This window comes from Ictidomys tridecemlineatus, chromosome X (assembly GCF_052094955.1).
Source record: "Ictidomys tridecemlineatus isolate mIctTri1 chromosome X, mIctTri1.hap1, whole genome shotgun sequence".
NCBI lineage: Eukaryota > Metazoa > Chordata > Mammalia > Rodentia > Sciuridae > Ictidomys > Ictidomys tridecemlineatus.
This window is the reverse complement of record NC_135493.1, coordinates 84537940-84810077: the sequence shown is the minus strand read 5'-3', so window position 1 is coordinate 84810077 and position 272138 is coordinate 84537940. Positions and strand designations below refer to the sequence as shown.

Sequence of the window (272138 nt, the reverse complement as noted above, 5' to 3'; positions counted from 1 at the left end):
GTCATAGAAACCGACCTTTTTGTTGAAATCGTCCCTTCCCTCTCCGGGAAGATGGACACTGAAAAGTAAATGGAAACCAGTCATGAAACATTTAGTTTCCAGGCATCTGCTTGATTCCCTGTGTACCCAGAATTGCTAATGAAGATGATGGTCTTTTCCCAAGGACCACAAAAGCCTAAACTATCTAGGGCATGAAGTGACAAAAAGGACTGGGTCATACATGAAGAACCTGATCAAATGAAAACAGTGACTTCAGTAAAAATACTGTTTCTACTGATGATTGTTCAAGATGGATGGATGATCCAAAAGTTTTTCGGGGAAACCAAACCTGATCATTGAAAACAAGCTGGAAAATAAAACCCCTCCGTGCTACCCTAACTCACAACTACACACATGATGTTAAACACCTAGAAAAATTCCATTACAATCATAAATATGCCTATTATTGTCCACATTACTAAATGTTTTTGTAAGTTCTTTCTGGTATGATGAGATTATATACAATAAAGCCCATACTGGTGAAATCAATGTTATCATGATTTCTTGACAAAAAGAATATTTTCTTAGAACACACCTCAGGGGAAAAAATTACAAAGAAATTGTTTAATAGAAGAATGAAACACTGATCTTTTGAAGATGTGAAGCTTTCATGCATGCCATCAGGAAAAATGATGACTATCAAACTGGCAGTGTCAACCACCACAAAATGTGTAAAATCCCAAGAGATCCTAAAAAGTATGGTGAGGAGTTCCTAGTGCATGATAGCACTTCTGCTCAGGGCTCTGAAAGATGATTTGAGAAAAGCAACTGGCTCTTCAGCAAAGCTGGCAGATTGGGCTGGTTTCTGAGCAGGTGTGGTCCACCCAGGCCCCAGCCATGTCCCAAGTCTTGCTTCACATTGCAGGTCCCATCTCCCTTTCTCACCAGAGGTGCCATTTTCTAGTTTGTTCCATCCCTTCCACAGAAGACTCTGCTTATGCAACATGCCTCTGCTGGGGACAAATCCATGGCACGTGAGAGGAACAGGAACATTTGAATGTGGAAAGAGATGCAGGCTGGACTCCTGGTGGCAAAGTCATAGCATGTTTCTGGATAGGGAGTTCCACAACTTACTCGTTTGATACAACAACAAGGAAATTTCCAGGTTAGTTTTTTTTTTTTCAGAATTTCACAAAATAATTTTGTCATTCACCTGAGAGGAATGTGGTGAGAATGACCATGATTTTAAAAACTAAATAAGAGTAAAAATCATTTTTACAAGTTCAGCATTGCAGAGTCTGGTTTATTCATATTTAATTGTTTTTCTAAACGGTGTAATTCTGCATCACTGTGGCACTAGACATTTAGGGCAATGAGTGCAGTGCATTCATGCTGGGCAATGTCTCCTCTCTTCTTGTTGGTGGGCTTGACCTTGGAACTGTCTTTGTCCACCAGCATAACAACAAATGTGAAGTAAACAGAGAGTTGAAAAGTGCTTGTACGCTAGGGTTTCTCTCTCTTTTGGCTCTTGAAACCTCATGACAGCAACCTAGGGTAGCTGCATGATGACAGCCCTATGGCTCATTCATCCCATTTGCCCCAGGTGACACATGAACCAATTGCCCAACATATGTCTGAGACCATCCTGGGCCATTCAGCCCCAGCAGAGCCCCTTAGCTGACAGGTCCCAGATGCATGTGTAAGCTTTATTGAGAAAGCAAAAGAATCACTCACATGAGCCCAGCTGAAATTGTCAATCTGTAGAATCCTTGGCAATTGTTGTTTTAAATTACTATATTTTGGGGTGCTTTGTCATGCATTAAAATTAGCTGATACCAATATTAACCATTAAATTAGATGAAAGTTCAACCAAAAGCAGAGAAATTAATTTTCTTAGAAATCTAACCTCTGCTTACAAAGGATGTCATTTAACCTAGCTGGAGTCAGAAGGAAAGGAATGAGGTTAAGCCATTTAATCTTTGCTGATTGCATCTGTGTGGCAAGCTCCCTGGTAAGCCAGTGATGTTATTTAACTGTCATCCCATTAACTCTTAGGGAGGGAGGCAGTTACTATGTCCATTTTATAAAAGGGAACACTGAGGCTTGGAGTGGAGCTTGCATGTTAAAGCAAGGTATCATGTTTCCATAGACTGCACTGTCACAATATTACCATGTCTTATCAAATGGATTATTCTGTCAGAGCTGTGGTTTGCTGTGGCCTTCTTTGATGATGTTCAGTGTTGCCCCTTAGGTAAGGTGTTTGCTCAGGATCACTGAGTTTGGTGAAATAAAATGTCCTTCATGGTGTTCTTGTGTACAATAAGTGAAAAGTATCCTTCCATTTCCAGCAATGAATACCTTTGAAGCTTCAGTTTCCCCTGTAAGGTACTATGCAATGCAGTGATACAGAAAAGAAGACACTATTTTGTCGTCACTCTAGGCCAGTGTTTAATTATGGATGGTCAGCTGTATTTTATGTCCCTAATCTTCATTTGCCAATAAGTCTGAACATTTAGTATCAACCCCCACCCACAGATTCAGAAATGGGCTGATAAAGGTGAAAGCAATAAGCCAGTAAGTTTTGGAGTTAGGATTCAGACATAGGGACTCTCTGGATACCAAGGTAACCCTCTGGCATTCACTATGCAAATGTCCCTCCTGGTAAGACTTGCTGAGATACACAGTGGCCTGGCACTCCCTTTGGTTAAGTCCTCCTCCTCTCAACATTTTGTTTCCACATGGAAAATCCAAGCTCCCAAGGGAATGTCGCATCCCTGTAAATTCTAGGACAGCCAGGACCCAAGCTGAGAGGATGTGCTCTGAAACCAACAAGCCTGGGCCTCATATTCTGCATTTGGCTTAGGAGGGAGGAGCAGATGGGCAACTGACAGCAGCAGTAGAAGCATGCTCATGGGAATTTGGGGGCTTTACCCAGTGAGAAAGCCAAAGAAGCTGGAGGCGCCTCTTCTGTGGCTGCTTTTCAGGAGTACAGCCCTGAGAGAGGGGAGCCCTGTGGAAACAACTGTTCCCTGGTATAGACAATGGGAGTGACGGCCCCTGCACTGGACAGTACCCCTAGCTGTGCCCAGCTGTCAGGAGAGGGATCACCAGGACATACCTGACAGACTTTCTGGATATTCAAAAGGGAAACAAAGACAATGGAAGTGATGGAGTACTGATCAATGAGGAAAATCATGGCACACAGCACTGCAAGTGACCTAGAATGTAAATCTACCCCTCCCTGTAGCTGTGCATCCTTATGCAAGTTAATGTTTTGTTGCCTTGGTTTTTCTCATGTGTAAAATGTGGAAGGTACTCAGGAAGTCAGGAGCACCTACCTCATGACCCTCATCTCTCCAAATGGGGCTTTTCTGACCATGTGCTCAGTCACCCTTTCACTGGGTTTAAACCACTCACATCTGGTTTTTCAGGCATCCTTCACCTTCAATTTTACCATATCTCTAATCAAGAGTTCTGAAACATTCCATTGGCATTCTGGTGAGAAGGGAGGATTGGGAGGCAGTATGAAATGTACCTGTTTCCATCTGAGTCAGCACAGTGCCTGGGACCTGATGTCCTGCTGAGGCTCAGAAATGTGGATGGAAAGAAACATTGTGACAGAAGATACAAAGGACCACAAATTATATTCATTCTTGTTCCTGTTCTTTCCCTATTAGTGATTGGAAATAAAATATTTGTTACCTTAGGGCAATTCCCTATATGCCTTTTCATCATGGGAAGTGATGCATGCTGTGTCCTTCCTATCAACCTCTGCAAGTCTCCAGTTCTTGGTTTCTGTATATACAGTGGACACCCTTTTTACCTTGAACACAAAAGAGCCTTCATTATTCACTAAAAATTTTCAAATACAAAATGACTGTCATCCAAATTCCCCCATGTTTTGTTTGTTCATTTCGTAGTTGAATCACGGGTGCAGACAGGATTGCATTTGTGCAGTCATGGCAGAGATGTACACAGGTCCAAGTGGTCGCCAGGGTGTTCAGTGGAATTGTCCACATGAGCTCTTCCACTCTCATTCCTAGAACTCTCTGTCTTTGCTCACCACTTCTTCCCCACCCCCCATTGCCATGTTCCTGCTTTCATGGGTGCTCCAGGGTGTGCTGACTGTTGTGCCAGCACCTAACCCTTGTAATTGCCCATCTTCTTTCCTCCGAGGGACATGCTAAATCCTTACAGAAGCCTACAAGGCTCTTTAAAGAGCTGGCACATTTCCTCTTTGATTTTGCCAGGAGTGTCTCCCCTTTGCTCACTTACCTCAGGCTGGCCTGGACTTTGCAGAATTTAAATCTACCCCTCTCTATAGCTGTGCATCCTTATGCATACTCTGTGTTTTGTCCAGCTGGTGCCCACCTCAGTGCCTCTCTTCTGGCCATTCCTTCTGCCTGGAAGGCTCCTCTCTCTTGTCCACCAAGCTATAACTTGCTTCTGTCTAGGCCTTGAAGTTCTCAACTCCCCAGACCACCATTTTGCATATTGTATACAGCACCTGTCTGTGAAACCCTTTCACTGGTGATCCTGATCCCTTTATGATGGCCCAAATTTTCTTTTGATCACAGCACTATCACCTAATAGACTGAATTTACCTACTTATTTTGTTTGTTGTTTTCCCTTTACTTCACCATGGACCCTGCTAGAGTACAAGCTCTTGAGGTAGGATTTCTGTCTCTTGCCTACTGCTGTATTTCAAGTACCCAGAATTTGCTGGAGCACATGTGATTTAGTCATCCAGAAACTACATGTGGGAGGGATGTGGAGGGATGTGTCTCAGTGGCGGATTGCTTGCCTTGCATATGCGATATGCATTATCCCAAGTACCATAAAGAAAAAGATAAAAAGTGAAGGGGATGTAGCTCAGTGCTAGAGTACCCCTACTTCCCATCCCCAGTACCTCTCCCCACCAAAATGAAAGGAAATTCCTTCAGATATATATTGAATATTTTTGCCTCCCCTACTAGATTGGTCTTGAGTGACTGGTCCACATTTCAATGGTCTTTGTAAGCCTACCATTCAGGACAGCCTCTGAGAAGATCAAAATGATAACACTGATGATTTGCTTATTTAATTAATCTTGTAGAGTGACACTCATTGGGAAAACATTCTCTTTCCAATCTGTAGTCATCCTATCAGCTGCCATCCACATCAGCACCAGATAGCAACCAGTTGCTCCACAAACTGTAGTCAGCCATGAAGATCTGAGAGCTGGAGGTTGGCCTCATTTTCTGTGGCACCTTGGTAGGCAGAGCCAGCAGTTCTTACCATATACCCCACTGTACGCGATGGATTTTCCTTTATCTGTGCAGAGCACTACTATAATTTACCTATTATATTTTACTTAATTAATATTATATCTTGTAGAATAACACATCATTGTATGATTGAGCATGGTGGAAGCAATGCAATGTTATAAGATAGTTGAACATAACATTGAGACTGATATTTAATGACAAGACACATGTTGTATGCTATGCTTGGCACCTCATTTATCTTTTTTTTCTTTAATCCTGAGGAAAACTCTTCAGAGGATATATTATCATTCCTATTTTATGTTGGAAATGTTGAGATCTGAGGCATTATATAACTTTCCCAATATCTAAGAACTCTAAGTAGTCAGATTAGGTGGGAAATTCAGGGCTCTTGGAGTTAACACCCTCAGAAACCTGCAGCACTGGAGATCCCACCTAGGCTGGCCCCTGCCTCTCTCTCCCATGCCCTCCCCTCCTCTCACTGCTGGCTCTGCAGCACTTCCATCTCTCTCCACATACACTTTCAGAAGCTCCTCATTCTGGAATGCTCCCTCCAGCTTCTTTGGCCAAATCTTGGTAAATTCCACACTGGTTCCTGCTGTGATCGGGGAGGTGACTGTTTTGGGTCCTGGAAAGAGACAGATTACATGTTACTGATAACTCCTTAGTGTTTTTGATAAGGGTGGATCCTGATGCGGGTCCTTGGTTGCAGAGATGGTTTTTGTATGGGAGAAAACCATACTTGGCAGGGCGCCTTCCCTTCCAGAAAGACCAGTCTAGTCCAGGAAGGAAAACAGGTGTCCTGTCCATGGCACTAGTGTATACCCACTGGCTCATGTATCATGAGGCCATTCCCTCAGATCAGAATGCACTCCTCAGGTTCACCAATGACTTGTCAAATGTCTTCTCAAGGTTTATTCAATGAAGTCAAGGCGCATACAAGTAATGCATTGGTATCTAAATTCTGGTTGTGAAAATGATTCCACAGATAACAACTAAGTGCCACCAAGAAAATGGTCGGTTTTGGAGAGCTGCTCCATTGGCATCATGGCAGCATAGGTGTGACCATGGGCTTCAAGCTGCCATCATTCTCTAGTAATATAGAGACTGGAAGGAAAATGGCTTTTCCTATTCTCCTTTCCATCTTCCATTTCATTTCTAGGCAAGCTTGAAAATCTCTACTTGTGTTTGCAGTTTTCCCAAAATACAATGTTGGTAGGAGAGGATAGCAATCAAACTCCTAGTTTCTTAACTTAGCTTTACTTCAGTCAAATAGCTTTTACTTGCAGCCTGCATCTTAGAAGCGTGAATCATGAAAGCATACTATGTATTTTGTATAAGCACAAGGATAAATGCATCAGACTTCTAGTCCTCCAACACATACTAGCTTCTAAAAAAGTTTTCATGGCATCTGTTACCCAAAAGGCATACCAATGTTTGGCTGTATAGGAGGTATCTTCTGTCCTGCCTCCAATTTGGAAATGTGGTGAGAAATTCAGGGCTCTTGGTGGTGATACCTTCTGGAAGCCTGCAGCCCATGGAGATCCCACTTTGGCTGGCTTCCAGTAGTTTTTGCTATCCATTTTTCAGCATGAAATATATTAATTCAGCAAAACTTCTGCAATGTTTACCATGTCTCCAGAATGCTAGGTGATATGGAATGTGCAAAAACCAAATGAAATATGGCCCAAGTCTATAACTGTCTCATTGGAAATCAGAAAAGAACTGCAAATTCTGAATTATAAAAATAGTCAAGGTACATTTGCCATTGCCAAGATGATGAAAGAAGAAGATGCAGAGAAATAAACTGAGGGGAAAAAGTGAAATAGGAGCAGGAATGAAATCAAAAGAACTTAATCCTTATAACCATGAACTTCCATGTCTGTGCCTGAAATTTCCATTGCTTTGGGATTCACAGACTTTATTTCATATTTCTAGATATTTATACTTTCTATCCAAACATTTTAATAATAAAATAAACATTCATATACTCATTCATTAATTTATCCAGTTAAAATTTTATCATTTTTTGTGCATCAATCACTTTTTATTTGCAAAGCCTAGGTGAAATTCAAAAGTAATCCCATGTGAGAACATCTGAGAAAACAGGAGATTATCAGAAAAGCCAACATCAATTATTATTCTGGGAAGTTGGAAATGCACTTGTACTAGAAGCTATGGAAAAATGGGAGTTGGGATAAAAGTCAGCAATTCCCCATGTTCCGTGCACTGTGATAGGTATTAGGATTAGAGCCGTCATTGAGGTGTTACGCAGCTGTCTTAGTGTAGAAAATCATGCAGGCAGATCTTAACTTCAGTGGTTTGTAAAAGCTTGTTAAAACGTTTTTTAATATGATTAACACACATGTGGATTCACATATGGGATTTATGATGTAGAATCTTGGAACTCTGATTGGAGCACAGAGGTGGATGGTGTTGGAGCCCATCTGTCTGACTCTATAGCCTCAAGCAATGCCTATTGACAACAGACCCTTTTTCATATTAAGTTATTTCAATTTAATTCAGAGTCACTACCTGACATTCCTCTGGCTTTGCTTCTGGGTCATGACCCACAGGAGAATCCTGGAACTGAAACTTGCATCGCTTTTAAAAGGCAGCAACTGAAAGGGCAGTTCCAGCATGGGAGCCCTTCCCAGGCAGCATGGCCCCATCTTACCTGGCAGTGTCCTTTGTTGTTGCTAACACACTTCAAGCTCTGTTCTTGCCTCTATATTCTAATTAATCTTCAATACACAACATTTAGAGTTCTCTGCACTATGCCTTTGGCTCTGCTTATTTTAATTTACACCTTAGAGCTGCGTGCGGTTATGGCTGAGCCAGAAATTATTTCTCATCCTCTCCAGTAGGTTGGATAACACAGAAAATTGCTTTAACCACAACAGATTTAATACAATAATAATTTCAATGCCTGTGTCTTAGTTTTCTACTGCTGCATAAAAAAGTCACCACAAACAGCACACATTTATTTTTCCAATTTCCGTAGCTCAGATATCTGTCAGGGTCAACTTAATCCTTTGCTGAGGGTCTTATAAATTTAAAACCAAGTTGCCAGCTGGGTTAAGATAATATCTGGAGGTTCTGCCAAATAATATACTTCCAAACCCGTTCGGGAACTGAATTCAGTTATTTCTTTGTGTAGCTATATTAATTTCTCTATTCAAATGTTGATGTTTTTCTGATCTGGGACTAATCCTGTTTTGTTTTTCCTAATTTCAATTCAAATAAATAAGTGCATAAAACATGTATAGAAAGATAAATATGAATAATTGTAAAGTGAAAACATATGCATCCTCAACCAAAAACAATGAAATTAAATATTATTAAAACCCTAGTGCCTATGATGTTTCCCTCCCTGACCATAACTGTGTATCTCCTCCAGAGAGGTATCTACCATCTTCATCATTGCTTACAGTCTCTTCCTTTCGCTCATTACAGCTTTGCCACATAGGAAAAGAACTGTAATCAATTTTGTTAGGTTCAATTTGGGTTTTTTGTTTTGTTTTGTTTTTACTTTGTGGAAACATAGCTCTGAGTTTTTGTTGCATACTTAGAGAATAACCATATTTAATTTGTTTCTAGATAATCATAGAAATGTTTAAAAGCAAACACTCTTTCCAGTTTAAAGAAGCCCCCTACTGTGTGCTTCTTAGTGAACTAAGTTCCAAGGTATATAATGAGAGCTAAACTGTATTCACTACATTTATTGAGACTGTATTTGTGAATATGGTGCATAATGTTAGTGTACTATTTCTAAAACCAAATATAGTTAGGGTAGCAGCAAGATCATGAGTATTGCATTAGAGATTCCACATACCACCTCTTACTGACTTTTGACTGGCAAGTCTTTCTACTACTTTGAGCCTGTGCATTCACCTTTGAAACAGATATAGATTTAAAATTTACTCACCAGTGTTGTACACATGGACCACCGTATGCTCTCAACAAGTTGCAGGTGCTATTAGCACCGTGATACATTGAGAAAGTCAAAAGGAAGGGTCAAAAATAATTAAAATCTGTCTATATAACATAGACAACATATATACAAGACTAGAAGCCTCAGTGCATACTAGATAATTTTGTGAAAGTGTATATAAATGTACTCTGATAGCTAATTGGAGTGGTAGAAGATTAAATCTTATGGGCAGAAATAAATTTTAATCACGATGAAAATTTGCCTCTTGTTGTGCAATTTTTTACCCCACAAAACACATAAAGTCTGACTCCTGGTAGGCACCTGAGGAACATGGTTACATCTGAGTCCTTCAAACCAGAAATATATAAATTAAGTATGTATTTTTAAAACAAAAATAATAAAAGACAGTAATGAAAGTTAACTTGTTTTGAGTATGCCCTCTATCCAAAATTTTCCTCAAAATCTATTATATAAATCATTGCATTTAATCCTTACCATGACCCCAGGACAAAAACCTTGAATTCAGAAATTAACTTTTTTGGTAGGCTACAGGTTAATAAATTAAGTACCAAATAAATTAGCCCTATACTTATCTGAAGCTCCCTTTCCTTTGAAGGGCAGAATTTTTTTAGAAAATTTCAAACTTACAAAAAATTTGCAAGAATAGTACAAGAAACTCCCACTTACATTATACGACAACCTAATGCCTCAATTGCTGTTTTCTCTCTCTCTCTCTCTCTCTCTCTCTCTCTCTCTCTCTCTCTCTCTCTCTCTCTCTCCCTCTTTCTCTCTCCATATATATGTATATATGTGTATATATACATATATATTTGTCTTTTTTGTCTCTCCAAATACATGGAGATGCATAAATGCACACTCATATACATATGTATATATTTTCTAAACTGCTTGAGAACAAGCTTCAGACATATCTTTTCATCTTAAATACTTCAGACAGAGACAGAGTTACTGAAGGTGAGCAAGTAAACAAATACAGAAAATGTTAATAATTGACATATTAGGGGGGAAATACAGCATGAACAGGAATTCTTTGTACTATTCTTGCTACATTTTTGTAAGTTCAAAATCATCTTCCTAAGAACAAGGATGTTCTCATACACATACAGTATGATTATCTGCCGCAGTCTGCTTGTCACCGGGAGGTGACAAGCAACTTGAAGGTTGAAGCGGGAACTGCTTTATTACGAAACAACAGAGGTATATATACCTAACTGATTACACACAGCTTGACTCAATTAGCATCATCTAGATACAGCAATCAGCCAATAAGGAATCCCCACCATCTTAATGGCTCGATGGTGTTGCTTCACAAACCACTTCTCCTGGCAAACTGCGAGGCACCATCTTGACTTGATTGTGGCCCCCAACAATTATCAAAACCCATACAGTCACAGTGATAAAATAGTATTGTCTATCTCACTTATGGACCTTTTTCAATTATGGCCAATTTTTCCAACAATATCATTTACAAAATGTTTTCTAATCTTCTGGTCTATGATCCTGCTTAGTATCATGCATTTTGTTATTTCTTATTTTCACTTATATATTTTTTTGTACTGGGGATTGAATTCTGAGGTGCTTAACTACTGAGCCACATCCCCACCACGTCCCAAGTTTTTTTTTCTTTTTTTTTTTTTGACAGGGTCTTGCTAAGTTGCATAGGGCCTTTGTAAGTTGCTGAGACTGGCTTTGAACTTGAGATCTTCCTGCCTCAGCCTCCCAAGCTATTAGGCTTACAGGTGTATGCCACCACACCGAATTGGTTGTTACTTCACTTTAGTCTCCTTTAGTCTGGAAGCAAGTCCTCAAATTTTCTTTGTCTATCATGACTTTTAAAGTCTTTTAAAGTTTTAGCAACTCAATAGAGTTCCTTCAATTTGAGTTTACCTGATATTCTATCCTCTTTATTAAATTGAGCACATACATTTTTGTCAGAAGTATCACAAAATAATACCATTTCCTCCCAATGCATTATAACAGTTGTCATATGAAATCTACTCATTACATAACTGATGATAACAAATATGGTCATTTGTTTAAAGTTGTATTCACCAGACTACTCCAATGTAAAGTTACCGTTTTCCTTTGTAAATTTAAATATCCTATGGGGAGACACTATTTTATCCATTGATGATTCTTGTCTAAATCCACTAATATATAATGGCTGAAAATGATGCCTTTCTAAAAATTGTATGTATTTTTTAACTGAGAAATAAAAATTGCATATATTTATCATTTACAACATGAGGTTTGGAAATAATTATATATTGAAGAATGGCTTAATCAAGGTAATTTATTAACATTTGTATTACCTCACATACTTACCATTTCATGTAGTGAGAATGCAGAGTGAATCTACTCTCAGCAATTTTCAATAATACAATACATTGTTATTACCAATACCCCCAATGTTGTACAATGGATCACTTGAATTTATTCCTCCTATCTAACATACTTTGTGTCCTTTGACTAATATCTCTTTGGTGTCTCCTCACCAGCCCTTGCTTCTATAAGTTCAACTTTTTAAAAATTCCACATATTAGTGAGATTGTGCAGTATTTGACTTCAAGTGCCTGGGTTACTGCACTGAACATATGTCCATATTTTCACAAATGATAGGATTTCCTTATTTTTAAAGAAGGTATAGTGTTCCATTGTGTACACATACCACATTTTCTCTATCCACATTCACATGTCGATTTGTACATATTGATTCCATACCTTGGCTATTGTGAATGATGCTGAAATTGAACTTGGTAGCAATATTTCTTTGACATTTCTAACTTGGTACTACAGAGTAATGAAGAGCTTTTGCAGCTCCCTATTTTATTTATTTATTCACTTATTTATTTATATCAGTATGCCTTCTTGGACATAGATTTTATTCATCTATTATCATTTATTTTGATGCTCAAACTGGCCCACATTTGGCCACTAGAAACTCCTTGAAACTGGTACTGTGCCTTTTGACACGTCTCCATTTTTCTTTCAACCTTTTTTACTATATGGTATAAAAGCTATTCCTGTCTCTTTGTATTTTCTTTGCTCTGGCTCTGGAATCAGACATTTGACGAAGAAACTCTGGCTTCTTTTAGTACAGAATGATGTTTATAATCAAGTCTGAACTCTAAAATACCTGTTTCTACTGACATTATTTCTTTGCAATCCCCTAAAATTCCCTTAATTTTAGTTACCTAATATGTAAGGTGCACATAAAAATTGGATTTTTGTCATAGGTGTGTCACAAAGTAATTAAAGTATTTCATAAAATGTCTGGCATAGAAGTAATTTTTTAAATGGGATCATTTGAGCATGAGAATGAATGATACTATTATTCATTATTGATTGTAACCCAGTGGATAAAATAAGAATCCATAAGTGCATTTGGAAATAATCATTAGCTATATTATAATTTTTGATACTATCAAATACTAGTGACAGTCCATGAGATCTATCTCTGGGAAACAAAATCAAGATTATAATATTAACCTTGTCAAGCCAAGACCAACAGTATCACAGAGCTTATAGAAATAGAAATATGAGAGATCCTTATCTTACACCATAAACAGAAGTATCAAATCAAAATGCATAAAAAACCTAAACATAGAACCTGAAACTTTAAAACTCCTAGAAGAGAAAATAGGAGATAAGTTCCTTGACATTGGCCTTAGTGATGATATTTTGGGTATCACATAAAATTTTGAGATTATGAAAATAAAAAAATAAATGAAACTACCTCAAAATAAAAACTATATGTACAACAAATGTAATACAAATAAAAAGGTAACATAGAACATGGGAAATATTTGCAAACTACATGTCTGAATAAGGGTTTGAGAGCCAAAATATATAAATAACTCTTACAACTCAATAGTGAAAAACTCATTTTATTCAAAGAATGGACAAAGTACCTGAGCAGACATATCTCCAAAGATGACATAAATATGGCCAAGTCATAATATGAAAAGGTGCCCAACATCACTAATCACTAGAGAATTTCAAATAAAAATGACTAAGATATCACTTCATACCCATTAAGTTTGCTATTATTAAAAAGACAAGAGAGAAGCTGGGGTGTAGCTCATTGGTAGAGCACTTCCTAGTGTACATGAGACCCTGGGTTCCATTTCCAGCACCAGAAGAATGATAGAGAGGGGTATGGGGAGGAAAGGAAAGGAAAAGGAAAAGGAAAAGACAAGAGATAATAAATGTTAGTGAAGGTGTGGTAAAAGTGGAATTTTTGTACACTATTAGTGTGAATGTACACTTGAATAGCCATTATGGAAATCAGTATGGAGATTCCTAAGGTAATGAATAAAATGCATAAATACTATATGACCCAGTAAATCCTCTTCTGGTTGTGTAGTCAAAGGAGATGAATCATCACCTTGTAAAGATACATGCACTCCCATGTTCACAATAGCCAAAATATGAAATCAACCTAAGTATCTTTGGACTGAGGTATATATGAATACAATGTGGTATATATGCACAGTGTTGTTCACCAAAAAAAAGGAGAACCTGACATTTACAATATGGATAGACCTGGAAGGCATTAGGCTGAGTGAAATGAGTCACATACAGAAGTTAAAATACTGCACAATTTTAATTTTAGGTGAAATCTAAAAGGGAAAAAGGTCTGACAAAAGAGAATAGAGCAGTGGTTGCCAGGGACAGGGTGGGAGAGAGGAAATGGGGAACATACAAAGAAGCAGACATATCTAATTTTAAAATTTAGAGATCTAGCATATAATAGTATCCTTTCAGTATAATGGCCTTAACCTCACTGTGCTATAAACAGCTATTTATCTGTGTCATTCATTAGACTGAGAGCTGATAGATGTGACACAGAGTGCCTGTCAGATAGGAGACATTCAATAAGTGTTTGCTGAATGCACAAATTAAAGTATTGATCAATTTCAAATGTCTCTTTTGGATAATGGAGAGAAGGAAATGGAGGGGAGGAAACTGAGACCCAGAGAAGTAGTACAAATCATAAGAGCTGGAGGAAAAATTCCATCCTGCTCTGACTCTAGAGAGTTGTATTAGTCTCTGTTATACTAATCTCTTGGGATGCTGGATCTTCCTACAAAGATTAACTTGTCCAATTTTCTTGTTTCCTAGAGTTCAAATGGGAGCCTATATGTACCAGACTACACATCCAAGACTGTACATTCAAAGATCAGACAGTTAATACAAGAAATATTTATTGATCACTTACTATTAGGCTTTTTAGGCTCCGGAATGATAGCAGTAAGCACAACATAGACCAACTACTCTCATCAATATTTCATTCTAGTGTGGAAAGACAGAAAATAGGCAAAAGAATGCCTATATTTTGAGGTGGTAAAGAGAGTAAAGCTTGAATAACAAATAGAGAATTATTTGACATAGGTGTGTATAGAGGAGGGATTTGATATATAGATGAGAGAAGGTTTGCTGGGTTTAGAGAACCTAGAATGGTTTGACTTGTGTGGAAGTAGAATGAGGTATAGGCTGGGGGTTGAAGTGGGAAGTTAGAAAGTTGAGTCCTGAAGAAAATGAGCCAGAAATTTAAAAAGACTGAAGTAATCGAAAGCATCTTTTCTAATCATAATAGAATAAAACTAGAAATCAATAATTGAAAAAAACAGGAAAATTTATAAATATATGGCAAGTAAATAGTATACTCTTGAACAGCTATTGGATTAAGTAAGAAATTAAAAGCAAAATTAGAAAATACCTCAAGACAAGAAAACCAAAACACAACATATTAAAACAGAGGATGTAGAAAAACAGTACTAAGAAGGAAATTTTAAGCAAATATCTTCTAAAAAGAAGAAAGATGTCAAAAACCCCAACTTTCCACCTAAAGGAACTAGAAAAAGAAGAGCAAACCAAACTCAAAATCAGCAGAAGAAAGGACATAATAAAGAATAGAGAAGAAGTCAATGAAAACAAAAATAGAAAACCAATTTAATAAAATCAACAAAACTAAGAGATTTTAATAGAAAATTAACATGCCCTTAGCTAGACTATGAAAAACAGAAAAAAGCCTCTAATAATAATATCAGAAATCAAAGGAGAAACATTATAATACCTCCTTCAGGGTTGGGGGAGATCATAAGGTGCTATTATAAATAATTAAATACCAATAAATTGGATAGATTAGAAGAACTGGAAAAATTTCTAGAAGCATACTTCCTGCCAAGACTGCATCAGAAAGAAATAAAACACTCAAACAGACCAAACCAAATAAAGTATTGAAGGAGTAATGAAAAAAACACTCAAGAAAAGTCAAGGATCAGATCACTTAACAGTGATCTAACATATATATATATATATATATATGTATATATATATATAATATATATATATGAAATTAATTCTAAACCTTCTTAAATTCTTCTGAAAGAAATGGAAAAGGAAAACTTCTAAATTCATTCCAGTGTCATCCTGAAACTAAAACCAGATGAATACAACAGAAGAAAAAAGGTAACTACATGCCTCTATTCCATATGAATATAAATGCAACCCTTCACACAAAATACCAACAAACCAAATACAATAGCGTATTAAAAGAGTCATATACCACAACCAAGTAGGAGTCCCTGTGATGAAAGAATGGTTCAATATAGACAACTCAATCAATGTAATTCTGTCATGTGGAGTGAAAATAAAAACCACATAGCCATCTGAATACATGCAGAAAATACTGACAAAATTTAATGCCCCTTAATAATAAATAATCTCAACAAATTAGGTATGAAGGAATTGACCTTCAAATAATAAAGGCCATCTATGAAAAGCCCATAGCTAACATGATATTCAGTGGTGGAAGGCTGAAAATTTTACCTCTAAGATCAGGAGCAAGACAAAGGTATCCACTTCCACCACTTCCATTCCACATAGTACTAGAAGTCCCAGTCAGAGCAATTATACAAGAAAAAGAAATAAAAGGAATCCTAATTGGGAAAGAAGAAATTAAAATGTCTTTGTTTGCAAATAACAGATGAAATAGTTTTTTAAATCAGAAAAAGATGGAAATAGATAGTTTTTTCATAGACTGGACATATTAATATTTTTTAAATATTCCAATGACCTGCTTGGCCTAGTGACATGCACATGTAGTCCCAATTACTTATAAAGTTAAGATAGGAGGATATGAGTTTAAGGTTATCCTGGGCAAGATAGTGAAACAGCACTGAAAGATTATATAAAAATGAACCCCACTGTTATGTGTAACTATTACACACTAATAAAAACATAAAAAATGTCCATACTACCCAAAGTGGTCTATAGGGTCGATGCAACCAGAGATAGTTTAACTTCTTCCTGTTTTGTCTACTATCAGTTTTTAATGCATATGAACTCAGGAAATGTGATACCTCCTGCTTTGTACTTCTTGCTCAATTTGCTTTGACTTTTGTAGGTCTTTCATGGTTCTATGTAAATCATAAGATTGTCTTTCTTTTTCAGAGGGTTGGCTGCTACAGGAGATTGAACCTAGGGTCTTGTGCATGCTAGGCAAGCACTCTACCACTAAGCTACATTCTCAGACCTATATTCTCTATTTCTTTTTTTCCACATTTTTAAATTCTAATTTGTTGTGTATGACAGCAGAATGCATTACAATTCATTTTACACATATAGAGCACAATTTTTCATATCTCTGGTTGTATACATAGTAGAGTCACACCACTCTAGTCTTCATACAGGTACGTAGGGTAATGATGTCCATCTCATTCCACCATCTTTCCTACCTCCATGCCCCCTCCCTTCCCCTCCATCCTCTTTGCTCTATCTAGAGTTTATCTTATCCTCCCATGCTCCCCACCAACCCCATTATGAATCAGCATCCTTATATCAGAGAAAACATTTGGCATTTGTTTATTTGGGATTGGCTATCTTCACTTAGCATTATATCTCCAGCTCCATCCATTTACCTCAAATGCCATGATTTTATTCTCTTTTAGTGCTGAATAGTTTTGCATTGTGTATAGATACCACGTTTTTGTTATCCATTCATCTATTGAAGGGCATCTAGGTTGGTTCCACAGTTTAGTTATTGTGAATTTTGCTGCTATAAACATTCATGTGGCTGTGTCCCTGTAGTATGCTGTTTTGGGGTATAGTCTGAGGAGAGGGATAGCTGGGTCAAATGGTGGTTCCATTCCCAGTTTTCCAAGGAATTTCCATACTGCTTTCCATATTGGCGTGTGTGTGTGTGTGTGTGTGTGTGTGTGTGTGTGTATCATATATATATATATATTTGCAGTCTCACCAGCAATGTATGAGTGTGCCTTTTTCCCCACAACCTTGCCAACACTTATTCTTAATAGCTGCCATTCTGACTGGAGTGAGATTAAATCTTGGAGTAGTTTTGATTTTCATTTCTCTAATTGCTAGAGATGTTGAAGATTTTTTCATATATTTGTTGATTGATTGTATATCATCTTCTGAGATGTGTCTGTTTAATTTCTTGGCCCATTTATAATTTTATTTTATTTTATTTTTGGTGTTAAGATTTTTGAGTTCTTTGTATATCCTAGAATTTGGTGCTCTATCTGATGTGTGTGTGGTAAAAATTTTCTCCCAATGTGTAGGATCTCTATTTACCTCACTGATTGTTTCTTTTGCTGAGAAGAAGCTTTTTAGTTTGAATCCATTCCATTTATTGATACTTGATTTTAATTCTTATGCTATAGGTGTCTTATTAAGGAACTCAGGGCCTAATTCGACATGATGGAGATTTGGGATTACTTTTTCTTCTATTAGGCACAATGTCTTTGGCTTAATTACTATGTCCTTGATCCACTTTGAGTTAAGTTTTGTGCATGGTGAGAGATAGAGGTTTATTTTCATTTTGTTGCATATATATTTCCAGTTTTCCCAGCACCATTTGTTGAAAAGGCTATCTTTTCTCCAATGTATGGTTTTGGCACCTTTGTCTAATACAAGATAACTGTAGTTATGTGGGTTTGTCTCTGTTTCCTCTGTTCTGTATCATTGGTCTACCAGTCTGTTTTGGTGCCAATACCATGCTGTTTTTGTTGCTATTACTCTCTAGTATAGTTTAAGGTCTGGTATTGCTCTTCTTGCTAAGGATCGCTTTAGCTACTCTGGGTCTCTTATTTTTCTGGATGAATTTCATGACTTCTTTTTCCATTTCTATGAGTAATGTCATTGGGATTTTGATTGGAATTGCATTAAATATGTATAGTGCTTTTGGTAGTTCAAAAAAATACTTGGGAATCAACTTATATTTTCTATTTCTGTAAAGAAAAACATAATGACATAATTTTGGAACAGAATAGAGAGCCCAGAAATACATCTATGCACATATGGTCAATTGATCTTCAAATAGGTTCCAATATTACACAAAGTGAAACATATTTCTTTAATAAATAATGCTAGGAAAATCAGGTAGTCGCATGCAAGTAGACCCTTATCTCACATCAGACAAAATATCAGTTGAAAATGAATGTAAATCTAAGAACCAAAACAATAAAAGTCTTAGAAGAAGCCAGGAGAAAGCCTTCTAAACAATTGACCAGGCAATGGTTTCTTGAATACGACACTAAAAGCAGAAGCAATCAAAGCAACAATAAGTAAGTAGAATTGTATACAAAAATATGATTACAAATGGGCAGAATGCCTGAGTAGACATTTCTCCAAGGAAGATGTACAAATGACCAACGGGTAGCTGAAAAGATGTTGAATATCATTAATAATCAGGGAAATTAAAATCAATTTAATTAGATATCACTTCACACCTGTCATGATGATAATTATCCAAAAACACAAGTTTTACTAAGCATATGGAGAAAGAGAACCCTTTTAAATTGTTGATGGGACACAAAATTGGTGCAATCATCATGAAAATCAATATCAAAGTACATCGAAAAATAAAAATAGAATTACAAATTGATCCAGAAATCACACCTTTAGGTATATCCAATGCACCAAAATCTGGAAGTTAAAAAGATACCAGCACTGCCATGTTAATTGCATAAATATTTATAATAGCCAAAATATGGAAATAAACTATCTATCAATAATGGAATACTATTCAGCCTTATAAAATAATTAAATCATACTTTTTATGATAGCATGGATAGAAATGGAGATTATGTCAAATGAAATTCATTAGACACAGAAAGAAAAATACTGCTTGGTTTCACTTATACATAGAATTTAAAAATTGCCAGACACATAGAAGGAGGAGTAGTAGAATGGTATTTGGCAGGGACTAAAAGAAGGAAGAAATAGAATGGTGTTAGTTAAAGCATACCAAATATCATTTATACAAAATAAGTGAAATCTGGAAGTCTGCTATACAATATAGGTCTTATAGTTTACAGGACTGTACTGGATAGTTAAAAAGTTTGCTAGCCAGGTGTGGTGGCGCACACCTATAATCCCAGTACTGTGAAGACTGAGACAGGAGGATGGAGAGTTCAAAGCCAGCCTCAGCAACAGGTGAGGCACTAAGCAACTCAGTGAGACCTTGTTTCTAAATAAAATACAAAATAGGGCTGGGGTTGTGGTTCAGTGGTTGAGTGCCCCTGAGTTCAATCCCCGGTACCAAAAAATAAGTTTGCTAAAAGGTTAAATCCTATATTAAGTACTCTTACCACAAAGGGCAGGGGCACAGAAGGCAGAGAATACTTCCAGAGATGATAGATAAATATATGGAATTGATAAGGATCATATTTTGATCAAGCACATGCTTATATACAAATATAAGTGTATACAGATTTTTTTGTAGAAGAATAAAAGAAAATCCATACAAATGGTGCCATTACAGTAGCATATTGAGTCCCTATTAGAATTGGGGTACTTTCCTCTCTCCAGAAAAATATTAATTTGTTAAAACAGCAAATATTCCATTATGCCTACCATATTTCCAGAAATGGTCTCTACCCCAAATATGAAAAGATCATTGAAACATGATTTTTCACAATCATGGATTTGATGATCTTGTATTAGAGGCAAACACATAAGTGGAAAAGAATTTTTTTTAAAGATAGAGTGAGAGAGAGAGAGAGAGGGAGAGAGAGAGAGAGAGAGAATTTTTTAATATTTATTTTTTAGTTCTCGGCGGACACAACATCTTTGTTGGTATGTGGAGCTGAGGATCGAACCCGGGCCGCACGCATGCCAGGCAAGCGCGCTACCGCTTGAGCCACATCCCCAGCCCCTGGAAAAGAATTTTAAAAGGAATTGTAGATTCTGAAATATACATTGGTACTCCAAATGAAGGACATCCAGAAAGTGGCACAGAGAAAGGAATGGCCTAAAAATTAAGATAAAAAGAAAAGAGCTCCTTTCTCTGTTAATGTGAGAGTATCTGCCTATACATGATAATTACTTTCATCTTTGAGTTCTTTTCCTTGCTTCTGTCAATGTAAGCCTGAATTAAATATATCTTTACTGTGTGAAATCAAATCATTTAAATTACCAGACACATATATTCAAATGTGTCATCAGTCAAAAATAATTTTTAAAAATGTCATTTGAAGATCAATGTCATTTTAAAAATCAGTTGTTTGGATGGACAGGTATATATCTTACTGGTAGAGTGATTGCCCAGCATGCATGAGGCACCAGCACTGCAAAAAAAAAATCAATTATTTTGTATTTGTTAAATTTTCAGAGAATTAGCAGAGGAAGTCCAACTGTGAGGTCAGATTAGAGGCTCAGAGAGTAACAGATTGCCCTGTGAACATTTTGAAATTGTTCATTAAGTCCAGAATGTACTTGTCCTAGAAGTTTCTAAAAACAGAGCAATTATCCAGTATGAAAACTTTCTCTAAGTGAATATAACCTGAGTACAGATATAGCCTATATTCATTAATTTTCATGATTTTGTTTTCTCCAGTGAACAAACAGCTCATAGAATAGTAGCTAGGTTTTATGGAATAATTCTCAGATCCAGGGCATCATCATTTATACAGTGAATGTTTGTTAACCACATGCTGGACACCAAGTTCTAGGCTATGTGCCAAATTCTGGGAACACACATGACACAAGCTATGTCACATCTTTCAATGAATTATCATATTAATGAACAGACAGAGAGAAATGGATAATTACTGCATTATTTTCAGGGGAACAATGATAAAAGTAAGGACAGTGGTTACAAAGAACAGAAAAATAGGATGGTGACTGAAATGATCTAAATTGCTTTCCATTATTTATGAGATAGTCTCTGTTATTATTCCCATTTCTCAGATGGGAAAAGCCAGAAGAGAGAGAATGGTGCCAGGAATATAGCAGGCACTCATAATTTGTGAAATGTATGAAAGTTACCTGACCAAATCAACATCAATTATCTCAGAGACCAATGTTGTGACGAAGGCAATTATTTATTTATTTTTAATTAGCAGAACTTTTATGCATACAGAAAAATGAGTACAGAGGATTTCCATGTACATGTTCCCCAGTCCCCTCTCTTATTATTAAGTTCTTGCAATATTGTGTCACACCTGTTTCAACTGATGAACCAATATTGATAATTATTATTAACAGAAGACCACATATCATGTTAAGTTTCACTCTTTGTGTTCTGTGGGATTTGACAAATATTTAAGACATATGGGCTGGGGTTGTGCTCAGAAGTAGAGCACTTGTCTTGCATGTGTGAGGCACTACATTTGATTCTCACACTGCATATAAATAAATGGATCAAATAAAGGTTCAACCACAACTAAAAGAAATTTTTTAAAACAAGTGTATCATTATAGTATCAGACAAAATGGTTTCACTGCCTTAAAAATTACCCTGTACTTCACCTGTTCTTCTCTCTCTACAAACACCCGACTCTGATACTTCTGTTGGCAAACAAGATTTTTAGTTACTTAGCTAAAAGACTGTTTTTCCAAAGTAGTTGTACCCTTTAACACTTGCGGCACTCTAACTTTCAATGCCTCCACATTCACACAACAAATACAATAGTCAGTCTTTTTTTATTGAGCATTATCATTATATGTAGTAATTGAGTTCATCCTAAGAAAATCATTCATGTATGAAATTCAATTCCAGTTCACATGCCCCCCACTTCTCCCTCCTCCCATTCTCCTTCCTCTACTCTCTTGGTCTTCTTTTTGCTCATCTATTTATTTACTTTTGATTGGTTCTTTCTGCTTACACATAAAGGTAAAATTCCTTGTAATATATTTGTATATACACACAGCATGATTTTTTAAAAAATCATTTTGTATTTCCTTCCCTTTCCCATCACTTCTCTCTCCATCTTGATCTTCTTGTTCTACTCTACTGATCTTCCCTATGTCTTTATGATAGCTATTCTTCCCCTCTTTCTTTATTTTTCTCTAGCTTCCAGATATGTGAGAAAATATTTGACCCTTGATTTTCTGAATCTGGCTTATTTTACTTAGCATGATATTCTCTGTTTCCCCATCCATTTACCAGATAATGCCATTACTTCCTTCTTCTTTATGGCTGAGTAAAACTCAATTGAGTATATATATAGCATGATTTCTTAATCCATTCATCTATTGATGGGCATCTGGGATGATTCCGTAATTTAGCTATTGTGAATAGCGCTGTATAGTTAGCTATTTTTAATTGTGGACATCATAATAGGTAGTGATGTCTTATTGGAGTGTTAATTTGCATTTACCTAATTATTGATGATGCTGAGCATATTTCCATGAGCTTACTTGACAATTGTTCAAATGCATTCCCTATTTTAATTGGGTTGTTTGTTTTATTTTTTATTTTTTTATTGTTGAGTTTAAAAAGCTCTTTAACTATTGTGGATAAAAGTTCTTATCAAATATATGCTCTGCAAAGATCTTTTCATAGTCTGTGGCCTTTATTTACATTATTTTATTGTTTTATTTTGAAAATTATATAATTTTAATGAAGTCAAATTTAATAACTTTTATGTAGCCGATTATCCTTTTGGAGTGGTATCTAAGAAATATTTGCATAACCCAAGTCATGAATATTTTCTCTAATTCTTTCTTCTAGAAGATTTGTGATTTTAGGTTTTATGATCTACTTTGAGTTGATTTTTATGGAGTAGTGTATGGCTCTAAGTATAATTTTTGCATATGCATATTCAATTGTTTGTTTAAAAAGGCTTTCCATTCTCAACTGTGTTGTCTTTTTCATCTTTACAAAAGATGAGTTATGGATGAAAAAGGCAATATCACAACAGACACTACAGAAATACAGGAGATAATTAGAAACTATTTTGAAACCCTATATTCTAATAAAATAGAAGATAGCGAAGATATCGATAAATTTCTTAAGGCATATGATTTGCCCAGATTGAGACAAGAAGACACACACAATTTGAACAGACCAATAACAAAGGAAGAAATAGAAGAAGCCATCAAAAGACTACCAACCAAGAAAAGCCCTGGACCTGATGGGTATACAGCGGAGTTCTACAAAACCTTCAAAGAAGAACTAATACCAATACTTTTCAAACTATTTCAAGAAATAGAAAAAGAAGGAGCTCTTCCAAATTCATTCTATGAGGCCAACATCACCCTGATCCCAAAACCAGACAAAGACACTTCAAAGAAAGAAAACTACAGACCAATATCTCTAATGAACTTGGATGCAAAAATTCTCAATAAAATTCTGGCGAATCGAATACAAAAACATATCAGGAAACTTGTGCACCATGATCAAGTAGGATTCATCCCTGGGATGCAAGGCTGGTTCAATATACGGAAATCAATACATGCTATTCACCACATCAATAGGCTTAAAGACCAGAACCATATGATCATCTCGATAGATGCAGAAAAAGCATTTGACAAAATACAACATCCCTTTATGTTCAAAACATTAGAAAAACTAGGGATATCAGGAACTTACCTCAACATTGTAAAAGCTATATATGCTAAACCTCAGGCTAGCATCATCCTAAATGGAGAAAAACTGAAGGCATTCCCTCTAAAATCTGGAACAAGACAGGGATGTCCTCTATCACCACTTCTATTCAATTTAGTTCTCGAAGTACTAGCCAGAGCAATTAGACAGACAAAAGAAATTAAAGGCATAAAAATAGGAAAAGAAGAAATTAAATTATCGCTATTTGCAGATGACATGATAATTTACTTAACAGACCCAAAAGGATCTACAAAGAAGCTGCTAGAGTTAATAAATGAATTCAGCAAAGTGGCAGGATATAAAATCAACACGCACAAATCAAAGGCATTCCTGTATATCAGCAACAAAACCTCTGAAATGGAAATAAGGAAAACCACTCCATTCACAATATCCTCAAAGAAAATAAGATACTTGGGAATCAACCTAACAAAAGAGGTGAAAGATTTATACAATGAAAACTACAGAACCTTAAAGAGAGAGATAGAAGAAGATCTCAGAAGATGGAAAAATGTACCCTGTTCATGGATAGGCAGAACTAACATCATCAAAATGGCGATACTACCCAAAGTTCTCTACAGGTTTAATGCGATGCCAATCAGAATCCCAAAGACATTTCTTGTAGAAATAGATAAAGCAATCATGAAATTCATATGGAAAAACAAAAGACCCAGAATAGCAAAAGCAATTCTAAGCAGGAAGTGTGAATCTGGAGGTATAGCGATACCAGAGCTCAAACTGTACTATAAAGCAATAGTAACAAAAACAGCATGGTACTGGTACCAAAACAGGCAGGTGGACCAATGGTACAGAATAGAGGACACAGAGACTAATCCACAAAGTTACAACTATCTTATATTTGATAAAGGGGCTAAAAACATGCAATGGAGGAAGGATAGCATCTTCAATAAATGGTGTTGGGAAAATTGGAAATCCATATGCAACAAAATGAAATTGAATCCCTTTCTCTCGCCAGCCACAAAAGTTAACTCAAAATGGATCAAGGAGCTAGATATAAAAACAGAGACACTGCGTCTGATAGAAGGAAAAGTTGGCTATGATCTACATATTGTGGGGTCGGGCTCCAAATTCCTTAATAGAACGCCCGTAGCCCAAGAGTTAATAACAAGAATAAACAAATGGGACCTACTTAAACTAAAAAGTTTTTTCTCAGCAAGAGAAACAGTAAAAGAGGTAAATAGAGAGCCTACATCCTGGGAACAAATTTTTACCCCTCACACCTCAGATAGAGCCCTAATATCCAGAATGTACAAAGAACTCAAAAAATTAAACAATAAGATAACAAATAATCCAATCAACAAATGGGCCAAGGACCTGAACAGACACTTCTCAGAGGAGGACATACAATCAATCCACAAGCACATGAGAAAATGCTCACCATCTCTAGCAATCAGAGAAATGCAAATCAAAACCACCCTAAGATACCATTTCACTCCTGTAAGATTGGCAGCCATTATGAAGTCAAACAACAATAAGTGTTGGCGAGGATGTGGGGAAAAGGGCACACTTGTTCACTGCTGGTGGGACTGCAAAATGGTGAGGCCAATTTGGAAAGCAGTATGGAGATTCCTGGGAAAGCTGGGAATGGATCCACCATTTGACCCAGCTATTGCCCTTCTTGGACTATTCCCTGAGGACCTTAAAAGAGCACACTATACGGATACGGCCACATCAATGATTATAGCAGCACAATTCACAATAGCTAGACTGTGGAACCAACCTAGATGCCCTTCAATAGACGAGTGGATAAAAAAATTGTGGCAGCTATACACAATGGAGTATTATGCAGCACTAAGAAACGACAAAATCATAGAATTTGCAGGGAAATGGATGGCATTAGAGCAGATTATGCTAAGTGAAGCTAGCCAAGCCCTAAAAAACAAATGTCAAATGTCTTCTTTGATATAAAGAGAGCCACTAAGAATAGAACAGGAAGGAAGAGCATGAGGAAAAGACTACCAGTAAACTAAGACGAATGGGGGGAGAGAAAGGAAGAGAGAAGGGAAAACATATGGAAATGGTAGGAGACCTTCAGTGATACACAAAATTATAAGAGGTTATGAGGGGAAAGGGGGTGGGGGGAAAAAAAGGGGAGAGAACTGAACAACAGCAGAGGAGGTAGAGAGGGAAGATGGGAGGGGAGGGGAGGGGAGGGGGGATAGTAGGGGATAGGAAAGGTAGCAGAATACAACAGTCACTAATATGCCATTATGTAAAAACGTGAGTATGTAACAGAAGTGAGTCTGTATTATGTATTTGGGGAGTTCAAATCTCAATTGAGTCGAATGTATGAAAGATGATATGTCTTGAGCTCTGTAATGTTTTGAACTTTCATGTTCATCTCTACTGATAGTTTTTGCATCAGGAAAGCTTTGTTCTAGGATGGATAGTATTTCCTGCTTCTAAAATCTGTTTTTCAATAGTTGGCCATATTTCTTTTATTTTCATTAAAAAAAAAGTTTGTTAAGGCAAAACTAAAAAAAAAAAAATAAAAAAAAAGATGAGTTATGCATTACACGTGGGTTTATTTTTGGACTTTCTATTATGTTCCACAGATCTATTTGTTACACTAACATTATGGGGCTTTAGTTATTATAGCTTTGCAAAAACACTTAAAACCAAGTATCAATCCTTCAATTTTGTTCTCCTTTTTCAGACTTGTTTTGACCATTTCAAGTACTTTGAAGTTTCATAGGAATTATAGCATTGATTTGTCAATGTCTATTTTAAAAGCCCACTGTGATATTGATTGCTGTTGCATTGAATCAATTTCAGAATAAATAACATCTTAATAACATCAAGTCTTTGGTGTACAAGATATATCTCTTCATTTATTTGAGTCCTCATTACTTTTCTGAAACATATTTCATAGTTCTCAGAATTCATGCCTTTTATATATTTTGTTAGGTTTATACCAAGTACTTTACATTTTTATGTTTTGTTTGTTTGTTTTGCTACTGGCAATTGAACTCAGGGGCACTGGACCACTGATTCACATCCCCGGCCCTATTTTGTATTTTATTTAGAGACAGGATCTCACTGTTGCTTAACACCTCACCTTCTGCTGAGGTTGGCTTTGAACTTGTGATCCTCCTGTATCAGCCTTCCAAGCTGCTGGGATTACAGGCATGTGCCACCATATCCAGCCATTTTTATGTTTTTATAAACTTTTTTTTATTCAAGGTTTGAATTTTGATTGCTAGTATATAGAAATATAAGTGATTTTTGTATCTTGACTTTTTAGCTTCACACCTGGTTAATGCACTTATTAGTTCCAGTAGATTTTTGTAGATTCCATCAAATTTTTAACAATCATATAATCCATGAAAAAGACAGTTTTGCTTCTTCTTTTACATTCTGTGTGCCTTTCATTTCTTTCTTTTTTATTTTTATTTTTTTGCCTGATTTTACTGCCTAGAGCTATAAGTACAATGTGGAATAGAAGTTATGAGAGTAGACATTCCTGTCTTTTCTCTTATCTTGTGCATAAAGGGTGCTCATTCAGGTTTTCATTGTTAAATATGTTAGCTATATCTTTTTTACCCATGCTCTTTATCAGATAGAAGAATATCTCTTCTATTTCTCATTTTCTGAGAGTGTTTACCAGGAATAGATTTTGAAGTTTCTCAAATGCTTTTTCTGCTTTTAGGAATATGATCAATTTTTTTCTTAAAATTTTGTTAATTTGGGCGAATTACATTGATGGCTTTTTATTGTGAAAACATCCATGAATTTATGGGTTAACACCCAGTTGATTATGATCATTATATTTTTTTAACTATTTTAATACAAATTTATTTTAAATCTATTGACATTAGCTGCTTTAAATGCTTTGCCTGGTAAACAAAATATTGGGATCCACTCAAAATCAGTGACTTTCCTATTTGGTTTATTTTTTCCTGTTTTATTATAAGTTCTGGTGGTAAACTGGATATTTTAGATAATATATTAGCAATTCTGGATTCTGTTTTAATTTTATGAGTATTTTGGTTATGAGTTTGGGAGATTTTTGTTTTTGTGGTTTTTTAAAATTTTTTTTTAGAATTATCTGACTTTTGCATAGTCATTTGTCACCCCATGGTAAACAGCCACTGAGATCTCTGTTACATTTTTATTTTTATTTTGTATTCTAGAATCCTGTTGCCCACCCCCCATGTTTTCATAGCTTAATGATCAGGCAGTGATTTGGGCAAGATTGTGTTCAAAATACCTTGAGTCTGTAAGGCTTCCACCCTTAGCTAATCTGTGAGTGGACTGGGGAACACAATAAACCTTTTAGCCAATTCTTAAGCTTACCTTTCACTTTTATTTTTCTCCAGATTCTCGTGGGTCTATCCTGTACATGTGTATATTTTCTCTATCAGCTAGGGTCTATGGAGCCCAACTATGGTGTTCTAATTTTCAAAATCTCTTCATTAAATTCTTGACTGGTCCACTGCTTGCCTCAGTAGAACTTGAACTATCAAATGGTTAGATTTTACCATGGTACCTAATGACAATTTAAACTAATAATGACCCATTTTTCACTGTCTTAAATGGAATTCACTCATTCTTGGTGAAAAACTGCTCATTTGAGGCTTTGGGGAGCCTATAGGGGTAAAATTTTCTCACATTCAGTGCTGAGGAATAAGGATACAGTACAGTGGCTAGGAGCAGTTTCATGCAAGAAGATTCTTCTTATTATTAAACACAGTTTTAGTAGTTTTTCAAGGATAAACATGTCTTAGTAAGTCTTTTCCCTTCAGTAGATTTTCAGAGACCTAAAACAGTTGCTTTTGACAATATTTTCGAGTTTTTTACAACTTTCAGGCAGAGAGGATTAGCCAAGCTCTTCATGTTGGCACAATTAGAATTCATCTCCATCAGATGGAATTTTCTTCATTTCCTTATAAAACTAAGAACTTTGTTGTATTCACTCTCTTATTAATTAGTTATCACTGAAAATAGAAACTCCAATACCTAGTTGCTTGAAATAATATACACTTATTTAACACTTGCTAGTTTTGGTGAGCAATTTAGGCTTAGCTCAGCTAACCAATTCTTCTGGTCTCTGTTGAATTCATTCATATTCCTGATGCCAACTGAGAGATAGATTGACTGGTGGTAGAATTTTTAAGATCATCGCAGATGGGATGGCTCATCTCTGCTCCATGTGGCCTCTCATCCTTCTACCAATTGGCCCAGGATTATTCACATGGCAGCTGAGCAGGATTCCAAGAGTGAAAAAAAAAAGAAAACATATGCAAGGCTTCTTTAGGTTTATTCTTAGATTTAGAAAAAAACATGTCATTTGTGTTAGTAGCTTTCTGTTGCTGTGACAAATACTTGAGAAAAACCACCTAAAAGGAGTAAACATCTAGTTTGGCTTACAGTTTCAGAGATTTCAGGCAATGGTTGTCTGGCTCCATTGCTTTTAGGCCTGTGGCAAGGCAGAATAACATAGTGGGGAGCACTAGGTAGAATAAATCTCATATCATGGTGGTCAGGAAGCAGAGAGACAGAAGAGCAATCCCTGAATGATCAACTTCATCCAAGCAGGCCCCATGTCCTAATGTTTCCACCACCTCCAAATAGCACCACCAGTTCTGGATCAAGTCATTAACGCATGACCCTTTGAGGGAGCATCCAAACTATACTACCATTCATCCCACATCTTATTAATCAAAGCAAGGCACAAGGCCAGTCCCAGTGCAATCTGTAGAGAATTAGTTGACACTTCTTGATGTAAGTACCTTCAAAATCACATTGGAAAAGAGTGTGAATACTGGAAGATGTGAAGAATCTATTTTTGAAAATGATTATAGCACCCATCCTATCCTCCTTCTTTTCTAGTATAGTCGATTAGGTGTCCTTTATTCAATCTAAGATAAATCCCTTCACTTGTGCCTTTCATACCCACTTCTCCACCCTTTTCCTCTCCTGAAGGAAAGGTATCTCCAATCATAGTCATTCCTTCCATTCCCAGTATAAAATGGAGCAGTCAGGCAAAAAGAAGATGGTGATTTTGTTTATATTTATTTCCATGAAAAATTATTATAATGTTGGATTCCTCCCTTGTGTGTTTGAATTTTTAGCCCCCTCCTTTGTTTATTCATAAGTGTGAAGGTCATTTCCTTATCAAATATGGATGTTTTGAATTACTCAATATTTTCCCTTCTACTCAAAACGATTGAGTCCTATGGATAAGCATTATTTCTTGCTAGGTTCTAATTACATCTCTGCTACAAAAATTATTTTTATTTTCATGTTATGAATGAAGAAAATATAGTTCAGCAAGATACTGCTCCAAGTTTAAGAAATGAGTAAACACAGATCTGAATCTATGTATGCTTTTCCAGATCTTATGTTTTCTTCATTACATATTTCAAGGTAACATATTGAGAGTTCTGAGAAAAACTATCACAGCTAAAGCCCACTTTTGGGTCTGGAGGTATCACATAGAAATGAAAATTTTATCATAGTCCTGTCGGTACACAGGTTTCATTTGCTGTCCAGCTTTATCTGGGTGGAAAAAAATAGAAATAAAAGCTTGTAATTTCACAGGATGGAACTTGATGGAGGTTTATTACAGCTATCTGAAATGGACCCTAATGGGTCTAATTCAAGTTCAGATAAAGGTCACTAGAAATAAGGTCTGATGGTATGATTGATATATGTAATCTAAAAGATTATATATTAACTTTTCACCTTTTCAGTCACCATTGGACTGCAAAATATATCTTTTGTTTGAATGATTTTTAGTATTGTTTAGTAGTATTTTTACTTCTAAAACTGGAGAGTCATGAGCATATTAAGAAATACAGTGCTGGGTATGTAGCTTAGTAATAAAGCACTTGCCTAGCATGTGTGAGACCCTGGATTCAATCTCCAGCACGACAAAAGAAATGAAAAATTAAAGAAACAGATAATTAAAATAAAGGAAAGACAAGGCTTCACTCACAATACTCTCACATCTTTCTATTCAGCCATTTTTCTGTCTCTCTCTCTCTCTCTCTCTCTCTCTCTCTATATATATATATATATATATATATATATATATATATATAGTAGGCGAATACTTGTATTACACACACACACACACACACACACACACACACACACACATGTTTTACCACTGAGCTACACCTCCGGCTATCATTTTTATTTTGAGACAGATTCTTACTAAGTTCCTAAGAGCCTCAAACCTGTGACCCTCCTGCCTCAGCCTCCCAAGTTGCTGAGATTACAGACATGCACCACTGAACCTGGCTGAAATGTATTGTTTTTGCCTTAGGTATTTTAGTTCAATTTTTTGATTAAAGACAGAAATGTTGAGGAAAAAGAGGAAAGATATGGTCTGCATAGAGTCTCACAAAATTTAAATAAGCATAAGCCATCATCTTATGTTAAACAAATAATTCATTATTGTCAATAAATTTGATTATATATCTAGAAAAAGGGAGAAATTCAATGATGAAAATAAATTTCTTAGAAAGAGTGCTTAAGTAAATTGTCTGCAGGCACAACAAATACTCCCAAATTTATATTTCTTAACATACCACAAATAATGACTTGCTGACAATGGCAATAAACACATAGTATCTAGGAATAATATAAGATGTATAGGGGTGCTATGTCAAGAAAATTATTAAATGGAATGATAATAAGAGGTAATATGAATAAATTGAAATATTTGCATTAGAACTAGATTTGAAGACTGAATTATACAGATATAATTTACTTGATAGATCCAATGCATGTTTCAAAGTTATTCAATAATAATTCAACACCTGTTCTCATTTTTAAAAATATATTTTTAAAGTATCATTAAATGAGCTATGTTGAGGTGATTTTCCCCTCTAAAAAACACAGAATGATCTTATATCAACAGAAGAATTCTGTTAAAATCAGGACCAAGGGCTGGGGTTGTGGCTCAGCGGTAGAGTGCGCGTCTAGCATGTGCAAGGCTGTGGGTTCGACCTTCAGCACCACATAAAAATAAATAAATAAAATTTAAAAACCATGTTATTTAAAAAAATCAGGACCAAGACATATATATTATCCTCAAAATTACTTAATATTTCTTTAGAAGTTCTCTCTACTGTAAAGAGATTTTAAAAAAATAAAGTGAACTTTTGGAAAAAAAATAGCATTGCTTGCAGAGACAGGGTTATACCCTTATAAAACATTAGTCACAGTGTAAAAAATTGAGTATAAGTGAATTTTACAAAAGGATAGAGTAAATGGTAATTATTTCAAATATCAATAGTTTTGTGTGCATCAGCAAGATGTACACTTAAAGAGAAATAGGAGAGATGATAACTTTCACAATAGGACTCAGTGTAAAAATGATAAAATTTGGGAATTTTGAAAGAATATTTGAATAGTAAATGGAGACAGTATTGCAGATTTGGGGTGGCTAGGGGGATAAGAATATCTTCACGATACCTTGAATTATAAATTCTCCAAGTTCTACCTGCATCACATGGATCCCGCAAATCATTATGCAGGGTCCTCATGTCTCATATATGTGTCAGTTTGTGGAATAATTCAGCACTTCCACAAACATTTGTGTCCTTCCAATTTGTGGTTTTGCAAGGACATATACCAGAGGAGAAGGGAAAGAAAAGAACATGATAACTCAGGGAGGGAGTTGTGGGTTAGATCATCCCCCTAATAATAATGGCAGGGGGGAAACTCATTTATAGAACATAAGGATCATAACTTACAGATTTTAATACAGTCCCTACCGAAGTGTCAATGGAATCTTGTTTGCAGAACTTGACATAAGCATGTTGATGTTCACCTATTAGAATAATTAAGAATAAATTGTCTAATTTTTTTGTATTATAGATTGAACCCAGAGTTGATTAACTACTGAGCCATAGGGTCTTGCTAAATTGTGTAGGGCCTCACTAAGTTGCTGGGGCTGCCTTTGAACTTGCAATCCTCCTGTCTCAGCCTCCTGAGTGACTGGGGAATTGCCTGATTTTTTTAAATAATAAAATAATTTTCAAGGGCATGACATGCCAGTGTCTGGGTTTGCAATTATTAAATATTTCACTAGCATTGCATAAGTATTATTTGCTAACTACTTTAACTCCCATAATTTAGTTCCACCAAAAGAGAGAGAGAGACAAAAACAGTAATAAATTTGGTTTAAAAATAGAAATTTCATCTGTGGTCAAGGAAGTTAATACTTAATTGTGCTAGAGTTGGAAGAGAAAGCAAGAGTTTTAAGCCATTCAACATTGGTTGAGGACAATCTAAGTGCCAGGCCTTATGTTAAATATTATAGCTCTTTTAATTCCCATAATATCTTAGTATTAATGCTAATTATGTAAGAGTAAACCAAATATTAGAGTTGGAATTTGATTTCAAGTTGTTGGGGTCCCCAATACTATACTTTTACACTACTATCCTGTTTGGTACAAAGAATCGATTTGAGTGCTGTTGTTATTATGACATCTTTTCAGTGTCTTACAGAGTTTGCAAGTTAGATAAGGCCTTCACCTGCTTAAAAACACTTTGTTCCCTGGAAAGTGTATTGCTGTGTTATTTTTTTTCTTTTTGTGTGTGATATTATGAGCAATCTTGTGCTTTACCCTAATACATATCTGCATTCCAATCACATTCCCACCAGTTAATAGCTGTGTAATTTTGACTAGCCACTTAAACACCTTGGAGCCTCAGTTCCATCAGCATGCATAAAACTTCATGAAGAAAATAGGATAGTTTATTTTACCAGGACTCCATGCAACCATTTTGATACAAATCTGCACCTTCACCAATTAATTCAGTGAGATTTCTTTTGGGTAATGATGATATTGTTATATTGCCTTTATTATACACTAGATGTTGGATGTGTATATCACCCAGCCTAGTGTGAAATGTAAAGAAAAAAAATCTGGCCCACACTTACCCACATTAAAATGGAAACTTAAATAAAAATAACCAACTCAAAAGCCCCAATACTGGGATTTTTGACTTTCCTGTGTGGAAAGTGAGTACTTTCTATTAAGTTTTTGTATATAAGCTTTGAAATGAACTGCTAAATAGAATCACATAATTTTTCAGAAGGAAAGACCAAGAATGTATCTAATCAACTAAAATGCACTGACACCAAGTGCCATGTGACATGTGGAGAGAACAGAAATAAAAGCAAAGTTCCTACCCTCAAGGTTTTTAGAGTTTTAGTAGGGAAATGAATAGAAACTGACAAATCATACCCTTTTGATGATTTTTCTGTGCCATGCAAATTTGTAATATCTATAAATTTTTAGTTCATTGTTGATAATATAAAATTACATAATTTATAATACATATAATTTCTCTTGATGAGATTAGTTATCTGTAACTCTAAGTGGCCAAATGACTAAGATTATGAGAAGTAGAGCTGGGACTTACATGCCTAGGTATGTTAGACACTAAAGCTGATCCTCTTCCCATTCATTATGGCAATACTTTATGTATGTAATATGTAGTGGCATGTGTAATTCCCAATGAGACAGTCATCCTGTTCCCTAATGATTCACACCTGGAAAATCCAGGCACAGAGCATGGCTAGGCATGCCCAGAAAGGCCAGATCACTCTCAAAGCTCAAATAAGGTGTGCTGAAACTAAACCAGACTTCGGACTGTTTTTTGTATCAAGAAGGAACAGACAGCTTGGAAAGTGAGACCCACAATATTGGACCCTTCTGGGGAAGGCAGATATTTTGCCAGGTCTGAAGAGCTGTGAAACTGCAGTTGCCCCTATCTTTCTGCCATCCCAGTGAGGTCCAATCTTCAGAAACTGCTGTTACCTGGGAAAGGGGAAGCAGAGCATTTGACCCAGAAATTTGGACCACTCACAGCTGGGCACAGGTTTCCCCTCAGAGATCCCCTGTGGAATGACACTAGAAAAAGTTTCTCTAGAGACTCCCGATTTTAAGTATGTGTGTGTGTGTGTGTGTGTGTATATATATATATATATCATGAGAAATGTTTCGTTTGGTATAAATGAAAACGTATTTTCAGGTTGGAGACAACACATCCTGAATGAAAACTGACACTCCCACTAGCCAAGCTGTGTGGTACAGATTTTAGAACAATTCCTGACATATTGTATTCACTTGATAAATATTTGCTGATTCAAGGAATCTGTTTATTCCTCCCACTAGTCTGTGAGACTGTTGAGGCGACAGCCATATTTCACTGGTCTTTGTGAGTCCCTTTTCCAACTCACTAAATTTTGCTAGGCACCACTGAATTTTAAACTAATTATACTTGTATAAAGAACACTAACAAGGAAAAACATTCATCCAATGTGCACACAGTACAGAAATACTACTGTTTTAAGTACCATGTATTTTGTTTTTATGTGCCAGATACCAAGCAGATTTTTCTAATCAGCTGTGAGGTTTTGAGGACAGAGATATCTGACTCATTATTTTTGGCAATGCACATTAGCTAGCATATTATAGTTCATATAATGATTTACTGCATTATTCTCTTGATCACAATCATTCACGTATCAGGGTTTTTGCTTTAACTATGCACAGTCTGCACTTTTATTTATTTAACATGTTCTTTTATTTTGAAAAAAATACAATTTGAGATGAAACATAACTCTGTAATTAACAACTGAGAACACAAAATTATGTTCTGAATTTTTTGTGATTTTTATTGGTACATTATTATTATCCATAATAATAATGTAATTCATTGTGGTATTCATACATGCATAACACATAATTGGTCTGTTTCATTCCCGTGTACCCCCTTCTTTTCTTTCCATCCTCCCTCCTGTGATCCCCTTTCTCTAGTCTAGTGCTTTCTCCTCTATTTTTATGAGCTCCCTTTTCTTTTTTCTCTCTAGATTCTGCATATGAGAGAAAACATGACTCATGTCTGGGTCATGAGTTTGGCTGGTCTTACTTGGCATAATATTCTCCACTTCCATCCATTTTCCTGAAAATGACATAATTTTGTTCTTCTTTATGCCTGAATCAAATTCCATTATGTATAACTACCACATTTTTTCATCCATTCATTTGTTGGTGAGCACCTAGGCTGTTTCCATAACTTGGCTATTATGAATTGCATTGGTATAAACATGGGTATGTATGCATCACTATAGTATGCTGACTTTAATTATTTTAGATATTGAGGAGTGGGAGAGCTGGGTCATATGGTGGTTCCATTCCTAATTTGGTTTCCATGGTGGTTGTACTAATTTACATTCCCACCAACAATGTATTAGTGTTTCTCCCCACCCAAATTCTCACCAGCATTTATGATTATTTGTATTCATGATGATTTTAAATTAAATTAAGGTTCAGTACAAGTAGTAGTAAACTAGTGATGTGTATTACACTGTTGTGTATCTTTTTTCTTTCAGTTCACATAATAGCATTTCCAAAAATATTGTATTCATTCCCACAGATAAGATTAAGATCCAAAGAAGTTAGGTATCACAGAATAGTGTTACAAAACAAGTGTCAAGGACGATCAAGACCCTAAACCAAGTTATTGATTTTTTTGTATGCTTCAGCCCAATGGAGTGCATTATAGGAAGTCCAGGTGACTCCCTCTGATTCCTTCCTCCCTTTTCTCAGTGCTCAAGCTATCTCTCCCTCTCAGTTCATCTCCTCTTCCCATCAGCAGCTCCTCATCCCACAGCCCACTCCCAGATCCTATGGACAACACTGCCTACACATCGAACACCAGTCTGCTAAAACAAATGGAAAACGTATATTTTTAATTATTCTGAGATCATAAAACAATTGTTATCTACACCTTACTGATGACTATTATGGAGTGAGCATCCTGAGGAGGGCTCTTTGTGTTCTGATTTCTGGAGTAAGAATGCAGATAGGGGCCTGAGGGAGAGACAGAAATTGTTCTCCCTTTGCAAAGGTCTGGGGAAGAAGAGGGAACCCAGAGGACATAGAGGCATCTGTGGAGGAAGGGAGGAAGGGAAGAAGCTGAGAATGAGCTGTTGATATGCAGGAAATGTAGAAAACAAGGGAAGGCACAGGGCCAATCTCATGGTGGGATCCAGTAAATGCCCTTGGGATTTAACTTGAGGGAGATGTGGTAAATTGTAGGGATCCATATAATGAGGAAATTGCTTTCCAAATTAAAGCTTTGACCAGAGACTTTGCCTTTGGGTTCACAAAATATTACCTTTTAGAAGTGTTTTTAGAAGTGGAGAAGCTAAACCAAGAAAACTTGACGGAAGTGTGATTTAAGGTAAGATCTGGCCTGGAAACAATAGATCTAACATTGGTAACTGAGGCCAAGAGGTGAAACAAGCAGCAAGAGAAAGAAAGGGAACTGTAATTTTTACTGGCATCCTCTCTCCTCTGTATCAGGTAATTTTTTGTATATTGTTCAATGAAATCTTCAGAGAAAATCTGCAAGACAGATGTTGCCTCTACACGACACATGAGGAAATTGGTTCAGAATGATTGTTAAGGAATTAGCAGCCCACCAAAATGGTATGATGATTATTTTAAACTGAAAACATCTGAACAGACAGCAGCCACAGACAGAAACATTACCTAAACTTAAGCAGAACCTCCTGAAGAAAGTACATCTTTTTAAATATTTTTTTTTGGTTGTTGATAGACCTTTATTTTATTTATATGTGGTGCTGAGAACAAAACCCATGTCTCACACATGCCAGGCAAGTGCACAACCACTGAACCACAGCCATAGTCCAGTACATCTGCCTTAACTTCAGGGGATTTCCTGTTTGAATGAGGACTGAACTTTAAAGCTAGGAAGTGCAAATTCAGCTGCCATACCCCACCCCAAGAGGATATTTCCAGCCAGAGAAGAGATTAACTATACTATTAGCATCAAAAGGCCCAATAGAACCTTCCTTACTTTCCTATTGAAGCCTTAACACCAAACCCCCAAGCACACACATTTTGTTAAACAGTATAGGAAACCTTTCTTTAATTCAGCAAATTTCTCTTTATTTAGGCTCCCAAAGTGCATGTGGAAAAAAAAAAAACATTGTCTTTTCTCCTGTTGATCTATCTGCTGACAGTTAATTTGCAGGTCCCAAACATTTAGACATTTGAACCTAGTTTGATACAGGAAATGTTTTTCCTTCCTAAAACAGAATGTCTTGCTCAGATTCACATTGAAAATTCATTTCACCCCTGGTTGTTTGTCACACACACACACACACACACACACACACACACACACACACACACACACACGTTTATAGGAAACCTGGATTCTGCAATAGAAATGGTGTTTGATAAAGGTCCCTCTATCCCCATGCCAGAGAGTTGTGTCATTTCCTGAAACAGACCCTGCAGCAACCATAGAACTGGGCCAGTACATGTCCAGGGGCCTTAGATCTCACATAATTATGGTTTAGGCCACAGCTTCCCAACCCATTGGAGCTGAAGAAACTATATGAGAGGATGTGCCATGAAAGAACCTATGTCCCTACAATCATTCTTCAATCAAACTCAGGGTAAATTAAGACCAGTAAACAGTCACTTTTTAGAAGTAACTTTTGTCATAGAAACTTCTGGGCAGTCACAGTTTCTGGAAAAATGCTGACTTTGGTCAGGACCAGGGACCAGAGCACTCAAAGCAGCCTTTAGATTCTTTGAGATCACACTAACAAAAGACAAGTCACTTAACATCCCTGAACCTAACTTCTGTAATATGTGCATGGATACCTTTCCTATGGGATATCTTGTGGAGGGCAGGAGATGGTATTAGACAATTGTCTGCTACAGCTTGTTAAACCTGTAATACAAGCTGCTTCCATTTCTGGAAATTTGTTTTGTTCTGTTTTGTTTTATGGTGCTGAGGATGGAACCCAGGATCTCACACACATTGGTTTACACCCCAGCTCTGGAATGGTTTCTAAAATTCTAATACACTTTAGAGATAACTATATGTGGTTTTGTACAGATAAAGTACACATATGCATGCACAAATAATGAGGTTACTTTCTTTTTTCTTTTTGTTAGCTAGGGGTTTCTTTTCGTTTGTTTGCTTTTTTCATTGCCTAACATACTCTATTTCTTGAAATCTAGAAACTGCAAAGTCAAAAAGTTCTTATCAGGGAGAAATGTTCCTTATGTGCCACTGTAGGATATGAGAAAAATAAGATTGTTCACCACCACCACCAACTTAGTCAATACCACAGTGTCTTAAAATAATTTTCACTATTACATTTGAGTAGATTCTCCATTAAGGCTAAACCTTATATATAATCCACAATATATGTAAATATAGGAAATCTCACATTGCTTTATTCCCAAAGTTTTGTTCTTGTTGCTCTTTCTTGTTCTTAATTATTAAAGAGATAAATTTCTGTATAAAAATAGAAAATAACAGAAAAATATTTTTTATAAGGAAGAAAAACCTTCCCTATTTCCATTGCTGGATGTGAACAATATTAACACTTTAACATACTTCCTCCTGGACTTTATTTTTCTTTCGTGGTGAGGGATAACATACACAAAGAGAAGTGTATAAGACACTGAATTAATGCAAAGCAAACGCAAACTTAACCATCCAGGTCACAAAATAGAATAGTCTCCAATTCTTAGGCAGTGATTTTTGTTTTCAATTATTACTCTTATGATGAATGCTGCAGTAAATATTCCATCATACATATTTTAATAAAACTTGTATAAAAACATTTGCCATCAAAATACCTAATGGAATTCAGTTTATTTGTAAACAAGTATGTGTATATTTGTATATGCATCCTAGTTATTCTACTTCAACATGGCCAGAAATATTTAAGATGCTTAACACTTATAAGTTTATTATTTGCTTAGTAAATACTTATGCATGCATTTATTTATTTTAAACAGAATTTATTTATAAATCTTAAAATGGTTTCATAAAACTTACAGAAAAATAAGAAATATTTTTATTTTGTTATTCTCTAATTTTTGTTATTCTAAGCAACTTGTAGTATGCAACATTGAAATTAGAATTGAGACCCCAGAGTTACATTTCTAGATTTTTGGATAACTATTGTACTCAGACCAATTCTTCCTATTTAAAGCAACTTAAAATATTTTGATAAATAACAGTGTAATCTATATTTTTGTATAAACCCTATATTGTTTTGATTGATTTTCTCTGTGTATATTGTTCCAATAGGAAAATAATAATTGATTTTTGTTTTGTTCTAATTCAAAGTCATCAGACAGCCCTGGAATGTTTTATAAAAATGGCACTTACTTGGTTTTTCCTAGACCAACTCAAGAAGGTGATTGGCAGGTAGTATACCATTAATATGAATTTTTTTAATTGCTTATGATAAATAGTTGATAAACCAGTGCTTCTGATATTCCTCCTTGGGTTGGGGTATAGCTTGGTGGTTAGATCACTTGCCTACCATGCATGAACCCCTGGATTCCATTCTCAGCACCACCAAAAAAGGTGTTTCTCTTCTACAAATTCTCTTTCTCATAGTTTTAGCATACTGTACTCAGAAAATGCACAATATCTTTCTCAAACTCTTTTTTATAATAGGTTTTAATGAATAAGATTGAAAAATAGCTATGATTTCTAGAGAAACTGACTTAATCCAAACAACCCAAGGGAGTACAAATCATTAAATCCACAAAACAACATAGGCAATATATATAATTATTTTACATATTAGGAAAGTGAGGTCCACAGAGGATAAACAACTGAACTAAGGCCATAGATCCAGTAGCTAGAAAAACTAGAATTGGAACTTAACTTGGATAGTGCTATTCTGGTAAATGTTTAAAAAACATTAAGGCCTGTCATCCCAGCTACATGAGAGGCTGAGGCAGGAGGATTGCTTGATCCTGAAAATTCTGGGTCAACCTGAGCAGCATAGTGAGACCCTGTCTCTTTTTAAAAACTTGCCCTGCCCATTTGGGCTGAGGGTGTAGCTTATGGGTAGCTGATGTGCTTAGCATGCAGGAGCTCCTGGATTCCATCCTCAGCACCAAACAAAATCAGTAAGTGTGGAAGAGACTGGGAGCATAAGCGTGCTATGTTTTGTACTTTGCTGATGCTGATTTCTGTGGTATAAATGCTCCACCATGACACGTGATAAGTTTTCAAGAGTCAGTGTGAGCCAGTTCTAGCATACCACTGTAATGGGGTGTTTTAGCCTGAATATTTGTGTCTCTTGCCAAATTAATATGCTGAAATTCCAACTCCCAAGCTGATGGCATTCGGAGGTGGGGACATTGGGAGGTGGTTAGGTCAGAAGGCAAAGACTTCACAAATAGAATCAATGTCCTTATAAAAGAGGTGCCAGCATTCAATGCCAATCATGGCAGCTTGTTAGGACCCTGGCAAGTCCTAACCCCTCCTGCATTTTGGAGCCACCTGGAGTGATCTATGCTTGAGTGATGCCATGATGCTCTGTGTGAGCTTAAGACAAGAAAGCATTTTCTTGTTTTCATCATGAAAAACATCAATTTACACAAGTGAATATTCAGTACCAGGGAGAACCAGACACAGGTATTCTTAGCACCTCTAGGTTTGCAGCATAAAATGCTACCCTACTCTTTTAGAAAAGAGACAGATGAAAAGGTATTAACCCTTCAGAGTTGCAGCTGTAGAAAACAATGTTAACACTATCCGTCAGGATTTAAAAAAAAAACAAAAACAAGTTTATGTTTTAGGTTAAAAAAAAAAGATATTCCAGAAAGACTCTCATCCCTTTCACCATGTAAGGGCACAGTATGGAGACACCATCTATGAACTAGAATTGGGCCCTGACTGGATACTGAATCTGCTAGCACCTTGATAATTGGTTTCCCAGTATCCAATGCTGTAAGAAATATTTTTTCTTATTTAAAAGTATTTTAGTGCAAATTATTTCTGGGACCAAAAGAACTGACAAGAACAATTTTAAAGCAGGAAAAGTTTATTTGAGGGGCTGGGGTTGTGGCTCAGCGATAGAATGCTTGCTTAGCACACGGGAGGCCCTGGGTTCAATCCTCAGCACTACATAAAAATAAATAAATAAAGCAAAGGTATTGTGTCCAACTACAACTAAAAATAAATATTAAAAAAATAGTTTATTTGGTCCCTTATGGTTTCAGAGGTCTCAGTCCATGGATGGCTGACTCTATTGCTCTGGGCCCAAGATGAGGCAGAAACATCAAGGCAGAAGGATGGGGCAGAGGAAAGCAGCTAAGTATATGGCAATCAAGAAGCTCTGCTCACCAGGGACAAAGAATGCATGTTTTTTTAATATTTATTTTTTTAAAAAATTACATGACAGTAGAGTATATTTTGAAATATTATACATACATAGAATAATTATAACTCAGATAATAAATATTTAGAGTAATAATAATAACAAAAATAGCTGCTTTCTGTGTAACAATATAACAAGATCATGGCAACTTTCCTTAACTAATACCTGAGTTAAATCTACTTTGTATGAACAATAAGTACATTTTTTTACCAGAATATTCCTTTGTTGGCCTTTCCATAAAGACAAATATAAAATTAACATTAGAGGGCTGGGGTTGTAGCTCAGGGGTAGAGCACTTGTGTAGTACATGTGAAGCATTGGGTTCAATCCTCAGCACTGCATAAAAATAAATAAATAAAAGTATAAAAAGATTTCCATCTTAAAAAATTAATATTTGAGTAATATAACAGGTGGCATAGAAAATCATAGGCCAATAAGGTTCTGAGTGACATGACTTAACTGGTCATTTTCTGACTTATTAAATAGATTTCAAAAATGCTACACTTTGTGTTTGGTGGGATAAGAGCAGATTGGTGGCACAGTTATCACAGAGTCTGTCACATGGGGCAATCATAATATAGGGTACCTACAGGATAAATAGACTTCATATTCTGAAGCTTTTCCCAGTGCACTGGAAGATAGAGATGATGCTCTCCTCCCTACCTCCAGGACACCAAACTAGACCAAGAGAGATAGTTTATTTACCAGTAGTTTCATGTGTACTGACAGGCAGAGTTTCCAGAGATCAGCCCTCCTAATGCTTCCCAGGGTCAACAAGCAGCTCCAGAAACGTCATGGGTTTGTGATGTTTTTAAAAAGCAAATAATATTTAATAAATAAAAGCTCACATAAATGTATTTTGGCCTCAGAATGGATGGACAGTAAAATACCTGCCGTCTCTTTTAATTTGTAAAAGCTTCAAGTCCCTTTCCGTACAGTCTATTCTAGGTAGATGTTTCATTAACAAGCACCACAGTAGAGTGGCTATGACCACAGTCTCCGATTCTAGCCTTATTCTTTTGTACTCTGTTTGGAAGGAAAACAGCTTTTTCCTTTCATTTTATTCAGGTAATGTATTTCAGGTCCATTTTTTCCAATCAATAATAGCTATGTTTTGAGTACTTCCCAATTGCACAAATGTTCTCTAAGAGAGGACACCAAATAGATGTTTAGCTTGAGTCCTTGGTACCTTTTGTCTGATAGCTTTCAATAGCAATCTATATCTCAGAAAGGTTCTTGACATTTTTAGATGTGCTTGCCAGTTTTATGCAATTACTCAAATGCCTGAAAAGAAATTGCACTCATATGTAAGATATTTTATGTATCTGTGGCATAAGACCTAAACTTAAGGTCTAATATTATGTGCTGACTTGGTATCTGATGAAATTGAGAAGGATTCAAATGGCCTAACCATGAATTCTCCTCCCTACTCTGCTTCTATGGATAAGGTCCTTGAGCTAAACAACCCTCCTTATCAGAAAGAACAGGCACAGTTCCTGCTTATCCTTGACTAGAAGGATTTCTGTCCCTGCCTTCCCACAGAATTATTGAACCAACCCCATCAGATCTTTCCATGGGAAACAGGAGCACCCCATCTGAGCACCCCTAGTTGTTCACTCTATTTCCAAGTGCAACTTTATGTGGACCTGAATGGCAAGAGTTGTTCTCCTCCCCCAGGTTATGAATATAGGTGACTAATGAAATGCTGTTAATCTTGTCTGTTCAGTATTGTCACGTGCTTGGTCAACCCCATAACTAAAAGGTGGAAGCACTTTTATCACTGATGCAGTAAATACGAGGTGATCTTACTGCTAATTATGATAAATACCAAATGACACAGATGTGCTTTTTCCAATTTCACAGTTGGGAAAATTAAGGTTCGGTAAAACATACGTAACTTACCCCCATTCATACTGCTAGGAAGTTGGTATTTGAACTCAGTCCTTTCACACTTAAAAACCTCAGGTTAGCCAAAATACATCAAATTAAAGAAAAAAAGAAAGATAGATAGAAAGGTAGAAAGGAAGGAAGAGAAAGCTGTTTTTCTTAAATAATAAGTGCAACAAAATAATTTTAAAGTGTCCATATTAAAACAAGCAAACAAACCAGACATTAGGCTAAGCATAAGCAAAACTTTTGTCACAATGAACTCATGCTTGCAGGTGACAATATTTCCCAAAATGTTGTGAAATAGACATTGTGTTTTCCTTGCAGTGAACATTTATTTGTTTCTAATCACTTCATTTTTCTCTCTGAATCTTAGTGACTGGAAATATTGAGTGTGTGTGTGTGTGTGTGTGTGTGTGTGTGTGTGTGTTATCCCAGACGTCCTTGTCAGCAGGAATTTCAATGTTTTATGTGTTCTGCTAAAAATATGGCCTCCAGTGAGTTTTGGAACTTGTAAGGGAAACAGAAGCTATTTGTCTTTCCAGCCATGTTGGCTTTGGTAAATATAAGGCTTTGCAGCAGCTACTGTCTTTTCTTACCAGTCACCTGCCTTAGTGCTGCAAAGGATTAGTGAAGTTTGCTACAATTTTCTGTCATCTGAGTGAAAGCAGAACCTCCTGATCCACGGATTTTTGGTAAAGAACCTGAAAAATAGAGATAACTTCCTCCATCAACATCACTCATGGGATTCATTTGCAAAAGCACTTAATTCCAAACTTAAGTCCTTTCTCCTGGTGCAGCTCAGTGTAGCTTGCTTGACATGCACATGGTCCTGGGTTCAATCCCTAGCACCACACATGAGAAAAGAAATCTCATCCACTAAGATCTATACAATCATTTTCTTATAACAACTGCATCTTTTGGCCTTTTCTACTCATTCTTGTTTATAGATGAATCTATTTAGATCTCTGTCTAAGCCCACCATTACATGATAACTCCCCAGACTAAGCCTTCAACAGGGATCTTAGAATCTTTACCCCTTTTAGCAGACAACTGGATGCACAATAAATGTTTCTCTCTCACACAAAGGCTGAAAACAGATTTCCCTGTCAAAAGCATAACTAAGGGCTGGGGGTGTGGCTCAAGAGGTAGTGAGCTCGCCTGACATGCATGCGGCCCGGGTTCGATCCTCAGCACCACATACAAACAAAGATGTTGTGTCCGCTGAAAACTGAAAATAAATAAATAAATATTAAAAATTCTCTCTCTCTCTCTCTCTCTCTCTCTCTCTCTCTCTCTCTCTCTCTCTCTCTCTCTCTCTCTTTCTTAAAAAAAAGCCAGGTTCCTGTGTTTAAAAACAAAAAGCATAATTAAAACATTGTTAATAGTTCAGTTTAAAAACTGTTCTAGGGGTCAGGGTTGTGGCTCAGTGGTAGAGCGCTTGCCTAGCATGCATGAGGCACTGGGTTCAATCCCTGGAACCACATACAATAAAATAAAGGTATATATCTAAAAAATATTTTAAAAAACTGTTCTAAATTAGCCAGAGTTGCCTGGAGAATCTGGGAAAATATCTTTGGAGTAAGGAACTGGTGGAAACTCCTAAAATGAAATTAGATTACAGACTTGGCAGAAATTATGAGTGAGACAAGAAAAGAGAATAAAGAATAATTGTTGGGATAATAATCAGGGTGAATGGTAGTTGTATAACCCTTGTACATACTTAGAATAAAAATAAATCTAGGATTGAAGACTTGATCTGGCTGGGATAGCTTTCTTATTATCCTTTTAATATTTGTAAGATCTGTAAGATCTCTAAATACTCCTTGTATTTATATTTTGTGTCTTCTCTGTTGCATTTTTGGTTAATCAGACCAGAGAGATATCTGTCTTGTTTATCAAAGAACTGGATTTTAGTTTGATTTTTTTTCTGTTATTTGGATGCTACTGATTTTGATTTCTGCTCTTTGTTATTTTCCTCCTTCTATATTATTAGGATTAATTTTGTTTCCTTTTTAAAATAGTGCTAAAGTATAATTTACTTAGAATAAAATTCACCAATTGTAAATGCGCAAATAATGATTTTTGGTAAATGTACAAATTTGTGCAATTATCCCAAAACACAATTTTAGAACATTTTCAAAACCCTTTCCTTCCAAATGCAGTCAGTCTCTATTCCTGGGCTGGAGTGTAACACAGTGATAGAGTGCTTGCCTAGCATATGCAATGCCCTGGGTTCCATCCCAGCACTGCAACCAATCAATCAAATGATCATTCTCCATTCCTACCCACAGCCCCTGATAATTATGAATCTACTTTCAGTCTCTACAGAGTCACCTTTTAAGGTCTGTCACATAAATTAAATAATACACTAAATAGTCTTTTGTGTATGACTTTTTTCATTATCATAACGTTTTATGAGGTTCATCCACATTGCAGCATTTATTGGTCTTCAGCTTTTTTATTGCTCAAGCATTCTCTATGGAGGTATTATATTTCATTTATACATTCACAGATTTATGGATATTTGGTCTATTTTCAGTTTTTGAATAATAAAGTAATTCAGCTGTATATATTTATCTATGAATCTTTATGGGGACATATGTTTTCATTTATCTTCAGTAAATTCCTAGGAATACAACCAGCTGGTAAATTTGTTTAGTCCTTTAAGAAACTGTCAAACTGTTTTCCAAAGTGGCTGCATTATTTCATATTCCCACCTACAACGAATAAGGGTTCCAATTTCTTCACATCTTCAGAAACACTTCATATTGTTTGTCATTTTAATTACAGTCATTCTAGTAGATGTGAAGTGCTTTATATTTGCATTTCCACAATGAGGAAAGATGAGCTTCTTTTCATGTACTTATTGAATATTCATAAATCTTCATTGGTTAAATATCTATTAAAAAATCTTTTGATTATTTTTAAATTGATTTGTTTGTCCTTTGCTATTTAGTTGTAAGAGGTTTTCTAATATATTTAGGATACAAGTCCTTATCAGATAAATGATTTGCAAATATTTCTGCTTGTGTTTCTCTCTCTCTCTCTCTCTCTCTCTCTCTCGTTCTTGAAGTGTAGAAGGTTGATGAAGCATACTTTACCACTTTTCTTTTTTTGTGGATTGTTGGTTTTAGTGTTGTATGAAGGAGATCTTTGTCTAAGGTTATGAATATTTGATTCCATGTTTTCTTCTAAAAGTATTATCATTTTAGCTGTTACATTTAGATAAACAATCCATAGGAGTTAATATTTTGAATGATGTGAGGACTTTAATAATACTTTGATTGATTTAAAGAGACACCCATGTATTTCTAGTGGCACACAAGTTTGTGATTTCCTTGTTTTCCATGTGGATATCTTGTATTACATGCAGAGAATTTAGTTGTAAGAAGGAAGAGCTGTAGCAATGAAACTACCCCATTTGAATATCCCACAAATTTTGATATTCATTTTTGTTTGCTTACAAATATTTTTGGGGGAGTACTGGGGATTGAACTCAGGGACACTTAACCACTGAGCCACATACCTAGCCCTATATTGTATTTTATTTAGAGACAGGGTCTTACTGAGTTGCTTAGGGCCTCTCCTTTGCTGAGGCTGGCTTTGAACTTGTGATCCTCCTGTCTCAGCCCCCTTCCTCTTGGACTCATGGATTGTTTATAAATACTAATTTTTTTGAAAATAATTTTATATTTTCCCAAATATCTTTCTGTTATTAATTTATGGTATAACTCTATTACTATTAAATAACATATTTTGTATTATTTAGATTCTTTTACATTTGTTAAGTTTTGTTTATTATGGCCCAGAATAAGGCATATCATTCATTATTCAATATGCACCTACATAACTGCTTATAGTAAGTACTGCTTATTAGGTGAAACTATTATGTGAAGTATTCTATAAATATCAATTAAGTTGGTTGATAATGTTGTTTGGGTCTTTTACACGCTTGCTATTGATTTTGGGACTACTTGCTCTATTGATTATTGAGAGAAAAGTGCTGATTCTGAAAGTATTAGTATCTATTTTTGCTTGATGTTCTATCAGTTTTTGCTTCATGTACTATGAAGTTTTGCTGCTGGCTACACACATATTTAAGATTGCTATTCCTTGTAAGTGATCTGAACTTCCTGTTACTGGGCATCACAAGATCTCACCAGAGGATGAAGAAACTAGGCCATAATAAGAGACTTGCAGCTATAGAAATATTTGGAGTTAATTTGGAAGAAAATAGGTTTTGCTCAAAGCCAGCTTTGAAGAAAAATGGAAGAAACTTAATGGTTTCAAATGTTCCATCTCCAAAACCCCCCAACTTAGTAGAACTTTTAAAGAGGCTTAGAAGTGACAAAAGGCAGGAATTGTACACTGGTAGATTTAGTTAGCCTGCAATTGGAGGCCTGAGGTGGCAATGTCTACTCCCATCTATTTTGGGACCTGTTGTGGGGAACAGGAGTCTCAGCCCCTCCAGTTTCCTTCTCTCAGAAGGACAAATGTATTCTCAATTCACAGGGGAAATGGGTGGTCCCCAAATTCAATCTTTCACTTACATCATTATTTAATCTTCTTCACTATGTCTGATTTTTCTTATTCTGAAATTTGTTTTGTGTAATATTATTATAGCCACTCTAGATTTCTTACTTTAAAAAAAAAAACTGGAGATTAAATCCAGGAGCACTTTACCACTGAGCCACATCCCCAGGTCTTTTTATTCCTTTTTTTTGAGACAGGATCTTTCTAAGTTTCTTAGAGCCTTACTAAGATGGTGAGGCTGCCCTCAATCTCATCATCCTCCTGCCACAGCCTCCCAAGTCACTATGGGATTATAGGAGTGTGCCACCACACCTGGCTGCGGCTTTCTTTTGATTAGACTTTGCATGGTATATATTTTTTCCATTCTTTATTTTTAACCTATTTATGCCATTATATTTAAAGAGTGTTTCTTAGCATATAAGTGAGTTTTGGTTTTTTTACCCTAACATATTTTTAACTGGTGTGATCACTTATATTTATTATAAGTATTGGTATATGTGATTTGGCTCTACTATATTACTGTAGTATTTCTTGGTTTATTTTTTAGTTTAACCTCACCTTTTTATTTCAGATTATTTGAATATTTTTAGTATGGTATTTTGCATATCTTTGGCTTTTTAACATTTCCTTGCATTAAACACTTTGGTAGTTCTAGAGGATATATATATATTTCAAAATATACTTCAGTTAATATCATTTCAAGTAAAATCATTTCTGTATTATGTTGTTATTCATATTACATCTACAGATTTTGATAACCCTACCAATCATTACTATAAGTTTTGCTTTCTAGGATAAATGTATTTTGATCATTCTAAGGGGAAAACCAGTCTATCATATTTATCCAGACATTTTATGATTTCTTTTTATTTTTCTTTATTGTGAAGTTCAAAGTTCTTTCTCATCCTTTTTCCTCAGTCTGAAACCCCTCCTTTAGCATGTATTTCAATTTAGATATTCCAGTCACAAACACTATTACTATTCCCTTCATCTGGGAATGTCACTATTTCATTGTCATTCCTTTGGGGGCATGTTTGGCTGAACATAGAATTTTGAGGTGACAGTTATTTTCTTTTTATTTTATTAGTTCTAAGCAATTATACATGACAGTAGAAAGCTCTTTCACTCATTGTACACAAATGGAGCAGATTTTTTCACTTCTCTGGTTGTTCATGAATTAGAGTCATACTATTCATGCAATCATACATGTATCTAGCTAGGGTAATGATGTCAATCTCATTCTACCATCTTTCCTACCTCCTTTCCCCCTCCCCCACCTCCCCTTTGTCCCATTCAGAGTTCCTCCACTCATCCCATTGCCCCCCCCCATATGGATTATCATCCACTATCCAGATAAAACATTTGGCACCTGGTTTTTTGAGAATGATTTATTTTGCTTAGCATGATATTCTCCAACTCCATGAATTTACTTGTAAATGCCATACTTTTATTCTTTTTTAATGCTGAGTAATATTCCATTGTGTATATGTACCACAGTTTCTTTATCCATTCATCTATTGATTAGATTAGTTCCACAGTTTAGCAATTGTGAATTGTACTGCTATAAATATTGAAGTGACTGTGTTACTGTAGTGTGCTGATTTTAAGTCCTTTATCTATAGACCAAGAAGTAGCTGGATCAAATGGTGGTTCCATTCCAAGGTTTCTAAGGAATCTTCATACTGCTTTACAGATTGATTGCACCAATTTTCAGTCCCACCAGCAATGTATGAGTGTGCCTTTTCCCCCACATCCTCGCCAACACTTATTGTTGCTTGTATTCTTGATAACTGCCATTCTGAATGATATGAGATGAAATCTTAGTGTAATTTTGATTTGCATTTATCTAATTACTAGAGATGTTGAACATTTTTTAATATATTTGTTGATCAGTTGTATATCTTTTTCTAAGAATGTCTGTTCAGCTTCCTAGCCCATTTATTGATTGGGTTGTTTGTGGGTTTTATTTTTTTTTTTTTGGTGTTAAGTTTTTTGAGTACTTTATATATCCTGGAGATTAGTGCTGTATCTGATGTGTGTGTGGCAAGAATTTGCTCCCAAGATGTAGACTCTCTCTTCACCTCATTGATTGTTTCTTTTGCTGAGAAGAAGCTTTTTAGTTTGAATCCATCCCATTTATTCATTCTTGATTTTATTTCTTGCACTTTAGGAATCTTGATAAGGAGGTTGGGGCTTACTTGATGAAGATTTGGGCCTACTTTCTCTTCTATTAGGCATAGGGTCTATGATCTAATTCCTAGGTCCTTGGTCCACTTTGAAGTGAGTTTTGTGCATGGTGAGAGATAGGGGGTTTAGTTTCATTTTGCTATATATGGATTTCTAGTTCTCCCAGCACCATTTGTTGAAGAGGCTATCTTTTCTCTGATGTATGTTTTTGGTGCCTTTATCTATGATGAGATAACTATATTTATGTGGGTTTATCTCTGTGTCTTCTATTCTGTACTATTGGTATGCATGTCTATTTTGGTGCCAATACTGTGCATTTTTGTCACTATAGCTTTGTAGTATAGTTTAAGGTCTGATATTTTTATACCTCCTGCTTCACTATTCTTGCTAAGGATCACTTTGGCTATTCTGGGTCTTTTATTTTTATAAATGAATTTCATGAAGCCTTTTTCTATTTCTATAAGGAATGATGTTGGGGTTTTAATTGGAATCAATCACATTGAATCTGTACAGTGCTTTGGGTAGTATGGCCATTTTGACAATATTAATTCTGCCTATCCAAGAGCATGGGAGATCTTTCCATCCTCTAAGTTCTTCTTCAATTTCTTTCTTTAGTGTTCTGTAGTTTTAATTGTAGAGGGTTTTCACCTCTTTTGTTAAATTGATTCCCCAGTATTTTTTGAGGCTATTGTGGATGGGATAATTTATTAATTTCTCTTTTAGAGGATTCATCACTGATGTATAGAAATACATTTGATTTATGGGTATTGATTTTATATCCTGCTACATTGCTGAATTCATTTATTAATTCTATAAGTTTTCTGGTGGAATTTTTTTGATCCTTTCAGTATAGAATCATGTCATCAGCAAAAAGTGATAGTTTGAGTTCTTCTTTTCCTATTTATATCCCTTTAATTTCCTTTTTCTGTTTGATTGCTCTGGCTAGTGTTTCAAGAGCTATGTTAAATAGAAGTGGTAAAAGAGGGCATCCCTGTCTTATTCCAGTCTTTAGAGGGAATGCTTCCAATTTTCCTCTATTTAGAATGACTCTGGCCTTGAGTTTAGCATAGATAGCTTTTATAACGTTGAGATATGTTCTTACTATCCCTAGTTTTTCTAGAATTTGGAACATGAAAGGGTGCTGTATTTTGTCAAATGCTTTCTCTGCATCAATTGATATAATCATATGGTTCTTATCTGTAAATTTTTAATGTGATGAATTACGTTTATTGATTTCTGTATGTTGAACCAAACTTTCATCCCTGGAATGATCATAGTGCACTATTTTTTAAATTTTGTTTTGTATGTGATTTGCCAAAATTTTATTGAGAATTTTTACATCTAAGTTCATCAGGGACATGGGTCTGAAATTTTCTTTTCTTGATATTTCTCTGTCTGGTTTTGGTATTAGGATGATAGTAGCCTCATAGAATAAGTTTAGAAGTGTTCCCTTCTTTTCTATTTTATGGAATAATTTGAGAAGTATTGGTATTAATTCTTCTTTGTAGGTATTGTAGAACTCCAGAATCTGTCTGGCCCGGGCTTTTCTTTGTTGGTAGGCTTTTAATGGTGTCTTCTATTTCCTTGCTTGAAATTATTCTGTTTAAATTCTGTATGCCCTCCTGATTCAGTCTGGGTAGATCATATGCCTCTAGAAATTTGTCAGTGTCTTCAAGGTTTTCTATTATACTGGCGTATAAAATTTCAAACTGGTTTCTAATTGTCTTCCATATTTCAATACTTTCTGCCATGGAGTTTCCTTTTTCATCACTAATTTTAGCAATTTGAGTTTTCTCTCTCCTCCTTTTCTTTGAGGTGGCAAAGAGTTTGTCAATTTTATTTATCTTTTCAAAGAACCAGCTTTTGGTTTTGTCAATTTTTTGAATTGTTACTTTTGTTTTAATCTCACTTATTTCAGCCCTGATTCTAATTATTTCCTGTTTTCTACTGCTTTTGCTGTTGGTTTGTTCTTTTTTTCTAGGGCTTTGAAATGTAATGTCAGGATATTTATTTGTTGACTTTTTCTTCTTTTAAGGAATGAACTCCATGCAATTAACTTTTCTCTTAGCACTGCCTTCATAGTGCCTCAGAGATTTTGATATGTTTTAACAGTGTTCTCATTTTCCTCTAAGAATTTTTTTTATCTCCTCCCTGATGTCTTCTGCTATCCATGCATCATTGAATAATGTATTATTTAGTCTCCATGTGTTAGAGTAAATTTTATTTTTTATTTTATCATTGATTTCTAATTTCATTGCATTATGATCTGATAGGATGCAGGGTAGTATCTCTATTTTTTTATTTGCTGAGAGTAGCTCTGTGGCATAACATATGGTCTATTTTGGAGAAGGATTCATGTGCTGCTGAGAAGGAAGTGTATTCACTCATTGATGGGTGGAGTATTCTATATATGTCTGTTAAGTCTAAATTATTGATTGTATTATTAGTTCTATAGTTTCTTTGTTTAGTTTTTGTTTGAAATATCTATCTAGTGGTGAGAGAGGTGTGTTAAAATCACCCACTATTATTGTGTTGTGGTTAATTTGATTCTTGAAGTTTAGAAGGGTTTGCTCGATATACATAGATGCCCCATTGTTTGTGGCATAGATCTTTACAATTGTTATGTCTTGTTGATGTATGAGTCCCTTGAGTAGTATGAAATGTCCTTCTTTGTCCTTTTTCACTAACTTTGGTTTGAAGTCCACTTTAACTGATCTAAAGATGGAAACCCCTGCTTGTTTACATGGTTCATGTGAGTGGTATGTTTTTTCCCACTTTTCACCTTCAATTTGTGGATGTCTTTTCCTGTGGGATGAGCCTCTTGAAGGCAACATATTGAGTCTTTTTAATCCAATCTGCCAATCTGTGTCTTTTAATTTACAAGTTTAGGCCATTCACATTCAGGGTTATTATTGATATGTTTTTTATTTCTGGACATTTTGGTTTATTTTTGGTTTTAACTTGACTTGGTTTCTCCTTTGATTGGCCTTTCCCTTAGTGTAGTGTCTCCCTTTGCAGATTTTCATTGTTGTTTTTCATTTCCTCCTCCTGGAATATTTTGCCAAGAATGTTCTGTAGTGCAGGCCTTCTTGCTATAAATTCTTTAAACTTTTGTTTATCATGGAAGGTTTTTGTTTTGTCATAAAATCTCAAGATTAATTTTGCTGGATATAAGATTCTTGGTTGGCATCCATTTTTTTTCCAGAGCTTGGTATATATTGTTGTAGGATCTCCTGGCTTTAAGGGTCTGGGTTGAAAAATCTACTGATATCTGAATTGGTCTTCCCCTATATGTAATCTGATTCCTCTCTCAGCCTTTAAGATTCTCTTCTTATCCTGTATGCTAGGCATTTTCATTATAATGTGCTTTGGTGTAGATCTGTTGTAATTTTGTACATTTGGTGTCCTGTTAGCGTCTTTTATTTGATTTTCCTATTCATTCTTCATGTTGGAGAAATTTTGTGATGTTATTTCATTGAAGAGATTGTGCATTCCTTTTGTTTGAATTTCTGTGCCTTCCTCTATCCTGATAAATATTAGGTTTGGTCTTTTGATGTTATCCCATAATTCTTGGATGTTCTGTTTATGGTTTCTTACCATCTTCACTGTGTGGTGAACTTTATTTTCAAGATTGTATATTTTGTTTTCATTGTCTGAGGTTCTTTCTTCCAAGTGATCCAGTCTGTTGATGATGCTTTCTATTAGTTTTTTTATTATTATTTGGTTCATCATTTCCTTCATTTCAGAGATTTCTGTTTGTTTTGTTTTGTTTTTCAAAATATCTACCTCAAAATAATTTTTTACTACCTGAATATGATTTCTTATCTCTGTTGGCATGGTCAAATTTGCCTGTATTTGCTGGCTTATGCCATTCTTTTTTAAAATATTTTTTAGTTGTAGATGGACACAATACATTTTTTATTTATTTATTTATTTATTTATTTATTTATTTATTTATTCAATGTGGTGCTGAGGATCGAACCCAGTGCCTCATACATGCAAGGCAAGCACTCTACCACTGAGCCACAATCCCAGCCCATGTCATTCTTTAATACGCAGATAATTTTAATTATGTACATTCTGAACTCCTTCTCTGAGGTTTCATCTACAGTTCTGTCAATAGATGATATTATTGTAATATCTTGGTTTGTTTAGGGCACCTTTCTCCCTTGTTTTTTCATGTTGTCTATGTGTCTTCCTTTCTTGCAGTTCAGATCTATGGTATTGCAGTTTTTATCTTATAATCTTGTAGTGTCCCTACAGGTTAAGAATACCTCACCTTTTAGGGGGGAGATCAATGTTTACAGCACCAAATGCACCTAATATGCAACCATAAATCAGTTAGCTTCTATTTAGACACTTCAGTTTTGCCACTATAAATAGAAATGACAAGTACAGTTATCTTCTACCATATAGCTAGTAGGTTTACATAAAGGTTTACAGTTTCTAATGGAGGTCAGAGAGAGAATGACGGTAGGATGTGATGTTTATGAAGTAGGATGTGAGAATATAGAGGTATTAGATTATAGGACAAGTGAAAGGAGAATCAAAAGAAGTTGGCTGTCAGCAGGAGAAAAAAGAGAGTTGACCCCATGCAAGGCTCCCTGTTGCCTCTGCAACAGGGTGGTGTCTGTTACCACAGCTTGTAGGGATACCTCTGGTGCACCTGGGCCCACAGGGACCTTGGAGATGGTCTTTTAGGTCCGGATTGTTATCTCTAGATGGAAGCAGCCATGTCCCTAGTTGATGGCGGCAGTAGAGTCAAGCCTGTGGGGTACCTTGATGTTGGGTTTCCAGGCCCCAGTCTGTGTCCCAAAATGGAAGTTGCCCCAAATAAAGATGGTGGAGACAGCAGTGGAGGTAACCCAAGATGACAGTGGAGATGTCCCATGATGGAGGCAACTGCTTTCAGAAATGGGGCTGGAAGGATGGACAGTGCGATGTCATTGGGGGAGCCTGTTCAGTGATGCCACACTGTGGTGTGTGATGTTGCAATGGGTAGCTTCCTCCTGGCCTTTTCCATTGTCTCATGGTGGAAATTACTGTCTGGGGAGGGCTATAGTGGTGGCTGCAGTGTCCCAAGATGGAGTTGGTTTAGGTGGAGCTGTACATTGGTGGATAGGAAACCACAGCCTCTCTACATGGGCACAGTGTGCCCCCTTCAGTCTCAGGAGGAGGTGCAACAGTTGTTTTCTTCCAGCACTTTAAAGATATTGCTGTGCCATCTTCTGTCCTGTAGTTTTTGAGGCATTAGTGCACAGTTATTTGTATCATTATCCCCTTATATGACTTATGTTACTTTTTACTGATCACTTTCAAGATCTTTGTGTTTGGTTTTTAGATATTTGGTTATGATTTTTCTTTAATTTTGTTTTTTCCCCAAATTCAGGAAGTTTTAACAATTATTTCTCAATTATATTTTCTGCACCAATATCTTTTCTTCCTTTCCTTTTTGAATATGTTTTCTGAGTCTCTACATTTTATATCAATCTTTCCTCTCTCTGTTCATGTGCTTAATTTATAATTATCTAAATTCCAGTAACTGACTGTGTATTATCTTCATTCTTCCACTGAGTTTATCCAGTGAATTTTAAAATTTCATGTTTTACATTTAATTTATAAAATTCCATTTGACTTTTTAAAAATGTCTTTCTCAGCTTAGAACTTCTCTTTCCTTTCATTTCAACAGTATTTATATTTACTATAACTTCACTCCATGGAGTATGACTATAATGCTTTTTTCCTCTTTCTCTTTCTTTATTTCTTTTCTTTTGTGCATGCTTATGTGTGTGTATGTGTTTGTGTGTGTGTGTGCATATGTGGCATGCGGCTCAAGAAATGGAAACTAGGGCTTCGTGCATTCTAGTCTAACACTTACCACTAAGCTACCTCCTCAGCCCCACAATAGCTTCTTCAAAGTCTTTGACAATTCTAACATCTCAGTCACCTTGGCCATTGGCATGTTGCCATTTTCTTCATGTTTTCAAATTTTCCTGGTTCTTGATGTGTACTATACTTTTGGATTGTATTCTTGACATTATGAATATTATATTGTTAGACACTGGGTCCTATTAATATCCCCTGGTAAATGCTGTTTTTTTTGTTGTGGTTTGGTTTGGATTGGTTAAGCTAGATGAACCTGATTAGGTTCAACCTAAAAGTTCTATTTTACACTCTTTGGATGGATCTTCCATGTTCAGTTCAGTTTACAAAGAAATCCCTATGCTACCTTGGCTGTCCCACAATTACCCCTCTTGTGATTTAGTTTGATACTTGTAGTAGCTTTTGTCATCATTAAATTAAGATATTTTATTACACTGCTTTGGGTCAATCCTGTGTATGTGCAATTAAACAATAAATCTAAAATTTATACAGATTCTTTTAAATAACTAGGATATTCCCTTGTCAAGGTCTTTTGTCTCCCAGGATTCCCCCTCTCCATATTCTACAGCTTTGAGGGCCTCTTTTACCAATTCAGTGTCCTAAAAGACAGGATTTCTCTTGGATTTTTAATTACTCATACTGCCACAGGGGAAGTCTGTGAGTGAAGGGCTTTTAGGTAAAACATTCACTTCCTCTTTCTAAGTAATAGCTGTTTCTGGGGTGTGTGTGTGTGTGTGTCTCTCTCTCTCTCTCCCTGTCTCCCTCCCTCTCATTTCATGGGAAGAACAAAAAGAGAAGCTCCATTTCCCAAGTCCTTTGAGTTCTGTGAGGTACCCATCCTCTCTTTTAGGGTCTTTTACTTTTTTGTTTGGTTCCATACTCTGTTCTCATCAATGGACATTTGGAAAGATTGAATCTTGTTGCTTTCAAAGAGATTCTCTTAGCTTTGATAAAGTATACTTTACACAGGTGATTGCCCTGTGAGGTACCTGCATTGTTCAGAAAAGCATGTATCAGAGGTAGATAGATATTTCAAGAATAAATACACATATATCTAATTGAATGGTTATCATCCAAAACTGAGTCCTTAACTCTATGTTGTGAAATGAAAAATGGTTCATGGCACTCTAATTAACTGCATGATGAAAAACAATTGTGATTAATAGCACAATAAAATACTTCCCATTTTCAAATAACTAAAAATACATATTTAGCTTTTTCAGTATTAAAAACTAATTTGAAAAAAAATCCCTTTTTTGAATCTACTGCAGGTGGCTTGTCCCCTTTCTGGGTTTCTTTTGGGATATCCTGAGTTCTTTCCCAATATCTAAGTCCTTGAGATAGAATTTGTAAACAATTCTAAACATTATAACATCTCCTCCACTCCTCACTCACCACAACAGCCTCTTTGGGAATAACACTAATGACCACTACTTTTCAATACATTGTAATTCAACATCTTTATCTTTTTTCTTTTGTTGAAACACTGCTAACTACAGATAAATAATGTTGCTTTCTAAATAAACAATGTCATATCCAAAGGCAAAATGCAAATGGAAATCAGTAATTAAGCATAAAATGTACTTTTAAAGAACAATGGAGTATTGTTTCCCAGTATCTGTTATACTTCACTGAACTTGGAATGCACGGTTACACTGCTTTTGTAAATATCATAATGGAGCATGGCTATTTCCTTGACAAAACATGCAGCTCTGAGATAGATCCAGGCAGAAAACAAAAAATAATATTTTTTAAAAATTTTAAACCGTCATTTCAGGCAGCTTGGATGTACATACACATAAACACACTCACACTACAATTGTGAGTGTTTCATAAAAAGTCAACACCAGGGTGTGAATATACTTTTATACAACCAGAGATATGAAAAATTGTGCTCTATATGTGTAATAAGAATTGTAATGCATTCCACTGTCATATATAAATAAAAATAAAAATTTAAAAAAATGTCAAAACCAGGAATATTTGAGGCATCGTGTCAAGCTTTCAAACAGTGATTTTAGACCAACTGGCTCTGCATTGATTTACATGAAGATATTGATTGTCTTAGGATGTAGCTTGCTGATGGAGTGTTTGTCTAGCATGTCTGGCTTCAGTCTCCAGCTTTGCCAAAAAACAAAACAACAGCAAAAAAAAAAAAAAAAAAGGAGACCATCTTCACCCACACCCACATAAAAATCTGAATAGAGATATTGATAGTAGCACTTATTGGACACTTAGGATATGACGGTACTGTTGTTCATTGGTACATTATAATTATACATAATACTGGGTCAATGCTGTTTTAATACTTCTTGGGCTGGGGATGTAGCTCAGTGGTAGAGTGCTTGCATAGCTTGCACAAGGCCCTGGATTCAGATCCCAGCACTGCAAAAAGAATACACACACATACACACACACACATACACACACACCTTAATTCTCACAACAATCTTTTGATGTAGGTACTGTTATTTCCAAATTCATATATGGGAAAACTAAGGGAGCTCAGTCAATTTGAACACATAGCAAATGACACTGCTGAAACCACGCACCAGTCTGGCCCTAGTACCCAAGATCTGAACCCACTACGTAACCTATTGCCTTCCCAATTTGTGCAAAGAAGAAAGAGAAAGATACTTGTATAAAGATATACAGATCTGGTAGAAAAGCTTATACAATATATTACTTTCTGCTATTAAGCCATACTCTTTCCCTCCCCTTCTCTTTCCTTCCTTTTTCCTTCTCTAGTCCACTAAGTCCATGCTATGGACTATCACACACTTGTACAGCCAAGTGCTCACTTGATGTTTTTGGCTACCCTAGGAGAGACAGGGTTAAAACCACAGAGAGGAAGAATCCCCTTGGCATGCTAGAGTGACTACAGCCCTAGCTCTCCGGAAAGGGTTAGTGATTGGCTATAACTATTTCTTCCTGAATACAAAAGGTCATGGTTTTCCGGTTACTGAGAAAGGGAGAGTTAGGGAAAAATGAACCTTAAATTTGGTCTTAAGGCGGGGTGGGACGAGGGGAGGGTGGAGAGTAGGGAATGAAAAGAAGGTGGGCTTCTCTGTGTGGTGCCCTAATTATTTCTATTACATGGAAAATATATCAGTACTTTTTGGGACCCCTTAAATGCTTCAGTGCTTGGGAATGATGCTATGTGCACAAGAGTGGGCTGCCACCTCTAGAGTGGTGATTGACATTGATGGGTTATTCATGAGGAAAAAGGACAGGAGGTTACAGGGCCCTGGACAGCAAAGGGATAGGTTGGAGAATCTGTTTGTTTTTTAAGTCTTTGATATGCTTGAAGAATGCAAAGGAATTTGAAGAGAAAACATACAAAATCCTAACCTGTTTTTTTTTTTTAATTATTTACGTTTTGGGTAGGAATAGGAGGTCAAGAAGGGTGGAGAGGTTGAAGGAGATTTACCAGGCTGTATGGGTTATGTCTATTATAGAACACTCATGTAGAAATAAATAATTGTTAATTTGATTTTTTTGTGTATTTAAAGTGTTTTATAACATTCACTTGGTAAAAATATCAGTAACTCTCTAAGTAAATCAATATATTGATCAAGAGAATCTCCATCCATTTTTTAAAATTATTTTTCAGTTTTCAATGGACCTTTATTTTACTTATTTATATGTGGTGCTGAGAATTGAACCCAGTGCCTCACACATGCGAGGTAAGTGCTCTGCCACTGAACTACCACTCTAGTCCATCCCCATCCATTTTTACTCAAGCTCTAGCACACTGGGTGCACTGTTCTGTATTAGCACTGTAATCATAGAAATTTATCTAGAAATTTAAATGTTTATCTAGGAAGGAAGTGATTAAATGACTTCTGCTATGTCCATGGAGTCAAATACCACAAAGATATTAGAAATAATGATGCAGTCATATATTACTTAACATACATATCTATTTATCTGGTAAGACCCATTTAAAACAGCTTTTGAAATAGAGAGATGTTTCTTATTTTTATTTTATTGGTTCTTTTAGTTACATATGACAGTAGAATCCATTTTGATGTAATTATACAAGCATGGAATGCATCATGTTCTAATTTAAACTACAGTACTTTTCCTTTCCCTTCCCTTTCCCCACACTCTGCTCCCAATCCTCTATTGATCTTTCTGCCATTTACCCATACTTATTTTTATTTTTTAATTAATTTCCTGAGGATATATGTGTGTGAGTGTGTGTACATGCATATGGATAGTTCGAAGTTTAGAAAGATAAATAAAACACACAAAAGGATTATCAGCAGACATCTCTGAATCATGGTAGAATATATGACATTTCTCCATTTTGGGGTCATTGTGTTATGTTTTAGATTTGCTGCCATGTGAATTAGTTTTGGTTTTGATTATGTAATACTTCCACATAATTTTAAAAATCAGAACATAAATTACAAAGTCTCCATCCCACTCCAAGCCCCTGATTCCCTTGTTCTCATTCTGGTATTAGAACACTAATGATTCAAATGAATGAAATAGGGTTTGCCAGGTGCAGTGGCACAAGCCTGTAATCCCAGGGACTCAGCAGGGTGAGGCAGGAGTATCTCAAATTGGAGGGCAGCCTGCACAACTTAGTAAGACACTGTCTCAAAATGAAAAATAAAGAGGACTGGAGATGTAGCTTAGTGATAAAGTGCTGCAGGATTCAAACCCCAGTATCCAAAACAAAACAAAACACCAGGTTTCTTAAGATATAGGGTATAGATGAAGAGAAGTAGTATGCAAGTAACCAAGCTCACTATGCTAATAAAAAGCTAGGATTGTGCTCACTTTGGCAGCACATATACTAAAATTGGAACAATACAGAGAAGATTAGCTTGGCCCCTGTGCAAGGATGACACGCAAATTCGTGAAGTGTTCCATAAAAAAATAAAAAGAATTAAAATCTGTACTTTGTGAACCAAGTTTTCCATGACTCGTTCAGGACTTCTTTATTTTCTCTCTTTTAGCAGACAGCATGAATTTCATTTACTATTTTACACCCTAGAATCTAACACAGTGCCCAGCATGCAGGTTTGGGAAAACACTATTTTATTTAGGTCCCAAAGACCAGCACAAAAATTTTGTCTCCATCATTTCCTAATCATCCAACATAGATTGGAACTGTCAAGGGGGTTGATTTTTTAGTGGATGTGTAGCACTAAAAATGTATGGAGTTAGGTTGTTTGTCTTAGCTTCCAAATGGGGAGGGGCTCCCAAAGGAGGAATGCCAGAGAATGACTATTGTCTAAGAGTTTATAAGGAAGCTAGCTCCAAATTCATCCTGAGTAAGGCATATAGTGTCCATGAGCTCTTCTCATGCCTTTTGATCTGATCGGGTTACCATACCTTTTTTGGTGGGGATGTGAATACCAGACAGTATATGTCTGTCAGTTCTCCCCACACCCTCCTTACACAGGAGACAGCCTGACTTTGATGGGGCCTGGTTTGTGTCTATAGTTTTTCAGCCTTGCTACACAGAGACCTGACCTCAAAGGAGCCCAAATTTCCTGTTTGACCATTTTAACCCTTTCTTCTGCCTCAGATGGAAGATGATAGACATTTATTACTAATATCCCAAATGGACCATGATCTTATTGAAGATGGAAATAGAATTTTCAGATGGGATTTCTGAGAAGGATTTTGTTGCTCCTGAAAGGAAACACAGGAGAAGTTAACCTTTTTTTTTTTCTGATAGATGCAGTAGTGCCTAAATATGATGCCTGAAACTCTTATTGCAGAGCAAAGTATTCTAATGGAAGTATTTTTTGATGACAGAAGGCTCATTCCTGGACTCCCTGGAGACAGAAACCAGGTATCTTCTGGCTTCCAGACATGCTGAAGAGCAGAAAGCCAAAGTGCTGGCTTCTGAAGAACCTATCCAGAATAGTACTATTTCCCCTAATATCCACTGGAGGTCAGGATTCCACTGCTGATAATGTCTGTTGTTGTCCAGCAAAAGTAGATGTAAAGGATTGTCTGCCTATTGTCAGTCCTTGTAATACAAATGTAAATAGGTCCAGGACTTATTTGTATGGATAAAATGGATAAGACAGAACTGGAAATCCAGCTCCCAGCCCTAATTCACCCCTGATCCTTGACCTGTGATAGAACACCAGGAGTCCCCTCCATATTGCTGTGTAGCTAACACGGACAGTGTGAATGACTCTTCCTAAACCTTAGCAGGTATGCTTGGATCACAGAGATTTCTGTATAAGAATAACAAAAGGAGTAGTGTTAAATCTTAAGACCTCATTGTGTTTGTATGAACTCCAATTATAGCAGCTCTAATTTATGCTTATAGTATATAAACTCCTGTCGTTCAGAGAAAACACAGGACTTCACTGCTCAAGGAGGATGAGTTTGGAAATCTCTGATTTCATTGTTTTTGACAAAACTGTTTTCAGGCAGAACAGAGAAGATTCTGTTTATTCATGATTAATTACTCATGACTTACTATAATTTGATAAAATAAAAAGTAGGATATATTGAAATCTTACTCATTGCCCAGTGAAGACATGGCTGTAATATGATGATGATGATGGTCATCAGTGCCGCCATCTTGTGGGAGTGAAACCAACACCTGGCTTGGAGCAGCCGCTGCTGAGATCTCTGGCCAGTGTCATTTCCAACCATCCACAAGGATGGGGAATATCTTTGCAAATCTCTTCAAGGGCCTTTTTGGGAAAAAAGAAATGCACATCCCCATGGTGGGCCTGGATGCTGCAGGGAAGATGACGATTTTGTACAAACTGAAGCTGGGTCAAATTGTGACCGCCATTCCCACCATAGGTTTTAATGTGGAGTACAAGAACATCAGCTTCCCTGTGTGGGACGTGGGTGGCCAAGACAAGATCCAGCTGCTAAGGCGCCACTACTTCCAGAATACCCTTGGCTTGATCTTTGTGGTGGACAGCAATGACAGAGAGCGTGTGAATGAGGCCTTCGAGGAGCTCATGAGGATGCTGGCTGAGGATGAGCTGTGGGACACCGTCCTCCTGGTGTTTGCCAACAAGCAGGACCTCCCAAATGCCATGAACGTGGCCAAAATCACAGATAAGCTGGGGCTGACAGGAACTGGTACATTCAGGACACCTGTGCCACCAGTGGGGACGGGCTCTATGAAGGACTGGACTGGCTGTCCAATCAGCTCCAGAACCAGAAGTGAACCAGAACCCCCCACCCCCTCACTTCCTCCTCTCCACCCTTGCTTTCCTCTCATATGGCAAACGTGAGACTCTGTGGTCTTGAGTGCCAGAAGCTGTCTCCATGGGTTGATCAGTGTGCATCGCACCGTGCTGTATATGTGCAGATGCAGCCTGCAGCCAGGTTTTTGTTTAATGTAAATAGTTTCTGTTTCCACTGAGGCAGTTTCTGGTACTCCTATGCAATATTACTCAGCTTTTTTATTGTAAAAAGAGAATTAACTCACTGTCAGTACTGAGGAGAGATTTAGGCATGTGGGCACCTGGCCTCCAGGAGCTCCTGGGCTGTAGATTGGTGTTGGGATCCATTTGGTGGTTGATTTTTAACCCAAACTCAGTGCCTTTTTCAAAATAGTTAAAAATACAAGATAAGGAGAACACTTGAACACACAGAAGGGAGACTATGCCCAGTTTACAGCCTGAAAACTAGTCCATCGGATCAACTGTTCCCCTCTGGGAACACAAGACGGTGACACAACCGCCATCCATTGCATGGTCCCGATAGAGACCCCGTGACTCTCCTGTCTTTGGGTCACTTGCATTCCATAGCGTTGTGCTTGTACTTGTGCTCACACAGTCACCTGAGGGCGGGCTGGGAGAGCCATTGCAAGGGACACAGCCCAGACACGCCCTTGGTTGACATGTAGCCAGAACAGCAGCCCATGTTCCCAGCACCCACTCAGTCTTGCACCTGCTCAGCATGCTGGCAGGAGGTCTTGGTCTCCCCAGCATGAGTGCATGCAAGCTGGGAGGGTTGGTCCACTCCAGACCCACAGGTCCCAGAGCACCCCCATCTCCATGTGTGAAGTACCTTCCTCCCTCAGCCTGCAAGGGTCCGATTTGCCATCGAAAAAGACGATCTCTACTTTTTTCTTTTATATTTTGATAAACAGTGAAGAAGCTGGAGCTGTTAAATTTATCTTGGGGAAACCTCAGAACTGGTTTGTTTGGTGTTGTGGAACTCTTAATTCTTTCAATACACGATTAGTAATCAACTGTTTTGTATACTTGTTTTTAGTTTTCATTTTGACAAGCACTGAAATTATAGCTATTAGAATAAAGTCTCTTAACTATTAAAAACTAATGATGATGATGATGATGATAATAATAATAATAATGACAATAATACTGTCAGTAGCCATTTCACCCTTGCCAGACACTGAGCCAAGCACTTTACAGCCTCATTCAATGTTATGAAACATATACTTAGTATTTCCAGCACCATTTTACAGATGAGAAAGCCAAAGCCCAAAGAGGTATATTAGTTTGTACAAAGACCTCCTCTAATATCTCATGTTCCTTTCTGTGTTCTGCAACATAACTTGTAAATAAGTGGTTATTCATCTGTCTCATCTTCTAGATTAATCTGCCCAGTGTCAAGAGATTCTGTTTTCTTACACTGCATCCCTAGTACCTGGTACAGTGCATGTCACAGTAGAAATAGAACTGTGACGTATGCATCAGTACCACATTGAGCAAGTAAAAGAATGGTTAGTCAAGTAGATTTCCAGGTTTCCAGATTTTATAGCCAGGGATAAGTATGGGTTAAGGAGGAGGTGAGGAAATAGGTTACATATTTTTTATAGATTCTAGTCATTTGCAGATGGAAAAAACACTGAAATAGGAGTCTTCAGAGCTGGGGGCAAATTCTTCCTTTTGCACTGATTTGGGTGTATGATATGAGTAACTAGTGGGCACTGCATGTTTTTAAATACATTAATTCATTATTTATAACAGTCAAGGTATATACAGATTTTTCATAGATTTTAAAATGTTGTGCAACCAAGGTGGCACAGTTGATATATAGGCCAAGTTGACCATTTTGAATCACTGGCATTTCCTCCACATTCAGTTCTTCTGACTATTAGCTAAAGATCAGTGATGCTGCCCTGAGTATTTTAGTAATGTATGGACAAACTTTTACAAAAAATAATAATAACAGAAATGTATGTGTTTTAGTTTACAATAGCAAAAAAAAGCATATGGAAAGTGCACTTTGTAGTGGCCATAGCGAATGCTAACATTACACATCCAAAGGATAATCACCATAAAATCCAACTAAACATCTTCAAATTTTCCCTAGAGCTCTTTCTTAATGGAAGCTGTCCCAACTAATCTCTTTCACCAAATCTTCCAATTCCTTTCTGACTTTGGATCTGTTGTCCCTCAATGTCTGCCTCTCCAAACCCTCTGTTATCCATTTTCTCAAACATGGACATTTTGCTGTCTCTGAACCTCTTCTGTTAGCATCTTATTATCAAAAGCCAGCACTACAGTAAAGGGTCTTCCTTGCAAGGCAGCAGGAACAATTCCCTTTCCCAACTCTTAAAAAATTAACAAAAAACACATGTCAGCTTTATAATGTAGTGGTAAGCACCTTTTTCAGCTCCATTATTATTTCATTGCAAGAGTTTTATAATTGTTTATTTTTTCATTGTATTTATTTTTAGACTGTATGACATGTGATTTTGTTCCTTTATTTTTCAGTGCTGAGGATCGAACCCAGGGCCTCACATATGCTAGGCAAGTGCTCTACCTCTGAGTTATACCCCCAGTCCGTTGTTTTCCATTTTTGATCATGATATGGGACTGATTTTTTTAGACTGGGTCTTGCTACATTGCCCAACTGGACTTGAACTCATGATCCTCATCCAAAGTAGCTGCAATTACCCACATATCCATCATGCCTGGTTGGCAAGGAGTTTCTTTTTAAAATGTATTTAAAGGGCTGGAGGTGTGGCTCAGGGAAGAGAGGGTGATTCTCACTTCTATCCAGGTCCCAATTCAGATCATAAATTTTATTTGTTTAATTACTATTTCTTTGAGATTTTTGAAGATCAAAACTCTATCCAATTCTTTCTGAATATGACCTGCCCAGTATAATAGCCAACATATCACTTTTCACAAAATATCTATGTGTGTATAAACTAAGAAGAGAGGGGCATTCTACTCTTCTAAAAAGAGAAGGAATACAGCTTAGAGGTATATTAGTTTGTACGAAGACCTCCTCTGATATCTTATGTTCCTTTCTGTGTTCTGCAACATAACTTGTAAATAAGTGGTTACCCATCTGTCCCATCTTCTATCTAGCATGTGTAGGGCACTATGTTCAATCCCTAGCACCACAGAAATGAATTTAAATTAAAAGTTTAGATAATTTTAGGCTGAAGCTATAGATCAGTGGTAGAATGCTTGCCTAGAGTACATGACCCTGAATTAGGGTATTATAATAGAAATACTAATCAACTCTTTTAGTGGTATTTGGGCATACATAAATTCTAATGATGACTTGTGAATGATCAAGATCTGGGAAAAGCTCCTTTGATGTGTGGTGAATTCTGTAATAATTCCCATGTGCACTGTCTCAGTATAAGGAGTCAGAAATCCCCTTTACCACCTCATTGCTTACCAGAAGAGTTAATCTGACATCTGCTCCACAAAGCTACACATTGGTGATAATAGTGATTGGACACGATTTTAATAACTCCAGAGTAGGTCAGGGGGCTCTTTTCCTATCAGTTTCATTGCTAAGGTTAATTAACTAATTCAACTAGTAGTATGCTTATCAGGTTTCAACCAATAGCCTGCATGTTGGATCTATGAAGATCAAGGAAATATAGTCCTTGTCTTGTCTACAAAAATGGGAGTGCAAAGGAAGTTCTCAGAGGAATAGTACAAATGTGTACTAGACAGAGGAGGCATAGTAGCAGAAGTTGGAGGAAACCCAGAACTCTCTCTTGTGAGCACAAGAGTGCGTACCTGTAATTGACAAGTCCATTAGTCACTGTGTGCACATCCTTAAATATGTAAGCTTGAATGATATCTGTATATTTTACTTAACAAAAGAAAATATTCTAATCGGCATGCTGTATATACCCATTCTGCATTCAGGAAATTGTTAGTAATTACTCAGGTCAATCCCATTTTGAGAAAAATGACACTAACAGACACTCTAAGAATCAAAAAGAATTCAGGAAGCTATGGAAATTATGGGGCTGAAAGACATAGACCCTTCTCTTAAGGAAGGAAATGGGAGTTGATGGATGTCCTCATTTACCATAAATCACCACTAGTTAACAAAAGATCATTACAATAGCATCTAAACTCTATTGACTATATAGAATGTTCCATATTCTTCATGGAATTAATGTTTACTGAGTGCTTCCAGAGCACTAGCTTCCAGGCAAGGTGGGCACACATGATATAACTCAGGTTTTGTCACAGGTTCATAGAATTCATAGTCTAATAAACAGACACAAAGATAATTACAATGCTGCTGAGATGGGAACTAGGAAAGCTGTGAGAACAGAGGATGCTGGGAAAACAGACATGGGGATCCTTTAATACATGTAGTCTCAGTAGGGAGCTTTTTAAGAGGTAGGCAATATCATTATCCCCGTTTGCCTGATGAGGAATTAACAGTGACAATAGTTCCCTGTATATAGCAGGCACTCGGTACACACTTCTTTAAAAAAATGAATGAGTGTTAACGTCTTGCTTGAGAACACACAACAAGGGGGTGTTGGATTTAGTTTTCACCCCCAGCTCTGCCTGCTTCAAAGCCCCATGCTGCTTCTAGTACATTGACATTTTCTTTCTTGTTGACACTTGTTTTAATCATTATAACTCTCACTTTAGTATTTAATTGATTCTAATTTCTTTTTTAATATTTATTTTTTAGGTGTAGTCAGACACAATACCTTTATTTTGTTTATTTATTTTTATGTGGTGTGCTGAGGATTGAACCCAGGGTCTCGAGTGTGCTAGGCGAGCACTCTACCACTGAGCCACAACCCCAGACCAATTGATTCTAATTTCTTAAGATCATCTAAATACTGTGGGGTTTATGTCAGGAAACAGTTGCTGAGACAGAATACTTTAAGTTTCTGTATTTTCCTGGTGCCAACCTACAGGAAAAACCTGGAATGAAAGTTCATCCTAGCTATGAATTGTCCTGGGATATTTTTTTCTTTTGCTTTTTACATTTTAATAAAATGATTTTTAAATTTTTAATTTGTTAAATATGACAACAGGATGCATTCCAATTCATATTACATATATAGAGCACAATTTTTTATATCTCTGGTTGTATACAAAGTAGAGTCTCATCCTTTGTGTCTTTATACATGTACTAAGGTTGATGATGACTATCACATTCCACCATCTTTCCTACCCCTATTCCTCCTCCTTTCCCCTCCCTCCCCTTTTGCCCTTTGCCCTATCTAGAGTTCATTTAATCCTCCCACCCCCACAGCATATTATGGATAAGCAACCTTATTTCAGAGAAATCATTTGGCATTTGGTTTTTGGAGATTGGCTAATTTCATTTAGCATTATATTCTCCAGCACCATCCATTTACCTGCAAATGGCATGATTTTATTCTCTTTTAAGGCTGAATAATATTCCATTGTGTGTGTATGTGTGTGTGTGTGTGTATAATATTTTCTTTACCCATTCATCTATTGAAGGGCATGTAGATTGGTTCCACAGTTTAGCTATTGTGAATTGTGCTGCTATAAACATTGATGTGGCTGTGTCCCTGTAGTATGTTGTTTTTAAGCCTTTGGGTATAGACTGAGGAGTGGGATAGCTGGGTCAAATGGTGATTCCATTACCAGTTCTCCAAGGAATCTCCATACTGCTTTCCATATTGGCTGCACCAATTTGCAGTCCCACCAGGATTGTATGAGTGTGCCTTTTCCCCCACATCCTCACCAACACTTATTGTTGCTTGTATTCTTAATAGCTGCCATTCTGACTAGAATGAGATGGTATCTTAGAGTAGTTTTGAGTTGCATTTCTCTAATTGCTAGAGATGTTGAACATTTTCTCGTGTTTTTGTTGATTAATTGTATATCTTCTTCTGAGAAGATTCTGTTCAGTTCCTTGGCCCATTTATTGATTGGGTTATTTATTTTTGGGTGTTAAGACTTTTGAGTTCTTTATATATTCTAGAGATTAGTGTTCTATCTGATGTGCATGTGGTAAGAATTTGTTCCCAATTAGTAGGCTATTTACCTCACTGATTATTTCTTTTGCTGAGAAGTTTTTTATTTTGAATCCATCACATTTATTGATTCTTGATATTAATTCTTGTGCTATAGGAGTCTTATTAAGGAAATTGGGGCCTAATCTGACATGATGGCAATTTGGACCTACTTTTTCTTCTAATAGACACAGTGTCTCTGGTTTAATTCCTAAGACCTTGATTCACTTTGAATTGAGTTTTGTGCATGGTGAGAGATAGGAGTTTAATTTCATTTTGTTGCATATGGATTTCCAATTTTCCTGGCATCATTTGTTGAAGAGGCTATCTTTTCTTCAATGTATGTTTTTGGTGCCTTTTTCAAATATAACTGTAATTGTGTGGGTTAGTCTCTGTGTACTCTATTTTGTATCATTGGTTTACCAGTTTATTTTTATGCCAATACCATACTGTTTTGTTACTATTGCTCTGTGGTATAATTTAAGGTCTGGTATAGTGATGCCACCTGATTCACTCTTCTTGCAAAGGATTGCTTTAGCTATTCTGGGTCTCTTATTTTTCCAGATGAATTTCTTGACTGCTTTTTCTATATGAGGAATGTCTTTGGGATTTTGTTTGGAATTGCATTAAATCTGTATAGTGCTTTTGGTTGTATGGTCATTTTGACATTATTAATTTTGCTTATCCAAGAACAAGGTAGATCTTTCCATCTTCTAAGGTCTTCTTTGATTCTTTGATTTCTTTCTTTAGGGTTCTGTAGTTTTCATTGTAGCAGTCTTTCACCTCTTTCATTATGTTGATTTCCAAGTATTTTATTTTATTTATGATGCTATTATAAATGGGGTCGTTATCCTGGTTTCTCTTTCAGAGGATTTGTCACTAATATACAGAAATGCCTTTGATTTTGGGTATTTATTTTGTTCCTGCTACTTTGCTGAATTCATTTACTAGTTCTAGAAATTTTCTGGTGGAATTTTTTTGGGTCTTTTAGCTATAAAGTCATAACATTGGCAAATTGTGCTTTTTTTGAGTTCTTCTTTTCCTATCCATATCCCTTTAATTTCTTTCATCTAATTGCTCTAGCCAGTGTTTCAAGAACTATGTTAAATAGAAGTGGTGAAAGAGGGCAGTCTTGTTCTAGTCTTTAGAGGCAATGCTTTCAATTTTTCTCCATTTAGAATGATAGCTTTTATGATGTTGGGTTATGTTCCTGTTATCCCTAGTTTGTCTAGTGTTTTGAACATGAAGGGGTGCTGTATTTTTTCAAAAGCTTTTTCTGCATCTATTGAGATGATCATATGGTTCTTATCTTTAAGTGTATTGATGTGATGAATTACATTTATTGATTTCTGTATGTTGAACCATCCTTGAATCCCTGGAATGAACCCAACTTGATGGTGGTATACTATCTTTTTGATCTGTATTTTTATTCAATTTGCCAGAATTTTGTTGAGTATTTTTGCATCTATATTCATTAGACATATTGGTCTGATATTTTTTTCTTCGATATGTCTTTGCCTGGTTTTGCAATCAGGGTGATATTGGCCTCATAGAATGAGTTTGGAATTTTTTTTCTATTTCCTGAAATAAATTGAAGAGTACTGGTATGATTTCTTCTTTAAAGGTCTTGTAGAACTTGGCTGTGTATCCATCCGGTCCTGGGATTTTCTTGGTTGGTAGGCTTCTGATGGCATCTCCTATTTTGTCACTTGAAATTGATCTGTTTAAATTGTATATATCATCCTGATTCAATTTGGGCAAATTATATGACTCTAGAAATTTGTTGATACCTTTGATATTTTCGATTTTATTAGATTACAAGTTTTCAAAAAATTTCTAATTATCTTCTGTATTTCTGTAGTGTCTGTTGTGATATTTCCTTTTTCATCATGGATGTTAGTGATTTGAGTCTTCTTTCTCCTTCTCTTTGTTAGTATGGCTAAGGATTTGTCAATTTTATTTATTTTTTCAAAGAATCAACTTTTTTGTTTTGTCAATTTTTTAATTATTTCTTTTGTTTCAATTTCATTGATTTCAGCTCTGATTTTAATTATTTCCTGTCTTCTAATGCTTTTGATGTAGATTTATTCTTCTTTTTCTAGGGCTTTGAGATGTAATGTTAAGTCATTTACTTGTTAACTTTTTCTTCTTTTAAGGAATGAACTCCATGCAATGAATTTTCCTCTTACAACTGCCTTCATAGTGTCCCAGAGATTTCAATATGTTGTATCTCACCTCTAAAAAATTTTTAATCTCCTTCTTGATGTCTTCTGCAACCCATTGTTCATTTAGTAGAATATTTATGTAGTCTCCAGGTATTGGAGTAGCTTTTATTTCTTAGTTTAGCATTTATTTCTAATTATATTCCATTATGATCTGATAGAATGCAAGATAGTACCTCTACTTTTTAATATTTTCTAAGAGAGTTGCTTTGTCGCATAGTATATGGTCTATTTTAAAGAAAGATCCATGTGTTGCTGAGAAGAGAGTGTATTCGCTCGTTGACTGATGAAATATTCTATATATTGTCAAGTAAGTCTTCGTTATTGATTGTATTCTTGAGTTCTATAGTTTCTTTGTTCAGCTGTTGTTTGGAAGAGCTATCCAGTGGTAAAAGAGGTGTTTTAAAGTCACCCAAAATTATTGTGTTGTGGTCTATTTGACTCTTGAACTTAAGAAGAGTTTGTTTAATGAACATAGATGCTCCATATATATATTTATAATTGTTATGTCTTGTTGGTGTATGGTTCCCTTGAGCAGTATTGTAATGTACTTATTTATCCCTTTTGATTAACTTTAGTTTGAAGTCTACTTTATTTGCTATGAGGATGGAAACCCCTGTTTGCTTCTACAGTCCATGTGGGTGGTATGATTTTTCCCAACCTTTCACTTTCAGTCTGTGAATGTCTTTTTCTATGAGATGAGTCTCTTGGAGGCAGTTTTTTTAGGTCTTTTTTTGATCCAGTCTGCTAGCCTATGTCTTTTGATTGGTGAGTTTAGGCCATTAACATTCAGGGTTATTATTGAGACATGATTTGTATTCCCAGCCATTTTTGTTTATTTTTGGTATTTAACTTGACTTGGTTTCTTTTTTTTTATTGGTTGTTCAAAACATTACAAAGCTCTTGACATATCATATTTCATACATTAGATTCAAGTTGGTTATGAACTCCCAGTTTTACCCCAAATACAGATTGCAGAATCACATCGGTTACACATCCACATTTTTGCATAATTCCCTATTAGTAACTGTTAACTGTTGTATTCTGCTGATTAGTTTTTCCTTTAGTGTAATACCTCCCTCTGCTGGTTTTCATCAGTTTTTCATTTCCTCTTCGTGAAATATTTTGCCAAGGATGTTCTTTAGTGCAGGCTTTTTAGTTGTAAGTTCTTTTAACTTTTGTTTATCATGGAAGGTTTTTATTTTATCATCAAACCTAAAGCTTAATTTTGTTGGATATAAGATTCTTGGTTGGCATCCATTTTCTCTCAGAGCTTGGTATATTGTTGTTCCATGATCTCCTGGCTTTGAGGTCTGGGTTGAAAAATCTTCTGAGATACAAATTGGTCTCTCCCTATATGTGATCTGATTCATCTCTCTTGCAACTTTTAAGATTCTGTCCTTATTCTGTATGTTAGGCATTTTCATTATAATATGCCGTGGTGTGGAACTGTTGTAATTTTGTACATTTGGTGTCCTGTTAGCCTCTTGTATTTGGTTTTACAATTCATTCTTCATGTTTAGGAAATTTTCTGATATTATCTCATTGAAGAAATTGTGCAATCCTTTGGTTTGAAACTCTGTGCCTTTCCTCTATCCCAATAACTCATATAGTTGGTCTTTTGATGCTTTCCCATAATTCTTGGATGTTCTGTTCATGGTTTCTTACTATCTTCTCTGTGTGGTCAACTTTATTTTCCAGATTGTATACTTTGTCTTCATTATCTGATGTTCTTTCTTCCAAGTGATCTAGTCTGTTGGTGATGCTTTCTATTGAGTTTTTTATTTGGTTTATTTTTTTATTCATTTCAAGGATTTCTGACTATTTTTTCCAGAGTCTCTGTCTCTTTCTTAAAGTAATCTTTTGCTACCTGTATTTGCTCTCTTATCTCTTTGTTGGAGTGATCAATTTTGCCTGTATTTGCTCAATTTTGCCTGTATTTGCACAGAGTTTTACACCAAAGGAATCCACAATTTCTTCATTGAGATAACTCACAGATCATTTTAATTATGAACTTTCTGAACTCCTTCTCTAACATTTCATCAACTGTGCTGTCCATGAACTCTATTATTGTAGTAACCTGGTTTGTTTGGTGCACTTTCCTCCTTTGTTTTTTCATGTTGTCTATGTGTCTTCCTTTCTTGCAGTGTGGGTCTGAGGTATTACAGTTTCTCCCCTAAATTCTTGTAGTACCCATGCAGATTGTCTGTCCCTCACCTTGATGTTGGGCTTCCAGACCCTGATGGTGTCCCTCAATGTATGCTACTGCAACTAAAGGTGGAGGTGGCAACAACCAAGGTAACTTGAGACAATAGTGGAGATGCCCAAGATGGATGCAATGTTTTACAGAGATGGGGCCAAAGGGTCGGCATTATACTTTCTTTAGGATACCTGCTCTGAGATGCAGCTGCTTCTAGGCACTGTCTGTTGTCAAAAAGTTTGGGGCTACTGTGTGGGGAGGGCTAATGCTGTGTCTTCAGTGTCCCAAGATGGAAGTGGGTTAGGCTTGGGCTCCCAGGTTGAGGGGGGCGGTGAACTCGGACTTACCCTGGACCTGGGTCCTGAGTATGTTGGTGTGGGTGGATGTGGGCCAGGCCTGAGCTCCCATGGTAGTCTCTGTACTGGATTTTGAGGCAAGTCTTCTCTCTCACCTTTTCCAGGTCACAGAAGAGTCTGGAAAGTTTCCTCTGTGAGAATTGAGTCTCACATAGGGGATGGTTAAAAGAGGACAGCTGCAGTTTCCAAGCCTTTCGCATTGGGTAAGACATCCAACTTCCCAAAAAGGTGCTTCTAAGGTCATTGTCATTTTCTGAGCTGTCTGCTCTTTGCACCCTCATGAAATGTTAGGAAGATAGACTGCAAATCTTTTGGCTTCAGGGAAACTCCTTTTACTGTGGACTCAGAGGCTCCTGGCACATTGTATGGGTGTTGTGTCTTACAAGATTCTTAGAATGTCCAGGTAGAAAATGTCAAAGGAAGAAGATTCTCTCTTCAGGAATTCCATGTACTGCTCTGAAAGTGTAGGGTAAGGATGCTATATTTCAGGACTGAGGGATTATCTCAGGGTGTGAAACACAAAATGTTTAATTATATTGTTAACTGATTTGCCCACCTCGACATGCAACTTTCTAGTCTAGGCTTGTCTTACTCGCTTCAAAGCCCTTTTACACTTTGCTGAAAGTAAGAACTTCCAAAAGTATGAAAAAACTGGTGACACCCATGGTAATTTTAGTCCTACCTGGATGTTAAAATTTTAATAGTAATATCGGTTGAGTATTCCTTATCTGAAATGCCTAGAATCAGAAGTATTTTTTTTATTTTTTCAGATTCAGGAATATTTGTATATATATAATATGAAATCTTGGGGATGGGACTCAAGTCTAAACATGGTATTCCTTTGTGTTTAATATACTCCTTATACACATACACTGAAGATAATTTTATACAACAATTTTAGTGCACCTAAATTTTGACAACCTGTCACATGAATTTTTCACTTGTAGCATTATGTGGGTCATCTGAAAGTTTTGGATTTGGGATTTCAGATATTCAGATTAGGGATGCTCAACCTGAGCATCTAGCATATTGTGGCCATACCAACATTTTTGTGGAATGATGGAGAAGAGTGTCAACATCACACCTCATAGAAAATAACTACAATGTTTTCTTCTAAATATCTCTGAGTTTTCCTCCTAATTTCCTCTCCTTATTGGCAATTGCCCAATTTTCTTTCTTTGTAAATACTCCATTCATTATCAAACTCTGTTTCCCCAAGAATAGAAGCTGCCCCTCTGTTCCCATAACTGTCATCTGTTTTTGTAGAAGCAGAATCTAAGCTTCTGGTTTGCCTTCTTTTGACTAGAAATTGTTTCTGCAATAAAGGATGTTCCTCAGGACACAATCTTTGGATAGCAGCAGGACATTGTACACAACAAATTTTTCCCTCTCAGTGTCCAAATTTCCTTATCCTTAAAAGACAGAGATTTATATTTAAGAAGAAGAAAGAAAGTTATGTTTCCTTTTCTTGGTTCCCTGAGCATTTTGCCACAGGACCAGCGGAGAATCTCAGGGGTGAGAAATTGGCTGTTGGTGTTGATAATGTTGAAAAGAGGCAAACCACATTAAACTATATCAGAGAGGGGCTGGAGATGTGGCTCAAGTGGTAACTTGCTCACCTGGCATACTCAGGGCGCTGGGTTCGATCCTCAGCACCACATAAAAATAAAATAAAGATGTTTTGTCCACTGAAAACTGAAGAATAAATATTAAAAATTCTCTCTCTCAAAAAAAAACAACTATATCAGAGAAAGTGCTAGTGGATAATTAAGCTGAGGACTGCTTACACTGCCTGCTTACCATTACTAATCTTTGTGGGCCTTGGCATTGAATGACTATGATTTTTCATCCTAAATCTATAGCATAGCAGTTCTATTACTTTGGGCACATTTCTCTAACTTCTTATATCTCAGTTTATTCATCTTGAAAAATGGAAATAGTATTATGCATTCTGAGTTGTTTTATGAGAATTGAATAAGAGAACACATGTGAAGTGTTTAATAGTATGGAAATGAATTTATTTCATTCTTTTATTTCATCTCAAAAAAGAGAATGAAATGAATGAGTTAACTATTTAATTTTTTAAAAATTTGCTGAATGTTTTATTTGATATAAGGAGACTGATTCATACTGGAATAGGGAGAGGGAGCATGAGAGGAATAGACAAAACTCTAGATAGGGCAGAGGGGTCTGAGGGGAAGGGAGGGGACAGGGGGTTATAAATGATGGTGGAACATGATAATCATTATTAGCCAAAGTACATGTATAAAGACACGAATTGGTGAGAATATACTTTGTATACAACCAGAGATACGAAAAATAGTGCTCTGTATGTGTAATAAGAATTGTAGCACGTTCTGCTGTCATATATAATTTTTTTAAAAATGGAGAAATTTCTATAAGAGTTAAAAAACAAATTTTAAATGAAAAATGAAAAAAAACTTTTAAACATTGTTACTGAGTTAGTTGCCATTATCTTTATTACCTTCATTTTTCATTTTCATAATCACATAAACTAAGTGAATTTCAATTAAAAAATAATTTAATTCTACTGAAAATATTAGGAACAGTATAATGGAATCCAGAATTGCCAATTTGGTGAATGAATGAGTTTTGAGAAATGTTAACCCATGTTGTGCCCTGTGGTATGGATTATGCCAACATCATGAAGAATGACACTGAAAAATCAGGTATTGAGGTCTCTCAACACCTTATAATGCAATAGAAAACTGTACTTGGTGTCTAATACACACAGCCAAATTAATTTTTAATTGCTTTTATTTTTTAAATACATGAAAGTGGAATGCATCACAATTCTTATTACACATATAGAACACAATTTTTCATATCTCTGTGTATATATAAAGTATGTTGACACAAATTCATGTCTTCATACATGTACTTTGGATAATGATGTCCACCACATTCCTCCATCATTGCTAACTCCCTGCCCCCTCCCTTCCCCTCCCACCCCTCTGCCCTATCTAGAGTTCGTCAATTCCTCCCATGCTCCGTCTCCCTACCCAACTATGAGTCAGTCACCTTATATCAGAGAAAACATTTGCCATTTGTTTTTTTGGGATTGGCTAACTTCACTTAGAATTATCTTTTTCAATTGCATTCATTTACCTGCAAATGCCATGATTTTATTCTCTTTTACTGATGAGTAATATTCCATTTGTATATAGGCACATTTTTTTAATCCATGAATCTACTGAAGGGCATCTAAGTTGGTTCCACAGTTCAGCTATTGTGAATTGTGCTGCTATAAATATTGATGTGGCTGTGTCCCTGAGTATGCTGTTTTTAAGTCCTTTGATTATAGACCAAGGAGAGGGATAGCTGGGTCAAATGGTGGTCCCATTCCCAGTTTTCCAAGGAATCTCCATACTGCTTTCCATATTGGCTGCACCAATCTGCAGTCCAACCAGCAGTGTATGAGTGTACCTTTTCCCCCACATCCTCAACAACACTTATTGTTGTTTGTCTTCATACTAGCTGCCATTCTGACTGGAATGAGATGGTATCTTAGAGTGGTTTTGATTTGCATTTCTCTAATTGCTAGAGATGATGAACATTTTTTTCATATATTTGTTGATTGATTGAATATCCTCTTCTGAGAAGTGTCTGTTCATGTCCTTGGCTAATTTATTGATTGGGTTATTTGTTGTTGTTGTTGTTGTTCTTATTGTTTGGTGTTTAGCTTTTTGAGTTCTTTATATACCCTAGAGATTAGTGCTCTATATGATGTGTGAGGGGTAAAAATTTATTCCCAAGATGTAGGCTCTCTATTCACCTCACAGATTGTTTCTTTTGCTGGAAAGAAACTTTTTAGTTTGAGCCCATCCCATTTATTGATTCTTGGTTTTAATTCTTGTGCTATAGGAGTCTTATTAAGGAAGTTGGAGTCTAATCCCACATGATGAAAATTAGGGCCTACATTTTCTTTTCTTAGACATAGAGTCTCTGGTTAATTCCAAGGTCCTTGATCCACTTTGAGTTGAGTTTTGTGCAATTTCATTAATTTCATGTTGCATATGGATTTCCAGTTTTCCCACCATCATTTGTTGAAGAGGCTATCTTTTCTGGTGCCTTTGTCTAATATAAGATAATTGTAATTTTGTGGGTTAGTTTCTGTGTCCTCTACTCTGTACCCTTGGGCTACCAGTTTGTTTTGGTGACAATTACATTTTTTTTGTTATTGTTGCTCTGTAGTATAGTTTAAGGTCTGGTATAGTGGTGCCACCTGCTTCACTCTTCCTGCTAAGGATTGCTTTAGCTATTCTGGTTCTCTTATTTTTCCAGATGAATTTCATGATTGCTTTTTCTATTTCTATGAGGAATGCCATTGAGATTTTGGTTGGAATTGCATTAAATCTGTATAGTGCTTTTGGTAGTATGGTCATTTTGATAATATTAATTTTGCCTATCCAAGAGCAAGGTAGACCTTTCCATCTTCTAAAGTCTTCTTTGATTTCTCTCTTTAGGGTTCTGTAGTAGTTTTCATTGTATAGATCTTTCACCTATTTCATTGATTCCCAAGTTTTTTTGTTTTTTTTGGTTTTTTGGAGGCTATTGTGAATGGGGTAGTTTCCCTCATTTACCTCTCAGAGGATTTGTCACTGATAACAGAAATGCCTTTGATTTATGGGTGTTGATTTTATATCTTGCTATTTTGCTGAATTCATTTACTAGTTCTAGAAGTTTTCTGGTGGAGCTTTTTGGGTCTTCTAGGTATAGAATCCTATCATCAGCAAATAGTGCTAATTTAATTTCTTCTTTTCCTATATGTATCCCTTTAATTTCTTTCATCTGTCTAATTGCTCTGGCCAGTGTTTCAAGAACAATGTTAAATAGAAGTGGTGAAAGAGGGCATCCCTGTCTTGTTCCAGTTTTTAGAGGGAATGCCTTCAGTTTTTCTCCATTTAGAATGATGTTGGCCTGGGGCTTAGCTTAGATAACCTTTACAATGTTAAGGTATGTTCTTGTTATCCCTAGTTTTTCTAGTACAACAGCCTAATTATGATACCTATTGTTTGAATTTCAGATTGAAAGAGAGTTTTCTTTGGCTGTGAGTAGAAGAGTAAAATGTAAATTTAATTAATTCAATAAACACTCAATAATGCTTACTGAATTTTAGCCTGGATTTTCTGAAGTCTATTGTATGGGGCTGAATCATATACAGAACATAAAAATTGAATATGTAGGTGATGAATTAGAAGTGTCCCTGGTAGAGTAGGAATACAACTACTAAGATGAAGAGGATTAATTCAGATAAATTGAAAAAGTGGGGTCAAAGAGAAGGAGGAAAATCAGGAGATTCATCTCCTTATGAGGGCTGGGGATCTGGCTCAATGTTAGAGCACTTATCTGGCATGCACATGGGCCCGGATTCCATTCCCAGCACAACACACACACACACACACACACACACACACACACACACAAATACACCTCATGGTGAGTATGAAAATGTTCACTTATGCTGATAAGTGAACATTTTCACCAATCACTGAGTAATTCAGTCAGAATTTAATTCTGTCAAAATGATATCTATGAATTTAAACTCTAAAATAAAATAATGTAATTGGCAGGTTTCTATTGATTCAACATTTTCTTCTTCCAACAATATTCATTATTATTAAAGACTTATTGTGTATCACACAATTTGTTTTGGGGAAATTTTCAGTAAATTATCTAATGTACTTTCACTCTAGGGCCAGAAAAATGGATGGGATAATAGCAACTTGGCCAAGATTCATCAATAAGCAAATAAGTCAAGAGTAGAAGTTCTGGAGGGTTCTAAACCCAGGGTATTGATAAAAGGTTCAGATCAACCTCTAAGTGAATAGAGTTTGAATACTGTAGTGGAATAAAAGTTACTCTTTACTGAGGGATCAGTAACACAAGTAGGGCTTTGAGCATGAAAAAAAAGGACAAAGCTAAGGTTACAAAAATGTTTCTAGTAAAGAGCACAGACAGTTCTGCAAAATGATAATTACAAATATTTTTTGAAGAAGACTGATAAGGATAAGATGACAAGGCACTGGAAACTCAGAGCCTCTAAACACCTCACTGGAGGGGTGAGTTGATATGATCAGGATGTCAAATGGCTTGTCTTGGTCATGAACATAGTCTAAATAGTGGCATGGTCAGTTTTCATCACAAAGTCAGTCTGACTCCAGTGCACCATATATTTTCCTTTACCCTGAGTTCATGCTCCAATAGTGTCATCTGTTTTCTTTCTGAACTGGCTTTGTTATCACTTTCCAAGCTGTCTTTTCTTTACAGACTCACTATAAAGTGAGATGGTTAGGGCTAGGGATGGGGCTCTGTGCTATAGCACTTGCCTAGCATATGTGAGGTCCCAAATTCCATTCCCAGCACTCCCACATCCAAAATGACGTAGTTAACACCTATCTGTTGGTTTCAGACAGCAATTTTGGATCTGACCTAGCACTTCATAGAGATATTCTTTCTTATAGGGTGCTAAGGTTTTTCAGGTGGGATCCCTATTGGAGGCATAATGCCTAATGCATGTCTCATTGAGAAGGGTAGTTGTATCTCAGCAAGTATAATATAAGACAAATGTTGCCACAGTGAGTTTCTAAAGGTCTGACTTTGAATACAGACAATCTGGATGTGAGTCCCAGCTCCATCATTTACCACCCAAGTTACCAAACACCCTTTAGCCTATTTCTTCATCTATAGAAAGCAGAAGGGGTAGGTGTTGATAAATACCTCTCAGGGTAGGTTAGAAAAGAAAATTAAGTACTTGTTAGGATTATCTGTTTCTCCTTTTCCCTATATGAAGAGACTATGAAGTTCCAGAGTACAGGGACCCTGTCTGAGTCATCTCCATGCCCTGAACACTGCCAGAACTATATCTAGCCAGAGTATCCTCAGAACTTTTTTTTTCTTGTGCAGAGCCAAACCAGGCCTCTGGAGCTTCGGTTCCAAAACAATGGTGCTTATTTTCATGATCCGTGTATTGTAGAGGTTTGTGGAAGCTGCTTACATGCCAAAGATGATAAGGATCCCCCAGAGAAAGTTCTATTTTGCTCCATTGTGACTTTTGCCATACTGATTTCCCTTTGCAATTTTTTACTGCACCTGCATAGAGCCAAACCGGAAATAATTTCTCACTCTCCCTGCCATGTTAAATTTGACAGACAATTCAAGAGGCAGCCTACAGGCCTTTCTGACAGAAAGACTGCAAGATGGTGAACAGCAATGGCTTTTCTTGCTACACCTGCCACTGGTGAGGAGCCATTAGCACCATCAGTGCTCTGACACTTTCTGACGTACATAGTGGTAACTTTTCTGCCACTGAACTGTGAACATCCAGAGGTCAGGAAACATATTTATTCTAATTTATTCCTCTTTGTATTCCCAGCATCCATGATGGTGCCTAGCACATAAAAGACATTTGGAAAATACTTTTTTTTTTTTGGTGGTGCTAGGGGTTGAACCCTAGGGCCCTGTGAACATGAGACAAGCACTCTACCAACTGAGCTATAGCCCCAACCCCAAGAAAATTCTCTTAAATGAAAGAACAAATGAGAGGATTTGTGAATTTTATGCAACAACTATACCGAACAGGTAGCAGGCTTCGATTGGTTCTAAAACAATGTCACACAACTTCCAACTGAGAAAGGCAGAATTTCAGTCCAGGACAGTTTGAAACAGGAATCTTGTAGGTGTGTCTCAGTGGTAGAGCACTTATCTAGTATGTTTGAGGCCCTAGGATTGATCCCCAGCACTGGAAAGAGAAAAAAAAAAAGCCTGTATCCTGGGTTGTATTACCTTTTGTATTACCTGGGTTGTATTACCTCTGGGATTCCCAACAGTTTCATTAGGCCATCTTCCATGTTACTCACAATTCAGAAGAGAGCCCTATTTAAGATGGGCTTTATAAACTGAGTGCAGTGGTGCATGCCTGTAATCCCAGTGACTTGGGAGGCTGAGTCAGGAGAAGTGACTGCAAGTTCAAAGCTAGCCTTGGCAACTTAGCAAGGCCCTAAGCAATTTAGTGAGACCCTGTCTCAAAATGAAAAATAAAAATTGCTAGGGATGTAGCTCAGTGGTTAAGTGCCCCTGGGTTCAATCCCTGATAACAAAATAATTTTTTAAATGGTCCCTATATCCAAATCTGGTTCACAAATCAGATTATTCCTGCAATAAAGACTTTTTATTAACTTAATATGACCAGGCACACCCTTAGGTGTTGTTGTTGTTATTATTATTATTATTATTATTATTATTATTTGACTTATCCTCACAGTTACACAATTCCTTATTTAAAATTACAGTTCTCATTCAGAAACAAAAAATGTGATTCAATAATAAGTAAAATTGACATTGTCCTTGCTAAAGTGGAAACTTTTATTCTAATTCAGAGATAGAAAATAAACATTCATGGTAATGCTCACTTAACAATACTACTGGAGGACTAAATATAATAACAAGATAAGTACTTAACATACATAAGTGAATCAAAGTAAGTAACACATTATCCTGTCTTATCTATCTTATGTATACAATTAATGACAAGTGACTTTTTTAATTGAATAGAAATCATACAAGCAAAACAGTAAAAATATCTTTGCATTTTGGTACAAATATCTGACTAAATAGCTATTGCCTCGAGTCTCTTTCGCCAACTCACAGAGCTTCTTTTTGAGGTCACAAAAATACTTTGTACTTTCGACTAACCCATTTTTTCTCTGTGATATCAATCACAAATGTATCAAATTTTACATACAAACTAGGTCCCCACACAATGTTAACAGGTATTTCATACCTATTATGGGCTTAAAATTAAATTGAATACCAGGGGCACAAGTGAATGATAAATAATGTTTTCTGCCTTCAGTGCACCCTATGGGAAGACAGTGCATATTGACCTTGTATACTGGCAGAAACAAAGGCAGTTTGGATTATGGTGAATTGTATGTGATCTAGATTGATAAATACCGTTGATCACAACTTATTAGTTAGAGGGCTTTGGACATGATCCTGAATTCTTCTGAGCTTATTTACACATGTACAAATTAGAGATTATAAAAGTCACCTCCCAGGATTACCAGGAAGATGAGAAATGATGCTATACATAGCAAAACCACACTATTATTAATCTTTTATATTATGAGCATGAGGGATTAGTGTAGGGCTATTAATACAGATCAGGTACTATTCATCATTTACAGTCTTATGGTCAGATAATGAGAGCAGGAGATAATTAAATTCAAGATAATCCTTATAGACAGGACAAACAGAATTCCTTTAAAAAGATTAAATATTGATCTAACAATGTGGTAGTCATGCTATTCCCAGGAAACACAGTTTAGCAACACAGACTGACAAGGTGTTACCCACTGAGGTTATATAATTATATAATTCAATACAAAATTTAATCATATAATTATTATATAATTATCATTAGGAAAGGGTTGTGTTTTAACAACCATTTCAATCACTAGAGTAATATTATGAGGTGGCTTTGTTATTGTACCCCATTTTCATGTAAAGCACCCTAAGACTCAGAGGCTACACACAGCTAATAAAGGAAAGGGTCAAATTGAAACCCAGGTATTCTGACTCCATGTAAGACATACCAAGGCCTGCTTTTCTAGTGTTTGACATTTATTATTTGACTTATCTTCACAGTTACACAATTCCTTGTTTAAAATTACAGTTCTCATCCAGAAACAAAAAATATCTGCCTACAAAAAATTCTCAAATCCAGAAATGTTGACATTGAAGTATGTAGGAATAGTGACAAATATCCAGCCAGCTTCTAGTTTCTTTTTGTCTTCTAAGATGTGTCCCCAGTGACTTCACATTGGTAGCTTGAAATAGGCAATGGAGGAGTTATATATACACCATACTATGGAGATCAGGAAATCAAGGTCTGATTGTTATGTTGTATATCTAAGTGATGTAAAAATGTTAATAATGCAGATTCAACTTACATGTATTTTGTGTATTCCCAATGTAAATGTACGTGTAAAGGTACATTGGAAATAGAAGAGCATACAAAATTGAAGAACTATGTCTTTTTTTATTTGAAAATTATTCCTCACCTTATCAAAAAAGTCACTGGAGTCATTGATTAATTAGTGAAGTGCTAATATACTCCACTGTTTGAATTTCAACTTACTTGATAAGATAATTAAGCTAAACACCAGAATTGATGTCAAAACTGCATTTGAAGAGATGTGTGTTAAGTATTTACCAGTACCCTCCAACCCCTATCCCCTTGCAACACACACTAACAAAAAGATCTAGTCTCCCAGCACTGACCAGAGGTTCCAAAGCAGTGGAAAATGCAGCTGACATCAGAAGTAATAGAGAAAACGAGTCATAAGGTCCTGAAACAGGGAGGGGGATCAAATGTAGAAGGAAAGTGGAAGAGATGAAGGGAAAAAGAGCTAGGCCTTCTATATGAGTATACAAGTTTAAGAATACCTAATTTGTATTTATTCATAAATTTTAATGTATATTCAAAAATATGTCTTTGTATATGTATAAACAAATAGATATTCAGGGACAGAAATATAGTAGATTTATAAATTTTATTTATCCATTTCTAAATAAGTTTATACATGGATATACTAATGATAGTAATGTATGTACAATGAATGTTCATGTTTTCAAAAACTCTAGTTTGTTGTTTCCCCACTCCCTTTTACCAAATTGTTAATGCACTTCCCTGTATTTCTTTTTTATTTTATTTTATTTTTTTAGTTGTAGTTGAACACAATACTTTTATTTATTTATTTTTATGTGGTGCTGAGGATCAAACCCAGGGCCACGCACATGCTAGTTGAGCACTCTACCACTGAGCCACAACCCCAGCCCTCCTGTATTTCTTAATATTGTAGGAAATAGCTATATTTTAATCTATGTATTTTCTGAATAAATCTGTATATCATAGAAAGCCAACAACAGTTCTACTTCAGTGCCTGGCACATAATGGATGCTCTTTCTTTGTGTTTTTTTTTTTCTTTCTTTTTTCCTTTGTAACACTGGAGACTAAACTCAGGCTCTTGCACATACTATACAAGTACTCTACCACTGAGCTAACCCCATGCCCTCTTAGATTATACACACATAGATTTTTTTTTAAAAAAAAATGATATGTCAGATGCTATGCTGGGTATGTAGGATTCAGGAAGAATTGGATACAGTTCTTGTCTTCAAAAATACTGGCCTTATTATCAGATCACAAACTGTATTTGATTAATCAAGTAAGCAAATACAGTTTGTGATCTGATACTAAGGCCAGGATAGAAGTCTGTTCTTCATGTACATTACACTCTCTCCAGCTTCTAAGATTCCATGAATGTTATTTCTGCTCTCTGGAAAATTCTAGTTATGTTTTTCACTTGAGAGATATAAAAAATAAATTAAAAGTTAGACAGTGATCCAATTACCTTTACCAGGACCCATGTCTTCAAGGTCATACTATCTCTTAATTTCACCACTTTGGTTGAATGGCACTATGGTTTGAATTTTGTCGGTCCCCCAAGGATTCATGTATTGAAGCCTTGTACACCAAAGTGGTGAAATTAAGAGGTAGTATGACCTTGAAGACATGGGTCCTGGTAAAGGTAATTGGATCACTAAGGGATCTACCCTCAGAAGGCATTAATGTAGTTATCATGGGATTCCATTTGGTTCTTTAATAGTGGATTATAAAAAGAGCAACAAAGGCCTCTCCCCTGTCTCTAGCCCTGTGTCCCACCATGTGATCTCTCCCTCTGCCACTTACTCCTGCCATTGTGGTGCTATCCAGCATGTGACCCTCACCAGAGGCCAATAGAGCTATTTTATTTTGAACTTTCAGCCTCCAAAACTGTGAGTTAAATGAATCTTTTTTCTTTATAAGCTCCCATCTTCCAGTATTTTATTATGGCAATAGAAAACACTAATACAAAAGTCCATGGGTTGTCCCCATCTTGATATGAATTGTCAAGACATCTTGAATTCCTCCACTGTTATGAGCATCTACCACATTTTGTCATAGTTCCTTTTTCTGCTGTCCATCTCCATCAACATATTGTGAGTTCCACAAGGATTGAAACTAGGCATTCCTTATTCATTTCCATATGCCAGAGCCTACTCCATACCTGGAATACTAGTGTGAGGAAAGACAGCTAGGGGTTCAGTTCATAGGATGAGAAAAATAAGCAGTTAGGAATAATGCAGCCACATCAATTTCCTCTGCATATGTCATGGTCAAAACTGGGTGAAGAGACATGGCTAAAGACTTGAAATTTAATCATAGAAGCTCCTTTATGGATATGCAAAACAGACCCAGATCTGGAAGCAGTGATTTCATGATTTTTTTTTTTTTTTGGTGGTGCTGGGGATTGAACCCAAGGCTTGTGCATGCTAGGCAACCAACTGAGCTATATCCCCAGCCCCATGAAAGACTTTTTTTATTTTTTAAAAAAAGAGGTAAGTCCTCTATTTTTCTGTTTGACACTGTTCTTCCTGGTTGCGATTCCCAGATTGCTTATTTGTAGAGAAAGCACCTAAATACTGGGGATCTTCCCCAGAGATTCTGAATAAATAGTCACCATTCATTTCCCTTGAATTTCTCAAGCCCTACAGTAAAATCAGCCAATAATATGAAATTACTTGTAATGTCCACTGGAGGGTGATATGCTACTGCTGATAATCACCTTCTACAATGTGACCTGTGAAGACTAACTTTAATTACATTTAACAATCCATAGTTACAAGTTCTCATAGCACTGAACACATAACAAAATAAGCCCATTCAATGCATATAAGGCTATAGCAGAAAAGATGCAAATGACACCAATCCAGTCTCCATTTCCCATTTTTTTGTCCATGCCCCTATGTAGACAAACCCCAAGCATCCTAGAATATTTCTCTTCCATTCTGACCTGTGATGAACACAAGGCACAGAGTTAATGGTTTCTTTTAGAGCATTACTTGTCTCTTTAGGTGCGTGTGTATTTCATCCTGGATAGATGACAAGATTAGGAGATGAATACTATTATAATAACAATTTTAGAAATGGGGACATTAACACTAAATCCCAGAGAAGTTTAAGAACTGGTCTAAAAAGACAGGACTTGTATGACATGGTATGCCTGTAGCTACTTGGAAGGTTGAGTCAGGAGGATCACTTGAGTCCAGAACTTAGAAGTCAGCCCGGGAAGCATAGTGAGACCTTGTCTCAAAAAAAAAAAAAAAAAATCAGGGCCTCTTTTCCATGTTCCCACAACACCCTATTCTTTCTCTAGTCATACTGTACTGTGACATACATACGAGGTGTCAATTGTCTTTCTCAGCCACTGGATGAAAATGACAAGGGCCCGTGGACTGCATTTTGTTCTCTGCTCTATCTATCCAACATGAAAAAGAGTGTGAGGCACTGGGAGGCCTAAAATGGAATAAGGCTACAGAGAGAAGAGGGTATGAAGATGGAGTAGGATGAAGTTCTATCTAGGGTAATTACTCTGTTACCAGCTTGGATAAATGAGGACATGTCTGGGAATACAGAAGAAACAGTGAATATTGTCTAAGGAATGCATTAAGAGAAAGCATGGGGCATCCTGTGACCTGTGGCCTGATACTCCTTCACCCCTTTCATTGCATTGCTCTGGTTCTTGTTTTAAGTGTCCAAGATGGTACCTGGTAGGATGTACATGAAAGTGCCTAAATTTGGGCTGGGGTTGTGGCTCAGTGATGGAGTGTTTGCCTAGCACATGTAAGGCACTGGGTTCAATGATCAGTGCCATATAAAAATAAATAAGTAAAATAAAGGTACAAAAATACAATAATATTTTTTAAATAAAGTGTCTAAATGCTACAAGTGAGCAAAATCATGATCATTGGCTCCATTTATCAATGCTTTAATCTAATAAGAGCAATGATAATAGAAAATTCTTATTGAATGCTTATTGGGTGTCAACCACTGTCCCAGATGATTATATACATGAGTTCATTTCATCCTCACAATGAAGATGAAGGTGAGTTCTCTTAGATTTTTTTTTTTTTTTTTACAAATCTGGATAGCAGTAAGTGGCCTAAAGAGCAAGCCCTTGCTCTTTCTTTGAATTAAGATATGCTTAAACAATGGCACATATATTAACCACTGTTAGAAGCCATAAAAACTAATGGTACACAAACATTTCATACACAAATTTAAAGTGCAATATATATTTTGTGCAAAAGAAAAAAGACAACCAATATACAAGGACTAATTTAGAGAGAGGAAAAACACTAGCATCGTGCAACCTAGGGCAAAGCCCCCAAAGAATCCCTTCAATACCTCTTCCTTTCCCTAGAGTTCCTCACAGGGTCTCAAGTGCTCACTGCTTTTCTCTCTCCAATGCTTTATCTTCAAGACACTGGGAGGTCTCCCAACGGCTTGTCCAGCCATGGGTTCTGGACCCTTCTCCCCAGGACAACAGTCCCCTACGTGTATCCACATACATGGAAACCACACTAGGAGCCATAAATTGTATGCCAAGTTAGAAATGCTGTCTGAAACTCTTGAACAGAGTTGTTGGATTTTGTTTGTATCTTTGGTACTAGAGATTGAACTCAGGGGTATTCAACCACTGAGCCATATCCTCAGCCCTATTTTGTATTTTATTTAGAGATAGGTCTCACGGAATTGTTTAGTGCCTCACTTTTGCTGAGGCTGGCTTTGACCTCACAATCCTCCCACTTCAGCCTCCCAAGCCACTGGGATTACAGGTGTGCACCACTGCACCTGGCTTGAATATTTATTTAAATATTTTTATTATTTGTTGATGGACCTTTATTTTGTTTATTTATATGTGGTGTTGAGGATTGAACCCAGTGCCTCACACACGCTAAGCAAGTGCTCTACCACTGAGCCACATCCCCAGTCCAAATGGAATGTTATAGAGGTGCTACCTCTAAGAGCAACCAGCTATTTTTTTTACCACCAACATGATTGAATCCCCTGGGGCATATATTCACATTTATGTTCTCCCTCTCTTTCTTTTACACCTCAACTCAACCTCTAATAAAAGTCTAGGACAAGCTATTCTGAAGAACAAAGGCAGAATCTTGGGGAATGAAGGGAGATATTAAGAGAAACCAAAGTCTATTGCCTCCCTAGAGTAAGTGAAGGGAGCAAGAGAATGAGAGGTAGGGATTTCTGTTATATCTCATATACACAGAAACAGATAACTACTTCATTGATCTGCTTTTACCTTGTTGAACTGGTAAACCAAGTTAAACAATTCAATGAATATTACATGTACCTCCAGTGAAATATATGTACAGAGGAGACACAGGTAAGAAAAAGACACAGGAGAGTATTCAAGTCCTTTTACTCAAGAAGTAGAACATTGAATACATTTATTTTAATATGCTCCTTTGAAATATTATAATGAAAACCTGGAAAAAGGCAAAACATTCATTAGAGGAAGTAAGTTTTGGAAGATACATTTGTTTTACTTCTAGGAAACCATTAATTAAATGACAATAATGTTTATATATCCTTGGACATGAGAAAATACCAACCACCTATTGTTTGGCTAAAATTTCAGGTATCAAGAAGTTACATATAAATTAATGACTATTTTTAATATAGAACATAGAAATACATATTTTCTATTTATTAAGTATTTACTAATTTCTGAACACTTAACACATGTACAAGATAGGATTTCAAAAGAATAAAGAGGGCATCTAGTGCACAAACATTCTTCTCCTTTCTGTCTCCCTAACCCCCTCTCTAGAGTCGGTCACTAACACAAAACCAAGCAACATAGAAGCATCATTGGATGAATAAGAGCAATGAGGTATGCAATATTGATTTTTAGAACATGTTCTTTTAAAACATACTGAATAAACAACGTGGTGTCAACCTAAATCACACAAAGAGAGAGAGAGAGAAATCAATGGAAAATATCCATAACTGTTCATAAAAGTGTTGAGGTGTAGCCCCCCAGCACACTAAAATGTACGTGTTGCACACAAGCCTGTTCACAATAGCACCAGAAACGTACAGTACACGGGATTCCCACCAGCCATGTGGGGATCGTTCAGGACGAATGGCACAACCAAGCGATGGAAGAGATGGCTTGAAAACGTGGAGACACTACTTGCTTGTTGGATGTCACGGTGATCACTGTACACAGACGAAGGTGTGTGTGCTCAAGTTCTGGATTCGGAGCAAGTCCCTTGAACAGAAATGGAGAGGAAGGGGAAACGGGAACAGGTAGCTTACACTGACACCACAGGCTGACCGGTCCGGAAACAGACCTGGCTGACAGGAGAGAAGTGCTGCAGGGGCTGGCTGTAGGGGCCCCCCACACACTGGGTTCAACATGTCGGCGACCTCATTCACAGCTCTTCTTGGCCAGGACAGCCAGGGGTCGCCTCGATGGACATGGACGCGTTCTGCATGGCGTAGTCATCGTCGTCCTCCTCGGTGGCCTCCTGTTCCCAAGCTTCACCATCGACCTCCTCGATGACCATGCTGCGCACAGTGCCCGCATCTAGGCAGTGCGGGGCGACGCCGTACACACGCGGGTCGGTCTCCGCGGAGTGGAAGCTCTGCACCCCGCACCTGCTGCAGAAGCTGTGCAGCGCCGGGTGCGTGTTGGACGGGTAGGTGACCATGCTCTCAGCACCCTGCAGCAGCGTGAAGCGCTCTGCCGGAACGAGGAAGTGGCGGTGCTGCTTCTTCTTGCACAGCCTGCAGCTGCACTCCACCACGTGCAGATCCTCAGGGGCCCAGGCCGCAAAGCGGACAGCGCCACAGTGGCAGCCCCCGGTGTGGTACACCAGGCCCGGGAACTCGAAGGTGTCCAGCAGGAACTTGGCGGCACCCTCGCAGCTCAGACCCCGCAGCTTGCGGAACGTCTCCCAGCGCTCGCGCTGCGCGCCCAGGTCCAGCTCACCCGGGGACGTGGCCGGTGCTGCTGAGGTGGGCATGAGCGCCCGCTGGTTCCGCAGCTGCGGCGGGAGCAGCAGATTCTTGGCCCAGGTCTCCTGGACCCGCCGCCACCAACGCTTGCGCCGCGCCTTTCCGCGCCGCCGCTTGGCCGCCGCCCGCTCCTTGCCTGCCGCCTGGCTCCCGACCCCGACTTGGACAGGTGGGCACCGCGGGCGGCTCGCGCCCATGACCGCGACCGCTGCGCAGGTGGCTGGAGGATCCCCGAGAAGCTTTTGCTTCCGCCGCTGAGCGTTGGCTCTTTGCCTTGCTCTGCCCATGGCGCCTGCAGTCTTCTGAGTGGGCGCCCACCGCCCCTCATTTCCTAGGCAGTCTCTGAGCAGCCTCCTTATCTGCACCTGCAGGATTGGCCACTTGTTGAGTGTGATGTCAAGGAGACCCTTCCCTTGACCCTATCAAAACCTCCTTTGCTGGCCTGAAATTCTGGCTGAGCCTATCAGCTACTCATTCTCCTAAATGTTATTTTCTATTGTTTATTTAACTCAGCAACCTAATCTTAAAATATTCAAACACTAGGGATGCTGCAGATCTTATAGTTAGTATTCAGCAGCAGATTTGGTAGCTCAAAATAAGCAGTAGTCACAGAAGAAAAACAAAAGCTTTCATGAGCAAGAGTGTGTAGTGTGTGAGTAGTTGTATCAAAGTTGGGGGATAGTAAAGATGACTATGCTCAATGACTATAGTAAGTCATCTTTACTAGTACATCAATGGACCCAACCCAAAACTCCATCCATGATAACCTCAATGTAGCCCCAACAGTCACTTTGGTAGAGTGGTTGAGTGCTTGCTCAGTGGTAGGGAGCCAGTTTAGCATGTATGAAACCATAAGTTGGACCTCAAGCACCTGAAAAAGAAAAAAGGAACAATGTGTTTGTCTATTTGTACCCAGAATACATTAAGTTTTCTGGAATGCCTGAATACGAAGCTGAAGCTGGTTTTTGGTTGTTGTTTGTAGCTCAACCACTGAGCTACAACCCCAGCTCCTCTTAATGTGTTTTATAAAGTTTTCTGTCCCTAACACAGAATCTAATTAAAATTTACACATCAAATTTCATGTTGTCTTTTTAGTTTCTTTAATCTAGAATAACCTCATCAAAAACTGATTTTTGTTGTTTATTTAGTGTGTTTTAAAATAACATGTTTTAAAAATCGATATTGCATACCTCATTGCTCTTATTTGCCCAATGATGTTACTATGTTGCTTGGTTTTGTGTTAGTGACTGACTCTAGAGATGGGGGTAGGGAGACATCATCTCTCATGTGGTTGTTTTGTTTGTTTGTTTGTTTGTTTCATTGTTTTGGAAACTGACCGTCATTGATCACCATGGCCACTGGAAAGACTCCAAAAAATGAGCATGAATCTTACTCCTTGAGATATAATCAGAACTGGGAAAACAGTGAGGAGGACCCTTCCAAAAACTTGTTTCCTGAGTTAAGTAGTGATGTCCACACATACAAGTAGAGATTCACAAAACTATCTCCAACCTAGATTCAATAGTTTTTAACATTTCTGTCCTATTTGCACATATGCATGTATTTTTCCAAAAACATTTTTTAAATATTCTTTTAGTTGTAGATAGGCTTTAGTTGTAGATGGACACAATACCCTTATTCTATTTATTTATTTTTATCTGGTGCTGAAGATTGAACCCAGTGCCTCACATGTGCGAAGCAAGCGCTCTGCCATTAAGCCACAACCTCAGTCCTCCAATATCTTATTTTATTTAAGATATAGGCGTTAGTGACATTTCATCTCTCAATATTTTAGTACTCATATCTTAGGAATAAAGATATAAATTCTTGAAAAGCCAGGGGATTATTATCATACCTATGAATCGATAATAATGTCCTAATGTCATATAATTTCTGGCATATATTTACATTTTCCAAATAGTTTCCTTTTTAAAATATTTTTTAATTGTAGATGGACATAATACCTTCATTTTATTTGTTTTTATTTTTATGTGGTGCCCAGGATAGAACCCAGTACCTCATGCATGCTAGGCAAGCATTCTACCACTGAGCCACAATCCTGGCCCCACAAATTCTTTTCTTAATGTGTTTTTTAAAAAATTTTTTTAGTTGTAGATGAACCCGATATATTTATTTTATTTATTTATTTTTTAATATGGTGCTGAGGATCGAACCCAGTGCCTCACACATGTGAGACAAGTGCTCAACCACTGAGCTACAAATCCAGCCCCTCTTAATGTGTTTTATAAAAAGTTTTCTGTCCCTAACACAGAATCTAATTAAAATTCACACATCAAATTTCATGTTGTCTTTTTAGTCTCTTTAATCTAGAATAATCTCATCAAAATTTTTCCCATGACATTTGATTTTTTAACAGACCAAATTAAAAATATTTTAATTGGTTTTTCTGATTGCTTCTTTGTGTTTCCATTAGATTGTTCTTCTATCTCATACATTTCCTGTACAACAAAAAAGTTAAGTGCAAAGGCTTGATTAGATTCAACTAATACAAATATGATTCACAGATGATGTTCCATACTTCCCATATATTGCATCACATTAGAAGTTCATGATGTCAGGCTATCCCAGGAGTAATGATCCTAAATTTGCCTCTTCATTAAGGTGCTAATTGCCAGATTTCTTCATTGTGAAAATATGGCTTTTCCCTTTGAAATAAAAAACAATCTGAGGGGTCTTATTTTGACACTGTTTGGGTATCTTTTTTTCCTATTGGTTTAAAATCTGTTGATAATAGTCAACTGAACCAATTATTTCATTGTTAGGTTACAAAATGATTTCCTACTGCTTAATTTCTTTCTACATTTATTAGCTGGCATTCATTCAAACAGATGAACTTTATGTCAACTTGGATGGACAACTGTTTTTTTTTTCCTTAAAAGGCAGTGTATATGCTAAATCCCTTGCCTTTATTTATTGGTTTGCAATGTTAAGAGTTGGAGTAATAGACATCTTCAGTTATGAAAAATTATTCTCTTTTTCTGGATATACTTTTGAACTAATATATTTTTATTTATTCAATATTTATAGTTAATTAAGTAATTTTTAATTTAAAATTGTTTCAGCTTTGGCCCACGGGAGCTGGTTCCTGTGTCCCTTTGTATATCTCCCATTAATCTTTGAGGACTTGCTTGTTTTCTGGAAGAGTTAGATGCTCCAGGCTCTCCTTGTAGTTTTCCTAACCCAGCCTTGGAAACACATTTCTTCAAACAGCTCTAGTTCCTACAACACAGTATTTGGAACCATGCCTGGCCGTATCATGACACATTTTTTTTTTTAATTTTTAGGGGCTGAGGTTGTGGCTGAGTGGTAGAGCACTTGCCTAGCATGCGTGATGCACTGGGTTTGATTCTCAGCACCACATACAAATAAATAAAATAAAGATCCATCAACAACTAAAAATTTTTTAAAAATATATAAAATTTTTAGTTGTAGATGGACACAATACATTTATTTTATTTGTTTTTATTTTTATGTGGTGCCCAGGATAGAACCCAGTACCTCATGCATGCTAGGCAAGCGCTCTACCACTGAGCCACAACCCAGACCCTCATGACACATTTTTCTTAATTACTTATATTTTTCTTGAAATAACTATAGGTATACATTAGTTGTAATATACACAGAAATCCCTGTTCTTTTACCCTCTTTCCCCCAATGGTAACATTTTGCAAAATTATAGTAGACAACTAGGATATTTTATTGAAAATATCCACTAACCTTAATCAAATTTCCTCAATTTTACATGAACTCATATGTGTGTGTGTGTGTGTGCGTGTGTGTGTGTATACATGCACACACGCACACCCAGGTGCATTTGTGTATTTAGTTCTGTTCTTGTTTCTCATATTTTATCATTTTGAAATTTTTTATAAATGAAACAAAAGGTAACTGGGATTGGCATTTTTCATCCAGCATAATATTCTGGTTATCATCCAAGTTGTTGAGTGTATTGCTAGTTCATTCTTTATTATTATTATTTCATGGTGTTAATGTACTACAGTTTGTTTAAACATTTACCTGTTAAAGTACGTCTAGTATGCTTCCAGTTTTTAGTTGTGACAGACAAATCTACTATGAACCTTTGTGTACAGGTTCCTTTGTTTCATTTTGCTAAGATAAAGAGTTCAATTGCTAGAGCATATAGTAGTTGCATATTTAGTTTTATAAGAAACTGCCAAACCATTTTCCAGATTGGCTATATAATTTTACATTCCCACCAGCACTGTATGAGTGATTCAATGTCTCCATAATCTCCCTAGCATTTGGTATTATCACTAATTTTTAAATATTTTCTCCCATTCCTAAGTTGCCTTTTCACACTGTTAAAACTTTCCTTCACTGTACAGCAGTTTTTTAGCTTTACTCTATCTTGAGTTGACTTTTGTGTATGATGTGAGGTAAGTATCCAATTTCATCCCACATGTGAATATCCAATTTCCCCAGCACCACTTATTGAAGGGACTCTTTCACCATTGTGTATTCTTAGTACCACTGTTGAAAATCTGTTGAGACTATGTGCATAGATTTTTTTCTGGGCTCTCTATTCTGTTCAATTGGTCTACATGTTTGTGGTTATGCCAGTGTATACTGTTTTGATTGGTAATATATTATGAGATCAGGAAGTCTGATATCTCCAGTTTTGGTATTTCTCAAGATTGATTTGGCTATTCCTGGTCTTCTGTGGTTCCATATGAATTTTAGGATTTTTTTTTCTATTTCTGAAAAAAATATCATTGGAATTTTGACAGGGATTATGCTGAGTCTATAGATTGCTTTGTGTGGTATGGATATTTAAAAAACATGAAGTCTTCCAATCCAGGAACACTTCCATTTACCTTTTCTTGTTTAGGTTCTCTCTTCAACATTTTGTAGTTTTTAGTATGTAAGTCTTACATTTTCTCAGGTAAATTTCTTCCTAGATATTTTATTCTTTTTGATGTTCTTGTGAATGGCATTGTTTTCCTAATTTTATTTTTAGACAGTTTACTATTAGTGTATTTTAAAACACTGTTTTTTGTATGTTGATGTTATATCCTTCAACTTCCCTCAACTTGTTTGTTAGTTCTAACAGTTTTTAAGGAGTTTTTTTATATATATATACATAAGATCATGTCATCTGCAAACAGGGATAGTCTTCTTAATTTTTTATTGAGTTCCCTTTAATTTTTTTTCCTGCTAATTGCTCTGACTAGGACTTCCAGTACTATATTGATTAGAAGTGGAAATGGCAGGCATCTTTGTCTTGCTCCTGATCTAAGAAGAAAAGCTTTTATTTTTTTACCATTGAGTATGTCGTTAACAGTGGGCTTTCCATGTATGGCTTTTATTATGTTAATTTTACCATTTTATTATGGCAGCTTCCTTCTGAAACTCCCACAAGGCATATATTGGTCTGTTTGATGTGTTCCTTAAGTTTTCTTCATTCTTTTTTGTTATTTTTTGTCTCTGCTTGATGTCCCGATGGTACCACCTGCAAAAGGAAGGTGCTTCCTACTAAATCTCTACTAGTGCTGACAGTGTTGGGCTGCCTTCTGTCAATGTGTGGAGGATCAGGAGTCACAAGTCTGGTGGAGGGTCAAGTGACAGTGGCTCAGTTCACCTTCTGCCACTGGGTGTAGTAGCCAAGAGGTACCAGATCTAGGTTGCTATTTAGTAGGTCACCCAATGGTGAATCTACTGAATCTAGGTGTCTGTCTGATTGAGACACAGGTCTGCCGGGAATAATGGTGCAAGTCTGTAACCCCAGAGGTTCAGAGGGCTGAGGCAAGGAGGATCACAAGTTCCAAGCCAAACTTAGCAACTTAGCAGTAAGGGCCTAAAGAACTTTGTAAGATCCTATCTCAAAAAATAAAAGGGCTATGGATGTTGCTCAGTGGTTAAACACCTCTGGGTTCAATCCCTGGTATGAGAGACAGAGAGAGAGACTGGACACAGGCCTGGGGGGGTAGCACTTGGGCAGAGGGCTGGGAGAAACTGGGCTGGCTGACATTAACATTGGAGGTGGAAGGGCTTATCTGCGTGCGACTTCCTGGTATGTGGCAGGGAGTATGTTAACCTACATATTTTATTGTTACTGCTGTGGGTAGGTCAGATCCTACCATTTCTGCTGACTGATGTGATTATAGAGAATGAATTGGCTTCCTTCTCCCTCAGCTTTGCTGTTACAGTTAGTGCAGGCAGATCAGCCAATGGATGCAATTGTATATAGGTCTTCTTGCTAAGACACTGCTAATTTTTCTCTTTTGTAGACCTTTACTCAGAAAGAGCAGGCACACTCTTAATTACTTGTTTGTTTTTTTATCTTTGGTCTATCCTATAGATGCTTTCCTGGTTTCAGACTTCTCCTAGAAGAATGGGTGATATAAAGAAAATCTAGGGAACTCAGTGTGATGTCATATTTGAAGTCCTAAGATCCCTATTCAATTTACCTTCTTCTTTCTATATTTTAGTATCTGTTAAAGCATTTTCAGAATATTTACCTGTATTTGGTGGGAAGGAGCAGGGGAAAGTGAGCCTTTGCCTTTGTCCCAGAACCATACTAAAACAACTGATTTTTTTACATACTACAATCTCAATATCTTTGTTCTTTTCTGTCTTGGATACATTTCTGTCTCTGGCCAAGGAAAGTTATGAAAATTTGCTTTTTAGGCAAAAAAAAAAAAACCACCCTCACTCCCAAAAAGAAAATGCTCCTTAAATACAAGTAATTGGTGGAAAGTCATACAGAAAGTTTTTTAAATTTTTTTTGTTCAGTTTATTATGTATTTTATTTTATTTTGATCATGTGGGAATCAAACTCAAGGCCTCATACATACTGGGCATATGCTCTTACCATGGAGATACATCCTCAGCCCTGAAAATGTTTTTAATTCAATTGTGTAGGGTCTGTTCTACTCTCTCAACCTAAATTGGAAACCAAGTTTCTAATAGTTATTTAAGTATTATATTGGAGCTAGTATATTTTTATGAAAACACTTGTAGCTCCTGGGCACTGTAAGGAAAGAAATATAGAATATAATAAAAATATGTCTATCTTGGCTACAATGAGAACATCTGGTATCCAGATAATTGTTTCTAAATACCATTACCTAATAAAAGGAACAAAGGAGTTGTTGATTCCAGGGATGGAGTTTGGAAGTATAAGATTGTGTGGAACATAAGGAAAGTGGAAAGTAAGGAAGATCTCAAAAAATCAGGTGGATTTGTCAAAAAGACACAAGGACCAGATTGAATGGGGGCTCACATGGCTTAAACTTGGACAACTTGAGCATCAGTATAAATAATGTTAATAATGTGTTATAATGAATTTAATAAAATAAGAATTCATGAATCTGTACTGTAAATAATAAGGAAAAGGAAAGACTCTTCCTTGTAGTAGAATGCTATTTAATGAATGAAGAATAAATGATGCAGTTAGAAAAGCATCATTTTGCAACTATTATGCAGCATTATCTAAGAAATGAATCATTAATAAACACTAAAATGAGTGTATGGAAGTTTATGCCATTGGGATATTTGTACATTCTCAAAATATTTCCTCACACAGAATATTTAATAATCATAAATGAAAAAGAGTAAACTTGTGTTGAAGAACCCTGGTGGAAACCATTTCAACAAAATGATTCAGGTTGCAAAACAATACAGGGACAAAACATATCATGTGCCTGTTTTATATTATAATGATAAAGATGTGATATTTTTATGGTGCTTCTGCTGAGTATGTCTAACATCAACTGAATCATGAAAAAAATAATCAAATGAACCCAAAATGTGAGACAATCTATAATTATCCCAGAACTTTTGAAAAATGACATGGAAAACAAAGAATCCTTAAGAAACTGTTCCCAGAGCTAAACAATCTAAAGTGGCATGACAGTTAAATACAATGCATGATGCTGTAATAGATTTCATTGCTAAAAACGTTATAAAAGGTAGTATTGGAGGCTAGGGGTGTAGCTCAGTAGGAGAGCACTTGCATAGCACATGTGAGGCCCTGAGTTCAATCCTCAGCACCACGTAAAAAATAAATAAATAAATAAATAAATAAATAAATAAATAAAGGTATCTACAGCTAACAAAAATTTATAGAAGTTATTATTGAGAAAACTGGAGAAGTTGTTTTAAAAGTCTGTAAAATAGATGATCTTTTCATCAAGGCAAATTTCCTTATTTTGATTATTTTACTTTTTAAAATAAATGACAGCAGAATGCATTACAATTCTTATTACACATATACAACACAATTTTTCATATCTCTGTATATAAAGTATGTTTACACCAATTCGTGTCTTTATACATGTACTTTGGATAATGATGTCTATCACATTCCACCATTCTTGCTAATCCCCTACACCTTCCCTTTCCCTCCCACCCCCTGCCCTATCTAGAATTCATCAATTCCTCCCATGCTCCCCCTCCCACCCCACTATGAGTCAGCCTCCTTATATCAGAGAAAATATTCGCCATTTGTTTTGTTTTGTTTTGTTTTTGGTATTGGGTAACTTCACTCAGCATTATCTTCTCTAACGTCATCCATTTACCTTCAAATGCCATGATTCTGATCTCTTTTATTGCTGAGTAAAATTCCATTGCATATATATGCCACTTTTTTATCCATTCATCCACTGAAGGGCATCTAGGTTGGCTCCACAGTTTAGCTATTGTGAATTGTGCTGCTATAAACATTGATGCGGCTGTGTCCCTGTAGTATGCTGTTCTTAAGTCCTTTGATTATAGACCAAGGAGAGGGATAGCTGGGTCAAATGGTGGTTCCATTCCCAGATTTCCAAGGAATCTCCATACTGCTTTCCATATTGGCTGCACCAATTTGCAGTCCAACCAGCAATGTATGAGTGTCTTTTCCCCCACAACCTCGGCAACACTTATTGTATTCATAATAGCTGCCATTCTGACTAGAGTGAGATAATATCTTAGAGTAGTTTTGATTTGCATTTCTCTAATTGCTAGAGATGATGAACATTTTTTCACATATTTGTTGATTGATTGTATATCCTCTTCTGAGAAGTGTCTGTTCAGGTATTTTACTTTTAAAAAAATTTAGTTGTAGATGGACATAAGACCTTTATTTTATTTATTTATTTTATGTGGTGCTGAGGATCAAACCCAGTGCCTCACATGTGCTATGCAAACACTCTACCACTGAGCCATAACCATAGACCCTAATTTTACTTAGTTTTAGGAATGATAATGAAGGATTTAGGAGTAAAAAGACATGAATTCTGCAACTTATACAGAACTGGTTCAGAAAAAAATAATTACAGGTGTGCTTATGTTTATACGAGTGTGTGTGTATGTGTGTGTGTATGTGTATATGTAGATAAAGAGAGAGCAAGACAAAGGGAATATGATAAACCAAATGTACTGAAATGTTAACAACTGAAGGATTTACATGAAGGGTATAAGGTCTGTGGGAATTCCTTGGACTGTTCTTGTAATATTTCTATAACTTTAAAATTGCCTCAACACAAAAACTTAGGAAAATTGTGTTATATAATACATCACAGACTGGAACATATGTGTGCACACACATGTCCATGTACACACATCAGCATGCACACTTAGTTTCACATACTTTCTAAATTTAAATTAAATTCATTTTTAAATTGATACATAATATATATATATATATGTTAATGAGGCAACGTGATCTTTCAATGCAAATAAAATTGTATAATGTTTAAATCAAGTTGAACACATCTGTCTTCTCAAATATAATTTATTTATGGTGAAAATTTTCAAAATCCTTTCTTCTAGCTTTTTGAAAGACACAGTACATTATTCTTAACTGTAGTTACCCTACTGTACAATAGCAAACCAGAACTTCTTATTCCTGTCTAACTGTACCTTAGTACCACTTACCCAGTGGTTAACCTCTCTCCCATCCAGTTCCAAATAGTTTTCATGCTGAACTGTTACTTCCAATTTGAGGTGTGGTGTCATGGAAAAAAAGGTATCTGAAACTTTAACAAAGACTTCAAGTCAATTCATTCCAAACCAATTACACATAATGTTTATAGTAACATCATCATTTTTGAGGGCTTATAATGTACTGGGCACAAAGTGTCTAAAATGAATTAACTAACTCAATCTTCACAGCAACATTCTGAGCTATCCTGTGGCATACAATAGCTGGCATGATTTTCCTAATTCCACAGTAGATGAAACAGAAGCACTTGCAGAGGTATCTCAGGTCACAGGCTAAAGGTCCCACTGCAGCAAGAGGTAGGGCTAGAATTTGAACTCAAGTAGCCTGACCTTATGTATTTGTTATTTAACTTACACTAAGTAGATGGGGCCCTCATAGTTTTGAAGTGGGGATGAACCAGATAAATAAGTATCTTCTGGAGTCTGCTACTGGACCAGTGAGGAAGTCTGTCCCTTGAATGCCCCAGGCTCTCTCTGCCTCCTGCTGTTTCTCTTTGTGCACAAAAGTTTCAAAACAACACAATGACGTGTTGTATTCTTTTTTGCGTGATAGTGGGGATATAGCCCAGGGACATGCTACCACTGTGCTACACCCCAGTCCTTTTTTTATTTTTGAGACAAGGTCTCCTAAGGCTGGCCTTAAACTTGCAATTCTCCTGCCTCAGCCTTTCAAGTTACTGGAATTACAGGTGTGTGCCATCTTGCCCTGTGATGATTTTCCTTGAACAATGCCAAGAAAGTGGATGTTGTTTTCTTACCACCACAAAAATGACAACAATACGTGTTTATAATATATGAGTTATTAGCTATATTTAAGCATTTCACAATGCGTATATACTTCAAAACATGTTGTACAGAATAAATATATATATATATATATAATAATTTTATGTGTAAATTAAAACAAAACTAACAGCTGGATATAGGTCGGTGGTAGAGCCCTTGCTTAGCCTGCACAAGGTTCTGGATTCTATACCCAGCATGGCAAAAACAAAACTACTCAGGGCTATGTCTGTTCTTAAAAAGCCCACTGGAGGGCGAAATTTCATTGCTGTTAACCAGCTTCTACAAAACAAACTGTTAAGGCTAACAGGAATAATTTACAGCTCATTTTTTATAAACACTTAATATCAACCACCTAAGAAAGAAAATGGATTCATGCTTAAGATGAATCGACAAAGCAGAAAATGATAAAAGTAGCAGTAATCTTTCTCATCCTTCCTACCTAGCCCTCCACCCCCAGGGTCCCTGGTTGTTTCTCTCCATATCAATAATGGTTTATGCAAAGGACAGTATTAAAGATTCTACTGAGCTGTGGCAGGTCTGTTTGGTTCCCCATGTGTTCCTTCCTAAGGAAAATATGAGAATTAAAATTGGAATACAGGGATCTTCACCTCTAGAGAATCCAGAGGTGAAACTTCTCAGGCAGGCCTCCCCTCTTTCTGGGAAACGCTGTTAGTGTATTCCACTTAGCATGCAGGCCTAGAAGGGACAACTATAATGTTGAACAAGACATCCCCAAGTATGAGCTTCTAATATAGCTGTTCCTTTCCAATATGCCTGGTGTGATTACAAGTATGCATTATCCTCTTTACAATAAGCAATGTAGTGCAGTATTCTTTGTTTCTCTTCATTCTTACCATGGGCAACTCACTCAACCTCTTTGAATCAATTTTCTCGTTTGTATAATGGGTGGAAATGTCACCTATCTCAGAGATTACATGCATTTGACAAAAATATATACACATTTATAATAGACATTTGTGCTTTTCTTTCAACAATATCTCTCAAGTGTCAGTTATGTATTAGGTATTGTTCTGTGCACTTGAGATACAGCAAAAAACAAGAAAGACATTCTCTGTGCTCATAGTTTATATTCTGAGGGTAAGAAAGAGAAACACTGTGTGTGTGTGTGTGTGTGTGTGTGTGTGTGTGTGTGTGTGTGTGTGTTTCGACACATGTTATGCAGAAAGCAAAGTCAGGTAATGGGATAGAATATGAGAAGTCATGGAAGTGGCTGCTTGAGATAGGATGTTCTGAAAAGACTTGTCCAATAATGACACTGAATAAGAGGGATTTGGCAATATGAAAATTTTAAATATCTGTGTTTCAGCATATACAATAGCCCTGAAGTGATTTGATTGGTGTATTTTAGGGACTAAAATAATTTCAGGATGCCTGACAGATAAAATGTTGGATGAGGGGAAGAGCTTAGGAGAAAGTTGAGAAGTTATTGAGTGACCAGTTTATGTAGTAGTGTGAAGGCATCTGAATTTTATTTTCAGTGCATTGGGGAATCATTAGAGGGACTATTTTTTTTGTATCAGGGATTAAACCCAGGGGCACTCAGCCACTGAGCCACATCTCCAACTCTATTTTGTATTTTATTTAGAGATAGGGTCTCACTGAGTTGCTTAGCACTTCACCATTGCAGAGGCTAGCTTTGAACTCTCGATCCTCCTGTCTCAGCCTCCTGAGCTGCTGGGATTACAGGCATGTGCCACCACACCTGGCTCATTGGAGGGATTTTAATGATGGAGGGACATGATTTGGTTTTCATTCTAAGAATCTCATATGTGGATAAAAATGAAGGGATCTATCTGGTCAAAATAATTTTATGAAAACATTAAAACATTAATGGCCATTTATTTTTTGTTCATCCATTCATGGACCTTAGGATTATTGCCACCTATGGCTATTGTGAAAAATGCTGATGTGAACACTGTTGTACAAAAATTTGTTCAAGTCTGTGCTTTCAGTACTTTTGGGTATATACACAGAGACAGAATTTCTAGATATTATGGTAATGACATGTTTAAATTGTTGAGAAACTGCCATAGTATTTTCTACAGTGGTTGCACCATTTTAACTTCCCAACAACGAGACACTATTCCCATATATCCACATCCTCACCAACAATTCATATTCCTCCACCCTGATATTTTTCATGTAAATAATGACCATTCTAATGGTATGAGGTGATATCTCATTGTGCTTTTGAGTTGCACTTCCCTAATGACTAGTGATGTTTATTATCTTTTCATTTGCTGTTTTGTCATTGGTATATCTTTTTTGGAAAAATGTCCATTTAAGTCCTTTGTTCTTTTTTTAAGTTGGATTGTTTTATTTTTTATATTAAGTTAAAGGAATTCTTAATATCTTTTGGAGAGCAATCATTTATAAGATACATGATTTACAAAAATTCTCTCCCATTCTGTGGGATTTGTTTTCATTTTCTGGAAGGTATCTTTGATGCACAAAAGTTAATCATTCAGATGAAGTCCAGTACATCTATTTTTTTCTTTTGTTTTCTGTGTTTAGGTGTTATATCCAAGAAATCATTACCAAATCTAATGCCATGGAGCTTTTCCCCTGTGTATTCTTCTAAGAGTTTTATAGTTTGAGCACTAAAATTTAGATCTTTGATCCATTTTGAGTTAACTTTTGCATATGGTATACGGTAAGCATCCAATATCATTCTTTTCCATCAGGATATCCAGTTTACTTAGCACCAGTTTTTGAAAAGACTCTCCTTTCTTCCACTGAAAAGGTGCGGGGCACCCTTGTTAAAAAATCATTGATGACATTTTATTTCTGGATTCTGCTCGATTCCATTTGTCTTTATGTCTGCTTTTATGTCACTACCACAATATTTTTATTGTAACTTTAAAATAAGTTTTGAAATTAGGAAATATGAGACCTCCAACTTTGTTCTCTTTCATCAAGGTAATTGAGGGTTTCTTGCCATTCCATATAAATTTTAGCATGGATTTTTCTATTTCAGTAAAAATATCTTTGAGGTTTCTATAGGGATTGCATTGAATCTGTAGGTTGCTTTAGATAGTATTGGCATTCTAATAACATTTATCTTCCAATCCACGAATCTAGAATGCCTTTCCATTTGTTTGCCTTCTTTAATTTCTTTCAGCAATACTTTCTGGTTTCAGTGTACAAGTATTTCACTGTCTTGGTTAAGAAGTATTTCTAAGTGTTTTATTTCTTTTGATGTTTTAAACATGGAATTCTATTCTTAATTTCCTTTCCAGATAATTCTTTGTGTAAAAGAAATAGAACTGATTTTTGAGTGCTGATTTTGTATTTTGAAATTTTATTGAATTTGTTGAATAGTTCTAATGGTATTTTTGGAATGTTTAGGATTTTCCACATATAAAATGATTTTAAATGTGTTATTAGATTATAGTTATGCATAATAATGGGGTTCATTCTGACATATTCCTAAATGAATATAAGATAGTTTGCTCCATTTTAATCCCCATTCCTTCCCCCTTTCCCTTTCTTCCTTTCTCCCAACAGTCCCCTACCTCTACTGATGTCCCTTCTATTTTTAAAATATCACCCTTTTTATTCCTTTTCACTCTAAATTCTATATATTCTGTATGTAAAATCATCTGTGAGCAGACATAATTTTACTTCTTTTCCAATTTTAATATATTTTATTCCCTGTTCTTGTTTAATTGCTCCAGCTACAAGTTTCAATACTATGTTTAACAGAATTGATAGATGTGGCATCTTTGTCTTCTGATCTAGATGGAAAGTTTTTGGTCTTTCACCATTGGGTATGTGATCTATGGAATTATCATATATGTTGAAATTATCGCATATGTTGATGTGGTTTCTTTCTATTCTTTGTTTGGTGTTATTATAAAAGAATTTTGAATTTTGTGAAATGCTTTTTGAGATGATCATGTGTATTTTTCTTTTGTAATGGATGCTCTTTTATTGTATTATTAAATGTTTCAAAGTTTGGAGTATTTACATAACTCAAGGAGCCAATATTCTCCAAATGACCAATATACAGGTTAATATATGCATAGGGAAAAGTTCTATTAAAAGTGCAGGGTTAATTGGTACAACAAATCTGGAAAGCGATATGGAGATTCCTTAGAAAACTTGGAATGAAACCACGATTTGACCTAGCTATCCCACTCCTCAGTCTATACCCAGAGAATTTAAAAACAGCATACTACAGTGACACAGCCACTTCAATGTTTATAGCAGCACAATTCACAATTGCTAAACTGTAGAAGCAACCTCAATGCCCTTCAACAGATGAATAGATAAAGGGACCATGGTACATATACACAATGAAGTATTATTTAGCATTAAAAGAGAATAAAATGCCATTTGCAGGTAAATGGATGGAGTTGGAGAATATCATGCTAAGCAAAATAAGCCAATCTCAAAAAAGAGGCCAAATCTTTTCTCTGATAAGTGGATATTAATCCATATGGGGGGGGATGTGCATGGGATAACTGGAAGAACTTTGGATGGGACAAAGAGGGGAGAGGGGCAAAGGGGTGGGAAAGACCGTGGAATGAGATGGACATCATTACCATAAGTACATGTACAGTTGCACGAATGGTGTGATTTTACTTTATGCACAACCAGAGAAGTGAAAAATTCTGCTCCATTTGTGTACAATGAATCAAAGAGCTTTCGGGCTGGGGATGTGGCTCAAGCGGTAGCGCGTTCGCCTGGCATGTGTGCGGCCCGGGTTCGATCCTCAGCACCACATACCAACAAAGATGTTGTGTCCGCCGAGAACTAAAAAAATAAATATTAAAAATTCTCTCTCTCTCTCTCCCCTCTCTCACTCTCTCTTAAAAAAAAAAAACAAAGAGCTTTCAACTGTCATGTATAACTGATTAGAACTAATTAATTAATTTTTTAAAAGTGCAGGGTTAGCTGGGCATAGTGGTGCGTCCCTGTAATCCCAGTGGCTTGGGAGGATGAGGCAAGAAAATCGCAGGTTGGAGACCAGCCTCAGCAAATCAGAGGGGCCCTAAGCAACTCAGTGAGACCCTGTCTCAAAATTTTAAAAATATACTTAAAAAGGGTTGTGATATGGGTTAGAGGTTAAGTGCCCCTGGGTTCAATCATGGGTTATCCCCCCACCAAAAAGAAATTCAGGGTTACCATTAATTTTATTTTTTATACATGATAATAGGATTCTTTTTAATTTTTTTTTAAATTATAGTTGTACATGGACAGAATGACTTTATTTTATTTGTTTATTTTATGTGATGCTGAGGATTGAACTCAGTGCCTCATGCATGCTAGCCAAGTGCTCTGCCACTGAGCTACATTCCCAGCCCCCAATAGGATTTATTTTGACATAATTATAAAAGCATGGAATATAATTTGTTCTAATTCAGTCCTCAGTACTTCCTCTTTTCCTTCCCCCCTCCCTGGTCTCTACTGTAATGATCTTTATGCTATTTACTTACAGGTTTTTAAAAAAATTATTTTCTTCTGGATGTACATGATGATGAGATTCGTTGTGTTATATTCATGTATGTATATAGAAAATTTAGGTCAGATTCATTCCACTGTCTTTCTCTACTCCATCCCTCCTTTCCTTTGAATTTCCTTTGTATACTCCACTGATCTTTTTTCTATTTTTTTCTTGTATCCTCTCCCTTATTTTGTATTAGCTTCCACATATCAGAGAAAACATTCAACCTTTGATTTAAGGAGACTGGCTTATTTCACTTAGACTGATAATTTCCTGTTCCATCCATTTACCAGCAAATGCCATAAATTCATTCTTCTTTATGATATATATCACATTTTGTTGAACCATTCATCTCTTGAAGGGCACCTAGGTTGGCTCCATAGCTTGGTTATTATGAGTTGTGCTGCAACAAATATTGATGTGGCTGTGTCATTGTAGTATGCTGATTTTAAATCATTTGGATATATACCAAGGAATGGGATAGCTGGGTCATATGGTGTTTCCATTCCTAGTTTTTGAGGAATCTCCATACTGCTTTCCAGAGTAGTTGCATTGATTTGCAGTCCCACCAACAATGTATGACTGTACTTCCCCCGCCACACACACAAACATCCTTTCCAATATTTATTGTTACTTGTATTCTTGATAATTGCCATTCTGACTTGAGTAAAATTAAATATCAATGTAATTTTAACTTGAGTTTCTCTAATTGCTAAAGATGTTGAAGATTTTTCATATATTTGTTGACCATTTGTATTTCTTCTTCTGAGAAATGTCTATTTAGTTCCTTTCCCCAATTATTGATTGGGTTATTTGGTTTTTTGATGTTGAAGTTTTTTTTTTTTTTTTTTTTAGTTCTTCATATATCCTGAGTATTAATGTCCTATCTGAGGAGCAGGTGGCAAAGATTTTCTCCTGTTCTGTTCTCTTTCTCTTCACACTCTTAATTGCTTTATTTGCTGTGAAGAAGCTTTTTAATTTGATACCATCCCACTTATTGATTTTTTATTTTACTTCTTGTGCTTTATGAGTCTTGTTAAGAAAGTCAGTTCCTGAGCCAATATGTGGAAGTTTGGGGAGTTCTTTTTTATGATATATATTACATTTTCTTCTAGCAATTGCAGAGTTTCTTGACCAATGAATTTTAATATAAGAGAAAAGGAAAAGTTCATTGATATGGTCTAAGATTGCACCTTACAATAACCTTTAAGTTTCACTTCAACAAGTGATTCTTAATGTAGTATCAAAGAACATATAAAATATCTGAAAAGGTTATTAAAAACACTGCTACCCTTTTCAACTAGGTGAGACACTATTTTCTTCATATAGTTCAACAAAAATGGCATATAATAAAAGAATGAACACAGAAGCAGATATTATAATTGTTTTCTATTATGGAAGAAATTAAAGAGATTTGCAAAAATGAAAACCCATGTTACTCTTCTTAATTTTTTATTTTTGAAAATATTTTTATGAAAAAATGTTTATATTACTCTATACAATAATTGCTATTTTAAGTTATTCTTGAAAAATTATTAATTTTTTCAGTTTTGATTTCTCACAAGGTAAATTTGATATAACAAATAACTTGTGTTCCTCAATTTTTTTATTTGTCACTTTTAAAAATATGGTAAAATACACATAATATGAAATTTTCAATCTTTTTTTTTTAGGGGGTGTACCGGGGATTGAACTCAGAGGCACTCGACCACTGAGCCATATCCCCAGTCCTATTTTGTATTGTATTTACAGACAGGGTCTCACTGAGTTGCTTAGCACCTCACATTTTGCTGAGGCTGACTGAACTCACGATCCTCCTGCCTCAGCCTCCAAGCCACTAGGATTACAGGCGTGTGCCACCACACCCAGCGAAATTTACAATCTTAAAACATTTCTAAATATACATTTCAGTAGTAGGTCCCTTTACGTTATCGTGCAACTGATCTTCAGAACTAATATTGCCTTGCAATACTGTGCCCACTAAACAATTCTCTATTCTTCCCTCCCCCAGTTCTCAGGAACTAGCCTTCTACTGTCTCTATGAATTTGACTCCTATAGTTTTCTCATATAGCTGAAATCATACAGTATTTATCTTTGTGATACTGGCTTATTTCACTTAGTATAATGCCCTCAAAATTCATCCATGTTGTAACAAGAACCAGAATCATCTTCTTTTTCAAGGCTGAATAGTATTACATTGTATGTGTAAACAATATTTAGTTTAACCATCCATCAATATAACCTTGATTTTCTTTCACCATTTGGATGTTGTGAATAATATTGCTATGAACATGGATGTACAAATCTCTCCAACACTTTGCTTTTTATTCTTTTGAGTATATACCCAGAAGTGGAATTGTTGTATCATATGCTATTCTATTTTCTATTCGTTTTTTCACAGGGGTGCCAACATTTTAAATTCACACCAACAGAATAAAAAGGTTCCAATTTATCCATTCCCATGCCAATAATTGTTATTTTCTGGCTTATTCAATTATTTTTTGATAGTAGATATCCTAAAGGATATGAAGTTACAGTAGCTTGTTGTGGGATTGAGTCACATTTCCTTAAAATTAGTGTTGTTGGGAATCTTTTCCTGTGCTTGTTATCCATTTGCATATCCTCCATGAAAAAAGTATCTATTTGATTATTTTGTCTCTTTTTTTAATTGAGTTGTTTGTTTTGGTGTTGCGAAGTAGAATTTCTTTATGCATTCTGGATATTACCCATTTATCTGATATATGACTTTCAAAAATTTGATCCCCTTTCATAAGTTGCCTTTTCACCCCATTAAGTGTATATTTTGATGAGCAGAAGTTTATAATCTTGATGTAGTTCAATTAATCTATTTTTACTTTTTTGGACTGTACTTTTGGCATCTTATCTAGGAAATTGTTATCAAATCTAATGTGATAAACTATTCTCCTATGTTTTCTCCTAAGAGTTTTGTAATTGTAGCATTTAATATTTAAGTCTTGAATTTATTTGTAGTCTTTTAATTAATTTTGTCTGATATTAATAAAGCTACCTCAGCTTTCTTTTGCTTACCATTTTCATGGAACATATTTTTATCATTTAATTATTAAATGTTGAGGGGGTTTGTTTTGTTTCTTCAGTGCTTGGAATTGAACTCAGGGCCTTGCACATGCTTGCCAAGCACTCTAACCCTGAGCTAGCTACACCCCCTGCCCTATCATCTAACTTTTTTTTGAGAGAGAGAGAGAGAGAGAGAGAGAGAGAGAGAGAGAGAGAGAGAGAGAATTTTTTAATATTTACTTTTCAGTTTTCGGCGAACACAACATCTTTATTTTAATTTATATGGGGCTGATGATCAAACCCAGTGCCCCACACATGCTAGGCGAGCCCATTACAGCTTGAGCCACATCCCCAGCCCATATCATCTAATTTTTAACCTATGCATGTTCTTAGATCTAAAGTGAGTCTCTTGTAGATGGTATATAGTTAGATCCTGTTTTTAATCCATTATGCCAATCTAAACTTTTCCCCCTTTTTTATTTTCTTCTTTTTTTCCCAGGGCTTCACATGTGCTAAAGCAATCTAGGCCTTTTGATTTCCAAGTTTGATCCATTAACATTTTAAATAATTACTGAAAGGGCAATATTTAGTAATGCCATCTTAATGTTTCTATGTGTCTTACAGTGTTCTTATATCTTGATTCTGCTTTTATTACCCTCCTTTTGTTTAGTTGATTTTTATAGGGACACATTTCAATTCCCTTCTCATTTGCTTTTGTGTATATTCTATATTCTTTTGGGGGAATATATGAAAGAAACATCCTAATGCTATAATAGTTTTTTTTTCAAACTGATAACACCAACTTGAAATAAAAATGTGTTAAATTCCAAGAATTTGCCCCCTGCAGATACAGCCTTGTGATTTCTTACACTTACGTACACTGGCTTTGGATGAAGATGGAAATGTTTCTCAATAATCTATTCATTCATATTTTCTACGAAGTATTTGAAAGAATTTATCTTACTATTTTTAAAGTGGTAAATTCAGCCTGGCATAATGTAACACACCCATAATCTCAGTGACTTTAGAGGCTTAGGCAGGAGGATCATAAATTCAAGGTCAACCTTAGCAAATAAGTGAGACCATGTCTCAAAAAATAAATAAATAAAAACCCTAGGGATGGAGCTCAGTGGTAGAGCACCTTAATTAATTAATTAATTAAAATAAAATGGTCAATTAGGTTTTGAAAACATTGCCTTATAGGACAACTCAGTGAAATGGTATGAGCCTAGGCACTGTGGTTGAAAATTCTCTGGGTGTTTTCTTTTTTCTTTTTGGTACTGGGGATTGAACCAGGGGCACTTAACCACTGGGGCACATCGCCACTCTTTTTTATATTTTATTTAAAGACAGGTCTCACTGACTTACTTAGCACCTCCACATTGCTGAAGCTGGCTTTAACCTGACAATCCTCCTGCCTCAGCCTCTTGAGCTGCTAGGATTATAGGTATGTGCCACCATGCCTGGCTGGGTGTATTCTTAAACTCTTAACCAAAATAGAAATTATATTAGTTCAGTGCTCACTATATGCCAGTATTGAAGGCATTGAAAATATTCTGTTTTTGTTTTTGTTTTTGCTTTTTTGTGGACCTGGGTATGAAATTCAGGGCCTCATGCATGCTAGGAAAGTACTCTACCACTAAGCCATGTCCGCAGCCTTAATATTTTGATATTATCTTTCTCTATATCTATTTAATTATTTCTCAAGAGATATGCACTCAAAATTTTAAAAGCAAAGAGGATCTCTGTTACACTGCCTGACACATACATATTGTTCAATTATAGTTAGTGAATGGATACCTTTATGCAGCATTTGCTCATTCATTTAGCATTTATGAATCACACAATGTGTGTCCAATTCTGTCCTGGATATAGAGGATTCAGAAATGCATTAGACCAGGAGTGAGGTTGTGGCTCAATGGTAGAGTGCTTGCCTAGCATGTGTGAAGCCCTGGGTTTGATCTTCATTATCCCATAAAAATAAATAAATAAATAAAGTGCAGGTATTGTGTTCATCTACAATTAAAAAAATAAAAATAAGGAAATGTATTAGATAGTTTATTACTCTTCACAGTCTTAGAATCCAGAGGCAGAGTCAGCCACATAAAGCTTCCAGGTTATCATAGTCATTCTTCCTGTTACTTTTTGGACAATGTATGCTCATCACTCAAATAACTCCTTCTGATTCTTGGAACATACCTTACAAAGTGTAAGTTTGTAAGTTATGAATCATCTTCCCTGAAAAATCAGATGAAATTTCCATTCTGTGAACTTCATGGGGTCCTGAATTCCCCCAATCATAATAAGCACTTATTTCAGTTTATTGTAGTTTCCTGTGTTATTTATGCCATTTTCAATAGGCAGTGAGCGCCAAGGCAGTGTCTCCATATTTCTTACTCATTTCTGTACCTCAGAACTCAATAGTGCTTGACATAACAAGTGTAAGGAAAGACACCATCATAGCTAGAGTGTTCAGTTGCTAGGGAAGGAAAAACAATAGAACCACAATAACCAACCAGTATTATCTAATCTTAGGCAAGAAGCCATAGCTAAAGATTTTGAAATTTTATTTAGTGAGACAATTTTAAATTATTTTGTTGAGATATAATTGACATACACTAAATTTAACATGTTTAAATTATCAATTTGAGGCATTTTTAAATTTGAATGTATCTGTGAGTATATCACCAAGATAAGTGTAATTTTAAAAATCACTAAGAGATTACTCATGACATTTGTAATCTGTCCCTTCACATCTGTCCCTACTTGCCCATGACTTCAGTAATTGTGGCACTTTGATATTAGCAAAAGAAAGATAAACAGATCAATCAAAGAGAATAGAGGGTCCATAGACTCACACTAATACAGTTAAATCCTCTTTCACAAAGAAGCAAAGGCAATTTAATGGGGGAAAAGGATAATCCTTTCAACAAATAGTACTAGAACAACTAGTCACCCACCTGGAAAAAAAATGTAAAAGAAAATAAAACATCAGTGACCTCACACTCTTCACAAAAATGAATCCTAAATGGATAATAAACCAAAATACAAAGCTATAAAATTCTTAACAATATAACATAGAAGAAAATATAAATGAGCTTGGTTTGGGTGATGACTTCTTACATTCAAGACCAAAAGACAACCTTTAGAAGAAGAGAATTATAAGCTGGACCTCATTAAAATTAACTCCTTCCACTCTACAAGCTATTCATTTAACAAAATAAGAAGGCAAGACATAAACTGGGAAAAATTTGTCAAATACATATCAAAAAAAGGAATTGCATACAAAGTATACAAAAATTCTCAAAACTTAACAATAAAAAACACAATTAAAAAAAAGTTAAGCCTGGCCAGGCCTGCCTGCTGGCTCTATAATGGCTAGTGTGGAGCCATTGGGGCTGTGGCAGCCCCAGGAGTGGGGGTTGGAGTGGTGGTAACCAGGTGCAAGCATTGTCATGCGTGTGTCCTCCTGGGGAAGAGGAAAACATTTGGGGCTGGCAGCTTTCAACTTCTGTGTGTGTGTGGGGGGGGGGCATTTGGAATTCGGTGAGACCTGGGAAAAAGCAGCTCTTAGCCTGTAAAATATCTGCTTTGCCTAAGTGATGAATTCTTTCATTGAGAAGAATAATTACCATTATGTCACTATATTAATGAAAGAAGTAGATTTGAATCATGATTCAGAACTAAAGAACGTGGAACCTGAAAAAAAAGGAAAGTTGGGAATGGGTTCCTTTGGGAAGAATTTCCTCCATAAACCAGCTTTTTTGGGCACTCCATTGTTTAATGGAGCAAGGCTATAATCCATTTAAAGAAGATTTGAACCATCTGGTAGCATACAAGGGAAATAACTCTCTAGGTGCCAAGAAGACTCCTTGATTTTAATTTTTAAAGACAAAAATAAGGTCTAGTTAGGGAATGTAAAATATCTACATTTCAGAACAATTCTTTTTTATCTAAAAAGTTCCATATGACTGCCAGTTTATTTGCATTCTCTTAAATACCTACCACCCTTGAGAAGATCTTTCTAGAATGGATTATTGAAATGTATTTCAGACGCAGAATATAGGATAAATAGGGATATTGTGATTAATCTGCTTTCCATATTTATCTATGATATTTACGGTGTATTTTTATTATTACAATTTGCATAGGATAGTTACAATGGAACTTGCCTTATAATGTTTTCAGTTCAAATTCAGATATAATTCAAATTCAAACAGCATAACTGTTGCAGAATTTATCGTGTTTGTTGATTTTCCTTTTTCATTCAAAAAAAATTTTAGTGATAACTAGGGAGAACAGGATAGGCCAATAAGGCATATTTCCCAGGTTTCTTATTGAGAACCTAAACTAACAGAAGTGAGACAAACCATCTAAGAACTGTATCCTGCCATTAACAGGCATGTCATTCTGAGTTTCTCACTTCCTCTGCCTGAGATCCAATAGGTTTATATGTAAAATGAGAGTACTTTAGAGCAGTAGCTCTCAAAGTGTGGTCTAGGTGGGTCCTCAAGAGCCTTTCAGGGTATTCAAGGCCAAAGCTATTGTTATAATACTAAGACATTTAACTTTTTCACTCTCACTCTTTCATGAGCATACAGTAGAGTTTTGCAGAGACTGCTTGATGTAAGATACTGTAACAGACTGAATGTTAGAGCATATAAGAATCCTGCTTTTTAATATGAATGTGTGACACTTTTCTCACTAATTAATTTTTTGTTTTAGAAAAAGTTATTTTTCAAAAAAATATACTAACACATTGAAAATGATTAATTAAAAATTCAAAATTTTTGTATTAATTCCTAATATGATAAATATCTCTAGATAGGGTAGGTCCAATAGAACAGTGTTTCAGTTCAAACAGAGACCTATGAAACCCTACAAAACAAAAGCTAAGGGCTGGGGTTGTGGCTCAGTGGTAGAGTACTTGCCTCGCATGCATGAGGTGCTGGTTTTGATCCTCAGCACTACATAAAAATAAATAAATAAAATAAAGATGATGTGTCTATCTACAACTAAAAATATTTTTTGAAAAGCTCTTTGTAATTTTTAAAAGTGTAAATGGATCCAAAACCAAAAAAATTGAGAACTTTTTGATTAGATTATCAGATTATATCCTTTATGAGCCCACTTCTACAGAATCCTTTGCTTCTCTTTAAGCTTACATTTGAATTTTGCACTTTCAAAAGACTGGTATTTTGGTAATACTTGCTACAAAGGAATTTTTGTATAGTATGTGAATATCATTTTAAGTTTTTTTAAATTGTTACTTTTTCAAAATTTTATGTACATATAAATTAACATTTATAAGTCTCATTTTCTTTGAGTTGTATCTTTACATGTTGTTTATTTCAGAATGTTTGAGGATTTTAAACATTCTAAAATGTGTATACCTTGAGCTTCAGATACACTGAATTTTGAGAAAAAATTTAAATCATCAAAAGATCTGTCAGACACAAGACCAAATATATATACAGATGACAAATAAGCATATAAAATATGCTTAAAATCATGTCATTAGGGAATTACAAATCCAAAAATAGTGAGATGCCATCATTCACCTATTAGAATGTCTAAAATCCCAACACAGGCACCAAATGCTGTTAAGGCTGTCGTGGGGGAAAAAAGCAACTGTTATTTCTGGCTGGATGAAATGCAAAATGGTTCAGGCACTAATGGAAGGCAGTTTGGCAGTTTCTTATAAAACATTATCTTACTATAAGACCCAGCATTTGTACTCTCTGGTTTTTACCCAAGTAATTAGAAAACAATTACACATAAATGTTTATAGCAGCATTATATGAATTTGCCAAGATATGGAGGCAACCAAAACATCCTTCAAGAGGTAAATTGATAAATAAATGGGTACATTCAAAATATGGACATTTTGTAGTACTAGGGATTGAACACAGGGCCTTGCACATGCTAGGCAAGGGTTCTACCATTGAGTTCCCCTCCCACAGTCCCACATGATGGCATATTGTTTAATGATGAAAATAAATGAGCTATCAAGCCACTAGCAGACATGAAGCCTCAAGAATGTGTGTGTGTGTGTATTTTATATATATATATATATATATATATATATATATATATCTGAAAGAAGTCAATCTAAGAAGGCTAAATATAGTATTATTCCAACTATAAGAAATTCTGAAAAAGGCAAAACTATGGAGACAGTAAAATGATCAGTGATTTTTAGGGCTTTGGAGGTAAATAGGTGTAACATGAGTTTTAGGGCAATAAAACTATTACTTTCTATGATACTATAACAGTGAATAAATGTCATCATATGTTTGTCAAAACCCATAGACTATATAACACACAAAAGAACTATAATGTAATCCATAGACATTAGTTAATAATAATGCATAAATAATGGCTCATCAATATACCACACTATTGCAAGATATTAAAAACACTGTAATTCATTGCAAGTAAAGGAATATATGGGAATTCTCTGTACTTTCTGCTCATTTTTACTCCGTAGACCTAAAACTTCTCAAACAGATTAAGTCCATTATTTCTTAAATATAGAGGTATCCAGTAAACCTGATTAACTCTCTTCTAGTTTTGTAAATGCATGGATAGTTATACTTGCTGTTTTAATGTCCTTATCTAGTAATACTATCATTTGTGTCATTCTTCATTTGTTTCAATTGAATGCATTTTATCCTCATTTTGAGTTGTATTTTTCTGCTTCTTTGCATGCTTTATATTTTTATTCGATGCCCAATATTGTTAATTTTAACTTGTTGAATAAGTATTTTGTATTTCCATAGGATTTCTTTTAAATTCTCAGATGTGATTAAGAAGTTTTGAAACTGGGCTGGGGTTGTGGCTCAGTGGTAGAACACTTGCCTAGCACATGTGAGGCACTGAGTTTGATCCTCAGCACCCATAAAAAATAAATAAATAAAATACAGTTATGATATCCATTTACAACTAAAAATATTTTAAAAAATGTGTTTTGACACTATTTTAGCCAGAATTATATTTACTGAGACTAATTTTTTTCCCAATCCCAAAGCAAAGTGTTTTTTAGTACTTACATTTTGTGCTGCATGAACTGTGAGTTTTTCCATTCTGGCTGGTAGAAATCACATTCCCTACCCTATGGTAGCTTACTGCTATTTAATTATTTCAGATAGTTTTCCCCTCAACTTCTAGCAGTTTCCACATAGGCAAATACTGTTTAGTGTTCATGTAAATTCTCAAGGGCATTCTTCTATAGAGATCCAGAGTTCTCTCACTGTGAAGGTCTGTCCTCTCCAACATTCTGCCATGAAAATTCTAGCCACTTAGAATCCCCTACCCTAGTCTCCTCAATCCTCAAAGGCTATTAGCTTCTGCTTGGGTTCCCCTTCAATGCAGTAAACAGCCTTCATGTTACCAAATATGAATGCTGCTTATCTTGGAAATCATTGTTTTATAAATTCTCTCTATTTTGTTGCTTCAGGAGGAAGGGTAAATCTGACATCCTTTCCTTCAACTTCATGGGAATTAGAATCTCCTAGAACATAATTTTTAATATTCCTTATTTAGCAAGATCTTGTTTAGGGTCAGAAAAAACAATTTAAATAGAATTGGGATCAGGGTATTGCTAAAGAAAGATTTCTTAATAACAAATAAGATAGACTGAGGAAAGGCAGCCTGTTTTTTTTCCCCCTGGGGGACACTGTTGTACCTGAATGTGACACTTGAAGCACCTATAGAGATGAGAATCCTAAGATATCTCTCTGATGTGGGGGATTGCTCCCTGGGCCTTCTGAAGACAGGAAATCACCACCCTCTGATGATCAGCATCTCTCAGAGATCATGAGATCTTCATTTCAGTTTCCCAGAAGGGATCTTCAGCCCATCCCAATTAATGCCATATCCCCTAATGTCCACTTGTGGGAATGATGCCAAAGTGGCTCCATGTTCTCCAGCCTGACACATGAGAAATGACTTCACTCACCTAAAGTCCATTATTGTGAAATACAGTGATGACATCAACTGCAGTCACCAGACACATTGCTCTTGGTCCCCATGCTTCCTACATTTGGGAAACATGAAAACTATAATAAGATCTGACAACCATGTCTCAGACATTGTGTAAGGAATCTCTAAACTTGTGTTCTTCCAAGGAAATCTTAATCCTGTGGTCATGATGTTATACATTAAAGGCTTTAGGGTAACTAATTGAATGATTTACTGCTGAATCCCAAGTGGAACTGACAGTGTATACTTACTTTTGGTCCAACTATCTTGGCATAATAACATTAATTATGATAAATGATTTCTGCTCACTATTTGACATACATCAGAGCATGATGCTCTATATTCATCTTCATCACTTTACTTAAAATGCTCACAGAGTTAAGAGAAATGCAGTTCTATAACCATTTTGCCAGTGAGGAAAGGAAGGCCCAGAATAGTTTACTCACTTGTCTGACAGTGGGTTTCCCTTCTGTGTGCTCCCCACATGCCCTGAACTTTCTAAGCAATGCCTTAGTCACGGTGTGAGGTATACAAGAGGTTATCCCTTTTTTTCATGCAATAATTTGGGAAAAGACAGGGTCTAAGGAAAACAGAACTTAGTAAGGATCCAAAAAGCCTATGTTACTCCCTCTTCATGCCTTTTCATAGCTGTGTAACCTCATTTGAATTACTTCATACTCAGTTTTAATATCAAAGAAGTATGGATGACCTCCTGAGATAGTGGTTCCAAAGTACTGCCCATACTTCAGGTTGTGCACTTTTGAAGCAATAGCTCCATTTGAATTTTTGCTGTAACTACAATGAGGAAAAAAGTAAGCATTCACATGCACTAATTTCCTACTAGATGCTAGGCTCTCTGACTTCTTTACATGCATTAGTCTCACAAAGAAGATGAGTGCAGTCTTGTAAAGATGTTACAAATTCAAAGAGCCACCAGTGTTAGAATTGGACATAAGCCCAGGTGGATATCCATTAAAAGCACTTTTTCCTCAAAAGAGTATTTCAAAAACTATCAAATACATATTATTGTAATTCTGTAAGTCTAAACCAGATCTAAAATATAGAGTATATTTTTGAAAAGTATATTGTTACCCTGATCCAGTGGTTTCAGTTACCTTGAAGCTCTCTAGAAAGTTATACTTTCAGATATAAAATGTCATTTTCTTAAACTATATTAAGAAAATAATAGCTAAAACCTCCCCAAATTTGGGCAAAATCCCATTCAAACAGAGATGAAAGGAAATGAGTATACCTCACATAAGACAAAACTAAAGGAAGCCTTCAAGACACATGATATTTGAGCTTCTGAGAAAGTGAAGCACACAAAAATGACATGTTGTTTATATGGGAAAACCAATTTTAGTGGCAAAAGATTTCTCCTTTGAAACCACAGAGAACAGAAGGAAGAGTCATGATATTTTTTTCAACTTTTCAAAAAAGAACTGACAACTATATACTTTATATTTGGAGATATTTATCCTTTAGGAATACATATTTGGACCAAACAAAACTATGAGAGTATTTGATGACCTATGCTTAATGAATGGCTATGAGAAGTTCTCCAAACAGGAAAAAAAAACTGCAGAAAACCTGGAATTTCAGAGCAGAAAGAAAACTGGAATGAGTATAAATATGATTAAATAGCAGTTACTCTTCTCCTCATGAGCATCTTAAGACATGTTTTATATTTGAAGGAAAAATTTTAATAACAGCTGTACTTGAGACAATTATATTTTTACGAGTTAGGAGGGTGATTAGCCCTAAATGGAACTAAATTTTCTATATTTCATGCAAAATCATGAAATATCAATACCAATAGATGGTAGTTACATATGTATTTTGTAATATCTGGAACAACTACTAACAAAAACATAAGACAACATACTCAGAGGCATGATATAGGAATGAAAATAGCATTCTAAAATGTATTCAAGTGATTCACAAGCACAAGAATGCAGAAAAAGTACCCCACAGGAATAAGAAACAGAAAAAATCCAAAGCAAATAATAAAATGGCAGACTGAAGCCCTAATATATCAATAATTACTTTAAATTTGAATTATCTAAATATAGAAACTCAAGTTAATTGTTTTTAATTTTTAGATTATTTCAATTGTAAATTGACAAATGATTCTATAAATTTGTGGGGTAAAATGTGATGTTATCACATGTATACAACATGAAATGATTTAATTGAGCTAACTAATGTATCCATTACCTCTAATACTTATCATTTTTGTGATGAAAACATTTGAAGTTTACCATCTTAAAAACTTTGAAAAATACTATCCACTATTGTTAATTATAGCACAATTTTGTTAATACATCTCAAAAAACTTGTGCCTCCTGTTTAACTGGAACTTTGTACCCTCTGAGCAACATCCCTAATGTTGGATATATGTAATATGGGACTTTAAATGACCTCTCTCATGTCAATGGACATAATGATTATAGAATATAGAAGAACTAAATAAAGAATACAGAACTAAATAAATACCAAATGAGACAGATCTAAGTGATGCATTTTGCACTCTGCACTTGCAACAAGACTGCAAATTTCAGCCAGGCATGGTGGCACAAACCTGTAATTCCAGTGGCTTGGGAAACTGAGGCAGGAAGATTTTTTGCAAGGTCAAAGCCAGCGTCAGCAACTGTGAGGTGCTAAGCAACTCAGTGAGACCCTGTCTCTAAATAAAATACAAAATAGGGCTGTGGATGTGGCTCAGTGGTTGAGTGCCCCTGAGTTCAATCCCCAGTACCCACCCCAATACACACACACACACACACACACACACACACACACACACACACAAAAGACTGCAGATTTCAAATTCCAATAAATGCAAAGTAGATTATAAAGACCAATGTTTCTGTAACAATAACTAGAAAGCCTAGGTGAATTTTTAAAAATAAAAACAAAAAAGCAAACCTTAGTCCTAGTATCATTTTTAAGGGGGCGGGTACCTGTAATTTCATAGCAGAAAGAAAACTTTCTGCTTAACGACTGAGCCACACCTCCAGCCTGTTTATTTATTTATTTATTTGCTTACTTATTCATTTATTGAGAAAGGGTTTCACTAAGTTGCTTAGGGTCTTGCTAAACAGCTGAGACTAACCTTGAACTTGCCTCAGCCTCCTGGTTCGCTGATATTATAGGCATGCACCTCTGTGCATGGCTGCTACTAGGTATCTTAAGAGAAGACAAGGAGCTCCAAAGTAAGTCTAGGATATAAACTACTTTCACCCAGAACTGCCTATTTGAAAATAAACAACTGTAAAGTTAAGCTGTAGTTTGGTGATAATCACTAGAAATAAAATTCAAATCTCAGAGATAACCAAAGGTGGCAATGCTGTTGAGCCAACCCATTATTTTAGCTGAGATTGCAGTAGCCTACACTTTCTGAGTCCAGAGGAACAAACCGTAAGTATATCAGCTTTCACTTGTAGCCTGATTTGCATCATCTGGGGTACAAATTTAAAAACACATTAAACTGTATGATAATGTAAATATCACAGACCAAGCTAGGAAAATACAGCTAAATTGGGTGGGATTTTTTGTTTGTTTTGTTTGAGGTGGGGACTTGGTATATTGCTCAGGCTGGTCTGGAATAAATTGGTAAAAATCTGATTCCTATAAATACATATATGGGCTAGGGATATAGGTCAGTAGTGGAATATGTGCATTGGCATGCACAGTCCCCTGAGTTCAGTCCCCAGGCATGTGTGTGCATGCACAAACGTGTGCACACACACACACACACACATACACACACAAATGCATGTATTATAAAATAAATACATCAGTAAAAATACAAAAATAAATGAAAAAGAAAAGAAACACACAATATAGTTTTAACCAACCTTTCACCAGGGCTTTGAGAAGTCTATAAAACTGATAAACTTCTGGTGAGACATAGAAAGAAAAAAAGAGTAAAAACACCAATCAATAATATCAGAAATAAAAGTGAGGGGGGTGACATCACTAGAGAATTTTGTGACAAGCAATTTGAAAATTTAGAGAAAGTGTTCAATCAGTAAAATACAACTTAAAACAGGTGTAAAGGCATGACTTGAACTGTAAACATGAAGTAAGTAACATTAGCAATTAAATAATTATTGGACAGAATGCCTTTATTTTATTTTTTTAGTTTTTATATGGTACTGAGGATCGAACCCAGTAACTCACGCATGCTAGGCAAGCACTCTGCCACTGAGCTACAGTCCCAGCCCGCAATTAAATAATTTGATAAAATAATCTCTAAGTCTTAATGGTTTCATAAATGAATTATGTTACTATTTAAGTAAGAGATAATTCCAATATTACACAACTTTTTTCAGAGAATAGAGGGTACGCTATGTTTTATAAAGTATTCCTTAACACAAAACCTGGACAAGGACAAATTGAGAAAGGTAAATTTCAAACACATTTGTCTCATAAGCATTGATGAAAATATCCTAAGCAATATACCTGGGGAAAAATCCTAGCAATATATAAAAATTCTCTATATTATCATGATCAAGTTGTGTTCATCCTATGAAAGCAAGATTAGTTTAACATCAGAAAACAAATTAATACATTAAAAAATAAAAACAAATAATACAAAAAGAAAACCAAGTGTGAAAAGTCATCATTTATTCATGAAGAAATAATTTGTATATGGGCACAGTGGCACACAACTGTAATCGAAGCTACTCAGGAGGCTGAGGCAGGAGAATTACAAGTTCAAGGCTAGCCTTGGCAACATATTGAGACTCAAAAGAAAAAATAAAAGGACTGAGGATGTAGCTGAGTGGTAGAGTGCCTCTGTGTTTGCTCCCCAGTCCCCAATTCACAAAACCAATTTGTAGAAAACTAAAAATAGCTGAGATTCTGTAAGAGGTTTTTAGATGTAATTTGAGTGATCAGGATTTTTCTAGACATGTCATCAAATCAGAATTTGTAAAAGCATAATATGATAAATTTCAAGACATAAAGACTAAGAAAAATTATTATTCCTTTTTCTCAGTCTCTCTCTAGCTTCCACATTTGAGAAAAAAAACATTTAAACATTGACTAACTGAGTCTGGCTTATTTCACTTAGAAGGAATAACAGTTTAAAACTATTTGCTATTCATATCACAAAGTGTTTAATTTCCTAATAATAAAAAACTCTTATTGATTCAATTTTGATAAAGGAACAAGGGTTACTACATTGTTTTTGACAACCCTAGCTGCTGTAATGGATGAAATAAAAACTTGCAGTAGCCCAGTACTACTGAGATTTTTCTTACCCTATAAAGTCCAAATGGAGGCAGGATTAGGGTGGGTTGGCTCTGCTTGTGGAAATAACAGTGGAGCCAGACTCACAGAAACTCTGCCACCTTCAGCACCTGGCTTCATAGGGCACTCTGGGTTTCATCATTATGCCACCAGATGGGGGAAGTAATAGAGTTAAATGATCACATATTGAGGCTTTATGAGTCAGGCTTGTAAATTTTGTACATCATTTATGCCCACTGTCCATTGTCTAGGACTCACTCCAAGAGCCACAATTACCCGCAAGGACTCTGGGAAACTCAAGAAGGAAAAGGAAATCGATTGAAAAAACACATAGTCTCTACTACAGTTATCACGAAAAAATCCAAAGGAAAGAAAATACAAAATGTGTTTAAAATTATTTTTTAAATTCCCAGATTTATGTAAAATACAAAAAATGTACATTTTATCTACAAAGACACCATCCATTACCCATCACTTTGCAAAATACCCAGGCAACTGAAACCCACGAATTTGGAACACATGAGAGGAAACAGGCATGCTCCTATATTGTTAACCAGTGATGAAATTTTATGTAAGTTCAGTAGAGGGCAATTTTATCAGTTCCTATTAACCTTCAAAGAGCATTTACCCTTTCACTCTGAAATCCAACTTCTATGAATTTATACTTTAGATATACTTGCATGAGTATGAAATGGTGTTACATATGACTTATTTATTGCCTTGTTGTTTGTAATTGCCTAGGGCTGGGAAAAACATAAATGCCCATTCATAAAGAACTGGCTTAAAAAAATAAGAGATATAAATGAATGGAGCCTGCGTATGTGTGTGCTAGAGAGAGACAGAGGCAGAGACACACACACAGAGATTCTTTAACATTCATTTTGAAAATATCCTTCGGGAAAAAAAACAATTAGTGGGAAAAAGACAAAATGTGTATAATGCCTGATTAAGAAACAGTTTAAATACTGTAAGAATTATATGATGAAAAGTTGGACAAGAATGGTAGTAGTGGGAATGAGAAAACAGAAGGGTTTTGATATTTAGGAGAAAGATCTATAATACTTCGGATGAATAATATGAGAAAGGCAATAGAGAAAATGGTAACTAAGAAAATGCCCAGATTAAAAGGGGAAAAGGGTGTGAAACCCAGTATATTGTGATACCATTGAGTGGGAAGGAAAACACTGAGAGGGAGCCAAATTTAAGACAAAGAGTAAACATTGGTCTTCCCTACTTATGTAGTATTTGAAATGCCAATGACCAATTCAGGTCAGTATATAGGGCAAATAGTTGGTTCTCCTAGTTTGAATCCCTGTTGATTGGTGTGGAATGATAATGTCCTCCATTGCTGCTAGATGTAATAGAACATGAGGGTAGTAATGAAGATTGCTCTGGGGAGAGAATGCAGTGATGTTGACCAGCCTTAGAACCAAGCCCCAAGAAACACAAATAATTCAAGCCTGAATAAAGGAGGAGGATGTTGCATCAGAGCTGGATAAATTGTTCAGAAAGGTGAGGACATCAAGAGAGCAGTGCCACAAAAGTCAAAAGGTAAGAGCCCTTCCAGAAGGAAAGAGTGCTCCACGCCATGAGGGGAGGGAGTAAGGGCAAATGATTGAAGACCTGACAGTTTGCACTGCCTTGGGCATGTGGAGCTCAGTGCTGGTGATTTTAGGTCATGAAAGCCTTCAAGGGGGCCATGGCATGACAGCAGTTGCAGGATAAGAGGGAAGAAGGAGGTGGACAAGGGGCCACAGAGCCCCTACAGTTCCCTCACATCATCTGGCTCCGAAGGGAGGGACAGAGAGAACACACTCTGTAGAGGGGTTCACAGGCTGCACGAGGGGCAAGTTAATAAACAGGTCATGTTTCCGTTGCCAAGGTCCTTACACGGGAGCCAGGCATTGTGCTGAACACGCCTTGCCACCCGATCTTCACGACAATCCAAAGGCAGAGAGGATATGCTCCTGGAGCCACGTGGGAAGAAACGGGCTGGCAGAGTCAAGCGACTTGTCTAAAGCCACCCTGCAGCCAGGGGGCAGGCTAGGCAGTTCCTTGTGGGGGGCGGCGGGACGGGACCAGCGACAGCAAAGCCTGGGCAGGGAACCCCGCAGGAGTCTGTCCCGATTCCCTTGAATTCTGGCTGCCCTTCCTCTCCGCCTCTTTCGTCCACCTTGCTACCCAGGACAGCCCATAACCAAAGGACACCCAGAAAGGCCAACCTCCCCATCCCAGAGGGACAGGGGAAGCCCCTGAAGGAGGAGGGGGACGAGGGCTGCGCTTCGGGGGTGCCCCTGAGCTCTCTCTCCCGCGACCTCTACTTGGGGTGCCCACGCCTGCCTGCCGCTCAGTCCACCTTGGGTTTCCAGGGCCAAGGCGCGGGCAGGAAGGGTCCTCAGGCCGCTCCACCTAACGCCTGCGGGAGGACCCGTCCCTGAGCTCGGGGACGCTCACACTGTCCCGTGGGAGACATGGAGACCAGAGCCCAGAGCAGCCCGGGAACAGGGACCCTCACCCTTAGGGTCCCCCTTCCCCACCCAGCCCGCCTTGTACAGTCCCAGGCAGCAGCGGTTCCCACCTGCTGCGGTGCCAGGTTTAAAAGGTGGCTTCAGGGAGGGATCGCGACTCCCCTGTCAGCCTCCACTAGGCAACGCTGGCTGGGCCAGCACATCTGTCTGCCTTCAGGTGATCTTACAGCCCTGAGGGCACAGGTGCCTCCATCAAGATGACCTTCCTGTTCCAGCTCTACCTGTAACACCCAGAAAAGAGCTCAGTGTAACAATGAGGAAAGGACTTGATCATGCAAGATTAGACGTTCAGTTTATATTAAAAGTGAGGTTTGTCCAGTGTTTGCCTTGTATCAAGCACTGTTCTAAACTGGGAGCAGTGGAGCACTCATGCCTGTAACTCCCCCTTCTGGGGAGACTGAGAGGGGAGGGTTGCAAGTTCTAGGCCAGCATTGGCAACTGTCTCAAAATATAATAAAATAAATAAATCAATAAGACGAGCGCTGGAGCTCAGTGGTAGATGGGCCCAGGCTTCAATCCCCAGTACTGCAAACACAACACACTGTACTAAATGTTTTACATTTATTCATTGAAGGTTGTGTGTGACCTAAGGAAAAGGCCCCTATAGGGTCCCCCAAAGGTTAAGAGAGTGAGGAAGAGGAAAGAACTCCCTGAGAAAATTTGTAATACTGTGTAAAAGTTGTAATACTGTGTAAGAACAACTAACATACATCTACACTGTTTACAAATGATAAGTGTACCATACAGAGCTGTCAGCTATGGGACAAATTTATTCAGAAGATCTCCAGAATTTATTCCTCTTGCATAGTTGAAGACCTATGCCTGTGTATTAGAGACTTGTCTTTTCCCCCTGCCCCTTAGCCCGAGGCACCCACCAACATTCTCTGTGAGTCTATGAGTTTTCTATTTGTCATGGCTTCCTATGCGGATCATGCCTTGTTTGTCCCCCAGTGAGTGGCTTATTGCAGTACTATTTACAATAAGCAAAATGTGTACAAACAACCTAGATAGATATCCATGGGTGGATGAATGGAAAAAGACAAGGAGGCATCTGAGAAACTGATGTGACCCCATTTTGAATAAATAAATAAATAACAGCAGTCTACCTCAAGGCCTGTCCAAAGGAAGAGGGCATGACCCTTGTCCTTGGAAAAACCCACAGAGAGCTCCTAGGCACATAGCCACCCTGCTGATTTGTTTGTCTGTAAATAATAGGAGAGATCTTTGGAGCCAGGTGTCCCTGATTCAGTTAGGCTAGTTGAGCACCCATGGCAACCCCCTAGGAACCACCAATAAGCATGAGACAGGGAAAATACCTGGGATGCCAGATGACCCCCCAGTAGTTTATAGTGGTTGATAACATGTTAGGAAACCATGTAGTTTAGCACGCACACCCCTCACAGATTAAACCAATGTTCAAACGAATCCCTCTCTTGTACTAACCAATCACCCCTACCAAACTTGTTCCCGCCAATGAATGTGCTAATCAATGCTAACAGTTGTTGTTTGATTTTCCCGTGGTGTGCAATGATTTGCTGTGTGATGTTGTGACAAATAGAGTATCCCCCAAACACCTAAAAAATCTCACTGAACAAAGAAACAAGGCTCACTCCCTGGGACCACTGCGTCAGAAAAGGTTGTGAGTCCAGGCTCGAGCTTTCAATAAAGACTCTTGTATGATTCAGCTCCTGGAGGTCTATTGGGGTCCCACGAATCTGGCATTACAGCATCTACCTGCAATATTATCCACCTTTAGAGAATAGAACCCTGTAATGTGCTACCACATGGGTGAATCTTAAAGAACTGCTAGTGAAGTAAGCCAGGAACAAAATGGCATGTGTTATACTATTCCTCATTACATGAGATGCATGGAATCAGAAAACTCAGAGACAGAGTAGAGTACAGGTGACTGAAGCCTGTGCAGAGAAGGAAATAAGAAGTTATTGTATAATGGGTACAAGGTGTCTGTGTTAAGAAAATGTGTTGGAAATTGATAGTGGTGTGATGCACATACAATAATGTGAATGAACACCTCTACCACCTAAATGTATATTTAAAAAAGGTTGCTGGGCTGGTGGCACATGCCTTTATTCCCAGCAGCTCAGCAGGCTGAGACAGGAGGATTGCAAGTTCAAAATCAGCCTCCTTAAAAAGAGTCAGCCTTAGCAATAGCGAGGTGAAAAGGAAGTCATTGAGACCTGTCATTAAATAAAATACAAAATAGACCCAGGGATGTGCATCAGTGGTAGAGGGCCCCTGAGTTCAATTTCCAGTACCAAAAAGTTTAAAAATTAAAACTAACTAAATAAAACGGGTTAACACGATTTTCTGGTATGTATATTGCCGCAACCCGGCTAGGCACAGAATCACAAGCCACTCAAGAAGGAACAAAACTTTATTTTTAAAAAGGCCGCCAATGCCCGGTGCGTACCCGGCTAGCAAGCTGGTCCACACACGTGTGTGTGTGTGTGTGTGTGTGTGTGTGTGTGTGTGTGTGTGTGTGTGTCTACCGGAACCGGGGGCCTGGGACTTCCCCCGGAATTCCCGCCTACTATCTTTCCCCAACCAATGGGAACTCTCCGGGAGTCCAGTAACATGAGTCCCTTAGCAGGCTGAGGTGAACAGCAGGAGTCCAATTTCCATATGAATGTAAATCTTAACATAATCATATCATCTCAATGGCTAGCTGGCAGTCACCTTAACCAAAGGTGCCATGTATCATAATACTTTGCTGTGGCTCCTAGCAGTATATTTAAAATCCATAAAAATCTACCCAAAAGAAAAACTGGTAGAGAATTGGGCAGCATTTTTGCATACTCTTCCTCTATCACCTCCCTGCCTTGTGGGGTCTCTAGAGTACAGCATTTGGTATCCATAAGATGGAGCCCTAATACTTGATGCTAGACAAAGTGCAGCAGACCTTACTCACCAGCAACTGTATTCATAGTTCTTATCTTTCTCAGAGCTACCATGAAAAGCTCATGTAAGATGTTCCACTGTATTGCGCCCAACATGGAACTCCAGACAAAATAAAAAGAAATCTGATGGTCTATTCTAGAAAACATTCTGAGGCAAAAATAAACAAACAAAAACCTATAGCTGCCTGGGTCTAAAGTTTGTACTTGAAAGATAGAAAGGGCAGCTGAAAGCCTAGGAGGAGAGGAAAGCAGAGAAGAGTGCTTCTTTAGGACATGAGAACATTGGAAAGCACCTCTGTATGCTTAGGGGTTTAAAACACCAGGTACATAACCCAGGAGGATGCTTGTTCAGAAAAGATCTGGGAAGACCCTTTGGTTTCCCAGTGGTTGACCCCTGTTCTCAGTACAAGCAGGAAAAGAGAATATGGTGGATTTTTTTAAAAGTCCCATCTAAGTGTTGAAGGAGTGTGCCACCACAGAGCCAATCCACAAAGAGTAACAGAAGTATTTTTGGTTTAATTTGGTTTGATTCTAGCTCCTGACTCTCAAGGAAATGGCTGCCATGCACAAGCAAAGGGACACCAACTCAAATGAACACACACGGTAAGAAATGCAAGGTCTCACACAATAGTTGAGAAACGTCTCAAAATTAATGAATGGCTGTACCTTTCAGACATGAAGAAAAGCAAACACTGGGGAAGGGAGATAATCTGATTTTCAGTGATACCACACTGTAATATCCAGATATCCAGCTTTCAGCATCAGCTACAAATTCAGAAAGCATCCAAGGAAACAGTGACATATGGCCCCTTCACAAGAAAATGATGAACAGAGGAAAGAAGAGTACAATTTCCAAAGAAGAGAGTGTTGGATAGTTTCCATGCTCTTTCTAAATTAGGTGATCTGAGTGTAGCAGGGAGTGTGGGGGTGGGCTCATCCTCTCATGAATTTGAAGAAGAAAATGCACAGACACCAGGGAGAGAACAAAGTAAGAGCATTTATTAGAGGAATAGAAAGCAGAGCTCCAAAGGAGGGAGGGGACCCATGAGAGGAATGTCAAAGTGTGGCTCTTAGGTTGATATAGATCTGCAGGTTTAATAAAGTCGGCCCCTGAGCACTCCTGGGTAAGGCGTTCAGTGTCCACGAGGGATTCATGCCACTTTGAGTCCAATCAACTTGTCAGTCAGGTATTTTTCCTTCTGTGGAGAGGCATGACCCCTGTCACGTAGGGTCCTGATTTAAAAACAACATTGTTATAAGTTTATAGCAATATCTGCAGGTACTGTTTGTGAGTTACCAATCAGGGAGTTATCCAGGGGCCCATCTCTCTATCACTCCAGCCTTATCTCATTCCTGACGTCAGGAGGACAGAATATTCCCTTTTGATTTCATGTCATGGGGGAATGCTGGAGAGAGTCTCCCATGGAATGTGGGGAGTAAAAGCTTAGTATGGGGTGAACAGAAAAGAAGTATGACCAGTGTAGAAAGCTGAAAGTTTCATTGTGAATGTGAGGACATTAGGTGGTCGCCTAGCAGTAATATGGGAAAGAGGGAAGGTGTTTTGGAATTTTTATTATTTATTTATATTTCATATGTTCAGTTGTTCTCCGAGCATGTTTTAGTGCTCACGGGAAAATAGTAGTTTGGAGAAGGAGAAGCTGACTACATGAGAGAAGTAGACAGAAAAAATAAATTATTCATGGTAGTAGGTTCCTGATAAGACAGCAGGGATGTCATCCAAAGCACTCACTGAAGGCTTTTCCCTTAAACATCAAGAGTGATATTTCTGTCATTACTGGAAGGATGACCACCACCACAGATGTAGCTGCAGGCAGGGTTTTATACTGGTGCCAGGAATTGTAAGAATCCCCCTGAGGACCAACATTTTCTCACCAAAGTAGTAGATCACCAGCTTCTAAGAGAGAAAAATGCAGATCAGGTGTTTGAGGCATTGTAAAGCTTTAAAACTACCTGGTCATCATAGGGAGTTGGTGAGGAGCATTTTGGAAAAACGCAGTCATTCACTAGCCCCCTTCAAGAGCTTGGTTGAGATGGATGCCTTGCATTATAGAGAGTATTAGTCTCTATAGCCACTTGATTTTCCCCTAGAAGACTACTGCTTCTTGAACCAGAACACTGTGTCCATCCAGATCCCATAGAGACAATTGTGAGTTGGATGAGTAAGGAAGCCCACCCCCTTTGTTGCAGAATGGAAGAGAGAGGCCTGCACACATTTGCAGGTGAGGACAGTATACTGAGGTGAGACCTGTGGAAACAGCCAGGATGCCCAAGAGCAAGCTTACCTGGACATTTTGTCCAGGTGCTCAGGAATTGGCTCCAGAGCTACAATAGGTATTTAGGAGTCATCTCTATACCAGAAGTACATGAAGCCTTGAATTGGAATTGACTAATCCAGGATTAGGAAGTACAGCATGTAAAGAGTTGGCCAGGGAAATGGGACCCAGGGAGGACGAGCATTTAAGTGCACAGGGAAAGAGAAGTCATGGAAGCAGATGGAGCAAGAAATCTAAGAGGAAGAGGAACGTCCCTGGGAGACAGGGTAGAATCACAGACGGAGATGAAGGAGAGAGGGTAATGCCAGAGGGAGCTGAGGTCAGATGAGAACCCGGAGTCGAGTCCTCTGGGATTCATTCATGCTTTTTACCTTATTAATACCTGAATCAGCTGGGATAGCTGGGGGCCCATAGGGAATAAAGCCAGACTGAATTTAATTGAAAAAATGAGGATGGGAAGACTCAGATGCATCTTTGGAAAAGAAATGAGGGAGAGGGTTTGGTACACAGAGGGGGAAGGCAAAAGTTAATTAGGATGGGGTTCCTGAATACCTTTTGAGAAGGAGGCATTGAGAAGGGAGAAAGAGAAAATGCAGGAGAGAGAGAATCAGACAAAGTGTTTCCTCTCATCTCCCATTGCTAAAAAAGCCCCTGAGGGAGATGGTCTCATCCCTGGTGAGGAGATCCAATCCGCAGTTGTTCAGGATGAGTGCTCTAAAAGCCAGAAGTTCAGACTCTTGCCTGTGGTTGCACAGCTATCAAGTGGGAGAGCAGGGCTTAAGCCCAGCTATCACTCCAATTGACAACACATGCCAGGGCATCGTGTTCCAAACAGGCTGAACATCGTCCTTTCTTAGGAAAAAGGAAATTACACTGTGACAGTACATTTTGAAACATTTATTCTTTACAAGAATCCCATTCAGAACTACCCCAAAAAGTAGTGTGAGACTGACCATTTTTAGTGTCAATTAATGGTTGTTCCTCAGCAGATTGTTCCACACTCCTCAATGATTTCAGTCTTTACAACATCACTGCACAGTTTATAGGCCTCCCTGTGCTTGGGAATGAGGGACCCAGCGTTCACTCAGGTCTCAGCTCTTGCCATTCACACCATGAGCACTGAATTGTCTGTTTATCCTCCTCCAATGAACCAGGTTGCCAAGAGTTTTCATATCTCAAGTTGTAACTGGGTGTAAATGTTCCCTATGTCCATTCAGACATTAATGGGCGTGAGTAAATTGCAGGGGACATTTGGATATTAAGTACGAAGTAAATGGTGCTTTTAGAAACACACCAGGTTGAAACATAATCCACATAAAATAAAATTCATCCGTGTAAATTGTACACTTCAGTTGGGTTTGGTGGCATACTCCCAGAGATATGCAACCATCACAAGAATTTCACTAAGAAATGTTAAACTCCTCAGAAGAAAGCCCCTGTCCATGAATGTCTATGTTCTAACCTACACTCCTTGCCAGGAAATCTAATTCATTCCTTCTAAGTGAAATAAATCAGGCTCTGGTAGTTTGAAAAAATTTAAAAGTTTTCTCTCAAATGTGGAAGCTAGAGAGAAACTGAGAGAAAAAGAATAATATTTTTTTTTTAAAAAAAAAAGGCTCTCTTGAGAATAGAAGGGAGATGAAGACAGTAGAGGAAGGGGATTGGGAGGGAAGGAGGAGGGGAGGGCATGTGGGAAAGGCTGGGATACCAAACCTATGAATTCAGGGTGTGTCCAGGGCTGGGGGTGCAGCTCAGTGGTAGAGTGCTTTCCTACACCAGCAGGCCCTGAGATTCATTCCCAGCACCACAAATTCATAACTAACTAAATTATACTCTGCCTAGATATGATTGTACTATAATGAATCCCACTTATGTGTATAATTTTAATGCACCAATTGAAATGATAACATAATGATAATAATAGAAGGGAGATGAGTAGAGTAGAACAAGCAGAATCTGGGGAGAGAGAAGAGGAGAAAAAGGGAAGGTTCTGGGGAATGAGATTAATCAAATTATGTCATGTGCAAGTTTGAGTGTGGCATAATGAATCCCACTACCATGTATAATTATAATGCTCCAGTAAAATTATTTTAGAGATTTCTGTCTCTAGAAATTCACCTATTCTGAACATTACATAAAAGTGGAATCTTATCTTGTGGCTTCTTCATGTAGTATAAAGCTTTTAGGGTCCACTTATGTTCTGACACGTTTTTTAATATTTATTTTTTTGGTTGTATTTGGACACAATACCTTTATTCATTTTTATGTGGTGCTGTGGATCGAACCCAGAGCCTTGGACATTATAGGTGAGCAGTCTACTCCTGAGTCATAACCCTAGCCCCAATGTTCTGACACGTTTGGGGGCTTCATTACTCTTGATTGCCAGTCAATCTTCCACTAAATAGACAGAAGACATTCCGTCCAACCAGTCATAATCTGATAGACTCGTGGGCTACTTAATAACTTTGGCCTTTATGAATATTCATGTTCTCAACATTTGTGAATGCATTTTTGTTTTAACGTAAATTTTCATTTCCTTTTGGTGGATTCCTAAGAGTGGACCTATTGGGTCACTTGGAAACTGTTTCAGGAATTGAGGAAAACCCAAACTACCAAAGGGGCTGCCCTATTTTATAATCCCAGCAAGCAATCTATCTGGATTTCCATTATTCCAGTTCTTGCTGTCAATTATTATTGTCTGGCTTAAATGTTAAATTGTCTGATTTTAAATGTTGTCATCCAGATTGTGTGAAGGAGTAGCTCACTGTGGTTTAGATTTGGGTCTCCATCATGCATCAATCAGTGAGTGTCTTCTCAGGTGCTTACTGGCCATTTGTATGACTCATTATGCAAAATGACCGAGCGTATTCTTTGCCCATTTAAAAATAAGATTATTTGTCTATTTATGCTATTGAGGTACAAACATTCTTTGTATAGTTGGTATGTAACTTTAGCCGAAAACCTGACTTTGAAATAGTTTTGTGAGTTCTTATTTACATTCTCGTGTGGAGCCTTTGTAACGCAAAGCATTGTAATTTTGGTAACAGCCTATGCATCTATTCTTTTATCTCTGTTGTTTTTGCCACAGTATCAGATGTAAAAATCCTTTGCCTATAATAGCATCAGGATTTATTTTACATTGAGGCTTAGCTCGGAGAGCCTATTATACTCCTCATGCTCTCTCAAATGTACAAAGCATGAGGACCAAGAGCCAGGTAAAAGGTGGGTAGGGTTGACGTCATCCCTGTCACTCACAATAATGGATATTATGTGAATCACTTACTAGTTTCCTTTGTTGCTTGGAAGGGAAAAATCTATTACTTTTTCCTTTCATTGTAGCCAGAAATAGAGTCTCTTCAAGATGGAATTCTTTCTTTCTAGGACATGGATCTCTCATATTTAGCAAGGTCTTCCTCAGATTCAGAATAAGGAATTTGGAAATAGAATTAGGATCAGAGTGTTTATAGAAAAAAATTTCTTAATACCCAAGGTGATACATAGGCTGAGGAGAGGCAGTCTGTGTGTTTCCTGGAGTACTGATACATCTGGATGAGAGACCTGGAATATTCTGCAGAGATATGAGAATTCTGCCTGAGAATTATTGTATGCTCTATTTATGAAGGAGTTATGGCTTTTGCTCTCCATGTAGGTCATTGATCCACTTTGAGTTAATTTTTTATTGAGTTGGAAAAAGGGATCCAATTCATTCTTTTGGACGTGTTTACTGTTTGACCCTTAGGAGATTTGTAATGTACTTATTTATTCAAAGTGCCAAATGGAGAAAAAATATATATATATATATTGGAATGTGCAACTCATGTTCATGTATGTGTACATGGTGGAAGGTCTAAATCAAGCTATTACACATATATGATACCTCACATGTAATTTCCAGAGGTTTACCACACTTGAAATGTACTATCATGGGATTTTTAAAATGATATAGTGTTATTCATCATAGTCACCATGATGTATCACAGATCTCCTGGATTTACTCTTCCTTTCTAACTGAAATTTGCATCCTCTTCCCAACAATCCCCAACAACAACACAAGCCTCATAACTACAGTTGTCATGTTTATTCTATGAGGTCCACTCATTTACGATGCCACACATGAGTGAGATCAAGTGGTATTTGCCTTTCTCTGCCTGGCTCCTTTCACATGATATCATATTGTCCAACTGCTCTTTAAAGCCGACTAGTACGACTGCTCGTACTTTCACAAGCCAGGGAGACTACCAGGGTCTCCTCCAAGTAAGCTGAGGTGGTCAAGTTGCTCAAGATGTTTATTTCTCCTCTCAGATAGGTCACCCCCATTGACTGCTTTATCTCCAATCTCTTGGAAATCATTGTTTCATGTGTGTTGTCTACTTTTCTTTATTCATTTATATGAAAGAATAACTCTTATATTTCCTTCCATTGCAGCCAGGAAGGAAATATAAGAGTTACTCTTTCATATGAATGACAAGGGCATAGAGAAGGAATACAAACTTTATAAAATACTGATCTTCCAAATTTTTAGCAAGATCTTTTTTTTTTTTTTTTGAGTATTGAACTCAGGGACACACAACTACTGAACCACACCCAGTGAGCCACATGCCCACAGGATACTAGGCTCATTTGCTACTTTAAATGCTTTGCTTCACTCAAAGCTCACAGAGAAGATGAACACAGGTGTGTGGAAATGTTCCACATTCAAAGAGCAACAACTGGCAAACTTGGACAAGAGCCCCTGTGGAAGTCTGTTCAATGATTCTTTCCTCATAACAAGTGTGATCCAAACTATCATGGTGATTATTTGTAGACACAAAGACAAATACATGGACACGTGAAATAACAATGTTGGAGGCTGCAAAATGACCAAAACACTAACATTTCAGACTTTTAAAGGAGGCCAAATTCAATGGAGAGGATGCTGGGATAATGGGCAAGGACCAAGGAACAGTGAATTCCCTCAAGGGTAAAGAAGAGCTAGATCCATGAAGTGAGTTGTACCTATGGAAAAGGGGAAAAGGATCAGAATTAGTGGACTAGAAGTACTTGAGAACAAACATTCCCTGCTGTCCTTAATGAATCTGGCAGACAGTAGCTCTGGTTTTCCTTTCCTGTGCCACATGCCAGCCTGGGATCCATTCACTTAGTGCTTCTATTCTCAGGCTACAGTGCCAAAGTCGATAAAGCCTGCTTAAAAACATGTGCTCTGATGCCAGGTGTGGTGGCACATGCACATCAGCCCAGCAGCTCTGGAGGATGAAACAGGAGGATCACAGGTTCAGAGTCAGCCTCAGAATCTTAGCAAGGTCTAGTCTAAAAATAAAAAGTGAAAAGGGGCTGAGGGTGTGGCTTTGTGCTTGAACATTCCTGGGTCCAATCCCTGGTACCCTAAAGGGAAAAAAAATTGTGCTCTGAGAGGCTTGGGTGAGAATTAATTAACAGAAGAGATTGAGGTGCTTGTTAAAGGGAGAGTCTTCAGACATGCATCACCGGTTTCATTTTCATGAATTTGATATGATTCATTTCAAAACTGGGTGTAAAGATCAATTTACTCATCTCATTTAATGACATTCTACGCTATGACCAGTGATATTGATTTCCATTTGGGTTCATGATATGAATTTTCATTGTTGAGCACACTTAATTAGGAAAATACTGTGTCTGTCTAGGGAAATTGAAGAAAAAACACTACATTTATCAGTCAAAGCCTCTCCATATAGTACACATGGGAATTTCCTTAACTCAGACTGTCCTGGACACTTGCCAGAAAAGAACACACACTTTCTTATCGAGCTCATTCTATAGAAGCCTTTGGTACAGGCAGCAAGAGTTTGTCCCTGTGTCTTTTGGGCTATGTGGGTCCTTCTAGTCTACTGTGGGGGACACCGCAGTTCCCTCTTCTATGGCATTCTGTGAGAGAGCCAAGAAAAGTTCTTAGGAAATGACATGGGACCTCTGATCACACGTCTTGTCATTCACTCAGCTACTCACAGGTCTGATGTTGTGCGTGATTTCTGGGGCGCTCAGACTAAGAAACCCCCATTACCTCTCATGTGTGCACACCTAACTCAAAGTTGCATGTCCGTCTAAAAGGTTGGCAACACGGCATTATTACCTGACTTACTTCATGCCGTATCCTAGAGCACTTCTCACATTGCACTTGGCCTGTGGCAAATCATCAGTAAATGTTTGTGGTAGGAAACAAGGAATGCATGAATGCTTAGAAGGGAGAGCAGAAGGGATGGTCGGTGCCACCGTGCAAAAGCACTCCAATATATGCTACTTCCAACAGGTGAAACCTCGCCAGTGGGAAGAGCAAGTTATATTTTCTCAATGTAGCTTTTAGCACACTGGACTGTGTATTAGGGCATTGCCAATGTCAGCTCCAAGACTGACTGAACAGCTGTTGTCCCTAACATCTTATTCTCTGGACCATCACTCATATTTGGTTTGTTCTTGCCCAGAGAAGGAGGTATAACCAAGCCTATTTTCCTTTAAGGGTTAAGTCATCTATAAAATTGTGCATAAGCTGTATGTGAACTTTGCAAAAAGTTAGGGGTGCAGCCGTGCAGACCCAATATAGGGAGACAGAATGACACATAACCTGCTACCTAGAAGTCCACAGGTGCAAGACTGTATTTTCTGAAAATGTCCACAGCAACATCTCCCATCTCATGTTGTTATAAATAGCGCCTGCCACCTCCCCCACTGAGAGATGTAATTCTTATTATCCCACTTGAATGTGAAAGGGCTTGTGACTCACTTCTAATCAATAGAGTATGACAGGAGTGACTCACCCTGAGTTCTGAGGCTTGATCACAGGAGCTGATGCAACAATCACCTTTCTTATTGAACACCCCCCCAGGGTCTGAGTCATCACATATGAGGCCTGACTACAGAGAGGCCTGCCATGCTCAGAAGAAAAGGAACGCCACCACGAGGTGAAAGTAAGGAACTCCACGTCCTAGTCCACCCATCCTTCAGTCCTGTCCACAAGGCCACCAGGACTGTCAGTCAAGGAGCCTTCCTATGAATCCAGCCAGAGCAGGCCAGGCTTTTTCAAAGGGGGTCACAGACATCATATGAAAAGTCATGTGCCCTGTGTCCTTTCTCAGTTCCTGATGCTGAAATGCCTTGCATATACTAAACGGTTGCCATGTTATGAACTACCTTGGGGGCCATTTGTTATGAGGCAAGATTAACTGGGTGTGGGGGGGATAGGAGCCTAGGACAGGCCTCTACTGAAGGCACAAAGCCATCTGACCCTCCTGCACATCCTCAAACCCTAATCTCATCCTTCCTTAAGTTATTTCATTGAATTTGTTTATAGTTTTCCTACCACCCCACCATAGAAAAGGACAAACAAGAGTTTTGTATGGCCAGGGGGACTTGACAGGAGTTCCCATCAGCTGAGAAGAGAAAAGGGGTATTCATGGATAAGGTATCCAGTGCTGGGCACCAGGTTTGCCCTGAATATGAGAACACTGGGACTTGATCCCATCACTTAGGGAACTGCACACAAGTGACCTACCCAATAGGTGGCAGAGACTAGATTCAAGTACAGACACGGTGTCCCCAGAGGCTGAATGTGCAAACACTCTGCTGATTCTCCTCATCCAAACGTTAGGGGACCCTGGAGAATTTTGCCTTGCTGCAGAGTGAGAGACACCACCATCTTTGACATTCACAGAGGCCCACTTTGTTCAACAGCCCCAATTTCCCCACTGCCAAACCCTATTCTGGGTAGAGATCAACAAACACAATTTCACATTTATAAATATTTATTAATTTCTGAACACTTAACACATGTACAAGGTGGGTACTTTGAAAGATCCAACGGGGTGGACATCCCTCTCAATCCTCTCTCCCCATCCCCCCCAGCAGTTAGTCACTAACACAAAACCAAGCAACAGAGTAGCATCATTGGAGAACTGAGTGTGATGAGGTATGTAATATCGAATTTCAAAACATGCTATTTTCAAACACACTAGATAAACAACGTGGCTGAAAGCAACAGCTTTCCCTAAGTAGTGGAAACATGTCCACCTAAAACACAAACCCTCAGGAAACCCGGGGAGAACGTCCTGTAAGTGTTCACAAAAGTGTTGGGATGTAGCCGCCCAGCACACTAAAACGCACGTGTTGCACACAAGCCTGTTCACAATAGCACCAGAAATGTACAGTACACGGGATTCCCACCAGCCATGTGGGGATCCTTCAGGAAGAATGGCACAACCAAGTGATGGAAGAGATGGCTTGAAAACGTGGAGACACTACTTGCTTGTTGGATGTCAAGGTGAACATTGTACACAGAAGAAGGGGTGTGTGCTCAAGTTCTGGATTCAGAGACAGTCCCTTCAACAGAACTGGAGGGGAAGGGGTAAAGAGGGACAGGTAGCTTGCACACCAGGAGAAGGATTGTTTCCCCAAGTGCTGCAGGGGTTGGCTGGAGGGGCCCCCACCCGCACACTGGATTCAGCTTGTTGGTGGCCCCAGTCACTGCTCCTCTTGACCAGGACAGGCAAGGGCCATCTCCATGGACGCATTCTGCATGGCGTTGTCGTCCTCCTCCTCCTCTTCAGTGGCCTCCTGTTCCCAAGCTTCACCATCGACCTCCTCGATGACCATGCTGCGCACAGTGCCCGCGTCCAGGCAGTGCGGGGCGACGCCGTACACACGCGGGTCGGACTCCGCGGAGTGGAAGCTCTGCACCCCGCATGTGCTGCAGAAGCTGTGCAGCGCCGGGTGCGTGTTGGACGGGTAGGTGACCATGCTCTCAGCACCCTGCAGCAGCGTGAAGCGCTCTGCCGGAACAAGGAAGTGGCGGTGCTGCTTCTTCTTGCACAGACTGCAGCTGCACTCCACCACGTGCAGATCCTCAGGGGCCCAGGCCGCAAAGCGGACAGCGCCACAGTGGCAGCCCCCGGTGTGGTACACCAGGCCCGGGAACTCGAAGGTGTCCAGTAGGAACTTGGCGGCACCCTCGCAGCTCAGACCCCGCAGCTTGCGGAACGACTCCCAGCGCTCGCGCTGCGCGCCCAGGTCCAGCTCACCTGGGGACATGGCAGGGGCCGCTGGGGTGGGCGCGGGCGCCCGCTGGTTCCGCAGCTGTGGCGGGAGCAGCAGATTCTTGGCCCAGGTCTCCTGGACCCTCCGCCACCAGCTCTTGCGCCGCGCCTTTCCCCTCCGCCACTTGGCTGCTGCGAGCTCCCTGCCTGCCGCCTGGCTCCGGACACCCACTTGGACAGGTGGGCAATGCGCGCGGCTCCTGCCCATGACCGCGACCGCTGCGCAGGTGGCTGGAGGATCCCCGGGACGCTTTTGCTTTCTCTGCTGAGCGTTGGCTCTTTGCCTTGCTCTGCCCAAGGCGCCTGCAGTCTTCTGAGTGGGCGCCCCCCCGCCCCTCATTTCCCAGGCAGTCTCTGAGCAGCCTCATTGGCTGCACCTGCAGGATTGGCCACTTGTTGAGTGTGATGTCAAGAAACCCTTCCCTTGACCCTATCAGAACAGCCTCTGCTCCCTGAGAGACTCAGTGGGAAGGAGGTGGTTCAGCAGACACATGTGGGGTCCCCCAGGGCTTCTGGGCACAGGGAGGAGTATTCAGCTCTCCAAACTCTAGCACTCATTTATAGTCAAATACACCAAACTAGGAACCAAAATATGGTCATGATTTCTCCCACAGGGAGGAGAACAGAGCCCCCCAGGCAAGCCTCAGGTGGTCCTAAGCGCACCAGCTGGAGGGTGAAAGAGAGGGGCCAGATCAGGAAAGGCTTTTTTGCTGTCTGCCTGCAGGGTGGGCTCTGTCTGCCTCTAGTAGTTTTCCTTGCGATGGGGTCTGTTTTCATATGACTGTACCATTTCAGCTTTGTAGATTCATGTGTGCATGATGTGGCTGTCTGAACTCTCTTTCAATGCATTGACCTATACTGTTGAAGTGCAAATGAACCTCATGCAAACATGATGTGAAATTAGGTCGGTTTTGACAGACTTGGCCCATATCAGCCTTAATTTTAAGTGAGGGTTTAGCTCAGTCACCTGATATTTGCTCCAATGCCAGTGTCGAAGTCCCTCCATTGGTTTCTTTGCTTTCCTCTGTATCTCATCATTCTTCAATCCCTCTCCTGCTTTTCTCTGGTTTACTTGAACACTTTATGGGATTTGTCTTTGTTTTTTAATCACGTTTGAGTGTGTGGCTGTTGAATATTTTGTCAGGGTTTGCTCTGGCCTTGACTTGGCTGAGTCCTCAATCCACAGTCAGTTGAACTGTGGAAATCAGGGGTCCATTGGGGATGTGGGCCTCCCTCACTGGTGAACAAAATAGTCTCAGTCATAGATTGGTTGTGTCATGTGGGTTTTGGTCATTCACAATTCATAAGGAAAAGGCTCGCCTAAGGTCTGTCCCTTGGGGATGCTTCTTCTACTGCTCTTCATTCATTTCTCTTAGCTGCCTCCTTTCATGATTTCCTTTCCTATTTCAGCACACAACTCAGTCCCTCTTTCTGCACATCTCTTTGCTTTCCTTTTCCTTTTCCTGTCTTTGCTACCCTTTCAGGCATGTGAAATTCTCCTTTGACAGTACTGTTTTTCCAACAGCTGAAAATGGTTTTGTCACTTCCTAATAGACCCCAGAGCTCCATGAGAAATCTGTAGTGCTTCAACTCAGTGACACTGCCCCTCATCAATGTGTCATTTTTTTTCTTGTCCCTTTCAAAGTTAGTAGGAATTTCAGTAGATGAACTTTGATATATCTCACCATGGATTCATCTACACATGTCAGTGTGCAGTTCATTTATTTTGTTTTGTATGTTCTTCCTCAAATTTTGGGCATTTCCAGCCGCAAATTTCTTGTGTGTTTGTCTTTTTCAAAATCAGTGGTAGAAATTTATGAGGAAATTTATTGTCAATTTCACATGTGGCCAACATGAAATAACTAATTAAGTATACATTTTTTGGAAGGAACCCTACAAAAGACTCTCTGTATTTTAAGATCTCAGTTCTAACCAGCCACATTGCAGGTGTGGCTGCTGTTTCAAATGGTAGCCTCCTGTGACAAGTGGCTGCCCAAATGTAAAAGCACCTCTCAGGGCTCTGATGCCACTGACCCCAGGGACATCAGGCTCTGAAACCTCCTTTTCTGTCTTAGGTGAGGAACATGCCCGCCTACCAGCAACTGCCCTGGGCCCAGGTTGGGCAGAGATGGTGTACTGAGAGACAAGCAGCAGGCTGCCAGAAGGCAGTGTCCTAAGCAGCCTGTGTTTCTTACAATGCTCTTTCAGCTACATCTCCTTCTCTGGAAGTTTGATCAAGGGATGTTAAAATTCAGTTGCCATCCTAAATTCTTGAGGGTCTGCTCACTTGTTCATTCAGTCTATATCTTCACGGTTAAGATAGAGGAACTCTACCGATCACATCACAAGTGTACAAATAGGATCTTGCTTATCTCTATCCCACTGTTGGGCCAATCCAGCGATATTTCCAAATTTCCATGACTGCATTTCCTCTGTTCCTTAATTTCTGTCAAAAAATTCTGTTTATTACTGAGTTCCTTATATTCCCACCACACACCTCGAGACTCTTTGTAATTGGCTTAGGAAGTATTTTTATGTTGGGTTCTTTAAAAATGTTTGTCAGGCCAGTGCCACATCTGAATCAGCTCTATGCTGGCACCAGTGAATAGTGTTTTCTCATTAGAGTGGCAATGTCCTTAATTCTTGATCTGAGGGGTCATTTCGTCTTCTCTCCAAGATGTTTCAGCTATTGTATCAGGAGTCATTGTATTTGGAGCCTCATTGAATCTTTTAATTTTGAAGCCAGAAGCCTTCTTTACTATAAGCATGCAGGTCCAGGCCTCCATGTTTAGGTTCGGGCTCCTTAGAAAGATGGTGTTCAGAGATTTTGCAGTGGCATTCTTGTGTGATTTCTTCTTGTGGTGACTCTGGGGGCTCCAACTCTCCCCTGGTGGTGGTTACCCAGAGGCAGAAGAAACCAGAGTGCAAGCATTATTCCTGCTCTCTCGGTTCTCACGTTTGAGCCTTTTTCTGTTGCAAGAACCCAGCCAGGCCACCACAATATATTTAGCTTTCCTCTTGCTTTCAGCCCCTCTTGTCTGTGACCATTGCCCAGTTGTTGCTCACTTTGCTGTGCTTGAGAGTACTGAGGGTGACTCCGAAGGCCCTTTGAAGCATATCCTCCATGAGGATATTTTGAAGTTTGGCTCATGAGTGAACTGATGTGAGTTGTGGAAGAAACACGGCAACAGCAAAAAGCCATTGCTGTCTGATCCTACAAGGGTGCATACTATCTACATAAATTTTCAGTGTTGAACTCGACTTTGGTCACCTGGCTGAAGTAGAGTTTGCCAGATGCTTCCAAAGTGAGGTTATCCTTTAACCTTTCCACACTCTGCTCTTGGAGAGGAAATCTTTGAGAACAGGTCACAGGTAACCCGTGTGGACCTGGCACACACATCCTTTGGAATTGTGCTGTGTGGAAAATCTAACCCTGCTCCTCCGTTTATGCTTCTTGTTTATTAAATTATTCTTTTATCTCATGGTTTCTATTCTGATGACTGTTTATTTTGTACTTTCAAAGGTTATAACCCAATCGTTGACTCTTTCTCCTTTGGCTAACATTTTCAAGTCATGAGCAACAGTAGCCCCTTCGGTGCCTCCATGGTTATGTGGATGTCTTCCTGAGATTGTGGTAACTTTTTGTGTCATTCCTTGCTCTTTGGTTTATCTTGTGCATCACACATTTACATGTGTTTCAGGCTCCTCCTCCTCCTCCTCCCCCTTCTCCTCTTGTTCTTTTTTATTTTCAAATATTTTTGTAGTTGTTGATGGATAGAATGCCATTATTTTATTGTTTACGTTTACCCAGTGCTGAGGATGGAACCCTGTGCCTCCCAAGTGCTGTGGTCCTACACTTGTCCAAGTTTCTTGACTCAGACATTTCTCCATTTCTTTATCACTAGTCATTAGAAAGTGGTGTTAGAAACTCAAAAGTGAGCATCAGCCAGGCCTTTTCTAACTTGGCTTTAGTGTTTTTCTAGGCTGTTGCAGCTGAAAGAAGCAAATCTCTGTGTGCCTACTAACCCATGTGTACACACATTGCTATGAATATCATATTAGATATTATCTTCAGATGTATAGTAAGCTTAATGGAAATCCAAGCCCATCTCCCCAGTTCTATTCCATGACGACTTGCAGAAATTTGCTTCTGCCACTTTGTTATGGGTATCTCCTTCCAGCAGTAAGAATTCTGCCTCCCTGTATCCACCGTCCATTTCGGTAGTCATTTCATTCCAGTGTACATGTGCAAGTAGACGGATTGGCTAACCTGTATTCCCATGGGCAGTAGGTTAGTTCATTGGAGTGCAACAGTTTTATTATGATAATGATGACTATTTTGACACTGGGGTGCTTGATCACTGAGCCAGATCCCTAGCCCTCTTCCTTTGGAGCCAGGTTCTCACTGTGTTGCTTTTGACCTCACCAAGTTACTGAGGCTGCCCTCAAACATGTGACCCTACTGTCACAGCCTCCTGAGTCGCTGGGATTACGGGTCCACGTGGACCACCATGCCTGTACAACAGCTTTTGTTGCCATTTGCCGCTTTGCAGATTAATTTCTCCTCTGAAGTTACTCTAGTGAGCCCTGTTTTGCTCACAGCCCTCAGTGACTTGTTTTTCTTCTCTTTTGTCATGCGTTTGTAATATGGCTAGCTTTACTTGGAACATTCTGCAGTCCAGCCTCATCCACCAAATCTTCTTAATGCTGTCTTAAGCTTTCAGATTAAGAACATATTTGTTATGGTTCCTATTCCTTTATATCGGTTAAAGTGAGGTTTCGGCCCAGGAATATGCTCTACCTTTGTGAATGCTCCACGTGAGCTTGAGAGGATTTTGATCCCACAGGTATTGGATGGAGTATTCTGTACAAAGAGATCCAGTTGGCTGACACTGCTGTTCATATTTGTGTATCTTTTCTAGTCAGCTGTCTGCTTGATTTGCTGATTATTGATAGAGGCGTGTTGAAATCTCTCACTTCCCTGGTGGATTTCTCCTTGCCTCCCATAGTTGACACTGTGCCTCCAAGAGGATATGACATTTTAGGATGGTCATATCCTCTTGGAGGATTGATCTCTTAAATCACTAGGTAGTGCCCCTAGCCATTTTCCTTGCTTCACTGTCTGCTTTGTCTGAAATTGACACTGTGTCTGTCTTTGAATTAGCCTAAGTGGTGTAAACCTTTCTTCACCCCTTAACTTCTAAGCCATCTGAATCATTCTGTCGAATGTGACTGCCCCAAGCACCAATTATAGGTGGCTTTTGCAATCCACTCTGAACATCTCTGTCTTTAATGGCGCGGTTATTAGACCATCTCTGTTTAAAGTGATTGTATCGTGTCCATCCTCCAGCCTGAAATCCTAATTGGAATAAGATATGTTCCTTGTTTGTATAAATACATCACAATAGATTTTACTCTCCTGCGTAAGTACAAAGAACAAATTCAAATAAAAAACTTTTTAAAATCCTCAAAATAAACATAAAGTGATTGTTGATTCAAGTGGGTTCATATCAATTGTACTTATTGGCAATTATCTTGTGTGTTCCCTGCATTGCTTCTTTGCTTCTTGTTGCCCCTCTTTGTCTCACCCTTCTTGGTTTACCTGAGCCTCACATTGGATTCCATCGTCTTCTCCCTTAGCACTACTGCTGTTGTAGCTTTCAAACTTGTTTCTTAAGGTTTCCATAGACTTTCCAATACAACTATGGCCCCGACTCCACCCTCCAGGAACACTCCACATCCTATGTGCAGTGCTCCACCCTCCAGTAACACTCCACCCTCCAGTAACACTCCCCAGCCCTCCGTTGCTCCTGATGTTCACTTCACAGCGTCCATGCTACAATCACTCCATACCGTGTCAATATTGCATCGATCATTTCTCTTTTACACCGTGCTAGGATGAGCAATATGAACTAAACCGTTGGCATCTATTTGTTCCTATACTGACTGCCATCCTTTCTTCATGTTAATGAAAGTTTCTAATTTGTTTTCTTCCTTGTCTATGTTTGTACGATTCTTCCAGGGAGGCATTCCTGTACATTAATAAGCTCAGTTTTTACTTCTCAGAGAATGTATCTTATTTCGTATTTACTTTTCCATGATAATTTTCCAGATGTAGAATTTTAGGTAGGGAATGTTTTTGCCCTGAATGAACACTATATATTTGAGCCTACTCTGTTTCTTTATGTGGCTTCTATAATTCTACTCCACATACCTCAATAAGTTAGGGGATTTTAAGCTATGGAATGTTCTTTCAAGGTTTTCCTCCTGTCTGAAGTTGTCTGCTGTTTGAACATCATACGCCTAGGCTGTGTGTGTGTGCTTGTGTGTGTGTGTGTGTGTGTGTGTGTGTGTGTGTGTGTACACGTGCACTCGCATTCACATATGTCTTCATGAGTTTTCCGGATGACAGTTCTAAGCTTTTTGGTTCTAATACTTCTTCTCTGTTATCTGTCTTCTTTGTCTTCCTGCTATTCAGATGAACATGTCAAACATTTGGTAGGACTTGTTTTCATTTTCTGTGCTGGGGACAGATATCAGGCTTCAAGCGTGTTAGGTAAATGCCTCCAGGAGTTTTCACATGGTAGGATGCATGGTTTCAGTTCCCCTCATCTTTTTCTCTTTGCACTTCTGTTTTGGAAGTTTCTGTGGGCCTGTGACCTACCCCTTAATCTCACCGATCTTTTCCTTAATTGGGCTGCGTCTCCTGATGAACTCCTGACAGACACCATTCATGAGCTGTATGCCCTGTTTAATTTCTCTTACTTCCTGTGAATTCTTTCTCCGAATTTCCACCTTTTCCTAACATCACACAGCTGGTCCTGCAAGTTGTCTTTTTTTCTCATTAGGACCCTGAGCAGGATAGTCATGCTTATTTTCAACTCCCCCTTTTACCATTTTGGTACCTGGGTGCCAGGTTAGACTGGTTCTAAGGTGTGTTTTGACTCCTCATTCTCTATTTTTACCTGGTTTCTGACAGGCCTCCTCTGCTTTCCATCATGTTTGTTGTTCTTGTTTTGTTTTGTTTGTGTGTGGGCAGGAGGAGACCTCTGCTACTGGGTAGTAGGACCTGAATGAAATGGTGATCCACTGGGAATAGTTCCGTTAATCTTGCAGGGAGATGGGCTGCCTTTGATGGTTGCTAAAGCTGTAAGTACCAGAGGCTTCCAAATTCCTGCCTTTATCTGCCCCTCTTGAGTTTGGTCAGCCTAAAGTACTCCTGCTCCGAATTTTTGTTTTGCAGCACTTCAGGCAATGTTCAATGCAATATCCTTGTCACCATGTTGATGTGGAGGTAGGCTGTGGGGGAGGGAGGGAATTTTACAGCTGTGTGATTGAATCTCAGGCATTGTTGGGGCTGTGGCTCTGGGATACGACCTTCACAGGTGTTTCTCTAGTGTTATTTCCTTCACCTCCTGTCCTCTGTCCCTCCCCTGACTGCAGTATTCCCAATCATTTCCTGTAGACTGCACTATTTTTCCCTTAGTTGGACCAGAGGTATAGAGGTGAGTGAGGTGGGCAGAGTACCTAGGATAAGGCTCTGCCAAAGTTATTTCCCTAGAGAGTTAACCTTTGTCTTGAAGAGGAGTCTCCAGGAGTATTTGGCAGTGATGGCTCCACCCATCTCCCTGTGGGGAGTGGGGGAAGCGCTAAGAGGATGGCGACTAGGACCCCTTTGCCAAGTCATTCCAGCTCTAGAGCTAACACCCCTGGATATGTGGATATTCAGCCTAAAGCAATTCTTCCTGTTTACCATTGACCGTGTGCAAGCACACATCATATGCTGTGAATTGCTGTCAGTTCCTGAGACCACACGCCTCTGATCTGATCCAAGTGTGGAGATCTCAACTCTGGCACTCTGGTCATGAAAATATCTCAGGATCCAAGGTACTGGTTTGCCCTGTCACCTCAGTTCCTTGATGAGTCCAGAAATGGCATAGGTTCAGTTTCTGCTGGTAAGGATGGAATTGCTGTTTTCTTGCCTCTCTGAATGTTGGAGGTGAACTAGAATTCTCATCTGTTCTCATTCTGCAGTGTCCCTCAATCGCCATACCCCAATGACTCACAACTGTCATGCCCAGTGCCAACAAAGATTAAGCATATAAAAGCTGAAATTGAAAATCATTGTATTTGGGATCAAAGCCATGGCAATTTGGGAGTTGCGGGTTAGAGATCAAGTGCTATTCTCAATGAATTCTAATATTAATCTTTAACTTTAAAAATTATGTATTTATGCTCTTAGAAATTTTTAAAAAGTTGATGCATTATATGTAGTAATCATCTAGGAATTTTATGTGGCAAAAACACGGAAGTAAGTGCTGAGCACAATTTGAAGATGAAATAATGCTCTCAATTATATAATTGCAAAAAGAGTTATTACCTCTTGCTTGAGGATGCCAGTTGTCACAATGAGTTTATCAATATTCATGTGTTGCCCATGATCTAAACAGGTTTGAACACTTCTTCTTCGGTGTGCTAGTATGAACTCTGCCCACTGCCAAATGCTAGGTAATGAAAGAAAGAGAGCGCACCACATTGCCATTTCACAGATGAAGAAACTAAAGATAAAAGGCAGCAAGGGACAGGTGTGGTGGCACACACCTGGAATCCCAGAAGCTCTGGAGGCTGAGGCAAGAGGATCACAAGTTCAAAGCCAGCCTCAGCAAAAGCAAGGCACTAGGCAACTCAATGAGACCTTGTCTCTAAAGAAAATACAAAATAGAGCTGGGGATGTGGCTCAGTGGTCCAGTGCCCCTGAGTTCAGTTCCTGGAACACCCACCCCCCAAAAAACAGGAAGAAGGAAGGAAGGAAGCTGCCAAAAATGAAACAGGATGGGGCTGGGGTTATAGCTCAGCAATGGAGCGCTTGCCTCGCACATGTGAGGCACTGGGCTGGATCCTCAGCACCACAAAAAAATAAAGAAAATTGTTTCTGTGTTTTATACCGTTTTTCTGTCTTTGTTAAAACGTAGTTCACTGACATAAAACACATACAAAGACGGGAGTATAAGGCTGGGGATATAGCTCAGTCGGTAAAGTGCTTGCCTCACATGTACAAGGCCCTGGGTTCAATCCCCAGCACCACAAAAATGGGGGGAGGGGCCTGTATAAATATGAAGGGACAAAAATATATTGATGGTGTTTCACCAAGGAGACACATGCCTGTAGGTATACAAAGCAAACACAGGCATGCAACCACCACCACAACCAAGATAGAGAAATCTCCTGGTATCCCAGATATGTATGATATGTCTTTAACTGGCCATTGTCCCTGAAACGGAATTGCTTTTCTGACGTTGGTCACTACAGACGAATTGCCTTTTTAAAAGATTTATAGAAACAGAATTCTACATTATGAGAGGGAGTATGGGAGGAATAGAAGGTCTCTAGATAGGGCATAGGGGTGTGAGGGGAAGGGAGGGGGCAGCAAGTTTGGTGGAATGTGATGGACATCCTTATCCAAAGTGCATGTATGAAGACATGAATTGGGGTCAGCATAATTTATATACAACCACAGATATGAAAAATTGTGCTATATATGTGTAATAAAATCAGAATGCATTCCGCTGTCATTTATTCATTAAAAATCAATTAAAAATTTAAAAAATAATTCTACATCGTGGACATTTTTATGCCTGGCTTCTTCTGCTCAGTACTCTGATTTTGAGATCTACCCATATCACTGCACGTAGGGGCATTTGCTTGTTTCATTACTCTCTAGTATTGTGTTCCATGGATAAATCACAAATTTATTTAAACGGCTGGTGGATATTCACATGATTTCCAGGTAGTGACCCTCATCTACAATCATGCTGTGAATGTTTGTTAGTGTCTTTTGGAGACATGTTGATGCAGTTCTATTGGACGTGCACTAGACTGTATGGTAGCCAGAATTCTCTGATGATTCCACGTGACCATGATCTTCTTATAATGCCCTCTCACTGAGTTGACCTTGAACCTGCACATGTGGCTAGATATCACACCTGTGATGACATTACTTTATGGAAACCAGGATGCTGCCGATGTAAGTAAACTCACAGGTCAGTTGCTCTAAAGAGAGGATATTAGTGGGTGTAGGCCAGACCTAATCAGATTAGCACTTAGAAATCAGATTAGCACTTAGAAGTGGTTAGGTCCTAACTGAACTAATGAGTCAGAGAGGGGCGGGAGACATGGTGGCGGGTGGCGCATAGATATAGCTATTTAGATCCTAAGCGAATATTAGCAGGGGCCACATGGCAAGGAGAGTACAGCCTGAAAGAGAACGGAGGCCTTGGTCCTACAGCTATAGGGACCTGAATTCAGCTGTCAATGTGGATGAGTCTAGAAGGACTTCTTCCACAGAACCTCCAGAAAGGAACCCAGCCAGTCCAACACCACCCCACACCCTGCATCCTGAGGCATGAAACCAGGCAGGCTGTGTGCTAATGTCTGACCTATGCAACTGTGAACTGGTGAGTGGCAGATTCAGCTGCTGAGTGGCAGATTCAGCTGCTGAGTGCTGTAGTGAATGGGAAACCTGTGGAGATTCTGGTCCCTGGATGTGGGGTGCTGCCATGGTGGACCTGGAACCGAAGTAGGGCAGGACTCTGGAACCGAAGTAGGGCAGGACTCTGGAACCAGGTGTTGAGTGAAGCCTGGGAGAATTTCTAGGTGCATGATAGAGAAAGCCTGAGTTGCCTTGAGAAAGAGGGAATGTTTTAGGGAAACCCCAAACTCCCTCAGAGAAAGCCAGAACACAACTCTTAATGGACTGTTGTTTTGTGTCTGCACTCTTGGGAGGTTTCTGAGCGTGGGGGTGGCAGCAGAAGCTAGAGAGATATTATTGGAAACCATAGAAGGAAGATCTTCATCATTCACTGGCAGAATTCTTAGCAGGACCACATCCCCTAGATGGGTAGTAGCTGAATCTGAACATGGTGAGCCTGGCTATAGGGCTGAGGAGACTTCCAAGCAAGGTGCTGAAGGAGCACCTGGCTTCTTCTTGTGGAGACAGAGGGATGTGAGAGGGGAAAGATCAACTGTGAAATAGAAGGAACCAGGACTTTGTGATGTTCACAATTCTCAGCCTATCTAGAGGTGGGGGAACACTACCATGAAGAGTTTGCATCTGAAAGTGTGCCATGGGGAGAAAGCAGACGGTTTGGCTGTACAAACTTTTGCTGAGAACTCAGAAGGACCAAACATTCAGAGTATCCAGTCCCACAAAATCTCTCTTAAGAGACTGAAGGTGTGTCAGATATTCTTAACTTAACAGATGTTCTTAACTCTACTGAACGCCTCTGGGAAGCTTAAAGTTGTTGTTCCTCAGCCATCTCAGCAGAACCCTAAATATAGAAGGGATTCTTTTTGCCAAATTTATGTTTGGGACTTTCATGTGAATGCCAGCAAAATCCACACAAACTCCCACATGTTTCTAGAGAAACTTCAAGCAGTAGAAATAATGCCAGGTTCAACTTTAAGGGAAAGCCAGAGTACAACATGCATACAAGTAGAGAACCCTAGAGATATACTCACAGGGAGTATTTTGATAGTGTACTCAGGGACAAACATCTTGTTTTCTTTCATAAAAATGGAGGGATGATTCGAGCTTAAGATCTAATGACCCCAAAGTATATAGAACAGTCACTGGGGATCATTTCAGTCTTGGAGACTTTATCAAAGAATTCTGGCTGGTGTTTTTCATATGATTTTTAATGTGCTTTATAATTCTAACTCATGCAGCAGAATCACCACTTCCACTGTCTTCCTAAAGTGCTCCTCAACTAGGCAAGTCTTACCCATTTCAGGGAGCAGCACCATCACCGATCCTCATTCTATGAGGAATGACTTATTGTAGCTTGAATTCTTGATAATTGCCATTCTGACTGGAGTGAGATGAAATCTTAGAGTGGTTTTGATTTGCATTTCTCTAATGTCAGAAATCTAAGAGTCATCAAAGATTGCTTGCCCTTTACTCCTGAATTCATATCCATTGGAATTGTCTGAGTTGAGTACACCATTTGTTTACATTTAGAGCAGAGAGAAACCATCCTTGCTCTGCACTGTGTGAATTCTAGCTGTACAAAATGCTTGAGCTTAATCAAAAGCCATTTTTCCATGACAATAAATTGTGGAGTAGTTGAAGGGATCATAAATTTATTCATTTATTTTTCATTTAAGTGAATATTCTATTTAATCATTATTTCATTTTCTTTTTTTATTAATTAATTTAATTTTTTCACACAAATGGAGCACAACTATTCATTTCTCTGGTTGTACATGATGTAGATACATAACATTCATAAATTCATACCCTTACATAGGGGTAATAATGTCCATCTCATTCCACCATCTTCCTCCTTCAATACACCCTCTCCCTTACCTCCCCTTGCTCAATCCAAAGGTCCTCCATTCTTCCCTTGCCCCCTCCATTGTGGATCTGCATCCAATATTCAGAGAAAACATTTATCCTTTGGTTTTTTCGCAAACTCTGTTTTTCCCCAACTCTGTCCATTTACCTGTAAATACCATGATTACATTCTTCTTTAAGGCTGAGTAACATTCCATTGTGTATATATACCACATTTATCCATTCCTCTATTGAAGGGCATCTAGGTTGGTTCTACAGTTTAGCAATTGTGAATTGAGCTAGTATAAACATTGAGTGGGCTGCATCACTGTAGCATGCTAATTTAAGTCCTTTGGGAATAGACCAAGGAGTGGGATAGCTGGGTCAAATGGTGGTTCCAGTTGTAGTTTTCTAAGGAATCTCCATACTGCTTTCAAAAGTGGTTGCGCCATTTTGCAATCCCACCAGCAATGAATTAGTGTACTTTTCCCCCACATCCTTGCCAGCACTTATTGTTGCTTGAATTGTTGATAATTGCCATTCTGATTGGAGTGAGATGAAATCTTAGAGTGGTTTTGATTTGCATTTCTCTAATTGCTAGAGATATTGAACATTTTCATATATTTGTTGATCAATTATATATCTTCTTTGGTGAATTGTCTGTTCAGTTCCTTAGCCCATTTATTGATTGGGTTATTTGTTTTTTCTGTGTTAAGTTTCTCGAGTTCTTCATATATTCTGGAGATTAGTGCTCTATCTGATGTGCATGTGGTAAAATTTGCTCCCATTCTGTAGGCTTTCTCTACACTTCATTATTTGTTTCTTTTGCTGAGAAGAAGCTTTTAAGTTTGAATTCATCTACTTTATGGATTCTTGATTTTATTTCTTGTGCTTTAGGAGTCTTGTTAAGGAAGTCAGATCCTAGGCTGACATGGTGAAGATTTGGGCCTATTTTCTCATCTATTCAGTGCAGGGTCTCTGTTCTAGTGCCTAAGTTTTTGATACACTTTGAGTTGATTTTTGTGCAGGGTGAGAGATAGAGGATTAATTTCATTTTGCAGCATATGGATTTCCAGTTTTCCCAGCACCATTTATTGAAGAGGCTATCTTTTCTCCAATGTATGTGTTTGGTGTCTTTGTCTAGTATGAGATTACTGTGTTTATATGGGTTTGTCTCTGTGACCTGTATTCTGTACCATTGGTCTACATGTCTGTTTTGGTGCCAATACAATGCCATTTTTGTTACTATAGCTCTGAAATATAGTTTAAGTTCTGGTATTGTGATGCCTCCTGCTTCACTCTTCTTGCAAAGAGTTGCCTTGGCTATGCTGGGTCCTTAATTTTTCCAAATGAATTTCATGATTGCTTTTTCTATTTCTATGAGGAATGTCATTGGGATTTTGATTTGAATCGCATTAAATCTGTATAACACTTTTGGTAGTATGGCCATTTGACAATATTAATTCTGCCAAATCCAAGAATAAGGGAGATTTTTTCATATTCTGAAGTTTTTTAAAATTTCTTTCTCTAGTGTTTTGTAGTTTTCACTGTAGAGGTTTTCAACCTCTTTTATTAGGTTGATACCTAAGTATATTATTTTTTTGAAGCTATTGTAAAGGTGTAGTTTTCCTAATTTCTCTTTCAGAAGATTCATCACTGATGTCTAGAAATGCATTTTATTTATTTGATTTTATATCCTCTTTGCTGGAATTAATTTATTAGTTCTAGATGTTTTCTGGTGGAATTTTTTGAATCCTCTAAATATAGACTCATGCCTGTGAGAATTTTGGTGATTGTTTTCTCATATTTGCTTGCTGTTTTGGGCACTGAAAGAGGAATCCCTTTTGTAAAGACTAAAAATATGTGTCCAAGTATGAAACTTCAATCTGTGCATCTCAGCCTATTTAACAGAAACTAGAGTCTACTCAAAATAAATTAATGTACATTCACCAGTAGATTCATATGCAGCCTGTACAAATGTTGATGAATGTAAGGACAGTATCACCCTGAATCCTAGGAAACTCCAGGCTGTGTTTCATCTTATTGGATAATTCTGAATCATATATGCTGTTTGGAGCCTGAGGGAGGTAGCACATCCAGTGCTGAACATCCTAAGCTAAGACAGTGTGACGTCATCCCTTTTCTTGCCTCTAGTCCTCTCACAAACCTTAAAACCCACCAGACACCCCCCCCTTGAGTTATCCAGATGTCTGGAGGAGTTCCAGGATAATCCACTATGGGGTTATACCCAGGCATGGAGATATAGCCTATTGGCCGGCATGGTATATCTTTCAAGCAATTGATCATTTGAGGTTGAGCTACAGGAGTGTTGCTAACAAGCTGATTTGAGGTACTTAAAATGGTTAATATAGACAGACTCCACACCCCAAACCCCTCCCCTGAAACACACACTCTCTTTTTTTAAGATTGAATTTGTTTATTTGTGCTTAAGAAGAAACTAAAACTCTAAGTAAATAAATACATGGTTGAGAGGATTTACTTATTGTAATTTAAAAGGAACTGCTTAGTAAATATTGTCAAACTTCTCAGTTTTAGCTTCTAATATGATAATTATCAATGTAACCCATGTAAGCAAGAGTTCTTTGGAGCCCTGACTGAGTTTAAGCATCTAAGAGAGTCATGAAACTGAAATGTTGGAGAATGACTGTCCTTAAGTAGATAGCACTTTACACTTGCCCCAATGAATATTGAAGAAAACAGTCCTCAAAAGGATCAAGCTGACCCAATAGTAGCTCAGCTACCAAACAAGCTTCAGTGCTCTTTAACCTTCAGGACAAGACATGTTATGGAGATGAAGAGGGAGATTTCATAATAATAAAAGAATCACTTCATTAAAAAGACACAACAATCCTAAGCACATTTGTACACAATTATAAAACTTCCAAATCCATGAGGCAAATCTGACAGAATGGAAAAGAGAAACAGACAAAACTGTAATCTTAGTTGGAAATTTCAACAATCATATCTTCAGTAGTTGACAGAACAAAGGTACCCCAAAACAATAAATATATAGATATTTGAAAAACAATGTCAACCAGTTTAACCTGTATTTATAGAATAATATTCCCCCAAATGACAGAATACACATTCTTTCCAAATGCACAAGGATCATTTACTAACATATATAAATTCTTCACATAAGTTTGGGCCATAAAACATTTACAAGTACTGAAAATACTGAGGAAGTTTTCTAACCACAATGAAATTAGAAAACAACAGCCAAAAGATAACTGAAAAGTTCCCATATGTTTAGAAATCAACACACCGGTAGAAAAGTTACAGGTCAAAATTAAGTTACAAGGGAAATTTGGAACTATTTTTGAACTACTGTTAACGAAAACACATCAAAATTTGTGAAACACGGCTAAAACAGTGCTTAACATTTAAAATCAATAAACTTCTACTTTAAAAAGCTAGAAGAACAAATAAGACCCAAAGTAGAAAAGAAAGATAACTACAGACATCAATGAAATAAAAAAATGAATAGAGAAAAATCAGTGAAACCAAAAGTTGTTCCTTTAATCAATAAAAATTATAATAATCATGTGATGAACAAAAGAGAATATATAAAAACCAATATGAAAAACAAAAGAGGACATATGACTATAATTATTGTAGCCATTACAAGGATATCAAGGGAATATTGTGAATAACTTTACACCAATAAATTCATCATTTAGATGAAATGGACAGATTCCTTGAAAGGCACAAATTACCAAAACAGTTGGGCTATAGATACCCTGAATGTTGGACATGTCATATGGAGTTGGGGAATGGTAATATTTTAAAGATCTTGTCTTTAAAATAAAGAAAATGGAAGGTATAATATCCTTCTGTATATCCTGATGATGTAGAGAATGGGTACAGCTGGTGTACTCATGTGCCCGACCTGGGCTGATGATAGGAAATTCACCAACTACTCTCGGTCCTTGAACTTCTTCTACATCACCCTTAGCATTTGTTATTCTCCATTAGCAACTGTCCAACTGACATGCTTTCTCAGGAAGTGCATCCTTTGACATTTCAATCCTGATGCGGTATGTGAAGAAATAGTGGGGTGGATGTACAGAGCTGCTTTCTGGCAGAAATGATGTGGAAACTGACACTATAATATCCCTAGGTGTTGCCATGCACTCTGGATCGTGAACATATCTGAAAATTTGGTTTCTGATGATGGAGAAAGCCACCTGATACAACATTTTTGACATAAAAGCTAAATCAGTCAGTAAAAGTAGCACCTATGATAAACATGTCAATAGCAGTTGGATTCTGATTCATTTTGTCTGGACATTGGTAGAAAACTTCATTTTTGTTTCACCCTGCACTGCTTCCACTGTTATGTACTGACTCAAGCCAGTATATATGCCAAAAAAGTGAGACAATATTTAAGCCCCTGTCTCTGCTGGAATCCTCTGGCAGCTGTATCAACATCTAACAAATCTTCACAATGATAGTGATTAAACAGAGCCATACTTCCCAACAACCCAGGAACCACTAACTTCTGCCCATTGTGGATTCAGTATGAGTACCCATGGTCATCAGGAAGCTTGCAACCAATCTGTGCTTGGTCTTTCTCCACAGCATCTAGGTCTTTCTCATGAGCATCCTCTTTCAGAGATAAAACTATCTGAGGATACCTGAGCTCCAAATATTTCTTGAGATCATCCCAGGCCTTTTTAATAGCAGCATAATGATCAATGTATCTTCCTACATCAGTGTAAGTATCTATGAAGAGAGATTTCCAACATGATTCTTCCATATTTTCTCTTCCTCAGATATCAGCCAGTATTTTTTGCAATGTCTTCTCCGCAGTGGATCATGACTTGATAGCTGGCTAAGTCTTTGATATAGCAACAATTGATCAGGTCCTAGTAGTTCAAGAAAGATAAAATGAGGAGCAGAGGATCCATGAGCAACGACTCCAGGGTCATAGGCACTTTCTCCTCCATGGTGGCCTTCTTGCCTGGCCCAGAGCAGGCCTGGCCCCACCCTAGCTCCACCCCGGCCCCACCTCTGCCACCACTGCAGCTGCTCCACACTCTCTTAGTGGCTGAGTTTGGGGCTGGAGAAATGCAAACTATTGACGGAAGGGGAGGACCCAGAAGGGTGACCATGCCTTTCAGTTCACAATCAGACACCTCTCAAAGGAAGGATGGGGCAAACCTCCCTGTCTGATACCTCAAGGATAGAGGTTAAAAGGCTCCAGGAAGGGGGCTGGGGTTGTGGCTCAGCAGTAGAGCGCTTGCCTAGCATGTGCAAGGCCCTGGGTTCAATCCTCAGCACCACATAAAAATAAATAAAGAAAAACAAAAGTATTGTGTACAACTAAAAAGAAATAAATATTTTTTTTAAAAAGGCCCCAGGAAGTGGAAAGCCTCATGTGACACCCTGCTCATCAATTAGAGGTAAAGATTCAGCTGGCTCCACCCATCCTCTTCCTCTACCAGCTCTGCTGCTAACCCAGGAGGGCACTAGTAGCCATGTTGTTTTGTCTCTGAGCACTTGTGTTGTATCTCTGAGCAAGAACTCAATATGGTGGTTACCCAGACACCCATAGAAAAGGAGCAGAAGCACCAGCAGCGGGAGGTCCTAGTAGTTCAAAAAAGATAAGAGGGTGGAAGAATGAGGGCATGCTAGCTTCTGGCCACTATTGCAGGATGAGAGATCAAAATCCTATTGTCTTGGTCCCCACAGCCTCCAACAATTGGCTCCATCGGGAGACACCCTGCAGAGCAGCACAGCAGGTCCCACCAACTGTTCAGTTGTTTCCAAAGCCTGTGAAGACACAGTACTGCCCTCCATAAGCTGTGTGCCAGCAAAACAGTATGCCCACTTCTGGGGCGGCCGTGGTCCCCATGCACAACTTAGGCACAAAGGATCCGAAACCAATGGCCAGGAATGACCCCAGGCTGAGACCAAGTGCCCCCCAAACAACCATCATAGGAGGCAGCTCTGCCTCGACCAGGCTGCCAAGCCTCCAAGGCACCACCTGCTTCCTGAGGCTCCCACACAGCGGTTGCCACTGTCATTGGTGCCTCTGCCACCATCTTCTCCAAGGTCTCAGCCGTACTACCGCGACCATTCTCAAGTGTCTATGTGGAATTATGCATCCTGTCCAGGGCCTGCCCTCCGGAGCCAAGCTGTCAGGGCAGGCCCTGCCCTCTGCAGTGGCACCACTCTTCCAGGCCGTGCTCTCCAATGCCACACATCTGCACCAGGTCCTGCTCACCACAGTCAAGGCAACCCAGCCAGGCCCTGATATGCCATGCCTAGACATCCGGCCATGTCCTGATCTCCTTAGACACGGCACCCCACCAGACCCTGTTCTTCCAACCAGTACATACAAGCCTGGCCCTGTTCTCCAACAGAATACATCTGCAAAAGGCCCTGATCCCCACAGCCTCGCTAATGCACCTGTTCACAACCAGACACCTCTCAAAGGAAGGGTGGGGCAAATCAGAGGCCCTGTTCTCTACAATGATGCATCTGGACCCAGCCCAGATCTCTACCATGGAGCCACCCAGCCAGGCCCTGTTCACCACAGTGTACTGAGGCCTGGCTCTGCTTTCCTGCCTCCTATGTCTGCACCAGGCACCAATCGAAGCAGCCACCCTACCTGACCAGGTCCGGATCTCCACATAGTGCATCTAGGCCTGGCCATAATCTTGGTCACCATGCATCTGCAGAAGGCCCTGATCTCCACAGCCATGCCACCCCACCAGGCACTGTTCTTCACTGCAGCGCATACAGAATTGGCCCTGCTTTCTAACTCTGGGCATCTGCAATAGGCCCTAATCCCTGCAACCACACCAACGTGCCAGACCCTGTTCTCCACAATGATGCATCTGGGCCAGGCCCAGATCTCCACCATTGAACCACCCTGCCAGGCCCTATTCTCTGTTGCAGTGTGCTGAGGCCTGGCTCTGGTCTCCTGTGTCCTGCATCTGTACCAAGCACTGATCCCAGCATTCACCCCACCCAGCCTATGATCTCCAACTCCGTGCACCTAACCACACCACCCCTCTAGACCCTGTTCTGTACTATAGTTTATTTGGAACCGGATCTACTCTCCATTGCTGTGCAACTGTAGCAGGCACTGATCTCCATAGCTATGCCACCCAGCCAGGCACTATTCTCCATAGCCAAGCAATCAGGACAGTCCCTGCTCCCCAAAGCCAGGCCAAGCCACCAGGCTCCATCCTCCATAGCCAGGCCAAACCACTGGGCCCTGTCCTACACAGCCAGGCCAAACCACCAGGTTCTGTCCTCCATAGTCAGGCCAAACCACAGTGTTCCATTCTCCGCAGCCAGGCTAAACCACTTTGCAGTGAAACAGTCAGGAAAGGCCCTGCCCTACACAGTCAAAGGAAACCAGACTCTGCCCAACAAAGTCATGACACCTTGCCAGGCCCTGTTCTGTGCAGTTCAGAATCCCAGCCAGGTCCTGTTGTTGGCACTAACACTTCCTGTTCAGCCCCCGCTGTCCATAGACGTGCTCCTCTTCTGGGCCATGTTCCCGAAAATCCTGCATCTAGGCTAGTTCCTGTTCTCTGCACCAGTGTTTTCTATCAAATTCTGATCTTCACAGCAGCACTACTGGGCCAATCTCTGCTCTCAGAAGCCATGATAACCCAACAGAAGCTAACTTCCAAGTCCCCCAAGCTAGATCAGGTTCTGCCTGATGCCATTTCACCAGGGCCTACTTTCTGCAGCAACTCTACTTCACGAGGCCCTGCTTTCTGCAGCAACATCTCAGCACCAGGTTATGTCCTCTACAGCAATGCCAACCAGCAAAGATCAGCCCTCTGCAACCTCCCCTCTGTTTGGGCTGGCTGCCAGGAATCCTCCTTCTCCCCCTAGGTTTCCGTATGAAGGATTGCCTTCCAGAGCAGTTCAAGCTCACCTGATCCTGAGGTTGTCCATTTTGCCTCCCAGTTTGACAATGATATCCACACAACCCCTTCCTCACCGTCCTCTCTTGGCAAAATTATTTCTCATAACGATAATTCCTTCTCTTCCTCTTCCTCTTCTAAGTCCCCTGGCTTGAGTTCCACTTCCTCCCTTTCTGGATGTTCTATTGTGAGTTCTTTTTCCTTCTCCCATGGATTTTATGGTGTGGACTCTATCTCCTAGCTCTGATAGCCTTAACCTCCTTGACCTAGGTGCCTGAGCCTTGACTCTCTAGATGAGCTGAAATAGGGAGCACGTTTCCCCCCTCCCTCCTCCTTCATCACCTGTGCTCTGACCCTCTGTGAGTATACTCCAAGACCCCCAAAAGGTACCAGAATCTGTCTACTGTGATGAATGGGCTGCCTGCTACATGGTTACCTGTAGGATCTCCAAAAGTCTGTGAGCCTGCAACCACCATCCTGAGAATTCCTCATCCCATGACTCCATCACTAAAAATTTACCTGTTCTCAGCCCTTGATTTTGAGCCTTCTCACTTAGAAGGGCCTGCCTTTACCACTGGGATGAGATTTCTATTTTCCAATTGCCTCTTATACACCTACTGTTTAATAAATAAGATTAAATTGTTAGCTGTATTTTCTTTAATGTAGAATGAAGTGTGTGTGTGTGTGTGTGTGTGTGTGTGTGTGTGTGTGTCAGTGTGTCAGACTGAACACAGGGCCTCACACATGCTAAACACAACAATATACAACTGAGCTATATCAACAGACCATAGAATGATGTTTTTATGGCAAAAATAATTACCTGTCTTATTTGGAGCATTAAAATAAAAGCAGAGGGCATACTAGATGACTTTTTAGGAGTGAAGTACAGCAATGTCCCATCAAACATTTAATGCTTCTGAAATGGAGTTTTATCCATAAAATTTGCATTTAACATTGCTGATGTGGAACTTGGAGAAGAGAAGGTTACAGGGTTTAACTCAAGATGGCAGAAAGAGGGGCGTGGGGGGGACAAAAAAAAAAAAAAAGATGGCAGAAAGAAAGGAGCAACAATGAAGATATATGGGGGGCTGTGGTTGTGGCTCAGTGGTAGAGTGTTTGCTTAGCATGAGTGAAGAACTAGGTTCGATCCTTGGCATCACATAAAAATTAATAAATAAAATAAAGGTATAAAACTGTTGTATCAGTTTTAAAAAAAGGTATATGGGGAGAAAACAAGAGGCAAGGCATAATCAAATATGTGCAAGGCAAGGGGGGTATTGGAAGGAAGATCCAGGATCAGGAAGGGAAAATTAGCAAGGGTCAGGACCTTGAAGCAGAACTTATCAGTTTCTGTGCAGAGGGTACAGGGATTCCTGAAGTCAGAAGGGGGAGGAGACTGGGAATGATATAAAGCAAATTATTGGCATTGGAAATAGACATGTACATAGAAAGCTTAGTTAATGAGTAATACTGCCATAAAAATGATTATGAATTAGTATATTAGAAGGTATATGAAGGTGAGTGTATGGGTATTTCTTGGTGCCTGTATGTACATGTATAGCAGGAAATGAATGAGCATATATCATTTAAAAATACGACTTATACTCGATTCATGGATCAACTGATAAATAGAATCCTACACTTGTATGCATGTTGTACTCTGGCTTTCCCTTAAAGTTGAACCTGGCATTATTTCTGCTGCTTGAAGTTTCTCTAGAAACATGTGGGAGTTTGTGTGGATTTTGCTGGCATTCACATGAAAGTCCCAAACATAAATTTGGCAAAAGTAATTCCTTCTATATTTAGGGTCCTACTGAGATGGCTGAGGAACAACAACTTTAAGCTTCCCAGAGGTGTTCAATAGAGTTAAGAACATCTGTTAAGTTAAGAATATCTGACACACCTTCAGTCTCTTAAGAGAGTTTTTGTGGGACTGGATACTCTGAATGTTTGGTCCTTCTGAGTTCTCAGCAAAAGTTTGTACAGCCAAACTGTCTGCTTTCTCCCCATGGCACACTTTCAGATGCAAACTCTTCATGGTAGTGTTCCCCCACCTCTAGATAGGCTGAGAATTGTGAACATCACAAAGTCCTGGTTCCTTCTATTTCACAGTTGATCTTTCCCCTCTCACATCCCTCTGTCTCCACAAGAAGAAGCCAGGTGCTCCTTCAGCACCTTGCTTGGAAGTCTCCTCAGCCCTATAGCCAGGCTCACCATGTTCAGATTCAGCTACTACCCATCTAGGGGATGTGGTCCTGCTAAGAATTCTGCCAGTGAATGATGAAGATCTTCCTTCTATGGTTTCCAATAATATCTCTCTAGCTTCTGCTGCCACCCCCACGCTCAGAAACCTCCCAAGAGTGCAGACACAAAACAACAGTCCATTAAGAGTTGTGTTCTGGCTTTCTCTGAGGGAGTTTGGGGTTTCCCTAAAACATTCCCTCTTTCTCAAGGCAACTCAGGCTTTCTCTATCATGCACCTAGAAATTCTCCCAGGCTTCACTCAACACCTGGTTCCAGAGTCCTGCCCTACTTCGGTTCCAGGCCCACCATGGCAGCACCCCACATCCAGGGACCAGAATCTCCACAGGTTTCCCATTCACTACAGCACTCAGCAGCTGAATCTGCCACTCAGCAGCTGAATCTGCCACTCACCAGTTCACAGTTGCATAGGTCAGACATTAGCACACAGCCTGCCTGGTTTCATGCCTCAGGATGCAGGGTGTGGGGTGGTGTTGGACTGGCTGGGTTCCTTTCTGGAGGTTCTGTGGAAGAAGTCCTTCTAGACTCATCCACATTGACAGCTGAATTCAGGTCCCTATAGCTGTAGGACCAAGGCCTCCGTTCTCTTTCAGGCTGTACTCTCCTTGCCATGTGGCCCCTGCTAATATTCGCTTAGGATCTAAATAGCTATATCTATGCGCCACCCGCCACCATGTCTCCCGCCCCTCTCTGACTCATTAGTTCAGTTAGGACCTAACCACTTCTAAGTGCTAATCTGATTTCTAAGTGCTAATCTGATTAGGTCTGGCCTACACCCACTAATATCCTCTCTTTAGAGCAACTGACCTGTGAGTTTACTTACATCGGCAGCATCCTGGTTTCCATAAAGTAATGTCATCACAGGTGTGATATCTAGCCACATGTGCAGGTTCAAGGTCAACTCAGTGAGAGGGCCTTATAAGAAGATCATGGTCACGTGGAATCATCAGAGAATTCTGGCTACCATACAGTCTAGTGCACGTCCAATAGAACTGCATCAACATGTCTCCAAAAGACACTAACAAACATTCACAGCATGATTGTAGATGAGGGTCACTACCTGGAAATCATGTGAATATCCACCAGCCATTTAAATAAATTTGTGATTTATCCATGGAACACAATACTAGAGAGTAATGAAACAAGCAAATGCCCCTATGTGCAGTGATATGGGTAGATCTCAAAATCAGAGTACTGAGCAGAAGAAGCCAGGCATAAAAATGTCCATGATGTAGAATTATTTTTTAAATTTTTAATTGATTTTTAATGAATAAATGACAGCAGAATGCATTCAGATTTTATTACACATATATAGCACAATTTTTCATATCTGTGGTTGTATATAAATTATGCTGACCCCAATTCATGTCTTCATACATGCACTTTGGATAAGGATGTCCATCACATTCCACCAAACGTGCTAACCCCTCCCTTCCCCTCACACCCCTATGCCCTATCTAGAGACCTTCTATTCCTCCCATACTCCCTCTCATAATGTAGAATTCTGTTTCTATAAATCTTTTAAAAAGGCAATTCGTCTGTAGTGACCAGCGTCAGAAAAGCAATTCCGTTTCAGGGACAATGGCCAGTTAAAGACATATCATACATATCTGGGATACCAGGAGATTTCTCTATCTTGGTTGTGGTGGTGGTTGCATGCCTGTGTTTGCTTTGTATACCTACAGGCATGTGTTTCCTTGGTGAAACACCATCAATATATTTTTGTCCCTTCATATTTATACAGGCCCCTCCCCCCATTTTTGTGGTGCTGGGGATTGAACCCAGGGCCTTGTACATGTGAGGCAAGCACTTTACCGACTGAGCTATATCCCCAGCCTTATACTCCCGTCTTTGTATGTGTTTTATGTCAGTGAACTACGTTTTAACAAAGACAGAAAAACGGTATAAAACACAGAAACAATAGACAGAAATACCCTTCACACTCAAAATCATGTATGCTGTGAAAAGCAATAACATCTCCAGAGTCATTTTCTATAACACCTGATATGAACTGACATGATCCTGTTTGAAATTTGTACTTATCCTTCTGACATGAATAGTTACGTTTTGCTGCAGAAACCGTGCTTTATTAGATTTAGCATTTCTACTCCATACCCTGCTGTTGTTCTCCTGTAAAGTAGGCTATATGAATTCCAAAACATATGGGGATAGGAGCTTCAGATAAGGGGTGCCCATGGGTAGCTGATACTCGAGGATTTTTTAAAAAATATTTACTTTTTAGTTGTAGTTAGACACAATACCTTTATATTGTTTATTTCTTTTCATGTGGTGCTGAGGATCGAACCCGGGGCCTCACATGTGCTAGGTGAGCACTCTACCGCTGAGCCACAAACCCAGCCCAAGGGTTTTTAACATCATTCTACCAACCCAGAGCAAATTAAGTTGAAAAGAACAAGTACTGAAGAGAGTCTATCGAAGATGGATTGAGTTGCTTCAGTATTTTTACTCACCCACCATTTCAGATGAGATGGCTTTTCACCTTTGACCTACTACAACGATGGATTAAGCAATATTAAGCAATTCCATAATATGACACCATGGTCTCATAACTAAAAAAATAAAACAAACAAAACACAACTGTAGATTTTCTATATATATGGTTGGTATTGACACACTCAAACCTTATGGATGGGAAATTAAATCTATGTTCCTAAGTGAGATAGAATCTAATTTTGATGTGTGCGTGCACACGTGTGAACATGCTCGCACATACAGAACCATGTGAGTTTCTGGGCTTTTCTCTGTGTGCTCCTTCCCAGGTGTTAGTGTGAGAGATCAGAGAGCCTTCCCTGCATGAATTGGGGATTTCTATCCCCTTTCAAGCTCCAAATCAGTTGAATAAGACTCAAGAATATGTGACTTCTGAAAACAATTGGTTGCTTGTGTTCATTCACCTCTGCTTGCCCTTTCTTCTGGAAATTTGCTGACTGAGCCTGGCAGAAAAACATAACACCATTTTCTGAGAAAGCTCTGACTACTCAAAAGTGCATTCCAGGAAAGACAGAGAAGTATATGGGCAAGAACATACATACCTATACCAAAAGGCCTTGGGAATCTCTCCCAGATCAACTCCCTGCTTCCTGTTTTGTTTTTTTAAGATTTTAAAAAATATGGACACAATATCTTTATTTTCTTTATTTTTTTGTGGTGCTGAGGATCCAGCCCAGTGCCTCACATGTGCGAGGCAAGCGCTCCATTGCTGAGCTATAACCCCAGCCCCATCCTGTTTCATTTTTGGCAGCTTCCTTCCTTCCTTCTTCCTGTTTTTTGGGGGGTGGGTGTTCCAGGAACTGAACTCAGGGGCACTGGACCACTGAGCCACATCCCCAGCTCTATTTTGTATTTTCTTTAGAGACAAGGTCTCATTGAGTTGCCTAGTGCCTTGCTTTTGCTGAGGCTGGCTTTGAACTTGTGATCCTCTTGCCTCAGCCTCCAGAGCTTCTGGGATTACAGGTGTGTGCCACCACACCTGTCCCTTGCTGCCTTTTATCTTTAGTTTCTTCAACTGTGAAATGGCAATGTGATGCGCTCTCTTTCTTTCATTACGTAGCATTTGGCAGTGGGCAGAGTTCATACTAGCACACCGAAGAAGAAGTGTTCAAACCTGTTTAGATCATGGGCAACACATGAATATTGATAAACTCATTGTGACAACTGGCATCCTCAAGCAAGAGGTAATAACTCTTTTTGCAATTATATAATTGAGAGCATTATTTCATCTTCAAATTGTGCTCAGCACTTACTTCCGTGTTTTTGCCACATAAAATTCCTAGATGATTACTACATATAATGCATCAACTTTTTAAAAATTTCTAAGAGCATAAATACATAATTTTTAAAGTTAAAGATTAATATTAGAATTCATTGAGAATAGCACTTGATCTCTAACCCGCAACTCCCAAATTGCCATGGCTTTGATCCCAAATACAATGATTTTCAATTTCAGCTTTTATATGCTTAATCTTTGTTGGCACTGGGCATGACAGTTGTGAGTCATTGGGGTATGGCGATTGAGGGACACTGCAGAATGAGAACAGATGAGAATTCTAGTTCACCTCCAACATTCAGAGAGGCAAGAAAACAGCAATTCCATCCTTACCAGCAGAAACTGAACCTATGCCATTTCTGGACTCATCAAGGAACTGAGGTGACAGGGCAAACCAGTACCTTGGATCCTGAGATATTTTCATGACCAGAGTGCCAGAGTTGAGATCTCCACACTTGGATCAGATCAGAGGCGTGTGGTCTCAGGAACTGACAGCAATTCACAGCATATGATGTGTGCTTGCACACGGTCAATGGTAAACAGGAAGAATTGCTTTAGGCTGAATATCCACATATCCAGGGGTGTTAGCTCTAGAGCTGGAATGACTTGGCAAAGGGGTCCTAGTCGCCATCCTCTTAGCGCTTCCCCCACTCCCCACAGGGAGATGGGTGGAGCCATCACTGCCAAATACTCCTGGAGACTCCTCTTCAAGACAAAGGTTAACTCTCTAGGGAAATAACGTTGGCAGAGCCTTATCCTAGGTACTCTGCCCACCTCACTCACCTCTATACCTCTGGTCCAACTAAGGGAAAAATAGTGCAGTCTACAGGAAATGATTGGGAATACTGCAGTCAGGGGAGGGACAGAGGACAGGAGGTGAAGGAAATAACACTAGAGAAACACCTGTGAAGGTCGTATCCCAGAGCCACAGCCCCAACAATGCCTGAGATTCAGTCACACAGCTGTAAAATTCCCCCCTCCCCCACAGCCTACCTGCACATCAACATGGTGACAAGGATATTGCATTGAACATTGCCTGAAGTGCTGCAAAACAAAAATTCGGAGCAGGAGTACTTTAGGCTGACCAAACTCAAGAGGGGCAGATAAAGGCAGGAATTTGGAAGCCTCTGGAACTTACAGCTTTAGCAACCATCAAAGGCAGCCCATCTCCCTGCAAGATTAACGGAACTATTCCCAGTGGATCACCATTTCATTCAGGTCCTACTACCCAGTAGCAGAGGTCTCCTCCTGCCCACACACAAACAAAACAAAACAAGAACAACAAACATGATGGAAAGCAGAGGAGGCCTGTCAGAAACCAGGTAAAAATAGAGAATGAGGAGTCAAAACACACCTTAGAACCAGTCTAACCTGGCACCCAGGTACCAAAATGGTGAAAGGGGGAGTTGAAAATAAGCATGACTATCCTGCTCAGGGTCCTAATGAGAAAAAAAGACAACTTGCAGGACCAGCTGTGTGATGTTAGGAAAAGGTGGAAATTCGGAGAAAGAATTCACAGGAAGTAAGAGAAATTAAACAGGGCATACAGCTCATGAATGGTGTCTGTCAGGAGTTCATCAGGAGACGCAGCCCAATTAAGGAAAAGATCGGTGAGATTAAGGGGTAGGTCACAGGCCCACAGAAACTTCCAAAACAGAAGTTCAAAGAGAAAAAGATGAGGGGAACTGAAACCATGCATCCTACCATGTGAAAACTCCTGGAGGCATTTACCTAACACGCTTGAAGCCTGATATCTGTCCCCAGCACAGAAAATGAAAACAAGTCCTACCAAATGTTTGACATGTTCATCTGAATAGCAGGAAGACAAAGAAGACAGATAACAGAGAAGAAGTATTAGAACCAAAAAGCTTAGAACTGTCATCCGGAAAACTCATGAAGACATATGTGAATGCGAGTGCACGTGTACACACACACACACACACACACACACACACACACACACACAAGCACACACACACAGCCTAGGCGTATGATGTTCAAACAGCAGACAACTTCAGACAGGAGGAAAACCTTGAAAGAACATTCCATAGCTTAAAATCCCCTAACTTATTGAGGTATGTGGAGTAGAATTATAGAAGCCACATAAAGAAACAGAGTAGGCTCAAATATATAGTGTTCATTCAGGGCAAAAACATTGCCTACCTAAAATTCTACATCTGGAAAATTATCATGGAAAAGTAAATACGAAATAAGATACATTCTCTGAGAAGTAAAAACTGAGCTAATTAATGTACAGGAATGCCTCCCTGGAAGAATCGTACAAACATAGACAAGGAAGAAAACAAATTAGAAACTTTCATTAACATGAAGAAAGGATGGCAGTCAGTATAGGAACAAATAGATGCCAACGGTTTAGTTCATATTGCTCATCCTAGCACGGTGTAAAAGAGAAATGATCGATGCAATATTGACACGGTATGGAGTGATTGTAGCATGGACGCTGTGAAGTGAACATCAGGAGCAACGGAGGGCTGGGGAGTGTTACTGGAGGGTGGAGTGTTACTGGAGGGTGGAGCACTGCACATAGGATGTGGAGTGTTCCTGGAGGGTGGAGTCGGGGCCATAGTTGTATTGGAAAGTCTATGGAAACCTTAAGAAACAAGTTTGAAAGCTACAACAGCAGTAGTGCTAAGGGAGAAGACGATGGAATCCAATGTGAGGCTCAGGTAAACCAAGAAGGGTGAGACAAAGAGGGGCAACAAGAAGCAAAGAAGCAATGCAGGGAACACACAAGATAATTGCCAATAAGTACAATTGATATGAACCCACTTGAATCAACAATCACTTTATGTTTATTTTGAGGATTTTAAAAAGTTTTTTATTTGAATTTGTTCTTTGTACTTACGCAGGAGAGTAAAATCTATTGTGATGTATTTATACAAACAAGGAACATATCTTATTCCAATTAGGATTTCAGGCTGGAGGATGGACACGATACAATCACTTTAAACAGAGATGGTCTAATAACCGCGCCATTAAAGACAGAGATGTTCAGAGTGGATTGCAAAAGCCACCTATAATTGGTGCTTGGGGCAGTCACATTCGACAGAATGATTCAGATGGCTTAGAAGTTAAGGGGTGAAGAAAGGTTTACACCACTTAGGCTAATTCAAAGACAGACACAGTGTCAATTTCAGACAAAGCAGACAGTGAAGCAAGGAAAATGGCTAGGGGCATTACCTAGTGATTTAAGAGATCAATCCTCCAAGAGGATATGACCATCCTAAAATGTCATATCCTCTTGGAGGCACAGTGTCAAGTATGGGAGGCAAGGAGAAATCCACCAGGGAAGTGAGAGATTTCAACACGCCTCTATCAATAATCAGCAAATCAAGCAGACAGCTGACTAGAAAAGATACACAAATATGAACAGCAGTGTCAGCCAACTGGATCTCTTTGTACAGAATACTCCATCCAATACCTGTGGGATCAAAATGCTCTCAAGCTCACGAGGAGCATTCACAAAGGTAGAGCATATTCCTGGGCCGAAACCTCACATTAACCGATATAAAGGAATAGGAATCATAACAAATATGTTCTTAATCTGAAAGCTTAAGACAGCATTAAGAAGCTTTGGTGGATGAGGCTGGACTGCAGAATGTTCCAAGTAAAGCTAGCCATATTACAAACGCATGACAAAAGAGAAGAAGAACAAGTCACTGCGGGCTGTGAGCAAAACAGGGCTCACTAGAGTAACTTCAGAGGAGAAATTAATCTGCAAAGCAACAAATGGCAACAAAAGCTGTTGTACAGGCATGGTGGTCCACGTGGACCCATAATCCCAGCGACTCAGGAGGCTGTGACAGTAGGGTCACATGTTTGAGGGCAGCCTCAGTAACTTGGTGAAGTCCAAGGCAACACAGTGAGAACCTGGCTCCAAAGGAAGAGGGCTAGGGATCTGGCTCAGTGATCAAGCACCCCAGTGTCAAAATAGTCATCATTATCATAATAAAACTGTTGCACTCCAATGAACTAACCTACTGCCCATGGGAATACAGGTTAGCCAATCCGTCTACTTGCACATGTACAGTGGAATGAAATGACTACCGAAATGGACAGTGGATACAGGGAGGCAGAATTCTTACTGCTGGAAGGAGGTACCCATAACAAAGTGGCAGAAGCAAGATTTCTGCAAGTCGTCATGGAATAGAACTGGGGAGATGGGCTTGGATTTCCATTAAGCTTACTATACATGCTGAAGATAATATCTAATATGATATTCATAGCAATGTGTGTACACATGGGTTAGTAGGCACACAGAGATTTGCTTCTTTCAGCTGCAACAGCCTAGAAAAACACTAAAGACAAGTTAGAAAAGGCCTGGCTGATGCTCACTTTTGAGTTTCTAACACCACTTTCTAATGACTAGTGATAAAGAAATGGAGAAATGTCTGAGTCAAGAAACTTGGACAAGTGTAGGACCACAGCACTTGGGAGGCACAGGGTTCCATCCTCAGCACTGGGTAAACGTAAACAATAAAATAATGGCATTCTATCCATCAACAACTACAAAAATATTTGAAAATAAAAAATAACAAGAGGAGAAGGGGGAGGAGGAGGAGGAGGAGCCTGAAACACATGTAAATGTGTGATGCACAAGATAAGCCAAAGAGCAAGGAATGACACAGAAAGTTACCACAATCTCAGGAAGACATCCACATAACCATGGAGGCACCGAAGGGGCTACTGTTGCTCATGACTTGAAAATGTTAGCCAAAGGAGAAAGAGTCAACGATTGGGTTATAACCTTTGAAAGTACAAAATAAACAGTCATCAGAATAGAAACCATGAGATAAAAGAATAATTTAATAAACAAGAAGCATAAATGGAGGAGCAGGGTTAGATTTTCCACACAGCACAATTCCAAAGGATGTGTATACCAGGTCCACACGGGTTACCTGTGACTTGTTCTCAAAGACTTCCTCTCCAAGAGCAGAGTGTGGAAAGGTTAAAGGATAACCTCACTTTGGAAGCATCTGGCAAACTCTACTTCAGCCAGGTGACCAAAGTCGAGTTCAACACTGAAAACTTATGTGGATAGTATGCACCCTTGTAGGACCAGACAGCAATGGCTTTTTGCTATTGCCGTGTTTCTCCCACAACTCACATCAGTTCACTCATGAGCCAAACTTCAAAATATCCTCATGGAGGATATGCTTCAAAGGGCCTTCGGAGTCACCCTCAGTACTCTCAAGCACAGCAAAGTGAGCAACAACTGGGCAATGGTCACAGACAAGAGGGGCTGAAAGCAACAGGAAAGCTAAATATATTGTGGTGGCCTGGCTGGGTTCTTGCAACAGAAAAAGGCTCAAACGTGAGAACCGAGAGAGCAGGAATAATGCTTGCACTCTGGTTTCTTCTGTCTCTGGGTAACCACCACCAGGGGAGAGTTGGAGCCCCCAGAGTCACCACAAGAAGAAATCACACAAGAATGCCACTGCAAAATCTCTGAACACCATCTTTCTAAGGAGCCCGAACCTAAACATGGAGGCCTGGACCTGCATGCTTATAGTAAAGAAGGCTTCTGGCTTCAAAATTAAAAGATTCAATGAGGCTCCAAATACAATGACTCCTGATACAATAGCTGAAACATCTTGGAGAGAAGACGAAATGACCCCTCAGATCAAGAATTAAGGACATTGCCACTCTAATGAGAAAACACTATTCACTGGTGCCAGCATAGAGCTGATTCAGATGTGGCACTGGCCTGACAAACATTTTTAAAGAACCCAACATAAAAATACTTCCTAAGCCAATTACAAAGAGTCTCGAGGTGTGTGGTGGGAATATAAGGAACTCAGTAATAAACAGAATTTTTTGACAGAAATTAAGGAGCAGAGGAAATGCAGTCATGGAAATTTGGAAATATCGCTGGATTGGCCCAACAGTGGGATAGAGATAAGCAAGATCCTATTTGTACACTTGTGATGTGATCGGTAGAGTTCCTCTATCTTAACCGTGAAGATATAGACTGAATGAACAAGTGAGCAGACCCTCAAGAATTTAGGATGGCAACTGAATTTTAACATCCCTTGATCAAACTTCCAGAGAAGGAGATGTAGCTGAAAGAGCATTGTAAGAAACACAGGCTGCTTAGGACACTGCCTTCTGGCAGCCTGCTGCTTGTCTCTCAGTACACCATCTCTGCCCAACCTGGGCCCAGGGCAGTTGCTGGTAGGCGGGCATGTTCCTCACCTAAGACAGAAAAGGAGGTTTCAGAGCCTGATGTCCCTGGGGTCAGTGGCATCAGAGCCCTGAGAGGTGCTTTTACATTTGGGCAGCCACTTGTCACAGGAGGCTACCATTTGAAACAGCAGCCACACCTGCAATGTGGCTGGTTAGAACTGAGATCTTAAAATACAGAGAGTCTTTTGTAGGGTTCCTTCCAAAAAATGTATACTTAGTTATTTCATGTTGGCCACATGTGAAATTGACAATAAATTTCCTCATAAATTTCTACCACTGATTTTGAAAAAGACAAACACACAAGAAATTTGCGGCTGGAAATGCCCAAAATTTGAGGAAGAACATACAAAACAAAATAAATGAACTGCACACTGACATGTGTAGATGAATCCATGGTGAGATATATCAAAGTTCATCTACTGAAATTCCTACTAACTTTGAAAGGGACAAGAAAAAAAATGACACATTGATGAGGGGCAGTGTCACTGAGTTGAAGCACTACAGATTTCTCATGGAGCTCTGGGGTCTATTAGGAAGTGACAAAACCATTTTCAGCTGTTGGAAAAACAGTACTGTCAAAGGAGAATTTCACATGCCTGAAAGGGAAGCAAAGACAGGAAAAGGAAAGCCAAGAGATGTGCAGAAAGAGGGACTGAGTTGTGTGCTGAAATAGGAAAGGAAATCATGAAAGGAGGCAGCTAAGAGAAATGAATGAAGAGCAGTAGAAGAAGCATCCCCAAGGGACAGACCTTAGGCGAGCCTTTTCCTTATGAATTGTGAATATCCAAAACCCACATGACAAAACCAATCTATGACTGAGACTATTTTGTTCACCAGTGAGGGAGGCCCACATCCCCAATGGACCCCTGATTTCCACAGTTCAACTGACTGTGGTTTGAGGACTCAGCCAAGTCAAGGCCAGAGCAAACCCTGACAAAATATTCAACAGCCACACACTCAAACGTGATTAAAAAACAAAGACAAACCCCCTAAAGTGTTCAAGTAAACCAGAGAAAAGCAGGAGAGGGATTGAAGAATGATGAGACACAGAGGAAAGCAAAGAAACCAATGGAGGGACTTAGACACTGGCATTGGAGCAAATATCAGGTGACTGAGCTAAACTCATCACTTAAAATTAAGGCTGATATGGGCCAAGTCTGTCAAAACCGACCTAATTTCACATCATGTTTGCATGAGTTTCATTTGCACTTCTACAGTATAGGTCAATCCAAAGAGAGTTCAGACAGCCACATCATGCACACATGAATCCACAAAGCTGAAATGGTACAGTCATATGAAAACAGACCCCATCACAAGGAAAACTACTAGAGGCAGACAGAGCCCACCCTGCAGGCAGACAGCAAAAAAGCCTTTCCTGATCTGGCCCCTCTCTTTCACCCTCCAGCTGGTGCGCTTAGGACCACCTGTGGCTCCCCTGGGGGGCTCTGTTCTCCTCCCTGTGGGAGAACTCATGACCATATTTTGGTTCCTAGTTTGGTGTATTTGACTATAAATGAGTGCTAGAGTTTGGAAAGCTGAATACTCCTCCCTGTGCCCAGAAGCCCTGGGGGACCCCACATGTGTCTGCTGAACCACCTCCTTCCCACTGAGTCTCTCAGGGAGCAGAGGCTGTTTTGATAGGGTCAAGGGAAGGGTCTCTTGACATCACACTCAACAAGTGGCCAATCCTGCAGGTGCAGCCAATGAGGCTGCTCAGAGACTGCCTGGGAAATGAGGGGCGGGGGGCGCCCACTCAGAAGACTGCAGGCGCCATGGGCAGAGCAAGGCAAAGAGCCAACGCTCAGCAGCGAAAGCAAAAGCGTCCCGGGGATCCTCCAGCCACCTGCGCAGCGGTCGCGGTCATGGGCGGGAGCCGCGCGCGGTGCCCACCTGTCCAAGTCGGGGTCGGGAGCCAGGCGGCAGGCAGGGAGCTCGCAGCAGCCAAGCGGCGGAGGGGAAAGGCGCGGCGCAAGCGCTGGTGGCGGCGGGTCCGGGAGACCTGGGCCAAGAATCTGCTGCTCCCGCTGCAGCTGCGGAACCAGCGGGCGCCCGCGCCCACCCCAGCGGCCCCCGCCACGTCCCCAGGTGAGCTGGACCTGGGCGCGCAGCGCGAGCGCTGGGAGACGTTCCGCAAGCTGCGGGGCCTGAGCTGTGAGGGTGCCGCCAAGTTCCTGCTGGACACCTTCGAGTTCCCGGGCCTGGTGTACCACACCGGGGGCTGCCACTGTGGCGCTGTCCGCTTTGCGGCCTGGGCCCCTGAGGATCTGCACGTGGTGGAGTGCAGCTGCAGTCTGTGCAAGAAGAAGCAGCACCGCCACTTCCTTGTTCCAGCGGAGCGCTTCACGCTGCTGCAGGGTGCTGAGAGCATGGTCACCTACCCGTCCAACACGCACCCGGCGCTGCACAGCTTCTGCAGCACATGCGGGGTGCAGAGCTTCCACTCCGCGGAGTCCGACCCGCGTGTGTACGGCGTCGCCCCGCACTGCCTGGACGCGGGCACTGTGCGCAGCATGGTCATAGAGGAGGTCGATGGTGAAGCTTGGGAACAGGAGGCCACCGAGGAGGACGACGATGACTACGCCATGCAGAACGCGTCCATCGAGATGGTCCTTGCCTGTCCTGGTCAAGAGGAGCAGTGACTGGGGCCACCAACAAGCTGAATCCAGTGTGCGGGTGGGGGCCCCTCCAGCCAACCCCTGCAGCACTTGGGGAAACAATCCTTCTCCTGGTGTGCAAGCTACCTTTCCCTCTTTACCCCTTCCCCTCCAGTTCTGTTGAAGGGACTGTCTCTGAATCCAGAACTTGAGCACACACCCCTTCTTCTGTGTACAATGATCACCATGGCATCCAACAAGCAAGTAGTTTCTCCACGTTTTCAAGCCATCTCTTCCATCACTTGGTTGTGCCATTCTTCCTGAAGGATCCCCACATGGCTGGTGGGAATCCTGTGTACTGTACGTTTCTGGTGCTATTGTGAACAGGCTTGTGTGCAACACGTGCGTTTTAGTGTGCTGGGCGGCTACATCCCAACACTTTTGTGAACACTTACAGGACGTTCTCCCCGGGTTTCCTGAGGGTTTGTGTTTTAGGTGGACATGTTTCCACTACTTAGGGAAAGCTGTTGCTTTCAGCCACGTTGTTTATCTAGTGTGTTTGAAAATAGCATGTTTTGAAATTCGATATTACATACCTCATCACACTCAGTTCTCCAATGATGCTACTCTGTTGCTTGGTTTTGTGTTAGTGACTAACTGCTGGGGGGGATGGGGAGAGAGGATTGAGAGGGATGTCCACCCCGTTGGATCTTTCAAAGTACCCACCTTGTACATGTGTTAAGTGTTCAGAAATTAATAAATATTTATAAATGTGAAATTGTGTTTGTTGATCTCTACCCAGAATAGGGTTTGGCAGTGGGGAAATTGGGGCTGTTGAACAAAGTGGGCCTCTGTGAATGTCAAAGATGGTGGTGTCTCTCACTCTGCAGCAAGGCAAAATTCTCCAGGGTCCCCTAACGTTTGGATGAGGAGAATCAGCAGAGTGTTTGCACATTCAGCCTCTGGGGACACCGTGTCTGTACTTGAATCTAGTCTCTGCCACCTATTGGGTAGGTCACTTGTGTGCAGTTCCCTAAGTGATGGGATCAAGTCCCAGTGTTCTCATATTCAGGGCAAACCTGGTGCCCAGCACTGGATACCTTATCCATGAATACCCCTTTTCTCTTCTCAGCTGATGGGAACTCCTGTCAAGTCCCCCTGGCCATACAAAACTCATGTTTGTCCTTTTCTATGGTGGGGTGGTAGGAAAACTATAAACAAATTCAATGAAATAACTTAAGGAAGGATGAGATTAGGGTTTGAGGATGTGCAGGAGGGTCAGATGGCTTTGTGCCTTCAGTAGAGGCCTGTCCTAGGCTCCTATCCCCCCCACACCCAGTTAATCTTGCCTCATAACAAATGGCCCCCAAGGTAGTTCATAACATGGCAACCGTTTAGTATATGCAAGGCATTTCAGCATCAGGAACTGAGAAAGGACACAGGGCACATGACTTTTCATATGATGTCTGTGACCCCCTTTGAAAAAGCCTGGCCTGCTCTGGCTGGATTCATAGGAAGGCTCCTTGACTGACAGTCCTGGTGGCCTTGTGGACAGGACTGAAGGATGGGTGGACTAGGACGTGGAGTTCCTTACTTTCACCTCGTGGTGGCGTTCCTTTTCTTCTGAGCATGGCAGGCCTCTCTGTAGTCAGGCCTCATATGTGATGACTCAGACCCTGGGGGGGTGTTCAATAAGAAAGGTGATTGTTGCATCAGCTCCTGTGATCAAGCCTCAGAACTCAGGGTGAGTCACTCCTGTCATACTCTATTGATTAGAAGTGAGTCACAAGCCCTTTCACATTCAAGTGGGATAATAAGAATTACATCTCTCAGTGGGGGAGGTGGCAGGCGCTATTTATAACAACATGAGATGGGAGATGTTGCTGTGGACATTTTCAGAAAATACAGTCTTGCACCTGTGGACTTCTAGGTAGCAGGTTATGTGTCATTCTGTCTCCCTATATTGGGTCTGCACGGCTGCACCCCTAACTTTTTGCAAAGTTCACATACAGCTTATGCACAATTTTATAGATGACTTAACCCTTAAAGGAAAATAGGCTTGGTTATACCTCCTTCTCTGGGCAAGAACAAACCAAATATGAGTGATGGTCCAGAGAATAAGATGTTAGGGACAACAGCTGTTCAGTCAGTCTTGGAGCTGACATTGGCAATGCCCTAATACACAGTCCAGTGTGCTAAAAGCTACATTGAGAAAATATAACTTGCTCTTCCCACTGGCGAGGTTTCACCTGTTGGAAGTAGCATATATTGGAGTGCTTTTGCACGGTGGCACCGACCATCCCTTCTGCTCTCCCTTCTAAGCATTCATGCATTCCTTGTTTCCTACCACAAACATTTACTGATGATTTGCCACAGGCCAAGTGCAATGTGAGAAGTGCTCTAGGATACGGCATGAAGTAAGTCAGGTAATAATGCCGTGTTGCCAACCTTTTAGACGGACATGCAACTTTGAGTTAGGTGTGCACACATGAGAGGTAATGGGGGTTTCTTAGTCTGAGCGCCCCAGAAATCACGCACAACATCAGACCTGTGAGTAGCTGAGTGAATGACAAGACGTGTGATCAGAGGTCCCATGTCATTTCCTAAGAACTTTTCTTGGCTCTCTCACAGAATGCCATAGAAGAGGGAACTGCGGTGTCCCCCACAGTAGACTAGAAGGACCCACATAGCCCAAAAGACACAGGGACAAACTCTTGCTGCCTGTACCAAAGGCTTCTATAGAATGAGCTCGATAAGAAAGTGTGTGTTCTTTTCTGGCAAGTGTCCAGGACAGTCTGAGTTAAGGAAATTCCCATGTGTACTATATGGAGAGGCTTTGACTGATAAATGTAGTGTTATTTCTTCAATTTCCCTAGACAGACACAGTATTTTCCTAATTAAGTGTGCTCAACAATGAAAATTCATATCATGAACCCAAATGGAAATCAATATCACTGGTCATAGCGTAGAATGTCATTAAATGAGATGAGTAAATTGATCTTTACACCCAGTTTTGAAATGAATCATTTCAAAATCATGAAAATGAAACAGGTGATGCATGTCTGAAGACTCTCCCTTTAACAAGCACCTCAACCTCTTCTGTTAATTAATTCTCACCCAAGCCTCTCAGAGCACATTTTTTCCCTTTAGGGTACCAGGGATTGGACCCAGGAAAGTTCAAGCATGAAGCCACACCTTCAGCCCCTTTTCACTTTTTATTTTGAGATCAGACCTCACTAAGATTCTGAGGCTGACTCTAAATTTGTGATCCTCCTGCTTCATCCTCCAGAGCTGCTGGGCTGATGTGCATGTGCCACCACACCTGGCATCAGAGCACATATTTTTAAGCTTGCTTTATTGACTTGGCACTGTGACCTGAGAACAGAATTACTAAGCGCATGGAATCCAAAATGATGTGTGGCACAGGGAAGGAAAACCAGAGCTACTGCCTGCCACATTCATTAAGGATGGCAGGAAACGTTAGCTCTCAAGTACTTCTACCCCACTCATTCTGATCCTTTTCCCCTTTTGCATGGATCCAACTCACTTCATGAATCTAGTTCTTCCTAATGCTTTAGGCAATTCACTGTCCTTTAGTGAATCCTTGCCCAAAGTCCCAGCATCCTCTTCATTGTCTTTGGCCTCCTTTAAAGGTCTGAAATGGGAGCTGAGGTTGTGGCTCTGTGGTAGAGCACTTGCCTAGCATGTGCAAGGCCCTGGGTTCCACCCCAGCACCAAGTAAATGTAAATAAAATAAGGATATTTCATGTAACTACAACTAAAAATTAATATTTTTAAAAAATCTGAAATGTTAGTGTTTTGGACATTTTGAGACCTCCAACATTCTTATTCCATATGTCCATGTATTTGGCTCTGTGACCACAAAAACCAGCATGATAGTTTGGATCACACTTGTTTGGAGGAAAGAAGCTTTGAACAGACTTCCCCAGGGGCTCTTGGACAAGTCTGCCAGTTGTTGCTCTTTGAATGTGGAACATCTTCACACACCTGTGTTCATCTTCCCCATGAGAGTTGATTGAGGCAAGACATGTAAATAGGTAACTGGGCCCAGCATCCTGCAGCCATGTGGCTCAGTGGTTAAGTGCCCCTGTTTGATTTCTGGTACCAAGAAACAATGACATGAAAACAAAAAACTAAACAGAACAACAACAACAACATTGAGGGTGAAGCAGTTCAGAGGATAAGGATATGGCACACAAGCATAAAATCATAGGAATGGGAAAATATGGCCTTCTTGATGCTTGTTGTGGTGCCTCTTTTCAACACCTTCTCATGTTCCGAACTTTTGCATGAGAAGCTCGAGAGCTTCTTGCATTTCACACTCTTGAAGGGGGAATTGGTAAGTAAAATCAGATCCTAGGAGAACACATGGAATGTATACACAGTGTGAAACCAGTCAATAAACAACTCTGGGCCATGTTTCCCCCATTGGTAAAGTAGTCCCAGAATGTTAGATCTCCTAACTAGGGAATATTTTTAAGTGAAGTGATAAAGACAATAGAACTCCTTGCCCTGATGCTTCAATGGTCAGCAGGAACCATTTGTTACCATTAAGATTACTTATATTATTGCTACAAGAACTTTGGACCCAATGTAAGTAGGCCCTGCCAGTTCTGCTGGACTGAAAGGAAAGTAAGCCCAGGAGTTTCCCCAAGACCTTTGCCCTATGCCACCTGGAGAGAGATTGAGATTTTCTCTTTAGGACGTAGATTTAGAGATTCCACCTGCAATACCTGAGACATGGCTCTGATATCCTACTATAGTCTTTGTGCTCTCCATAATGTACAATGCATGGTGCCCAGAAACAAGGCACAGTGGATGGGTTGATGTCATCACTGTCCCTCACTTACAGTAATGGACTTAGGTGAGTGACATTGGTTTTCTCTGTAAGGCTGTAGAAGCTGTAACCAATGTGCACCATGATCACAAGGTAACATGAGAGCATTTGGACACAGCTGGGATGGGCAGAAATTTCTGGATGGAGAAACCCAAAATGGTGACCTCCTGGTCTCTGGGACAATCCCTCATCATCAGAAGGTGGCAGTTTCCTGTCATCAGAAACCCCAATGAGCAAGTCCCCAGCCTCAGAGGGATGGCACACTCAGGATCCTCACCTCTTTGGTAAGAGCTTCAGGTCTCACCTCCAGGCACCACAGTGTCCCACAGGAAAAGACAGACTACCTTTCCTCAGCCCATCCTCCTGGGGATTGGGAAAACTTTCTCTGCAAAAACTCTGATCCAGATTCTACTTGCAACTTTCTTTTCCTGACTCTCAGCACCACGGTGCTAAATTTGGGCTGGGTACAGTGGCACAAACCTGTAATCCCAGCAGAATGGGAAGATGAGGCAAGAGGTTTGCGATTGAAAGCCAGCCTCAGCAATAGTGAGGTGCTATACAACTCAGCAAGACCCTGTCTTAGAATAAAATATAAAATATGGCTGGGGGTGTGGTTCAGTGGTTGTGTGCCCCTGAGTTCAATACTTAATAAAAAAAAAAAAAAGATCTGGCTAAAAATTTGGAAGATCAGTATTTTTATGAAGTTTGTATTCCTCCTCTAGGCTCTTGTCATTCTGGCTGCAATGGAAGGAAACATAAGAGTTATCCTTTCATATGAATAAATAAAGAAAAGTAGACAACACACATGAAACAATGATTTCCAAGAGGTTGGAGATAAAGCAGTCAATGGGGGTGACCTATCTGAGAGGAGAAATAAACATCTTGAGCAACTTGACCACCTCAGCTTACTTGGAGGAGACCCTGGTAGTCTCCCTGGCTTGTGAAAGTACGAGCAGTCGTACTAGTCGGCTTTAAAGAGCAGTTGGACAATATGATATCATGTGAAAGGAGCCAGGCAGAGAAAGGCAAATACCACTTGATCTCACTCATGTGTGGCATCTTAAATGAGTGGACCTCATAGAATAAACATGACAACTGTAGTTATGAGGCTTGTGTTGTTGTTGGGGATTGTTGGGAAGAGGATGCAAATTTCAGTTAGAAAGGAAGAATAAGTCCAGGACATCTGTGATACAACATGGTGACTATGATGAATAACACTATATTGTTTTAAAAAATCCCATGTTACGGCCTGGGGTTGTGGCTCAATGGTGGAGCACTCATCTAGCACATTCTAAGCATTGGGTTCGATCCTCAGCACCACATAAAAATAAATAAAACAAAGGCACTGTTTCCAACTACAACTAATTTTTTTAAAATCCCACAATAGTACATTTTACGTGTACTAAATCTCTAGAAATTACATGGGTGGTCCTACATATGTGTATTAGCTTGATTTAGATGTTCCACCATGTACACATACATGAAATGGGTTGCACACTCCAATATATATATTCTCTACTTGACAATTTGAATAAATAAGTACATTACAAACATCCTAAGAGTCAAACAGGTAAAAATGTCCAAAAGAATGGATTGGATCCCTTTTTCCAACTCAATAAAAAATTAACTCAAAGTGTATCAATGACCTACATGGAAGAGCAAATCCATAACTCCTACATAAAAACAGCATACAATAATTCTCAGGCAGAATTATCATTTCTGCAGAATGTTCCAGGTCTCTCATCCAAGTATATCAGTGTTCCATAGAAACACAAAGACTGCCTCTCCTCAGCCTATGTATCACCTTGGGTATTAGAAAATTTTTGTCTCTGATCCCAATTCTATTTCCAAATTCCTTATTCTGAGTCTAAGGAAGATCTTGCTAAATATGGAAGATTGATATCCTTGAAAGAAAGAATTCCATCTTGAAAAGACTCTATGTCTGCCTACAATGTAAGGAAAAAGTAATAGATGTCCCCTTCCATATAAAGCAACAAAAGAAAGTAGTGAGTGACTCATGTAATGTCCATTATTGTGAGTGGAGGGATGACGTCAACCCTACCCACCTTTTACCTGGCTCTTAGTCCTCATGCTTTGTACATTTGAGAGAGCATGAGGAGTATAATAGGCTCTCAGAGCTAAGTCTCAATGTAAAATAAATCCTGATGTTATTATAGGTAATGGATTTTTACATCTGATACTGTGGCACAAACAACAGAGGTAAAAGAATAGATGCACAGGCCATTACCAAAATTGCAATGCTTTGTGCTTCAAAGGCTCCACACGAAAACGTAAATAAGAATTCATGGAACTATTTCAAAGTCAGGTATTCAGCTAAAGTTACATGCCGACTATACAAAGAATGTCTGTAACTCAATCGCATAGACAAATAATCTTATTTTTAAATGGGCAAAGAATACGCTCGGTCATTTTGCCTAATGAGTCATACAAATGGCCAGTAAGCACCTGAGAAGACACTGATTGATGCATGATGGAGACCCAAATCTAAACCACAGTGAGCTACTCCTTCACACAATCTGGATGACAACATTTATAATCAGACAATTTAACATTTAAGTCAGACAATAATAATTGACAGAAATAACTGGAATAATGGAAATCCAGATAGATTGCTTGCTGGGATTATAAAATAGGGCAGCCCCTTTGGTAGTTTGGGTTTTCCTCAATTCCTGAAACAGTTTCCAAGTGACCCAATAGGTCCACTCTTAGGAATCCACCAAAAGGAAATGAAAATTTACGTTAAAACAAAAATGCATTCACAAATGTTGAGAACATGAATATTCATAAAGGCCAAAGTTATTAAGTAGCCCACGAGTCTATCAGATTATGACTGGTTGGATGAAATGTCTTCTGTCTATTTAGTGGAAGATTGACTGGCAATCAAGAGTAATGAAGCCTCAAAACGTGTCAGAACATTGGGGCTAGGGTTATGACTCAGGAGTAGACTGCTCACCTATAATGTCCAAGGCTCTGGGTTCGATCCACAGCACCACATAAAAATGAATAAAGGTATTGTGTCCAACTACAACCAAAAAATAAATATTAAAAAACGTGTCAGAACATAAGTGGACCCTAAAAGCTTTATACTACATGAAGAAGCCACAAGATAAGATTCCACTTTTATGTAATGTTCAGAATAGGTGAATTTCTAGAGACAGAAATCGCTAAAATAATTTTACTGGAGCATTATAATTATACTTGGTAGTGGGATTCATTTTGCCACACTCAAACTTGCACATGACATAATTTGATTAATCTCATTCCCCAGAACCTTCCCTTTTTCTCCTCTTCTCTCTCCCCATATTCTGCTTGTTCTACTCTACTCATCTCCCTTCTATTATTATCATTATGTTATCATTTCAATTGGTGCATTAAAATTATACACATAAGTGGGATTCATTATAGTACAATCATATCTAGGCAGAGTATAATTTAGTTAGTTATGAATTTGTGGTGCTGGGAATGAATCTCAGGGCCTGCTGGTGTAGGAAAGCACTCTACCACTGAGCTGCACCCTCAGCCCTGGACACACCCTGAATTCATAGGTTTGGTATCCCAGCCTTTCCCACATGCCCTCCCCTCCTCCTTCCCTCCCAATCCCCTTCCTCTACTGTCTTCCTCTCCCTTCTATTCTCAAGAGAGCCTTTTTTAAAAAAAAAAATTATTCTTTTTCTCTCAGTTTCTCTCTAGCTTCCACATTTGAGAGAAAACTTTTAAATTTTTTCAAACTACCAGAGCATGGTTTATTTCACTTAGAAGGAATAAATTAGATTTCCTGGCAAGGAGTGTAGGTTAGAACACAGACATTCATGGGCAGGGGCTTTCTTCTGAAGAGTTTAACATTTCTTAGTGAAATTCTTGTGATGGTTGCATATCTCTGGGAGTATGCCACCAAACCCAACTGAAGTGTACAATTTACACGGATGAATTTTATTTTATGTGGATTATGTTTCAACCTGGTGTGTTTCTAAAAGCACCATTTACTTCGTACTTAATATCCAAATGTCCCCTGCAATCTACTCACACCCATTAACGTCTGAATGGACATAGGGAACATTTACACCCAGTTACAACTTGAGATATGAAAACTCTTGGCAACCTGGTTCATTGGAGGAGGATAAACAGACAATTCAGTGCTCATGGTGTGAATGGCAAGAGCTGAGACCTGAGTGAACGCTGGGTCCCTCATGCCCAAGCACAGGGAGGCATATAAACTGTGCAGTGATGTTGTAAAGACTGAAATCATTGAGGAGTGTGAAACAATCTGCTGAGGAACAGCCATTAATTGACACTAAAAATGGTCAGTCTCACACTACTTTTGGGGGTAGTTCTGAATGGGATTCTTGTAAAGAATAAATGTTTCAAAATGTACTGTCACAGTGTAATTTCCTTTTTCCTAAGAAAGGACGATGTTCAGCCTGTTTGGAACACGATGCCCTGGCATGTGTTGTCAATTGGAGTGATAGCTGGGCTTAAGCCCTGCTCTCCCACTTGATAGCTGTGCAACCACAGGCAAGAGTCTGAACTTCTGGCTTTTAGAGCACTCATCCTGAACAACCGCGGATTGGATCTCCTCACCAGGGATGAGACCATCTCCCTCAGGGGCTTTTTTAGCAATGGGAGATGAGAGGAAACACTTTGTCTGATTCTCTCTCTCCTGCATTTTCTCTTTCTCCCTTCTCAATGCCTCCTTCTCAAAAGGTATTCAGGAACCCCATCCTAATTAACTTTTGCCTTCCCCCTCTGTGTACCAAACCCTCTCCCTCATTTCTTTTCCAAAGATGCATCTGAGTCTTCCCATTCTCATTTTTTCAATTAAATTCAGTCTGACTTTATTCCCTATGGGCCCCCAGCTATCCCAGCTGATACAGGTATTAATAAGGTAAAAAGCATGAATGAATCCCAGAGGACTCGACTCCGGGTTCTCATCTGACCTCAGCTCCCTCTGGCATTACCCTCTCTCCTTCATCTCCGTCTGTGATTCTACCCTGTCTCCCAGGAACGTTCCTCTTCCTCTTAGATTTCTTGCTCCATCTGCTTCCATGACTTCTCTTTCCCTGTGCACTTAAATGCTCGTCCTCCCTGGGTCCCATTTCCCTGGCCAACTCTTTACATGCTGTACTTCCTAATCCTGGATTAGTCAATTCCAATTCAAGGCTTCATGTACTTCTGGTATAGAGATGACTCCTAAATACCTATTGTAGCTCTGGAGCCAATTCCTGAGCACCTGGACAAAATGTCCAGGTAAGCTTGCTCTTGGGCATCCTGGCTGTTTCCACAGGTCTCACCTCAGTATACTGTCCTCACCTGCAAATGTGTGAAGGCCTCTCTCCTCCATTCTGCAACAAAGGGGGTGGGCTTCCTTACTCATCCAACTCACAATTGTCTCTATGGGATCTGGATGGACACAGTGTTCTGGTTCAAGAAGCAGTAGTCTTCTAGGGGAAAATCAAGTGGCTATAGAGACTAATACTCTCTATAATGCAAGGCATCCATCTCAACCAAGCTCTTGAAGGGGGCTAGTGAATGACTGCGTTTTTCCAAAATGCTCCTCACCAACTCCCTATGATGACCAGGTAGTTTTAAAGCTTTACAATGCCTCAAACACCTGATCTGCATTTTTCTCTCTTAGAAACTGGTGATCTACTACTCTGGTGAGAAAATGTTGGTCCTCAGGGGGATTCTTACAATTCCTGGCACCAGTATAAAACCCTGCCTGCAGCTACATCTGTGGTGGTGGTCATCCTTCCAGTAATGACAGAAATATCACTCTTGATGTTTAAGGGAAAAGCCTTCAGTGAGTGTTTTGGATGACATCCCTGCTGTCTTATCAGGAACCTTCTACCATGAATGATTTATTTTTTCTGTCTACTTCTCTCATGTAGTCAGCTTCTCCTTCTCCAAACTACTATTTTCCCGTGAGCACTAAAACATGCTCGGAGAACAACTGAACATATGAAATATAAATAAATAATAAAAAATCCAAAACACCTTCCCTCTTTCCCATATTACTGCCAGGCGACCACCTAATGTCCTCACATTCACAATGAAACTTTCAGCTTTCTACACTGGTCATACTTCTTTTCTGTTCACCCCATACTAGGCTTTTACTCCCCACATTCCATGGGAGACTCTCTCCAGCATTCCCCCATGACATGAAATCAAAAGGGAATATTCTGTCCTCCTGACGTCAGGAATGAGATAAGGCTGGAGTGATAGAGAGATGGGCCCCTGGATAACTCCCTGATTGGTAACTCACAAACAGTACCTGCAGATATTGCTATAAACTTATAACAATGTTGTTTTTAAATCAGGACCCTACATGACAGGGGTCATGCCTCTCCACAGAAGGAAAAATACCTGACTGACAAGTTGATTGGACTCAAAGTGGCATGAATCCCTCGTGGACACTGAACGCCTTACCCAGGAGTGCTCAGGGGCCGACTTTATTAAACCTGCAGATCTATATCAACCTAAGAGCCACACTTTGACATTCCTCTCATGGGTCCCCTCCCTCTTTTGGAGCTCTGCTTTCTATTCCTCTAATAAATGCTCTTACTTTGTTCTCTCCCTGGTGTCTGTGCATTTTCTTCTTCAAATTCATGAGAGGATGAGCCCACCCCCACACTCCCTGCTACACTCAGATCACCTAATTCAGGAAGATCATGGAAACTATCCAACACTCTCTTCTTTGGAAATTGTACTCTTCTTTCCTCTGTTCATCATTTCCTTGTGAAGGGGCCATATGTCACTGTTTCCTTGGATGCTTTCTGAATTTGTAGCTGATGCTGAAAGCTGGATATCTGGATATTACAGTGTGGTATCACTGAAAATCAGATTATCTCCCTTCCCCAGTGTTTGCTTTTCTTCATGTCTGAAAGGTACAGCCATTCATTAATTTTGAGACATTTCTCACCTATTGTGTGAGACCTTGCATTTCTTACCGTGTGTGTTCATTTGAGTTGGTGTCCCTTTGCTTGTGCATGGCAGCCATTTCCTTGAGAGTCAGGAGCTAGAATCAAACCAAATTAAACCAAAAATACTTCTGTTACTCTTTGTGGATTGGCTCTGTGGTGGCACACTCCTTCAACACTTAGATGGGACTTTAAAAAAAATCCACCATACTCTCTTTTCCTGCTTGTACTGAGAACAGGGGTCAACCACTGGGAAACCAAAGGGTCTTCCCAGGTCTTTTCTGAGCAAGCGTCCTCCTGGGTTATGCACCTGGTGTTTTAAATCCCTGAGCATACAGAGGTGCTTTCCAATGCTCTCATGTCCTAAAGAAGCACTCTTCTCTGCTTTCCTCTCCTCCTAGGCTTTCAGCTGCCCTTTCTATCTTTCAAGTACAAACTATAGACTCAGGCAGCTATAGGTTTTTGTTTGTTTATTTTTGCCTTAGAATGTTTTCTAAAATAGACCATCAGATTTCTTTCTTTCCTTTTTTTTTTTTTTTTGCCTGAAGTGAGTTCTAAGTTGGGCCCAACATATTGGAGCATCTTGCATGAGCACTTCAGGTAGTTTTGAGAAAAATAAGAACTATGAATACAGTCACTGGTGAATAAGGTCTGCTGCACTTTGTCTAGTATCAGGTATCAGGGGTCCCTCTTGTGGATACCTGCTGCTATACTCTAGAGCTCCAACAAGGCAGGGAGGGGGTAGAGCAAGATATACAAAAATGCTGCCCAATTTTCTTACCAGTCTTTCTTTGGGGTAGATTTTTCTGGTTTTTAAATAAACAATTAGGAAATTGACTGTGTTAACCCTTTTTAGTTAGTTTTAATTTTTAAACTTTTTGGTACTGGAAATTGAACTCAGGGGCCCTCTACCACTGATGCACATCCCTGGGTCTATTTTGTATTTTATTTAATGACAGGTCTCAATGACTTCCTTTTCACCTCGCTATTGCTAAGGCTGACTCTTTTTAAGGAGGCTGATTTTGAACTTGCAATCCTCCTGTCTCAGCCTGCTGAGCTGCTGGGAATAAAGGCATGTGCCACCAGCCCAGCAACCTTTTTTAAATATACATTTAGGTGGTAGAGGTGTTCATTCACATTATTGTATGTGCATCACACCACTATCAATTTCCAACACATTTTCTTAACACAGACACCTTGTACCCATTATACAATAACTTCTTATTTCCTTCTCTGCACAGGCTTCAGTCACCTGTACTCTACTCTGTCTCTGAGTTTTCTGATTCCATGCATCTCATGTAATGAGGAATAGTATAACACATGCCATTTTGTTCCTGGCTTACTTCACTAGCAGTTCTTTAAGATTCACCCATGTGGTAGCACATTACAGGGTTCTATTCTCTAAAGGTGGATAATATTGCAGGTAGATGCTGTAATGCCAGATTCGTGGGACCCCAATAGACCTCCAGGAGCTGAATCATACAAGAGTCTTTATTGAAAGCTCAAGCCTGGACTCACAACCTTTTCTGACGCAGTGGTCCCAGGGAGTGAGCCTTGTTTCTTTGTTCAGTGAGATTTTTTAGGTGTTTGGGGGATACTCTATTTGTCACAACATCACACAGCAAATCATTGCACACCACGGGAAAATCAAACAACAACTGTTAGCATTGATTAGCACATTCATTGGCGGGAACAAGTTTGGTAGGGGTGATTGGTTAGTACAAGAGAGGGATTCGTTTGAACATTGGTTTAATCTGTGAGGGGTGTGCGTGCTAAACTACATGGTTTCCTAACATGTTATCAACCACTATAAACTACTGGGGGGTCATCTGGCATCCCAGGTATTTTCCCTGTCTCATGCTTATTGGTGGTTCCTAGGGGGTTGCCATGGGTGCTCAACTAGCCTAACTGAATCAGGGACACCTGGCTCCAAAGATCTCTCCTATTATTTACAGACAAACAAATCAGCAGGGTGGCTATGTGCCTAGGAGCTCTCTGTGGGTTTTTCCAAGGACAAGGGTCATGCCCTCTTCCTTTGGACAGGCCTTGAGGTAGACTGCTGTTATTTATTTATTTATTCAAAATGGGGTCACATCAGTTTCTCAGATGCCTCCTTGTCTTTTTCCATTCATCCACCCATGGATATCTATCTAGGTTGTTTGTACACATTTTGCTTATTGTAAATAGTACTGCAATAAGCCACTCACTGGGGGACAAACAAGGCATGATCCGCATAGGAAGCCATGACAAATAGAAAACTCATAGACTCACAGAGAATGTTGGTGGGTGCCTCGGGCTAAGGGGCAGGGGGAAAAGACAAGTCTCTAATACACAGGCATAGGTCTTCAACTATGCAAGAGGAATAAATTCTGGAGATCTTCTGAATAAATTTGTCCCATAGCTGACAGCTCTGTATGGTACACTTATCATTTGTAAACAGTGTAGATGTATGTTAGTTGTTCTTACACAGTATTACAACTTTTACACAGTATTACAAATTTTCTCAGGGAGTTCTTTCCTCTTCCTCACTCTCTTAACCTTTGGGGGACCCTATAGGGGCCTTTTCCTTAGGTCACACACAACCTTCAATGAATAAATGTAAAACATTTAGTACAGTGTGTTGTGTTTGCAGTACTGGGGATTGAAGCCTGGGCCCATCTACCACTGAGCTCCAGCGCTCGTCTTATTGATTTATTTATTTTATTATATTTTGAGACAGTTGCCAATGCTGGCCTAGAACTTGCAACCCTCCCCTCTCAGTCTCCCCAGAAGGGGGAGTTACAGGCATGAGTGCTCCACTGCTCCCAGTTTAGAACAGTGCTTGATACAAGGCAAACACTGGACAAACCTCACTTTTAATATAAACTGAACGTCTAATCTTGCATGATCAAGTCCTTTCCTCATTGTTACACTGAGCTCTTTTCTGGGTGTTACAGGTAGAGCTGGAACAGGAAGGTCATCTTGATGGAGGCACCTGTGCCCTCAGGGCTGTAAGATCACCTGAAGGCAGACAGATGTGCTGGCCCAGCCAGCGTTGCCTAGTGGAGGCTGACAGGGGAGTCGCGATCCCTCCCTGAAGCCACCTTTTAAACCTGGCACCGCAGCAGGTGGGAACCGCTGCTGCCTGGGACTGTACAAGGCGGGCTGGGTGGGGAAGGGGGACCCTAAGGGTGAGGGTCCCTGTTCCCGGGCTGCTCTGGGCTCTGGTCTCCATGTCTCCCACGGGACAGTGTGAGCGTCCCCGAGCTCAGGGACGGGTCCTCCCGCAGGCGTTAGGTGGAGCGGCCTGAGGACCCTTCCTGCCCGCGCCTTGGCCCTGGAAACCCAAGGTGGACTGAGCGGCAGGCAGGCGTGGGCACCCCAAGTAGAGGTCGCGGGAGAGAGAGCTCAGGGGCACCCCCGAAGCGCAGCCCTCGTCCCCCTCCTCCTTCAGGGGCTTCCCCTGTCCCTCTGGGATGGGGAGGTTGGCCTTTCTGGGTGTCCTTTGGTTATGGGCTGTCCTGGGTAGCAAGGTGGACGAAAGAGGCGGAGAGGAAGGGCAGCCAGAATTCAAGGGAATCGGGACAGACTCCTGCGGGGTTCCCTGCCCAGGCTTTGCTGTCGCTGGTCCCGTCCCGCCGCCCCCCACAAGGAACTGCCTAGCCTGCCCCCTGGCTGCAGGGTGGCTTTAGACAAGTCGCTTGACTCTGCCAGCCCGTTTCTTCCCACGTGGCTCCAGGAGCATATCCTCTCTGCCTTTGGATTGTCGTGAAGATCGGGTGGCAAGGCGTGTTCAGCACAATGCCTGGCTCCCGTGTAAGGACCTTGGCAACGGAAACATGACCTGTTTATTAACTTGCCCCTCGTGCAGCCTGTGAACCCCTCTACAGAGTGTGTTCTCTCTGTCCCTCCCTTCGGAGCCAGATGATGTGAGGGAACTGTAGGGGCTCTGTGGCCCCTTGTCCACCTCCTTCTTCCCTCTTATCCTGCAACTGCTGTCATGCCATGGCCCCCTTGAAGGCTTTCATGACCTAAAATCACCAGCACTGAGCTCCACATGCCCAAGGCAGTGCAAACTGTCAGGTCTTCAATCATTTGCCCTTCCTCCCTCCCCTCATGGCGTGGAGCACTCTTTCCTTCTGGAAGGGCTCTTACCTTTTGACTTCTGTGGCACTGCTCTCTTGAGGTCCTCACCTTTCTGAACAATTTGTCCAGCTCTGGTGTAACATCCTCCTCCTTTATTCAGGCTTGAATTATTTGAGTTTCTTGGGGCTTGGTCCTAAGGCTGGTCATCATTGATAGTTCATGCTCTTACTAATACAATCCCATTTATACTTCCCTCTTAATTACATGTGTCTTTGTCAATACCCTCCAGTTTAAGAGATCCAGGGAGACATAAAATGTTTAATAAATTAAGATTTTTACTCATTACAGGGAAGGAAAATACATACCATGAAGAATACAGGAGTGCATCAAAAATACCTTCTTAGGAAGCACTCTTTCCCCTTCAGTCCACACCGATCCACAAGTATGCAAAAATAGAGTAACAGAGTTTCCATCCAATATATCCAGGTGGATTTTTGAATGGCACGTGAGCAAGGACAAAGTTATGCAATTTCTCTTAAATTTGGTTCCTTTTCAGTGTTATCATACCACTCAATTTCATCACACTCTCCTCAATTGCACCCTGCAATCCTCTGAACATTGCTGTTGTCACCTCTTTCTCTCTTGCTTTTCATTTACTATCCATTGCAAAAACCATTGGTTTTGCTTTTGGCTATTTATCAATTTGTTTGTTTTCCTATCTCCACTTTCAGCATTTTTGTTCAAATTTTCATCATGGCATACTTCATATTTCATGCTTCAACTGTTTCCTCACTGGCCATTAACTTATATTTAATGGGACTTCTCTGCATTCCACATATTTCTAAGGGATGTTTTGAAAACAAGTGTTAGAGAATATCACACACACATATGCACACACATGTATGCATACACACATGTACATGCACACACAGAGAGATGCACTGATACCCTCTGTTTACATGTCTTTTCTAGGTCTTTTTAAATGTTTTTTTTTTAGTTGCAGATGGACCCATACCTTTATTTTATTTATTTATTTTTATGTGGTGGTGAGGATTGAACCCAGTGCCTCACTCATGCTAGGCAAGAGTTGTGCAACTGAGCAACCCCAGCCCTCTTTTCTTGATCTTACAAGTAAAATCAAAACTATTAACTCCACCTGTCTTCTCCCTAAATGTCAGGGCCAGTATGGGACAAGCAAGGCATTTAGTATGCAGAATTTAAAGGAATAGTCATACTTAGAGTTGTGCAATTGGAACATTGACCATAGAGAATGAGCATCTGTTTTAATCTGGAAGCTTGGCTGTGCTGGTATCTTGCCTTGATCTCAGCCCTGCCATCCTTTCACTTTCACCCTAGTCACAATAAGTGCTAACATTCACTGAGTCATTATAATCTTTTGTAATCAGTTTTATTGTCCTTTGTGCTTTTCAGGCACTGTCACTGAATTCTTGCAAAGCCCTGGTAAATCAGCTATGTATCAGCATATCACACTGCTGTCAAAAGGTAAGACCCAAAGAATTTCTATAACTTGCTGCTGTTATGTATCTATTAAGTGGCTGAGGGCCAACTGCAGGTCATGTGGTTTACAGATGAAGTAATGAGACTGCCTGACACTCACCATCTGTGATTGCCTGCCCATCGGAAACCACTCATCTCCTTCTGCTTTTTACTCTAGTTACATAAAGTGTTTTTAGTTCCTGAAGCCTGTTGCAATAACTATGACCACTGGACCTTTGTACATGCTGTGCCTTCTTTCAAGACTGACCAACAATCATGATTAGTGTATGTACCATAGCCCTTCAAATTTCAGTTCTACTGCTACTCAGTTCTTCCCTCTACCAGGTCTAACATACAGTGCTATTATGATGATCCACATAGAAATGTGCTTCTTATCATCAGAGCACTCAACACAGAATTATATTTTTATTAATATCTTACTTGATTAGTTTTAGATTATCTTCCTACCTATAAGCAAAAGGAACTATAGTACCATGCCTGATTTTACTCACCAACGAATTCTCTGGAACTAGCATAGTGCTTGGTGTGTGGTAATTTTTTGCAAAGTCTATCTGGCAAAAAAGAAAGAAAGAAAGAAAGAAAGAAAGAAAGAAAGAAAGGAAGGAAGGAAGGAAGGAAGGAAGGAAGGAAGGAAGGAAGGAAGGAAGGAAGGAAGGAATTGGCATTCTTGATAAATTGCAAGAAGAATGGCATATATCTGTGTCAATACACTGCAGCCTAAGAGCACCAGAAATACAAAAATAGTTAAATTTGGTTTGTCACTCATTGTAGTGAAGGAGAATTCATGATGTGAGGAATAGTGGAGTGTTTCAGAAAGACCACATTAGAAAGAACCTATTGTAGTTTTGAGGTTTGGGTTAGGTGATTCTGGTATTTACAATTACCAAGGGAAATGCCTGGCCTTACTGTGAGTAATAGTTCATATTATTAACAACATGGAGGCCTAGTTGTGTAAGGCCTCTACCAAATGTCAGGGGTAAATTTTCCCTCATATGACTAAAGAGAAGAAAATTTGGAGGAGTGATACAAGAACCTGAATAGGCAGGACCTGAAACACCACTTTAATGAGGACCAACTTCATCCTGATAGCAAAGAGAAATCATGCACTTTAATCTATGTGTCAAGGATGGTAGAGGGTCAGATTTTTCCCCTACTTGTAAATTCACAAGTTCCTTTGCCATACACTGATGGATTCTGACAGAACACATGACATCTGGATCAGAAACAATGAACTTTTTACTTGCAGCAAAATAGTTGCCAAAGGGTTGGGGATATATGTCAGTGATAGATCACTTGCCTAGCATGTGTGAAGCCCTGGGAATCTTCCAACACTGGAAAAAAAGAGCCCAAAAGTTGTTGCCAGAACTCCTTGCTTCACAGGATCTATACATGTCCTCTGGGGAAAATTAACGTGGACAGCTCATGCCTTTAGAATGAGCAGAAGCAATCCAGCTGTTCATGGGAGTTGTTACCTCAATCCTAAGTGTTGCTCACTACAGATAGACCTAAGAAATCCCCTGATTAAAGAATGGTTGGGGGTTGGGGATGTAGCTCAGTGGTAGAGCGCTTACATAGCACATGTAAGGCACTCAGTTTGATCCTCAGCACTGCATAAAAATAAATAAATAAGATACAGGTATTGTGTCCATCTAAAACTAAAAAAAAAATTAAAAATAAGAGTAGTTGGGGCTTTGAATTCTTCGATGACCCAGCAAAAACAAGAAAGGAGGTTCAGAGCCCATTTTGGATTTCCTCTCCCAACACTGTGTTTATAAAGGTTAAGATTTTTTTTTTAATATTTTTAATTGTTGACAGATATTTATTTTATTCATTTATTTGTATGTGATGCTGATAATCAGACCCAGTGCCTCACACATGTGAGACAACTGTTCTACCACTGAGCCCCAGCCCCAGCCCCATAAAGGTTAAGATTTGAAAGGCTGCTCATTACATCAGGAAAACTAACCCACAAGCATGTAATAATTTCTCCTGCATTGACTCCTACATTCCCCACCAGCTACTGCCCCTCTCTGCCACCCTATTAATGGTGATAGGAAATATAATATAGCCTGGGACAATCCCAATAAGAAGAGAACTTGCAAGTATGATGGTAAATTTGATAAATGAAAAGAAGAGCTCCCCAACCTCATGAGGAAGGAAGGACAGTGGGAGGCAAAAATGGTGATGTTTGGGCAGGTGAGATGGAAATGTCTGAGCCTATGGGCACTGGTGCTCCATGGAAGCATGAAAATGCCCATCCCCAAGAGACGTCATTGTGTGTAGGCAGCATGGAGATCTAGTGCAGAGTGGACATTACCCCAAAGAAGGTTCCAATCCTTCCCACTGTAAGATTAATGTTCTCTTTTCTGTCAAACTTAAACCTGTATCTTAATTTTCTAATATGTAACCAAAAAAAAAAAACCTTTTTGTTGTAATCTAAAACCTGTATTTCTTAGTGTATAGTTAGACGGAGATTGAAGCCAGGGCACTTTACCACTGAGCCACATCCCCAGTACCCTCTTTTTTAAAAATGTTGAGAAAGGATCTTACTAAATTGCTTAGGGCATTGCTAAATTGCTGAGGCTGAATTTGAATATGCAGTCCTCCTACCTCAGCCGCTGGGATTGCAGGCATGTACCAGAGCACCAGCTAGGTGGAGCTTTTTAAATTTACAAAAACATGTGTTTAAAATGTAGCCATTTGATCCCCCCCACACACACACATCTCCCTTTGTCCTCATTCTTCCAATCATAATGTGTATAGTGTACAAGGTGATTCAGTTATAACTATAGCCCTTGCCCTCCCCAATTTTAAAACTAGTAAATCAAGTAGATTGTAATCAAAACTCCTCCTAACAGAGCAAGGGGCAGTGCTACATTAGGGGAGACTTCTCACCCAGTGTGCTGGCTTGATTGACTCTGGTCAGTTGCATACCCTTCTGCAGAACTGAATTTTGCCTTGTCAAGTAACTTCTGAGCACATGTCTGATTTCTTGCCACACCCCAATATTTCTAATACCACCAACATCCATGCCTGTGTCTTAGAGAAAATCTTATCCTGTACTTCCTATGGGAGATGGGTCTCCCTGAAGTATTTGTTTTCCACGGGAATTCAGGTACTTGATCTCTCTTCTGAGAACCCAAGTGGGATTTATACCAGTCAGATACTTTGTTCTGAACTTGCTAATATTATCTTCAGATGGGTGAGCAAGTGACTTATTTGGGCTTTAGGGCTGGCTTATGACCGTTCATCAAAAACTATAGGAGGAATAACCCTGCTTAATCTGTTTTGCTCAGTATCTTGTGATATTTGTATGTGTTCATTTTATTACCTTTGCACTCTTTTAATGATTATATAATATTTATTAGTTAAGTGATAATACAATACCAATTATAGTCTCATTAATCATTTAATAATTATATTTGATGTGTACTGATTCCTTGTACTATGCCAGTTTCAATATAAGCACTCACAATAACCATGAAAAAACTGAGGCCCCCAAGAAGTTAAATGATGGCACACAAATAGTGTGGGGTAGCAGGGCAAGCTTCATGGATCTGTAACCTTATATTCCCACAGAGCAAGTGGGTCCTTGGTCTTGTGAGTTAGTCCTACCATTTTCAAATTCTTACTTATATGTCAATGAATTAATGTTTTGTAGGTGAGGTCTGATAGAACAGTGTAGTATGTGCTGGGTATTGATAACTTCTGTTCTCATGTAGTCCAGCTTCTACCACTTCCTTGCTTCCCTGAGACAAGTTCTCTGCTGCCTACTCACCCCCAAAACGCCCCTCCTTCTGCCTTCCTGTGTAACTACTACTGTACTTCCTCCTCTGGGCAGGGTCTGGGTATAGGAGCAAGGAAGGGCAGGACTGAGAGTCTAACTCATTGGGCTGGAAAACTGTGAGCACCTTTGCTTACCTTAATGGTGTACCTTTCTGAAAGAGAACAGCAAATAGAAACACCAATGATAGGTTCAGAGAGCAACTGAGGAAGAAGATGTGGAATTTTTTTCCTGATTTTTAACAAAGAACCCTACATTTTCACTGTGCACAAAGCCTCTCATTATTAAACTTGGACTGCATGGTAGAGGAGGGCCACAAAATCAGAACTGCATAACTGCAAATCCTATTTCATTTCTTTTTCTCTTCTTTCCTTTAATAAAGGGAATCAATTAAACAGGTAATATATACTCTCTTGGGATAAAATTGAAAAGTTAAAACATATACAAAGGATCTGGGTGCAATAGTGCATGCCTGTAATCCCAGCAGTTTGGGAGGCTGACGCAGGAGGACTGCAAGTTCAAAGCCAGCCCCAGCAATTTAGCGAAGCATTAAGCAACTCAGTGAGACACTGTCTCTAAATAAAACACAGAAAATAGGTCTGGGTGTGTGGCTCAGTGGTCAGGTGACTCTGAGTTCAATTCCCAGTACTGCCCCACAAAAAATATACAAAGGGATCCTATCATCCCTATTGTGGAACTGCACAGACTCCTCCCCCCTAAGACAACCACTCTTCTGCAAGACTCTTCTATACTCTTCCAGAGGTACATCACTCATATGCAAGCATATGCCTGTGTTCCAACCACTTCTTTTATATAAATGGTTAAGTTGTGGACCTTATATGTTTTCCATTCAAAGTGTAACAGGAACTATTTTGTGTGAAATAATATAAGGGCAAACATTATGGAGTACTTTCCATGCCATTGTTTTGAGTGCTTTAAACCTATTAAATTAATTCTCTCCATACTCTTCATCATACCCCAATGAGCAGGTGTTATCCTCATTTTATGTATGAGGAAACCAGAGAACATAAACTTTTAAAAGCTTGCCAAAGTTAATATGACTAAAAGAAGAAGAACCAAGACTTGAACCTATGCAGTGTAGCTCCAGACTGTATACTTCACCACTAAGCTAAATAATGTTCTACTTTTTTTCAAGAACTTAATGGTATATGGATATGTTTTCTTTTATTTGTTTAGCTTGTCCTCTCTGGATGTACATTTATGTTTTCCCCAATTTTAGGTTAGTAAATACAACACTGCATTGAATAAGGTCTTATGAAACATAATTTCATACCCCTTATAAGTACAACAAGGGATACATTCATAAAAGAAAGATTTCAGGGTTAAAGGGTAAATGCACACTCAAGGTCAATAGATATTGCTAAATTGTCCCCTATACAGATTGCATTAATTTATGTCAGCCCTAAAAATGCAACACCAACTTTGTTTCTTCATATCCTCACCAAATCAATGGATTTCAAAGGCTTGTATATTTAGTGTTGCATAGGTGACAATATTTAAGATATTTTGATAGCATTGGGATGTCACAATTTAGGAGTTGATCCACTACAACAACTATTAATATAAAAAAAATATATTGGGGCTGGGATTGTAGCTCAGTGGCAGAGCACTTACCTGGCACATGTGAGACACTGGGTTCAAACGTCAGCACCACATAAAAATAAATAAGCAAAATGAAGGTATAAAAAAGAATGTTTCTTCTAATTAAAAAATATATGTATATACTGTTCCTCTTTTCAAAAAGTAAATAAGAGACTTCTTTTTAAAAAATTTTGTAATACCTGGATCTTATTTATTTATTTATTTATTATGTGGTGCTGAGGATCAAACCCAGGGCCTCGCTTGTGCTAGGCAAGCACTCTACCGCTGAGCCACAACCCCAGACCAATAAGAGACTTATTAGGAAGTTTAGCCCTTAGTCATGATATAGTATTTTTAAATATCGCTAGATTATTTATTTTCCAATCATATTGCTTAGGATATTTTCATGTATGTTTATGAGACAAATTAGTTTATCCTTCTAAAACTGTCCTTGTCTAGGTTTGGTACCAGGAGATGCTGTGTAAAACACAAGAAGGTAGTGTACCCTCTACCTCTGTTCTCTGAAAATGTTGTGTGATATTGAAATTATCTCTTATTTGAATATAGATAGAACTCATTTATTAAGCCATTTGGGCCCAGAGATTATTTTATCAAAGTTACTAAATTACTAATTCCATTTACTTAATTTGTAAAATTCAAATCTTATTTTTACATCATCTCTTCATTTAAAATAATTATATTTATTGCCTGTCCACTTCCTCTAAACTTTTCAAATTGCTTGTCAGAAAGATCTCTAGGTATATGGTTTCCCTGCACACACCTTTTTGTTTTGTGGTACTGGAGATTTACATCTCTACATCCTTGATCTCTCTTAGTTGCACAGCCTGGCCTCAAACTTGCAATCCTCCTGCCTAAGCCTCCAGAGTCACTGAGATAGCGGCATGCATCACCACACTCAGCTCCCCCTCACCATACACACTTTTGATTCCTGATACTAGTCATTTGCATCTTTACTCATTTTTTTTTCTTTCTCTATCTCAGAAGTCTATCAGTTTTACAGATTTCTCAAAATACTGGTGAAATGTTTTTTTTAAAACTCTATTGTAGAGCTAGGGTTGTAGCTCAGTGGTACAGCGTTTGCCTTGCATGTGTGAAGCACTGGGTTCAATTCTCAGCATCACATATAAATAAATTAATAAAATAAAAGTCTCTCAACAACAACAAAAAACTATTGTATGTCATTCATGCTATGTCTTTCTTTATATTTTCTTTCTTTCTTTTTTTTTTTTTTTTTTTTTTGGTACTGGGGATTGAATTCATGGGCACTCAACCACTGAGCCACATCCCCAGCCCTATTTTGTATTTTATCTAAAGACAGGGTCTCACAGAGTTGCTTAGCACCTCACTAAATTGCTGAGGCTGGCTTTGAACTCACAATCCTCCTGTCACAGCCTCCCTAGCCACTGGGATTACAGGCATGCACCACCGTGCCCAGCTCTATATTTTCTAATGTATGCATTTTTATGGATATAAATCTCCACTTAAATTAGCTGTATTTTTCCTAGCTTGGTCTGTGACATTTCCATTACCATTCCGTTTAATATAGTTTTAAATTTGTACCCAGATGATGCAAGTCAGTCCTCAGTTTATCACTGTATTCTTAGAACTAAGTTTGTTTTTAAAATTATTTTTTTATTTCACTTGGGTTTTTTAGTTACCGCCACAGGATTGTTGGCCCTTATAACCTGATTCACATTAATCAGAATTTGAAGTCTGCAAACTTGGATGTAACATGCATCACTTAGACCTATCTCATTCACTGTTTATTTACTTCTCTCTATTAATTGTGTCTACTTGATCTGAGAAAGGCCATTTCAAGTTTTTGTTTTTCCTTGAAGCCTTTTTTCCTTTTTTCCTTGGTGGAAGTTCTCTTTTTCCAGTTGTACTTTCTTTTTCTTTTTTATCAATGTTGATATTATGTTGCTTTCTAGGGAATTGTACTATGTTGCAATAAAATGCATCCTTCTCTGGTTTCTGTCATTCTAACCTTAATCCCTTCTGCTCTAAATTTAATTCATTCTAGGATGATTTTAAGATTGTGAATCACTCTTTAAAAATGATATTCCTTTGTCTGTAATATGAACCAGGCTAGGCTAGGCTTTACATACTCAATGCAATTTTCCCTCATAGTTGGCTATGGTGATATTCCATATCATATTCATTTCAGGATGATGTTTCCATTTGAGTGAAAATAAGCCAGTCTCAGAAAAATCAAGGTTCAAATGTTTTCTATTATATGTGGAAGCTAGAGCAAAATAAAGGAGAAAGAAGAATCAGATATCATAAAGATATAGGGAAGATTAGTAAAGTAGAAGAAGATCAAGGGAGATAGAGGAAGGATGGTAAACAGGAGGAAATTCAGAATTAATTTTTTTAAAAAAATCATACTATGTGCATATATAAATATAGCATAGGTAATTTCACCTATATGTATAAGTAGAAAGAACCGGTCAACCCAGGCATGGTGTTTGCACATTTGTTATCCCAGCAGCTCTGGAGGCTAAGGCAGGAGGACTGCAGGTTCAAAGCAAGTCCCTGAATCAAAATTAAAAAAGAAGTGCTAGGAATGTGACTCAGTGGTTAAGTGCCCATGGGTTTAATCCTCACTACCAAAAAACAAAAACAAAAAAATAAAAAATAAATAAATAGCCAGGTGTGGTGCATGCATGATTATAGGTGCATGCCTATAATCCGAGCTGCTCAGGAGGATTGTGAGTTCAAAGCCAACCTCAGCAAAAAGTGAGGCACCAAGCAACTCAGTGAGACTATCTCTCTAAATAAAATACAAAATAGGTGGGGCTGGGATTGTGGCTCAGTGGTAGAGTGCTTGTCTAGCATGCATGAAGCGCTGGGTTCAATCCTCAGCACCACATAAATGTAGAATGGAGATATTGTGTCCGCCTAAAAAACTAAACATATATATATATATATATATATATATATATATATATATATGAAAATACAAAATAGGGAAAGAGGTGTGGCTCAGTGGTCGAGTGTCCCTGAGTTCAATCCCTGGTATCCCAAAATAAATAAACAAACAAATAAGTAAATAAGTAGATGAATGAAAAGGAGGTCAGTAGAGTAGTAGAAGGAGAATTGGAGGAGGGAAGAGAGTGGAACATGAACTGAAATCAAATTCTATGCATGTATGAATTTGTCAAGATGAACCCAACTACTACATATAACTATAATGCTCTATTTAAAAGTGTGTGCGTGTGTGTGTGTGTGTGTGTGTGTGTGTGTGTGTGTGTGTGTGTCCAGCTTTTAAAGCTTCTTATTGGAGGTAACATCACATGATGTTATTTGAAAGACCGGGGATGAAATGTATCTGACGTATCAATAGATGTGAGAGAGGCCTGGCACAGTGAAGCATGTCTATAGTCCCAGCTACTCGGGAACCAGTGGCAGGATAATGATGAGTTTGAGGCAATAGAGTAAGATCCTATCTCAAAAATAATAACTAAATAAATGAATAAATAAATAAATAAAGGCATATTGTGACCTATTTTTAAAACTTGTATTTTTGAATTACAAGTACCATAGACCCAGGTAAGTCACATGGACATGCTTGAATACAATAGGTATGTATAATACTGTCACTGGTGAAAGTCACCTCAGTTATTCTTTCTGTAATGAGAGCTTCCTTAGCCACTTTGTAAGGGTAGATCAGCAAGTGATAAAGTATCTTAGTCTTTATTTGCTTTTCATTCCTGAAGGATATCTCCAGGTATACAATTTACAGTTGTCATTCTTTCCTTAAGAATTTGAAAAACTTATAAGACTCTTTCCTTATATCCTCCATGCTTTGAAATGAGAAATCTCCTTTCACAAGAATTGGTGTTCCCCTATAAATAACATGTCATTTTATATTTTAGAACATGTTTGAATTTACAGAATTACTGGGAAGGGAGTAAAGGGAGTTCCCATTTATCCCACATCCAGATTTCTTCATTATTATCATTATTAACTTGTTAGTATAGTAATATTCATATCAATTAATGAACATAAGTGATACATTGTTATTAACTAATGTCTATTACTGTATTCAGATTCTGTTCCCTACAATCTCCTTTTCATATTCTAAGATCTCGTCTTGGATAGTAAATTATATTTAGTAGTCTTGCCTCCTTAGGTGTCTCTTGGCTATAACATTTCTGTAGATACCTGTGATTTTTATGCACTCAATGGTCTGAAATTAATATACTATTCCAGAGTTCTTTTAATTAGTGCTAGTAATGGTATGTCTTTCTTTTACTTTCAACCTCTCAGAATCATTTAATTTAAAATGGGTTGTTGCAGACAACATAAGGATGCTAATTTTAAAAAAATGCACTATAACAACCTCTGTCTTTTACTTGGTATTTATACAACACTCAGTTTTTCTAGTTCTAAAAAGTCTTTTTTTTATTTTCAATCCTGAAGGATATTTCCAGATATAAAATTTAGATTTCATTCCTGTCTACTTTCTTATTTCCTTGTTTGCATTTTTGCATTCCTATGGGTTACTTGAATCACTTTAGAATTTCCTTTTCTTTCCTCTCTTGTTCTTTTTCTGCCCCCTATGATTTGAATTGAAAATTTTATTAAAAAAAAAAACATTAGCTGGTGTGGTGGATTACATGTAATCCTGTAATCCCGAGCTGCTAGGATTACAGGATTACATGCCTGTAATCCTAGCAGCTCGGGATGCTGAGGCAGGAGGATCAAGTGTTCAAAGCCAGCCCCAGCAATTTTGTGAGGCAGATAGCAACTCAGTGAGACCCTGTCTCTAAATAAAACATTAAAAAAGGGCTGAGGATATGACTCAAAGGTTGAGTACCCCTGGGTTCAATCCCCAGTACCAAAAAAATAAATCAATGTATTTTTCCTCTTATTGTATCAAATATGCTTGCCTGAAAGTTTTTTAATACTATTCATCTCACACGTGTAGCATATAACTTTTATTAAAGTTGCTTTGCCTCTTTTTACATTACTGTCATTCATTTCACTTTTCTATATTCTATAATCACCTGATACATCATCACTCTTGTTATTTAAAATACTTGTTTTAAGTAAATTAATAATAAGAAAAAATAAAATATTTTGTCTTAGTTTATCCTTCCCTAAAACACTTCATGTAAGTCCAAATTTATTTAGGTAAACATTTCATATAAATCTAAATTTCTGACTTATATAATTTTTCTTCTTTGTTCAGGAACAGTGTGATTCCAGTGTATGAGAAATGACCCCAAGTGCTGTGAGACTGAAGAAAGAGGCAGACAGACTCAGAGTTGCAGAACACAGTCTTCGAGGGGACTCACTTACAGCAGTAAGAACAGTGGATCCACACAATTTGGATAGAAAGGGAGGGATTATAAAGTGTCCCAGACAAAAGTAAAGTCATCCAGACTGGAATGTACCTGGCTTATCTCAAACTAATATCAAAGACATCAGGCACTTATGGTTGTAAAGCTCCACAGTGTTTTTTTGGGTTTTTTGGGTTTTTTTTTTTTTTTTTTTTTTTTTTTTTTGTCGAATTACAGTGTGCTGGGAAACTACCTGGGGAATACAGACCAGGGGTTACTTGGGGCAGTCTTGGTAATATAATTCAAAATCCTTACATTCTTGTATACTTTTTCCCCCTATTTCTGCAGGGGAAGGTCTGATGTTGATAATACTCTCAATTTTCTTTGAGAGAGAAAGTATTTATTCTACAATGTTAAAGAATAATTTTTGCTAGGAATGTAGTGATCCTAGGTTGATAAATTATTTTTTTACACTAGAGATTTCCTCTTTTTTGGCACTGTAAATTGAATCCATGAGCACTATACCACTGAGCTCTATCCCTGGCCCTTTTAAATTTTAATTTTGAGACAGGACCTTGCTAAATTGCTGACACTGGCCTTGAACTTGCAATTCTCCTACCTCTGCCACGTGAGTCACTGGGATTACAAGTGTGCACCACTGCACCCAGCTCCCCTACCTTTTTTTCTTTGCATGACTAGTGACAAGAGTCCATAATTATTATCCTTGTTCCTCTTCAGATAAGAGTTTTTTCCCTGGTTTTCAAGATTTCCTCATTGTTGTTTCCATTCTGAAGTTTGAATGTGACATGCAATGATGTAGCTTTTTTCTTTTCTTTCTTTCTTTCTTTTTTTTTTTTGTTTTTATATTGTTGACATCCTCTGAGCTTACTATAGGTATGATTCAGTACCCATCATTAAGTTTGGAAATTTCTTTCATTATTCCCTCAAATATTTCTTCTGCTCACTTTTCTCTTTGTTCTGGTTTTCCAATTTGGGGTATATTATGTATTATGAATTATCCCAAGGTTCTTGAATGTTCTACCCTGCTTTTTGTATTTTGCATTTTTCTTTTTGAATTTAATTTTAGGAAGTTTCTATTGACCGATCTTCAAGCTCAGTTATTCTTTACTTAACCAGGTCATATCTACTGCTCCCATCAATGGTATTTCACAGTATTATGAATTCTGGCATTCCTTTTGATTCTGTTTTATAGTTTCTATCTACTTTATCTATTTGTTCCTGCATGTGTCTGTTTTATTCCATTAGAACTCTTAACATGTTAATCATTATCATTTTAAATTCCCCATCTGATAATTCTAACATCTGTGACATAATAGATTTGATTTTAATGCTTGACTGTTTTTTCCTTATATTTTTCTTGTTGAAAGTTGTACATGTTTTTATCAGGAAGTAGGCACAGGAGTAAATAGGCATATGATATGTGGATTTATGTGAATAGGGATAGGATTTGGACTTTGTTCAAAGTTTCCTGTAGCACGAAGATTCAAAGTCTGCAAATTCCACTGGTGCTATTGCTTTTTGACTTTGGTATTCTCTGAAGTATTCTTGCTCAAAGAAAGTTTTGTATGTTATACCTCTTTCAGCTCTAATCTAGTGTTATTTTAGAGGATATACCTTTTGGTATTGTGGAAAGGTATGAGGAAAAAGAGATCATTCTATAATCTTCCATGTATAATTATAATGTACCAATTAAAATTTAATTAAAAATAAATAAATAATAAATCTCAGTGCTTTTACTGAAATTTGTCCCTGGCTTGTGACCTTCAGAATTTTGTCTCCACCCATGCCTTAAATGAGAACAGAAAGATATAAGCAACTTGAGTAAGAATGTCCTCTCCTTGGCTCTAAACAAGGCTCTGTAAAGTGTTTCCCCTGGAGATTTGGACTTTGTTATGGAGAAGGCTCTGGAAGTGTTCCACAATGATCATTCTTTCCTATCAGACAACTAGGGGACTACTGAGATCTCCACTGTCAGAACCTAATTGGATTCCTAGAGGTAAAAACCCATGGGACTGGACTGGGCCTGTAGGTCAGTGGCAGAGCGCTTGCCTGGCATGTGTGAGGCACTAGGTTCGATTCTTATACCACATAAAAATAAATGAAATAAAGGCATGCTGTCCATCTACAACTACAAAACATTTTTAAAAATCAGGGGACTATTGTTCACGCACACCCAGGAGTGTACCCCTCTGAAATTATTCATTGTTATCCTAGTCCATATTTCAAAATTACAGTGTGAATTTCTAGCCAGTTACAGCTCAATTAATTTCTGTTCCTGTTAACCAGATCTTGGTTGTGACTCTCTGGACTCACCTGTTCCTTAAATTTAAGGATAGTGGTTTGCCCTGACAACTTAATTGTCTGATGGGACCAAGAAAATTCACTGATTTTTAAGTTTACCCAGCTTTATTTTAAAAACGAGAGTTGCAAATTCAAAGCTCTTTACATGTCAGTACCTCGCTGGTTCCTCAAAAATACATGAGTATTGTTTTTAGCTCCCAAATACTCACTCTTTCCTGAAACTGATGATTCAAATGCTTAACCTTTTATTTTTTTTTTTGTCCCATAACTCCCTAAATCTCTGTTGATTTTTGTTTACTTGTTTTTCCTTTTTTTCCAGATTGAGCATATTCTGTTGATCTATATGTAATCAGGTTCACTGATTCTGTCTTCTGTTCTTTCCACTCTACTATGGAACTCCAGCAAGTTTATAATTTTTTTTGTTTATTGTACATTTTATTTTATAGCTTCCATTAGTCCTTTTCTATAAGCTCAATAACTTGGTAGGGATTTTCTATTTTTTGCTTACTTCACAGCAATCCTTAATTATTCTTCAATCCATTTTATACTGACTACTTTAAAATCTTTGTGAGATTCTGCTGGTGTCAGTCAATTGTGTTTTCTCATTTAAATTGTGATTTCCCTGTTCTAAATATGATGAATCATTTTCTTATAGGCCTTGCATATTTTAGATATTACATAAAGAGACCATTGATCTTTTTGTATCTTTCTATTTTTACATGAAGATTTTTTATTAAGGTTTGGCCTATTGGTACTGACCTTCTTACATGCTTACAGTTCCAATACATTTAATTTTATGAGCCTTTGCAACACACTTTTGAACTGCATTGTTCTAAACATACCTGAGCCCCTGATGAACTGTGACTGGAGTTGCCTATAGGGGCAGAAAGTGCTTTCCAGGGCCATCCAGTGTCAAATTAATTTGGGAGTGTGGGGCTATGGACCCATAGAATATAAAACTTTTCCCCTGGCTTGTTTTTCAGTTATCTGATATCACTGACCCTCTTATTCTTTATCTACCAGTTTCTCTAGGGGAAGAAAATACATACATTAGTCATCTGTTGCTGGTGGTTGGATAGCCAGGAGCTACAGATCTTGATATCTCTCTGCTACTTGGTAGAGAGTCCAGAGACTCTGCAACTTGTTCAGCACTTGCTACAGCGTAGATATCTGAGAAACGCCAGGCCTGCTTGCTTTCTACCACTAAAGTAAGTGACTGGTCCAGATCCCTCAACTGTTCCAGATTTTCTTACACCACGACATTTGTGGCTCCCTTTTGTGCATAAGAATGACAATATTGAGCTAGGGTTGTGGCTCAGTGGTAGAGTGCTAGCCTAGCATGTGTGATGCACTGGGTTTGATTCTCAGCACCACATAAAAATAAATAAATAAATGAAATGTCCATCAAAAAGTAAAAAATATATTTTAAAAAGTCACAATATTATATACAGTAGGATGTCTCAATATTAGTGTTATTTTTAAATATTTTAAAGATGAATCTGAATATTTATTTATTTACATTGGTAGTAGGTATTGAATCCAGTGGGGCTCTGCCTCTGAGCTACATCCACACATTTTTTTAATTTTTTTTTGAGACAGGGTCTCACTAAGTTGCTGAGGCTGGCTATAAACTTGTGATTGGCCTCTCCAGTAGCTGGGATTATAATGTATGATATCACACCTAGCTATATATTTATTTTTAAGAAATAAATATATATATATATATATGTTTGTCATTTATAATTGCAGCTGTGAATGTGATGAAATGGCTCATTATAGTCCTTTCAATCACAGAAAGTAAGAATGCTGGATAGGGCTGGAGTAGTGGCTCAGTGGTAGAGTTCTTGCCTAACGTGTGAGGGAGGCACTGGGTTTGATTCTCAGCACCACATATAAATAAATAAATAAATAAATTAATTAATTAATTAATTAATTAGTTTATTTAATTTAGTTGTCCATTGACAACTAAAATACACATAATTTATGCAATATTATACATATATGCTATATATGTGTTCATATATAGGTGAGTTTATGCATATATGTGTGTGTATATATATAAAGAGAGTAGGATGTATAAATATCTATAATTTATATATAATATATACATATGTTTATATGTTTTATATATTTATATATGTATTATACATACATATATTATAGACATATATAATATACATATATGTGTGTGTATGTGTGTGTATAATTTTTCAAAAGAATGCTGGATAAAAGAAAAAATATTCTGGTTGCTCTCCTGCTGCCCTGAGCTGAGTAGCTTTCTTTTCCACACCATCCTGCCATGGTGTTCTACTTTATCTCAGGTCCAGGGCATTGGAGTTGGCTGACTATAAACTAAAACTTCTGAAACCATAAGAAGTGAATCTAGTTCACTGATTTTATCTTGACTGAAAACAGAAGTCCCCTTTCTTTTCTATGTAAGCATTCTTAGACCAATTATTAGCTTCTAGTATATGAGAAAATAATTATGTAACAAAGCCTTGAACCTTTAAAGACAGTGGGAGGGAAACCAGTTTCTATGTTGTTAGACTGCTTATTCAAGGAGTATTATGAAGAAATTCACAGAGTCTGAAACTGAAGCCTCCTACAGACTTACAGTAAGAAAGAAACTGGACCTCTTGCCAACAGCCATATGAGTGAGCCATCTTGGAAATTGCAGCCTTAGCCCCCAACTGGACTGCAGCCTTATGGTATCCTCTGGGAGAGAACCACACATCTAGCCTGCTACCAACCTCCTGATACATATATATTGTGTAACATATATAGTGTGTATATTTATATATATAAATATATACCTCACATTTGAAATTAAAACAAAATTTTTCTTTGAAGTGTTTTATTTTCTCAATATAACAATCTCATTAGAATATTTACAGATATGAGCAATTTGTTTATTTCTATGAAATAAAATTGTTTATTACACTGAAAAAATTATTCTCTTTAAAGGCATCATAATTTCTTTCGTGTCCAGGACATCAGTATAAAAAAAAATCCGGGCTGGAGTTGTAGCTCAGTGGTTGAGCACTTGCCTCACAAGTGTGAGGCACTGGGTTCAATCCTAGCACCAAATAAAAACAAATAAAGGCATTCAGTCTATATACAACTAAATTTTTTTTTAAATCTGGAAGATAGACAAGATCACCAAGGGATATTTTACTAACTTGTACTTCTTTTTTCCCTCAGAGAATTTACTGGAATCTAAACTTCCCTGAGTGAGAGGATGTCATTCCATGGACAAAAATCCACTAAGCAACAGAGAAGACAACAGCACTTTGGAAAATACATGAGGCCAGGGAAACCTAACTTAGGGTTCAGTCTTCCAAACCAGGCAATACTTGAGTAGTTAAGATATCAGGTACTAGAAAGGCAGAGAGAAGTGACACATATAAGGTGTATTTCTTCCTTGAGGCATTTGTCCACACTTAAGCTATAGAGAACCTGTAACCAAGATGCTCAACAGACAGCAGTTAAAATCTCAGTGGACTTCTCAGTGGTCCCTTGATGTTACATGATAAAGACCTGAGTTCATCCCATCTGGACCCCAAAACCTTGGCAAGACTTTATCATTTTACTGTCTCTATATGGGGCCATTTCCAGAGTGCCATATACTTGGATTCATACAATACATAGTCTTTTCAGACTGACTTCTTTCACTTAGTCATTCATTTACATTTTCTTCATACCCTTTCATGACTTGATAGCTCATTTTTTTTAGTCCAGGATACTATTTCATCTTCTAGGTGCACTAGAAGATGAATTATCCTCTGTACTACTGAAGGACATCTTGACTGCCTCCAAGTTTTGGTTGCTATGAATAAAATAGAATAAATCTTCTTATATAGGTTCTCATGTGGAGTTAAGTTTCAGCTCCTTTGATTAAATACCAAGGAATGTAATGGATGACATGATAAGTGTATGTGTATTTTGTAAAAAATTACCAAACTCTTCCAAAGGGGCTGTATCATGTTACATTCATACCAATATTGAATGTGTTTCTGTTGCTCCATATTTTCACCAGCATTTGGTGTTCTCACTTTTCTGAATCTTGACCCTTGGAATAGGCATATAGTGGTACTTCATTGTTTTAATTTGCATTTCTTCAATGGCACATGATGTTGAAAATTTTTCATATGCTAATCTTTTATTAGTACATATTTTGTGAGATGTTTGACAAGGTCTCTGACTCAATGTTGTAATCATTTTGTCTTATTTTTGAGTTTAACTAGTTATTTGTATAATTTAGATAATAGGCCTTTATCAGACATAACATTGAAAATAATTCCCTCCCATTCTATGGGTTGTACTTTTTATTCTCTTAAAAGTCTTTCACAGACCAGAAAATTTTATTTTTCATACATTCCAGCTTATTAATTATTTCATTCATAGATCATGCCTTTGCTGTATTATCTAAAATGTCATGACCAAAACCTAGACCATCTAGATTTTCTCCTGGGGCTGGGGATGTGGCTCAAGCGGTAGTGCGCTCGCCTGGCATGCATGCTGCCCGGGTTGGATCCTCAGCACCACATACCAACAAAGATGTTGTGTCCGCCGAGAACTAAAAAGTAAATATTAAAAATTCTCTCTCTCTCTCCTCTCTCACTATCTCTTAAAAAAATAGATTTTCTCCTGTTATTAATGGGTACTGATTATTGTCAAATACTTTATCTGCATCTTTATATGATCATAGGAATTTTCTTCCTTAGTCCATTGATCTGATTAATTACATTAATTTATTTTTGAGTGTTGAACTATCCTTCATGAATGGGATAAAGCCCATACACTTAAGATATATATTATTTATATATATATATATATATATATATAGTTGGATTCAAGGTGCTAATGTTTTGTTCAGGACTTCTGCATCTATGCTTACTAGAAATATACACTTGCATATCTTCTTTCCTATCATTTCTCCACTGGGTTCTGGTATTAGAATGATGCTGACCTTGTAATATGGGTTAGAAATATTTTTTGTCCTTCTTCTCTGAAAGATATTATAAAGCATGAGTATGATTTCTTCTTAAACATTTGATTGAACTCTACAATGTCATATCTGGGTCTCATGTTTTCTGTTTGGGAAGGTTATTAGTTATAGATGTAATTTCCACAATAGTTGTACACCTACCTATTCAGATACAGTGAGTTTCAGCAGATCATATCTTAAAGGTCCATTTTATCAAGGTTCTCAAATTTATTGAAGGAACATGGTTTAGAATATTACTTTGTTATCCTTTTCATGTCCATGTGATCTATATTTACGTATTTTCTTTTTGTTTCAGATATTAGTAATTTGTATCTTCTCTTGCTTTCTTAGTTAGCTTGCACAGAAACTTATCAATTTTATAGAACACCTTTTAAAAACAATTTTTCATTTTGTAACTGTAATCTTTCAATATTTTCTTTTCAATTTCATTGATTTTTTTATATTTTTTATACTTGCAGATGGACAGCACACCTTTATTTGTTTAGTTTGTGTGTGTGTGTGTGTGTGTGTATGTGTGTGTGGTACTAAGGATTGAACCCAGTGCCTCACACATGCTTGGCATGTGCTCTGCCACTGAGCTACAGCCACAGCTCAAATTTCATTGATTTTTTGTTCCAATGATATAATTTATTTTCTTCTGTTTACTTTAGATTTAATTGGTTCTTCTTTTTATCTCATCCTAAGGTACAAGTTTAGATTGTTACTTTAGATTGTGTGTGTGTGTGTGTGTGTGTGTGTGTAAAAGATATTAGAAGAATAAAATCAAAATAATCAAAGAAGACCACTTACCTCCATAGAAGGCAATCTGTTATTACTATGAAGACATATTTTGAGACAGGTGGAAAACATTGTTGGAACTTTCCTTGGTGTTCTGGAAGGAAATGGGCTGGGCACTGCAGGACCTCATGGGAACAAATGCTCCTCAGATTTATTCCTGTGATTAGGTGGTCAGTCATGCTGCCCAAATGATGAGCATGACAGCACCTCTGAGTATGGAAAGGTCATTAAGTCTCCCAGACTTGTGAATATGAGTGTTGGGCCCTGTGCTCATGTATCAGTGCTTAACAGTTCTTGTGAACCCACTTACCTCTTGTGACCCTAGCAAATATCATACGTGGCAAGGACAAGCATCAGTTCTCAGCTACTATTTTGCTCTAACCATTGTCAGCAGCACAGAATCAAAATATGTCCCCTTCATGACTTGGAATATATCTCACACTATTTTGTGCAAACAGTCAACCTCTTTTCCTTCCCACATAGTTGTTTGCCACAGTGATCTTGGCAAAACTCGAAAGTGGCTATGATCCATGGCACAGGGAAAAATTAATGCACAGGAAGCCATCTATCAGAATGCTGAGCAAAAGAACTTGACCTCTGCTCTGTGATCCTATAGTCTTTCATGTATAACATGGAAAAAATGTCAGTTATTCTGTTGTAGAACCATTGTGGGGACTGAATAATGTAGCACTTAGGCAGAGTGCCTAGACATAAGTGAGGCTCATTCCTTGTGAGTTTATTCTCTTCAGTCTATATTCAAAACTTCACCTGACAGTGTTCTTGACCTACAAGTTCTGCTTCTGCCATCTGACAGAATTTGTTGATTGATGGCCAAATAGCCACAATTACAAGGGCCCAAGGGTAAAAATAAATAAATAAAACCCCTAATTTAGTTCAAAGAAGAAGTATGTCTAGTCTCAGGGGAAATTTAAGATTTTTCCAAATCATTCATATCTACACCCTTTTCAAATGATGATTTTTCCAGCCTCTCCTGCAGCTAAGGGTGACCAGGAGATTCAGCCCTGTCCAAAGAGGTACACAGAGACTGTGTTTGGAGCTTCTGTACAAGAAGCTGTGTCATAATCAGAGGGATGGATGTGAGAGAGGATGGTGGCAGTTGCAATGCCATAAGGGAGACTGGAGATATTGCAGCCACACTGTGAAATGCACAAGAGTCAACTTGTTAAAAATAGTTGAGCTGGAGGATGGAAGCCTCAGTGTGCTTGTGGCATCTCTGATCAGCCAAATCAGTGCAAGTGCACCTCCAGGTTTCCCATCAAAAGAAAAAAATGGTCAGGCTGTTGGTATCATTGCCTCTGAACTTTTCCTTACTCATTTAAAAATAAGTTTTAGAAATATAGGTGCCCTGACTTGCATTCCCAGAAATTCTGATCTTATCAGTTTATATTGTGGTGTCTTTAGGTATTTAAAATGTATTCTGTCCTTGCATGGTGGCACATGACTATAATTATAGCAGTTCAGGAAACTGACACAGGAGCATGAAAAGTTAAAGCCAGCCTCAGAAATTTAGCAAGGCCCTAAGCAACACAGGGAGACAACACTCTGAAAATTAAAAACAAAAACCAGGTCCTGGGGATCAGTGCTTAAGTGCCCCTGGGTTCAATCCTCAGTCCCCCTCCCCAAAATGTTTTCTGTTGTAAGAACTGAGAAGCAGACACATGACAAGCTTTAATATCATAAGACACAGGTAGACGACATTTATCTTCACCAATCACGTAAGTCAATTAATTCTATTTCATCTGCATATGCTACTGTCCCCTGCCTTCATGTCATGTTAATTAATCCATATATACCACAAAACATATCCCTCAAAGCAAAAGACAGCTTTCAATGATGCTGTAAAAACATAATACATGCCACTCTTGATTCTCAACAATTACAGATAATTCCTTAACATTTTCAAGATTAAAACATTTTCTGAGGGAAAATGTTTCCCTGTTGTCTTATCCAAGTACTAATGTGTTTACCAACTCCAGGTTGCTCCAGTCTGCTGCATTGCAATTGGTTGCTGTGCCTATTAATCCTCTGTAGAATTTACTCCCCCTCTCCTCTTTCTTGGGAGAAGTGAGTCCTTTGTTTTGTTGAATGTCCCCTGCTGGATTGGGCTGATTTCTGTTCACTGGCAATGTTTAGCACATTCCTCTGTTTGCTGCCTTTCTTGTCAATTGGGAGTTGGGTCTAGAGTCTTCATCACACTCTGGAGTGATCTTTCCCCAGAGGCAGTGTTGCTTAAGTCCATCAGGGGACACAGACTCTGTGGATGTCTCTGCTGTGTAATGCAAGCATGTCTTTGTGGTCACTGTGTCACTTGAGGCTCAAACTGGGGATGTTTGAACTCTATGTTCCTTTTTCACTAGTTAGATGCAATTCTTCTCTGATGAGAAACTTGCTTTATCCCCTAGTTGCTATCCACATGTTGTAGTGCATATGCCATGTGGAGAGTGATTTGTTTTTCAATGTGCCTGTTTACCTAATTTCTAAAGAATGAATTTATTCCCAGCACTTAAAATTTTTCATTTTTAACTGACAAAAATTGTGTGTATTCATTGTGTGCAGCATGTTTTGAAATATGTATACGTTATGATTGGCTAAATCAAGCTAGTTATCATATGCATTTCCTCACATACATACCATTTTAGTGGTGAGTACACTTAAGAACTACACTTAGCAATTTTCAAGACCTAGAATTGCAAGTGATAGAAAGGATCTCTCTTTTTTTTTTTTTTTTGTAGATCTACTATGGACTCCAAATGTAATCACATTTGATGTGTTTACATATTGTCCGTTATTATTCTTGTGGACATGCAAATTTTCCTTCATGATGTAAACTCAAATTCCAAATTTGCCTCCTGGAACACAAGGGCAGTCACAAGGCAGGTGCTTAGCACATGTGTGCTGAAAGTGTGCTAAGTGACTTAACTGTATTGATGTCATACTTGATTGTTACATGATAACATTACTTTATTCCTCTCCTGGATGTTTAAAACTGAAACTACCACTTGGCTGTCTTGACAGAGACAATTCTTCTGTCTCCAAATGTAGTTATTCAAGTGTTACTACATTTGGAGACAGAAGAACTGAGGCTCATTCTTCCTTATTGGACCTTTCTACTTTGTTGGGAAACAAGTGACCGCTGTTCAGCTCATGGATTTGATTGTCTCTGAATTTGCAAACTTGATCTCTTCACATTACTATCAATTCATACTCCCAGTGTTTGCCCTGTGCTAGCCCATGGGGTCATCTGTTCCTGCTCTACTTCCAGAACCTTGTAGTGCTCTAGTCTCTTGATACTTAGCACTTGTTTAGCTATAAGTTTCTGATTTCTAACATAGGAGTTAGAACTTGCTGGCCTATGTCATGGTAAAATGAGCTTGACCCAAAATTGTTAGCATATTGTAAAGCATGAATATTCTAGGTTGTATAAAACATTTTGACCCATGATTACTTGGTGCCTTAGTATCTTAATTATACTCTAATAAAATAGTTGAAACCAGTTAATTTATAAAGACAAAACAAATTCATATTCATGTTTCTAGTGGTTAAAGTCCAAGCTCAAGATTAAGAATGTTTAGTATCATGTGAAGGCCCAGTCTCTGCTTCCAACTTGGTTCTTGGGTCTGTATTCTCCAGAGGAGCTGAATATATTATATGTTATATGTCCTCATATAACTGAAGACAACAAAACAGAAGATGCTGTATACTGTGTGAAATCTATTTTATTAGGATTTTAAATCCATTCATGAAGGAATAGCTGGCACACCCAATCCTCTCTTGATACTATCCCACGCCTTGATATTATTATATAAGTAATTGTATTTTGATATGAAATTTTGAAGGGACCCATACATTCAAATAAAAGCACATGTGTATAGGCTGTCACCTAGGAAGTGTTAGATTAAATGTTGGAGTATTAGACAATCTCTTGAATTTTCCATATTACTCTGAAAGATTAATATTTTTTTTTAATTTTGTAATTTCTTTTTTTTTTAAAGATTAATATTTGCATAGGGATTTCTGGCCCACATGCAAGAATTGTTTTGCTACCATGTTTATCTATAGACCCACTCTTTACATACCTATTTTTTTCTTTTTTCTTTTTTTTTTCTGGTGCTGAGTATTGAATCTAGGGTTGCTTTACCACTGAACTACATACCCAGGCCTTTTTCTTTATTATTATTATTATTATTATTATTATTATTATTATTCTTTACTTTGAGACAGGGTCTTACTAATTTGCTAAAGGTCTCTCAAAATTTTTGAGGCTGGTGTACAACCAAAGACATGAAAAACTGTGATCTTAAAAAATAATTGAGGCTGATCTTAATCTTGTAACCCTTCTGCCTCAGACTCCTAAGAAGCTGGGAATACAGGTGTACCCCACCATGCCCATCCTCTTTCTACACTTTAACCCCCAAATTATACTACAGTTAGCTAGAAGTTGTCTAACTGGTAATTCATTTCTTGCTGAGGGTGATTCTACAAATTTTATTGTAGCAGTTTTTAGTACTGGTAGAAAACTATAAATGCAAAGTGACTAATAATTTCAGATTTAGACTTATTCATGTTTTTCCTGTTAATTGCTTGTGAACTGGCCTGAAAACAACAGCACTATAGTCTTGCCTCTGGTTTTGTAGCTTCTTCTTCACCTAACACTGTAAGCAGTAGATGAGTAACTTTCCATAGTACACAGAATGGGCATTGCAGGAAATGAAGCCTGCCTCAGAAAGGAGATGCATTGTTTTCCCTCTTAACCTCAAACTTGGGCTATTTTTAGATAGACAGTTCCCATAGTTGGCTGTCAAGCATAATAGCCTGATCTCTCACAATCTATTATAATAGTGATAGGTACAAGCTATTGTAAATGAAGCTGTTGAAGCATCATAATTCCAACCTCTGTGGTTCTTTGTCACCTCTATACATCCTTGCATCCCCATATTGTACCTGTGGATACATCTCCATCTCTCAGGGAAGAAAACTGAGGCACAAGTGGCTAAAAATTAACAGAGAAATTTAGAAATGATAGGCCTTGCATTTGAACTTTAGCTGTGTGGTACTAGTTCAAGTCAGTGTTTGATTAATGTTAACAGAATATACTCTATGTTAATTAGCACAGGGATTAAGGTAGAATTAACACAGAGAGTTATAAATTCTATGCATTTAGCGGCTAGAGGAATAAGATCTATTTCTGCCCCCTCAGAATGATTACCACAATAATATAGCCAAATTGGCTTCTAAGGGCATTCCCACCTCTGCCACAGTTAGGTAGCAGGAGAATGGGGAAGCTTCTATTGCAACTGTGGTTTCTAGGTATAAAGTGTCTTTGTTGCCAGGCTCAGTGGCCCATGCCTGTAATCCCAGAAGCTCAGGAGCCTGAGGCAGGAGGATTGTGAGTTCAAAGCCAGCTTCAGCAACTTAGCGAGGCACTAAGCAACTCAGTGAGACCCTGTCTCTAAATAAAATACAAAATAGGGCTGGGGATATGGCTCAGTGGTCGATTGCCCCTGAGTTCAATCCCTGGTATCCCCCCCAAAAAAAACAAAGATTTAAAAAGTGTTTTGTTTTAATATTTTTTAGTTGTATATGGACACAATATCTTTATTTTGTTTTTTTTAAAATTAATTAGTTTGTTTAATTATGTGGTACTTAGGATCAAACCCAATGCCTCACACTTGGTAGGCAAATGTTCTACCACTGAGCCACAACCCCAGCCCCCAAATTAATTTTTTTTGACGATGCTGGGGATTGAACCCAGGGCCTTGTGCATGCAAGGCAAGCACTGTACCATCTGAGCTACATCCCAAGCCCTAAAAAGTGTTTTTGTTGTCCTCCAGGAAATAAGAAACTTCTCCAGAACTGTTGACTCAAGGGAGATTCTTCTCGAAGCTAGATCTACACTTCCAAGTCATGCCTGCCTTACTTCATATCTCTCTATACTTAGATAGATTCTACATGAAATATGGACAGTGTGTATCATATTGGCAAATGGAAAAACACACCTGGAACCCTAATAGCAAGAACTCTAGGAAAAGGAGACTTAAGATTTCCAACCTTTTCAGTACACAGACACTGGAATGTATGCTGAGAGAAATAATAGGAGGTATACAGCAAAGTGTTCTCAATCCTGTGTTCATTACCTCCTCAATGTTTTTCTTTTCTCCTTTCAACCTACCTGACACCACTATTCCTTACGCCTGGATGAAACTTAAAACTCTGCTTATGCTCCAGGCTACCCAATGATGCTAGATATAAGTTGGGGAAAGAGGATCTCAAAATCTGGGTGTATTATGTTCTTCACTCTGAACTGCTTTTATTTCATTAGAATTATTATTATTTTGCTGTGTTAGGGATTGAACCCAGGAGCACACTACCACTAGGCTACATCCCCAGCTCTTTTTCTTTATTTATTTAATGTTCTTATTAGGTGTTGATGGACCTTTATTTTATTCATTTATTTATATGTGGTGCTGAGAATTGAACCTAGTGTCTCACACATGTGAGGCAAGTGCTCAATCACTGAGCCATGACCCCTCCAGCCCTCTTTTTATTTTTTATTTTGAGGCAAGGTCTCACTAAGTTGCTCTAGCTGGCATTGGACTTGTGATCATCCTGACTTAGCCTTCCGAATAGCTGGGGTTACAGGTGTGCATCACTGCACCTGGGTTAATTGGAATTATTTTTTTAAATAATTGTATTATTTGCAAGTCAGCCACATCCCCCATACCGTATGAGTCTATTCTAAATCTTCCCTCATGCCTCATGTTTCTTGTTTCAATCCTCCCTCACAATCTTCACAAAGCCACCTCTAAATCCTCACAAAGGAACACCATTGGATTATATTTCTTCCTTAAATTCACTCCTATTTACATTTTCTCCAGATACTCTAAGATTTTAATCCTCTTCTTCCATTTGTGATTTAACACCACCAAGTCTTTATTTGTATATAATAGATACTATAAGCCAGTGTGGTCTTAGAATAACATAGTCTATATCTGAACTACAAGTCTACTATTTACTAGCTATGCAACCTTAAGTAATTAACTCAACTTCTCTAAATCTTGTTCTATTTTCTGTAATGAAGTTACCTTTTTCACATGAGATAATGCATATAAAATAATTGAAATATAATTTGTACCTAGGAAGCACTCAACAAAAATGGCTCAGATGCAGGAAAATTATGAAATATGGGCAAAAACAGGAAGAGCTTAGATGGAAAAAAAAACTTTTCTATAATCATATTGATGTCTGTAATACTGAGACTATTTGTGTAGACAGGATAAATCAGATGTATCGTTATTTTATTATCTCATTCCATCATCCCCTATTATCATTAAGAACCAAGATTCTTGGTTTGGTAGAAATATGTAACATTAGCTGTACATCTTGTCATAAAAGATAATAAATAATTCACTAAGGACTACTTGAATAATCTCCAAAGCACTCAAAAATGAAAAGATATCTACTGGCCAATGATCATTAATAAATATATAGCAAGTGGAATTGCTTAAAACACATCAAATATATGAAAATCTAATAATTCATAATTTTCCCTTTAAAATATACTTATTTTTCATCTGCAAAGGATTATAAGCAACTAAATAATTCTTCTGAAAACTCCTAAAGGGAAAGACACAAATATTTCCCTGTCTTCTTTTTACAATTTATATCTCAATTTAACAAAATTTTGATAAAGGGAAATTTGTTAAAGAATTATTCCAGTTAGTAAAGGAAGAATGACAGAAGTACCCTATCACAATTTTGCAACCTCTAATCATATAATGATTCTACACAATTAACACTAATTGCTGCTAACTGTAAAAAGAGTAACAACCTGACCTCATGTGCCTTTTGATGCAAATAATCAAAACTCCCCTTGAAATATTCTTTTCAAAATATTTACCTGAGGGACTGGGGCTGTAGCTCAGTGGCAGAGTGCTTGCCTAGCATGTGTGAGGCAATGGGTTCCATCCTCAGCACCACATTAAAAATAAACAAATAAAATAAAGGCATTCTGTCCATCTACAACTACAAAATAAATTTTTAAAAAATTGTGCTTGAACCTGGTCAAGCTCATAAATCTGATTATTGATATATATAGGAAAAACATAGGGAAAACAGGAATAAGCTAAACTATACATCATGGATACAGTCAGCAAACTTGAGAACATCATATCACCCCCTTTCTTCAATGAATAAGTAACATGGAAAAAGAGGGGATACACTGAGGATTTATAGTGTAAGAGGTGCTTAAAATAGGTATAAAAAAAGCTAAATGAGCTGGGGATAGAGAGCATGCTTGGCATATGCAAGGACCTGAATTCAATCCCCAACACCAAAAAAGAAAAAAAAAGTAAAAAGAAAAGACATAAAATGTTAGATAAAATGGAACTGTAATATTTGACTATATACATTTGTGTGCTAAAACTATATATCATATTGTTGGTTATCATAAATCTCAGGATAACAGTTACATAGTGGTGTAGGGAGTATGTTCTGATTGGAAACTACAGAGGAAGGCCATCTGGGTTGGCTGGGAAATTTCTATTTATTGACTTGGTGATGGCTTTAAGTGTGTTTCCTTTTTCAGAAAGCAATGAGCTATCATTCTGTTTTATGTGATTGTCTTCCTTTGTGCTACATTTTACAATAAAAAAGTTCTTCAAAGGAAGGAAAATAGTGAATTAAGCAATGATTGGATAGTACTTACGGTTTTTTAAAAAGAATTAGGTGAGGAAAATTGTCTCATTTACTGATTAACCCTTTAACACTTCTCAGCAGAGAGACTAAGGACGAGCACCCCAACACACACACACACAAATTAGTTTGTATAGGATCTGTTTCTCTAACTACAACCTGGTCAATGCAACTCTCTGTTAGGTTGACCTGCCTCCCTCTGAACCCCAATAATGATGGATCATAAGTATACCCACCCACTATATCTCATTTCTCCTTTAAGCTTCTAAATGTGGAACATCCTCTGTTCTCTAATAGAGACATTACCAAGTAGCAATCATCCCAATATTTTCATGACAAATGCCATTGATCCAGGAAAAGGAAACATTCCAGATCTGTCCTGCTTCCTTGTATGAATTATCTTAAGTGAACCCAACAACCTAAACCTTGACAAGTTCTCCCAGAGATGTCTTAGTAAGCCTGTCCTAGCTTCATAGAATGTCCAAGAAAGGTCCCATCATATATGTGGGGTATTATTCAAAGGTATCTCTACACATTTCACCTCTCATTTCTTTTTTTTTCACTGTAATTAGATGTGAACATTCTCTTTGTGTCACAGTAAAAAATTTAGCCTTTACCAGAGAGAAAGGGAATGAAAGGATTCAATATCCAATGATTTGGGAACAGCATAGAGCTAGTAAAATAGTGGCAGCATCAGACTGAAAACACCAAGGGTTCAAGCCTGCTAGATATAAGGCTTTTTTATACCCTTAAAGTCCATAGAACACAATTCTCTGGGCTGGGAATATAGCTCAGTTGGTAGAGTGCTTGCCTTGCATACACAAGACCCTGGGTTTGATCCCCAGCACCACACAAAAAAAGCAAAAGAATACAATTCTCAAGTTGTAAATCAGAGATTTGGTTTTATAGTATTTTGCTTTGTTTTTGGATTTATTTAAAATGAAAGTCTAGGGCTGGGGATATGGCTCAGTGATAGAGCACTTGCCTAGCATGTTTGAGGCACTGGGTTTGATTCTCAGCACCGCATATAAATAAATAAAGTCTATTAATAACTAAAAAAAATTTAAATGCAAGTCTAACTCAATCTTGTACTAGAAAATCAAATGTCCTCCATTTATTTTTTCCTAACTCAGTTTGCTCTAGATTAATTTATAAACAAGTTCATCTAGGCTTTGGCATAAATGTTAATTCTTTCTGAAGGTGACACTCTATTGATTAGGTTCATATGGACTTTGTCCACCTCAGAAGTCATAATCACTTTAATTAGGCTAACAGGGATAACTTCATGTCATTACCGCTCACTGGGGAGGGGTCCAAACTTGACAATGACTCTTACAGAAAACCCAACACCAGCAATGAGTAGAGTTCCAGCCTCAAAAATGCCTCTGGGAAACTCATGACCTGTGAATCTGGGGAGGTGCTGGAGTAGTTGGTTGGAAAAACATATGTGATCTGAGTCCACAGAAAGGCAGCCAGGGCACTTGCATATGAAATGTCTAGAAGATCCATTGTGAAAATGCTTTTCTTGGAAATTCTCTCTATGCAGACAGCCAGGGTGCTTAACATGAAAATAAGTTGTAACCCCATCCTTTCAATGTGGAAGCCATGAGCAGAAGTTACAAGCATATAGGGACCCATTGAAAAAAGGAAAATCAAAAGGCCTTTGGATTTCAAATTAATGAGTGATCTTAAATTGCACGTCCTAAGTTCAACTACATTTTCATGTATTTCATGAGTCCCTGCTTAATCACTCCACATTTTTCCTTTCTGCTGTGTGTTTCTGGGTAATTAACTCATATCCTGACTCCATTTGTTCAACTGGAGTATTCATTTTTATTTGGATTTTTGAGTAAAACCATAAATCAGGTGTGCCTGTCTAAGGTTTACTCAGTGGATTGTGGTCAAAGTGTTTTCCCAGATCGTGTGAACAACAGTAGTGGAAATTTTCATTTTAAAAAGTGTGCTTTAGGACTCAACCCCTGGTGGAGAACTAAGGAGGCCGAACCTACGGATGGCAGCAAGGGGTCAATCCAGGACCGGCGTTGGGTCGGGGGTGGAGGAGTCGGAAGTGGTTGGGGTTTGGGGGAGGAGATCCGCTCACACACAAGAGGAGGGTGTTGAGCCGCCATATCTGCTGCCGCCGCCGCAGTTGCGAATACAGCATCGGCACTTGGCTGCCTCCGCGGTGCTGCTAAGGTTCCTGTCGCTACCCCGTGGCCCTTGGCTTTCTCTGCCTTACTCCCGCCGGCGTAGCCCGCGCTTTCTGTCCTGTCGACCCGGCTCCTTCCCCGCCACACAGCAGGTCCTCAGACCATGGATCCCGGCAGCAGCAGCAGCGATTCAGCACCCGACTGCTGGGACCAGGTGGACATGGAAGCCCCGGGTTCGGCCCCGAGCGGGGATGGAATCTCCTCGGCAGTGGCCGAGGCCCCGCGCGAGCATCTCAGCTCGGCCTTCAGCCGCCAGCTCAACGTCAACGCCAAACCCTTCGTGCCTAATGTACACGCCGCGGAGTTCGTGCCGTCCTTCCTGCGGGGTTCGGCACAGCCGCCCACCCCCCTGGCCGGCTCCAACAGCATTGACGAAATCTGCATCAGCGCGGGAGACCCTCAAGGTAAAAGCCTGGGACGGGGGGCACCTGTGGAACCTTCCAAAGATGAACCTTTAGTGTCGTGTGAAGGTTCCAGTTCAGGCGTTACCATGGAACTTTCAGAACCTGTTGTAGAAAATGGAGAGGTGGAAATGGTCCTAGAAGAATCATGGGAGCACAGTAAAGAAGTAAGTGAAGCAGAGCCTGGGGGTTGTTCCTTGGGAGATTCAGGGCCCCCTGAAGAAAGTGGTCAGGAAATGATGGAGGAGAAAGAGGAAATAAGAAAATCAAAATCTGTGGTCGTACCCTCAGGTGCTCCTAAGAAAGAACACGTAAACGTGGTCTTCATTGGGCATGTAGATGCTGGCAAGTCAACCATTGGAGGACAGATCATGTTTTTAACTGGAATGGTTGACAAAAGGACACTTGAGAAATATGAACGAGAAGCTAAGGAGAAAAACAGAGAAACTTGGTATTTGTCCTGGGCCTTAGATACAAATCAGGAAGAACGAGACAAGGGTAAAACAGTAGAAGTGGGTCGTGCCTATTTTGAAACAGAAAAGAAACATTTCACAATTTTAGATGCTCCTGGCCACAAGAGTTTTGTCCCAAATATGATTGGTGGTGCTTCTCAAGCTGATTTGGCTGTGCTAGTAATTTCTGCCAGAAAAGGAGAGTTTGAAACAGGATTTGAAAAAGGTGGACAGACGAGAGAACATGCAATGCTAGCCAAAACGGCAGGTGTGAAACATTTAATAGTGCTTATTAATAAGATGGATGATCCCACGGTAAATTGGAGCAGCGAGAGATATGAAGAATGTAAAGAAAAACTGGTGCCCTTTTTGAAAAAAGTCGGCTTCAGTCCGAAAAAGGACATTCACTTTATGCCCTGCTCAGGACTGACCGGAGCAAATATTAAAGAGCAATCAGATTTCTGCCCTTGGTACACTGGATTACCATTTATTCCATATTTAGATAATTTGCCAAACTTCAACAGATCAATTGATGGACCAATTAGACTGCCAATTGTGGATAAGTACAAGGATATGGGCACCGTGGTCCTGGGAAAGCTGGAATCAGGATCCATTTTTAAAGGCCAGCAACTTGTGATGATGCCAAACAAGCACAGTGTAGAAGTTCTTGGAATACTTTCTGATGATACTGAAACTGATTTTGTAGCCCCAGGTGAAAACCTGAAAATCAGACTGAAAGGAATTGAAGAAGAGGAGATTCTTCCAGGCTTCATACTTTGTGACCCCAGTAATCTTTGCCATTCTGGACGCACATTTGATGTTCAGATAGTGATCATTGAGCACAAATCTATCATCTGCCCAGGTTATAATGCGGTGCTGCACATTCATACTTGTATTGAGGAAGTTGAGATAACAGCCTTAATCTCCTTGGTAGACAAAAAATCAGGAGAAAAAAGTAAGACACGACCCCGTTTTGTGAAGCAAGATCAAGTGTGCATTGCCCGTTTAAGGACAGCAGGAACTATTTGCCTCGAGACATTTAAAGATTTTCCTCAGATGGGTCGTTTTACCTTAAGAGATGAGGGTAAGACCATTGCAATTGGAAAAGTTCTGAAACTAGTCCCAGAAAAGGACTAAGCAATTTTCTTGATGCCTCTGCACGATACTGTGAGGAGAATTGACTGCAACAGTTCACCACCTTCTCTTGTTATTGCTCATCAACAGACTTTTCTCCATATTTTGCAAGAGAAATTTCACAGCAAAAATCCATGTTTTGTCAGCTTTCTCATGTTGAGATCTCAGTTATGTCACTGTTGAAAATACCTACAAGTTTCCTCCCCCTGTAACACTCTGCTTCCGTGGACAGATCAGTAATAGCTTTGTTAGTGATGTGGACGTAATTGCCTATACTAATGAAAAATTAATATATTTTTTAATTTTTCATTTTCCTTTAGGATATTTAGACAACCCTCGTTCCACGCAGACCAATCAGAGTGTGTCAGTGTGTGTGTACATGTTAAAAAGACAACTAACATGTGAATAAAATATTCCATTTGAAACTCTTCCGTATTTGAAATGCTTTTGAATAATGTTTAAAATTCGTATGGAATAATATTCATTTAGCTTTTTTACTTTCTTAAGTAATTGAATATGTTTATTATGTTTTAAAATTTTTCCCCCACTCACTGTTTTAAATGAGGGACTTACACAAAAAAAAGTTTATGCTAAAGGAAAAATTTTTTTTGAAAAAAAAAACATTTTAGGGAACTTTGCTTTTTGTGTCCAAGCCCAACCAACAAAGGAGGTCTTCTTCCCTTGATTTGAAAATGAAAGGCTTAGGTCATCTTAATTTGTATTCCATCAGGCCCTATGATATTGAGCATGGCCAAATCACATATATGGATTCAGACCATATGTTCACTAGATTCTTAAGACTCCAACATCTTAACACATCCCTTGATATTGTTCAGTTGTAAACTTGTGGTATGAGATACAACACAATAAAGGGTATGACTGTTTAAAAGATAAAAGCTTGCAATAGGGCTGTGGGTCAATTTAGTAAAAGTTAAGGGTTAATGAGAGTTCTGATCCAGGAAATGAGAACATTCAACCCTTATATTCTTCAGTGCTTGTGGTTGATAGGAAAGATGAAAGGTCATTTTTATAACCACATGACAACAAACAGGATCAGAGGCACTGAACATTTCCTTGAACAACTTTTTGAGAAAAACACAAATTTCAGATTCTGTGGTGACTACAGTTATTGCCAGAAGAGTGACCTCTTATAACCTGCATATCGTTCAACAGCTGGATGACTTTCTTTCTTGGTAAGTGGATAATGGCCCAGCAAACATGTACTGAATGGTGGGCAGGGTCACTTTTTCTTAGGCATAGCCATATACCTGCAGTAAGAAATATTCGGCTGTTTGATAAACCTTTCACTCATGAGCTGGTTGAACAGGTGTGGAGGGTATTGCCACAAGACCCTGGGCCTATGCTTGAGCAAAGTGTCTCCTTCTCAGTGGTCCCTTTCTTTGTGTGCCTATGAACCTTCAGGGTATTAACTGGATAGAGATAGCCACTGTCAGAGCTTGAATACCATCTTTTCACTGTGAATCATTCATCACAGATTATCAGGGCACTCACATGGGAAATAGGGATTTTTAGTTTGTCATATGTCAGCTAACCTAATCTACAGGAATGTAGATTATATTAGCTCATACTGTCAGACCCAATCCTTTAATCATTAGGATGTCAGTGGCAAGAGTTTCATCTTTATCATAAGAGCCCCTTCTCTCAGTTCTTTAGGCTGCACTTTGTACAATTAAAGACCAGTCTAGTGCTTGATAAAAGTTTTGCCTTGCCAGCCACTGGTTTTTAAAATTTATTTTCAATGCTTCATTGTTTTATAATTTTAGTAAAATTACCAATGGCAATATTGTGTATGTTTTCCACATATAGGCCACAAATATAAGCCAGGACAGAACTATTTGTCCATCCAATTTGGATAATTTCCCATCAAAAACTGAATCCTGAATGTTTGCCTCAGCCAGTTGTATAGTTGTTCAGAACTCTGAAGTGTGCATATATAACTTTTAGAGAAGGGACACAAATCTTTAGATTTGAAAAAGCAATTCTTTGCACTTCAATGAGTAGCAGGTAATCCAGGTGGTTTGGAGAAACCAGGTTTTTGCTCTTTTAAGATGATTGATAAAATACATGATAACATTTTTTCTTGCTTCTAGATACTTTCCTCTATAGTTGTTAAAATCTGATGGTGTTATCCAAATTAGGATGTCTGTCATTCACAGACACAGTACTAGGTTCTTTTGAGCATCCAACTGCTTATAAAGCCACTTGAGGGAAGTGTCCCTTCAGAGGTTTCCTGTTGTCTCCAATTCAGACTAATTTCACTTAATTGTCTTCAGTGATTCATCTCAAATTTCTGGCAGCCAAGATAATGTAGAATCTTCCCAAGTCGGGTTACATCCTAAACACATTATGGACTTCCTACTTCAGGCTTTCTCAGTAAGTATCTATTTAATGGCTCTTAGCAACTTTCCTCACAAGATTCCTTCTTTATTCCTTTGGTCATTATAGGACATATCTATACTTCAGCAAAGCCCTAAGAAGGAAAGAAGGGGAATGTTTGGGCTGGGTAGAAGCTAGCAGACTATATTGCTCACTTCAACCATCTTTCTCTGGTACCCAAGAAAACTTGACAATGTTCTTATTATCCACTAAGGTCACTATTCCTGGGCTGGGGATATAGCTCAGTTGGTAGAGTGCTTGCCTCACATGCATGGGGCCCTGGGTTCAATCCACAGCACCACCAAAAAAAAAAAAAAAAAAAAGTTCACTATTCCTGTCTTTAAATGACAGATCTTTAGAGCTGGGGATATAGCCCAGTGTTAAAGTGCTGGCCTAGCATGTACAAGAGCTTGGGTTCAATTCCTAGTAGCACACATACAAATCTCTCAAAGCAGATCCTTCTTTCACAGTGTGATTTTGGTTTACTACAATGCAAGAACCTGCTTTTTTAGAAGTTTGCTTATAAACATTTGGCAAATAACACTTTAATTTAAACTGGGCTGTAAAGTAACAGGGAAGATTAGTAATGTCCTATCCATTAAAAGAGAAACACTTCAACAACCACACAATTTCTGTCAAAACCTAAACATTTGAACATGTTCACATTGATCCAGTGCCTGGTTTCATGTTTACTATGTTTCCTTCCTATATTTCCTGTTGAGACTATTGGGATGTTTCCAGTTTTTCTAGTTTTGGGTTACAATATCTACTTATATTTGAACATTGAGGGGAAAAATTTGACACCATTCATTACTTTCAAGGGGTGGGGAAGTGAACTTGCTTTACAATTCAGAAGATACCTTTTCAAAGCATCAGTGTGTACTAATGTTTCACAGATTGCCAGAGTCAACAAGAAAAAAGGAAAAGAAGAACCTGGGGCTGAAGTGATGGCTCAGTGGTAGAGCGCTTGCCTAGCACATGTGAGGCACTGGGTTCTACCCTGACCCTTAACACCACATAAATATAAATGAATAAAGGTATTGTGTCCACCTACAACCAAAAAAAATATTTAAAGAAAAGAACCTACTGACTGAAGCATACCATGTTGCAGAAAGCAAAAAGTGGGGGAAAAGCTTTACTTACAAACCAAAGGGCACATTTCTACAATTTTATACTGTAACTTATAGAATATTAAAAATTAGCTTCTCACACATCCTTCACTCAACTATGCCAGATTGTTTTACAGGAAATTTGTCTAAATTCTAAGGAGATTTTCTTTTCCTATATTTACCCTTAAAAACTCTAATTTTGCCAGATTCTTGCACTCCTGTAATCCAAGCGGCTGGGGAGTCTGAGATAGGAAGATCCAGGGTTCAAAGCCAGCCTCAGCAACAGCAAGGCACTGAGCAACTCTCTAAATACAAAATAGGGCTGGGATGTGGCTCAGTGGCTGAGTGCCCCTGAGTTCAATTCCTGGTATCCCCCCCAGCAAAAAACAAAACAAAACAAAAAAAAAACACCTAATTTCTTTTTGTAAATCAGGGTTGGCAAAAGGTTCAAATAATAAAATAATAAAAGGGGTTTTAGCAAAGCCATTTATTTTCTACTCAGATTAACATTAAACAACTAGAATTTGCATACACAGATAATTTACAGACATTTCTCAGTTCTCTAGTGAAGACATTTTTCTTTTTGATTGATGAATCTCTTTAAAAAAAGTCCAAGCAGAGTGTATTAAAACCTGGGTTTAGCATGAGAGGACAAAAAAAGATTTGTTCACAGGCTGCTATACACAATCATGTCAATGTCTCTCACTTGATATGATATATATCCAATATACACCTAATTATAGTTCTTTCTTATTTGGGGCACTGAATGAAAAGCTTTCTCTATTCTCTAGCGGAGCCTTAGATGAATTATCTCTTCCTGAGACTGCTTTTACTTGCCCTACTGCAGTCTAACAGTGACATTTTGCCACACAAATAGATTCATAAAGGATACTTCACGTGGAAAGTTACCAAAAAATATCCTAAGGCTTCTTCAGGTTTAGCTGACGGTACCTGGATTAAATATTAGTGGGTTTTTTGTTGTTATTGGTTCATTATAATTATACATAATAGTAGGATTCATTGTGATATGAATTTTGGCAAATTTTACTCCCTAGTTCTCCCCTGTCCCTCTCCTCCTTCCCCTGATCCCCTTCCTCTACTTGTTTCCCTTTCATTTTTATGAGATCCTTTTCCCCTTTTATTCTCTCTAGCTTCCACATATGAGATAAAAACACAGGACCATTGTCTTTCTAGGACTGGTTTATTTCACCTAATATGAATGTTAATGTTTTATTTTCATCCTTGTATTTATTTTTTGCACTCTGCTTTAATGATGCTCTTATGACATTTTCTAAATTTTCTCAGTTTCATTTAGTAGTGTGTAAATGAGTAGGTGAAAAAATATGCTCTATTTTTTAAACATCTGAAGACTTAGAACATTCTGTCATTAACATAAATCAGGATCTATCTCCATCCATGTTCTTCAATGCATGCTAAATGAAAAACTTTTGTCTGAAAGAGCAGATGATCCACAAGTATAAATTTCATACATTTAAGAAAGGAATACAGCCGGGTATGGTGGTACATACCTCTAATCCCAGCGGATTGGGAGGCTAAAACAGGAGGATTATGAGTTCAAAGCCAGCTTCAGCAAAAGCAAGGTGCTAAGCAACTCAGTGAGACCCTGTCTCTAAATAAAATACAAAAAAAGGGTTGGGGATGTGGCTCAGTAGTTAAGTACCCCTGGATTCACTTCTCTGATTGGGCAGAATTGGGTCACTGCTCCCCCCCCAAAAAAAAGGAGAAAAAGAAAAAGAAGGGAATATAGAGGGTTTGAAGGTCAAGAGATGTATTTAAGGAGGCCCTTAATTGAAGGATGACTTATTAAAGACAAATGAGAGGTGGCCTCACATATCCTGGTGGTGAATAAAACAATATAATGACCAAAATTTAGCATATTTCAAGAACTGTTTGCCTTCTTGAATGACACACCATTGGAGGCTGGGAGGGAAGCTGGAGGCATAAGAAAGATAATACTGTTCCCCTAGTAGAATCTGAGCTGTGCCCCCACATGGTTGGGGGGGGGCAAATGCACAGTTTATTCATTCTGTAAGAAAAGGGAGTAAAAGCTGAGGGACAATATAGCCAGCATGGCAGCCGACTCTGAAATCAGCAAGCCTCCCAGTCCTAAAAGAGTATTAGAGCACACACTATCTATCAATGTCTGAGTTAGCGAGACACAAGATAACACATAACCAGAGTGTACAGACTAGTAAACAGCTACTAGTCCAATACCCTTGGGATCCCAACTTTGCCAATAGCTCCCACCATTAGAGTAGTGGTCAGAATCAAAATGTTCTCCCCATGACTTGGAATATGCTTAGAACTGTGTTGAACAAAGGATGGTCTTTTTTCCTCTTTCTCTGCTGATATTTCCTATGGTGCTCTTGGTCATTCACAGAAGTGGCTATGACCCATAACAGAGGGGAAAATTAATGCCCTGGGGAACTGCCAATCAGAATCTTGAACAAAACACCTGACCTCTCTTCTGTGATTCTTTGTGCACAACATGAAAAGAATGCAAGTTATTTGCTTTGTAGGACTGTTTTTGAGGACTGAACCAGTAGTGTCAGGACACAGTGTGTGGCTCAGTCCTTGTGAGTTTATTCTCTCCAATCCTTTTTTAATCCTTAACTCTGAGTTTTTGACCCTGGAGCTCAGGTTGACCTTTTTACCAGATAATTTGATTTCTGACCTAACAGCCTTACCTACCAATGCCCAATGATAATAAAAACCAATTTTGTTCAAAGAAGCATTGCCCATTTCCAGGATGAGATTCAGGAATTCTACAATCCATTCATGACTATCCCATTCACTTTTATCATAGGATGGTTTTACAAACCTAACCTATAGCCAGGGGTGAACAGTGACCCAATTCTGCCCAATTATACATAGAGAGGTTGGGTTGGGCATTCTGTAGAAGAGGCTGGTTCTTAAAACTAGAAGTGTGAGAAAAGAAGATGGTGGTACCCGCAATGTGGTATAAATACCTAGAACTGTTGCAGATGTTGGGACAAGCATGGAGGCATATAGTCAACGTTGCTGAAAATGGTTAAGCAGGTGTATGAAAACTATGGTGTCCTTGAGGGCATCATTGAGCAGTTGAACCAATGCAAGCATACTTCTAGATTTATCAGAGAAAAAATGTAAGGTCCTGGTTGTTTATAATATTGGCTCTAAACTTTAGCTGCATAGGTAACTCATTTTAAGGTGGCCTTTAGAAGTACTAATGTCCTAGCCCCATATCCAGAAATTGTGATTTCATTAGTGTGTATTGTGGCTTTGGTCATTTTTAAAAACCTTCTGGTATAAACAGTGTCATACACATGACTAGATATAATATTATAAGGAATACATGTACAACTCAGCTTAATCAATTAATATCAGTTGATCAATCTTATTTCATCAAAATCCTCACCAATTCCTACCAATCCAGAGGTTATTTCAAAGCTAATCCTATATATCATATCATTTAATAGAAGATTATTTCAATATGTATCTGTAAAAGATGTAAACATTTTAAAATAAAAGGACAATAGAGTAATCAAGTGTACAAAATTAAACAATTTCTGAATATTTTATTTTCCTTTATTTAAAAAAACTAGATGTTGATGGACTTTATTTTATTCATTTATTGATATGTGGTGCCCAGAATCAAACCCAGTGCCTGACACATGCTAGGCAAGTGCTCTATCATTCAGCCCCAGCCCCAGCCCCTTTCATTATTATTATTTTTTTTAAGACAAGGTCTTGTTATGTTGCCAGGCCAGCCTCTAATGCTTGGCCTTAAGCCATCTTCTGCCTCATTCTCCCACATATCTGGGACTACTCAGAAGTTTTTCTAGACATCTTCAAGTATTCATTCCTAGTTCAATTGTCCAATTGTTTATAAATATTGATTTTTCAACTCAGGATCCAATTTACTTTCATACATTATTACTTGTTGATATGCCTACCAAGTCTCTTTTAATTTATAGGTTGTCGCTTCTCTATTTTTATTTTATTTTATTTATTTGTTGAAGAATTTGGGTCTTTTATTTTTCACAGTCTCTTATAGTCTGGATTTTGCTGACATTCTCCTCTTATCATTTAGTATGTCTCTTGGTCTCCTATTTTTCCTAAAATTGGTTGTTAGAGACAGAGCCTTCATTACATTAAAGTTTGCTTTTTTCCCCCTATTTTTTAGCAAGAATATTTCCCAGGTTATACTTTGTACTTCATGTGAATACACACAATGTGTGATTATCTCTCTTTTTATGATGTTAGCAGTCACTAATAGTTATTGCCTAGATTCAATATGTTATTACAGATATGTAGATATTCCACCTATCCTTCATGTATTAGCTAGTATTACTCTAAAGAATCCTCCCCTTATTAGCTCTTTGCTGAGAGAAGATAGTATGCATTTTGAAGGATCATTTTTATTCCTTACTTTCATATACTGGTTATTTATTATAAATAATACATTTATTCTTTGGCACTTTTAAAGATGACCACAAAATATATTTTACAACCATAATGAATATAATATTTAAGTATGTTTTTAAGTAATTTAATTATTATTCTTATAAGTGCTCAGATTGTCCCATTTTAGGTATTGAGGCTCTTCAGTTTGGCTCTTGACTCCTTTCTTCATGACCCAAATAGTCTTTGATAGCTTCCCATTTTCTGATAAAAAAGATTGTTCAAATCTCACTTTATACATTTCTGGAAATAAGATAATACAATCTTGATTCTTTTAGTGGAAAATGTTTTCTAGGGGATAAAATCATGGGGCTTGGCTGTATGCTACTGGGTTCATCATTGTTTGTAGAAGATGGAGCTAAGAAATATGTATTTTTTAAAGAAAACACATCATGTGAGTTCATATTGATAATCCCCATTGAAATTCAGGACTCCAGGATATGTTCTTTGTGTCATTAATCTTACTTCAGTATATCCTTACTCTGAAGCCACAAATCCTGACTCCCAATGACACCAACAAAATAACTCATTTGTGTAATCCCACACTTTACAACTAACAATTTCTTTAAAAGAATGCCAACCCTATCTTTAAAAATAGTAATTCTGAAAACAGTTTGAAAACTTTATGTGGTTCTCTTGATTGTCAGGTTATATCTCACTTAAAATGTACAGAACAAATGCCTATATTTTAAAATCATTTGAAATTACAATGCCACCAACTGAAAGCACAATAAAGTTCATTCAATTCATTTTGGTTTTCATTGATAAAAATTATTAACTTATTTAATTACTTTTTATAAATATGTAGAAGGTTTCATAATACCAAAGTCAAACCTATAAAACAACATAATTTAGTGGCCTCCCTGTCATTTTTGTCCCTCGTACTCTGTACTCTCTCTCTCTCTCCAATAGGTATAATTTTTAGTTTGCTGATTATGATTTACTCATAAATGTATTTGTGACATTTCATAAGTGATAATGTACTATACTGTTTTCCACAGCTTGATTTTTTTCCACTTTTAAATTGTTAATCAGCTTTCTGTCACTGTGACCAAAATACCAGAGAAGAATAACTTAGAAAAGAAAAGTTGATTCTTTCAGGCCCATGATTTCTGAGATTCAGACTGGGTTCACTGAACCCATTGCTCTGGGCCTGAGGTGAAGCAGAACATCATTGCAGAAGGATGTGGTAGAGGAAAGTTTCTCAACTAATGGCAGCCAGATAGTGGAGAGAACAAGGAGCTAGGGACAACATAAATCCCCAGGGGTCTGTCCCCAGTGACCTACTTCCTCCAACCACACCCCACCTGCCTACAGTTACCACCCAATAATCCATTCATATTATCAATTCGTCAAGCTGATTAATTTGCTGATTAGGTAACAGCTCTCATAATCTAATCATTTCACCTCTTAACATTCCTGCATTGCCACCTGACCTTTTCTGGGGACATGTCATATCCAAATTATAATGTCAATATACCCTAGAAAGTATGCCAAATAAATATATGGAAATAGGCTTCATTCCTTTTCATAGCTGCATAATATTCAATTATTTTTCAAATCTTTTATTCATAGATATCTAATCACTCTAATTTTTGCAATAACACACACACTGCTGAAATTAGAAACATTTTCATATTTTCCCAGTGTTTCTTTGATTTTGAGACTTGGGACTTATGGGTCAAAAAAGTATATGCTAAATATTGCCTAATTACCCTCCAGAAGAATTTTATCATTTTGCAGGCAATTTGTCTTCTTAAAAAACTCCCCAGGTAGGCTGTGATTGTGGCTCAGTGGTAGAGTGCTTGCCTAGCATGCATAAAGACCTGGGTTCAATCCTCAGCACCACATAAAAATAAAGATTTTATGTTTACCTAAAACTAAAAAATAAATATAAAAAAAAACCTTCCCAGGTAATTCTGTGGTTTTGCAAGTGTGGAGAGCCACTGATTCATGTCACTGTTGATTGGTTTTTGTTTGTTCTCTTATTGGAACTTACAACCTAAAGTAATTGTTAATTAATATAAAATTGACAATTGGAATCTTCCTTCTGGATCCAATATTAATAGACATCAAGTACTACTGCATTCATCTTTACAACCACAGTGGCTAGCACAAGGGCTTAGTACAAAACACATGCTATATATTCAACACAAATATATGGTGAGTGTTGAATGAAGCACTGAAGTGTAATGACACTCTAGCTGATTTCTTATAAAAAGATTTTAGCGTGCCTTCCCCTACATCAGATATTTTATAATCTGAATACATGAGTGGGTATTACTCATCTATTAATGTAGCAAATATTTGTGTATTTATTTTTATCTTTTTAATATTTTTTAGTTATAAATATTTTAGATATTTATTTTTTAGTTATAGGTGGGCACAACATCTTTATTTTATTTTTATGTGGTGCTGAGGATGGAATCCAGTGCCTCATGCATGCTAGGTGAGTGCTCTGCCTCTGAGCCACACCCCAGCTCTTATTTATTTATTTTTATGTGGTGCTGAGGGTCAAACACAATGCCATACATGTGCTAGACAAGTACTTTACCACTGAACCACAACCCCAGCCCCAAACATTTGTTTAGAGTCTACCATATAATGGCAGTGTTCTAGATGGTGTAGATAGAAACAAAAAAGGCAAGTCTATGCTCCTGTAGAGTTTACAGTTTAGTGGGGAGAGAAACATTAAAGAGTAAGCTAAAAAGAACCAATAAAGGGGGCTGAGGCTGTGGCTCAGTGATAAAGGACTTGCCTGGCATGTATGAGGCACTGGGTTTGATTCTCAATACTGCATATAAATAAATAAAATAAAAGTCAATCAACAACTAATTTTTTTAAAAAAATAACCAATAAAAAAGAGAATATACCATTAAAATTTTAGCAGAAATAGTGCCAAGTGTTAAGAAGAAAATCAAAGCAGTGTAACAATAAGACTCAAGGATTTTTTAATTATTTTAAAATTGCACAATCTATTTTAAAGTCAACAAATACTAGTAAAACCTGCTAAAAATTTTAGCAGCAGCAATCTACAATGAAAGAGGAAACTAACCTAAAAGTTAAACCTAAAGGATAAGCACAAGTTCCTAGGGCCAAAATATAATTTGTCAAAATTAACTTCTTGTAGAGATGGGAATCTTATTGAAACCAATTTCTATAGAAGAAATAGGGAAGTTTATTAGAGAATTTCCTAAAAGCACCAGGCCTTAATATTTCCACAGAATTTTACCCAAAATTTAAGCAACAACTAGTCAAAATGCTATATAAGTTATTATTCTTAGTGCTACACAAAATATTCCAAAGCACAAAAAAAGAAAAATTCACTGTAATTCCAGTGGCTCGGGAGGCTGAGGCAGGAGGATCGTGAGTTCAAAGCCAGCTTCAGCACAAGTAAGGCACTAAGCAACTCAGTGAGTCTCTATCTCTAGATAAAATACAAAATAGGGCTGAGGATATGTCTCAGTGTTGAGTGCCCCTGAATTCAACCCCTGATACCAAAAAAAGAAAAGAAAAATTCAAATTATTTTTATGAAACAAACATAACATTGATACTAAAACCTGATAAAAAGTGTAATAAGACAAGGTTAGAGACCAATTTTAATTATGAATATTTATGCAAATCTCTTAAATTAGGTGTCAGTGAACAGAATCAAATGCCACATTAAGAAAATGTAATACATTATAAAAAAGTGGGATTTATTCCAGGCAATCAATGGTGATTTAATAATCAGGGAATGTATTAATATAATTCACTTTATGATAGTGTTGCCAGGGAAAAACTCAAATAAACCCTCTAGCTTCGCTTGTTCTTATTTAACTTAAAATCACTAATATTGGAGGTCGCACAGCTGGGAAATACATCAATCTCCCACTGGCTTTGCTGTAGATAGCACCTCTGACGTGGGTTATGGTGATAACGGTTGCCTAGGCTACTCTTCAGGGAGCTGAAGGCCGTTTCTGCTGAAAACACTTGACTCTTCATTTGGACCTGCAGATATCTGAAGGGTGATTGGAACACAATGAAAATGCTTTGCATCTCTGTCTTCATTTTATACCTGTTGCCTCAACCTTTGGGTCAACTTCTACTCATGTCCTCATGTAGACACGTTGATCATTTGAAAAATGTTTTGTTTGTCCAAATCTATAATATAGAGTTAACTTGAGCTTGACTTGCCTAATCTTTTTCTCTCTCTCCACCTTATGGCTGAAGACATCTACTAGCTACCATGACCAGAAACATTAAACCATGAAAGGACTGAAAAGATTTGGCACTTGAGTTCCTGAAAGATCTCTACATATTTCCAGAAAAGACATAAAAAGTCCTCCCCTTTATTAGCCTAACTGTCTCCCGCATTATTTGTAGCCTATATCTGTAAGTCCTGGGCCTCCTGGAATTGAAAAGTTATTTGTGAGCTGCACTATCTCTTCTCCATTCTTTGGACACTCAATAAAGCTACTTTCTTTCTCCTCAGCATTTGCCTCTCAGACCCTTGGTTTTTCTGTGAGATGAGTTTCTGAACCTTGGTTCAGTGACAATAGGTCTAAGGAGAAATTTCATATGAAAATCTAGAAATCCTTAAAGCATTCAATAAAATTCAATGCTTTCTAAAAAATTAAAATAAAAACATTTAGGAAAATGATGGGCAATTTGTAGATAATATGCATGTGTGTGTATATATAATAAGCATGTGATATACACACACAAAGGAAGTATTCATGATATGTAAATATTATGTAAATATCAATACTAATGCAAATAATACAAATACTAAAATTCCTAATGGAAAACACATGGAAAAATCCTGCTAAGTTAAAAAACAAGGAAAGAATTTTCCACTGTCTCAACTCTTCATATTATTGTGGAGCTGTTAGATAACACATTTAAAACACAAACACTATAACCTGGGCATGGTGGCACACGCCTATAATCCCAGCAGCTCTGGAGGTGAAGTTAGGAAGATCACGAGTTCAAAACCAGCCTCAGCAATTTAGTGAGGCACTTAGTAAGTCAGTGAGACCTAATAAAATACAGGGATGTGGCACAGTGGTCTAGTGCCCCTGAATTCAATCACTGGTACCCCCCGAAAAAAAAAAAACACTATAAAACAATTATAGGCATAAGAATTACAAAAATTATATTTTTATGTATTCATAAATTTTGTGATATTCTATTTGGACAACTTGAGAAATGTAAACACAATAAGACATAAACAACAAAAGATTTTATAAACTTATGAGGATTTAAATTAATATACAGAAATCTATTACTTAAAAAATAAAGATGAGAAATAAAATATAATAAAAGAGAACATCTCATTTACAATAGCAAAATAACATTCTTAGGATTAAATGAAACAAGTAATGTGGAAAAGTTATATAAAGAAAACTTTAAAGATTTCTGAAAGCTATTAAAAGAAGGGAAAATATCCCTTGGTCGTGGATGAGAAGGCTCAATATCTTTAAGATGTCAGTTACTTTGTAAATTCAATGAAATCTTAATGAAAATATACCAGCACCGTTTTTTTCCTAGAGGACAAATCAACTTTAAAGTTTATCTGGGGGCAGGGAGCAAACATTACTACAACAAACACTGAAAAAAGTAGTTACAAAAGGTTGGAAAGAATGAAGGGTGGGGTGGAGTGGGAATAGGTTGGGCAATGGGTATTAAGTTACAGTTATATAGAAGAATAAATTCTGGTGTTCTATACATAATGTACTATACATTTCAAGAAATAGAAAAGGTTTTGATATTTTTCACTACAAAGATATGATGAATGTATGAGCAGACACGTTTGCTTATCCTGATTTGAACATAATACAATGTATGCTTGTATCACATTGTATATATACATCTTTAAGTAGTAAAATGATTTTTAAAAAACTCTGAAAAAAAATAGCAATGAGAGGAGACTAATACAATCAGTGATTAAACATAGCATTAAATCTAGAAAATTAAAACTAGTATTGGCAATTGAATAAAGAGAATAGTGAAGCAGAATAGAAAGTTTTGAAATACATCCATATATATGGAAAATTATTATATAATAATGGTGACATAACATGTAAGTGGCAAAACATTTTAATAAATACTGTTGGGGCAACTAGATAGCCATTTGGTAAAAACAAAAATTATTTATGAGTCAATTCATACTGTAAAAAGAAAATTTTCTAATTTTTGTGTGTGTATGGAGCTGGGGATCAAACCTAGGACCTCATGCATTCTACTTCTAAATAGTTTAGAGCCCTAGATGTTAAAAATTAATCTCTTTAATGTTAGAAGAGAACAAAGATATATTCCATAATAACTTGTTAATGTAGAACAGACTGTATCAAGAAATCAAAATTCAGACACAAAGAAAAAGTTGATAAGTGTCCTCCCTAAAATAAATAAGGAACGTTTTACCCTTGCAAAAAGTGAAAATACGGCTGGGGATATATAGCTCAGTTGGTAGAGTGCTTGCCTTGCATGCACAAGGCCCTGGGTTCTATCCTCAGCACCAAAAAAAAAAAAAAAAGTGAAAACAAAAAGAAGAAAACAAGCAAGCAAATGAAAAAAATCAACTTGTGAAGAATATCTTCAAAAGATATGAAAGATAAAGAGCCAATATCTTTAATAAACGTAAAGTGCTAAAAAAAAACAAGTGAAAATGTCTTTAAAACCAAGTAAAAATGTCCATAAACCCATTACATGAATTGGTAAAATACCTGAACAAGTAATTTATAAAATACGTAGAAATGGCTCTGAAATATATGAAAAGATGATTGAATCTATTCATAGGAACAGAAAGGTAAACTGCATTGAAGTAATGTTTCTCACCTATCAGATTATATGTTGGCCGTTTTTATTTTTTGTGATTCATAAGCCATTATCTAATACAGTCATTATTTTCTTATATATTCAATAATAACCTAGTCTTAATCAAGCTACCTATAAAGAACAAAAAGCAGAGACTCCTGCATAGAAAGTGTCCATCTACAACTAAAAACTATTTAAAAAAGAAAAGAAAGAAAGAAAGAAAGTGCTCAAATCAGCAGTAGTTAGTAATTTCCAGTCACAAATAATATATGACCTCCAACAGTTTGGGAAGCATTTGGTGTCTCTATCCAGTACATTTTCATTAAGCAAATATTCCACCTATGCACACACCTGCTAACAATAGTAAAAATTTCAGAAGTAACTGTTTCCCAATTATGGAGCCAAATAACATATATGGTAGTGAGTGTCATTGGAAAAAGAATTCTGTTGGCTCTATTTTTTCATTCTGGACTGACAAAGGAGAGGGTGCTGGCTGCTGAGGAAAAGCTGCCTTTGCTGTGTCAAGTCTGAATGAGACTGGGTCAAGTGCATCAGTTACCATGGCAACGATATGATCAGGATGCATCATCTCCCATAGCAACTGCATTGAGGGGGGACTAGTGTCTGAGTAGAAGCTTTCTCTGCGCATCAGACCTTATTTGAATCCATATCTTAATGCTACACCCTGGGGTGGTAGTTACAAGAATACACGGAGAATACAAAGAACAAGAGTGTCTGGAATTACATAAGTCACATAGGCAGTTTCATCATTGTAAAACACTAGAATCCAACATGACGACAGTGAAGTATGGGACAGCAACCTTAAGCAGGACTGAAATACCCAATGGCCAAATACGAAAGTATCTCCTACGAAAAAGACTAATATTAAGGTTAAAAGTGAAAGTAAATGTATTTGAATTCTAAAGCTGTCCCCATTGTCTGCTATGTCCACACCACACTCATCAAATGCTTCCTACATGATGATAGAACCACAAAATCAAAGTTGACACTATAACCCTGTTGTTTTCAGACTAATTCACGTACAATTAACATGGAAAACATGAAGAACTCCAAAACTGGGATTATTAGTCACTCAGACTTTTTCATTTCCAACCAGTGTGAAGAGCTAGTATAATAAAATTGGGTAAAGCACCCTCAACAATTATAGAATTGCCCGATATCCAAGCAAAAGAGTAATTCATCCAGAAAGTAGTCTAATTTGAAGGCTAAAAGTTGAAAAGACTACCTTTATTCATGATGGTCAATATGATAGCAAACCACCCCCGAATACATCTGGATAAAGCCTGAACAAATAGTGTCCTATTCTTTTAGGGTGATAAGATAAACACAAGGAAATGTCTAGTTTCCCTTATTTTTAACAATACATCTTTTTTTGTGTGTGAATGTGTGTGTGTGTTGGGGATTGAATTCAGGGCCTTGTGCATGCGAAGCAAGCACTCTACAACCTGAGCTTTATCCCCAGCTCTTAACAACACATCTTAAGTGACAGTCTATAATAAATTAAACATGGGTACAAATATGTTACACGTCCTGGAATTTGCATGATTCACAAAGTGCTAACAATCTTCCGTCAAGCTCATTTTACCATGACACGGGCCAGCAAGTTCTAACCTCCATGTTTGAAATCAGAAAATTGAAGCTTGAGAGAAAAAGATGGTAGCCAGCAAAGGTAGGGCTGATACATTGATAGGGCTGATCACATACAAATTCTCATTGGTCCTCAAAATACACACTCATACAACACTAAAAACAATGAAGCTCAGAAGCAGAGAAGAGACAACTGGTGAATTACTGATAAACTACTCCCATAGGAGTGCTGGTGCTAGAATTGAAGAGGACAAGTGCTAAGTATCAAGAGACTAGATCACTCAAGGTTCTGAAGTAGAGAAGAACAGAAAACCCCATGGGCTAGCACAGGGCAGATAACCCCATGGGCTAGCACAGGGCAAACACTGGGAGTGTGAATTGATGGTAATGTGAAGAGATCAATTTTGCAAGTTCAAAGACAATCAAATCCATGAGCTGAACTGAGGTCACTTGTTCCCCAACCAAGTAGAAAGGTCCAGTAAGAAAGAGTGAGCCTCAATTCTTCTGTCTCCAAATGTAGTAACACTTGAATAATTCCCAAGACAGCAAAGTGGTAGTCTCAGTTTTAAACATCCAGTAGAGGAATAAGGTAATGTTATTATGTAACAATCAAGTATGACATCAATACAGTTAAGTCATTTAGCACACTTTCAGCACACATGTGCTAAGCACCTGCTTTGTGACTGCCCTTGTGTTCCAGGAGGCAAATTTGGAATTTGATTTTGCATTATGAAGGAAAATTTGCATGTCCACAAGAATAATAACAGACAATATGTAAACACATCAAATGTCATTACGTTTGGAGTCCATAGTAGATCTACAAAAAAAAAAAAAAAAAAGAGAGAGAGAGAGAGATGCTTTCTATCACTTGCAATTCTAGGTCTTGAAAATTGCTAAGTGTAGTTCTTAAGTGCACTCACCACAAAAATGGTATGTATGTGAGAAAATGCATATGATAACTAGCTTGATATAGCCAATCATAACGTATACATATTTCAAAACATGCTGCACACAATGAATACACACTATTCTTGTCAGTTAAAAATGAAAAATTTTAAGTGCTGGGAATAAATTCATTCTTTAGAAATTAGGTAAACAGGCACATTGAAAAACAAATCACTCTCCACATGGCATATGCACTACAACATGTGGATAGCAACTAGGGGATAAAGCAAGTTTCTCATCAGAGAAGAATTGCATCTAACTAGTGAAAAAGGAACATAGAGTTCAAACATCCCCAGTTTGAGCCTCAAGTGACACAGTGACCACCAAGACATGCTTGCATTACACAGCAGAGACATCCACAGAGTCTGTGTCCCCTGATGGACTTAAGCAACACTGCCTCTGGGGAAAGATCACTCCAGAGTGTGATGAAGACTCTAGATCCAACTCCCAATTGACAAGAAAGGCAGCAAACAGAGGAATGTGCTAAACATTGCCAGTGAACAGAAATCAGCCCAATCCAGCAGGGGACATTCAACAAAACAAAGGACTCACTTCTCCCAAGAAAGAGGAGAGGGGGAGTAAATTCTACAGAGGATTAATAGGCACAGCAACCAATTGCAATGCAGCAGACTGGAGCAACCTGGAGTTGGTAAACACATTAGTACTTGGATAAGACAACAGGGAAACATTTTCCCTCAGAAAATGTTTTAATCTTGAAAATGTTAAGGAATTATCTGTAATTGTTGAGAATCAAGAGTGGCATGTATTATGTTTTTACAGCATCATTGAAAGCTGTCTTTTGCTTTGAGGGATATGTTTTGTGGTATATATGGATTAATTAACATGACATGAAGGCAGGGGACAGTAGCATATGCAGATGAAATAGAATTAATTGACCTACGTGATTGGTGAAGATAAATGTCGTCTACCTGTGTCTTATGATATTAAAGCTTGTCATGTGTCTGCTTCTCAGTTCTTACAACAGAAAACATTTTGGGGAGGGGGACTGAGGATTGAACCCAGGGGCACTTAAGCACTGATCCCCAGGACCTGGTTTTTGTTTTTAATTTTCAGAGTGTTGTCTCCCTGAGTTGCTTAGGGCCTTGCTAAATTTCTGAGGCTGGCTTTAACTTTTCACGCTCCTGTGTCAGCTTCCTGAACTGCTATAATTATAGTCATGTGCCACTATGCAAGGACAGAAAACATTTTAAAGACCTAAAGACACCACAATATAAACTGATAAGATCAGAATTTCTGGGAATGCAGTCAGGGCACTTGTATTTATGAAACTTATTTTTAAATGAGTAAGGAAAGGTTCAGAGGCAATGATACCAACAGCCTGACCATTTTCTTCTTTTGATAGGAAACCTGGAGGTGCACTTGCACTGATTTGGCTGATCAGAGATGCCACAAGCACACTGAGGCTTCCATCCTCCAGCTCAACTATTTTTAACAAGTTGACTCTTGTGCATTTCACAGTGTGGCTGCAACATCTCCAGTCTCCCTTATGGCATTGCAACTGCCACCATCCTCTCTCACATCCATCCCTATGATTATGACACAGCTTCTTGTACAGAAGCTCCAAACACAGTCTCTGTGTACCTCTTTGGACAGGGCTGAGTCTCCTGGTCACCCTTAGCTGCAGGAGAGGCTGGAAAAAAATCATCATTTGAAAAGGGGGAAATTGATAGCTATGAATGATTTGGAAAACTCCTAAATTTCCCCTGAGACAAGACATACTGCTTCTTTGAACTAAATTAGGGGTTTTATTTATTTATTTTTACCCTTGGGCCCTTGTAAGTGTGGCGATTGGGCCATCAATCAACAAATTCTGTCAGATGGCAGAAGCAGAACTTGTAGGTCAAGAACACTGTCAGGTGAAGGTTTGAATATAGACTGAAAGGAATACTCACAAGGACTGAGCCTCACTTATGTCTAGGCACTCTGTCTAAGTGCTACATTATTCAGTCCCCACAATGGTCCTACAACAGAGTAACTGACATTTTTTCCATGTTATACATGAAAGACTATAGGATCACAGAGCAGAGGTCAAGTTCTTTTGCTCAGCATTCTGATAGATGGCTTCCTGTGCATTAATTTTTCCCTGTGCCATGGATCATAGCCACTTTCGAGTTTTGCCAAGATCACTGTGGCAAACAACTATGTGGGAAGGAAAAGAGGTTGACTGTTTGCACAAAATAGTGTGAGATATATTCCAAGTCATGAAGGGGACATATTTTGATTCTGTGCTGCTGACAATGGTTAGAGCAAAATAGTAGCTGAGAACTGATGCTTGTCCTTGCCACGTATGATATTTGCTAGGGTCACAAGAGGTAAGTGGGTTCACAAGAACTGTTAAGCACTGATACATGAGCACAGGGCCCAACACTCATATTCACAAGTCTGGGAGACTTAATGACCTTTCCATACTCAGAGGTGCTGTCATGCTCATCATTTGGGCAGCATGACTGACCACCTAATCACAGGAATAAATCTGAGGAGCATTTGTTCCCATGAGGTCCTGCAGTGCCCAGCCCATTTCCTTCCAGAACACCAAGGAAAGTTCCAACAATGTTTTCCACCTGTCTCAAAATATGTCTTCATAGTAATAACAGATTGCCTTCTATGGAGGTAAGTGGTCTTCTTTGATTATTTTGACTTTAATCTTCTAAAATCTTTTAAACACACACACACACACACACACACACACACACACACACACACACCAATCTAAAATAATAATCTAAACTTGTATCTTAGGAAGTCAGAAAAATAAGACCCAATTAAATGTAAACAAAAGAAAATAAATTATATCATTGGGACAAAAATCAGTGCAAATGAAGAGAAAAAAATCAAAAGAGCATAGTCACGAAATCAAAACATGGTTTTAAAAAAGCGCTATAAAATTGATAAGTTTCTGTGCAGAGAAAGCAAGAGAAGATACAAATTAATAATATGTGAAATGAAAACAATGTCATAAATATAGATCACAATGGACATGAAAAGTATAACAAAGTAATTTTCAAGCAATGTTCCTTCAATAAATTTTGAGTACCTTGATAAAATGGACCTTGAAATATGTGATCTGCTGAAACTCACTGTATTTGAATATTAAGAAAACTATACTTCTATGGTTTATGGGAGTGCCCTACCATACCTGTCTTCAATGTTATAAATCTTCCCTCTCAGAATAGGCATATAGTGGTACTTCATTTTTTTTTTTTAAGAGAGAGTGAGAGAGAGAGAGAGAGAATTTTTTTTTTAATATTTATTTTTTAGTTCTCGGCGGACACAACATCTTTGTTGGTATGTGGTGCTGAGGATCGAACCCAGGCCGCACGAATGCCAGGTGAGCGCGCTACCGCTTGAGCCACATCCCCAGCCCCCGGTACTTCATTTTTTAAATTTGCATTTCCACAATGGTACACAATGTTGAGTATTTTTCATATGCTAATTTTGTATTTGTACATCTTTTATAAGATGTTTTCAAGATCTTTGGTTTGATGTTTTAATCATTTTGTCTTCTTATTGTTGAGTTTAAAGAGTTATTTTACATTTTAGATAATAGGCCTTTATCAGATATGATTTTGACAATAATTCCCTCCAATTCTGTGGATGTGGTTTTTATTGTCTTAAAAGCCTTTCATAGATCAGAAATTTTTAATTTTTATAAAGTCCAGCTTATTAATTCTTTCGTAGATCATGCCTTTCGCATATTTTCTAAAATGTCATGGCCAAACTAATGTTATTTAGATTTTCTCCTGTTGTCCTTAAGGACTTCAACAGTTTTGTGTTTTACATTTTTTTAAGTCCATGATCAATTTTGAGTTTATCTTTATAGAGTGTAAACTCTCTGTCTAGATGCATTTATTTTTTGTTTTTGGTTGTCAAGATATTCCAGCACCATTGTTGAAAAAAAAAAAAACAACAACAATGTTTGCTCTGGTATGTTGGAGTTGACCTTTTGTGAAGTTGCATTTATTAAATTTATGTGTATACATTTCTGGTTGCTCTACTCTGTTACAATTGGTCCTTTGTCTGTTCTTTCACAATACTGATGTCTGGATTGCTGTAGCTTTATATTAAGGCTTAAGGTCTACTAATATCAGTCCTCCAAATTTATTCTTCTCATTTAATATTTTATTTACTGTTTTTGGTCATTTTACTGTTACATATAAACTTAAAGATAAATTTGTCAATATCCACAAAATGACTTGTTGGGATTTTGATTACCACTGAATTAAATCTATAGATCTAGCCTGGCACAGTGGTACACATCTGTAATCTTAGTGACTTGGGAGGCTGAAGCAGGAGATTGTGAGTTCAAAGCCAGCCTTAGCAACTTATCAAGGACCTGAGCAACTTAGCAAGACCCTGTCTCAAAAAAAAATCAGAACAGTGAGAAATAACACCAAATGCTAGTATAGATATGGAGCAACAAAAACTCATTCATTGTTGATAGGAATATAACATGGTAGAGCCACTTTGGAAGAGTTTGGTGATTTCTTAAAAAAATACATATACACTTACCATATGACCCAACCATTACATTCCTTCTGTTTTAATCAAAGGAGCTAAAACATCCACCCAAATGTCTACACATGAGTGTTTATTCTGCTTTATTCATAGAAGCCAATACTTGAAGTCAATCAGGTTGTTCAGTAGGAGAGAGGATAAATCAACTCTGGTACACCCAGAAGATGGAATATTATTCTGCACTTAAAGGAAATCAGCTATCAAGTCATGAAAGGATACGAAGGAAATGTAAAACCTTAATGCTAGTGAAAGAAGCCATTCTGAAAATGATACTGCCAGTTAACCATGACACATTATAAATGAGAGAACTATTCATAGTCTTGGAGTGGGAAAAGACTTTCTATGCATGCTTACAAGAAAGTTACATTAGTAGCTTAAGAGCAGAAAGATGGAGAAAGGTATGCCATGAGTTCACTTATCAAGAGAAAGCTGGAGTGGCTATATTACTAGCAGATGAATTACACTTCAGAGCAAAAATAATTCTCAGGAATAAAGAGGAACATTACATAATGATAAGAAGTTGCAATTTGCCAAGAAGATGGAACACTGTGATATCACTAGGTATCAGTGATGAGTCCTGCTTCCCACATGTTGAAGTCTGAACATTAGAGAAGCACACATATAAAGCAGGGTCCATTTCAAAAGGGGTAACATAGACTTGTCCCAGGAGGGAGAAGGGGAACTTAGCTGGTATCCTGGTATCCCAAGAAGGGAGGTTGTCCTGCCCTTTTGTGTGTGTGTGTGTGTGTGTGTGTGTGTGTGTTGCTGGGAACCAAACACAGGGCCTTGAACATGCGAGGCAAGCACTCTCCCATCTGAACTATATCTCCAACCCATTCTGCCCTTTTTTGTGTGTCCTAGGCTTGCTTTGTTCTCCTGCCCTCTTCCCCTCTCTTTCTCCTTCCTGTGTAAGTAGACCATTTGCCTAGGCCTAGGAAATGCTTGGTGGGATGGCCAAAAGGTGGGAAAGAGGTGGGCTGAAGGGGGAAGGGCAGGATGGAGCAGCCCAGGACACAGTAACTAACAACCTTGTGGCTCCCTGGAGAGAGGGGCAATTCCTGGGACTGGTTACCCTGGCAACAGGCTGGAGCTGGGGCAGGTTCTTAATAAGGTTGGAGAAAGGGCTCTGAAGGAATTAACATTTCAATCCCTCAGGGGACAGCCTCCAACTTGCTGGATTCACTCAAAATTTGCCTCCTTGATCCAACCTGACTGGGTTTACCTATCTATACTGACTGCCTATCTAATTCTGGCTTCAAAAAGACTACATATTGAATAAATCCAAGTATATGACACTCTGGAAATGGCAACACTATGGAGATAGTAAAAAGAATTTCTTGCCAAAGTTTTGGGATCTGGACAGGATGAATAGATGAATTTTACAGCAGTAAACCTATTTTCCATGATCCTATGTCATTATACATTTGTCCCAGCTCATAAAATGTCCGACAAGAGTCAACCTTAATGTACGGACATTGGGTGATAATGACATATGAGAAAATTGCATGTAGGTTCATCAATCATAACAAAGGTATCCATCTGGTAAGGGGCTATTGATAGCAAGGAAGTTTGTACATGTGTGTGACGGGGGATATGGGATATCTCTGCACCTTGCTGTGAACATAAAACAGCTGTGAAAATAAGCTCTATTAAAAAAAATATTCAGGGGTTTTGTTCAGGAACCAAAAGTGTCTGAAGGGTCCCAGGGCCAAAAGCAGTCATCTCCAAGGTGATGCCTTGTTATTGGATTGGCATCAGGGATAAGAACAAAGCTTTTGGTAACACCTCTTATAAGAGCAAATGGGGGCAGGGCTGGGGTTGTTCCATGGATTTTGATAGTCTTCTATTATGATTGTTAATAATGTCCTCTTATTTTTTTATTTTTTAGTTGTTGATAGACCTTTATTTAATTTATTTATATATGGTGCTGAGAATCAAACCCTGTGCCTTATACTAGGCAAGTGCTCCCTTACTGATCTACAACCCCAGCCCTGTCCTCTTATTTATTGACTAATTTATCATTATTAAATATTCTACTCTTGCTACCATAATAGTGTTTGCACCCAAATTTACTTTGTCTACAAATTTAGCCTCTCTCCTTACTTTCCATGAAGTTTAGCATAGTATATATTAATCAAATCTTTTACTTTTATTTGTGCCTTTAAAACTAAGTGCATTTCTTTTTTTTTAAGAGAGAGAGAGAATTTTTTAATATTTATTTTCTAGTTTTTGGTGGACACATCAGCAGTGTTTTTTATTTTTATGTGGTGCTAAGGATCGAACCCAGAGCCTTGCACATGCCAGGTGAGCATGTTACCGCTTGAGCCACATCCCCAGCCCTTAAGTGCATTTCTTTGGCTGAGGATGTGGCTCTATGGCAGAGCTTTGTTTAGCACATGTGGATAGTTATTGCAAAGTGAAGACTTTCGGGTATTAGCTTCCACTTTAGCCATCACCTGTCCTTGCCGTTTCCATGCAGATGGTGTCTCTCACATCTCAGGGATGAACTCTACACCCTCTGCACTTTCTGCTTGGCCTTTTGTTTATAATAGTGTTAAACTCCAATCTTGGACTCTTAGTTTCAGAGATTTAATTTTTAATTTTCCATTTTTTCAGTGCATCCTTTTGATTGATTTTTAAATTCCAATTTTCTGATGAAATCTCAGTTTTGTTTATTAATGTTATTGCACATATTCATCATAATTATTTCACCACCCAAATCTGATAATGCCAATATTATGGTGTTGTGGATACTTTTATTTTTATCTTTTCACTGAACTAAATGCCAGGCATTGTGTATGAAAAAGTTCCAGGTTCTGTTCCCTCCATTGAAGATTCACTTTTTATTCTAGCAGGCTGCTAGTGTAGAGTTAATCATATCAGTCCCATCACGGTCTTAGCTGACTCAAGGATGCTTCACAATTTATAAGGCTTCATCTACCTCTGATATCTCTGCCCAGGTCATAGTTCCCCAGAGGCTCCAGTTGAGGGTTTGGATGTTTCCTGGGGATCCTCTTTTGGGTGAGTTTTGAACTCAGGTCTTTATCACATAACACCAAGGCACTGCTGAGAAGTCCATTGAGACTTTTAATTGCTGTCTGTTGAGCTTCTTGGTTACAGGTTCTCTATACCTTAAGTATGGACAAATGACTCATGGAGGAAATACACCCCATGTAGCTGTATCACTTCTGTCTGCCTTTCTACTGCCTGGGATTTTGACTTCTCAATCATTAACTTATTTGAAAGCATGACCTTCAAGTTTTGTTTCCCTAGCCCCATGTTGTTGTCCAAAGAGCTGTTGTCTTTTCTGCTGCTTAGTGGGTGTTTTGTCCATGGAATGCTGTCCTTTCCCCCAGGGCAGTTAAGAATCCAGCAAATTCTCTGAGGAAAAAGCACCATGAGATTGTTGTATTTTAACCATATTACTTTGGTAAATTTTAAAATTATATGTGCCTTAGTTTCTTCATACACACAATAAGAGTAATACCACCTTCATTTAGCTACAATGAGAATTAACCTAATAGGTTTAAAGCACTTAAAACAATGACATGGGAAGCACTCTACATATTTTGCCCTCTTTATTGTCACACAAGAAGTACTCCAGGATACATTTTAAAATGAAAAAGGTCAAGGTCAACAAAAGTTTAAGATTTAACTATAGTATAAGATGGAGAATGATTTGAATACATGTATACTTCTAGAAAGGTAAATAAGGGCCTGTTGGAAAATAAGAGTGTCCTTTGGGGAGGGATTCTGGGTGGTAGGCATCAAGAATGAACTGAGTCTTTTTCATATTTTTGAAACTTTTGAATTTCATATCCAGTGTATATGTATCACTTATTCAATTGTTTTATCTCCACTAAAGGAAAAAAAGAAATAGCAAAACTTTGAAGATATACAATCCTGAGTTTGTGGCCCTTTTTTACCATGTAGGTGAAGCTATATAATGAGGAGCCTTGTGCACAATGAAAATGAGGAGCCCCATGTTAAAAAGCAGGAAAATCTTTGTTTCCTTATCCATGCAGTCTCTATTTGGACCTATTACAGTGTCTTATTTGCTATTGAATGCCATGCTTCCTTGAGTATAGGGATATTCATAGGGTTAGTGAAGGTTCCTCACAAGTGTCCAGGGTCCTTGACTTGAACTCTTAGTCCTTCCCATCTCTGTACTTACACCAGACTCTGTCCAGAAAGGGCAGTATAGCTGCAGTCACTTGATGGGGAGGGAGGAGGATCCTGGTGATGAGTAAGGAGCTGTGCCAGTGAGGCAGGAAGCGGGTGAGAGCTAGACCACAGGCTGAAGCGAAGATCTTGATCCCCAACACATACTTAATTGTCCCATCAGACCTCACCTACAAAACACAAATCAGTAGAAAAATAGGTAATAATTGAAGACAGCAGGACTATCTCCCAAGCTCAGGGACCCATTCTGAGCATGGGATCCTGTGGGACTACTAAGGTTTCAGGTCCATGAAGGTGGCCCTACTACCCTGTCTTACCTGTGCACCATCATCTTACTTTTCTTGGGCCTCAGTTTCTTCATTAGTAATTTTGAGATTGAAAAAAGAAATCCTCAGGCTGGGGTTGTGGCTGAGTGGTAGAGCACTCACTTCACATGTGTGAAGCCCTGGGTTCAATCCTCAGCACCACGTAAAATAAATAAACTACATAAGGGTATTGTGTACATCTACAACTAAAAAAATATTTAAAAAAAAGAAAAAGAAAACCTCATAGGGCATTTGTCAAGCTTAGATACTATAGGAAAGTGCTTAGCATAGTAACTGGCACAGTGTAAGAAAAAACTACATGTTAATATAATTATTATATGATTAATGAGACTATAGTTGGTATTATATTAGTAACAGGTAGTAACTATTATTTATGGCATATAAATTATGAAATTCTTTATTAAAATAGTGTAAAAGTGATATAATGAATACATGCAAATAACCCAACAGATCCAGTTTTGGAAGAATTAATGTATTCCCGGAAGCTTAAATATATCAGCTGTACACCCACATTCAGATAATGTCAGCGAATTCAGAACAAATATCTGACCCTTATGAATCCAACTTGGAAGTAATTGGTCTTGCTGAGGCACAAGTGGTTCTTAGAAATTGGATCAAGTACCCGAGTTCCCATGGCAATCACATACTTCAGGGAGATCCATCTCCCATAGAAAGTGCAGGATAAGGCTTTCTCGCTGAGACAGGCCTGGATGTTGGTAGGCAGGATTTGAACCTTCTTTGGGGTACTGTCCACTTTGCACTAGATTTCCATGTTGCCTACACACAATGGCACCTCTTGGGGATGGGCATTTTCATGCTTCCATGGAGCACCAGTGCCCATAGGCTCAGACATTTCCATCTCACCTGCCCAAACATCACCATTTTTGCCTCCTGCTGTCCTTCCTTCCTCACGGGGTTGGGGAGCTCTTCTTTTCATTTATCAAAGTATCATCATACTTGTCCCTTCTTTTCTTATTGGTTTTATCCCAGGCTACATTATATTTCCTATCACCATTAATAGGGTGGCAGAGAGGGGCAGTAGCTGGAAGGGAATGTGGGGGTCAACCCAGGAAAAATTATTACATGCTTGTGGACTGATGGGAATTATTCATATTTGGCATAAGGCAGCAATACAGGGTTAGTTTTATTGATGTAATGCGTCAGCCTTCCAAATCTTAACCTTTATAAACACACAGTGTTGGGAGAGGAAATCCACCATGACCTTAAGCATTTCTTCATGTTTTTGCTGGGTAGACCCAACCACTCTTTAACCAGGGGATTTCTCAGGTCTCTCTGCAGTGAGCAACTCTGAAGGATGAGGTAACAGCTCCCACAAAGAGCAGGATTGCTTCTGCTCACTCTAAAAGCATTAGCTCTCCCAAGCTCAGTATCCCAACCATTTTCATGTGAAATCATTCAGGTAGGTTCATCTTAATTTCATCCCAGAAAATTAGAGGCCATATAGATCCTGTGAAAACACGAAGTTCTGTCTACTGCTTTTGCTACAGTTAATTAAGTCCTTTATCTCTGACCCCAAAGTCTTAACATCTTCTGTAAGCATCCACAAATCTGAGGCAAAGTGTCCTGTAAATTTATAAGAAATTAAAATCTCAGACCTTCCACCATCCTTGACACACAAATTTAAGTGCAACACTTCTTTGCTACTTCTTTGCTTCCTTTGGTTATCAGCATGAAGTCCTCTGCCACCAACGTGGTCTTTCAGGTGCTCATAGCCTGCCCTGACTACCTTTCCAGGTTCTTATGTCCACTTTGCTCCAATTCTCTGTGAATTCTAGTCATATGGGGGGAAATTGCTCCTGACATCTTAGTATTAGTTTGACAAGAGTAGGCCTTCAGATTTCTAATAATGTGGCTCTTTTCTCAGGGATAGGCCATATTGTTTTCCTGGTAGTCATAAATATCAGAACCATCCAAACAAAATCCAAAACCTATAATAGGTTTTTTCTAATATGATCTTTCTACAACAGTCCATGGTTCCTCATTGCAATGAGTAATGAATCCAACTTTTTACCTATCTGTATTCCTGGTATTCTTTGACTGCAGGGCATTAACATGTACATATACATATACATATACATATACTAGCCTTCTTTCAGTTGATCAAACATTCCCCTTTATCTCCTAACACAGGCACTTTGTACATACTGTTCCTTCTACCTACGACACTGTTCTCTTCACCACTTTAATCTAGATAACCACTGTATACCTTGAAGTTCTCAGAATAAATGTAATTTTCTCCAGGATGTTTTGCTGGATCCTTTAACAAAATTTGAGGTTATCCTTTATGTCTTGGATTTTCCCCAGTATATAAAAAGTTCATAATCTGTAAGATATATATCTGTGGTACATTTTGGGGGAGTACTGGGGATGGAACCCTTGTGCATGCTGGTCAAGTATTCTGTCTTTGAGCTACACTCCAGCCCTTGTGTTTTTTTTTTTTTTTAATTTAATATCTTTAAGAGTAGTTACCAGTCTTTCTGTCTCATTTCTATATTTCAACATGTACCAGGAGGCCTTATAATTGTGGGAACACATTATTTGTAATTTCTTTATTCTATAAATTATATCAAATGCCTAATATGTGCAAAACACTTTCATTTTACAGATGTTACTCCCCTTTGATGGTTAATTTATGTGCCAACATTACTGGGCCACAGGGTGCCAAGAAGTTTGGCTAAATATTATTCTGTGAGGATATTTTGGATGCGATTAACATTAAAATTAGTAGACTAAATATAGCAGACTGCCCTCTCTCATGTGAGTGGCATCACCCAATCAAATGCTGGAATAGTACAAAACTTCAGGATAAGGGGCTGGGGCTGGGGCTCAGTGGTGGAGTGCTCACCTAGCATGCATGAGGCACTGGGTTCGATCCTCAGCACCACATAAAAAGTAAAATAAAGATACTGTGTCCACTTGAAACAAAATAAATAAATAAATAAATATTAAAAAAAACCCTTCAGGGTAAGAGGTGACTTTACCTGTCTTACTTCTTAAGCTGCAACCTTGAACTTTTCCTACTTTTGGACTTGCCTCTCCTTGGATATTGAGTCTGCCAACATTGTTTTTTAAAGTTATTTTTTAAAAAAATTTAGTTGTAGATGGAGACATTACCTTTATTTTTCTTTATTTATTTTTATGTGTTGCTGAGGATCGAACCCAGTACCTCCTACATGTGAGGTAAGTGCTCTACCACTGAGCTACAACCCCAGTCCAGAGTCTGCCAACATTCTGACTGGAATTTATACCATTGGTTCTCCTGGTTCTCAGGACTTTGGAATTTGATTAGAAACGTACCATCAGCTCTCCTGGGTTCCGATTGCAGCTGCAGACCTTGAGACTTTTCAGCATCCATATGTAAATCAGTTCCTTGAGAATGGAACCTGGTGCCTCACACATGCTAGGCAAGTGCTCTGCCACTGAACCACACCCCCTGCCCAATAAATATCTTTATGTATCTCCTATTAGCTCAGTTTTCCTGAAGAACTTTAATATACTCCTCAATAGAAAAAAAAAACCCTCACTTTTAACTCTGACAGCATCAGTTTCCTAGAGAACTCAATCTGTGACAGAAGCTAATAGTGGAGGATATGAGAAGTGTACAGATTCAGGATACATTCTGAAGACAGAGCTGACAGGATTTGCTGATGGATCAGATATACTATGTGAAAAAAAAACATTTAACAAATATTTTCAAAACAAATATGTAATAGATATTACTACTCTTCAGCAATTTTAAATCTGGGAAATTCGGTGCAAATGGGAGCATAATTATTTCTTGCCCTTTTGAAGCTAGATATAGTAGTATTCTTTTCTCTGGTAAATGAAGTATTAATGTGTGTTAGGTTTCCATCACTATTACAAAATATCTGAGACAAATGAATTCAAAAGGAGGAAAAGTTCATTTTGGATCATGTTTCAGAGGGTTCAGTTCATGGTCACTTAGTCCTGTTGCTTTGGACCATGACACTGTCTATCATGGTGAGAGCACTTGGCAGAGGAGGCTGCTCACTTCATGAAAGACAAGAAGCAAAAAAGAAAGAGATAGGATTGGGACAGGGTCCTAATTTTCCCCTAAAGGGTATGTCCCCAATAACCTAACTTCATTTCACTAGGCCCTACCTCCTTAAAATTCTACCACCTCCCCAATAATGACACAGGCTGGGGACTAAGCCTTTAACACTTGAGCCTTTGGGGGCCCAATAGATCCAAACTACAAAAGAGTGGAAGTAAAAACAAAGTGTCACTTACTTGGGGAAACAATTAGTGTTTCCCCATGCTTTCTGTTCCTTACTGCTGTAACTAGTGAAGGTCCAGAGGATATAGCCTCCTTGATCCTGTGTCCCTGAGTAAACTCAATGTGGCTCAAATTACTTTCAGAGTCCATGATAAACATGTACAATGAACAAGAAATAAATATTGTTGTGTTAAGCCTCTGATATGTTGGTGTGTTTATTACAACAGCTTAATTTAGCTTAATCTGACTAAAATAGGTGGTGGTAATAGAAGTGGAGTGCTATAGAAATAAAGCCCATAAAAACTTAAATGTCATTGACTTGGCAGTGACATAGTAGATAGTGAGAAAAAATTCACAGGAGGCTCAAAGATATTAAGGACCTAGATTAGTTCATATGTCTGGTAAATGCTGAGTTGAAATTGAATGCAATTCTATCCACTGAAAAATAAATTTAATTTATTACCATAGCATATTATTTTGGGCTTAGGTGTGTGGATCATGATGGTCTGTCTTTAACTGGTATATTAATCATTTCAATAACTTTTGATTATTTGTGATTTTATTGAATATATTTCATGCATTGTGCTGGGAAAACAGAGGAACACATAAATCCGTAAGTCGATTTTTAGTAATGTTGAGTTTGAGCTGACTTTGAAAATGCTGGGTGGAAAAATGGCCCAATAATAATAAATTAATTAATCAATCAATTTCACATGTAAGTATCAAACATCTACAATGTCTTAAGAGAAAAATTCTTAGATACTCTAAATTTAATTACAGGAGTTGAAGAATGATGGCAGGAAAATGTAGGAGAAGTTATTCAGTTAACAACTACAAAAAAATATATTCCACATTTCTAAAGGTATGGTGAAACCTTGACTCAAGCCTTGGATTCCTGAAATGGCTTACAAAGGAATTTTCCATACTGATAACTTCTAGCCATCCTAAAACAAGTGCTTCTCTTTGTGGACTGTTCTATTTTAAAATGCTTGTTCTGCCTCCACTTACCAAGAGCCAATGTAAATTCAACGTTGTCTATCTATGTATTCCTTCCTCACATTTTATTATAAAAATTTTCTTGTGCCTAAGTTCAGTGGACATAGTTTTAATTGCTATCTAGCCTTGCTGCTATTACCTGTGGAGCCTCATCCAAGGCCTGATTATTTTCCTAGCTAGCATCTGTAACAAGTTACTAAACTCTTTTATTTAAGAAAACTCTCACTCTCAAAGAGTTTTTGTTTATCAAATGTTCATAGTAATTGCTGGAACTGTAGTGGTGAACAAACCCCATTTGGTTATGGTGTACATTTCTTTTTTTACATGTTTGGATTCCATTTTTAAGTGGTTTAATTCCTTTAAAGTCCTATTTAAGATATAATGATCTTCAATATTTCTCCACATATTTTATGAACCACTTAAGACAATATGACAACTTTTACTTCAACTGTCAAACATAATTTAGAAAGCTAAATAGAAAAAAAGTCTATTATATTTACTCCTAATTTTGTTTTTTCCTCGTTCATTCTTCCTTCCTGATGTTCCAAGACCTTCTTTAATCATTTCCTTTCTGTTTAGAGAATTTTCTTAGCTATTCTTTTAAGGCAGATCTGTTGGTGACAAATTCTCAGTTTATGCTTTGCTTTTCTTTGTTCCATTCTTGTGTATCTTGGTTTCTTCTTTTTTGAAAGGTGTTTTCACTGGTTATAGATTTCTAGGTTAACAGTTCATTTCTTGCAGTACTTGAAAAATAATTTGCCACTTCCTCCTAGAGTTCATGATTTCTGATGAGAAATCCATTGCCAGCTGAATTTATTCCTCTTAATGTGTCACTTCTCTCTTGTTGCATTCAGGAGTTTTTTCCTCCAAAATTTGGAAAATTTTCTGATAGTATTTTTTAAAATATGCTTTCAGTCCCACCCTCTTTCTTCATGTGATGTTATAATGACAGGAATGTAGGATCTTTTGTAATAGTCCAAGTACTTAATGTTCTGGGTGGTTTTTTCAGTTTACTTTCTCTAGTTGTTCATGTTAGGTAATTTTTATTTTTCTATATTCAAATTCACTGATTCAATTCTCTGCCTTCTCTAGTCTGTTTTTGAGTTCATCCAGTGATTTTGTAGTTTGGTTTTTGCATTTTTAATTCTAAAATTTCTCCTTCAATCTTCTTTTATGTATTCTCCTTCTTTGTAAGGTTTTTTATTTATTTTCAGAGACTTTTCACTTTCTATTTGTTTCAAGCATGTCTTTAAATGGGCATTGAAACATTTATATAATGGCTGCTTTAAAACACTTGTCAGATAATTTCAACATCTGTGTCATCTCAATGTTAGTGTCTGTAGACTGTCTTTTTCTCAGTCAAGTTTAGATTTTTCTGGTTCTTGATATGATAAATGACTTTTGTTGTATCTTGTACATTTTTTGTTCCATGTTGCAAGACTTTAGATATTATTTACTATTTAGTTTCAGAAGACCTTCTCGATATCATACCAGTGAGGGAAGGGGGAGTGCTACCTTATTGCTTCTAGGTGGGTGTTGTAGTCCTGGTTTCTTGTTCAGTCTCCCTTAATAACCAAAAAGGGACGGGTTCCTCATTACTGCTAGGAGTGGGGTTATGACTTCAGGTTTCCCACTAGGCCAGCACTGACATTACTCTGTCTCTGTGTTGTAGTGAGTACCTTGTTATTGTTTCCTATATGACCTCTACTGAAACCACAAGGGAATGCTTCCTTATTATCAGGTGTTGGGGGGGGGGTGAATGTCCCAACCTCTTACTCAGCTTCCTCTGAAAGCACACAGATGAGGGAGAAGTGCCCCGTTACAGCCTGATGAGAATGGAATTCTAAGCTCCCTACTTGGCTGTTGTTGACCAAGGGGTGGGGTAAGGCCACATTCTTTTCTATGATGTTTGGTTAGGGTAGAGTGATTAATATCTAAAGTTTTCCATTTGGTTATGCAAACCCTTTCCTGTTCTTCTGACTGAGAGAGAGAAAGCTTTTCTTGGGATTTTTTTAATCTGTATTCATTAGCATTTCTGAGTTGTTAGAATCTGCAGCACCCAGTCTTGGATATATGAGGCAAAACAAAACAGAACAGAATGGAATAAAATTAAGAAATTCAATGCTGTACTGTACTTCATGTCCCGAGGTTCCTAGCTGGCCAAATTCTATCTTTCAAAAATGTCTTATACATGTTTTACATATCATCCCAAGGTTTTTAGATGTATTTAGTGGGAAGAATAGGGAGAAGTATGTCTTCTCCATTTTGTTCCAGAACCAGAACCTGACAGGTGATTTTTAATGAGAATTTTAGTTTGCAAGTGGACTAATGATTTTTATCCTTGCATTAGCATGTTCCCTTCTGTCTGCACAGGAAAATGAATCTGAATGAGATGGTTCCTTGGTAAGCAAATAAGAGTCAAGTGATTCTTTTTTTCAATATTTATTTTTTAGTTCTCAGTGGATGCAACATCTTTGTTTGTATGTGGTGCTGAGGATCAAACCCAGGCCACACACATGACAGGCGAGCGCGCTACTGCTTGAGCCACATCCCCAGCCCTCAAGTGATACTTATAGGTTATGTCAATGAGCCTATGTCAATGAGAGGAGAAGGATTACCAAAATGAGAATTCAAAGATTTGGAACACAGTTCCAATGTCAGCATTTTATATTTAATTATATCTAGGAATTAAATGTTTAAATTTTCTTTTTTTCCCCCACTGGAGATTAAACCCAGGGGCATTTTACCACAGAGTCACATCCCCAGTCCATTTTATTTTTTATTTTGAGACAGGGTCTTGCTAAGTGACTCAGGTCCCTGCTAAGTTGCAAAGGCTCACTTTGAATTTGTGATCCTCCTGTCTCAGACCCCCAAGTTGCTAGGTTTACAGGCATGCGTCACTAAACCTGGTTCAAATTTTCTTCTTATACACCATTTTCTAGACTCCTTAGTGAAAGTCCACTCTTCCTTTTTTTTTCTCTAATTCTTCAATCTGTGCCAAATGTTGTTGATTGGGTTTCAAGTTTCTTGGATTCTATCCAAACTTTTTCATATTTCACTCTTGTCTTTTATATGAACTTTGGAATTGTGAATTACCTCAAATACAAATTTGTACACATGGGTGCAAATATGCTTGTCAGACAATGTATATTATACAAGAGCATTTTGGTATCAGAATGATACTTAAAAAATTGTTAAAGTGAAGTAACATAACTCAAGGGTGTCATAAAATGACTTTATATGTTTGGAGAGATGAAACTCAATCATCTGACATTTTTGTGATGACTAATTTTAAAATGTTGTAACATGAAAGACGTAAAATGGTGCACAGGATTTTACAGTGCAGGTCCATATGTTCCTACCCTGCAGTCTAAGAAATTAAACTATATAGATAATACATTTTGTATTTTTTGAATCATTCTGGTTTTGCAAAAATTGAGGACAGAATAAAGAACATGGGGTTGATGTTGGGTCTATGTTCCAGTCCAAGCTTTAGTATTTACTAGTTAGTTAACCTTACACAAGCCTTTAACCTCTTTGAGACCAAGTCTCCTTATCTACAATACTGGGGTAGAGGGGCTGATGTTGTAGCTCAGTGGTAGAGCTCTTGCCTAGCATGTGTGAGACACTGGGTTAAATCCTCAGCACCACGCACAAATCAATAAAGGTCCATCAACAACTAAAAAATACTTTTAAAAAGCTGGGGTAGGGATAGCACTTATTTCTCAGGATAGTTGTGAAAACTAAATGAAATAACCACAGAGCCTACCACCCATTAAATGTAATTTCTATTGTCATTTTATGTCATCCCAAGCAGTGCAAAGAAAAAAAAAAAGCCCTTAATTTTGTCTTTGAGGCTCTCGTCAAGAAGTAAGAAGAATAAAATGGAAATACAAATAACTACTATAAGAACTATAATAGGAGCTGGGGATGTGACTCAGTGGTACAATGCTTGCCTAACCTTTACAAGGACCTGGATTCAATCCCCAGCACAGCAAAATAAAGAAAGAAAGAGCTATCAGGTGAGAAAGCTTACCAAAACGAAAGTTCAAAAGATTTGGAATACGGTTGCAATATCAACACTTTATATCTAATTGTTTCATGTGTGATTTTGTTTATGCTGAACTCTGGAGATATAGTATTAAACCATATCATTATACCAAAGTATATTTTGTATATTTTTATGTCAAATATGTTGCCATACCTCTCCTATATCTATGGACAGGCACTAATTTTTCATCTCAAATATGGCTCTAATATATTTTCTTGACATACTACTTCAGGGAATCATTACTAATCAACTGAGGTTGTTCTTGAAATAATGCATGATGCTTTTGGAAAGTTGTAAAGAAGAGGACTTAGGCTAACAGTGCCAAATCATAGAAGTAAAAGAGATAGTTATCAAATTTTGAAGAAATTCATCATTCTTGAATTTCAAGAGAAAAGTTATATGAGATTGGACCCATAATAAAATGTATAGGAGTTGGAGCTTAAAGTGAATAGGGCTAAAGGATGATGGAGTTGTGGGCATTAAGAGGTTTCAAGACTAAATACAGAAGAATAAATAGATCTTGGGCTGGGGCTTGTGGCTCAGTGGCAGAGCGCTGACCTCACATGTGCAAGATCCTGGGTTTGATAACTCAGAAACATGTAAAAATAAATAAATAAAATAAAGGCATTATGTCCAACTACAACTAAAAAATAAATATTAAAAAAATAGATCTTGATGTTAATTAAGGATGATGGCAGAAATTGTACTGGTAAACAAGAATCAAATATATGCTTAGGAGGAATGATTAAGAATCTTATTTTCTTGGAATCCTAGCACCTAAGATAGAGTACAAGCGAATGAATGAATGGATGAATTAATGAGGGGATATGTGGTGATGATCAAACAAGTGAGTTTAGACAACATACTGTATTTGAGAACAAACTGAAAATATGGGATCATCTTAAAACAGATTCAGTTGGGATTAAAACAAAATTAAAAGCTGGTTGTCCCTTAACCTCCTTTCCAGGGAATAAACTGATAATTTACCTTATTGAGCACATGTTTTTATTTCAATCTGTGTCAAAGATTCTTTCACTTAGCTGCAAGTTAGAAATAAATGACTCATTAAAAAAAATATCCCAATATGCTGACTACAACTCCTCCCAATCAAGTCAGAATTTTTAGGGTTTTGATTTAGTCATCAATATTTTTATTTTTTTATTATTTTTTTAATATTTATTTTTTAGTTTTCGGTGGACACAACATCTTTGTTGGTATGTGGTGCTGAGGATCGAACCTGGGCCGCATGCATGCCAGGCGAGCGCGCTACCGCTTGAGCCACATCCCCAGCCCCCATCAATATTTTTAAAAGTTCCCCCCAAGTAAGTTGTACTGTCAAGACTGAGAATCATGGGCTGTGGCTGTGCCTCAGTGAGAGAGTGCTTGCCTCACATGTGTGAGGCACTGAGTTTGATCCTTAGCACTGCATAAAAATAATAAAGATACTGTGTGTTCATCTACAACTAAAAAAAATAAAAAATAAAAAGAGACAGAATCACTAGGTGAATACTATGTAAGACAAGGTATGGGCATATTAACTTTTCTAATTACACAAAGAATTCAGTGAGACAGCTAGAATTAATTTCTAACAATTTTCTTTTTTTAAATACTTTTTAGTTGTTGATGTACCTTTATTTATTTATTTGTTTGTTTGTTTGTTTATTTATATGTGGTGCTAAGGATGGAACCCAGTGCCTCACACATGCTAGGCAAGTGCTCTGCCACTGAGCCACAATCCCAGCCTCTCTAACAATTTTCTATAATAAACTAAATATCTAAGTTCTCAAATTCTGCTTACAATGATTATTCAACTGTTACCTAGTGCTCAATATCCTATTTACAAACTGGAAAATAATAGATTGGTCCTTAGAGTGCTGAAAATTTGCAATGGTTGTTAATATTTAAAAATCAGGAGATTTCACATTAAAAACTAAACACTTCTAATTTCTCCTTAAAGTCAGAAGACCGGAGAGAATGATGATTGCATTCTCTAGTGGTGACAATCAGTCAAATAAGAATATTAATAATGCCCCATTCAATGCCCCATTCATTCGATGGAAATGTTATTCTTTCTTTTTTTTCCATGTTCATTCTTTTTTTTATTTGTTCTAATTAGTTACATGTGACAGTACAAAGCATTTCATACATAAATGAGTATAACTTCTCATTCTTCTGGTTGTACATGATATAGAATTACTCCAGTCATGTAATCATATATGCACAAAGGGTAATAATGTCTGATTCATTCCACTATTCTTCCTACTCCCATACCACCTCTCCTCTCTTCACTCCCCTCTGTCTAATCTAAAGTACCTCTATTGTGAAATAGCATTGGCGTACCAGAGAAAACATTCAGCCTTGGTTCTTTGGGATTGTCTTATTTTGCTTAGCATGATATTCTCCAGCTCCATCCATTTACTGACAAATGCCATAATTTCATTCTTTAAGTCTGAGTAATATTTCATTGTGTAAGCCACGTGTGGTGGTGGTGGTGGTGCATGCCTATAATCCCAGCAACTTGGGAGGCTAAGGCAGGAGGATCATGAGTTCAAAGCCAACCTCAGCAATTTAGGGAGGCCCTAAGCAACTCAGTGAGACCCTGTCTCAAAATAAAATACAAAGAAGTGCTGAGAATGTGATTCAGTGGTTAAGCACCCCTGGATTCAATCCCTGGTAGAAAAAAAAATTCATTGTGTATATATACCACATTTTCTTTATCCATTCATCTGTTGAGGGACATCTAGGTTGGTTCCATAGTTGAGCTATTGTGAATTAAGCTGCTATAAATACTGATGTGGCTGTGTCACTGTAGCACACTGATTTTAACTGGGTCAAATTCCAAGTTTTCTGAGGAATCGCTATACTGCTTTACAGAGTGATTGCACCAATTTGCAGTTCCACCAGCAATGTATCAGTGTGCCTTTCCCCCCACATCCTTGCTAACATTTATTGTTGTTTGTATTCTTTATCATTGCCATTCTGACTGGAGTAATGTGAAATTTCAGTGTAGTTATGATTTGCATTCCTCTAATTGCTAGAGGTGTTGAACATTTTTTCACATATTTGTTGATCGATTGTATTTCAAATAACCCAATCAATAAACAGGCTAAGGAACTGAACTGAACAGACATTTCCCTGTTTACTCTTTTTTAAAAAAATATTTATTTTTTAGTTATAAGTGGACACAACACCTTTATTTATTTTCCTGTGGTGCTGAGGATTGAACCCACTGCTAGGTCAGCACTCTACCTCTGAGCCACAACCTCAGCCCCCACTGTTTGCTCTTACAAGAGGTGTTACTAAAAGCATGGTTCTTGTCCCTGATGCCAATCCAATAATGAGGAGACATGGTTTTGAGATAAAGAAAAATAAGTTTTATTGCTTTGCTAGCAAAGGAGAAACACAGGGGAATCCTGTTCCAGAGGCTATGATTCTGTACATCAGGGAAAACAGAGGACTTTTAATAAACCTCTGTTAGATTTATCAATTTTATCTATCTCACAGATCCTGCTTTTTAAAATGTAAACACAACTTTACTTTCTACAAAGGTGACTGGTTAGAACCAGCTTTTGGTTTCATTTATTTTTCTCTTTTTAACCTTCTCTTACATTAGTTTCCACTTTGATGCCTATTATTTCCTTTCTTCTGTTTACTTTGGTATTAATTTTCTCTTCATTTCTAGTTTCCCTAAGGAGGAACATAAGGTTATTGGTTTGAAACCTTTCTTCTTTTCTGTTTTATATATTCAGTGTTATAAATTTCCTCCTGAGTACTTCTTTAGCAGCATCCCATAAATTCTAATATAGTATGTTTTCATTTTCATTCAGCTAAAAATATTAATTTCCCTTTTGACTTATCCTATGATCCACGAGTTATTTATAAGTTTGTAATATAGCTTCCAAATGCTTAGGGGTTTTTCATAGTCTTTCTGTTATTGATTTTTAAATTAATTCCATTGTCGTCTGAGAACACAATTGCGTGACTTGAATCCTTTAAAATTTATTAGAACTTGTTTTATTTCACAGAAAATGGCCTATATTGTCTATATCAGTAAATGATCCATGTGTACTTGAGAAGAATGTGCATTCTATTGTTGGCTAGTGTTCTATAAATATCAATCAAGTCTAGGCTGACTGTATTATTCAGGTCTCCTTTGTATCCTTGCTGATGTTCTGCTTATATTGAGAGAGGAATATTGAAATCCCTGACTTCAATTATAAATTTTAATACTTCTCCTTGCAGTTCTATCAGGTTCTGTTCCATGGATTTTGATATTCTTCTATTATTATTGTTATATATGTCCTCTTATTTATTGACTAACTTATTATTATTAAATATTCTTCTTTTGCTACCGTAATAGTCTTTGCCCCCAAATTTACTTTGTCTATTTTACCAATATTTGTCTAAAGTTAGCCTCTCTGGCTTACTTTCTATGAGGATTAACATAGTATATTTTAATTAAACCTTTTACTTTTATCTTATTTGTGCCTTTAAAACGAAGTGCATTTCTTTGGCTGACGATGTGGCTGTGTGGTAGAGCTTTGTTTACCATGTGTGAGGCTCTGAGTCTGATCTCCAAGCACTTAAAAAAACAAATACAAGGGGCTGGGGTTATCACTCAGTTGGTAGAGTACTTGTCTTGCATGCACAAGCCCCTGGGTTCAATTCCAAGCACCAAAAAAGAAAAAGAAAAAGAAAAAAAAAGTACATTTCTTGCAGGAAGCACATAGTTATATCTTGCAATTTCATCCAATCTGCCAATCTGACCTTAATTTGGGTGTTCATACCAGTTACATTTAATGTCATTATTACTATGAGCCTAAGTATTTAAATTTTCCCACTGTGACATTAAAATCCACCCTGATCTCACTTTACTGGTTATTTATCACTTGCATCATAGAACATCAGTAGATATTAAAAAAAGTAAGTGATGCTAATGATGTTATGATCACGACTCATGTAAAGCAACCTGATGGAATGGAAAAGATCATGGCTTATTTCCTCTTTTTTTCCATTTTTTTTTTCTGCTTGGATAGAAAGTAAAAATCATTATTTTAAAATTAATGCTAATGAGCCAGGCACAGTGTTGCCTGCCTATAATCCCAGTGGCTCAGGAGGCTGAGGCAGGAGGATTGTGTGTTCAAAGCCAACCTCAGCAACAGTGAGGCACTAAGCAACTTAGTGAGATCCTGTCTCTAAATAAAATACAAAACAGGACTGGGGATGTGGCTCAGTGGTTGAGTGCCCCTCAGTTCAATCCCCTGTATCCAAAAAAAAAAAAAAATCAGTGCTAAGCTTTCCTTAATTTTTAATAGAATTATTAATCTTATAACAGCTCTGTTCTCTCTTCCTGAGTTTTGTGCTATTATTTTATATATATCATATCTATATGCTCTATAACCAATAATAATTCATCAATAATAATTCACTATTAAACATACTGGTAGGCCTTGTAAAGGAGCCAAAAGATGAAAGGTGAAAAATTCTATAAATATAGTATTTATTACACTAACTTTTATAATTTTTTGGTGCTGGGATTAAACCTAGGAATCATACATGCTAAGCAAACGCAGAGCTGGACACCCAGCCTTGTTACACTAACTTTTTTTTAATACATTTACTTATTTGTTTATTTTTATATTGGTGTTGGAGATTGAACCTAGTGCCTCACACATGCTAGGCAAGCACTCTACCACTGAGCCACAACCCAGCCTACATTAACTTTTTTAAAAATTTTTATTTGTTTTTTTTTAGTCATGCATGACAGTAGAATGCATTTTGATATATAATACATACATGGAATGTACATACATCAATCATATTGTCTATTCTATTCTGCTGCCCTTCCTACTTTTAAACTCACCATTTCTGGGCTGGGGATATGGCTCAGAGATAGAGCACTAACCTAACATGTGTGAGACACTGGGTTCTATCCTCAGTACCACATTAAATAAAAAAAAGTAAAATAAAGGTATTGTGTCCACCTACAACTAAAAACAAATAAATAAATATTTTTAAAAATATACTTTACCATTTCTGGTTTTTGCTTGTTCATGTGAATGTGAGTTGCCATTATTGTCTTTTCTTTGCTCCAAAAAATTTTTCTCCTACTCAGCTTTGCTCCTACTCATCTCTTATGTAATGCTATTAGAAATTATATTGTATTTGTAAATGTTATAGTCCCAACAACAAATTTGTTTACCTTTTTATATAATTGATATTTTGGGAACATTTTTGGGGATCAAACATATGGCCATAAACATGCTAGGCAACTAATTATGATCAATTTTTAAATGCATTGAGAAAAACAGTGAAAAAAAGAGAATTTAGGTGGCCATTTTATTTTGTAGTTTCCTTTCCCATTGCTCATTTTTTTTTCTTCTGGATTCTCTGTGCCTTGTGGGGGGTTGCTTGCTTTTAGCTGGAAGAGGTTCTTTAAATTTATTTTTCATTTTGATTTTTATTATATCCTTTCTTCTGCTTATATTGGGATTAATTTTATCTTCATTTATAGTTTTCTTAAGGAGGAACATAAGGTTATTGGTTTGAAATTTTTCTTCTTTTCTGTTTTATGTATTCAGTATTAAAAATTTCCAAGGATATATATCTATTTATATATCTATAATTTATAGACATATTTTATAAAAATTTCATATTTATTTGTTTGTTTATTTCTAAACATATATTTGCTAGCAATTAGTGATTGCAGTTTTAAATATATGAATTTTTAAATTTTCTCTTTCCTTTTTCTTTCTTTTTTTTTTTTTTTTTTTTTTTGGTACTGGGGATTGAACCCAGGGACACTCGGCCACTGAGCCATATCCCCAGCCTTATTCTGTGTTTTATTTAGAGATAGGGTCTCACTGAGTTGCTTAGCACCTCATCATTGCTGAGGCTGGCTTTGAACTTGGGATTCTCCTGTCTCAGCCTCCAAACCACTGGGATTACAGGCATGAGCCACCGAGCCTGGCTCTCCCTTCATTTTTAAGGTAATTTTTTGTACTATTATTTCAATATATATGCTGAATACACTTTATGCAAAAGCTTTGATGGGCTCTGTTGGGTGTGTGGGAGACTTTCATGTAATCCCTTACCCCTCTCCCTCCTCTCCAAAGGGCGCCAAGCTGAAGGGCACCTGAGGCAAAAGTTTTCTCAACCAATCCTTGCAGAGACACAGTGTCCCTCACCTGTTCCTGAGTCACCCTGCCAATCAGCACCCGCCAAGTCACCTAAGCAACCCTTCTTAAACTGAAGCTTGCAGGCTCACACTGCTGCTCTCTTGCTCTCCTTTTCTCCCCCTTCGGGAAGACCCCCAATAAAATCTCTTGGTTGAATTTCTGTCTTGGGTGAGTCACTCACCTTTCAGGCACAAATTGTCTAAGATGTGGTTCCTTCAGTTAAGTAGTTTATAATCTAGTTGCATTTATAATAAAGTCAAAGCTAGTTTTCTTGGATATAAGATTCTTTGTGGATTTTTTTTTCTTTTAGCACTTTGAATATCTAATCCTACTCTCTTGTGGTCTCTATTATTTTGATAAGAAGTCATTATTAGTCATATTAGGATTCCTTGAATGTGATAAATTGTTTTTCCTCTTCTTTTTGCAGGGAGGCTACTGGGGATTGCACTCAGGGGCACTCAACCACTGAGCCACATCTTCAGCCCTATATTGTATTTTTTTTTTTTTATTTAGAGACAGGGTCTCACTGAGTTGCTTAGTGCCTCACTTTTGCTGAGGCTGGCTTTGAACTCGCAATCCTCCTGCCTCAGCCTCCGAAGCTCCTGGGATTACAGGTTTACACGAGCACATGCAGCTGTTTTTCTCCTTTTATTTTCAATATGCTCTCTTTGTTTTTGTCTTTCAGCACTTTGTGTGTGTGTGTGTGTGTGTGTGTGTGCGCGTGCGCGCACACACGCTTATGACTGTCCTTGCATTTATCATGCTTGGAGTATATCGAGCTTCTTGGGTATATAGATTAATTTTTATATAAAAGTTGGGAATTTCTTAAACATTTTTGAATACTTTTTCTGTACCTTTTCCTCTCTCTTTTTATTGTTGCACATCCATTATGTGTGTGTTAGTTTCCTCAGTGGAGTTCCACCTTTTTATGAGGTTTTCTGTTCATTTTTTTCATTCCTTTTTCTTTCTATTAATACTTCAGATTGTTGGCGGTTTCATTTTGCTTATTCATGTCTACTGTTGAGCTCCTCTCATGATTTTTTTACTTCACTTATTGTACTTTACAATTCCTACTTTTCTGTTTCCTAATTCCGATCTCTTTATTAGTATTTTCTATTTGTGGTGATATTATCAACACATCTCCTTTCAATATTTAAGCACGGTTTCCTGTGCCTCTTTGAATTTATTTATAATTGGCTAGTAATTATTTTTTCTGTTAAACATGACATCTGGGTCATCTCATTGGCAATTCTATTATCCCCTTTTAATTGCTGTGCATGAATCACATGTTCTTGTTTCTCTGTATGTCTCATAATTTTTAGATAATGTATTCTCTTTTCCCAGGATCTGTTAAGCTGTCTGCCTCTGTTGGTATCATTCCCTATTAGGCTTCACTAATTGCTGGCTGATTTGCTCTATTATTTTGACAATACTCTGGAGGCATAAATTACTCCACAGTGTGATCCAATTAAATTTGACCCCTCTCCAGGGATAGCTTCTCAAGCTAATCTTAAAGTTCCTCTGACTCCAGGAGGACTCTTGTTAGCTCTCTCTCTCTTACCCTGATACTATCTGGAAAACTAGATGGCTCATGTTTATTTTGTTGCTGTCATGGATTGACTAGACTGTTCAGAAGCTTACCACTAAAAATTCCATTGTTCTTAAGATTATCCTTAGGCTTCAACTTACCAAATTCTGTTCCAAATAAAGTCAATTTTATTGAGAACTCTTGAAGATTTGTTCTTATGGCCATTCTTCCCCCAGGGCAAAGTTATTGCATTACTGCTTGGGAGCTTGAAGTGAGAATAGTGGATTGCATCTCCCAAAGCCAAGCTCCTGTTTTATGAGGTGAGTGATAGGTAGGGGAAGTAGACTATGGTCTTGTTGGTTTCCTTGTCTCAGTGTGGAATCTGTACTCTGTGAGAAAACTTGGGCAAGAGATATTAAGGCCCCAATATTTTTGGCTTCCCATACCTGATACATAACCTCCACCCTACAAGTAGTGGGTAGGTTGAAGAAGGGAGTGCTGGGCTTCTTGGCTACACTCACTTTGAATTTAGGCCTTACTATATGAAGCTTGGGGTGATGAGAAATGCCAATGCTGATGGTCCTACACATCCTGGGAAGAAATAATAGCCATTGACTGTGAGACGTGAGAAGAAGAAGCCAAGTCTTCTCAACCGCACCCAACCACATTATAGCTTTAAACACTGACCCTTGACAGGGAAGGGATAGAGCAGTTTGTGGCTCAAGTGACACAAACTCTCACTCCTCTTACTGAAATTTGGATTCTCTTGAATAAATGTTTCTTCCTATGCCCTTAGAGAAATTCCTAGAAACTTTAAATGGCTCTTTTTAAAATAATTTTACCAGTTATGATTGTTTCTCTGGGCATAGGTTTTACAAAGCTCCTCACACTTGTTTTCCAGAAATCTAACATTTTGTATATATAAAACTTGAAATTAATGAATCATTAAGTTGAGGAAAGTTAAATTCAGTATGAAATGAGTGAAAGGTGAGACAAAATGCTACAGAACAAATGAATTTGGGTAACATACAGTTCCCAACTTGCAATGGTTTGATTTAACATTTTCACCTTAGGTTGGTGCAAAGTGATATACATTTGGTAGGAACTGCACTTCAAACTTTGAATTTTGTTTTTTTCCCCTGGGCTAGAAATATGTGGTATTATATTCTCTTCAATGCCTAGAAAAGGCAGCAATCATATCACCCCATCAGCCGGGAAATCTTTAGGAGAAAGAACTGATACTCACCAGTGTATTATGCTGCTACTATAGGATGTTTACTATAGTAGGTATATCCTATGCATTTTAAACTTATAATATTTTTAACTTATGACGGTTTCATCAAGATTTAATTGCATTGTAAGTGAAGAAGCATCTGTATTTGCATCAGCTGCTCATATTAGTAGAAACAAAGTAAATTTGGTAATGATTTTTTTTGAGACAAGTAAACCAATCTGCAGGAAAATAACAGGTGCTCATACCTCTTCAAAATGAATTTCAAATGAACCAAACACAGATTTAAATCCAAACCATGACACATTATAAATGAGAGAACTATTCATAGTCTTGGAGTGGGAAAAGACTTTCTATGTATGCTTACAAGAAACATTAAGCTACATTAGTAGCTTAAGAGTAGAAAGATGGAGAAAGGTATGCCATGAGTTCACTTATCAAGAGAAAGCTGGAGTGGCTATATTAATAGCAGATGAATTACACTTCAGAGCAAAAATAATTCTCAGGAATAAAGAGGAACATTACATAATGATAAGAAGTTGCAATTTGCCAAGAAGATGGAACACTGTGATATCACTAGGTATCAGTGATGAGTCCTGCTTCCCACATGTTGAAGTCTGAACATTAGAGAAGCACACATATAAAGCAGGGTCCATTTCAAAAGGGGTAACATAGACTTGTCCCAGGAGGGAGAAGGGGAACTTAGCTGGTATCCTGGTATCCCAAGAAGGGAGGTTGTCCTGCCCTTTTGTGTGTGTGTGTGTGTGTGTGTGTGTGTGTGTGTGTGTGTGTGTGTTGCTGGGAACCAAACACAGGGCCTTGAACATGCGAGGCAAGCACTCTCCCATCTGAACTATATCTCCAACCCCTTCTGCCCTTTTTTGTGTGTCCTAGGCTTGCTTTGTTCTCCTGCCCTCTTCCCCTCTCTTTCTCCTTCCTGTGTAAGTAGACCATTTGCCTAGGCCTAGGAAATGCTTGGTGGGATGGCCAAAAGGTGGGAAAGAGGTGGGCTGAAGGGGGAAGGGCAGGATGGAGCAGCCCAGGACACAGTAACTAACAACCTTGTGGCTTCCTGGAGAGAGGGGCAATTCCTGGGACTGGTTACCCTGGCAACAGGCTGGAGCTGGGGCAGGTTCTTAATAAGGTTGGAGAAAGGGCTCTGAAGGAATTAACATTTCAGTCCCTCAGGGGACAGCCTCCAACTTGCTGGATTCACTCAAAATTTGCCTCCTTGATCCAACCTGACTGGGTTTACCTATCTATACTGACTGCCTATCTAATTCTGGCTTCAATTTCTACATGGATATACACCTAACAGAGGAGCTTCATAAATGTGAAGCCAAAAC

The 272138-nt window shown here is 38.2% G+C and overlaps 4 protein-coding genes, 1 long non-coding RNA gene, 1 other non-coding gene and 3 pseudogenes across 6 annotated transcripts; 6 read left to right on the top strand and 3 right to left on the bottom strand.

The window, feature by feature from the left end:
* The first annotated feature begins 61559 nt into the window (after positions 1-61559).
* Positions 61560-61666, top strand: LOC120891267 (U6 spliceosomal RNA). Its single transcript, XR_005735640.1, has one exon. It is a non-coding gene; the product is annotated as a U6 spliceosomal RNA (small nuclear RNA).
* A 594-nt stretch (positions 61667-62260) lies between these two features.
* LOC120888340 (ADP-ribosylation factor 1 pseudogene) lies at positions 62261-65061 on the top strand (annotated as a pseudogene).
* Positions 65062-74856: 9795 nt separating this feature from the next.
* LOC120890719 (uncharacterized) lies at positions 74857-210595 on the top strand. Its single transcript, XR_013431586.1, has 5 exons — positions 74857-74949; positions 193387-193458; positions 204078-204191; positions 207514-207698; positions 209692-210595. It is a non-coding gene; the product is annotated as an uncharacterized LOC120890719 (long non-coding RNA).
* On the bottom strand, positions 90081-92134 carry LOC101964170 (centromere protein V-like protein 3). Its single transcript, XM_040280924.2, has one exon. The coding sequence runs from the start codon at positions 91985-91987 to the stop codon at positions 91115-91117; it is 873 nt and encodes a 290-aa protein (XP_040136858.2). The 5' UTR covers positions 91988-92134; the 3' UTR covers positions 90081-91114.
* Positions 103625-114835, top strand: LOC106145464 (nucleotide triphosphate diphosphatase NUDT15 pseudogene; annotated as a pseudogene).
* LOC144371635 (centromere protein V-like protein 3) lies at positions 139699-141293 on the bottom strand. The gene has a single exon (XM_078034002.1). The coding sequence runs from the start codon at positions 141209-141211 to the stop codon at positions 140432-140434; it is 780 nt and encodes a 259-aa protein (XP_077890128.1). The 5' UTR covers positions 141212-141293; the 3' UTR covers positions 139699-140431.
* On the bottom strand, positions 157068-158286 carry LOC101964452 (F-box only protein 3 pseudogene; annotated as a pseudogene).
* Positions 175276-176875, top strand: LOC144371634 (centromere protein V-like protein 3). Its single transcript, XM_078034001.1, has one exon. It carries the CDS (start codon positions 175276-175278, stop codon positions 176140-176142), a length of 867 nt encoding a protein of 288 aa, XP_077890127.1. The 3' UTR covers positions 176143-176875.
* A 12469-nt stretch (positions 210596-223064) lies between the features above and the next one.
* On the top strand, positions 223065-225612 carry Gspt2 (G1 to S phase transition 2). Its single transcript, XM_005341912.3, has one exon. It carries the CDS (start codon positions 223301-223303, stop codon positions 225185-225187), a length of 1887 nt encoding a protein of 628 aa, XP_005341969.1. The 5' UTR covers positions 223065-223300; the 3' UTR covers positions 225188-225612.
* Positions 225613-272138: the final 46526 nt, after the last annotated feature.

Coding starts and splice junctions, on each gene's coding strand:
- LOC101964170 (XM_040280924.2), bottom strand. CDS start 91,987: ATGGGCAGAGCAAGGCAAAGAGCCAACGCTCAGCGGCGGAAGCAAAAG.
- LOC144371635 (XM_078034002.1), bottom strand. CDS start 141,211: ATGGGCAGGAGCCGCGCGCATTGCCCACCTGTCCAAGTGGGTGTCCGG.
- LOC144371634 (XM_078034001.1), top strand. CDS start 175,276: ATGGGCAGAGCAAGGCAAAGAGCCAACGCTCAGCAGCGAAAGCAAAAG.
- Gspt2 (XM_005341912.3), top strand. CDS start 223,301: ATGGATCCCGGCAGCAGCAGCAGCGATTCAGCACCCGACTGCTGGGAC.